Source organism: Perognathus longimembris, chromosome 7, assembly GCF_023159225.1.
Source record: "Perognathus longimembris pacificus isolate PPM17 chromosome 7, ASM2315922v1, whole genome shotgun sequence".
NCBI classification, from domain to species: Eukaryota; Metazoa; Chordata; class Mammalia; order Rodentia; family Heteromyidae; genus Perognathus; species Perognathus longimembris.
In genome coordinates this window covers 18937420-19222610 of record NC_063167.1, presented here as the reverse complement: position 1 = coordinate 19222610, position 285191 = coordinate 18937420, and the positions used below count along the sequence as shown (strand labels likewise).

General features: G+C 47.1%; 3 protein-coding genes and 3 non-coding genes across 30 annotated transcripts; all 6 read left to right on the top strand.

The window, feature by feature from the left end:
- The first annotated feature begins 15543 nt into the window (after window positions 1-15543).
- Nkain1 (sodium/potassium transporting ATPase interacting 1) lies at window positions 15544-20840 on the top strand. Its single transcript, XM_048349860.1, has 6 exons — window positions 15544-15675; window positions 16838-16918; window positions 18185-18382; window positions 20034-20094; window positions 20492-20573; window positions 20672-20840. The coding sequence occupies exons 1-6, from the start codon at window positions 15616-15618 to the stop codon at window positions 20679-20681; spliced, it is 492 nt and encodes a 163-aa protein (XP_048205817.1). The 5' UTR covers window positions 15544-15615; the 3' UTR covers window positions 20682-20840.
- Window positions 20841-84613: 63773 nt separating this feature from the next.
- On the top strand, window positions 84614-208818 carry Pum1 (pumilio RNA binding family member 1). 25 transcript variants are annotated; one of them, XM_048350708.1, is made up of 23 exons: window positions 84662-84760; window positions 89241-89284; window positions 90457-90830; window positions 118405-118473; window positions 138748-138853; window positions 139807-139985; window positions 151766-151932; window positions 155045-155315; window positions 163222-163315; window positions 166421-166525; window positions 170958-171109; window positions 176553-176691; window positions 178013-178156; window positions 179303-179599; window positions 180704-180940; window positions 190687-190954; window positions 192752-192881; window positions 194981-195115; window positions 196496-196633; window positions 199734-199859; window positions 200600-200721; window positions 202849-203041; window positions 206966-208818. In XM_048350708.1, the coding sequence occupies exons 3-23, from the start codon at window positions 90468-90470 to the stop codon at window positions 207095-207097; spliced, it is 3567 nt and encodes a 1188-aa protein (XP_048206665.1). In that variant the 5' UTR covers window positions 84662-84760; window positions 89241-89284; window positions 90457-90467; the 3' UTR covers window positions 207098-208818. The 25 variants fall into 25 exon arrangements, with proteins under 25 accessions (XP_048206686.1, XP_048206683.1, XP_048206662.1 ...); XM_048350710.1 differs by having other exon boundaries at window positions 138745-138853; window positions 166424-166525; window positions 194981-195109; XM_048350706.1 differs by having other exon boundaries at window positions 138745-138853; window positions 166424-166525.
- On the top strand, window positions 176810-176882 carry LOC125355790. Its single transcript, XR_007211723.1, has one exon. It is a non-coding gene; the product is annotated as a small nucleolar RNA SNORD103/SNORD85 (small nucleolar RNA).
- On the top strand, window positions 195897-195981 carry LOC125355789. Its single transcript, XR_007211722.1, has one exon. It is a non-coding gene; the product is annotated as a small nucleolar RNA SNORD103/SNORD85 (small nucleolar RNA).
- On the top strand, window positions 204725-204809 carry LOC125355788. The gene has a single exon (XR_007211721.1). It is a non-coding gene; the product is annotated as a small nucleolar RNA SNORD103/SNORD85 (small nucleolar RNA).
- Window positions 208819-216411: 7593 nt separating the features above from the next.
- Window positions 216412-249082, top strand: Sdc3 (syndecan 3). Its single transcript, XM_048352100.1, has 5 exons — window positions 216412-216555; window positions 243289-243406; window positions 244744-245354; window positions 246788-247079; window positions 247878-249082. The coding sequence occupies exons 1-5, from the start codon at window positions 216412-216414 to the stop codon at window positions 248042-248044; spliced, it is 1332 nt and encodes a 443-aa protein (XP_048208057.1). The 3' UTR covers window positions 248045-249082.
- Window positions 249083-285191: the final 36109 nt, after the last annotated feature.

The following is a 285191-nucleotide window of genomic DNA, read 5'->3' as shown; positions in this document are numbered from 1 at the left end:
CTAGGGGTTATAGACATGAGCCGCCAGGATCTGGCTCAGATGCTTGGAAGTTTGATAGAGATTGCATTGAATCTGTCGATCAGTTTGAAAATATTGGGGTCATAGCAATATGAATGGATCTGTTTGTGTCACCCATCATGGTGCAGGTGGGTTTTGCTTCCCTCGGTTACTTAAGTCTCAATTTCCCTGCCTATGGAAAGGAAAGGAACAAAACCTGATGTTCTCAGTCTGGTCTTTCCCACCCCACTTTATTCCTTCTCCTGAAATTCTGAACTCAGCTGTAATTAATTCTCTGCCTAAGTGCCTGCTCTGTTCAGGTGCTTTCTGCCACAAGTTCTTTTGGCTTAATTATATACTGGTGCTTCCTATATTTAGTTGGAGAGTCTGATTAATCATCATTTTACGTATCCAAACATTCATTTGTCTGCAGCCGCATCTCCCGGGAGGTCCTTGTTTGTGCTGTTTTCCCTGCCTGGACCATGTTCTCTGGCAGCTATCTTCAGTGCAAAGGGCAGTGGACATCACTCAGAGCACCCTGGGAGAGCAGGACCCAAGCCTGGAGAAGGATTCCGGGGCCTGCCCTCACCTCCGCCTGCCAAGAAAGGCCTCTGTTTCCACACAGCCTCCACCTCCAGCTCAGCCTCCATGCAAGCACTGGCTCTCATGGCTGTCTGCTCTGACCTTCCTTCCTTCTAGGGGCCAACAGATATAGCCCAGGGCCTGAGGTCTAGCTACATTTATCCCGCCTTTCCTCCCTCCCTTCCTCCCTTCCTTGCTTCCTTTTCTCACTACATCCATTCAGGACCATCTCAAATTATCCAGTGAACTATTCCCGACTTGCCCAGAACTTTTGGGGTGTGTCCCTAAAGGTAGTATACCCCAAGAAACCCAGTAGACCCAGGCAGACAGGAACAGCTCATTGATCCCTTTAGCAGCTTTTTTTTTTTTTTAATTTTGCTGTCTTATAAAGTATTGCTCCTTGCTGGAATATGGCTTAGCGTTAGAGGGCTTGCTCAGCATGCATGAAGCCCTGGGTTCAATTCCTCAGCACCACATAAGCAGAAAAAGCCGGAAGTAGTGCTGTGGCTCAAGTGGTAGAGTGCTAGCCTTCAGCAAAAAGAAGCCAGGGACAGTGCTCAGGCTCTGAATCCAAGCCCCAGGACTGGCAAAAAATAAATAAAAAATAAAGTATTTCTCCTTGAGGTAAACACCTGACAGAAAAATAGCTGGTCAAACTTCCAAAGACTTCTAAAATCCTTCTCCCCAGAGTTAATGACTTGATAGGTTTTCTGTTTGTTTGTTTGTGGTCAGCCATGGGGTTTGAACTCAGGGACTGTGTGCTGTCCCTGAGTTCTTTTGCTCAAAGTTAGCACTCTACCACTTAGAGCCATGGTGCCACTTTTGGTTTTCTGGTGGTTAATTGGCAATAAGAGTCTCATGGACTTTCCTGCCCCGGCTGGCTTCAAACTGCAGTCCTCAAATCTAAACCTCCTGAGCTGCTAGAATTACAGGCAGGAGCCACTGGGCCCAGCAACTTGACAGTTTGATGACTCTTTTTCTTCTTCTTTTCTTTCTACCCTCCCTCCCTCACTGTCTTTCTCTTCCTCCTCCTCCTCTTCTTTTTCTTCTTCCTTTCTCTCTCTCTTTCTCTTCCCACCTCTTGCTGTACAAAAATAGTATCGCACTCCTCAATGTGCAGCCTACCTTTTCAGACCTTGTAGCTCTGCCTTCTTTTCACGACTCCCTGGATGTCTGCATGTGTGCCTTCATGTGCACTCACCATAGTTTGCTGTGTCCCCTTCTGAAGGATATCCAGGTCCTTCTAGTTATTATTGTATTCAGTTTAAAGCCAATCTAAAACATCTCTTCCAATCTCAGCCTTCCAGGTGGTTCTAGGGTTTTCCTCATTGACATCATCAATGACAGCAGGCACTTATCCCCTTTAAATCTTGCCACTCCTAGAAGTGGGGCAGGGGACGCAGCCTTATCCCCACCCCCATTTTACAGATAGGAAGACTGGGGGCCTATATGGAAAATGAATCCAAGCTCACACAGCTGGTAAGTGGTAGAGCCCAAACCTCCACCAGAACATTGTAACTCCAGAGCTTCCCCCACCTCCTGGGCCATCCACAGGGGGCGATGCCAGGACCAGAGTCCAGTCACATGTCTGCTTGTCTAGGGACACACCAGCTCAGGGACAAAGCCCATAGGAGGAGCCCAAAAATAGAGAAGGGAGAAAGGCCAGTGCTCTGACTTCAAGGGTCTTCCTAGGCCAGAGAAAGGGGCCTGCTCCTGGGCAGAAAGCAAGAAGCTAAAAAGGTGGGAGAGAGGTAGGAGGGGAGACAGTGGTGAGGCCTGCGCTCAGTAGTCCTGTCCCCATTTCCAGAGGAGGAAGCTGCATCAGTCACTGGCCCCAAGCCCCTTTCCCCCTGCCTCCTGTGGTGACCATTGTGAACTTGGTCCAGATGGCTAATGAGGAAACAGGTCGGGGGTGGGAGGGAGGGGGTAATGAAAGAACTTTTGATTTTTGTTAGACTTCCCCCTGGTTGGCCCCACCCTGGGCTGCTGGGCCCAGGCTTTATGCAAATTAATGTAGATATATGTTAATTGGATCACTCCCAGGCACCCGTGTTCTAATAGAGCTGCCAGCACAGAGGTGTAGTGAGACAGTTCTGCCCTGAAAGGGTCTGTGGAGCCCCCTCCCCCGCTGGGGAAGGGGTGTGGACGGGTCAGTGGTCACTGAGATGAAGGGATGGGGTTGCCATGGAGATGGAGGCCAGGCCCCTGCCTCCTGGCGCTGGCCAGATCAGCCTGCTGAGACACTCTTGTGCCTCCTTGCAGCCCCAAGCTGGTCTCTGAGGGCTAATTATGCGGAAGGTGGTGACCAGCTGCTCCCATGCTCACCAAAGTAGAGGGCTGGGCCACAGCAGGAGGGCGTGAGGACAGACAGATGGTGGTTTGGGGCTTGAGGGCTCAAGGATTTGTTCTGAAGAAGAGGGAGGTTGCTTGGCTGGGGTAGGAGATACCACCCCACACGCCCTGCCTCAGGAGGCCTGCAGAGTGTGAGATCCCCAAACTGAAACCCAGAGAGAGGTAGGGTAGAGAAGTCTGGGGCTTGGCCTGGACAGTGTCATTGGAGTCTTAGCTCTTCTCTGTTCCCTTGCTGCTCTGGGCCTCCATTTCCATACATAGACGTAGAAGTATGATTATGAGATGTGGTGGGAGTGTGGAAATAGATGCCACAGGTTCTCAATAAGGACAGCGTCGTGAGCCTTGGGAGTGTTGGGTTTGTGTCATTTCCCATGGGAAGAATGCCTCTTCCTCCTGCCTGCTGTCTGGGCTGGGACCCACGTTCCAAGGGTGAGCCCAGAAGGGAAAGGGCAGGGCTGGGTCCGTGGTTCTCAAAGGGAGTTCCCCAGACCTAAATCACAAAGGGCTCTTAGAAACATCTGGAGAGTGGACGCGTGACTAGATGCTAAGTGCTTAGCACTGCGTCTGGTTGGGATAGAGGAATAAATGAATGTTAGTCTCGGCATGGCTGTCCTCTGGGAGGCTGGGGCAGTCCAGAGCAGGCTCTGCCCCTGCGCTGTCCCTTCTACTTCCCTCACTCTAGGGGGGACACGCAGTGGGTAAAGAAACCAGGTCCCCCATCCCAGCTCTGCGACCTCCTGACCAAGCCACTTGGGAGACTTGGTGACTGCTGTGGATCAGAGCCACCATGCTGTGGGGAGAGGATGCCCCTGGCCCGCAGCCCCAGAAGGAGGCATGGCTGTGAGGGGCAGATGGAACCTGGGAAACAGACAGGATTAGCTCCCTGGGGAAGCAGGATCATTGAACCCTCAGCAGAGCTCCTAGGGCCCTAAGACTAGCCCCCCCCCCCACTCCCAGCCCCACTCCCACTTAAGAAGGCCTCAGCAACACTGCGCCCTGCAGAGAAGTGAAAGTGGAGCTAAGAGGTCCCCATGGTGCAGACGAAAACCGGTCCAGCCAGGCATCAGTGGCTCACGCCTATAATTTCAGCTATTCAAGAGGCTGAGACCTAAGGACCACAGTTTAAAACCTGCCCAGGCAAGAAAGTCTGTGAGACTCTTGTCTCCAGTTAATCACAGAAAGAGCTGCAAGTGGAGTTGTGGCTTAAGAGGTAGAGTGCTGGGCTGGGGATATAGCCTACTGGCAAGAGTGCTTGCCTCGTATACATGAAGCCCTGGGTTCGATTCCCCAGCACCACATATACAGAAAACGGCCAGAAGTGGAGCTGTGGCTCAAGTGACAGAGTGCTAGCCTTGAGCAAAAAAGGAACTCAGGGACAGCACCGAGGCTCAGAGTTGGAGCTCTAGCAAAAAAGCAAAAAAAGAAAAAAAAAAACAAAAAAAAAGAAAGGAAGGAAGGAAGGAGAGAGACAGATAGACAGACCGACAGGTCCAAAGGAGAGACTTGTCTGGGGTTACTGGAGAGGTTTGCCGAAGCTCTGGTGGGTTTGTTTCTTTGTTGTTTATTTTGTGATTATTGTGGTTTAAACACAGAGCCTCACATTGGCTAACCAGCTCTGTACCACTTGAGCTATGCCTCTAGTCCTTTTTGCTTGATTTTTCATCGAATACTTGTCAGTCAGAGTCTTGAGTTTTGCCTGGGGCTGGCTTTGGGCTGCAGTCCTATTTACCCTCTCCATGTAGCTAGGATGATACTTCTACCCATGTCTCCCTTGCAGCTGGGATTGTGGATATACACTAGCATGCCCAGTTGTTTTGTTGTTTCAAGCAGGGTCTCTGTAGCCCAGTTTGGTTTTAAATTCTTGATCTCCCTGCCCTTACCTCCTGGGATTATAGGTATGTGCCATCAGGCCCAGTTCTAGTGTTCTGTTACATCAACAAAGTAATGAGCCAAATCTGAAAACACTGTTACTTAATTCACTTTTCTTTTTAGGTAGTTCTGGCATATGAACTCAGGGATTCCCACTTGCTAAATGAGCATTCTACCACTACAGCCAGTCTGCCACTCTACTAGTACCTTTTTAGTTTATTTTTGTGCTGGTCCTGGGGCTTGAACTCAGGCCTTAAGCACTGTCCCTGAGATTCTTTGACTCAAGGCTAGCACTCTACCACTTGAGTCATAGTCCACTTCTAGCTTTGCGTGCGTGTGTGTGTGTGTGTGTGTGTGTGTGTGTGTGTGTGTATTTAATTAGAGATAAGTTTCTGGGCTGGCTTTGAACCACAATCCTCAGATCTCAGCCACCTGAGTATCTAGGATTTTGGACATGAGTCACCAATGCCCAGCTTTGTGTTGATTATTTTTTAGCTAGATTGTTTTATGCCTAGATTAGCATGGACGTGAATCCTCCAATTTTTGTTTTCCTTTGTTACTGGTAGCAGCACTCAACCATTGCTTGAGACAAGATTTCACAAACATTTATGACTAGGCTGGTCTTAAGCCATAGTCTCTATCTTTGCCTCCCATCTCCATCTCCCAAGTAGCTAAGATGACAGGGTTGATTCACTGCACCTGGCTTTTCCCCCCTCTTTCTCCTCCTGTTCCTCCTTCTCTTCCTCTTCTTCCTCTTCTCCTTTTTTTGGTGGTATTGAGGTTGGAATTTAGGCACACAGTCTACCTCTGAGCTGTGTCCCCAGTTCAACTTGGTTGTAAAGTTACAGAAAAGAGCTGGGCGCCTGTGGCTCACACCCTAGCTCACTCCTAGCCACTCAGGAGGCTGAGATCTGAGGATCACAATTCAAACCCAGCCCAGACAGAAAAGTCCCGTGAGAGTCTTAACTCCAATAAACTACTCAAAAAGCTGGAAGTGGCTGTAGCTCAATTGGTAGAGCTCTAGTCTTGAACAGAAAGAAGCTCAGGGACAGCGCCCAGGTCCTGAGTTAAAGCCCCAGGACCAGCCTTCCTCCCCCCAAAAATACAGAAATGTGTATATGTAGGAGTATCTACTGGAGAGATAATTTCTCATAACAATGTCTTGTCTTTCCCTGGCTCTTGATTCTGCATTTACTCTCCTACACACTTGGAGTCTTTTTCCCTCCCCCCCTCCCTCCTTTCCTTACTCCCTCCCTCCCTTTCAGCTTTCTTTGCTGAATGGCCCTCTGGCCATTGTCCCCTATCCTGGGACACCTTGGTGGAAGAGAGAGGGCTGCAGGGGGAGAGGCAAGCAGAGAGGGCTGCTTCATCTGCTCTGGGCTTGCACTAAGTCAGGGCCCACACCACACACACCTACTCCTTGCCATACACTTGGTATCTAGCCCAGGGCTTGGCACAGAGGAGGAGCCAAGAAGTCTCTGTTCAATAGATTGAGTCCCTTCCAGCCCATCTTCCACTTCCCCTGCCAAAGACACGTTCCTCCCCACCAACATCTGTGCCTCTTCCTGTAGGGCTCTGCTTCACTGTTTCTTTCAGCTGACACAGACATGGTGCCAACCCCAGGTGGGGTTGGGCTTAGGCCTGAAGGGCCTTTCCCTTAGTAGTGTGGGTTATGGAGGTGCTGTCCCTCCCTGCTGTCACTGTTCCTGTCCCTAATGATGGCTGGGCCAGCAGATCCCCAGGGCTTCTTCACCAGCCTGCTGCCGGCTTCGGCCCACCCCCTCATTTCACGGATGAGGGCCTGAGTTGAGTTTCATTTTTTCAGCTGCCTCAGAAATCTACTAGGAAAGTGGATGGGGGGGAGGAGACTTGAGTTTGGAGGTACAGTGAAGGCTGTGGCCATGTTCTGAGCACCAATCAGGTGCCAGACATGGGCTGATTCAGAGCTAAATGTGGACTGCCTTGCATCTTTAGGATCTTTAGGATCTTAGTGTCTTTAAGCAGTAAGGAAACCAAGACAGAGAGATAGGAACTAAGCTGGGTTGTGTGGGGCCCCAAGTGGGCCTCCATCCCCCAGCCAACCAAAGTCATCAAGACCCAGAACGGGGCTGGACCAAGCCTTCCTCCAGAAACTTCTGGGCAGCTCCCTGTCTTTCCTCCAGATGACTAGACTTCAGTGTCCAAGACCTATGGAGACAGAGCTAGAAAATTGGCCCAGGAAGTAGTTGACTTGCAGAATTGGCTGGCAAGGGCTTGGGTGCAAAAGGCTTCTGATGGGCTCTGTGGCCTTGAGCCCAGCCCCCTTCTTGCCCTCGGCCCTAGCCAGCTTCCTGGGGCTGAGGTGGGTCCCACCTGCATTATTCATCCGCACCCCCCACCTGGGGTTAGGCTCCTGGGGTTGATGTCTAGACAAGCACATCCTACTGAGAACAGAAGCAGCCCTCACTTGGGCTGAAGGTTCCCATGGCAACTACATCCCCTAAGCTGGCAACTACCCGATAAATAAATAATCGGGTGGGGGCTGGGAGCGGAGTGGGGGAGGGCCAGCAGGGGAGTCTGGGGCTCCATGCTGCTGAGGAGGGGGCTGCTAGTCTCTTGAGTAGGCTAGGGGAGGGGAAACATGGGTGGAGAAAAGTGGCCCCATGGGAAATTTGTCCAGAAATTACCGTTACCTGGCCATGGGGAGGTGGGGGATGAGGTTGAGGATCTAACTCCTGAAGCTGTTTACATGAATGGAAGAGCTCAGAATACTGGTAAAAGACCAGGTTTGGGCATGTTAAGTCCACTGTGCATACTGGGTATGGTGGTACATGCCTGTAATCTCAGCACCCAGGAGGCTGAATCAGGAGGATTGCAAGCACTCAGGATGGCTTGCCAAGCTTGGGCTACATAGAGAGTTCTGTGCTGGGGCTTGAACTCAGGGCGTGGGCGCTGTCCTGGAGCTATTTTGCTCAAGGTTAGCACTTTCCCACTGGAACCACAGCTCCACTTCAGGTTTTGTATTTTTATTTTATTTTGCCAGTCCTGGGGCTTGAACTCAAGGCCTGGGCTCTCTCCCTAAGCCTCTCTGTGCTCAAGGCTAGCACTCTACCACTGGAGCCACAGCGCTACTTCTGGCTTTTTCCATGTATGTGGTACTGTGGAATGGAACCCAGGGCTTCATGCATGCTAGGCAAGCACTCTACCACTAAGCCACATTCCCAACCCACTACTTCAGATTTTTGGTTGCTTAATTGAAGATAAGAGTCTCACAGACTCTCCTGTCCCAGTTGACTTCAAACCTCAATCCTCAGATCTCCTGAGCAGCTAGGATTACAAGGTCAGCCACCAGTACCCAACCATAGTGAGTTCTTGTCTCAGCAACAACAAAACGACTGGGTGTGCATAGCTCAGTGCTTGCATACTCAAAAGACATCCCCAGCACTGGGGCAAAGAAATGGAAAAGTCCACACTGAGCCCTTGGTAAATTGTGAATTGTAAAGGGGCTGGAGGCTCTCCTGGGGTGGGCGATCCCTGGCACTTAGTGGGCCTGTGTTTCCTTAAGCAGCCAGAGGGGCGAGTATGGCCTGAGATATTCAGGGCCCTGGCTGTACAGAAGATGAGCTGGCACCAGAGCCAGGGTGCTGGCTGGGGAGAAGGGGTGGGAGAGGATTAGTTTGTAGTACCTGTGCTTCACATGCTGGGAGAAGTGCAGTGGGTGACAAGCAGGAATCCTTGTCCCAAGGGAGCTTTGCCATCCAGGGAGTAGGAAGGAGTAGATGCTACCTTAGCTAAAGATCAGAGTCCTGGAAAGAGTAAAGCTGGGAGCGGAGGGTGGGGGGGGGGTGGAGAAGGTGGCAAATTCTGCTGAGGAATACAATTTTAAACAATTCTGACTTTTCTTATGCCTAACCCTACGGCCAAGTCATGCTCCATTTTTGTTGGCAAAGATCCTGAGGTCTGGGGAAGTTAGTAGCTTGCCCAACTTTGTGGGATGTTCAGTGGCACTGGGGTTCCCATCCAAGCTGTCTGGATGAAAGCCAGAGAAGGGCGCCGCTGGCGGGAGGAGGCATCCGAGGTCAGGAAAGACCAGGATGCTGAGCACCGGATGTGCCTGCTGGATTTGGCAATACCGCGGCCACAGGTTTCCGTGGCAGAATGGAAAGCCACATTGTAGTGGCAGAGGAGCAGCAGGCAGCCGGAGGCCACGTACAATCTAGCTAGGGTAGAGCTACATGAGCAAGGCAGGGCAGGTTTTCAGTGGGAGAGGTGAGCATTCAGGAGTGGAGGGAACAAGAGGAAGAGAGACAGGAGCAAGGATGGAGCCCCCGGAGAAGATGGTGTGGGGGTGGGGTGGGGAGACAGGGTCCATGGTACTGGCCATGGCTGGGAGGGGGGACGGAGCCTCAAGGGCTGATTAGGGCTCTGCAGTACACCCACGGTGTCCTAGAGCAACCCTCTAGCACCTGTGGCTGCCATGCAGCTCTTTTGAGCCCACCTGAACTGGCCAGTGTGGCAAGACCAGAGGAGGAGCCCTGGGCAAGGCTGAGTGCAGGGACTGTGGGATGCTAGCAGCATGAAACTGGACCAGAATCCTGAGGGTGTGAGGAAGTGACTTGAGGGGTGCAGGAGGGCCTAGAGGGAGGCAGGTCTGTGGGTGAGGAGGTCAGGTGGAAAGTCCTGGGAAGGCATTTGACACAGTCATTCAGGTGCCACAGTAGACTGGAAGACCAAGTGCATTTTCAGAGCTGGGGCAACACTGGAGTCCAGTGGCTGACATGGACAGCCATGGAAGGAGCAAGGGGAGCCGCCGGTGCTGAACCTCGGGGCCACAGGGTTATGTGATCTAGAAGCAGCATGGGGAGGGTACCACCCCAAGCTCAGGCCTGAGGAGCATGAGGGAAGGAGAGGGCCAGATTCATGGAGAAGCCATAGGCAGGGCAGGGTGCCTGGACGCCTGCTGGCTTGGAAGATAGGAAAAGAGACAGAGCAGAAGCAGGTCAGAGCCTTGAGGAGGCCAAGGGTGAAGGGGCCAGAATGCACGAATTTCCTGTAGACCTTGGCAGGTGAAGGAAGACAGGGTTTTGAGGTTCCAGTGACGTGACCTCATCTATCCCCCAGAACTGGAGCCAGCAACCTCATCCTCCATGTATTTTTATTTGTTTTTATTTTTTACTTTTTTTTGTCAGTCATGGGGCTTGAACTCTGGTCCCTGAACTCTTCAGCTCAAGGCCAGCTATCACTCTACCACTTGAGCCACAGCACCACTTCCAGTTTTCTGGTGGCTAATTGGAGAAAAGAATCTCACGGTCTTCCCTGCCTGGGCTGGCTTTGAACTGGGATCCTCAGATCTCAGCCTCCTGAGTAGCTAGGACTACAGGCATGAGCCACCAGCACCTGGCTATTTTACTTTTCCCCTCCCCCATCCTCTATGTATTTTAGGGAAAGCTCTGAGCAGGGGTGGTGGCCCACTTTCCCCTCCCCAGAGAGCTACAAGAGGAGGCTACATGAGTCACCCCCAGAAGTCTGTTCTACACAGTTTGCTGACACACAGATAAAAATATCCTCAAAGCTAGTATTGTTGCAGAGGAACTTTTGCCCCAAGCCTCCTGATGCCTGCTTCTGAGCTGGAGCCACCCAGTGGGGAAGGGTCTGGCCTTCTTCCATTACTGCCCACTGACGGCTTGTCACCTGGCACAAGCAGAACTCCAAGCATGTGACCTGGTTTTCCACTGAAACAGTAACTTTAAGGCCTGGGTGTAGCTCAGTGGTGGAACACTTGCCTCACCTGCAAGGAGACCTGGCTTGTTCTCCAACACTGCAAATAATACTCAGTAACTGTACAATTGAGATTATAAAACATTGAATCTGGGCTGGGAATGTGGCTTAGTGGTGGAGAGCTTGCCTAGAATGCATGAAGCTCTGGGTTCAATTCCTCAGAACCACATAAAAGAAAAGACCAGAAGTGGCGCCGTGTCTCAAGTGGTAGAGAGCTAGACTTGAGCAAAAGAAGTTCAGGAATAGAACCCAGGCTCTGAGCTCAAACCCAAAGACTGGCAAAAAAAAGAAAAAAATTTAAAAATTGAATCTTAGTTTTTAAAAAGACGGAGTTCCGTTTTTTGTTGTAGTGTGGTGAGACAGGATCTAGTTGAACTCAAGGCCTCATATTCTCACTTGGCTTTTTCACCCCCAGCTGGCTGTCTACCACTTGAGCCATACCTCTATTTCCAGCTTTTTGCTGGTTCATTGGTGATAAGAGTCTCTCAGGGGGCTGGGAATATGGTCTAGTGGTAAAGCACTCGCCTCGTGTACATGAAGCCCTGGGTTCTATTCCTCAGCATCACATATATAGAAAAAGCCGGAAGTGGCACTGTGGCTCAAGTGGTAGAGTGCTAACTCTGAGCAAAATGAAGCCAGGGACAGTGCTCAGGCCCTGAGTTCAAGCCCCAGGACTGGAAAAAAAGAAAGAAGAGTCTCTCAGATTTGTCTCTTCGGGCTGGATTCCAACTTTGATCTCCAGATTTCAGCCTCTTGAAATGTAGGATCTAACTAGGATTACAGGCGTGAGCCACTAGTGCCTGGACAGCTCAGGCTCTTCATCCTCCTTTTCCACTTCCCAAGGGCTATTCAAGAGACTGAAATCTGACGATCATGGTTTGAAGCCACTGCAGGCAGCAAAGTCCATGAGACTCTTATCTCCAACTAACCACCAGAAAATCCAGAAGTAAAGCTGTGGCTCAAAGTGGTAGAGTCATAAGTGCAAAAGCTCAAGGACAGTGCCCAGGCCCTGAGTTCAAGCCTCATGATCAAAAAAAAAAAAAATTAAAAAGGTATCTTTAAGTCTATATCACCTAGTCCTGGTTTATGGCACTTTCTGCACTGATTTTCACAGATCTCTCATCCACAGCCTCTATTAGAATGGTGACCTCGAAAGACCAGGGACCCCAAATTACTCCCCAGGGCAGCACAGGACCCATCATAGGCATGGTTAGTCTGTGAATTTATGAAGAATGGGACTTGGATGTCGGAGGGTATCACATGTCAGGCGGGTGGGTGAATGGATGTCCAGGAAGGAAAGAAAGGTTGTTGGGTGTGAGGGCAGAAAAGGGTGATGGCTGGGAGGCTCAGGCCCAGCCGGTGGCCACGTTCAGTGACAGAAGGAGATCCTGGTGGCCCAGGGTGGAGGGAAGAGCTGGATAGAACACAAAGCAGAAGGGAAGAGGGGACTTGAGCTGCTGTTTAAGCCTCTTGGAGGCAGGAGCTGATGTAATGACGGATTGAGCTGGATCCTCTCAGGCCTTTGTGCCAAACTAAAAAGCTTAGGCTGAGAAGTTTGCTGTTAATTAGCCACTGTTTACCACGTCTAATTGTTAGTTTGTGATGTTTCCAGGTCTTCACAACACCTTGTCTGGGAAGGTGAACTTGCCCTGAATTATACAACACAGCTAGACTTTGAACCCGAGTCTGTCACTCGGAAGTGGCTGTGGTGTTGTATTATTTGCTAAACTGTCCCCCAATATGGGTGTTCATCGTGAGTTGGCAGGAACAGGATGGGCTTTGATCGTGGGTCAGGTGGGGGTGGGTCACTTGTCTCGGCCATACCGTGAGCATGGGCAGCTCCGCTGCAGTCCACCCTTCTCCATCCTCTGACAAGGAACCTCTTTCTTTAGACTGGGTGACAGTTGAGTTAAGAACACCCCGTGGACCCAAACTACCAAGGCTGGCAGAGTCCTGGTGAAGGGAAGAAAATGGAAGAGCAGGGTGGGAACATGAGAGAGACACTATGGCACTGGGCCCTGGACACACCTGGGGGCAGCAGATTGTCCACAGGATCACAAACCATGGGAAGTCAAGGCACTGGTGGCTTATACCTATAATCCAGCAAGAGTGCAAGGCTCCCGAGTTAAGCCCCAGTACCAGCGCGCTCATGCACACACACACACACACACAAACACACACACACACACACACACACAGAGCTGGCTATGTGGATATCTGGTGCCCTGATTGTTATGCGTGGATCAGGAGCCTGAGACCCCACGATCAAAGCTGCCCAGCAGACAGAGACCAATGCTCCACCCAACCTGTGTCTCCAGAGACATTGGGGCATTGATGACACAGGTGGCAGAGAAAGACCTATTCTGCCACCACCCTGCTGGGCGACCTTGGGCAAGTCACTTCTAGTCTCTTGAGTCTCAAGATGAGATAAAATCCCAGTCCTGGCTTGTGCCAAGGAACAGCCCATGAGAGACAAACTCGGAAGGAGCCCTGCCAGGAGAGCACCCAGCCAGAGGCAAGCCAGATGGGAAGGGGCCAGGGTTGGACCTGGCACTACCGGGCTCTACTCACTCCCTTGCCCAAGCCCGCAGCTTCCTTGGTCTCTGCCCAAGCTTCACCATCTGCGTGGTGGCATCAGATCCTCCTCCTCCGGCCTCCTTGCCAGGAAAAGGCTTCTGAGCGCTCATCACTTGACCAGACTCCTCCCTTTCTCTCCCCCGCCAGCACGTCTTTCCCTTTGCAAGGCACAGATTTCAGAAGTACAAGGAAGGGGCTCTGTGTGGGTAGCTTATAACTGTAATCCCAGCTACTCAGAAAGCTGAGATCTGAATGCCAGCCTGGACAGGAAAGTCTGTGAGACTCATCTCCAATTAGCCACCAAAAAGCTGGAAGTGGAGCTGTGGCAATAACCTTGAGCAAAGTAGAGAGAGTTCAAGAATGTAAGTTCAAGCCTCAGTATCAGTACAAAAAAAAAAAAAGAGTAGAGGGAGGGTGAATGTTTTAGAAAAGCTAGATCCTAGACCTCCAGCCATGTTTCCTCCTCCCAGGGGGCAAACAAAGGCAACCACAACAGATCCATTAGGTGTCCTCTACCTCATTTAGGAATCCTGGCAGAGAGAGAGAGCAGCTGTGCCCCAATTGTCCCCACAGATACCCAGTGGTGCTCAGAAGCAGGTACAGGTGTGTGTGCCCATACCTGAACCCATCTCTGTGTCTCTGCTCCCGCCCCCCACCTCCACCATTACTAGGGTTTGAACTCAATCCTTGTGCTTGCTCATCTTGATTGCTTGGCTGACCCTCTACCACTTGAGCTGTACCTCCAGCCCAGCTTTTTGCTGCTTGTTTTCCAGTTGGAGTCTGATGGAGTTTTCTACTCGGCCTAGTTTTTTTTTTTACATTCTTCATTTATTTAATTTTCAACACTTAAAGAGCATCTGTGTGAACATTGTTAGGCTTGGAAAGTCAGGCCTATCTTTCCCAACTCGGGCTAGATTTGAATTAGGGTCCTCCAAATTTCAGCTTCCCCAGGACCTAGGATTATGGACACAAGACACTGGCACCTGGCACCAACCATCTCTTTGTCTTAGATTGTTTGTGCTGGTACTGGGGCTTGAACTCAGGGGCAGGGCACACTCCTTTTGTTTTTTTGCTACCACTTGAGCCACACTTCCACTTCTGGCTAACTGGAGATAATTGGAGATAAGAGTCTCCCAGACATTTCTGCCTGAGCTGATTTTTGGAACTGCAGTTCTCAGATCTTATTCTACTGAGTAGCTAGGATTACAGGTGTGAGCACCTGATTCCATCTCTCTTGTTACTGATTATTTGGCTATGCCTAGGTTTAGCTGCTCTCTCCTGACACTAGAAATAAAATGAGCCTTCTCCCCAAGCTCCATGCACATTTGGTGGAAGGTGGCTCTCCAAAACAGGCAGATTCACCCAAGGAAGAGATGGCAGACAGTTAAACACAATAGTTGTCTTTGGCACCTTTATTCTTAAGCTTATCAGCTATGAGATTCAACCTGGGACCTGCTGGGAAGGGAGTGCTGATTGAGTCCTGCATGTATCTGTTAGCTTTTGGTGTGTAACAAACCACTCCCAAATTGTGACTTAAAATAGCTCAGGATTTTATGGATCAATGGGATGGCTCTGATCTGGGCCTTATCATCTGTGGTCAGCTGGTGGGTTGGCAAGCCCAAGAATGACCTAGAATGGCCTCAAGTCACATGTGTGATGACTGACTGGGTCAATCATTGGTTCTCTGCTATGTGTGTCTGACCTGCTGGAGAGCAGGTCTGCTCCGGCCTCTTCACGCGGTAGTCTCTGTTACGATGACAGCAGTGGGCAAACTGCAGTGCAGCAGCACCTTTGAACTGGTCTTCCAAAGTCCCATTTGAGCAAAGCAGGTGATAGGACCCTGCACAACATTAGTGTGTGCTGTGCTGCCTGTGGGCCCAGAAGCCGGATGTAGAAGAGCATGAGACTAATTTTACACTCTACAAGATCCAGGGAAGGGGAATGAAAACTGCCCTTTCTCTGTGGCCCAGGGACTCCATGGGTCAGGACAGCCTCCTGCCAGGGATACTTGGAACAGTGACTGGGTGGGAGGGAGTCGGGGGGACTTTCCTGTGCCTCCCCCCCGCTCTGGTTCACTGCTGGTGGACTCCATCTGTACCCTTCTGCCAGCGTCTGGACAAGGGGAAGGGACAGGTGCTCCAGAGGTGAGTGGGAAGGGCCTGCTGAGCAAGAGGGAAGACATGCTGAATCTTGGCTCCTGCCTTTCATCAAAGTAATGACCAGTCAAACTTGGGGACCCTCCTCCAACCCATACCCATAGACTTGCTCTATGTCCCGGCATCTCTTTGGTACTGAGGGGCTAGATGGCTTTGAGTCTTGGGTCTCATCACCATAGAAACTGGGTCACCTGCTCCCCAAGGTCAGGAAGGATTGGGGCAGCGGACTCATCCTATCTCTCCACAGGTAGCCGCGCTGCAGAGGCAGATCTTTGACTTCCTGGGCTACCAGTGGGCCCCCATCCTGGCTAACTTCCTGCACATCATGGCGGTCATCCTGGGGATCTTCGGCACCGTGCAGTACCGCTCCCGGTACCTCATCCTGGTATGGCTTGCCTATCCACTTTCCAAGCCTGCTCTCTCCTCCCTCCTCCCAGCCCCCACCCTTCCAGACAGAATTGCTCTCCCCTCCCCTGGCCCAACTGGGAGGACGGCGGGTGCCCCAATCTCAGAGAACAGGCTGGTGCTTTTCATAAAGAATTTTCCTAGGGGAAAAAGAAAACAAACTCAAAAAGGAATTTTTAAAAATATTTTTATTGTTATTATAAAGGTGATGTACAGAGGGGTTTCCATGATGGAAGTCAGGTAAAGGGTACATTTCAAAAAAAAAAAAAAGAAGAAGAAGAATTACTTATGGAAATAATACAAACGTAAACCAGATTTGTTTAGTGGCACATCCTCAGACTTTCATGGGTTCTTGTCTCATCTTGCGATAGCTCGGGGAGGGACAGGTCTGGGATGAGACAGATCCTGCCATCTGCCTTTTCCAGCTGAAAAGCTGAGGCTCTGAAAGGCTACAGCCCTCCTGAGGTCACACAGCTAGGAAAAGCAGAGCCAGCCTGGGCATGGCTATAATCCCAGCACTCAGGAGGCTGACACAGGATTGAGTTTGAGGCTGGCCTGGGCCATAGTGAGATGCTGTCTTAAAAAAAAATGAATCAAAAAAAAAAAAATGAATCCACAGGTTTGGAGGTAGCATTCAAGAATCTTGTCTTTGCTTCTTCCAAATAAGACATGGTCTCACTGTACTGCCCCAGCTGGCCACGGACTCTGAGACTCAAGTGATGCTCCTGCCTCAGCCTCTGGAGTTGCTGGGACTACAGGTGCCACCACTATTCCCAGATGGAGTCTGCATTCTCAGCAGACTCCCGGAGTAATTCCAATATGTTCTAGAGATTGCCAGTGAGCACTGTTCTCAGCAGAGTGAATAATACATGGATGTGAGGGCCAGTCTTCCTTCTCCCTAGCTGAATGATCTCCTGACATGTCAATTTCCTCTCAGCCTTAAATAAGTGATGTCTAGACATCAGTGCCTGCCCTATAGGATGTGGCTAGCATTTGTGCACCTGAACGTGCCCTCTGAGCGAAGCGTCATCATTCTTTTCCCTGCTGAGACCCACTGCCCTTGAGCTCTGTCTCCATTGACTCGTCCCCTCCCCGCTCCCTTCCCCCAGCCCCCACCCTGAACTCCCCTCTGCTCTCCCCAGTACGCAGCCTGGCTGGTGCTCTGGGTTGGCTGGAACGCGTTCATCATCTGCTTCTACCTGGAGGTTGGACAGCTCTCGCAGGTAAGCCTCAGGCCTGGCTGTCCCCAGGCACACCCCACCATTTCCCATGCTGACCGAAGGGCCTTGTGTTGGAAGAGCATCTCTTCTAAGAGATTCCCCCTCCCTCTCCACACTCCAATAATCTGCGGCCTCCACTTCTGTTTCTGACCCCTACCCTTCTCATAAACAATGACAGAACAGATGAGGAGGGGTCAGGGTGAAGAGGAGCTGGGGAGCCATCACAAGCTCAATTTAAAAAGCAGCACATGTGCTGCCCAGGAAACCTGCTCTTGGGCCTCATCCGTGAATAGCAGTCGGGTGTCGAGAGCAAGGTGGTGAAAATGCTCCATTGGGTCCAGCACTGCTCAGAGACTAGTGTGAGTTCCGGGGGGAACTGAGCGACCCTGGTCCCATGGAGGGCTGTTGAAAGGGAAATTGTCTGGCTCGAAGAAGAGCTAGCCCAGAGATAGGACTTCTATTTTTAGAAATAAAGGAGGCCAAATATGTGAACAGGAGCCTCAGCTTTGTGATTTGACCCTGCTCAGTTCCAACCCTGGCTCTAATGTTTCCCAGCAATGTCAACCTGGGCAAAACAGACCAAAAAACAAATGAACAACAACAACAAAATCATGTCTTCTGAGCTTCAGAGTTTCCTCCTGTAGAAAGTGGAGGCAATGGCATTCCTGCTCGCCTTTATGCGGTCACCATGGAGATGAAACTATCACACATTGAAGTGCTTGGCACCTGGTCAGCTTGCCTCCTGCTTGCTAAGCAAGCACTCTACCACATGAACCACACCCCCAGTCCATGTAGTAAATCTCCATTTGTCTGAGGAGAGACCAGACGTTGAGTCCTGGGCTGCGGACTCCTGGTGAGAGGCTGAGGATCTAGGGTATCCGCTTCTCCATAGAATAAACCTGAGGCCACAGACCATAGGAGGGAGGGGGTACCCAGGAGCGTGCAGAGAGAGAATAGTGGAGGGACCAAGTTGGCTGGGAAGGGGTCTCTATGGAATATCACCAAAGACTGGAGAATTGAGACCTCTCACATTATCCTCTCTGAAATTCGAAAGCCTCCGTCAGTTCCAACACCTTTCATCTCAGTGCTAGAAACACGGTCACCCAGTGCCACCTGCTGGCCAAGTGTGAACATGCAGGTTTGGTCTTTCTCTGTTCCCTTCACAAAGCCAGAGGGAAGGTAGCGCCTCCAGGTGTGAAGCACAGGTCTGGGAAGCAATCTCCCTGTCCCTCCCCGCCTGGCTTAGTATCCCAGGCCCTCTGCTCCCAGGACAGGGACTTCATCATGACCTTCAATACATCCCTGCACCGCTCCTGGTGGATGGAGAATGGGCCGGGCTGTCTGGTGACTCCTGTTCTGAACTCCCGCCTTGCCCTGGAGGACCACCATGTCATCTCCGTCTCTGGCTGCCTGCTTGACTATCCCTACATCGAAGCCCTTAGCAGTGCCCTGCAGATCTTCCTGGCGGTAAGATCTGCTCCCCCACTCCGCCTCCAGAAATGGAGGTTTCCACCCCAACCCCTTTCTTGATCCTTCCTTAAGAGGGTCAGAGCTGAGTGCCTGTGGCTCATATCTGTAATCCTAGCTACCTAGGAGGCTGAGAGCAGAGGATCTAAGTTTGAAACCAGCCTAGGCAGGAAAGTCCATGACACTCTTAGCTCTAATTAACCACCAAATAATGGAAGGGGAGTTGTGACTGAAGCAGTAGAGCCTTGAGTGAAAGAAAAGCTGAGAGATAGTGCCCAGGTCCTGAGTTTAAACCCCAGTATTGATGTTTAAAAAAACAAACAAACGGGGCTGGGAATATGGCCTAGTGGTAAAGTGCTAGCCTCGTATACATGAAGCCCTGGGTTCGATTCCTCAGCACCACATATAGAAAAAAAACCGGAAGTGGCGCTGTGGCTCATGTGGCAGAGTGCTAGCCTTGAACAAAAAGAAGTCAGGGACAGTGCTCAGGCCCTGAGTTCAAGCCCCAGGACTGGCAAAAAAACAAAACAGAGAAAAAAAAACACATAAAAAGGGATCTGACCCTAAGTATTCCGGCTGTCTGTAAGCCTCTGCCTGGATCTATTTCCTTATCTCATGTCGCCTCCCTTCACCTAGTTCTGGCTGTGTAGAGAAGGGACAGTTCATGAAGAGGCTCATGAGTCTATACTGTCTAAATACCTAGTACACCCCTGTGGCCTTGGATAAGTCACTTGCTCCCTTTCTATGCTCTTTTCTGTTCTGTTCTTTTCTTTTGTCAGTCCTGGGGCTTGAACTCAGGGCCTGGGCACTGTCCCTGAGCTAGCACCCTGCACTTTGAACCACAGCTCTACTTATGGTTTTTGAGTGTTTAATTGGAAGTAAGAGTCTCATGGGGACTTTTCTGCCAGGTCTGGCTTTGAATCATGATCTTCAAATCTCAGCCTCCTGAGTACCTAAGATTATAGATGTGAATCACCAGCATACTATACTTAACTTTTTTTTTTTTTTTTGCCAGTCCTGGGGCTTGAACTCAGGGCCTGGGCACTGTCCTTGAGCTTCTTTTTGCTCATCAGGGCCTTTGGGCACTGTCCTTGAGCTTCTTTTTGCTCAAGGCTTAGCACTCTACCACTTGAGCCATGGAGCCACTTCTGGCTTTTTCTGTTTATGTGGCACTGAAGAACTGAACCCAGGGCTTCATGCTAGGCAAGCACTCTACACTAAGCCACATTCCCAGCCCTGACCTTCTTCTCCGCCCCCCCCCCCCAAATCCTGGGGTTTCAACTCAGGGCCTGGATGCTGTCCCTGAGCTGTTTTTTGCTCAAGGCTAGCACTCTACCACTTTGACCCACAGCTCCACTTCCCGTTGTTTTTTTTTTTGTGTGTGTGTGTGGTTAATTGTAGATAGGAGTGTCATCAACATCCCTGCCTGGGCTGGCTTTCAACTTCAGTCCTCAGATTTCAGCCTCCTAAGTAGCTAGGATTACAGACATAAACTACCAGCATCCAGCTGTACTTGACTTTTACATGTAGGCATTTCACTTGAAGTTGTTATGTGTTGAAGGCTGAGCCCCCCTCCCCACGCTAACTGGGTAGATGTTTTGTCGAGGAAGAACTTCCCTCCCAGTCTCTGATGTGTCATCTCCTCATCCAGCTCTTTGGCTTCGTGTTTGCCTGCTACGTGAGCAAGGTCTTCCTGGAGGAGGAGGACAGCTGTGAGTACAGCCTTCTAGGGGAGTGAGGACAACCTGCCCCCCCCTTTTTTTGTGGGCCTTTCAGCACCTTGGACAGGGGCCTAGCCCAAGGCTTGTCTGGAGGGTGGATGGATGGGGGTCACAGAGCCAGCCGTGAGGAACTAAGACACAGACATTCAGGGTCCCCGGGGCAGGTACCAGCATCCCCTTTTCCCAGTCTGGCTCCAGCCCTGCCAGCCCTGTCCTCAGGATGGGATGTGCCCCCCCCCCGCCCCCCGGCAGGCCTTCGGGGCCTGGGAGCCCTGTGCTCAGCCCCACCCCTCCCCACTTCCCTAAGCTGGGCCTCGGGAGGGAGGTAGAGGCCGCGCCCTCCGCCTCTCCCCGAGGGACACAGCCTCTCCTGACTCTCCCTCTGCAGTTGACTTCATCGGTGGCTTTGACTCCTACGGATACCAGGCGCCCCAGAAGACGTCGCATTTACAACTGCAGCCTCTGTACACGTGGGTCCCGGCTGGGTGGGGCTGGAGGGATGGGAACGTGGGGAGGGCAGCCGGACGGCACATATCCGAACCCCCTAACCCGTCTCTGTTTCCTGCAGGTCCGGGTAGCCCCGGCCCCGCACCCAACCTCGGCGCGGGCTCGGCCGCGTTGCGCAGGCGCGCCCCCTGGCGGCGCGCGGACCGACTGCAGCCTGCGCACGCCACCTGGGCCTGCAGCCCCAGGAGTGGACTGGGACTTGGATTGGACTTCCTCTTGGGCCTGGCCAGTGGGACTTCAGGACTTCAGGGGCGGGGCGGGGCAGGGCGGGGAGGGGGATGGCGGGGGTTTGTATTTTTTTTATCGCAATCTTGGCGTGTGCCAGAGCCTTCTTCCCTTCTTCAGCCTCTCCCTTTCACCTAGTATCTTGATCCCTGGTCCAGAGAGAAACAGCAAGACAGACTGACTGAATGACTGACTGACTGACTCACCCCCATCCCACCATTCATTCACCAGCCCCGGACAAAGATACTGTGAACTAGGAGCAGGAGTCCTGGGTTCCTATCACACTTCCATCACAGACACCCTGTGTGACACATGACAAAGCCCCTTGCCCTCTCTGGGCCTCGGTTTCCCCACCTTGGATAATTAAAGTAATCCCTTAGCAGATGGACTCTTCTAGCTTTGTCATTTGAATCTCAGTTCCCTACGTAGGCTGGGATTATAATTCCCGCGCTAAAACCCAGAGATGAGATCACACAGCATGGCTTTGGTGGAGGCAGGCCTGGGGCACCATGTACTCCCCAGTACAGAGGCTACACCCAGTGCTTGCTCTCTGGATTCCATTTCCCATCCCTCTTCCAGTTGGAACACGTCCATGCTCACATACCACCACCACCTGCCACTCAGAGCAATACACTCATTCTTTCCCTTGTTGGGGACCAGATGATCACGCCCCAAAGCCCAGAACTCGTCCGGATCCACAAGGAAGCCTTTCTAGACAGCCTCTGTCAACCCTGGCAAATCTGAGAAGCCCTGCCTCCAGGAAGATAGGGCCAGGACTCACCCACCCCTTCCAGGTCTCTGGGGCCAGGTCTCCTGCTCCCATAATTCCACTATCCTCCCTAGTAACCCCTGATGGCTCCACCCACCTCTCCTACTGTGACCCCAGGGGAGGAGGAAGGTGCTGACTGTCCAGTCCCTGCTGCCTGGATGCTGGTGTGTGTAGACCACCAGTGTTCATGATCCTTCCAGTGTCCACAGCAAGCCCAGGAGTTCTGAGAGGGAATGGTGGGACTGTGACTAGGGCCAGCCTCCCTTCCTCCCTCCACTCTGAAGCCCCTGTGTCTTGCACACTGGCTGGCTATCGCAGCTGATCAGGCCTGTATCCCAGTCTGTGAAAGGGCCTGGGTTAGGAAGGAGGCTTGAGGAATGGGAGGGAAGCCTAGGCAGTGGGCATGGTTTACACACTAGAGGCAGGCTACAGTGACCACGCCTCTTGTAGGAGGCTCCCTTCTCCAGTCTTCCCTGGGCTGGATAGGCAGCTACCCCACTTCTATCACCTGACCTCACTTCCCCAACCCCTCCTCTGGCCTCTTTCTTCTTCATGGGTTTAGCCACTGGTGCTCTGAAGCCTTTTGTCTTTGTAAGCTGGCTTTTGCAAGGGATCCAGGTTTCCTTCGCTGGGACCTTGCAGGCTCCCCCTGTTTCCATGCGGGAGAGCTGATTAAAGATGGTGTTTTCTTCTCTGTCTGCCTGTGCTGCCCTCTGGGTCAGGAAGCCCTCCGAAGAGTCAAGTCCATGCATGAGAATGGGCAGAGCCAGTGTCTAGGAAGCGATGATCAGATCTCCCTGGCCTCTGTGCCTCCACTTAGTTGTGTCACTGTCACAAGTTACTGTCCCTCTCCTCCAGAAAGACCACAGAGGCAGGCGCCACTGGTCCCACGCCAGTAATCCTAGCTACCCAGGAGGTTGAGATCTGAGGATCGAAGCCAGATTGGGCAGGAAAATCCTTCAGACTCTCCAATTAATCACAAAAAAGACATTGAGCTGTTGTTCAAGTGGTAGAGCACTTGCCTTGAGCAACAGAGCTCAGGGACAGTGCTCAGGCCTTGAGTTCAAGCCTCAGTACCCCCCCACACACACACAAAAATGGCAGTGGCCAAGACTCAAATGGTAAAGTGCCAGCCAAGCAAGCAAGCTGAGTGAGTACAAGACCCTGGATTCAAACCCTAGTACTGCCACAAAGAAGGAGGAAAAAAAAAACACCGAAGTCAGACTGAATCAGACTCTGAGGGCAGCTTCCTACTCATAGCCAGCCTTGGTTTTTCTGATTCAGTGCACGTTCTGTCAGTAACCAAGGTCTCCTTTGCTTCTTGGTTATCCCCCTTCATGACAATGGAATTCTTGGCCTAGATAGAGTAGGGAACCAAAGCTTTGCACATGGCTGAATTCCTGTCTCTTACTTGGATCCTTTTCTGGGGGTACGGCCTGGGTGTCAGTACTTGCACTTGTCTAAATCTTAGAAATCGCCCTACTGGGGGCTGTCACCTGCTCTTCCATGGTGACTTTGGATGCTAGACTTTTTTTTTTTTTTTGGCCAGTCCTGGGCCTTGGACTCAGGGCCTGAGCACTGTCCCTGGCTTCTTCCCGCTCAAGGCTAGCACTCTGCCACTTGAGCCACAGCGCCGCTTCTGGCCGTTTTTCTGTATATGTGGTGCTGGGGAATCGAACCTAGGGCCTCGTGTATCCGAGGCAGGCACTCTTGCCACTAGGCTATATCCCCAGCCCTAGACTTCTTACATAAGGATGCCCCAGGTCCCTCATGCCACTCCGGGGACCTTGTCTAGTCTGGGGTCCGGAGGAAAATAACTAAGTCAGATGCTGCCTTCCCGGGGCTCCTGGTCCAGCAGTAGTGTGTTGAGTATGTAGGCAGAGGGTGGCAGGAGGTGGGCACAGTGAGGGCATGGTGGAAACTCAGGCATTCTTACAGCCTAGGTCATTGACTCAAGAGGCCGTGGTCAGGGAAACGGCAGAGGCAAAGGTATGCAGGAAGAACCTGTGGTGTCTGGGGTAAAAATAGAAGACTTGGTTGGAAGAAGTTCCAGTGGGGAATGGATTCATTTCCTGTTGCTGTCATAACAAATTACCACAACCTTAGTGTCATTATTTTTCTCTTTTTTTTCCCCTTGCCTCCCTTCCTTTTCACATGGTGGATTGACTTTAATGTCTCAAACCTGAAACAAAGCATAATTGTTGGAGTTCTGTCCTGCTTATCTCACTGGGCTAAAATTGAGATGCCTGCACAATCTACTTCTTCCAGCTCTCTGACCCATTCTTCCATCACTTTACCAAAATCCTGCTTTCTTTTTTTTAATTGTACCAGTACCAAGGCTTGAGCTCAGGGCCTCATGCCCCCCTTGAGCTTTTTTTTGCTCAAGGCTGGCATTCTTGCCACTTGAGCCACAACTCTGTTTCAAGATTTTTGGTAATTAATTGGAGGTAAGAGCCTCAGAAACCCAGGTGCTAGTGGCTCGCTCACTACTTAGGAAGCTGAGCAGGAAAGTACCTAAGACTCTTTATCTCCAATTAGCCCCTAGAAAACCAGAAGTGGTGCTGTAGCTCAAAGTGGTAGAGCAGTAATCTGAGCAAAAATGCTCAGGGACAGCACCAAGGCCCTGAGTTCAAGCCCCAGAACCAATCAATCAATATCTATCTATCTCAGCCTAGGATTGTGGCTTAGTGGCAGAGTGCTTGCCTAGCATTCATAAAGCCCTGGGTTTGGTTCCTTAGCACCACATAAACAGAAAAGGCCAGAAGTAGTGCTGTGGCTGAAGTGGTAGAGAGCTAGCCTTGAGCAAAAAGAAGCCAGGGATAGTGCTCAGGCCCTGAGTTCAAGCCCCAGGACTGGCAATAAATAAATATCTCACAAACTTTTCTGCCCCAGCTGATCCTCAGATCTCTATCTTCTGAGTCTCTAGGATTACTGGTGTGAGCCATTGGTGCCTGGCTGGTTCTTTGCATTTAAGGCATCATGTCATTAGATCAGACACCTAAACAATGCAGGACAATCTACCCAACTCAAAATCACCACTTGAATCCCATCTACACCATCTCTTACATTTGGTCACTCAGTCACAGGCCGTGGGAGTGGGAATGCAGACATGTACTGTGGGGAGTGCTATCTAGATTATGGAGCCTTGATCTTTGGACCAGGCTACTTGAGCCCAGTAAAGTAGGGGGTGGGGTACGGGGAGCATATGCCTTTTGAAGGATTTTGCACAAAAGCTGCTTGGTTGAAGCTGGCTGCTTGCAGGAAGCCTAGCCTGTGTTGGGTGGGAAGGGTGTGTGATGGCAGGCTCTGGTGTGCACACAAGAGAACCAGCAGGGAGCAACCCGCAGGTCCTGTGGCAATCAGGCAGGCCCACTCCAATTCCAGAGCTCACCACTTTGGAACCGGTGGAGCTGGTTGGCCCAGGAAGTGCACAGCTGGCCACACCCCAGTTCCCGCCATTGGGGGCCATCTCCCAGCAACCTGTGTATGTTGGAATTATCCAGGAAGGGCAAATTGCCTTGTAATCACTGCTCAGTCTTCAAGGTGCCCAAAGTAGTCTTCAAAATAGTAGGATAGAAATCCGCCTAAGGTGTATTTCACACATGTATTTTTTTGTTTATTTGTTCTGTTTTTGTTGCCAGTCCTGGGGCGTGGACTCAGGGCCTGAGCACTATCCCTGGCTTCTTTTTGCTCAAGGCTAGGCACTCTGCCACTTGAGCCACAGTGCCACTTCTGGCTTTTTTCTGTATATGTGGTGCTAAGGAATTGAAACCAGGGCTTCATGTATACGAGGCGAGCACTTTTTAAAACTCATGTAGCTGGGTGCTGGCTCATGCCTGTAATCCTAGCTACTCAGAAGGCTGGGATCTGAGGCTCAGAGTTTGAAGTCAGCTTGTACAGGAAAATTTGTGAGATGCTTATCTCCAATGAACCAGCAAAAAAGCTGATTCCTGTAGGAAGAAGACACACAAGCATATAAGCAAGTAAAATATGATGTGTCCAATAAGCGTCATGTAGCAAATGCGAATGGTGACAATTTCCATTCTAGTATTAGAACTATTGTTGTGACTATGCAGAGCCAGGGACTACCTAGAATCTTGTTCTCTCTTTTTTTTTTTTGCTGGTCCTGGGGCTGGGGGCCTGGGCACTGTCCTTGAGCCTCTCTGTGCTCAAAGCTAGCACTCTATCACTTGAACCACAGCACCACTTCCAACATTTTCTGTGTATATGATGCTGAGGAATCAAACCCAGGCTTTCATGCATGCTAGGTAAGCACTCTACCACTAAGCCACATTCCCAGCCTGAATCTTGTTCATTCTAAACTGTATGCCAAGTCAGTTAGGGAAGGTCTTAACTGAGAAAGATTTTTGATAAAAGTCTTGAAGAAGTTAGGTAGACAGCTTTTTCCTGTTTTTTTTTTTTTTTTCAATTTGGGGTGTGTGTGTGTGTGTGTGTGTGTGTGTGTGTGTGTGTGTTGCTTTCTCTTGTTATTTTTGCTGTTTTGTGGTGCTGGAGATGGAACCTAGGGCCTTGTGCAAGCTAAACAAGGACTTCACCCCTGAACCATACTCCCAGCTCCAAAAAGTGAGGTTGGAGCCAAGCAAAAGAAACAGCAAGTGCCAAGGCTCTGAGGCTGGAGCCTGCCTGAATATGGAAGTGATGCAGGAAGCCTATGATGTTCAAGGTATGGAAGATGAAGGTAGAATAATTCCACAGACAGGATGCTGCCCTTGAATGTCCTGTGTGGAATGAGAAGCTAGAGAAACAGCCTTGGTTCCTGCGTGGAGAAGAGACTGAAGAAATGCCAGGCACCGTTGTCTCACACCTGTAATCCTAGCTACTCGGGAGGCTGAGATCTGAGGATCACAGTGGGAAGCCTGTCGGGGCAAGAAAGCCTATGAGACTCTCATCTCCATTAAACTACTCAGAAAAGGCCAGAAGTGCCCCTGTCGCTCAAAGAGGCTCAGGAAGAGTGCCCAGGCCCTGAGTTCAAGCCCCATTACCAGCAATACATATGTTTTAGGGAGGGACTAACAGGACTTGCTGCTGGATTTGGATCTGGGAGATGACTGAAAGAACAGAGGACCAAAGTTTGGAGCCTGAGCAAGTGGAAGGATGGAGTTGCCATGGAGACTGAGATGTGAGCAACAGGAGTGGGTTTGAGGACTCTGGCGTTTGGGTGTGGATGTGTGAGTTTCGGATGCCTTAGACAGTGAGTGCAGATGGCAAAGCAGCAGTTTGGTTTTAGGAAAGTTCTAGGCTGAAGACAGTCTAATTCTTGGGGTTGACCTTAATCCAGTCTGCAAGGGGTCAGGTATGGACTGAAGCGAGCTAAGACAGAGTCCTAGGGGCTTCCATTTCCAGTTGGACAAGAGAACAGAGAAATCAGCAAAGAACAATGTCCAGGCTGCAGGGCCAAACTAGTAATCTATTCATGCCTCCAGCTAGATTTTTTATTTATTCATTCATTTATTTATTTATTTATTTATTTTTGCCAGTCCTGCGGCTTGAACTCAGGGCCTGGGCTCTGACCCTGAGCGTCTTTTGTTCAAGGCTAGCTCTCTACCACTTGAGCCACAGTGCCACTTCTGGCCTTTTCTATTTAAGCGGGACAGGGGAATTGAACCCAGGGCTTCACGCATGCTAGGCAAGCACTCTACCACTAAGCCACATTTCCAGCCCCAAACTGGACTTTCTATTGTTGTTGGCTGTGGGGCTTGAACTTGGGGTCTGGGCACTGTTTCAAGGATGGATTTTTTTCCCCCCCTTAAAGCTAGCTCTCTACACTTTGAGCCATAGTGTCACTTCCAGTTTTCTGGTGGTTAATTGGAGATAAGAGTCTCGCCAGGGGCTGGGAATATGGCCTAGTGGCAAGAGTGCTTGCCTCGTATACATAAAGCCCTGGGTTCGATTCCCCAGCAGCACATATATACAAAACGGCTAGAAGTGGCACTGTGGCTCAAGTGGCAGAGTGCTAGCCTTGAGCAAAGAGAAGCCAGGGACAGTGCTCAGGCCCTGAGTCCAAGGCCCAGGACTGGCAAAAAAAAAAAAGAGTCTCTGGTTCCTGCCCAGGCTACCTTTGAGCACTGATCCTCAGATCTCAGCCTCCTGAGTAGGCAGGATTATAAGCATGAGCTGCCAGTGCCCAACACCAGCTGGATTTTTTTTTTTTTTTGCTGTTTTTTTATATTTGGGAGGAGGGAGAAGGGAGCTGTAGTCTGTCTAACTTTTCTGCCAGGCTGGCCTCAATACTTCAACCCTCAGCCTCCCGAGTAGCTAGGGTTACAGGCAGGAGCCATTGGCACCCAGTGCCACTAGGATTTGAAAGGCCAAAACTTGGTAGGCACTGGTGGGTGGCTCATGTTTATAATTCTAGCTACTGACAAGGCTGAGATCTAAGGATTGTGGTTCAAAGCCAGCCTGGGTAGGAAAGTTCGTGAGATTCTTATCTCCAATAAACTACTCAGAAAAAGCTGGAAGTGGTGCTGTGGCTCAAGTGGTAGAGTGCTAGCCTTGAGCACAGAGAGGCTCAGGGACAGGGCCCACGCCCTGAGTTCAAGCCTCAGGACAGGCCAAAAAAAAAAAAAAAAAAGTTTAAAGCTAGCCCAGTCAGGAGACTCTATCTCCAGTGAAAAAAGTGAAGGAAGCTGATGCTGGTGGCTCACCCCTGTAATCTTAGCTTCTCAGGAGGCTTCAAAGCCAGCCAGAGCAGGAAATTCTGTGAGACTCTTATCTCCAATTAACCACTCAGAGATACTGGTCATTTATTCATCTCCCTATGGTTTCCAGCAGAGGTTCAACCCCTTTCACTGGAGATGAGTCTTGTGAATTTTCCAGCCCAGGCTGGCTCCAAACTGTGACTCTCAGACCTCAGCCTCTCTGCTTACAGGTGTGAGCCCTTCAAGACTGGAGTGTTACCACTTGAGCCACAGCTCCACTTCCAGCTTTCTGATGGCTAATTGGAGATACGAGTGTCATAGGCTTTCCAGCCCAGACTGGCTTTGAACCTTCATCCTCAGATTTCAGCCTCCTGAGTAGCTCCCCGGGCATTGCCCCCGTGGACCTGCAGGGGCCAGGGCGTTGGAAACCCAGCCCTAGGCCAGGCCATGTGCCCTTGCAGCCTCTCCCCCGCCCCCCTCCTCTCAGATAGAGAACCTGCGGGGTCCGTGATTCCCTACTGGGCCTTTCCCTCTCCTGTTACCCCTCCAAACCCCGGTGTCCCCCAGACAGAGGCACTCCAGGTTCCTCAGCCCCCTGCCCCACCCTCCCGGAGCTCGGGCCCCACTTCCCTAGCCCTAAACCCCTGCTTCAGCCCCCATGAATCCCAGAGGCCACAGAGGGTCTACCACAAAGCTGGGGTCGCCACCCACCCCCACCTCCCGGGTAGGGTTGGGGTCTCTCCTGCTCCCCCGACCCTGTCCCTTCAGCTCCCTTCCCCAGCCCCCGCCCCCACCGTCTCCCCAGGTGGGCCCCACCCACCTGGTCCGTCTTCCCCCCCCCCGACCTCCCACCCCGCCCCGCTCAGGCTCCGCCCCTTATCCGGTAGTGCTGGATTCGCGCCCCTGATTGGTGGATCGGCCCCGTGTCCTAGCCCCCACAGGGTGGAGCCCCGCCCCTCTACTCAGGGATTCGGGCTTCGCCGACCCTCTTTGTTCCGGGGGCCTTGGGGCTCCGGCGTGGGGAACCCGGAGTCAGCCACGCGCAGCCCAGCTGGGCGCCCCACTGCGCCCGCAGACCTGGGGTCACCACCCCCCCACCCCCCCGAGATGGGCTCGCAGGCGCTGAGTGAGCCCTTCCTTTGTTCCGCAGAACCTTGCCCTGCTCCAGCCCTCCCAACGCAGGGAAGGGCCCCGGTAAATTGGATAAGGAAGGCAGGCGACATCCTAAGACTTGGCCTCTGCCTCTGCCTGGTTCCCAGAAAAATGCCAGCCAAATGCTGCTGTTGAAGGGTCGCCGGGAATCACTGTGGACCCCAAATGTGAAAGCTGCTGGCAGAGATCGCTCCACACCTAGGACTTGCCTGGTCTCCCTGGCCAAAGCCAGCATGATGGCCTTGAGGTTGGGCTCCCTGGTCCCTTGCCTGGAGCCATTCTGTCTTTGCAGCCATCTTGGAAGTCTGGAGGTACTGGACCACCCGCCAGGCCCCAAAGATTTGTTTGATCCTGGCCAGGCTGTTCCGAATCATTCCCAGTACAAGGTCTGAGAGACTGACCACGGGCACTCGCCTGTGACAGGGACTGCCCATGTGTACACCTCACCCACGTCCCCAGGTCTCTTCCCCTTTGGGGAAGAAGGCTGAAGATGTATTGCAGTCTGTCCTCCCACAGTCGACATGTAATAAACCTTTCTGTGCCCTTCACCATGGCTCTTGATTTGGCTATAGGGGAGAGCAGGAGGACCTGAGAGGTCTTGTCTCAAATGGCTCCTTAGTAGGGGCCTTCCCTGGACTCTGCCACATCCTCACACCTTGTGGCACATTTCTGTAGAAGTGCTCTTTCTCACTTTCAATTTTTAATTTTAACTTCTTTAATTTGTTTTGACAGTCGTGGGGCTTGAACAATGGGCCTGGATGCTGTCCCTGAGCTCTTCAAGTCAAGGTTAGCTTTCTACCACTTGAGCCACAGGGCCATTTCCAGTTTTCTGATGGTTTATTAGAGATAAGAGTCTCACAGAGTTTCCTTCCCTGGGCTGGCTTTGAACCATGATCCTCACATCTTCAGCTACCTGAGTAGCTAGGATTACAGGTGTGAGACACCTGCTCCTAGCTTATTTTAGATTCTTAACTAAGGCATGGTGTGTGTGTGTGTGTGTGTGTGTGTGTGTGTGTGTGTGTGTGTGTGTGTGTGATGTTGAACTCAGGGCCTAATGCTCTTGCTAGTCTTTCTTTTCTTTTCTTTTTTTTTTTTTTTGCCAGTCCTGGGCCTTGGACTCAGGGCCTGAGCACTGTCCCTGGCTTCTTTTTGCTCAAGGCTAGTACTCTGCCACTTGAGCCACAGCGCCACTTCTGGCCGTTTTCTATATATGTGGTGCCAGGGAATCGAACCCTGGGCTTCACGTATGAGAGGCAAGCACTCTTGCCACTAGGCCATATTCCCAGCCCCTCTTGCTAGTCTTTCTTACTCATGGCTGGAGCTCTACCACCTGAGGGGCACTTCTAGTCCATTATTTTGTTGGCTAATTGGAGGCTTTTCTGCCCAGGATGGTTTCAAGTTGTGGTCCTCCCAGCCTCCTGAGTAACTAGAATTACAGGTTTGAAGCACAGGTGACCAGCCCATTGTGGTATTACTTTTATAACTGATTAACGCAAAATTTCAAAGGTACAAGAAGCTATTCAGTAAAGTGGAGTCCCAGGGAGGTGTGTCTTAGGAGGTGGTTGTGTCTGTTTAAGTTGAACTTTGTTTTTTGTTGGTCATGAAGTTTGAACTCAGGGCCTGGGTGTTGTCCCTGAGCTCTTTTGCTCAAGGCTACCTCTCTAGCATTTTGAACCACAGTGTTACTTCTGTTTTTTGAGGGGTTATTTGGAGATAAAGTCTCACAGGGACTTTTCTGCCCTGGCTGGCTTCAAACTGAGATCCTCAGATTTCTGCCTCCTGAGTAGCTAGGATTACAGGCAGGAGCCATCAGTGCCCTGGTTTTTATTACCTCTCTTTGCCCTCTCCCCCTACAGTATAAGCCTCAGGAGGAGAGAGACTGCTGTGGCTTTCGCAGCTGTCATCTGCCACAGCAACTCTCTCTGATGCTAATAAAAGCCTAATAAATATTGTTGAGTGAATGCTAGGCACAGCTCAAGACAAGGCTCATCATTTAGTATATTATCACATTCTGATTCAAGAGAGTAGCAGATTCCCTTTGGATAAAGCCTGGAAATGAGTGATAGCAATAGAAAGTTGTTAAATGAATGAACCGTTGATGAAGGAAATCCTTCTAGGGGCTCCCACAGGCAGTTCAATCTGTTTGGCTTCTGGTGCGGTTTCCCCCCCCCCCCCCCCCCCCGCCTTCTTTTTTCTTTTTAAAACTTCCTATCTGTCAGCTGGTGCGCAAACACTGCAATCGCACATTTGTTATTCTCACTGCCAGCATGACTTCGCCCTTTCTAGTAACAAGAGAACCCCCAGCCTTTCTAGATTTGTCTCCCCCCCCTCCTCCCCTACCCCGCCCCTCCCCCACCCCGCCCCCCGTAGCTCGCACTTCCAGCAGCTCTGGAGCACGTGACTCTCGAGCTCAACCAATCAGAACGAAGCAGCCCTTAGCAACAGTGTGATTGACGGCGGGGGTTGTCCCGCCAATCTGGACCGGAGAGAGTCAGCCTTGGATTTGTGGCGGAACTATTGGGTAAGAGGGCTGTTCTTCCTGCTAGACTCAGACTTGTGAGAGTGTGGCTGCTTACAGGGATGAGGTTAAGGCTAACTTGCAGGAGGGACGTTTACCACCCGCCCCCCCGCTTCCCACGTGTGGAAAATCAGGAAGAAAACCGAGGCAGAGTGGAGGAGAAAGTGGAAGATGAGGACAGGAGCCCGGAATCCGTTCTGAGGCACATCTTAGGGCCTGCTAGGCCTTGGATCTTGCAGTGAGACGCCAGTCAAAAGTTTTCTGCAGATGGGGATATGGCCTAGTGGCAAGAGTGCTTGCCTCCTATACATGAAGCCCTGGGTTCAATTCTCCGGCACCACATATACAGAAAACGGCCAGAAGTGGTGCTGTGGCTCAAGAGGTAAAGTGCTAGCCTTGAGCAAAAAGAAGCCAGGGACAGTGCTCAGGCCCTGAGTCCAAGGCTCAGGATTGGAAAAAAAAAAAGTTTTCAGCAGAGGAATCCTCTAAGATTCCTCCAAGAGGCATTTAAGAACAACCATTGTGTGAGACTAGGAGTGAGGGAAAGCGGCAGAGGGAAAAAAAGGAAAGATGCTTTGGAGCCTATAACCCTAGCTACTCCGTGGGCTGAGATTTGAGGATCACTGTTTGAAGCCAGCTGGGGCAGGAAACCCTGGGACTCTCCAAAAGTGGAGCTGAGCTCAAGTAGTAGAGCACTAGCCTTGAGCACAAAAACTCAGGGACAGTGCCCAGGACCTGAGTTCAAGTCCCAGGACACCCCCCCACACACACACATACACAGAGTTTTGTTGTAGGTAGGGCATTAGCTGTGGTGAAAATATTTTGCACGGCTTGTTTGAAAATGGAGACAGAGCAAAAGAAAGCAGAGTCTCAAAATTTGCTTCCAAGGACACCATTAAAGCTCCTAGATCCAGGGGCTGGGGATATAGCCTAGTGGCAAGAGTGCCTGCCTCGGATACACGAGGCCCTAGGTTCGATTCCCCAGCACCACATATACAGAAAACGGCCAGAAGCGGCGCTGTGGCTCAAGTGGCAGAGTGCTAGCCTTGAGCAAAAAGAAGCCAGGGACAGTGCTCAGGCCCTGAGTCCAAGCCCCAGGACTGGCCAAAAAAAAAAAAATAAAAAAAAAAATAAAAAAAAAAAGCTCCTAGATCCAGCTGTGCCTGAAGCTAATTTCTCCTGGCCATAATAATTATATGAGCATATATACATGCATATATGCATATATATGTAGTTTGATTTGGGAATATATGTCTTGGGAATGAAATAACTCTTGGCAGATGTGCTCAGGAGATGTGTTCATCTCCTGAATCCTGTGAGGTTGCTACTAATACTAACTCAATTTTGCAGTGTAGAAAACAGGCCTAGAAAAGAAAGCAATTTATTTTGGGATATACAGAAAGTTATGGTGTTTCCACCATAGGTGTCTGACCAAGTCATCAACCCCTAAATCCCAAACCCTGCCTGCCTAACGTCACTTCTTTGGAAGCACTTGGTTCTTGTGGGCTCTGCCCTTGTCCTGAGAGGAACCCTCGGAGGGCTAGAATCCCAGTCCTATCTTCTTTTTGTATTCTGTCCTGTGGAGAGTCTCATGGACTGCCCAGGCTGGCTTTGAGCCATGATCCTCAGATCTCAGCCTTCTGAGTAGCTAGGATCACAGGCGTGAGCTACCAGTTCCCAGCCACTTGCAGCTTCTTGTGGTTCAGTGGAGATAAGAGTCTCTTAGATTTGGGCTGGGATATGGCCTAGTGGCAAGAGTGCTTACCTCATACACGTGAAGCCCTGGGTTCGATTCCTCAGCATCACATATATAGCAAAGGCCAGAAGTGGCACTGTGGCTCAAGAGGTAGAGTGCTAGTCTTGAGCAAAAAGAAGCCAAGGACAGTGCTCAGGCCCTGAGTTCAAGGCCCAAGACTGGCAAAAAAAAAAAAAAAAGTCTCTTAGATTTGTCTGCTCTTCCTGGGTTAGCTTAGAACTGAGATTCTCACATCACAGCCCCCAGAGTAGCTACGATTACAAGTGTGTGAACCTTTGGTGCCTGCCAGAGTGGTTCTTTTTAAAATGGTTTTAATTAGTCAGGTGCTAGTGTTTAAAGCCCTAAGTTTGAGCCCAGAACTGGCGGCACCAAAGAGAGAGAGAAAAAAAAAGAGAAGGAGGGAGGGAGACTTGAGAGACAGAGAGAGAGGGAGAAGAGAGAGAGAGGGAGAGAGATCACCTTGCAGGAATTAGAAGCAATTCAATACAACAATGACCACAGAACTTTGGCATTACCTGCCTTCTACAAAGATACACAGGGATCCTGCTGGGCCAGGTGCCTTTAGTACCATTTCACTGTTGATAAGAACATTATCCTCCCTTTACAATGTTTACTCTCTCGCTCATAAAGCCAAGCTTATTACAATCAAGATCCCCTCTCCCCTGGGCCTCCCAGGAGTTCCTCTCCTCTCAGCCACCTGTGCTCACACATAACTGCAACAGTGTGACCTAGCAAATGCATTTTACCTGTGGATCCAGATCCAGGAACCCATCTGTGAAGTTTGCAGGCCTCATTACCATGCGCAGAACAAAAAGCCCACTCTACACATTCATACCATGAGGCTGCTTATTGCTTCATGTCTAAGATGGTCCCAGGCTGCAGCTTCTGGCTGGGCTGGGGTGTGACTGCCTCTGTCTGCTCCATCAGTCTTGGTGGTGGCTTTGTCCATAGGCCAGTTGAAAGGTCAGGCTTTATAAGAAAGAAATCATGTTTGCAGAGAATTGGGTAGAAGTGGAACCCATCTTGTGAAGTGAAATAGGCCAGACTGAGAAAGACAAATGTTACATGTTCTCTCTCATCTAGACCTAGAGTTATATGGGAACTGAGATAGAAAAGGATTTGTTGGGGGGCTGGGAATGTGGCTTAGTGGTAGAGTGCTTGCCTAGCATGCATGAGGCCCTGGGTTTGATTTCTTAGTACCACATAAACAAAAAAGAAAGAAAAGGAGAAAAAAAGGAAAGAAAAGCCAGTGTTTGTAGTGGATGAAAGAAAGGTCTTCCAAAATAGGTTTGCAGCAATTCTCTGCATTCCAGCTCTCTCCCCCGCCCTCCCAAGCCATGGACATCTCATTCACTATCTCCTGACTTCTGGAGGGAACTCAGTAAAATTAGGTGATTGTTTTTTCTTGGCTGTTCCCTGGCTGGTTTAAGTTTCAACTAGGATTATATTTGTGAGCTACCAGTGCCTTGCAAATTATGTTATTTTTTTCAGACAAGGTCATACTGCTTAGCCCGGGTTGACCTTGAACTTGTGATGATTCACTTGTTTCAGCCTTCTGATTGCACATTTACCATTTTTGTTGTGGGCATTTAATGAGAAATTCTTTGTTGTTGTTGTTTTGTGCCAGTACTGGGGCTTGAATCCAGGGCCTAAGTATTCTCTCTGAGTTTCTTTTGGCTCAAGGATGGCCCTTTGCCATTTGAGCCACACCCCATTTCTGGCTTTTTGGTGATTTATTGGAGATCAGAGTCTCATGGACTTTCCTGCCCAGGTTGGCTTCAAACCATGATCCTCAGATCTCAGCCTCCCTAGCACCAAGATTACAGGCATGAGCTACTGGCACCCAGCTTGGAAAGTTTTTCTTCTTTTTTTTTTTTTTTTGCCAGTCCTGGGCCTTGGACTCAGGGCCTGAGCACTGTCCCTGGCTTCTTTTTGCTCAAGGCTAGCACTCTGCCACTTGAGCCGCAGCGCCACTTCTGGCCATTTTCTGTATATGTGGTGCTGGGGAATCGAACCGAGGGCTTCACATATACGAGGCAAGCGCTCTTGCCACTAGGCCACATCCCCAGCCCCAGAAAGTTTTTCTTAAATAAAACAATGTACTATCTGATGAGTTGTCCAAAAGTAATTTTTTTTAACTGCTGATTTATTTATTTCCTCACAAACTAGGGCTCAACCTTCACCAATGAGCCACCCTTACAGCCCAGGTTGGAATTCTTTTCTTTCTTTCTTTCTTTCTTTTTTTTTTTTTTTTTTTTGGTTGGTCATGGAGCTTGAAACACGGATCCTGGGCACTGTCCCTGAGCTCTTCTGTTTATGGCTAGTGCTCTACTACTTTGAGCCACAAGCTACTTCCCATTTTCTGGCTGTTAATTAGAAATAAATGTCTTACAGACTTTCCTGCCTGGGCTGGCTTTGAACCTTGATCCTCAGATCTTAGCACATGGCTATGGAAGGAATTTTTTTTTCTTTTGTCAGTCATGGGGCTTGAACTCAGGGTCTGGGTTTTGTCTCTGAGCTCTTTTGCTCAAGGCTAGCACTCTATCACTTTGAGCCACAGCTCCACTTTTGGTTTTCTGGTGGCTAATTGGAGAAAAGAATCTCACAGATTTTCCTGCCCAGGGTAGCTTTGCACACCTCAGCCTTCTTCTGATTAACTAGGATTACAGGTGTGAGCCACAGGCACCCAGATGGAAGGAATTTTTGTTGTTGTTGTTCAGTCCTGGGGTTTGACCTTGGCGTGGGTGCTGTCCCTGAGTTCTTCAGCTCAAGGCTAGCACTCTACCACTTGAGCCACAGCACCACTAATGGTTTTCTGGTGGTTAAATGCAGATGAGAGTCTCAGACTTTCCTGCCTGGACTGGTTTTGAATCGTGATCGCCAGATCTCAGCCTCCTGAGTAACTAGGATACAGGCATGAGCCATCGGTGCCTGGCTGGAAGGAATTCTTGATGTATAACTGCACACTTTCCTGTCAGAGCCATAAATTTTGAGAGTTATGCAGTGTTTCCAAAATATTTCCTGTATTCAAAGAATGTATTACCACTTTGAGCATTTCATCCCCAGGAGATGATTTTGGAATCTCGGAGGCTCGTCTCGACATTTCCCTCTTGGAGGACTCTATGTGGTATCCTATCAGTGCATAGCAGTAAGGACTGTGGAAGCATTCCTTATCTAATGCTTTTCTGGATTCACGCTGGGTCACCTGACCTGTTGTCAGTGTGCCTCCCACAGGTGCAGTGCTGGGCCCTTCCACTCCCCTGGCATCCACGTGTGGTTACTGTTGCTTTCACATGCCGTGCTGACTTAGACCCATGCAAACTGGCCTGTGCTAGTCCACGTGAGCAACTTGGTTTTCATTGCTGAGAGCACCAAATAGAAACTATCTAGAACCTGACCTATTGTGACACCTAGTGATATAGAAGGAACTTTGTTTTTCATTTTGCCCGTGGATTATTATTAATTTTTTGTCAGTCCTGAAACTTGAACTCAGAGCCTAGGCACTGTCCCTGAGCTCTTTTGCTTAAGGCTAGCATTCTATCACTTTGAACCACAGCTCCATTTTCGGTTTCTGGTGGTTAATTGGAGATAAGAGTCTCGGGGCTGGGGATATGGCCTAGTGGCAAGAGTGCTTGCCTCGTATACATGAGGCCCTGGGTTCAATTCCCCAGCACCACATATACAGAAAGCGGCCAGAAGTGGCGCTGTGGCTCAAGTGGCAGTGTGCTAGCCTTGAGCAAAAAGAAGTCAGGGACAGTGCTCAGGCCCTTAGTCCAAGCCCCAGGACTGGCCAAAAAAAAAAAAAAAGAGTCTCGGGTATTTTCCTGACTTGGCTGGCTTTGAACCACAACCCCAGTCTTCTGAGGAGCTAGGATTATAGGTATGAGCCACTGGTGCCCAGCTTGGATTTTTTTTTTCAAGCTTAAACCTGTACCAATCCTGGCACTGATAACTTATGCCTTTAATCTATAATCTTAGCAACTCGGGAGGCCAAGGATTGAAGTTTGAAGCCAGCCTGGACAGGAAAGTCTGTAAGACTCTTATTTCCAAATAACCATCAAAAAGCAGGAAGTAGAAATGTGGCTCATGAACTTTGAGCCAAAAAGCTAAGGGACAATGCCCAGGCCTTGAGTTTAAGCCTCTCAGTACCAGCAAAACACACAGAGAAAGAGAGTGGTCTTCTTTATATAGTTACTACTAATTACTACTAACACTTGAGAATTAAGTATCAGACATAGTATAAGTGCTTTTGCTGTATTATCTCATTTAATCCTCAGGGTAGGTCCTATTACATCTTTATTGAACAGGTGCAGAAGTGGAGACAGGCAGGCAGGTTACTTGTCTGGGATTAAAACTAAACGCTGAGTTCTGGTGGTTCACACCTGTAATTCTCGGAAAACTCGGGAAACTAAGATCTGGAGACTGAAGTTCAAAGCTAGACTGAGCAAGAAATTCGGTGAGACTCTTACCTCCTTGAGCACAAGAGCCAGGAGAGCACCCAGTTCTGAGTTTAAAGCTCCAGGACTGCCAGGAAAAATAAAGCCCAAAAGAGGCCAGCTACCCATCCTCTCTCCATGGGACTCTTTCCTCAAGGGCATACTCCTTTCCTGCTCCTTTCTGCTTTTCCTATTCCCCTAGGCCACCTTCTATCCTGCCTTCTTGTCCTGTGTGATCTTTCCTTTTCTTCCTTCCTTCTTTTTTTTTGTGGTACGGGAGTTTGAACTTAGCGCCTTAACATTTGCTCAGCTGACAAGCTACCCCTTGAGCCACACCTCCAGTCTTGCTTTTGCTGGTTATTTTGGAGATGATGTCCAGCAAACTCTTCTGACCAGGCTGGTTTCAAACCTCAATCCTTCAGGTCCCCACTTCTAAGTATCTAGGAATACAGGCTTTTCTTTTTTTCTTTTTTGGTATGGGAGCTTAACTCAGAGCATAGTACTTGCTTGATTTTCTTGCTCATGGCTGGCATTCTACCACTTGAGCCACGCCTCCAGGCTAGCTATTTCTCAGTTGTTTTGGAGATGGAGTCATGCAAACTCTTCTTCCTGAACTGTCTTCAAGGTTCTCAGATTACTGAGTTATTAGGAGTATAGGCATGAACCACCAGTGCCCAGCTCAGACTTCAATTCTTTGTGAAATAGGAATAATGTCAACCTAGCCTTCCAGAATTGCTGTGAGGTTTCATCAGCTACTGCTTATTACACACGAGGCCTGCCACGAGTGCCTGGTAGCCAGGAGCTGATCTCTGCATTTATTCCCATCCTATGTGGTAACTCAAATAACTACTCAACCAAGCCTTATCTCCTGACATCCAAGCTACTGGGCTTTTCAGAAACTCAACATTTAAGTTTGCTTAGATTCATTTAAAGACAGTTCTAACTGCAGATGACATACACAGATTTCATTTCCTAGTAGAGATGGGTGCTGTAGCTGTTGGGGGAAGTAGATTAGGTCAACCTGACCCCAAAATTCTGCTTCTGTAAGTGGCTTGCTTAACTTGTTTGTTGCTTGCTCTACCCCCTGCGTCAACCTCCTACATCTGTGCCATGCTTGCTTATTTGTTGCTTGCTCTACCCCCTGCATCAAGCCCCTACATCTGTGCTATGCTTTTACCTTTATAAACCCCAGTTTGAGGACTTCTCGGGGTCACAGTGTCAGCTCCCTAGTCTGCACTGCGTCCCTGGCCTGTCATCCTGCTTTTCACTGTCACTCCCATGTCTGTGCTGTGTCCCTGGCCCTGGTCACTTTTTGCAAAGCAAGCACTCTTGCCACTAGGCTATATTCCCAGCCCTTGCATGACCACAGTTCCTGCTTGTCTTTGTTTTGTTTTTTGCCAGTCCTGGGCCTTCGACTCAGGGCCTGAGCACTGTCCCTGGCTTCTTTTTGCTCAAGGCTAGCACTATGTCACTTGAGCCACAGCGCCACTTCTGGCCGTTTTCTATACATGTGGTGCTGGGGAATCGAACCCACAGGGCTTCATGTATATGAGGCAAGCACTCTTGCCACTAGGCCATATTCCCAGCCCCTCAGTTTGCTTTTTGCTTCCCCAATAAATCCATCTTTTTGCTTGAGACTGTCTCTGAGTGGTGGACTCCCTCGAATCCCATAGCACAGCTAAGGCTGGCACCTCTTCTCAGGATCCTGTTGTTGTAGAGGTCACCGCCCATGGTAGTTTGCTGTGTTTGATGACTTACAGTTATTGTTGGGTGCTTTTAGTCTCAAGGTTGCTGTTTTCTATTCTGGAAAAATTGTCAGCCCTTAATCCCTGAAATTCTATCTTCTTGCTATTTGCCATTTATTTTGTTGCATTTTACTTATCTTTGAGATAGGATCTTGCTATGTAGCTCAGGCTAACCTCAAACTCGTTTACACTCCTGCGTTGGCCTCTGGATGCTGGCTGGAATTACAGCCTTGCATCACTATGCCTGGTCATGTACCCCATTCTTAATTCCTGGGACATCTGGTACTTAATTCCTGAATGTTCGCACTCTGGCCTCCATATCTTAGTTATCTTTCTTTTTCTTTTTTTCTCTCTTTTCCCTCAGAGTCAGTTCTTAGTATTATCTAAGAGATACTTGGGGTTTTTTTTGGTTTTGTTTTGTTTTTGTCGGTTGTGGGGCTTAAACTCAGGGCTTAGGCTGTGTCCCTGAGCCTCTCTGGTGCTCACTTTACTGAGCCACAGCACCACTGCTGGCTTTTTCTGAGTAGTTTATTGGAGATAAGAGTCTCACAGACTATCCTGCCTGAGCTGGCTTTGAACTATGATCCCCACTGCTGTTTTAGGGTTTGTTATTTTTTTGAGACTCTTATCTCCATTTAACCACCAGAAAACCAGAAGTAGAGCTGTGGCTCAAGCAGTTAAGTGCTAGCCTTGAGCAAAAAGAAGCCAGGGACACTGCTCAGACCCTGAGTTCAAGCCCCAGGACTGGAAAAAAAAAAAAGAGGAATAGATGATGAGGCTGGTGCAGATAGCTCATGCCTGTAATCCTAAGCTCTAAGGAAGCCATCTTAGGCAAGAAAATCCACTCTTACCTCTAATTATCACCAAAAAGCCAAAAGGAGAACTGAGGCTCAAATGCTAGTGCCCAGCCTTAAGCAAAAAAGCCAAGGGAGAGTGTGAGGCCCTGAATTCAAGCTCCTGTACTGGCACACAAAAGAATAGAGGTAGAGCAAGTTCTAAGTCTTTCACAACACTCAGCTGTGAGCATTGGTTTGATGTAGTATGATGTAGGGCAGAAGTGAAAAGGGTCATTGTACATAGGGCCACATGACCCCGCTCTGGTGTGCCGCTCCCTTCCCTGTCCAGCCCATCCCAAGCTACAGGATAAGCACCTTTGCCTCACTCGGGACTCTGAGTACAATAAAGATTACAAAATGGCTGTTCAAATTACACTTAACAACCAGAGGTTCCAGAGGCTGAAAGTTAGCAGGAACAACTGTTAGTCCCCTAAACCAAAAACTTCACTATCGATCTGTGGAAAGTGAATTGACTTGCCAGGATTTTCTTAATCTAGGGAGTGGGGTTTTGTTGCTCTTCTTGTTTACTAATGATGACTACAAGAGGTTTTTAATTTTTTTTTCATTTTGTATTGTTTGAAGATATATTCAACGCAGTTCCCTTCACTAATGAGGAAGAATGCTCGCCATACACAGCCACACACATTCATTTCATTGTACTTTGGTCTGTAATCCATCAAGATATTTGGGTAAACCAGACAGGGGTGGCTCATGCCTGAAATCCTAGCTGTTTGGGAGGCTGAGATCTGAGGATTGTGGTTCAAAGCCAGCCTGGATAGGAAAGTCCATTGAGACTCTTTAATTAACTAGCAAAAAAAAGCCAAAAGTGGAGCTGTGCTCAAGTGACTAAGCACTAGCCTTGAGCACAAAAGCTCAGGGACAGTGCCCAGACTCTTAAGTTCTAGCCCCAGAATAATGCACATATACATGCGTGCATTCACATGCGCACGCTCACGCACACATGCACACACACAAATGAAAGAATAATATTTGAATAGGAGGAAACAGTAAGCAATAGATTGCAACATACACACATTCCTTAAACTGAGTAATCTTTGAAAACACAAGATCTGATTCTGATTTTCTCTGGAGATAATTCAAGCAACTCTGGTTCTTATTCAAGCACTCCAATTCTGTCCTAAATTAGAACCCTCAGTACACATATCTACTCCAAAGAAGGTGGTCACAGTCATTTAGAACTCATATTTTCCTAAATGTCACTTGATGGGTTTATTTGTGCGTTTGTACCACTCTTGGGGCTTGAACTCAGGGTCTAGGCACTGTTTCTAAGCTTTTTCTGCTCAAGGCCAGCAATCTACCACTTGAGCCTCAGCTCCACTTTGGACATTTTGGTGGCTAGCTAAGTAAAGAATCTCATGGACTTTCCTACTAAGGCTGGTTTTGAACCACAATCCTCAGATCTCAGCCTCCTAAGTAACTAGGTTTACAGGTGTGAACCAGTAGCTCACACTAATAATACAAAGGAGTTTCATTGTGATAGTTCCATAAGGCAACTATTTTTTTTTTTGCCACTCCTGGAGCTTAAACTCGGGGCCTGAGCACTGTCCCTGGCTTCTTTTTTCTCAAAGCTAGCACTTTACCACTTGAGCCACAGCACTACTTGTGGCTTTTTCTATGTATGTGGTGCTAAGGAACCAAACCCAGGGCTTCATGTATATGAGGCAAGCACTCTACCACTAGGCCATATTCCCAGCCCCAGGGCAACTAATTTTTAAAAATTGAAAATATTGGGGCTGGGAATGTGGCTTAGTGGTAGAGTGATTGCCTAGCATGTGTGAAGCCCTGGGTTCGATTCCACTTACACAGAAAAAGCTGGAAGTGGCATTGTTGCTCAAACAGTAGGGTGCTAGCCTTGAGCAAAAGAGGCCCAGGGACAGTGCCTGAACCCCAGGACTAGCAAGAAGAAAAAGAAGAAGGAGGAGAAGGAGGAAGAGGAGGAGGAGGAGGAGGAGGAGGAGAAGACGAAGATGAAGACGAAGATGAAGAAGAAGAAGAAGAAGAAATTCTACTGGATATAGAATATGTTCTCAGATTATATTTGTTACTTCTGATTTATTCCCTTCAGTTTCTACTCACATCTGACTTATTCCTGTCCCCTCCTCCTGGTGACAGTTTCACCATGTGCTTACTAGTGGGCACTGCTGTAAGTGATGCACGGTCATTTTCCCCATTGCCATGGCAACACAGGAAGTAGACACTCCATTTCCACACAGTCCAGTGTGTGTGTAACCTAAGGCAGACTTCTGAAACACTCCTGGGTGAGGGTTTAGCACAGGCTTAGTATGTACAAGGCCCTGGGATCTCATCTCCAGCACCAAAAGAAGAAGAAGAAGAGGAAGAAGAAGAAGAAGAAGAAGAAGAAGAAGAAGAAGAAGAAGAAGAAGAAGAAGAAGAAGAAGAAGAAGAAGAAGCCAAATAAGACAGTAATTAATGGGCTGTTCAAAGAATACCAGCAAGCTGAAACACTGCTTGACTGAGGAGGGTAGGGGCTAGAAGAAGGGCATGGATGTATGAAAAGAGGAATATAGCCATAACACTCAGTGCACATATATGAATAGAGCGAGGAATAGAGCTATATTCCTAGCTATAGAGCTAGGAATTTGAGAACATGAATGAGGATGGGAGAGATTGGGCTGAAAGAGTAATTAATGGAAGAGGTGACTTTAGTCAAGATGCAATGTACACATGAATCAACAAGTTAAAACCCCTTTTGAGCTGGGCAATGGTGGCTCATGCCTGTAATCCTAGCTACTCAGAGGCTGAGATCTGAGGATCATGGTTTGGAGCCAGCCCAGGCAGGAAAGTCCCTGAGACTCTTACCTCCAATTAACCACCAGAAAACTGGAAGTGGAGCTGTGGCTCAAAGTGGTAGAGCACTAGCCTTAAGTGAAGCACCCAGGCCCTGAGTTCAAATCCCACAACTGACTAAAAAAAAAACCACCAAACACCTTTTGTACAATTATTTGAGTGAGAAATAAAACCCATTAGCCGGGCCTAGTGGCTCATGCCTGTAATCCTAGCTACTCAGGAAGCTGAGATCTGAGGATTGCAGTTCAAAGCCAGCCTGGGCAGGAAAGTCTGTGAGACTCTTATTTCCAATAAACTACTCAGACAAAGCCAAAAGTGATGCTGTGGCTCAAGTGGTAGAGTGGTAGCCTTGAGCACAAAGACAGTGCTCAGACCCTGAATCCAAGCCCTGGGACAAAAAAGGAAAGGAAAAAAGGAAAGAAAGGAGAGACTGAAAGAGAAGAAGGGAGGGAGGGAGGGAGAGAGAGGAGAGAGAGGAAAATGCATTTTGGGTTTGAAACTATTTTCAACATTGATTTCCTAATCTCCATCCTGAGCATGGACATTCCATTGAGGAATACAAGAAAAGTTCTGGAGCTGGAGGGTAGTGAGGGCTGCACATGTGTGAAAAAGCACTTCATACACAGAACTATGCACCAAATGGTTATCTTTAGGTCATGTGTACTTTAATATAGTAAAATTAAATGTAAGCCAGGTACTGATAGCTTATGCCTATAATCATAGCTATCTAGGAGGCTGAAATCTGAGGATCTGGCTCAAAGTCAGAAAGTGTAGAAAAAGGGCTGGGAATATGGCCTAGTGGTAGAGTGCTTGCCTTGTATACATGAAGCCCTGGATTCGATTCCTCAGCACCGCATATACAGAAAAGGCCAGGAGTGGTGCTGTGGCTCAAGTGGCAGAGTGCTAGCCTTGAGGAAAAAGAAGCCAGAGACAGTGCTCAGGCCCTGAGTTTAAGCCCCAGAACTGGCAAAAAAAAAAAAAAAAAAAAGGAGGAAAGAAAGGGTAGAAAAGTCTGTATGATTTTTATCTCCAATTAACAAAATGTTGGGAGTAGAGCTGTGGCTTAAGTGGTAGAGTGCTAGCCTTGAGTGTAAAATCTAAAAGAACAGGTCCTGAGTTCAAGCCCCAGTAGAGAAAGGAAGAAAGAAAGAATAGAAATAATTTTTGCCTTCTTGCTTGATTGTTCCAATGCATGCCGTTGAGTAGCCTCTCTGCTCCTGAGGGGTTGCCTTGTGAGGAGGTTCAACAATTATGGAAAAGCAGGCTGGAAGTATGGCCTAGTGGCAAGAGTGCTTGCCTCCTACACATGAAGCTCTCAGTTCCATTCCCCAGCACCACATATATGGAAAACGGCCAGAGGGGGCGCTGTGGTTCAAGTGGCAGAGTGCTAGCCTTGAGCAAGAAGAGGCCAGGGACAGTGCTCAGGCCCTGAGTCCAAGGCCCAGTACTGGCCAAAAAAACCAAAACAAAACAATTATGGAAAAGGAGTCCTGGTAGGGGAGGCCCCCTCCTACCTCTGAACATGAGGGCAGCTGTCTTTTAGCCACAGGAGGGAGTCTGTGGCCCAAGGAAGGCCCAAGAGAACTAGAGAAAGAACATGGTGTACTTTGCTTTTGTGGTGTGGGGATTGAACCCAGAGCTTTGCTCATCCTCAGAATGACTGTTTCATGGAGCTACATTCCCAGCCTGGAGCATGGTTTCTGCATGATTCCAGTGAGCTGTTGAACTAACCAAGCCTCTGTTATAAGATGAGAAAACAGAGAAATCACATTTTGAAGTATCACATCCTGGAGTTTTATATTAAAAGGCCAGCAACTGCATGGTGGATTTCTGTCTCAAAGACCAGCAGCGAGCAAATACACTTAACACTGTTAAGAAATTGAGCCACTGGGGCTAGGAATATGGCCTAGTGGTAGAGTACTTGCCTTGCATACATGAAGCCCTGGGTTCAATTCCTTAGCACCACATATATAGAAAAAGCTGGAAGTGGTGCTGTGGCTCAAGTGGTAGAGTGCTAGCTTTGAGCAAAAAGAATCCAGGGACAGTGCTCAGCCTGACTCCAAGCCCCAGGACTGGCAAACAACAAGAACAAACCAATTCAGCTCCAATAGAGAGCTGAAGTGGAACACCATAGTGACTGGAGGAGAGCCAGGAGACTGGACATTAACACAGAGATATGTGGTATAGTGTCATAGCACCTGTGCTGGTACAGGCCTAGATAGGGTCAGGTCTGGGGGCTGGGTCACAGGCAACTGGAGTCCTGGGCACTGGACTGACAGGTTTAGTAACCTATCATCCAAGTCTCCGCCCCTGCCTCCAAGGATTCAGGCACGCCCATCAACTGGGAGATGAGGACTTCACTGTCCCCCACCATGAAGACAAGATACCAGACCCTACCATCCACCACCTGGCCAAGATGGTTCTGGCTAGACCCAATCTCCCCAAGAATCAGAGCATTCTCCTTGCAAAGCTTTCCTCAGGCTATGACATCTGCATTTCTCTGAAGTAGAGTCCACCTAGCTCACCTTGAGCTAGACATCAGCATTCAATAAATGGTCTCTCTCACCTCTAGGCTTTTCAGCACTGGATGTAGAACTCCATCCACCTAGCAAGAGGCACCAGGATGGCTATAAGAAGTTACTTAGACTCAACCTCCTTACTTCACCACTAGCTATAGTTTTCTCCCTCCCTCCCTCCCTCTCTCCCTCCCTCCCTCCCAGAATTCTTCCTGTTAGGTCCACTGGTGAGAAATGGCCTCTTTCCTTGGTACTCTCCCTGTGCACCCTAGAAGTCCCCACCTAACACCTTCAACCCAGGCAACTGGCATGTGGGAGGTCCCCCAAGCTCTGAGATCATTTCCTCAGCCTCTGAGGTCACCTCCACATCCACTGTGTCCACACCCTTTCCTGACCCTCCCCTATATAATCTCTCTCCTACTGCCATGTTCCACATGCTTCCATCTTAAGCTGGCTGGCAGTTTGGTCTCTCTCTCAACAAATGCTCAATGTTAGGTCTTCCCAGGGCTGGGAATATAGCCTAGTGGCAAGAGTGCTTGCCTCCTATACATGAAGCCCTGGGTTCGATTCCTCAGTACCACATATATAGAAAACGACCAGAAGTGGCGCTGTGGCTCAAGTGGCAGAGTGCTAGCCTTGAGCAAAAAGTAGCCAGGGACAGTGCTCAGGCCCTGAGTTCAAGGCCCAGGACTGGCCAAAAAAAAAAAAAAAGAAGAAAGAAAAAAAATGTTAGGTCTTCCCAGGAGAGCAGCCCCTCCCCACTTCCTCTTGAGAAAGACAGCTGGTAGCCTTACCAGAAATCACCTGCCTGAAACCAGTAATCACTTGTCAATCACCTGACTGTGAGTCAGTAAAGGACCCCAGACTCTGAGGTCATATCTTCATCTGCTGAGGTCACTTCCTGAACCACCCCATCATGCCTCCTTAGGACAGTGAGAGGTTCCCCAGACTCTCAGATCACTTCCACATCCACATGGTTACACCTTCTCCCTGCCTTTCCCTATATAATCCTACTCAACCATAAGTCCCATCCTCTCCTCTTTTTCTTCTGTTCTTTTTCTCCATGCCTCCATCTCATGTGGACTGGCAGTTTGCTCTACCTGCAATAAACTGTTTTCTACCTGAACTATGTGGTGGTCTCTTTTCAGTGAATCTTCCTTCTTTCTTTTCTTTTCTCTTCTCCATACCAGGGGTTGAACTGAGGGCTTTGTGCTCTCATTTGGTTTGCACAAGGCTGGAGCTCTACCACTTTCTTGAGCCATGCCTCCACTTTTTAGATGTTTTCAATGTGTGATGATATACTTCTTACAAGTTTTCCTTCCCTCCCTCCATCCTCTAAGCACAAACTTTCTTATCCTAATGGATTTCCCTTAGGGACACAGTTCAGATAATCTGAAGAATGTCAAGACTGCTACTACAGAGCATTAAACCAGCCATGTGGCCTTCCCGGAGATGGGGCCCCAGGGTGATCATGGTCCCAAGACTGGAGATTGGCCTTCCTTGGGGCCTGCTCCATCCTTGTGGTACTCTTGACAATTGAACATTTGTTCTTCTTTATCTCACTTTGAGGCCAAATCCCAAATTCTGGTACAATTTTTCCCCCCATTCACTCACCTGTTATGCTGGCTTGAAGGAGCCTGTGGATGGTCTCCTATTACCCATTCCCCTCTCTTCTTCACTGAGAATGAAGTCCCCAGTAGACAGCTGAGCACGTGGCTCATTTCCCAGACTTCCTTGCATTTAGTATGGTCATGTGATGATGCTCTGGCCAATGAATACAGGTGGATGCATGCTCTTTGAAAGAAGGTCTTGGGGCTGGGAATATGGCCTAGTGGCAAGAGTGCTAGCACCACATATACAGAAAATGGCCAGAAGTGGCACTGTGGCTCAAGTGGCAGAGTGCTAGCCTTGAGCAAAAAAAAAAAAAAGAAGCCAGGGACAGTGCTCAGGCCCTTAGTCCAATACCCAGGACTTGCCAAAAAATAAATAAAAGAAAAGGAAAGAAAAGAAGGTCTTCTGGGCTAGGTGAGGTTCAGCAGTATAACACCTTCTTAAGTGTGAGGACACACACACACACACACACACAAATATCCAAACACACACCGGAGGGGCAGCAGTAGCACTGTCATCTTTGAATCTTAGAACCTATTGCTTTTATAGTTATCAATCTGAGCAAACTTTTTTGGAGAAGAGGAGAATGTCACAGTGTATAACAAAGGTTCAGAATTCTTGGCCTTGGGAATCCAAATAAGACTTTTTGTGTGTATGTGCCAGTCCTGAGCTCCAGAACCCACAAACACATGGACACACACACACACACACACACTCACACACACACACTCACACACAGGCACGCAGGGCCTGGATCCTGTCCCCTAGCTTTTTTTTGCTCAAGGCTAGTGCTTTACCATTTGAGCCACAGCTCCACTTGTGGCTTTTTCAGTAGTTTATTGGAGATAGAAGTCTCACAGCTTGCTTGAGCTGGCTTTGAACTGTGATCCTCAGATCTCAGCCTCCTGAGTAGCCAGGATTACAGGTGCGAGCCCCTGGTTCCCAGATCAAATAAGACTTTTTCAAAATTATAGCAAAGATAGTATCTAGAAAACCATAGCTTTGGATTGCAAGTGTTAAGTACTAGAGTGAGGATATATTTAGGATTTATATAAGGTAAAAATCCAGAGTGCATTCCATAAACCCAGGCAGGGAAAAAGGAGATAAAGTAAGAAAGATTTTCTGACTTGATCCAATTTTAGACAGAGACAAGAGGACAGATGGGCCATGACTAGGGCTTCTGTGCTGATCGTCAAGATCACAGGCCCTGCGGAGCTTTGTGGTCAGTTTCATGAGTCCAGAGATTTAAGTCAAGTTCACTACTGAGTTCTCAGTGTTTAGAACAACACCCAAGACAAAATACAGTGTGTTCATATGTTTTATGTGACTATAATGAAATACCTAAGGGTAGATGATTCATTCATTTTTATTTTTTATTTTTTTATTGTTTATTTATTTATTTATTATTTTTTTTTGGTACCAGTCCTGGGCCTTGGACTCCGGGCCTGAGCACTGTCCCTGGCTTCTTTTTGCTCAAGGCTAGCACTCTGCCACTTGAGCCACAGCGCCACTTCTGGCCATTTTCTTTATATGTGGTGCTGGGGAATCGAACCCAGAGCTTCATGTATAGGAGGCAAGCACTCTTGTCACTAGGCCATATTCCCAGCCCCTTTATTTTTTATTTTTGTTTTTGTCTGCCATGGGGCTTAAACTCGGCTTGGGTCCCTGAGCTCTTCAGTTCAACGCTAGCACTCTACCACTTGAGCCACAGTACCACTTCCAGTTTTCTGGTGGTTAATTGGAGAAGAATCTCATGGCCTTTTCTGCCTGAGCTGGTTTTGAACCATGATCCTCAGATCTCAGCCACCTGAGTAGCTAGGATTACAGGCCTGAGCCCTGGCACCTGGCAAGGGTAGATGTTGGGGTCTCTAGCCTCCCCGCCCCCCCATGCTCCCCTGACCCACGGGAGAGACAGGGAAGGCACACCCTGACCGGAAGAGCCAAGAGAGGAGAAGGGTCAGCAGACCACCCACACCCAGCCCTCCCTCACTGGAGGACAATCAGACAGCCTAGGAGTCAAGTCAGCGGAAGATCTCATTTATTGGAGAAGTATGTGCCACTAATATAAGGCACAGGAGCCAATCAGGTCTAAGATTGGCAGGAAGGGGAGGGATGAGCTGGGGCGTCAAAGCCCACAGAATCACCAAAGACATTTGTAGCAGCTGCACGTTGTTGTTAGGCGCCGCCATCTTAGCTACATGTGGCCCCAAGACTGAGAAACAGGCGGGGCTAGCTAGTTGACTTCCAGGTGTGCCCCACAGGTAGATAATTTATAAAGAATAGAAGTTTGCTTGGCTTGCAGTTCTGGAGTCTGTAATAGAGTGTAATGTGGCCATCTACTCAACATTGATCAAGGCCTGCTGGCTTCATCCTGGGTACCATGTGATGGAGCAGCATACCAGAGGGCTAATTGTTTTCTTTTTCTTTTTTTTTTTTGCCAGTCCTGGGGCTTGGACTCGGGGCCTAAGCACTGTCCCTGGCTTCTTTTTGCTCAAGGCTAGCACTCTACCTCTTGAGCCACAGCGCCACTTCTGGCCATTTTCTGTATATGTGGTGCTGGGGAATTGAACCCAGGGCCTCATGTATAGGAGGCAAGCACTCTTGCCACTAGGCCATATCCCCAGCCCCCAGAGGGCTACTTGTATAACAGCCATTCCTGCAAAGACCCAATAAATCTTTTACCCATGGGTGGTAAATGCATTCATGAAGGCAGGAGCCCAAGTTCTCACTTTTTTTTTCTGGTTTTGTTTGTTTTTACTAGTGCCAGGGTTGGAACTCAGGGCCTTAGGCTTGATCAGCTTACTTGTTTGACTTTGCTATACCTCCAACAATGCTTTTTACTAGGTGTTTTAGAGATGGAATCTTGAGGACATTTGTTTTTTGGATGCCTGTTTGGGGACTTGAAATCAAGGCCTGGGAGCTGTCCCTGAGCTTTCTCCCCCCACCCCTGCTCCCTAAGGCTAGCACTCTACTACTTGAGCCAGAGCTCTACTTCTGGCTTTTTTTGATGCTTAATTGGAGGTAAGAATCTCATGGACTTTCTTTCCTTCCTGGGTTGGCTTGGAACTGCAATCCTCAGATCTCAGCTCCTGAATAGCTAGGATTCTAGGTGTGAGCCACCGGTGCCCAGATCTTGAGGACCACTTTTCTGCTTGAGCTACCTTTACACTGCAATCCTACAGATCTCAGCCTCCTAAGTAGCTAGGCTTATAGTTATAAGCCTTTTCTTTTTCTAGCTTGAGGCCTAGTTTGGCCACAAACTAGCAATCCTGCTTCCTCAGTCTCCCAAGTGCTAGGAGACTTGCCTGGCTTGCCTGGTTCTACCTCTTAACACAGCGGAAATTGGGTACCAAGTTCCCAACACATGAATTTCAGGAGATGAGCCAGAATCACAGCATAATTGTTTAATGAGTGTATGATGGATGGATGGTGCTGAGTTGCTAGAGTCTCTAAATTGATTGAGGAAATCCACAGGTAAATGAATTTGTGAGATGGGCACTGGTGGCTCACACTTGTAATTCTTGCTTCTCAGGAGGCTGAGATCTGAGGATCACCATTTGAAGCTGGGAAAGTCCGTGAAACTCTTATCTCCAATTAACCAACATAACGCCTAAAGTGTGGGGCTGGGAATGTGGCCTAGTGGTAAAGTGCCTGCCTCATGTACATGAAGCCCTGGGTTTGATTCCTCAGCATCACATATATAGAAAAAAAAAACAGAGTGGCGCTGTGGCTCAAGAGGTAGAGTGCTAGCCTTGAGCAAAAAAAAGCCAGGGACAGTGCTCAGGCCCTGAATTCAAGCCCCAGGACTGGCATGTGCATATGCATGCATGCACATGTGAACGTGCACACACACATACACACAAAGAGTTTGTGCCTCCCCCTCCACTACTGAGGCCTGGGGTCCTTTAAGTCTCTTCTAATACAGTGTTCACGGAGTCCACTTGCAACACATAGCTAAGGAGGCCTCAGAGTCCCAGACATCCCAGAAAGAGCCTGCAGGAATAAGGAGTGGCCTCCTCATTTCCTGTCTCTAAAGTTCAGTTTCCCCATCTCTACCACAGAGATAAAAATACTTATCTCTTGTTATTATAATAAATAGTTAGCATTCATAGAGTTCTTCCCAAGGTTGAGAAATCATACTAAAGTGGGGGTCGACAACTTTTTTCTATAAAGCGTTAGTATTTTTTTTTTAAATGAGACAAAATCTTGGAAAGGGGATGAGGAAGAATGATAAGGGGAGTGACTCTGATCAGCATCCATTACGTACATAAATGGACATGTTAAATGATTAAAAACCTTCTTTTTTTTTTTTTTTTGCCAGTTCTGGGCCTTGGACTCAGGGCCTGAGCACTGTCCCTGGCTTCCTTTTGCTCAAGGCTAGCACTCTGCCACTTGAGCCACAGCGCCACTTCTGGGGCTTCATGTATACGAGGCAAGCTCTTTTGCCACTAGGTCATATTCCCAGCCCTTCAAAACCTTCTTGTACAACTAGTTGTTGCCAAGTGGAGGGGAGCAGGCAGACTTGCTCTATTACCCACATTGGCCTTAGACTCCCATACTCAAGTGAGATACCTGCCTCTCAACCTCCCAGGTAGCTGGGACTATCAGTGAGCACCACCACTTTTTCTGTTCTAGGTGATAAATATCTTAAGAGTTGCACACAAGCCAGTTGCTGGTGACTCACACCTATAATCCTAGCTACTCAGGAGGCTGAGATCTGAGGGTTGTGGTTCAAAGCCATCCCAGGCAAGAAAGTCCATGAGACCCTTATCTCCAATAAACTACTCAGAAAAGTTTGGAAGTGGTGCTGTGGCTCAAGTGGTAGAGTGCTAGCCTTGAGTACAGAGAGGCTCAGGGACAGAGCCCAGGCCCACAGGTCAAACCCCAGGAATGGCTGAGCAAGAGAGGGGGCAGGGAGGGAGGAAAGAGAGAGAGAGATTAGCAGACAAAGGGAAAGCAGTTGATATGATATATGTATGTAAATAATGAAAGAGAAAACAAGTTTCTAGTGAAATTTAAAATATAGTTGGGGGGCTGGGGATATGGCCTGGTGGCAAGAGTGCTTGCCTCGTATACATGAGGCCCTGGGTTCAATTCCCCAGCACCACATATACAGAAAATGGCCAGAAGTAGTGCTGTGGCTCAAGTGGCAGAGTGCTAGCCTTGAGCAAAGAGAAGCCAGGGACAGTGCTCAGGCCCCGAGTCCAAGCCCCAGGACTGGCAAAATAAATAAATAAATAAATAAAATATAGTTGGGTACTAGTAGCTCAGGCCTGTAATCACAAGCCTGTGCAGGAAATTCTATGAGACTATTATCTCCAATTAACCAGCCAAAAGCACCAGAAGTGGAGCTATGACTCAAGTGGTAGAGGGCCAGCCTTGAGCAGAAGAAACTAAATGACAGTGCTCAGGCCCCGAGTTCACACCCCAATACACACACACACACACACACACTCACTCACACATGCACATGCATACATACATATGGATAAAACCACTCAATCACTAGTTTGTGTCTGTTTATTCAATAAACACGTATGGAGAACCTTCTGTGTGGCAGGTCTACTATGTGGGACCCCTGTTCCCAGGATGATTCACTGGGCATTGAGACGGGGGGGCGGGGGGGGGAGGTGGGAGGGGGATGACCACATCCACTGTGGTGGGAATGAAGTGCAGGTGACCAGGCGACTGAGCCTCGTGGGCCTTTCCGTCCTCTAATTACCAGGTGAGGGTGATGGATACAGAAAGAAGCAGACATTCAGAACAAAGGGTGGATTTTAATGGATTAGTAGAGACTTGCTGGAGGGCAGACAGGCAGGTACTTTCCCACAGCTAGCAGAGATTTTTTTTTTTGCAGGATTATAAGGAAAAGAATTGTTTTTGTGGGAATGGCTCAGTGTGTGTTGACTTCTGAAGCTAGGAAGTCAGAGCTATAAGACAAGGACCTCTCAGAGATGGGCTGGAGGAGGAGACAGGTGGGGACCGTGTCCCAAAGGAGTCCAGCTGATGCAAATGTACAACCATCAATATTCTGCAAAGAATTATAGGCATAAACTTATAGTGGGGGAGGAAAATGTTGAAGCAGGTTTCTTAAATGACTGCAACACCAGCCACAATGTAAAAATGCAATAAATTTGGAAAAGAGGAAGGAACAAATAAACCTCATGTGATATGAGTCTAAGTCTAAATTAAAAGAAAAATGACAGAGGGGCATTGGTGGCTCTTGCTTATAATTAGCCTGTTGGGATCCTGAGATCTGAGGACCAAAGTTTAAAACCAGTCCAGAGCCTGGCACTGGTGGCTCACGCCTGTAATTAGCTACTAGGGAGGCTGAGATCTGAGGATGAAGGTTCAAAGCCAGCCCAGGCAGGAAAGTCTGTAAGACTCTTATCTCCAATTAACCTCCAGAACACCAGAAGTGGCACTGTGGCTCAAACTGGTAGAGCACTAGCCTTGAATTGTTGTGCCAAGTCGCAAGACCACCCCCAAGAAGACCACCGAGATTCAGACACTCCGAAATGCAAAAGCAAGGCAAGGTTTTATTTAACGAGCTGCCAACTCGGGCCTCGTCCTACCCACCGACACAGCGGAGGTTGGGAGGAAGCCCCCAGCTGTGATTACACAGGGCTTATAAAGGCAAAGAACAAGGTTACAACAATCAGCTGTGCAAGCAAGATTAGAACACAGGTACAAATCTGATTGGCTCAGGGTTCGATTCTAAAATGGGGTTCACGTGGTGGGGCCTGACTTCAAAGTCTGGCACCTCATTTCCTCCTTTTTCTTTTTGGTACCTTGGGAGCCAATCATGGCTCCATTCTGTCCATTTCAATGGCTTGCATGTCTAGGGGATGATATAGAGGTAAGGCATGGGCCAGTAGGGCCCAATGTAGCAACCAAAGGGCCTGTCACCATTTCTTACAAGAATAGTCTCTGTACCTCTGTTTTGCATGCCTCTAGTTTATCCTGCCTCATCTTCCCAAAAACAACTCTGGTCCCTTGATTTTAAAGGGGGGCTGATGGGTGAAGATAATCCATCTTCTGTAACTTCTTCAGGCTGACTCAGGGGTGTAGACCTTACCTAGCCAGGAACCTATAACCTTAGTCTCAGTCTAACTTTCTTTCCAATGAGCTAAAGTCAAGTCCAGCGGAGTGGAAGGAACGTTCCCCATCATCCGTTTGTCAGTCAGGCACAGTGCAAGAAAGAAACACACAAAAATAATCACAGGCACAAAGACCAGACAACACTTACAGACAGACTTAGGGAGCCGCGGCTTACAGGTTTGACTGTGTCTCTCCTGCCCCTGTGAGGAGGCAGACCACACAATCTCACTGTGCCTCTCCTGCCCCTGTGAGGAGGCAGACCACATAGTCTTGAGGCTCTCTCTCTCCCGTTCCTGTGTAGGATCGGACCAGACAACCTCAAATATAGAGTGGACTAGACGGACACCCATTAGAAGGGCCTCTCGGTCCAGTCCTTCAGGTTCAGGGTGGTAGTGGGAAGCCTGAGCCCCCTGTGGAGGGCTTGAGGTGTCCCCCAAATCCCCCAGAACTGCCCATACGAGCATGTCCACTCCGGCTCATCCTTCACTACCTACAGGTTCAGATTCAAGCGGCTGGCCTAAACAGAAAACAAAACTACAAATCACACAGACACAGACTCACAGAATGAATGGCCCTATTTTCTTACCTTCGGAGTCCGGGGTCTCGGGGTCTCTGGGGCTATCCCGGACGAAACCCCAAATGTCTGCTTAAGAAGGCTGGGTGGGGGTCCCCCTAGAGTTCTTTTTCCAGTGAGCTAAAGTCAAGTCCAGGGGAGTGGAAGGAACGTTCTCCATCATCTGTTTGTCAGTCAGGCACAGTGCAAGAAAGAAACACACAAAAATGAGCTATCTCCTTAACCTCCCTCCAGTGAGCTAGGATCAAGTCTAGGGGGCTAGATGGAGGTCCTCAAGATAGAACGTTATCCATAGCTCTGATCAGATGTTCAGTCCAAAAGGCTACAGAAAACAAACAATTAATACAAAAGGAGGAAAACACACAGGCCTAAGAAAAGCTACGAGTTGGAGATCTCCCAAGCTGGCCCACAACCTCCTACAAGGGTGCAGAAGGAATGGACCCGAGTTGGCCCACAACCTCCTGCAAGAATGAGTGGACCCGAGTTGGCCCACAACCTCCTGCAAGGGTGCAGAAGGAGTGGACCCGAGTTGGCCCACAACCTCCTGCCAGATAAGCAGAAGGAGCAGACCCAAGTACAAGGTGGGCGGGTTGAGTCTCGTTTAGGAGGCCCTCCTGGTCAGTTCCGGCCAAAAACCAAACTGACTCGCGCCCTACAAGTACAAGCAAAAGCAAAACAGACAAACAGACAAATTACAGGACAAGACAAATGAACAGCACTGTTTTCTTACCTTCGGAGTCTGGGATCTCGGGGTCTCTGGGGCTATCCCGGACGAGCCCCCAAATGTTGTGCCAAGTCACAAGACCACCCCCAAGAAGACCACCGAGATTCAGACACTCCGAAATGCAAAAGCAAGGCAAGGTTTTATTTAATGAGCTGCCAACTCGGGCCTCGTCCTACCCACCGACACAGCAGAGGTTAGGAGGAAGCGCCGAGCTGTGATTACACAGGGCTTATAAAGGCAAAGAACAAGGTTACAACAATCAGCTGTGCAAGCAAGATTAGAACACAGGTACAAATCTGATTGGCTCAGGGTTCGATTCTAAAATGGGGTTCACGTGGTGGGGCCTGACTTCAAAGTCTGGCACCTCAGAATAAAAAAGCTAAGGGACAACACCTGGGCCCTGAGTTCAGGCTTTAGTGTGTGTGTGCACACGTGCACACGTGTACACACACACACACAGAAAGAGCGATAGAGAGGAATAGAGAGAGAGAGAAATAAAGAGAGATAGAGAGAAAGAGATATGTTTTGGAGTGATCTTGGGGCAGAAGTAAGGTTCAATGGTAGACTTTGTGCTTAGCACACAATATGCCCTTGGATTGACCTTCACACCCTAAAACACAAAACAGCTGGGCATGGTGGTATAATCCCAGGTTCTTGGGAAGCTGAGACAGGTTCATCAGAGAGTGTGGGACCAGCCTGGACATTACAAGCCTTCATCTTTAAGTAACTAAATAGATAGGTAAATAAGTAAATAAATGAACTCCAACTTTCAAAAGATAAAAAATAATTAAAACAATAGAATAAAGAAAAAACTTAAAGAAAAATAGAAAAATATTTCCATAGGAAGGCAGAGGTAGTTCTACAAAAATTTATTTATTGAAGCATTATCTGAAACAGTAAAAAGAAAATTATAAACAAAATAAATATTTTCCATAAAAGGGATGAGTGGAAGCCAGGGGTAATGGCACATATCTGTAATCCAGGATTTAGGAGGTAGAGGTTGATGAAGCATGAGTTCAAATCCAGCCTGTGCTACCTAGGAAACTCTGTCTTAAGTCTCATCTTCCAAAGAGGATGCAAGAGGAAAAAATTAGATTTTGAGGGCTAGGGTCAATAATTCCATTGTAGAGTACTATGCAGCATTTAAAGGAAATACAGTAGAGCTAGATATACATTCCATAATATTTTATGAAGTAAAAATAATTCAGAGTTGTGTAACAACAGATGAGGAACAAGAAGAAACTTCTATGTGTGCCGTTGTATTTTTGTCTGAAGTATTTATATTGAACATAATTAATTTTAACATCATGAGTAACCCCTCCCCTTATAATTATTGCTAGCCAACAACACTTATCAAAAGAACTCTTACTATGAGAGAGAAAAAAAACCTTGTATCTCTTTACTTATTATGTTATAGACACTTAACATTTTCTTCAACAGAATTAATTATGTTTTATATCCTCTTAGAAGAATAAAGAATAAAACCTCAGGGAAGAAAACACAGATTGCCTAAATTACCAATGTCTGGTTTCTTTCTTTCTTTTTTTTGCCAGTCCTGGGGCTTGAACTCAGGGCCTGAGCACTGTCCCTGGCTTCTTTTTTGCTCAAGGGTAGCACTCTGTCACTTGAGCCACAGTGCCACTTCTGGCCATTATCTATGTGGTGCTGAGGAATTGAACCCAGGGCTTCATGTATAGGAGGCAAGGACTCTTGCCACTAGGCCATATCCCCAGCCTGTCTGGTTTCTTTTCCTTCCTTCCTTCCTTCCTTCCTTCCTTCCTTCCTTCCTTCCTTCCTTTCCTTTCCTTTCCTTTCTCCCTCTCCCTTTCCTTCTCCCTCTCCCTCTCTCTCTTTTTTCCTTCTTTTTTGGTGTTGGGAATGGAATTAAGGGCTTTGTGCATGCTAAACAAGTAAGTATTCTACTATCCAGCTACAGACTTCTAGTCTATTTTTTGTTGTTGTTGGTGGTGGTCATGGGGCTTGAACTCAGGGCGTGGGCACTGTCCCTGAACTTCTTTGCTCCAAGCTAATGTTCTACCATTTTGAGCCACCGAGCTACTTCTTGTTTTCTGGTGGTGAATTGGGGATAAGACTCATGGATTTTCCTGCCCCGGCTGGCTTTGAGCTGTGATCCTCAGCTCTCAGCCTCCTGAGTAGATAGAATTACAGGCCTGAGCCCCTGGCGCTGGACTTTGCACTGGAATTCTTAATGAAACTGAATACAGCCTTTGGAGACCTGGGAGCAAGGCCTTTCAATGCATTTTAAACTCCAAAGAATTTTTATGCTGGTGATAAAACAAATGTGTGCAACTCCCCAGGTAGGCCTCAGAATCAGGCTGTTGTGGGTGCAGCATCACTTTCTTCTGGGCTATTTCTGAAACTGCAGACCAGAGTGCTATGGGGCCCTGAACCACAGTGCCACAATGGCCCATTACTGCCTACCCTAGGGCCCCTCAGTGATAGGTGACCAACGAGCAAGAACTCATGCCAAATGATACTTTGGAAATCATTTATTTGGCCAGAAGCTGGTGGCTCACACCTGTAATCTTAGCTACTCAGAAGGCTGAGATCTGATAATCATAGTTTTTTGTTTGTTTGTTTGTTTTTGGCCAGTCCTGGGGCTTGGACTCAGGGCCTGAGCACTGTCCTTGGCTTCATGTATACGAGGCAAGCTCTCTTGCCACTAGGCCATATTCCCAGCCCTGATGATCATAGTTTGAAGCCAACCCATGCATAAAAATCTGTGAGACTCTTCTCCGATTAACCACCAAGAATCCAGAAGTGGAGCTGTGACTCTAGTGGTAGAATGCTAGTCATTTTTTTTTTTTTTTTTTTTTGCCAGTCCTGGTGTTGTGCCAAGTTGCAAGACCACCCCCAAGAAGACCACCGAGATTCAGACACTCCGAAATGCAAAAGCAAGGCAAGGCTTTATTTAACGAGCTGCCAACTCGGGCCTCGTCCTACCCACCGACACAGCGGAGGTTAGGAGGAAGCCCCGAGCTGTGATTACACAGGGCTTATAAAGGCAAAGAACAAGGTTACAACAATCAGCTGTGCAAGCAAGATTAGAACACAGGTACAAATCTGATTGGCTCAGGGTTCGATTCTAAAATGGGGTTCACGTGGTGGGGCCTGACTTCAAAGTCTGGCACCTCATTTCCCCCTTTTTCTTTTTGGTACCTTGGGAGCCAATCATGGCTCCATTCTGTCCATTTCAATGGCTTGCGTGTCTAGGGGATGATATAGAGGTAAGGCATGGGCCAGTACAAGAATAGTCTCTGTACCTCTGTTTTGCATACCTCTAGTTTATCCTGCCTCATCTTCCCAAAAACAACTCTGGTCCCTTGATTTTAAAGGGGGGCTGATGGGTGAAGATCATCCATCTTCTGTAACTTCTTCAGGCTGACTCAGGGGCGTAGACCTTACCTAGCCAGGAACCTATAACCTTAGTCTCAGTCTAACTTTCTTTTCTTGAGGCAAAGGCGAAGCGGCCCAGCTGGGTGCTTGGAGACCTCCCATGTTCCACCACGGTAGTTGTCATCCAGGGCAAAGGGGTCAGCTGGCCTGGCGTAGAAGCAATGAACCCAAGTGGCGATGCCGTCTAGGGTTCCTTCCACCGTGGTTCTTAGGATTTCAGTCCCCTGGTCTGAATAAATGGGGGGTAGGGACAGAAGCAGAATCATATCTTTTAGAGTCCAATTCATTTTCTCTACCTGTCCTGCACTCTGGGGTCTATAAGCACAATGCAATTTCCAATCCGTCCCCAGTGCTGCAGCTATTCCCTGACTTACTTTTGAGACGAAAGCCTGTCCGTTGTCTGACCCAATGGTGGATGGGAAGCCATACCTGGGTAGGATTTCTTCCAGATCTTCTTAGCCACTACATTCGCAGTCTCATGCTTTGTTGGATAGGCTTCAACCCATCCTGAAAATGTGTCTACAAAAACTAGCAAATATTTGTAATTTCTGTGAAATCTACTTCCCAATACACACCTGGCCTATTCCCACAGAGGCGAGCTCCTTTAGTAATCTGTTGATTGGGGGCATTGGCAAGCTGACAGGCCTTTAACAGATCTCAATAAGGACACAATCTCAGGTCTACAAGCTTTCTTTACTAAACAGATGTATGAGCTTAAAATTCTCACTGCCAGTCAGGGCTTTGAGTAAATGCGGGGGGTGAGATTTTAATCTATCCTCTCATTTGACAAACTTACCCTTACTAACCACTATCACAGATGACTGGCAAATTCCTGCCCAGTAGACAGACATGGGCATTGGAAAGGCATGCTTATGAACTATTCTTCTAGGACTTCCCGGCTTTAACTTTTGAAAGGCCAACAGTAAGGGGCCACTTTACTCCAATTATAAGCAACAAGGTGGTCCACACAGAAGTAGTTTTTAAGCATGCTCTCTTACCTGGAACTTATTAAGGGTCAGTATTAGATCTTGACAAACTTGTAGGAATCACCTGTGCTTCTCTGTGGGCCTGCTGGAAACTGTTACAAAAAAACCTACAAAGAAGCTGGAATGGCAATTAAACATTTTGGTAGCCATAATTCTCCTTTTCTCACTTTGCAATAATTATTTAGGACAATTTTACTTCCAAATTTCTTCCAAAAGGCTACAAAAACAAAACAATTAATACAAAAGGAGGAAAACACACAGGCCTAAGAAAAGTTACGAGTTGGAGATCTCCCAAGCTGGCCCACAACCTCCTACAAGGGTGCAGAAGGAATGGACCCGAGTTGGCCCACAACCTCCTGTAAGAAGGAGTGGACCCGAGTTGGCCCACAACCTCCTGCAAGGGTGCAGAAGGAGTGGACCCGAGTTACGAGTTGGAGATCTCCCAAGTTGGCCCACAACCTCCTGCCAGGGTACGGGAGGAGTGGACCCAAGTTGGCCCACAACCTCCTGCCAGATAAGCAGAAGGAGCAGACCCAAGTACAAGGTGGGCGGGTTGAGTCTCGTTTAGGAGGTCCTCCTGGTCAGTTCCGGCCAAAAACCAAACTGACTCGCGCCCTACAAGCATAAGCAAAAGCAAAACAGACAAATTACAGGACAAAACAAATGAACAGTGCTGTTTTCTTACCTTCGGAGTCTGGGATCTCGGGGTCTCTGTGGCTATCCCGGACGAGCCCCCAAATGTTGTGCCAAGTTGCAAGACCACCCCCAAGAAGACCACCGAGATTCAGACACTCCGAAATGCAAAAGCAAGGCAAGGCTTTATTTAACGAGCTGCCAACTCGGGCCTCGTCCTACCCACCGACACAGCGGAGGTTAGGAGGAAGCCCCGAGCTGTGATTACACAGGGCTTATAAAGGCAAAGAACAAGGTTACAACAATCAGCTGTGCAAGCAAGATTAGAACACAGGTACAAATCTGATTGGCTCAGGGTTCGATTCTAAAATGGGGTTCACGTGGTGGGGCCTGACTTCAAAGTCTGGCACCTCACTGGACCTTGGACTCAGGGCCTGAGCACTGTCTTGTCTTGTTTTTGCTCAAGGCTAGCACTCTGCCACTTGAGCCACAGCACCACTTCTGGCCATTTTCTGTATATGTGGTGCTGGGGAATTGAACCCAGGGCTTCATGTATGTGAGGTAAGCACTCTTGCCACTAGGCCATATTCCCAACCCAGAATGCCAGTCTTTTGTGAAAAAGGTCAGGCAGGAACAGCGCCCAGGCTCTGAGTTCAAGCCCCAGTACAGGCACATACACACACACACACACACACACACACACACACACACACACACATACACACACACACACAGAGAGAGAGAAAGCACACATAACAATCTTTTTGGGAATACTGAGAGGATGTAGCTCAGTAATATAATGCTTGCTAACATGTGTGAGGTCCTGGGTTCCATCCACAGTTCAGATAGATAGATAGGTAGAGGGGCTGGGGAAGCCCTGGGTTCGATTTCCCAGCACCACATATACAGAAAATGGCCAGAAGTGGTGCTGTGACTCAAGTGGCAGAGTGCTAGCCTTGAGCAAAAAGAAGCCAGGGACAGTGCTCAGGCCCTGAGTCCAAGGCCCAGGACTGGCAAAAAAAAAAAAAAAAAAAAAAAGATAGATAGGTAGGCAGGTAGGTAGGTAGGTAGATAGGTAGACAGACAGACAGACATATGTCAATGAATGAATTATGAATGTAAAATAACAACTGAGTCAAAGAAACAAAGAGACAACTCTACTAGTTGAGATGAAGCTAGGTCAGGGTTAGCCATGCGTAGGGCCCTGGGCCCAGGACTGCCTCCCATTTTCCTGGGTGGCTAGGATTACAGACTTGAGCCTCTGGTGCCAGGCTGGCTCTCATTCTTACCTTGGAGCTTTTGCTTCCCTGCAGACCTGGCTCCTTCTCCAGGGTGGGGTAGAGGCCTTATCCTCTCCTTCCCTCTCCTTCCAGCCTCTCCCTTTCTTCCCACTAATCCATTCAGGTAATGATTTAGTACCTCAGAGATGTGTGTGCATATGTGTGCACTGGGGGAAAGGTTTCAACCTGGAAGAAAAGACTAAGAAACCATAAAACCAAAATGGATACCCCAAAGATAACCTGGAAAGCAATACATACATATTCTGGCTTTTGCCTCCTGTGTTAGAGCTCTTGCCCAGCAAGCATGAGGCTTGAGTTCAAATCCCAATACTACCAAAGGTGCTGACTAGCACATATATTCTGACCTTTCTTTCCATAGTATGGAATTTGAACTCAGGACCTTGTTCTTGCTGGGCAGGTCCTCTTACCACTTGATCCACACCCTCAGCCCCAGTCAGCACCTTTGAAATGACAAATGAAAAGTTACTTCCCACCCTTTTGCCAATAGGTGTGTGTGTGTGTGTGTGTGTGTGTGTGTGTGTGTGTGTGCCAGTACTGTGACTTGAACTCAGAGCTTGGGTGCTGTCCCTTTGCTTTTTCACTCAAGGTTGGCATTCTACCACTTGAACCACAGCTCCACTTCTAGCTTTTTTCATGGTTAATTGGAGATAAGACTCACATGTTTGGGGCTGGGAATGTGGCCTAGTGGTAGAGGGCTTGCCTAGCATGTATGAGACCCTGGGTTTGATTCGTCAGCACCACATCTATAGAAAAAGCAAGAAGAAGCCCTGTGGCTCAAATGGTAGAGTGCTGGCCTTGAGCAAAATGAAGCCAGGAACAGTTCAGGCTCTGGGTTCAAGCCCCAGGACTGGCAATGAAAAAAAAAAGAGTCCCATGTTTGTCTCTTCCTGCACAGACTGGCTTCAAATCTCAATTTTCAGATCTCAGCCTCCCAGGTAGACAGGATTACAGGTGTGAGCTACTGGTACATGGTTTACAAATAGTTCTTGTTTGCTCTCGAGATCTTGAACACCAGTGATATTTGTGGGAAAGACTCATGTCTCACTGTGGACCCTTTTTGACTCCCTCATTTTCTTCATCTTGTAGCGTGGAGAGGGTAGAGTCAGGAATAGTGCTCAGGGACAGACTGATTCCTAGGGGCGGCTGGAGCGGAGGACAGGGCTGGCCCCTTCAAGTTGTCCTGCTGCTCTGGGAAGGCCTTCATGAATATTGCATTAACCAGAGATTCCACCTGGGCCTGGAGCAGTCTCCTTGACTCAGAGAAAAGACACAGGCACAGAGGCTTGCCCATTCTTTCTGGCCTTTTAAAGTAAATCCATTTCAGGGACAATGAATTGGCTTAGCACACTTGTGCCATGGAGGCTCTGGTCCCCGTCTCCCCCTCCCCACTGCTCCCCCACTGCTTCCCAGGAGGAAAGGGAGAGCCAATGAACGGGAAGAATGTAGAAAGAAAGGGGTAGAAAAGAGGGGAGATAGAAGGAAATGTAGCAGAACAGCATTTTTATTTGAAAGATGAAAAACAAAACTCAGGGGCTGGGAATATGGCCCAGTGGCAAGGGTGCTTGCCTCGCATACATGAAAATGTGGGTTCGATTTCTCAGCACCACATATCTAGAAAAGGCCAGAAGTGGTGCTGTGGCTCAAGTGGCAGAGTGCTAGCCTTGAGCACAAAGAAGCCAGGGACAGTGCTCAGGCCCTGAGTCCAAGTCCCAGGACTGGGAAAAAGAAAAGAAAAGAAAAGAAAAACAAAACTCAGTTTTCTTTTTTTCCCCTTTCAGCACTAGGATTTGAACTCAAGACCTTGAGCTTTCTTCACTGGCATTCTGCCACTTGAGCTGTACCTCCAGCTAATTTTTCTTTGCAGTACTTATATATGCTAAACATCTGCTCTGCCACTGAACTACTCTAGCTGTATAATTTTTTCCTTTTTTCTTTTTCCTTCCCTCCCTCCCTCCCTCCCTTCTTTCCTTCTTTCTTTTTGTAGTAGGGCTTGAACTCAGGGCCTGTCCTGTCCCTGGGCTTTTTCTCTACTGTAAGGTCCTCTCCCCAGGGTTCCATGCAGATGCCCCCCACCTGGTTAAGTCTCCACCCAGTTACCTGGGTAACCCATATACCCAGAGGCAGTTACCTCCCCCTTCCCTGAGCTCACATCCTAATCCACCTGGCCACACCTTCCCATCCCTGACCTAGCAGGTCAGCAGAATTAACTTTCTCTCCTGCCTGAATACTGCGTGGCATTCTCCTTCACTGACTTTACAAAACCTAACATCTACCACTTGGAGTTACAGTGCCACTTCCAGTTTTCTGGTAATTAATTGGAAATAAGAGTGTCGGGCTAGCTTTGAACCTCGGTCCTCAGATCTCAGCCTCCTGAGAAGCTAGGATTAAAGAGTGAGCCATTGATGTCCAGTTTGAGGAAATTTTATTTGTTTTGTTTTTGTTGCCAGTCCTGGGGCATAGACTCAGGGCCTGAGCACTATCTCTGGCTTCTTTTTGCTCAAGGCTAGCATTCTACCACTTGAGCCACAGCACCACTTCTGGCTTTTATCTGTATATGTGGTGCTGAGGAATCGAACCCAGAGCTTCATGTATACGAGGCAAGCACTCTACCACTAGGCCATATTCCCAGCCCCAGTTTGAGGAAATTTTGACCCTTGGAGGGTATCTAAGTATCTCCTAAACTTGGTGTGGGGGGGCTTGTGGGGCAAAGCCAGTAAGGAGGACAGAGGCCTAGCAGGACTAGTGCATGGGATGTGTTACAAAGGTTTGTGAATGAGGAAGGGTATATCCTGTGGGAGGAAAGATGACTGTGCAGATTAGGAAACAGGATCTGGACCTTGGTGACCTTGGGAGAGCTCAATAGAATCTGAGACCCTGGAGGAGCTAGGGATAGGGGAGAAGGGAGGCAGGGATTGAGGCTAGGGTACAAAGGAAAGTTAAGCCCTAGCTGAGATTTCTTACCCCTGGGAAGCCACTCAGGGAGTGTTGGCAGAGCTTCTCTGCTTTTGTCAAATGGTAAAATTATTACAGATTTTTGTTATTGTCTGGGTTGGCTTTTATTTAGCCACGTAGGAAGATGGAACCAGAACAACAGAAGAAAAGAGCTAGTGAGTTAATATATAGATGACCATTTTTGGTAAGGGTTATAGCCCTAGGGACTTCCTTATTACCCTGACTCAGGAGGACTGGAATCTCCTGTTTTCTGGAACAACTGCTTCATTTTGGGATCTGTCTGCTTCCTTAAAATTTCAGTTTGAGTTTGTGTTTTTTCATATGAGTAACTCCATTTTGCTTTGGTCTGGTCTGCTGAGGCCTAGCACAGGAGGTCAGTCCCAAATAATGGCTCCCTGTCCTTTTTGCTTAACAAATGAAAAGCAATTATGGAGAACTGGACACAGAGCTCAGTTTGGTAGACCATTTATTTATTTATTTATGTATGTATGTATGTATGTATGTATGTATGTATGTATGTATGTATGTATTTATTTATTTATTTATTTGCCAGTCCTGGGGCTTGAACTCAGAGCCTGACCACTGTCCCTGGCTTCTTTTTACTCAAGGCTAGCACTCTGCCACTTGAGCCACAGCACTACTCCTGGCCTTTTCTATATATGTGGTGCTGGAGAATCGAAACCAGGACTTCATGTATATGAGGCAAGCACTCTTGCCACTAGGCCATATTCCCAGTCCCTGGTAGAACTTTTATAAAGTATATTCATGGTCCTGGTACCCAATGAGGCTAATCACCCCCTCCTCTACACACACACACACATACACACACACACACGCACACACACACAATTACACTGAGATTTCCTTTCTTCTGAGATAAGATTTCAATAGATAGCCCTGTAATGGGGTCCGATGGGGGGTGGGGGGGAAAATCCCCCATCCCTCCAAGAGTCCACCACTCAGAAACAGTCTCAAGTAAAAAGATGGATTTATTGGCGAAGTAAAAAGTATACTGACTGGCCAGGGTCACGGCCCAGACTCGGGAGCTGGAACCGTGACTGGAAAAGCAGGCCGGCCAGCGGCAGCCCAGACTGGGGAGCTGGAACTGCACACCCCGGGCCACGCTTGGGGTCAGGTTATAAAGGCAAATACCAGGGGCTGGGGATATGGCCTAGTGGCAACAGTGCTTGCCTCGTATACATGAGGCCCTGGGTTAGATTCCCCAGCACCACATATACAGAAAACGACCAGGAGTGGTGCTGTGGCTCAAGTGACAGAGTGCTAGCCTTGAGCAAGAAGAAGCCAGGGACAGTGCTCAGGCCCTGAGTCCAAGCCCCAGGACTGGCCAAAAAACCAAAAAATAAATAAAGGCAAATACCACATAGTCAAACGTGCCACAGGCAGGTGGCCAATGAGGCTACAACACAGAGCATGCCAGGTCACATGCAGGTGGCCAATGATGGAGTTAGTCTGCCTCATAGTAACTGGGTTTGGTTTTTTTTCCATATATTTTATTTATTTATTTATTTATTTTGGCCAGTCCAGGGGCTTGAACTCAGGGCCTGGGCACTGTTCCTGGCTTCCTTTTGCTCAAGGCAAGCATTCTACCACTTGAGCCACAGTGCCACTTCTGGCTTTTTCTATATATGTGATGCTGAGGAATCGAACTTGGGGCTTCATGTATACGGGGCAAGCACTCTTGCCACTAGGCCATATTCCCAGCCCTCATAGCAACTGTTTGAACCAACCTATCATTTTAGTTAGACTTGGAACACGAATTTGGTGGGGCTCACATGATGCAGGCAGCTACACCTACTCATGAGAGGGCACAGGTTTAATCTTGAATGTTCCACTACTCTGGTGGTCAAGCAGTTTATACAATCTTTTCGCAGTGAAGGAGAACTTCCCTGGGTAGGGTGGGGGAGATCTTAGCGAAGATGGAGTCAGCTTCTGCTCTCTTTAAGCTGAGATGGAGTCAATCTGACACCCCTCAACAGCCAATGATAGCGCTGGCCAGATCTGACCTCCATATTACAGCCCACTGCTCTTGGACTCCAGTTTCTCCTCCCTCAGTTTTCTAAGTATAGGGATTAGAGGCATGCATCACTATGCTTGCTCCTGTATTATAAATATTTATTTTATTTGTTTATATTTTATATTGGTCCTGGGGTTTGAACTCAGGGACTAGGCATTGTCTCTGAGCTTTCTCGCTCAAGGCTAGTACTTTCCACTGTGCCACAACTACACCTTCAGATTTTTGGTGCTTAAAGGTAAGACTCAAGGACTTTCCTGCCTCAGCTGGCTTTGAATCACACCCCTCAGATCTCAGTCTCTTGAGTAGCTAGAATTACACTACTGGCACCCAGTTATAAACCTTTAAAAAAAATATATGTCTAGGGCTGGGAATATGGCCTAGTGGTAGAGTGCTTGCCTCATATACACAATTCCCAAGCACCACATATATAGAAAATGGCCAGAAGTGGCACTGTGGCTCAAGTGGCAGAGTGCTAGCCTTGAGCAAAAAAGAAGCCAGGGACAGTGCTCAGGCCCTGAGTCCAATGCCCAGGACTGGCCAATAAATAAATAAATAAATAAAAAAAATATATATATTGAATTATATACATAATAAAGTGTGTGTGTGTGTGTGTATTGTACTTGGGCTCTGAACTTAGGATGTGGGTGCTATTTCTTAGTTTTAACTCAAAGCTGGCACTATACAACTTGAGTGACAGCTCCCCTTCTGGCTTTTGGTGGTTAATCAGAGATAAAAATGTTCTGAGCTTTCCTGGCCCAGCTGACTTTGAACACTGATCCTCAGGTCTCAGCCTCCTGAGAAGCTAGGATTACAGGTGAGAGCCTGTTTGTTTGTGTCAGTACCAGATTCTGAATTTAGGTCCTCCAGCTCTAGCTCAGCCTTCTTGCTCATGGCTGGTACTCTACCTACCACTTGAGTCAAGTCTCCAGTCCAGCATTTTGCTGTTTCATTTGACATGGAGTCTCTCAGACTTTTTTCCCTCGGCTGCTTTGAAATCTCAATCCTCCAGATCTCATTCTCCTGAGTAGCTAGGTTACAGATGTGACCACAGGCTCCTGGCTTTAAATTAGTTTTGTCTTTCATTCCTTAAACAATCTGTGATTGCATTGTGTGTCAATATTTACATTTTGTATGAATGTTCTGCCATAATTGTATCAAAATTTGTTCTAGTTTTTACCAAATATGGAGAGTCTCCTAGTATCACATTCAGCAGCTTGTTCAGATGAGCTATAGATTCCCTGACCAAAATCTGAATCATAAATATCATGTTTCAATAACAGCTCCCACTTTCTCTCCTTTCCACATGGATATGGAGATACATATTAAGGAATCAGATTTCAGCTGGGTTTGGGTGGTGTGCATTTCACGTTCTTCACATTAATTAGGAACATGCCACTATGTCCTTCAAATTAATTAGGAACATGCCCACAGACCTTACCAATTCTTACACTCATGTCATCCTAGCATTGATTGAACCTTTTACCAACCCTAAACTTTGCAATGCAGATGAAATATAGGAAGAATCTTTTGTGATACGATGAAGTAATCAAGATATGGTGATTTTCCCCCTAAAAGACCTAGATTAAAAAAAAAAAAGAAGGGGCTGGGGATATGGCCTAGTGGCAAGGGTGTTTGCCTCGTATACATGAAGCCCTGGGTTCGATTCCCCAGCACCACATATACAGAAAATGGCCAGAAGTGGCACTGTGGCTCAAGTGGCAGAGCGCTAGCCTTGAGCAAAAAAGAAGTCAGGGACAGTGCTCAGGCCCTGAGTCCAAGCCCCAGGACTGCCAAAAAAAAAAAAAAAAAAAAAAGACTTGGATTAAGTTCCCCCAAACTTATTCTTAAATTCTAAATATTCTGTGTGTGTGTGTGTGTGTGTGTGTGTGTGTGCACATGCACACATGTGACTCTCGACTTGAATTCAGGGACTGGACACTGTCCTTGGGCTTTTTTTTTTTTTTTGCCAATCCTGGGCCTTAGACTCAGGGCCTGAGCACTGTCCCTGGCTTCTCTTTGCTCAAGGCTAGCACTCTGCCACTTGAGCTACAGCGCCCCCTCTGGCCGTTTTCTGTATATGTGGTGCTGGGGAATCGAACCCAGGGCTTCATGTATACGAGGCAAGCGCTTTTGCCACTAGGCTATATCCTCAGCCCTGTCCTTGAGCTTTTTTTGCTCAAGATTAGTGCTCTAGCATTTGTGTCACAGCTCCATTTCCATAGCTACTTGGAGATAAACTGGCTTTGAACCACAATCCTCAGATCTCAGCCTCCTGAGTAGCTAACACTGGGGCTTGAACTCAAGGCCCAGAATATAACCCTTAGCTTTTTAATGCAAGAACATGTTCTTTGACTTGAGCCACAGCTCCACTTCCAGCTGTTAGCTGGCTAATTGGAGATAAAAGACTCACAGTTTATTTTTCCCAGGCTGGCTTTGAACTATGATCTCCAGATCTCAGCCTCCTGAGTAGCTAGGATTACAAGCATCAGCCATCAGTGTCCAGTGAAATGCCACCTTCTTTTCTGTATCTTTTCTTTCAAAGCTCTTCTCATTGGCTCTTTTTCCTATGTTCATCAACACTAATACAATCCATCCTTATATCACCCATTCATTTCATCAGGCATACGAGGGCCCACATGACTCTCTGGAGATGTTGACATGGACCAGAACCTTCTAAATAGTTTGAATGTGTTCTCTCATTTCATTCTTATTGCACACCCAAAGGTGAATTGAAGGAAGGAAGTACGTAAAAGAAATACAATGGCCTGAGATTTTTGGGTGATTGGTTGCATTGACACCTGGGTGGAGTGTGGTGCCATTCATAGACCTGAAGATAAACTAGGTTTGGAGGAGAAAGAAGATGATCTGTGAAGGCTGAGACAATATCTAGAATTATCAATATCTAGAATACCTATGGAAAAGAGTCAAATAAGCAGTTGGTAGCTGGGTAGGCTGGAGGTGGTCTGAGCCATCTGCACTAGAGGCTTAGACTGGCGCATAATTAATATGCAAGTTTAATTGACACAAAATAGACTGCATATTTTTTTTGCTTTTTTTTTTTGTCAGTCCTGGGGCTTGAACTCAGGGCCTGAGCATTGTCCCTGGCTTCTTTTTGCTCAAGGCTAGCACTCTACCACTTGAGCCACAGCACCACTTCCGGCTTTTTCTATATATGTGGTGCTGAGGAATCGAACCCAGGGCTTCATGCATATGAGGCGAGCACTCTACCACTAGGCCATATTCCCAGCCCTAGACTGCATATGTTAAGTAGGAAAAACAAATACATAAATAACTGTACTTACATTAATAGAATCATCCAATGTGATATTGATTTTTTTTTTTAATTCAAGGGTCTGGGAATGTGGCTTAGCAGTAGAATGATTGCCTAGCATGCATGAAGCCCTGGGTTCCATTCCTCAGCACCACATAAACAGAAAAGGCCGGAAGTGGTGCTGTGGCTAGAGTGGTAGAGTGCTCGCCTTGGGCAAAAGAAGCCAGGGACAGTGCTCAGCTCTGAGTTTAAGACCCAGGACTGGGAAAAAAGAAAGAGAAGTGAATTGAGGGGCAAAAAGATAGTCCCAACACAAGAATGTTAATTGTTGGAAACAGAGAAGAGCAAACAGCCAGGAGGGCAAGTCCTCAGGGCCAGGGGAGAGATTTCAGAAAATGGGGACAGGGTTGTCACATGATCTTGCATTGAGAGATTTTATTAGGAGTGGTGAGAGTGAACTGGAATATCAGTGTTTCCACAGTGAGCAAGCACAGAGCAGAAACAGGAGGAGTAGACAGCCAACTCAAGGACTTTGGTTATGAAGGGACAGATAGAGATGGGAATGAGCTAGTGGAGAGAGGCTTGGGCTCATTGCAAATAAAGCATAAATAATAAAAACTATCATCTCTATCCTTTATTGAGCATGATGACATGATCAATGTTTTGCTATGTTCTAACCTAATAAAAAATTAGTCCATTTGTTTTGATTACAAGATGGAGATTTGGTTAAAGAAATGGTAAAGTAGCTGGGTGTTAGGGGATCATGCTTATAATCCCTGTTATTCAGGAGACTAAAAGGATCAAAACATGCCATGCAGAAAAATCTATGAGACTCCATCTTCAATTAACTCCAAGAAGTTGAGTTGGAGATATGGCTCAAGCAGCAGAGCTCTAGATATGAGCAAGGAAGTGGTACAAGGTCCTGAGTTCAAGATCTGGTACTGGCAAGAGAAAAAAAAAAAGAAATGGTCAAGTAAACAGTGGGAAAGTCAGATTCTGTACATAGCCTTTACTAGCAATCATAGATTCTCTGTTTCTGTTTCTGTTTATTTTTATTTTTTGGCCAGTCCTGGGCCTTGGACTCAGGGCCTGAGCACCATCCCTGGCTTCTTCCCGCTCAAGGCTAGCACTCTGCCACCTGAGCCACAGCGCCCCTTCTGGCCGTTTTCCGTATATGTGGTGCTGGGGAATCGAACCAAGAGCTTCATGTGTAGGAGGCAAGCACTCTTGCCACTAGGCCATATTCCCAGCCCTCTTTCTCTGTTTCTATCTAAAGTAAATCTCTCCTCTAAGCCAGTAGACTTAAGAACATGGCTTCATCAGTCCTATATCACCAACTGTAGCTCTCTGCTGGGTCATTTAATCTGTTTACATTCACTTTCTACTATTTTAAAAGAAACTTCTCTTTACACTATCAGTGCACCACTTATAGCTCCTTTGAAGCCAATCTCTGCCAAAGAGCCGAGTCTTTGCACTCTAATTACTTCTCTCATTCTCTTTTAAGCCTGCTCTGCTTAAAATGGAAAGCCAGCATTCCACTTAGCTGGCTCTGGGCAAGGTCACCAGTTAGCTCTGCTTTGTTAAATTTAGTGGCTAATTTGATCTCTGTGTTATTTGATACATCTTCTCACTCTTCCTTCTTTATTTTTTGTGTGGCTGGTCCTGAGGTTTGAACTCAGGGCCTGCACCCTGTCCCTGTCCTCTTCAGCTCAAGGCTAGTGCTCTACCACTTGAGGCACAACATCACTTCCAGATTTTTCTGAGTAATTTATTGGAGATAAGAGTCTCATGGACCTTCCTACCTGGGCTGAAACACGATCCTCAGATGTCAGCCTCCTGAGTAGCTAGGATTACAAGTATGAGCCACCAGCACCTGGGTGGCACACTTTTCCCTCTTGATAGACTTGGGGGGAGGCAGTCTTAAGAAGTTTTTTGGGGGAGGGGGGGATACTGGAGTTTGTCAGGACCTTTCCCTTTTGGGCAGGTGCTCCAACTCTTGAGCCATGCCTCCAACTTGTGTGTGTGTGTGTGTGTGTGTGTGTGTGTGTGTGTGTGCCAGTAGATAAAAGTCTCTTGGATTTGTCTGCCTGTGCTGGCTTTAAACTGCCATCCTCATATCTCAGTCTTCTGTTTTGTTTGTTTTTGCCAGTCTGGGGCTTGAACTCAGGGCTTCTTTTTGCTCAAGGCTAGCACTCTACCACTTGAGCTACAGCACCACTTCTGGTGTTTTCTGTTGGTGTGGTACTAAAGGATCGAACCCAGGACTTCATGCATGCTAGGCAAGCACTCTACCACTAAGCCACATTTCCAGCCCTAGCTCAGTCTCCTGAGTAGAGAGGGTGACAGATGTGAGCCACCAGTACCTACTTTCCCAGTTCTTAATACACTTTCTTCTAGTTTTCAGGATCTCACATCATTTTTCCTTCTCACCTCTTCTTGGTGTGTTTGTAGGTCACTGCCCCTGCCTTAGACTTCAGTGTGAACACTGCCAGGCTCAATGTTTGTACCATCTTCTCTATTTGCTTTTGCTCCCAAATCTTGCCCAGTTTCATCATTTAAATGTCACTTGTATATAATCAACTTCAAATTTTACATTTTCATCTCTGACATTTTTCAACAGTACTGCTTGAATCTATTTTAATATCAAGTAGATATCTCAAATTTAAAATAGTTGGGAGTGTAACTCAGTGGTAGACTGCTTACCTAACATGTACAAGGCCCTGGTTTGATCCTTAATACTGCAAAACAGATAAGTTAGCTAGCTAGCTAATATAATTAATTCCAGGTGTATGAATTGTCAGTCATTACCTAATGAATACTTGCATTTACATATATTGAGGATTGAACCCAGGTCCTCAGGAATGCTAATTGAGCACTAAACTAGTAAGCCACACCCCCAGCTTATATGTAATTTAGAAAGGAATTTACTTTTATCTAGCTTGGAATCAAGATTAACAACATTGCTCCACTTCCTACTTAAGGATGCTACCTGGTGTCACTTCCTGAAAATTCTGGAAACACACCCAGAAGATAAGGAACCTAGAGAAAGTAAACCCTCTGGTAGGACTGCCCACGTGCGAGCTTCTTTGCGCATGCGTGCACAGGAGCACATGCTGTCTGAGTCTGGGTGGCCTGCAGGACTAGGAAAGGAGAAATGAGCATGAGGCCATTCAAGCTCCCAAAGTCTTTTCCCTTCACTGTCTTGGTTCAGTCTGTAGAAATCTGGGAGTTGTGGCCCAGTCTTGTGGGAGCAGGGTCCTCAGCGGTCACGGTAGGGTGGTAGGAGGCTGATGGTGACTGACTGGCATTGGATGGTAACTCTCCCATCCCCCTGCATCCTAACTGTCATCTGCAGTTACAGTGTGCTTCTCAAGGTTCAGAGGTAAGACCAAAAAAGCCATCTGAGGCTGGGGGTGGGGGGAAAATCCCTTTATCCCTCCCCCAACCTTCCCTACTCATCATTTCCAGGCAGAGGAGTCAACAACCCCAGGAAAATAGGAGCTGCTATAATTAAGGACTCATCAGATGACTAACTATTCAAAAGAAAAACAACACACGTGGGGCTTACAAACAGTGGACTGGAGATGTAGCTCAGTGGTATAGGTTCCACCCCCAGCAAGGCAGGGAAGAAGAATTTTTAAAAGCCTCTAAATTTAAAATAGTGATGAAAAATATACTATACAGGAGAAAAGTACGAGCACTATGAAAGACAAACAAGAATCAAGTAGAAATGTAATGGCTGAGCTAAAAGACACCATCAATGGGATAAATGGTGGAATATTCATATAGGTGAAAAACAGTCCTAAGATTGTGTGTGTGTGTGTGTGTGTGTGTGTGTGTGTGTGTGTGTGTGTGTGTGCCAGTACTGGGGCTTGAACTCCAAGCCTAGGTGCTGTCCCTTGGGATTTTTCTCAATTGAGCCAAAGCTCTACTTCTGGCTCTTTGGTGAATAATTGGGGATACCAGTCTCCTGTCTGAGCTGACTTTGAAACATGATTCTCAGATGGTAGCTAGGATTAAATGTGTGAGCCACTGGTGCCTGGACAATTCTAAGATTTAAGATCACACTGAGATTCTAAATGTCTTGTATTCTGGAAAAATCCAGCTCCAGGACCATTCTGGAGCTTGAACTCTACACTCAATACTCTACCACTGGGCTGGGAATGTGGTTTAGTGGTAGAGTGCTTGCCTCTAACATACATGAAGCCTTGGATTCAATTCCTCAGTACCACATCCACAGAAAAAGCCAGAAGTGGAGGTATGGCTCAAGTGGTAGAGCCCTATCCTTGAGCAAAGGAAGCTCAGGGACAGTGCCCAGGCCCTGAGTTCAAAGCCCAGGAGTGGCAAAACAAAACAAAACAAAAAATCCTCTACCACTGAATGAAACCTCTAGTCTTTTATTAGTTTGAGATAAAGTCTCACAGTGTGTCAATGTGTACTAGGCTAGCTGTGAACTCTTGATCTTCCTGCCTTGGCCTCCTGAGAGTTCCTGTAATACCAGGGTTGCCTTGGCATTTTCCACCGATTCCAGGGGTTCTTGGCCATTGCTTGAGAGACAGATAGGATTGGTGAGGAAAGCTGAGTCAGAGCAGTGGTATGGAATGAGAGCCTCTGGCACCTCATTGGTCCTAAGGCTGTTTGGCCAGTCACAAGCACATGTTTCTCTTGACTCTTGTGTCTGCCTTGGTGCAAATTCAAGTGCTTTAGTGGTATTGGATCTTTAAAAAGCTTGGGACATGCTGGTGGCTCAAATTTTTAATCCTGGATATTCAGGAGGTTTCAGATCTGAGGATTGAGGTTTAAAGCTACCACCCGGGCAGGAAAAGCCCCAAGATTTAAAAAATCTCCAATTAACCAGCAAAAGCTGGAAATAGAGATGTGGCCCAAGTAGTAGAGTGCCAGGCTTGAGGGAAAAAGACAAGCAAGTGTTCAGGACCCTGAATTCAAGCCCCCATCTCAGATTTGGTAAAAAACCAACCAACCAACCAAACAAACAAAAAAAACCCCAAGCTTAGAACAGGTACCTTTCATTTAATTGGCAAGTGCCTATCATGTGGAAGTGCTTCAGAAGGGCTTGGTGAGAGAACATTAAGCAATCAGTATTTTCTTTTTTTGGCCAGTCCTGGGCCTTGGACTCAGGGCCTGAACACTGTCCCTGGCTTCCTTTTGCTCAAGGCTAGCACTCTGCCACCTGAGCCACAGCGCCACTTCTGGCCGTTTTCTGTATATGTGGTGCTGGGGAATCGAACCCAGGGCCTCATGTATACGAGGCAAGCTCTCTTGCCACTAGGCCATATCCCCAGCCCAGCAATCAGTATTTTCTTCCCTGGTAGACTTTTACTTGAGATTCTAGCCAGGAGGGGCTGGGAATATGGCCTAGTGGTAAAGTGCTTGCCTCATATACATGAAGCCCTGGGTTCGATTCCTCAGCACCACATAAACAGAAAAAGCCAGAAGTGGTGCTGTGGCTCAAGGGGCAGAGTGCTAGCCTTGAGCAAAAAGAAGCCAGGGACAGTGCTCAGGCCCTGAGTTCAAGCCCCAGGACTCGCAAAAAGAAATAAAAAAGAGATTCTAGCCAGGCTAGAATCATTCTTTACAGATAAAACCAGCAGTGGGAAGCAATGGAGGCAGGGGCTCAGGCTTGTCTGGGATAAATACAAAGAGATCTCTCCTTAAAGCTATGTACTGAGTTCGGTAACAAAGTTTATCTTGAACATTCACCAACACTGTGGTGATTGAAAGGAGATGCTGTAGACAGGACATAGGCTCAGCCCCAGCACCTCCACCAAGAAGCTGCCACCAAATCTTGTCTCAGGTATCCAGGATCAATGGGCTTTGTAGTTTAGTGGCTTCCTTTCATGTCTCTCTTCTTAACTGAAAACTTCTACCCTATTCAAGAGGGTGGAAGAAGGGCACCAGCTCTAAAAACACTTTAAAAGTACAAAACCTTCTAAGCAGAGAAGCTGATGGCTCATGCCTGTAATCCTAGCTACTCAGGAGGCTGACATCTGAGGAAGCAGGACTCAAAACCAGCAGTCAGAGCAGGAAAGTCCTTGAGATTCTTATTTCCAGTTAACTAGCAAAAAGCTGAGAGTGAGCCAGGGGCTGGTGGCTCACACCCATAATCCTAGCTACTCAGGAGGCTGAGATCCAAGGATTGCAGTTCAAAGCCAGCCCAGGGAAGGGAAGTCTGTAAAACTCTCAGTGCCAATAAAGCAACAGAAAACTGGAAGTAGAGCTGTGGCTCAAAGTGGTAGAGTGCTAGCCTTGCACAGAAAAGCTCAGGTACAGTACCAGGTTCTGAGTTCAAGCCTCACAAGCTGAGAATGTAGCTGTGATTCAAGTGGTAGAATACCAGCTTTGAGCGAAAAAGCAAAGGCACATTGCCCAAGCCCTGAGTTCAAGCCCATGTACCACGAAAAGAGGTTCAATTTACTAAGAAGATTGTACATATTCTTTTGTTGTTGTTGTTGGTTGTAGGGCTTGAACCCAGGGCCTGGGTGCTGTCCCTGAGCTTTTTCACTCAAGGTTAGCAGGTTTTTCTACTTTTTCCCAGAATTGGCCTTGGACCATAAACCTCCCTTTCCCTAAAGCTGGGATTACAGGTAAGCCACCATACCTTGCTTGTTAGTGGAGATGACAGTTTTGCCTGACTTGACCACAGATTGCAATCTCCCTGGTCTCTGCCTCGTGAGTAGCTAGAATTACAGCATGAGACACTGTGCTCCAGTCTGGGAATTGCAATATTTTGTTATTTCCATAACAAAATAAAATGAAAAACTGAACCAAAACACAAAACAAAAACATAGCAAAGTTTAAAAAAAATTGATTAACCAAGTCTCCCTAATGGACTTAGGTAGAACAAAACATTCAATGGATAGAGAACAGATATTCTTCTCAAGTTTATAGAACGCTTACTAAAAATGAAGCCACCAGAAATGCTGTGTGTGGAGAAATCTGAGCCTGGATCTATTGCAGGTAGAGCGCAAAATGGTTCAGTCACTTTGGAAAGCAGTCTTGCTGTTCCTCAAATGATTAAATACAGTGTTACTATTTAACCAAGCCTAGGAACTCTGCTCCTAGGTGTAGGCCCAGGAGAAATGAAAACACACCTGATGCAAACTGGTCTGTGAATGCTTATGACAATATTATTCATAACACCCCAAAGGAAGAAACAATCTAAATATTCACCCCTGTACAAAGGGATAAACAAATTGAGGTAACCTACATAATGGCATATTGCTTGGTGATTAAAGGGAATAAAGTACAGTTAGAACTGAAAAATATTATGTGAGATGAGCGCCAGTGGCTCATGCCTGTAATCCTAGCTACTCAGGGAGATGAAATCTGTGGATCAAGGTTCAAAGCCAGCCAAGGCAGGAAAAGTCTACTGAGACTCTTGTGTACAATTAGCCATCAAAAAAGCCAGACGTGGTGCTGGGGATATGGCCTAGTGGCAAGAGTGCTTGCCTCGTGTACATGAGGCCCTGGGTTCAATTCCCCAGCACCACATATACAGAAAATGGCCAGAAGTGGCGCTGTGGCTCAAGTGGCAGAGTGCTAGCCTTGAGCAAAAAGAAGCCAGGGACAGTGCTCAGGCCCTGAGTCCAAGGCCCAGGACTGGCAAAAAAAAAAAAAAAAAAAAAAGCCAGACGTGGAACTGTGGCTCAAGTGGTAGAGTGCTAGCTTTGAAAATTCAGGGAGAGCACCCAGGCCCTGAGTTCAGGCTCTAAAGACTGGCACACACAAACAAAATCATGTGAAGCAGAACAAACTAGATGCAAAAGACCAACCACTACATGATTCTAGCCACATCAAAGTCCAAGAGGAAAATCTATGCTGAAAGAAAAAAAGATGAGCAATTGCTTTGGGTAGTGGATGGGGAAAATGGAGGGGCTGGAGGGATAGCTAAAGGGTCCAAAGCTTCTTTTAGGGGTGATAAAAATGCTCTACAAACAACTGTAGTAGCAGATGCTGACATCTGTGAATACACTGAGCATTGATTTGTACACTTTACTTTTTTAAATTTCCTGGTCCTGAGGCTTGAAATCAGGACCTGGACACTGTCCCCAAGCCCCTTTGTGGCTCAAGGCTAGTATTCTACCACTTGAACCACAGCACCACTTCCAGCTTTTGAGGGACTTTTCTGCCTGGGCTGGCTTTGAACAGTGATCCTCAGATCTAAGCCTTCTGAGTAGCTAGGATTACAGGTATGAGCCACTGACTCCCAGCTGATTTGTACACTTTAAATGAAAGAAGTAAAGGGATATGTCATTATTCATCATATTTATTTTCTGGTTCTGGGTCTTCATGGATTTTTCTGCCTGGTCCATCTTTGAACTGTGATGCTCAGCCTCCTCCTCCTCCTCCTCCTCCTCCTCCTCCTCCTCCTCCTCCTCCTCCTCCTCCTCCTCCTCTTCCTCCTCTTCCTCCTCCTCCTCCCCCCCTCCTCCTCAGGCTTGAACTTAGGACCTGAGCACTGTCCCTGGCTTCTTTTTGCTCAAGGCAAGTACTCTACCACTTGGGCCACAGCACCACTTCTGCCTTTCTGCCTTTTTATGTTTATGTGGTGCTGAGGAATTGAACCCAGTGCTTCACCACTTGGCCATATTCCCAGTCCCAGATCTCAGCCTTCTGAACATCTAGGATTACAGGTGTGAGCCACTGGTGCTTGGCTGAACTCAGGTTTTCTTGATTGCTAGGCAGTCACTCCATGACTTGATTCACACCTCCATCCTACATAATATTCTTGTATCTTGAGTGTGGTGGTGGTTTCAGGTGTTCACACCTGTGATTAAACTGCATAAGTGTATTCACACCTATAGCCATATGTGGGTGAGTCTATTGTATGGATTGTACCAAGGCCAATTTATTCTCATTTTGAAATTGTACTATAGTTATGTAACATGTTGCCATTGGGGAAATTGGGTCAAAGGTTACTTCATGGTATTTTGATCCATTTTGTAAGTCTGTAATTATTTCCTAGTAAAAAAAGAAAATGTATTTAAAAAATTGAGGCAACTCAGGTTCCAGTGACTCATGCCTATAATCCCAGTTACTCAGGAGGCTGAAATCTGAGGGTCAAGGTTAGAAGCCAACCTGGGCAAGAAAGTCCATGACACTCTTATCTCCAATTAACCACCCAAACCTGGAAGTGGAATGGTGATTTAAGTGGCAGAGTGCTAACCCTGAGCATGAAAGCTCATTGGCATTTCCCAGGATCAGTTCAAGCCCTGGGACTGGCACACACACGTGTGCACTTGCACACCTACACACACACACACAGATCCTAGCTACTCAGGAGAATGAGATCTGATGTCACAGTTCGAAGCCAGTCTGAGCAGCAAAGTCCCGTGTGACTCTTTCCAATAAACTATTTAAAAAAGCTGGTAGTGGCCTGTGGCTCAAGTGGTAGAGCCTGGAGCACAAAGAGGCTCAGGGACAGTGCCCAAGTCCTGAGTTCAAGCTCCAGGACCAGCAAAAAAAAAAAAAAAAAAAAAAAAAAAAAAAAGGAAAAGAAAAAAGAATCTCATAGACTTTCCTTCATGGGATGGCTTTGAACCATGATTCTCAGATTTCAGCCTCCTGAGTAGCTAGGATTACAAGCATGAACTACCAGCACCCAGTCTTTAATAATTAAAAACAATTAGATTGTATACCTTAAATATTTAAAAATCCTATGTTTATTTCTCTTCCTCCGCCTCCTCCTCCTCCTCCTCCTCCTCCTCCTCCTCCTCCTCCTCCTCCTCCTCTTCCTCCTCCTTCTCCTTCCTCTTCTTCTTCTTCTTCTTCTTCTTTTTTTTTTTTTGAGGCTAGGGATCTAACCATCTAGCACCTTACAAATGTTAGTCAATGCTGTACCACTGAAGCACATCCTCAGACACAAGTTGCCTTGTCTCCCCTTCCATCCTCTCTCTCCTCTTTCCTGTCCTTTCATTCTTTCTCTTCCCCTTTGCTTCCCTTCTCTCCTCTTCCATTTCTTCCCCCCTTCCCTCCTTTCCCTCTTTTTCCCTTCTCTCCCTTCTTCCTCCCCAGTCCCCTTTCTGCTGGGGATTAATCCCAGGGCTTTGGGCATGCTCAACAAATGCTCTACCACTGAGCTAACCACTGGCCTCTCCTTTCCTTGGTTACTAACTTTTCTTCTCTTGCTAACAATATACTTTGTTTCCTCATCACTTGCATCTATAGGGTTTGCTTTCACTCTACTCACCAGGGCATTCTTCATTTGGTTTCAGGATGTTCCCTGGTGGGTTGAAAAGACAACAAGCATCTCTTCAGCCATCTCTGCCCATCCTAGCCTTTCCACTGGACACCCCCTTCCACCTCCTTCTTTCCTCCACTCTGGTGCATCTCTGTGTTGTGACTCATTTTCTCCTCTCAGACTCATCTTCCTTTTGACTATCTTTCTTTCTGGATATTTTCTCTGATCAACCTCTAAACTTACAAATTCTTTCCTCATCAGTGTTGAATCTGCAATCAAACCCAAGCCATTGGGTGATTGTATGGTATCTGGTCATCTCACAACATATCTTCCTTTTTTTTTGGCCAAAGATTGCAATCTTTTGGTTATGTTCTTGAAATAATAAACATTTCAGTCACTGTAAGATGTGCAGTTCTGGGCTGGGAATATGGCCTAGTGGCAAGAGTGCTTGCCTCCTACACATGAAGCTCTCGGTTCGATTCCCCAGCACCACATATATGGAAAACGGCCAGAAGGGGCGCTGTGGCTCAGGTGGCAGAGAGCTAGCCTTGAGCAGGAAGAAGCCAGGGATGGTGCTCAGGCCCTGAGTCCAAAGCCCACGACTGCCCCCCCCCCAAAAAAAAAAAAAAAAAGATGTGCAGTTCTGTGACTCTTTTTTATTTATCCTCTGTTTTTGCTGACTTTTTTTTTTTCATTTAGTTGGTCTTTTCTGTGTAGTATTTTTTTTGGGGGGTGGCATGAACTTGAGAGCTGCAGCTCTTCTTTAGCTTTTTTTTTTTTAAACTCAAGGCTGGTGCTCTGCCACTTGAACCATAGCTCTGTCTCTCTCTCTCTCTCTCTCTCTCTCTCTCTCTCTCTCTCTCTCTCTCTTTCTTTTGTTAATTGCAGAGAAGAGTCTCATCCTGCCCAGGCTGGCTTCAAGCTGTGATCCTCAGATCTCAGCCTCCTGACTAGCTAGGAATACAGGCCTGAGCCATCAGCACCCTGCCATAGTTCTTCACGAAAAGAATTAGAAGTCTAGGATCCAGTGAGAATTGTTTTGTATTGGCTATCTGGAAGCCTTGGTACCCTGGGATTACATTAATACAGTTTCAGAGTTCAAGCTGGGTTAAAGTCAGGTTGCTTGTCAACTCTGTCACGTTTACCTTTGTTATGAATGCTTTATTAGGGGGCCTCCACTTTAGCAGGTTCCAAACAGCAGTGGTTGTGTTAACTCCTTGCATTCTCTTGGCCAGTCTCCTAGGAAATGCCTGGGCTGGAAAAGTAGTGCTAAATATGCTTACATCCCTGTTACTCTCCTTTCCCAGACCCAGGTTCATTTATTCGTCACTAAATTATTAGTAATCCAGCAATGCCAAGCAGGTATGTGTGTGAATGTGTGTGTGTGTGTATGTGTGTTTTGCCCAGTTTTACTAGTTTTCTCTCGGTGGGAAGGTTGCTCAGAATTATCTACTCATCAATACCAGAAGGCAAAACCCTCCGTCATTTCCACTTTCCTACATGAAAAGCACTCTAATAATGCTAGACTTCAAAGAAATAAAACCACAGTGGAAATGCTAAGAAGATAACAATTAATTGACCGAAGACCAAAATAATTAAGGAAATTGTCATCTCTGAGAGCTCCCAGAAATATAACTAGAACATAAGTGTAATATAGTTGAATACTAGTAATAAGAAAATATCCTTCCAGGAATTTAGAGGATCCAAATGTTACTTATAGTAATTGGTACTAGCTAGTCATTGTTCCAGGAGAGAATGGAAGTCTCTGGAGTTGTAGGGTATTTGTTCTCAGTTTTCAGCATGGCCAGGCTGCTGACTGACCAATTAATATCAGACTACAGGTAGAGAAGCACTAACATATGAAGGGAAAGATACTATTTGAAATTCTTCTGTCAGAGCTTTCTTTAGAATGATGGCCAACTTTGTTGCATTTTTAAAAATTATTATTATTTTACTGGTGCTGGAGAACTGAACCCATGGTCTAAGGCATGCTAACTAAAGTGCTCTACTTGAATGTCTTCTCTAAAAGTTTCTGGAGATTTCTGTAGGTTTTTGTTTGGTTAGATTACAACAGTATGGATTAGGTTCCTGTTGATTAGATTTAAAATATACCTGGCTTGGTTTTCTTCTTTCCTTTCCTTTCCTTTTCTTCCTTCCCTCCTTCCTTCTTTTCTCCTCTTCTTTCCTCCTCCTCCTTCTCCTCTTCCTTTTCCTTCTCCTCCTGCTGCTAGTCCTGGGACTTGAACTCAGGGTCTGAACACTGTCCCTGGCTTCCTTTTTGCTCAAGGCTAGCACTCTACCACTTGAGTCACAGTGCCACTTCTGCCTTTTTCTGTTTATGTGGTGCTGAGGAATCAAACCCAGGGCTTCATGCATGCTAGGCAAGCACTCTACCACTAAGCCACATTCCCAGGCACTCCTCCCTCCCCCCGTTTCTTTCTTTTTCTTTTCTCTCTTTCTTTCTTCCTTTCTTGTTCTCTCCCCCCTCCCTTTCTTTTCTCCCCTCCTTCCTTCTTTCTTTTCTTTTCTTTCCTGCTTCCTTGCTTCCTTGCTCTCTTGCTTGTCAATCATGGAGCTTGAATTCAGGCACAGCGCCACTTCTGGTTTTCTAGTGGTTAACTGGAGACCAAAGGCTCATGGGTACTTTCCTGCCCAGGCTGGCTTTGAACTGCAATCCTCAGATCTCAGTCTCCTGTGTAGCTAGCTAGGATCACAGGCATGAGCCACCAGCACCTAGCCTTGTATTATCTTAAAATCTGTATTCCCTTTTCTTTCTCTTCTTTTCCTTCCTTCCTTCCTTCCTTCCTTCCTTCCTTCCTTCCTTCCTTCCTTCCTTCCTTCCCTTCCTTCCTCTCTCTCTCTCTCTTCTTTTTTCCTTCTTTCTGTCTCCTTTTTCTTTTTCTTTCCTTCTTTCTTTTGTATAAATACTGGGGCTGGAACTCAGGGCCTTTCCCCTTGGGCTTATTTTTCACTCAAGATTTTAGCTACACTTCCACTTTCTTTCTTTCTTTTTCTTTAGTGGTACAAGGTTTGAACTTGGTTACTTGTTAGGCAGGTGATTTACCTCTGAGCCACACCTCCGGCCCACAGAATGTAACATTTACTGAGTGAAAGGAACCTAGTACTCGTTACTGTAGCTGTGTAAAAGTAACCCAGTAACTTGCACAATGTAACAGTAAAGAACAAGGGGCGTCGCTGTGTTACTTTGTTGCAGATCTGACAACTCCTGCTGTGGTCTTGTTCACAAGTCCCGGGCAGGGTACAAAACAAGTATCACAAGTATTACTCCGTACAGTTGATTCCCTTCATCCTCAGGGAAATTCTATCATTCCTTTTTTTTTTTTCTTCTCTTTTTTTGCAAATGGGGAAATGGAGGCAGGATCATTAAATTGGAATCAGTGAGGCTGTTGTAACCTGGGGGTGTGGTGGGGGAACGCTGGCCAGGGTGCAGAAGCCCGGGCTCCCCCCTGCCCCCCAACTTCCCAGCCCGCGGACCCTGAGCACCCGGCGCGCGCGCACAGGTGCACGACCCCCCCCCCCCCCCCCCCGCCTGTCCGTCCGCGGCGGCGCGCGCTCTTGCCCAGCAGGCGGGCACGCTGGCGCGCGCGGCGCTAGTGTTTGCCTGCGGGTTCCCCAAGTTCACGCAGGCCCTCGGTTGGCATGGCAACCAGGCAACCTGTTCCAAAGCTGCCTGCCTTCGTACATGCCGCCGCCGCCGCCGCTGCCGCCGCCGCCGCCGCTGCCACCGCCGGAGCCGGGGCCAGAGCCTATCCCATGATGCACCGCGCCAGCCCTGTCCCCAGTGGGCCGCCATGTTGTCGGAGTGAAAGGTAAGGGGGAGCGAGAGCGCTGGAGAGAGAAGATCGGGGGGCTGAAATCCATCTTCATCCTACCGCTCCGCCCGTGAGTATCCGCACCCCACTGGCCCCAAACGATGCTCTGGACCCCCAGCGAGCAGATTCTCCCTTCGTATTGGCGTTTGGGAGCGGCTGGGGGGGCGAGAAGGGTTTTGGAAAAGCCGCCGGGGCCCTGGCTGGGGCTCCTCACTCGCTGCTCCTCGTACATGTTTGGGAGTCAGCGGCAAGGCCCCTATTGTTATAGAGGAGGGAGGGGGTGGGGAGCGGGGCCGAAGCCAGGCTAGCGCCGGGGCTCTAGGCCCGGCTCCAGGGCCTAGGGGTGGCTCTGTGTTTGTGCTCGGCCCTGTCGGGAGTCCCCGGAGGTGTGGGGTTGCCATTTGGGTTGCTTTTTATTTTCAAATTAAGAAAGAAAAAAAAAAATCCTGACGGGTTCGCGAAGCCCCGAGTCGTCTCCTGTGTGGTCACGAAGTGTGATTCTGTACCACCCCGGATTTCTTCGACTTCTCGAGCTTTTGTGGCAGCCGCCTGATGGAGGAGGAACAATACATGGGTGTAGAAGCAAGCCGTGGCCCCCCGGTCCACGGGGCGAGATCCACCGTGGGGGGAACTTTGCAAGCCTTAAATGTGTAGAAGTGGCCATCAGGGAAGTTTCAGGTCGCTTTTTAGGCTCCTGGGTGCTTTGTGGCCTTTTGTTTGCGGGAGAGCTTGTGTTTCTTTTCATTTCTTTTTCTTTTTGGTAGCTTCTTCCTATTTGAGCCTCCCTGGTGTTGCTGTGACTCTTCAGTCAGTGGGAAAAACATCTTAGGTGCACAATGCTAGATAGTTTTCGTCTTCCCAAACGTGCTTGGTAAACACACAGGTCATTTGTTTAACTTGTCAGTACCACTCCCACGGGCCGCGAGGAATACTCGCCTGTAACTTTTCTCCACTGTAGTTCACCCCCCTTTCCCCTTACTCCTTTCTCACTCCCCTCCACCCCACCCCACAACGAAAACCCTCCCTCCAAACCAAGCCAGGGAACCCACACTCAGATTACCAGAGAAGGCTTTATCCTCTTCGTAACTTGGAAGGCTTGGCTCCTTCATTGTTCATTAAAATAACACTGTTCTTGCTCACTTGGAATTATTACTGGAGTTACTAAGAATCAGACTTCATGAGGCCCTAGTTTTCCTTTGAAGGGATTCTGTTTTAGTCAGTTACTTCTGTGACCATAGTTTCTTAGCTTTAACTTTAACTGATTTTTTTAAAAAGAGATACTACAAAAACAAACAAAAACCCCAAACCTTCGAGGCAATCCTCCAAGATAGGTGGCTTTCTATGCTGTTTTGGTAACCAAAATAAACATTTTGGGTCCTTGCTAATTTTAACTTTGTGAAACACTAGGGGCTGTTGATTCTTTTATCTAGATCTTTTGGGAATACTGGGTTCTGAACTTTGAATTAGTATCTTGTCTTTGACATGCTTGAATTCATTTTCTCTCAGGCTGCAACTTTTTGAAGTTGGAATTTGTTTAGTTTGGGTTTAAGATGAACTGTTTTAGGATAGATTTATGACCACCAATTGTTCATGTAGTAAAAGAGAAAAACACCACCTTTTAAGCCACTAAGCATTTTAGTAAAAGGAGATATATTAAATCGTGCTCCTTGTTTGAAGTATTTACCTTCTTATTAGTGATAGTAAAAACAAAGCAAGCCAAACTAAAGTATACCTCGTTGTTAACAGTTTGAAAATTGTGGAAGAGTAGTTAGAATTGGCAGTTAATTTTATACTGTTGCCAGGACCCTGTGGTTCATGCCTGTAATCCTATCTGCTCAAGAGGCTGAGAACTGAGGATTATGGGTTCAAAGCCTGAAGAGGCAGGGAAGTTCTGAGACTCTTACCTTCAAGTAACTACCCAAAAGTGAAAACTGGAGCTGTGGCTTCTTAAGTGGTAGAACACCAGCCAGGAGCAGAAAAGCTCAGGGACAGTGTGCAGGCCCTGAGTTCAAGCCCCAGAACCAACACACATACACACAAAATTGTAAACAGTTGAAGATATTTTTATAAGATGTCATTTGTGAAAAAAGTTACATTTCAAATACCACATCTCACTTTGGGAACTTTTAGAATTCTTTAAAGGGCTTTCGCAATTTAAATGTTTTCTGATGTTTCTAGTTGATGCTGTTGTTGCCAAAGTATTCAAAATTACCCAAAATACATGTTAATTGCTTAGGTACTTGGTCACTTTTAAATTGTCCCTTTTGCTAGGCTTACTTTAGTTTGAGAAACTGTCTTGCCTCCTTAGGTAAAGCAGGAAGTCTCAGGGCCTTACAGATACCTTCACAAAAGCCAATTGTTTTGCTTGAACTTTTTTTTTTTTAAATAGGAATCTCCACTCCCTAGTCTGTTTTTAGAGTGTTGATTGTGTTTATAGTGTTCTTCAGTGATAATTTTTTTTTCATATGGAAATTCTTTTTCCATAACTATTTTGACAGATCTTTTATGTCAGAAAATATTTCATTTACTATTTTGGGAATTCTCTTAGGAGATTGGTGCTCCTTTGCCTTAACTGGTGATAAGTAAATTTGTGAATCTTTGGCATTAGTGAATTTAAGTTGATCAAAACCGTGTGTGTGTGTGTGTGTGTGTGTGTGTGTGTAGGTCAAGTTATTTTGATTTACAAAAAAACCCGAGGCAAGGAGGATTTCTTTAATTTTCTAGATGCTGAATCAGGCTTGAAGATTGTTTAGCTTAGTGGTGAAACTTGGGTTTTGGGACTTGACTGAAGTTGTTAGCAATTGTATTTCTTTGTAGAAGGAAGTAGGATAGTGTAATAACAGGGTAATGAGTCCTTTTGAAAATCAAGTAGGAAGGGATTAATCTGGTTTGTACATTGCATAGGTGGATGGTGAAGTAGTTGTGATTTTTCTGGTTGGTGTTGGTTGAGCATCAACGAGATTTTATTTATGAAAACCAACTGAGGTGTAGAAGGCTACTCTGGTGTCGTGGAATTGTTAACTTAGACCAGGCTTTTCCAAAGTAGGTTTTGAACATATTGCAAATTACATCTTGTTTGCTTACTTTTAACTTCAGAACATGAATTAGTTGTGAGAAGTAGATGCTACTGTATAAAAGAAGATTATGAATTTTTCATGTCTTTTTGAAATGGGAATGATAAGGCACACATAGTAACTTTTGGGATGATAGCTTTTGGCTGTAGTGGTTGCAGACATGTGTCCTAACTGGTAACTGTACTTACTTTGTATATACAGATATCATTAAGAAAGGTACGTGGTATGCTTCTTAGTAACATTTGATTCTTTGTTGCTCCTTCAGAGAAATAGAAGACAGTAAATAGTGAGAGACACTATTGTGAAAGTAACTAGGCTTGGGTGTAGACCACATTCAAGGAGGCCCTTCTTGGCTTCTTACTAGCTGAATGGGCACATCATAAAAGTAGAGAGAGAGAGAGAGAGAGAGAGTGAGAGAGAGAGAGTGTGTGTGTGTGTGTGTGTGTGTGTGTGTGTGTGTTGTGCTGGTCCCCAGGGTTGAACTTTGTGTGGGCATGGTCCTTGAACTTTTTCACTCAAGCTAGTGATCTGGCTGGCACGCTCACCCACCTTCCTTCCCTTCCTCCCTCCCTCCCTCCCTTCTTTCCTTCCTGGGCTTTCCTTCCCAGGGCTTGAACTCAGGTCATGGGCACAGACCCTGAGCTCCTTTTGCTCAAGGCTAGCACTCTACCACTTGAGCCCATAGAGCCACTTCCTGCTGTTTCTGTTTATGTGATACTGAGGAATTGAACCCAGGGCTTCATGCATACTAGGCAAGCACTCTACCACTAAGCCACATTTCCAGCCCCACTTCTGGCTTTTTGATGGTTAACTAAGATAAATAATTTCAATAATTTCATTTTTCTGGCCTGGCTGGCTTTGAACCATGATCCTTATATCTCAGCCTCCTGATTATCTAGGATTACAGGCGTGAGCCACTAGCACCTGGCACACATAACTTTAAAAAATTTTTAGGCTGGGAATGTCAATCACTGTCACCCCTTCTATAATTTTTTCCATCTCCTTCATTTCCCCCCATCCCTACTCTCAAATTATGTAGTTCAATTTTTACATAATGTACATCGACTATAATGACTGCATTTGCTCATTCTTCCTTCCTCCATTCATGTACCCTCCTCACGCCCCTCCAACATGTTTCTACTTCCTGGTATTCATTTTGTCAAACAGTTCATTAATTGTTCAGAAGCGTTAAACCTTTGGACTTTTCCCCTAAGTATGCCATCCTTTAGTCAGCTTGTGTCTGTAAGCATAAAACCCTCTATATGTCATCACATCATATAACTTTTATATCTTAATGTATTCTCTGTAAAATGGGGATCATCTTTCAGTGTCTTTTTGTGATAAGACAATGTCTATGCTATATTTGCTACACTTACTGTGGTGAGGTTTTTATAGTGAGGGTTTTTATAGTGAGGGTTTTTATAGTTTTTATACTAGTAAAGTGAATGAATTTGGCTTGTCTTATCCCATTTCTAGGAGTTGAAGCACTAATGGAATAATCATGTGATTACACTATAATTGTAAGTTATGGATAAATGTCTTGAATTTCATTTTGTCCCTCAATAGCAACTGAGGAGAGGGTTTAAACTAAGAATATTCTGTTGTTCTTAGCCAGAATGTCTAATTGTCTTTCCAAAGAGTATCCTATGAATATCTTGTGAATATCTTGGATATTTTAAAGGATACTTTCAGGTTAGACAATCTGAGCCATAAGAGAGAGAAAGAGAGAGAGAGAGAATGAATGAATGAATGTGTGTGTGTATACATATATATATATATATATATATAATGCAATATTATTTGGTGCCAGTCTTAGGGCCTGACTTCTGGGCCTAGGCATTATCCCTGAGTTTTTTTTTGCTCAAGGCTAGTGCTCTACCACTTAAGCTGCAGCTTCAAGTGAGCCACCACTGCCCAGCTTGGTAATTATAGTTGAGGGGTAGGTTTTTAAAAAAAATTTTTATTGGCATATGTCTGTTCTAGCTATAAAGTTGTGATTTTTTAAATTATTTTTGTATATGGTGTTGGGAATGAGACTGTGGCCCTCATACTAATCAGACATCTACCTCATTGAGCTATACTTTTAGCCTGTGAAGTTATAAGTTAAATAAAGTTCTTTTTCCATTTAAAAACTATCAGACACAATTGGCTTAAAGAGAAAGTAAGTTTATAAGTAAAAAGCCATTGGTTGAAATTTATTTATTTTCTTATTTATTTGTTGGTTATGGGCTTGAAATCAGGGTCTGAGCGCTGTCCCTGACATGTTTTTGCTCAAGGCTAGCACTCTACTACTTGAACCAGAAGCTCTACTTCTGGCTTTTTGGTGGCTACTTGGAGATAAAGAGTTTCACAGACTTTTCCTGCCATGGCTGGCTTTGAACTGCTGTCATCTCAGTCTCCTGAGTAGTTATAGGATTACAGGTGTGAGTCACTGGTGTCTGAGCTCAGATTTCAATGTCTTGCCAGAGTACCTGTTGCTAATAACTTTAATTTCCATACATTGATTTAGTAGCATAATAGTGGAGTTTTCAGTTTAGGAAATTATGCATATATTATGGTACACTGAGCTGCTCAGTAGAAGCTGTTACTGTATAACTGTGTTATAGAAGAAATGAAATTCCTAGTTGTATTGGTATATATCAAGTTATTTAAAAATGTGAATATTAAACATTTGTAACCTGTTTGTCCCCAGGTGTTGGTGGAATGAGCGTTGCATGTGTCTTGAAGAGAAAAGCAGTGCTTTGGCAGGACTCTTTCAGCCCCCACCTGAAACATCACCCTCAAGAAACAGCTAATCCCAACATGCCTGTTGTTTTGACATCTGGAACAGGGTCGCAAGCGCAGCCACAGCCAGCTGCAAATCAGGCTCTTGCAGCTGGGACACACTCCAGCCCTGTCCCAGGATCCATAGGAGTTGCAGGCCGTTCCCAGGACGACGCTATGGTGGACTACTTCTTTCAGAGGCAGCATGGTGAGCAGCTTGGGGGAGGAGGAAGTGGTGGAGGCGGCTATAATAATAGCAAACATCGATGGCCTACTGGGGATAACATTCATGCAGAACATCAGGTAAAAAAAGTTCACTATTTCAGCTTTGAAACTCTTATAATCACTGTTCACTTCCAGTGAATGTCTTTAAAATTTAAACTGTTAATTTAGTTTGGTCTAAATAAATGAGTCACTTGTTTTAAAAAATGATGATTGTAATATTGTCATTGGGTCTTTACCATTTTGGTGCTACATTGTAAATAGCCAATTTGTTAAATGTGCACAGTATATTCCAGAAATACTTTTTTTTAACAAAGAATATCTCCTCCCTGCATTGGTATGCTTGTAAAGAATTGCTTGGGCTCCTTATAGGATACATATATTAAAGTCTCTCATGTTGGCTTTTGGTGATTTTATTTATTTTTGTGCTGGTTGCTGGGTTAGAACTCAGGGCTTTGAGCTCTCATTTGGCTTTCTTGCTCAAAGCTCATGTTTTACCATTTAAACCATGCCTCCAGCCCAACATTTTACTGGGTAATTGGAGATGGAGTCTTGCAGACTTTTCTGCTTATACTGGTTTTAAATCACGATCCTTTATAAGTTTTAGACTCCTTTTTAGCTAAGATTAAGGGCATTAGCCATTGGTCCCTTGGTGGGTAACTTATTTTGTTTTTTGCCAATCCTGGGGCTTGAAGTCAGGGCCTAGGCACTGTCCCTGAGCTGCTTTTGCTTAAGGCTAGCGCTCTACTACTTGAGCCACAGTGCCACTTCTGGCTTTTTCTGTTAATGTGGTACTGAGGAATTGAACCCAGAGCTTCATGCATGCTAGGGCAAGCACTCTACCACTAAGCCACATTCCCAGCCCCAACTTCTTATTTTTTTTAAACACTCAGAGTTGAAAGTAGAGCTGGGAGCTAGTGGCTCATTCCTGAAATCCTGGCTACTCAGGAGGCTGAGATTTGAGGATCTTAGTTTGAAGCCAGCTGTGGTAGGAAAGGCCATGAGACTCTTATAGAGCCCTAGCCAAAAAAGCTCAGAGTTCAAGTTCCAGGACAGGCCAAAAAAAAAAAAAAAAAAAAAAGCTGAACGTAATGAAAAGTAGATAAGAGGCCATCTGCTCAAGTGAGAATTAAATCAACAGAAAGGACTGGTTGTCTTCCAGCTTCTTTTGTTATTTTTTTGCACTAGTCCTGGAGCTTGAACTCTGTGCCTGGGCACTGCCCTGTGCTTTTTTTTTTTCCTTTTTTTGCTTGAAGCTAGTGCTTTACCATGTGAGCCACATTCTAGCTTTTGGTGGTTAATTGGAGGTAAGAGTCTTTCATGGTCTTTCCTGCCCAGATTGGCTTCAAACCATGATCCTCAGATCTCAGCCTCCTGAGTAGCTAGGATTACAGGCGTGAGCCACTGGTATCCGGCTTGGATATATTTCTTTGAGATACAGGGCCTGAACTGTTGGAGCCACTCATTTAGCCCTTTTCTGTGCTGGCTATTTAATTAATTAATTTTTTTGGTCGTGGGGCTTGAACTCAGGGCCTGGGCTTTGTCCTTGGGCTGCTCTTTTGCTCAAGGCTGTCGCTTGCTCTCCAACTTTGAGCTACAGCTCTGTTTTTCTGATAGTTAATTGGAGATGAGAAACTCATGTAGTTTCCTGTTTGGGCTGGCCTTGAATGTTGATCCTCAGATCTCAGCCTCCCAAGTAGCTAGGATTACAGATATGAACCACCAGTGCCCAGCCAACTTTGGTGCTGGCTATTTTAAGATAGAGTCTTGCTTCCTGTTAGTGATGACAAGTCACCTTATCTTCTTTCTGAGGCAGTCTTTTCATGCTAGGACAGTCTTCAAATTGAAGTCTTGCCCATCTCAGCCTTACAGGTATCTGTAATTACTGGCATGAACTGTTTGTGCCTGACTTGTTTTTGAGATTGGGTCTCAAAGAGACTATAAGATCATCTGTAGATTTTTTTTTTTTTTTTTGGCCAGTCCTGGGGCTTGGACTCAGGGACTGAGCATTGTCCCTGGCTTCTTTTTGCTCAAGGCTAGCACTCTGCCACTGAGCCACAGCGCCACCTCTGGCCATTTTCTATATATGTGGTGCTGGTGAATTGAACCCAGGGCCTCATGTATACGAGGCAAGCACTCTTGCCACTAGGCCATATCCGCAGCCCTATAAGATCATCTGTCTCCATCTCTTCAAAAGCTAGGATTATAGGAGTGTACCACCATGCCCAATCTTTTTTTTTTTTTTTTTTTGCCAGTCCTGGGGCTTGGGACTCAGGGCCTGAGCACTGTCCCTGGCTTCTTTTTGCTCAAGGTTAGCACTCTTATCACTTGAGCCACAGCACCATTTCTGGCTTTTTCTATATATGTGGTGCTGAGGAATCAAACCCAGGGCTTCAAGTATACGAGGCAAGCACTTTACCACTAGGCCATATTCCCAGCCCCATGCCCAATCTTATTTAAAACCAAAGTTGGAATCTGTATTTTACAGGTGTTTGGCTTGACCAGTGTTTCCTGGTGAAAGGGTGAGACTTACTTAGACTATTCTTAGGAATTGGGTGTAGGTTAAATTTGCAAAGGTTTATTTGATGCGTCTGAGTGCTGATTAGTAAAAAGAACGAACATGTTTTACTGAACCTCTGTTTTCCTTTATGCTTCAAAAACAGCCAGTTACTTAAGCACACCTGTGAATCTGAGTTTTCAGTTGTGCTTTCCAAAATGTGTAATGACTGTAATTTTTTTTTTTTACCATAATAGAAACAAAGCAAGTTTATTTTCTTGGCTCTGTTTTACTAGTTTCCTTTTTCTTTTTCAGCTCTCCAGCCCCCACTTCTATCCCCTTCCTACCCACATTTCTTTATTCCCTTTAGCTGGGCCCCAAACAGGGCCTTACTCTTGCTCTTCAGCCACACTACTGTTGAGCGGACTCTCCAACCAAGTTCTAGTGTCTTCACTGGCACAACTCTCAGGATCAGTTCAGGTTCACAAACATGTATAGGTCAGGGATGCTCAGAAGCTCAAGTTTCTGGAAGCTTCTTCCTAGCACCTGGACATTTTTTATGTTTATTATGTACTTAGGGCATTGCATTCATTTCTTGTTTAAAGTCTTTTCTCTCTTTTTGGTCAGTCATGGGGCTGAACTTAGGGCCTAGGTGCTATTTCTCAGCTCTTTTGCTCAAGGTTAGTGCTCTACCATCTTGAGCCACAGCACCATTTCTGTTGTTTTGGTGGTTAATTTTTTTTTTTTTTTTTGGCCAGTCCTGGGCCTTGGACTCAGGGCCTGAGCACTGTCCCTGGCTTCTTTTTGCTCAAAGCTAGCACTCTGCCACTTGAGTCACAGCGCCACTTCTGGCCATTTTCTGTATATGTGGTGCTGGGGAATCGAACCCAGGGCCTCATGTATACGAGTCAAGCTCTCTTGCCACTAGGCCATATCCCCAGCCCTGGTGGTTAATTCTTGATAGCAAGTCTCAAAACTTTCCTGTCTTTGCTGCTTTGAATTGTGATCTTTAGATTTGAGCCCCCTTAGTAGCTAGAATTACAGGCGTGAGCCACCAGTGTCCTGCTTTTATTTTCTTTTGGTGCTTCTGGGAATTGACCATTGATAGCTAAGAGTTCTACCATGGAGCTGAACCTCCACTCTCCATTATCTTTTAAAAAAAATTTTTTTTTTTTTTTACACCAGTCATGTCAGATCTGTTAGAAAGCAGAAAGAAAGGGAAAGAATAGAATGGAACTGAGATGTGAAGAGTTGTTGATTTAGAAAGTTTGGGTCTGGCTTAAAGTGAAGTAATGGAATACAGAAGGTTTTCCTAAGGCATAAGTGATTAAAGTTGGTAGTATATGTGTTGGATATGAGGTGAAAAAGAATATCTTATGAGCGATACTGTAGGCAATTGCTATAGAGAAATGAAGGTAGGAAGGTATCGGGCAAAGTAGAACGCCTGTTATCTCTGTCTTATTTGTATTATCTATAAAATCTTAGCTTTCCTAATGATAGACTGCTGGGTGAAAAGCAAGAGTTGAATCAAGGTGCTTAGTCTGTCTTTTGTTAAGTGAGAGTGTTAAGCTCTAAATCAGTCCTTGTTGACTTGTGCTAGTAGAGAACAGTTTTGGGTTACTCACTGATATCTTCTGCAGTCATTATAGTATATCCTAATTTACTGGACCGAGCAGTTCTAGGACAGGTGCTGCTGGATCCTTATGCCCCTTTCCCAGGAGGTGTTCTGAAATTTTATGTTCACTGAATTAGAGAAAACCAGTTCTTTAGTTTTGCCCTTAGGTAAAGGAGTGAATTTTATAGCTTAGCTGCTCTGGAAAAAACACAAGGCAATTGGTAGAAACTACTTATGCCAGAAAAAGAAAAGTGGTGAGTGTGTAGGGCCTTTAAAGAACAAAGGGTGCTGGGTGTGGTGATATGCCAGACTGGGCTATGTAGTGAGAAAAACAAAACAGTACCTCTCACTCAACCGGAAAAGAACAAAGGGGGCATATCTTTAGGTGGAGAATTTCTGCCCTTACCTATCTTCCCTAAGAGACTGATCTGATCTGATCTGAGTGGAGAAGAACCATTGATGCTGGCAACATTTCCTGAACCCTTGGGTTCTTGGCACTGAATATGTGGGTCCTGCATATAGTCCTTATAACAGTCCTATGAGGGAAGTAGAGACAAGTACAGAAGCTAGTTATGAGGTAGAACCTAGGTTTTTTTTTTTGCCAGTCCTGGGGCTTGGACTCGGCCTGAGCACTGTCCCTGTTTTCTTTTTGCTCAAGGCTAGCACTCTACCATGGGAGCGACAGGGCCACTTCTGTCCCTTTCTGTTTATGTGGTGCAGAGGAATAGAACCCAGGGTTTCATGTATGCTAGGCAAGCACTCTACCACTAAGCCATGTTCCCAGCCCTAGAACCTGTTTTGAATTAAGTCTTTTTAGTTTCAGTGCACATGTTCTAGTTACTGTTTTGCTTTCCAAGGAAAGACAAAATAGACAGAAGATAGCTATTACCACAATGTGAAACATTCTAAGGTAAAGGTTTTTTTTCAAATTCTTTTGCTGTAATTTTGCTGGAAAGGTAAAAGACAATAAATTTGAGAATATAAATATAAATGTAGCTGACTTTTCTTATATAATTACAGGACTCTTTTTCCTTTAATGCTAAAGTATTATTTTCCCCCCTGGTTCTTTTTTGGGTGCTGCTACTGGGGTTTGAACTCAGGGCCTAGGCACCATTTTTTAGTTTTGTCACTAAAGGCTGGCACTCTGCCACTTGAGGAACAGCTCTATTTTTGGTTTTTTTCTCATTAATTGAAGAGTCTAATGGACTTTCTTACCCAGGCTGGCTTCGAACCATGATCTTCAGATCTCAACTTCTTGAGAAGTTAGGATTATGAGGTCACTGGTGCTAGGGAATGGTAATGTAGAGAATTTACCTCTGTAGAGACAGTGATTCAACATAAAGTGATGAACTTTTTTTTGGTGCATGTGTCAGTCCTGGGGCTTGAATTCAGGGTGTGGGTGAGCATGCTAGGCAAGTACTCTACTGCCAAGCCACATTTCCAGTTCCTTCCTCCCCCCCTTTTTGTTTTTGGTGCTGGTACTGGTGATCTTACCACTTCTGGAGTGGTGCAGATCTGTCTGCCTGGGCTGGCAGTCCTCAGATCTCAGCCTCTTGAAGAGCTAGGATCACAAGCAGGAGCTACCATTTTGGGGCCCAGGGCCTCACTGTTGATAAGCAGGCACTCACTCTACCACTTGAGCTGTGCTCCTTCCTAACACCCCCCCTTTTTTTTTTTGCTTTAGTTATTTTTCAGGTAGGATCTGGTATTTTTTCCCAGGGCCAGCCTTAAACCTCTATAATCTATCTATGGTCTCCTGCATAGCTTGAATCACATGCCCAGTGTATTGCTTGAGATGGAAGTTACTAACTTTAGGCCTAGGCTGGCTCCCAGCCATGATTATCACATTTTGCTGGCTCTTTTTTTAAATTAAATTTTATTTTTTTTGCCAGTCCTGGGCTTTTTTGCCAGACTCAGGGCCTGAGCACTGTCCCTGGCTTCTTTTTGCTCAAGGCTAGCACTCTGCCACTTGAGCCACAGCACCACTTCTGGCCGTTTTCTATATATGTCATGCTGGGGAATCAAACCCAGGGCTTCATATATATGAGGCAAGCACTTTACCACTGGGCTATATTCCCAGGCTTGCTGACTCTTCAGTAGTTGAGACTGCAGGTCTTGGCCATCGTGTGTGTGTGTGTGTGTGTGTGTGTGTGTGTGTGTGTGTGTGTGTGTGTGTTTTGATTCTAGGTGGTGTACCTGACTTTTTTTTTTTTTTTTTTTTTTGCCAGTCCTGGGGCTTGGACTCAGGGCCTGAGCACTGTCCCTGGCTTCTTTTTGCTCAAGGCTAGCACTCTGCCACTTGAGTCACAGCGCCACCTCTGGCCATTTTCTGTATATGTGGTGCTGGGGAATCGAACCCAGGGCTTCAAGTATATGAGGCAAGCACTCTTGCCACTAGGCCATATCCCCAGCCCCGTGTACCTGACATTTTGTGCTCAAGGCTACCAGTCTACCATTTGAGCCACAGCTCTACTTTCAGCTTTTTTGTTTTGTTTTGTTTTTGTTGCCAGTCGGCATGGACTCAGGGCCTGAACTCTGACCCTGGCTTCTTTTTGCTCAAGGCTAGCACTCTACCTCTTGAGCCACAGTGCCACTTCTGGCTTTTTTCTATATATGTGGTGCTGAGGAATCAAACCCAGGGCTTCATGTATACAAGGCAAGCACTTTAACACTAGGCTATATTCCCAGCCCCCTACTTCCAGCTTTTTTTTGGTGATTAATTGGAGATAAGTGTCCCTGAACTTTCCTGCCCAGGCTACCTTTGAACCACAAACCTCAGATCTAAAGCCTCCTGAGTAGCTAGGCTTACAGGTTTGAGCCATTGGTGTCTGGCTCTCAGCTACACTTTCATTAAAACATTTTTTTTCTTTTTTCTACTTTAAAATATAACAAGCCAATTTGGATTGTGTGTACTATAATCCTAGCTCAGGCCAGAAGAAGGGTTGTGAATCTCACACCTGCTTGGACTGTATAATGAGACTTCTCTCCAGATAGAATACAGTATACTTTGTTATAGTTTAAAATTTGAAAGTCCCTACTTTTGGGGAAGTTGAGGGGAGTGAGGGAAAAGAATTAATTTTGGGAGTGGGAACTCTAAACTTTTCTCCATAGTAGTCAATTAAGACAATAGATGTAAATCAGAATACTAGAAAATGCATTTCCTTTTAAATGAGTTGTATCTGAAAATTTGTTTGCTTTAATAGTGATTTTTACCATTTAAGAAAATTTCTTTGACTAGCAATGGAAGTTTCATCCTGTTAAACAGAAGGTCACATCTGTCTTGTGATTGTTTTATTCTTTCATTGTGAAATCTGTTTTCTGTGGAAACTGCAGTGAGATAAAGTGGGTGATGAAATAGGGAAGCAATTTTAAGGTCCATTGCTTGAACTCTGGCCTCTGTTGGGTTATAAAGGGCAGAGATAGGTAGAAGCTATGCTGGGGGAGTATGGTGTGGGAACACCATGAAGGGGACAAAACAGTTCACAGAGCTTATTCATGATTGCGTAAAGTCTTTGGCACTGGGATCTATCATATGCAATATTGGCTCACAAACTAGGAAATAATTGTAGATAGCTAGGCACAGTTCACTGGTTAGAATGTTCTTTTTGACTGTATTGTACTGCTTTTTCTTGTACATGGTGCTGTCATCTTTGGTATGCTGATCCCCCACTGTGACATGGGACCTTTCTTACTCTCCAATGCTGTGAATTACTCCTTATATCTTAGTTATCTCAGCATATGGGTTAATAGCATTTAGTTAACGTGCATTAAAGCAAAGTAATCCACTTAACACCAGTGGCTCACACTTAAAATTCTAGTTATTTTGGTGCCTGAGATCTGAAAATGGAGCCTGAGGATCGAAACCAGTCCTCTGAATGGGCAGACAAATTTCTAGACACTCTTAACCTCCAGTTAACCAGCAAAAAGGCAGAAGTAGAGGTGTGGCTCAAGTGGTAGAGCACTAATTGGGATCAGGAAGCCTTGAGTTTAAGCCTCAATACCAGTGTGCATGCATGCACACACATACAGCAAACATAGCTAAATAATCCATGTTTAATTTTTGTTCGGTTTTCACTTACACCTGCTGCACTTTTCAATATATTCTGAGTTTACTGGCTCAGCATTATATACTTGGTCAAAGGAATCACTAACAACCTTATTTAGCTCTAGCTTTAAGAATGATCGCTTTTCATTCTAGCTGGAGTTATAGCTCAGTGGTACAGGTGTTAGCACCAAGAGAAAAAAGCCAAATGAAACAAAAAATTTCTTGTGAGTAAAGATGCCCTTTTCCAATGTTGTATGGCACTTGGGTGTAGGCTTCCTAGATGGCAACTTGTTTAGTTTCAAAAGGTTTTTAGTGTGTAATTTGGAAACAAAGTTAGGATAGATGGTAGTGAGATGCCACCATGGGACAATAAAACTACGTTAGGAAAATGGTAAATAGGAATTCAGAAATACAGGTCAGAAAAGTGGGCCATAGAATTTGCTCTGAGCATCATTTTGGCTTAAAAAAAAACTGAGATGGGTCGGCCTTAGCGCCATCTTCCTGGAAACCACTGCGCTATGTGAGCCAAGTGGAGGAAGAAGCAAATGCGCAGGCTGAAGCGCAAAAGAAGAAAGATGAGGCAGAGGTCCAAGTAAGCAAGTTTGTGCACACGTTGAGGCCTGAGGGACAGATACAAGGAATGCCATAGGCCCGGATGCTGATACGAGTTGGACTGCAAGCCGCTGTCTGCGATTTCCCTGTGGATCTAGAACTTCCATCGCCAAGACGATCTCCGAAAGATACCCATGTTGCTCATAATGGAGCACCCCCTGATGGTCCTGTGCCCTGGACCTGTGACATTCTGGACTAGTTCTCTTCATAGTTGTAGCTGAATGTGACGCATGTACAATAAACCATCTCTTTTGCTGTTGCAGCTGAAAAAAACAAAAACTGAGATGGGGGAGGTGGGATGAGTCATGAAAATTTTTTGTGCTGGTGTCAGGGCTTGAATTCAGGGCCTCACACTCTGACTCACAGTGGTTTCTTTCAGTTCTGGGGCTTGAACTCAGGGCCTGAGCACTGTCCCTGGCTTCTTTTTGCTCAAGGCAAGCATTCTACCACTTGAGTCAGTGCCACTTCCAGCTTTTTCTGTGTATGTGGTGCTGAAGAATCGAATCCAGGGCTTCATGCATGCTAGGCAAGCACTCACTGCTAAGTCACATTTCCAGCCCTTGATTGTTTGTTTTTCAGAGGTCAGATTTGGGAGTCTTTATTTATTAAAAGGCTGGTGACTGCAGATGGACTCTTGTCTCAAAGATCTGCAGCCCAGCAAATACACTTAACACTGTTAGGAAACTGAGCCTCAAGGGCCCGAGAGGAAAGTAAGAACAAAAACAATACCAGCAGACCAATTCAGCTCCAATGGAGAGCTGAAGTGGGACACCATAGTGACAGAGAAGGGCCAGATGGGAGACTGGACACATACATGGAGACATATGACATGGTATCTCATACTTTCTTTTGTAGGGCTTTCTTGCTTACAGCTATGGAGATGGAATCTCAAAGACCCTTAGGTTTGGGCTGGCTTTTTTGGGGGAGGGAGGCAGTCCTGGGTCTTTAATTCAGGGCTTGGGCACTATCCCCCAGCCTCTTGTTACTCATTTCTACCACTTGAGCCACAGTGTCACTCCCACCTTTTTCTGAGTAGTTCATTGGAGACAAGAGTTTCCATGGACTTTCCTGCATGGGCTGGATCCTCAAATCTCAGCCTCCTTTGTAGCTAGGATTACTGGTGTGAGCTACTGGCACCTGGCTCTTGAGTTTGCTTTGAACTACAATCTTCCAAGTGTCAGTCTCCTCAGTAACTAAGATTATAATTGTGAACTACCTATGCCCAGTGAATCATGAGGTTCTTAGTAAAAGAAAGACATAGGAAGAACCATGGTTTAAATTTCAGGGATGGATATGGTTAAAGTGCCATGTGGATGCTGTTACTTCTTTTTTTTAATCATGTCTTTCTGTAGTTGTAAAGAGACACATCATTTATGCATTGTGTACATTTCTTCCCAGGCAGCAGTATTTACTGGATACTTTGTACAGACTAAACCTGAGTACAGAATTATGCTTCTGGGCATTGCGGAAAGCACCATCTGGATAGTCACTCTTGTGAAATGACTTACAGAGAAACATAGGGCTGACCAAGAGAATAGTGAGTGCCAAGAGTAGCCTAGGTAATACTTTTTTGTTTGTAGTGGGGCTTTAACTCAGGCCCTGGGCCCTTTCCCTGAGCTTTTTTTGCTTTTGAATTCAGGGTCTTGTACTCTTCCTCTCCTTTCTTGCTCACAGCTGCCCTCTTACCGTTTGAGCCATACCTCCATACCTTCAGTTTGGCAGCTTACTGGTTGGAGTCTCAGACTCTTCTGCCCAGGCTGGCTTTGAACCATGATCCTCAGATCTCAGATATCAGCTTCCTGAGTAGTCATGATTGCTGGCATGAGCCATCCTAGCTCAGTGTTTTAAAGGTTCATCCAAGGGCTGGGAATATGGCCTAGTGGCAAGAGTGCTTGCCTCCTATACATGAAGCCCTGGGTTCGATTCCCCAGCACCACATATATAGAAAATGGCCAGAAGTGGCGCTGTGGCTCAAGTGGCAGAGTACTAGCCTTGAGCAAAAAGCCAGGGACAGTGCTCAGGCCTTGAGTCCAAGCCCAGGCCTGGCCAGGAAAAATAAAAAAATAAAGGTTCATCCAAGGTTTGGGGATATAGCTCAGTGGTAGAATGTTTGTCTAGTACACTTGAGGATCTGGATTGGATCCCTAGCACTGGGGAAAATTAGGATTTCACTTATTACTGTATGTCAGTATTTCTTTTTATTTCTGAGTACAACTTGCTTACATATAACTCATATTTTATGTTTATAAACCTGTAAGTTGTTTTCCACTTTTGCTATAATGAATAGTGCTGCTGTGGACATTTATAACAATATTTGGTCATATGTTTGCTTTTAATTCTCTTGGCTACTTAATATTTCATTCATTCATTTCTGTAGTGTTAGGAATTGAATCCAGAGCCCTGATGATGCTAAAAAAAACAAACCCCAGAAACCAACCCAAACCCAAACAAAACAAAACAGAAAAAAAAATACCACTTTAATCATTGAGTTATAACTGCAGACTTAAGAGTTTAGATTACAATAATTTCTAATGAACAGGGGCACAATGACAAAAATTTTACTGATAATGAAAGTACTGCTAATGCTTTTTAGAAATAGTTTAGATTAGTTTAGCTGTAACATTATACTAAGGCTTTGGGGACTTTTTCCAAGTGAGCAACAGTTTTATTTTCCTGTAAAGTATTTGCAAACTGCCAATACAAATAAAATTCTATACAACTTTGGGAAGAGGAATGCTCAAACTAGGGAACAGGTGTGCTTGGGGACTTGTAAACTCTTCAGATGCCATAGATATACACAGTCAATCTACTAATATCAATTAATTCTGTCCTCCCTTTCTCCGTTTCTATCTCTGTCTGTCTCTGTCTTTTGATGCTGGTCCTGGGGCTTGAACTCAGGACCTAGGCACTGTCTGTAAGCTTTGCTCAGAGGCTAGTGCTCAAAGCTAGTGCTCTACCACTTGAACCACAGCTCTCCACTTCCAGGTTTTTTTTTTTTTTGTGGTTAATTGGAGATAAGACAGACTTCCTGCCAAGGCTGTCTTTGAAACTGATCCTCAGATCTCAGCCTCCCGAGTAGCTAGAATTCCTGGCATGAGCCATCACTGCCCTGCTCATTTGGCTATTTTTGAGGTTCTCAATATGTATGTAGCACAAGTTGGTCTTGAACTCTCCTGACTTAGCTTGCCCTGGGTACTTTGCAAAACACACACACACACACGCACATGCACACACATGCACATGCACTTGCACACACATGCACTTTAAAAAAAAATTTTTTTTTTTGCTAGTCCTGGGGACTGAACTCAGGGCCTGAGCACTGAGTTTTGCTCAAGGCTAAGCATTCTACCACTTGAGCACCAGCACCACTTCTGGCCTTTTCTGTTTATGTGGTGCTGAGGAATCAAACCCAGGGCTTCATGCATGCAAGGCAAGCACTCTACTGCTAAGCCACATTCCCAGCCTTTTTATCTCATTCTTGTGGGAGGTGTAGGTTGGAGGACTGAGGTCAAAGTCTGAGGCCAACTTTTTGCAAAACAAAATACAAACAACACAGAAGGGGACCCCATCTGGAAACTAACAGAAGCAAAACAGAGCTCAATGTTCTGGTATCCAGGCTCACACTAATCTAGCTACTTGGGAAGCTGAGATTTGTAGGATTGTGGTTTGATGCCAGCATAGGTAAAAGAACTTTTTGAAACCACATCTTAATGAATGAAAAGCTGCATGGAGCAATCTGTGCTTGTTGTCCCAGCTACATTAGGTGCATAAATGGTCCAGCTGGGGAAAAAGTGAGATGTTATTAGAAAACAGTGAAAGCAAAAGGGCTGGTGGCATGGCTTAAATTGTAGACTGCTTGCCTAGAAACTACAAATCTCTGAGTTCAGCCTCCAGTGCTGCTGAAAAAACAAGACAGTGAAATTAATACATTTTTCTTTTTTTTCTTTTTTTTCTGAAGAAAGTTTCATAAAGGGAGAAGGCAATTGCAAGGAAAGTTGTTCCAAATGAGGATTTTAGTGAGCTTTTATTTTGTGGTGGGGGCTGGGGGGCACAGGGATATAGTTATTTAGGTGATCACAGAAGGGAGTATAGGGGTAGACACTGTTTTTTCATTTGTTAATTTATAGGAAATGTTCTTTCTCCTCTCTGTAGTCCCTTTAATACATATATTAAAGAATAGAATACCACAAAATATTGTATTTACAGGTAACTTTTTGTGTGTGTATATGTGTGCCTGTTCTGGGGCTTGAACTCGAGGACTGGGTGCTGACTGAGTTTTTTTGCTGAAGGCTTGCATTCTGCCACTTGAGCAATAGCTCTACTTCAGACTTTTTGGCAGTCACTTGAAGATGAGTCTCACAGACTTTCCTGCCCAGGCTGGGCTTTGAACTGTGATCGTCAGATCTCAGCCTCCAGAGTAGCTAGGATCCTGTCTGTAATCCTAGCTAATTTGTTTTTCCTGGTTCATTTGTGTTGTCCACGTTTTCAGTGGCTAAAAATAGAAAAAAAGACCAACTTTATACTAGCTTATTATTAAGAGCTTGATCTGCCATGTTGACTGAAGGTATAGTTTTGATATTAGAAAAGACCTTGCAAATGATTTAACTTTCCCCCCATATGCAGTAATCTTTGTTTTAATTTAAAAGTTTTACTTGTGGGCTGGGAATGTGGCTTAGAGGTAGAGTGCTTGCCTATCATGCAAGAAATCCTGGGTTTGATTCCTCAGTACCATATAAACAAAAAGCTGGAAGTGGCGCCATGGCTCAAGTGCTAGCCTTGAGCAAAAGAAGCTCAGGCACAGTACCCAGGCCCTATGTTCAAGCCTCAGGACTGGCCAGAAAAAAAGTGTTACTTGTTGAGCGTAGATGCTGGAACAGAATGAGTGCATCCAATAGGATCCATAGAGAGATCTCTTGTATTGTGTGCCGCTTGTCTCTATGGAGAAATAATCATATACATTCCATACACCAAAAATTTCATGTCCTTTTTTTTTTCTTCTGCATGCTATGAAGGGACTGTACTACTGAATTTCACTCGCAACCCTCCATGTAGGTTTTTATCATTCCTGTATTCTGGATGAGGAAATAATAGTGTGGAAAATGAAGATATCATGTTGTAAGATTGCACAGATAGTACGTGTTGAATATGACTGGCTTGTATTCTTTCTACCAGAAATAACCATTCTGCATTTCCATTGTTTTTATATTTGTTATGCTGGTACCAAAATTGTTTTATGAACTGGGTGGTGGTGGCTAGTGTACACCTGTATCTTACTTAGCTACTCAGGAGGCTGACATCTGAGGACCACTGTTGGGTGCCAGCTTGGGCAAGAAAACCAGTAAAATCCCAAAGGCCAGAGGTGGAGCTGGGGTTCCAGTGGTAGAGAACTAGCCTTGAGAAAACAAACAAACAAACAACTAAGGTACAAGCACTGAGTTTAAACCACAGAACTGGCATAAAAAAACAAGTATTGAGCTGGGAATATGGCCTAGTGGTAGAGTGCTTGCTTCATATACATGAAGCCCTGGGTTCGATTCTTTAGCACCACGTATATAGAAAAAAGCCAGAAGTGGCACTGTGGCTCAAGTGGTACAGCGCTAACCGTGAGGAAAAAGAAGCCAGGGACAGTGCTCAGGCCCTGAGTTCAAGGTCCAGGACTGGCAAAAACAAACAAAGTTTTATATATATATATATTTTTTGGCCAGGCCTGAACATTGCCCCTGAGCTCCTTTTGTTCAAGGCTAGTGCTCTACCACTTGAGCCACAGCATCACTTCTGACTCTTTCTGTGATTAATTGGAGATAAGTGTCTCTCAGACTTTTCCTGCTGGGGCGGGCCTCAAGCCGTAATCCTCAGATCTTAGTCTTCTGAGTAGCTAGGATTACATGTGTAAGCCACATGGAGCACAGTGGGTTTTTTGTTTTGATTCACTTACAGTTTTTTGTATTTTTTGGACAACATTGTTCAAGAGCATTTTCATTGTGGCATTTCCACATATGTACAATATCACCATCAAACTCATCCCCTCTATCACTATCCTTTATCCTCCTCCTCCTCCTCACTTCTTTTTTTTTTGGGTGGCCAGTCCTGGGGCTTGGACTTAGGGCCTGAGCACTGTCCCTGGCTTCTTTTTGCTCAAGGCTAGCACTCTGCCACTTGAGCCACAGCACCACTTCTGTCCGTTTTCTGTATATGTGGTGCTGGGGAATTGAACCCAGGGCCTCATGTATACGAGGCAAGCACTCTTGCCACTAGGCCATATCCCCAGCCCCTCCTCCTCACTTCTGAAAACACTTTCAACAGAGTTTTTTGTTTTCTTTTCTATTTTTTTTTTTTTTTGCCAGTCCTGGGGCTTGAACTCAGGGCCTGGGCATGATCCCTGAGCTTCTTTTTTTTTTTTTTTTTTTTTTTTTTTAAATTTATTGTCAAAGTGATGTCCAGAGAAATTACAGTTTCATACGTTAGGCCTTGGGTACATTTCCTGTACTGTTCGTTACCTCTTCCCTCATTCCCCCCTCCCCCCATATCCCTAAGCTTCTTTTGCTCAAGACTAGCACTCTACCATTTGAGCTGTAGCGCCACTTCTGGCCTTTTCTGTTTATTGAGCTTCATGCTTATTACGCAAGCACCCTACCACTAAGCCACATTCCCAGCCCCCTATTGTTTTCTTTTCTTTTTTTTTTTTTTGGCCAGTCCTGGGCTTGAACTCAGGGCCTGAGCACTGTCCCTGGCTTCTTTTTGCTCAAGGCTAGCACTCTGCCACTTGAGCCACAGCGCCACTTCTGGCCATTTTCTGTATATGTGGTGCTGGGGAATTGAACCCAGGGCTTCATGTATATGAGGCAAGCACTCATGCCACTAGACCATATCCCCAGCCCTCCCCCTATTGTTTTCATATATGAAAATAAAGTACCTTGACCATCTTCATCCTCTTTGTTGGCCCTCCCCCATCCTGTGGGTACTTTGTCTTTCATAGAGCCATAGAGCTTTGCTTTCCTGTCGTTTTTTTTTTTTCTTTTTAAAGTGCATATTAATTGTACTAGAGGATTTTTGTCTTGGTATTTCACATGTACATATATTATGTTTTGATCAGAAAGAGTGTATTGGCTTTTCTTTGCCTGCTTTCTAACCTCCTGTTGAGTAACAGCTTTCATGGAGATTTCTTATGCCATCCTCATAGTGCATTTTGAAATTATTCACCCTTCGTTTCTTCTTCCCAGAAGCTACCTAAAACACTTGAAACTTTATTAAGAATTACAGCTAAGTCATCTTTCACAACAGTTTATTTATTTTTGCTTGTCCTGGAGCTTGAACCTCAGGGTCTGGGCACGGTCCCTTAGCCTCTTGGTGCTCAAGACAGCACTCTATCACTGGAGCCACAGTACCACTTCCAACTTTTTCTGAGTAGTTTATTGGAGGTAAGAGTCTATAAGACTTTCCTGCCTGGGCTGGCTTCCAACTGTGATCCTCAGATCTTAGCCTTCTCAGTAGCTAGGATTAGAGGTCAGAGCCACTAGCACCCAGCAACAGTTTACTTTTTTTTGTACTTATTTTTTTCTCCTGGTGCTGAGGATTAAACCCCAGGGGTTCAAGCATGCTATAGGCAAGTACTCTACCACTAAGTTTTATCTGTGGGTTATACCATCTTGTTTCACATGGAAATTGCATTAACTCTATTATGAAGTATCATTTCAAATATCATGATGTAACTTAAATAGGCATCATGTTACTGAAAACTATTTTAAGTTAAGATTTGCAGCATAACAATGCAGAAACAAAGTGCAGGTGGCTATTTAATACATGAAAATGACGAATCGATACTATCTTAGTTAGGTCAGTCTTGGGGCAGTACTTACCATAAGCTGAATGACACCTGTAAACTAGAAAGGATAAAATATTGCAGCTCCAAACCAATGGCTTTATAGTCAGTTTTACAGTAAAACACTTGGGGCCTGGTCTGTAAAGGGTGATCTGCTGTCATTCCTATCCCTGCTGAAATATCCATTTGCAACACCTGTATCTTTCTTTTTTCTTTTTGGCCAGTACTGGGCCTTGGACTCAGGGCCTGAGCACTGTCCCTGGCCTCTTCTTGCTCAAGGCTAGCACTCTGCCACTTGAGCCACAGCGCCCCCTCTGGCCGCTTTCCATATATGTGATGCTGGGGAATCGAACTGAGAGCTTCTTCATGTGTAGGAGGCAAGCACTCTTGCCACTAGGCCATACTCCCAGCCCACCTATATCTTTCTTTATCCTTCTCTTTTCTGCCCATCCCAAAAAGTTTTCTACACAGTCTAATATATCACCCCACTGCCCCTCCCCCCAGCCTCTGTACATTGCATAGGCTGGGGCACTTCTCTCTCTGCTGTTGAGATTACAAGCATAAATTTATGCTCAGGTCTCATTAAAAAAAAAATTGCCAGTCCTGGGGCTTGAACTCAAGGCCTGGACATTGTCTCTTAGCTTCTTTTGCTGAAGGCTAGCACTCTACCACTTGAGTCACAGATCCATTTCTGGCTTTTTTTGTAGTTTAGAGGAGATAAGGGTCTCGTAGTCTTTGCTGACTGGGCTGGCTTTGAACCACGATTCTCAGAAAAATCTCAGTTTCCTGAGTAGCTAAGAGTATAGGCATGAGCCATCAGTGCTTACCTGACCAGTCTTAATTTCTTTTCTTCTGTTTTTCTGTTGCTTTTAACTTTCAAGTTTCTTCTTTTGGTATAGTAGGCCTTATGTTCTCTCACATTCTGGCCCAGCTCTAACCTTTCTAGTTTTCTTCTTTTTCTTTGTTGTTGTTATTATAAAGGTGATATATAGAGAGTTTATTGTTAATGAGTACAGGTAATGAGCACATTTCTTTCTGGAGAATGTCTCTCTCTCCTATTCTCTCCCAGTTTTCCCATCCCCACCCACAGTTTTGTATAGTTCATTTTCAACATAGTGTCCAGTGAGTACCACCGCTGTATTTGTCCACCCTTCTCCGCTCCAATTTTCTTCACTGGCACTCCATTATTTCAGCTCTGCTGAAGTTCTGGTAGCTTTATGAACATACATGTTGGTTTTATAGTTTGTACAGTTTCTTCACGTAGTTGATGCCATCTTTATTTGTTTTTGGTGCAATTTTTAATTGTTTTTCCCCTTGGACTCCTCTTTGCTACCTTTTTTTGGTTGTTCATAGGGTTGAACTCGGGCCTGGGTGCTATCCCTGAGTTCTTGTGCTCAGGGCTAGTGCTCTACCACTTTTTTTTGTTTTTTGTTTTTTGTTTTTGTTTCTTGGCCAGTCCTGGGCCTTGAACTCAGGGCCTGAGCACTGTCCCTGGCTTCCTTTTGCTCAAGGCTAGCACTCTGCCACTTGAGCCACAGCGCCACTTCTGGCCGTTTTCTGTATATGTGGTGCTGGGGAATTGAACCCAGGGCCTCATGTATACGAGGCAAGCTCTCTTGCCACTAGGCCATATCCCCAGCCCAGTGCTCTACCACTTTGAGCCACAGCTCCATGTCTGGTTTTCTGGTGGTTAATTGAGATGAGTCTCATGGACTTTCCTGCTTGCTTGGGCTAGCATCACACTTTGGTCCTCAGATCTCAGCCTTCTGAGTAGGATTACAGGTGTGAGCCAACAGTGCCTGGCCTCTTCACTTCTTACTAACCTGGCTATCTCCTTACCTTTTAAGCTTCAATTAAAGTTGTCCTTTGTTTAAGTAATTACTTAATTTTGTGTGCTGGGGTTGGGGGATGGGCTGTCTTGAATTCATAATCTGTGTGCTCTGGTAAACACTCCCCCTTTTGGCTGTCCTCCTTTGGTGCCACTGTTGTACTTGGTATACATTTTATTGAAGCATGTAGTCATTGTGGTAGGATGGAATATTTACCTTTTACCAGTGGGTTCTAGCAAGCTGTTTCAATAAGCAGATTGTTGGGCTTGAGTCCAAACAGACTAATGGAAATCTCCAGTAATGAATCAGAGTTGGTGTATTGTTTTATGTATCAGTCCCTGATGATTCTCTTGGGCACCTTGGTGAGGGACAAAATCTTGTAGCCTTTTATTTTCAGCACCTGGCAAATAGTATGTAACTTAGAAATGACAAGCGGGTATATTGAAGAGATATATTCAGTGGAGTATATTTATTTTGAAGAATAGCAAGATGTCATTTTGAATTGATAAAGGTATATTGTGTAACAGAATGTAGAAGAACCCTGTGAGGGTTGGGCTTGCAGGAGTTAAGTCTTTCTTTATTGGAGGGCTAGCATAAAGAACCTTTAAGGAGTTTTATCAGCTCTGATTTTGTACTTTTTTTTTTTTACTAGTCCTGGGGCTTGAACTAAGAGATTAGTCTCTCCCTGAGCTCCCCCCCCCCCCCCCCAGGTTATCACTAACACTTGAGCACCACTTTTGGCCTTTTCTACTTATGTGGTACTGAGGAATTCAACCCAGAGCTTCTTGCATGCTAGGCAAGCACTCTACAACTAAGCCTCATTCCCAGCTCATTGTGACATTTTTCCCCCCTGTGGTACTGATAGTTGAACTTAGGGCCCCACACTTGCCGGTCAAGTGCTCTACCACTTTCATATCAGTCATGGGGCTTGAACTCAGGGCCTGGACTCTGTCCCTGAGTGGTTTCACTCAAGGCTAGTGCTTTGCTACTTTAAGCCATGCTCCATTTCACACTTTTCTGGTGGTTAATTGGAGATAAGAATCTCAGGCTGGCTTGGGACTATGATAGATCCTGTATCTCAGCCTTCTGAATAGCTAGGATTACAGGTGTGAGCCACTGGGGACCAGCTAGCCCTGTGTTTCTTAAAACAGTATTACAGATAGATGAAGAGAAAGGACTTTAGAAATAAGGCTTACTTTCCTTAATTTGTCAACTATTTACCCTGTTTCTATTTCCATATATATCACTGGAAGTGTTTATATATTGGGAAACAGTACCATACTGTTTCAGCCTAAAACATTTTCAAGATTAATTTCTATTTTTGGAGCAGGTTTGGGCCTTTAGGGTTTCAGGCTTTTTCCCTCAAGGTTAACATTCTACCCCTTGAGCCACACCTCCACTTCTGGCTTTTTGTTGGTTAATTGGAGATATGCTAGTATATATCTTCGAAATGGACTTTTCTGTCCCAGCTGACTTTGTTCTTTTTTTTTTTTTTGCCAGTCCTGGGGCTTGAACTCAGGGCCTGAGCACTGTCCCTGGCTTCTTTTTGCTCAAGGCTAGCACTGTACCACATGAGCCATAGTGCCATGTCTGGCCTTTTCTATTTATGTGGTGCTGAGGAATTGAACCCAGGGCTTCATGCATGCAAGGAAAGCACTCTACCACTAAGCCATATTCCCAGCCCCCTAGCTGACTTCAAACTACTATCCTCAAATCTTAGCCTCTTGATTACCACTCAGCTGTATGTTTGTACATACAGTCTTGTTGTATATGCTCTGGTATCTGGTAGCATTAATAATTAAAATAACTGAATTGTAGTTTATTACTTGAATCCATTAACCATCTTAGCAGAATGCCATCAAACATCTGCAGCATTAATAGTTTATATTTGTTTAGCTAAAGTGCTCACAATTTTCAGTGATGAGTAATAAAAATGGAAGTTTAACTTAATTCTAGTGTTTGTTAGAACTTCATTTTTTCCTGTGAATCATGGGAGTAAGAAAATAATAATATTGCAAACATTTGTTGGAATAACAGCTTTTTAAGTTCAGATGTGGTGAAGATAGGTGTGTGTATACATACATACACATACATATATACATTTATTTTGGTTGGTTGTGGGGCTTGAACTCAGGGCCTGGGTACAGTCCCTGAGCTCTTTTGCTCAAGGCTAGTGCTCTGCCACTTTGAGTCACAGCACCACTTCCATTTTTATTTTTTGGCCAGTCCTGGGGCTTGGACTCAGGGCCTGAGCACTGTCCCTGGCTTCTTTTTGCTCAAAGCTAGCACTCTGCCACTTAAGCCACAGCGCCACTTCTGGCCGTTTTCTGTATATGTGGTGCTGGAGAATCGAACCCAGGGCCTCACGTATACGAGGCAGGCACTCTTGCCACTAGGCCATATCCCCAGCCCCCACCACTTCCATTTTTTGAGTGGATAATTGGAGATAAGAGTCTCAGGAGGGCCTGGGCTGGCTTCGAACCATGATCCTCAGATCTCAGACTTCTGAGTAGCTAGGATTACAGGTGTGAGCCACTGGCGGGCACCTAGTTTACACTTGCTTTTTTAGTGAGTAGCAAAAGTTAAAAAGAAACTTGTGTGAATTCCACTTTCAATCTTTATTGACTTTGTCTTTGAATAAGTCACTTGTCTGAACCTCAGTTTCCAATCTATGAGATGCAATAATGTGTACCTTTTCAGTCTAGAAACCAAGTTTTGTTTTGTTATTAGTGATCTATTTGTGATTACTACACCTAGTTTTCTTCTTTTTTTGCCAGTCCTGGGCCTTGAACTCAGAGTCTAGGCACTGTCCCTGAGCTTCTTTTGCTCAAGGCTACCACTACCACTGGAGCCACAGCTCCACTTCTGCCTTTTTCTGTTTATGTGGCACTGAGGAATTGGACCCAGGGTTTCGTGCATGCGAGGCAAGCACTCTACCACTAAGCCATATTCCCAGCCCTCCCAGTTTTTTTCTCAGTGTTCTTTCTTCTAGTAGCTAGGAAATAATTTTGTTTATTGCATTACATTTAAGGACTGGAATAATTTCTTGCAAAATGGGGATAATATTACTTTTTTTTGGTGTGATTAGAGAGTTCATAAAGCACCTTTTTTTTTTTTTTTTGAGGGTTCTTGGGGCTTGAACTCAGGGCTTGGGCATTGTCCCTTAGCCTTTGTGTGCTCAAGGTTAGCTCTCTACCACTTGAGCTACAGCACCACTTCAGGCTTTTCTGAGTAGTTTATTAGAGATAAGAATCTCAGACTTTTCTGCCCATGCTGGCTTTGAACTGTGATCCTCAGGTCTCAGTCTCCTGAGTAGCTAGGATTACAGGCATGAGCCACCGGCTCTAGGCTCATAAAGCATTTATAGGACAGGTTCTGGCATAAGAAGTAATATTGTCATTGCTTCTTTTTTTTCTTTTTTTCTTTTTTTCCAGTCCTGGGGCTTGAACTTAGGGGTGTAGGTACTGTCCCTGAGCCTTTTTGTGCTGAAGGCTAGTGCTCTGCCACTTGAGCCACAGTGCCACTTGTGGCCTTTTCTGAGTAGTTTATTTAGAGATAAGTGTCTCATGGATTGTCCTACCTAGTCTGACTTTGAACTGCCATCCTCAGGTCTCAGCCTCCTGAGTAGCTAAGGTTATAGGTGTGAGCCACTGGCTTTTGTCATAGTTAACAGCATTATGGAATAGAATATATTTTAAAGATAATAGATCTTTCACTATAATTAAGTTCAAACTAGGTTCAATATCTTCTCTTTTTCCATGTATGTTTCTTCCCCTACCCCCATAGCTTCATGCACCTTGGTTAAGCCTCTTTGTTATTTCCTCCTCTCATTGCTTATATTTCTCCTGTTTTGCCTGATTCTCCCCCAACTGCTATCTCCTTCCCATAATGGTTCTTTGCACCAATAAGCTCTTTTGCTTATTATTTTGGCTTTGTGTTAGTGAATTGGAAACATCATTATCTAGGCTTGCATACTGGAAAATCCTCCAGGGAAGCAGAAGTAGGTGTGTAAATGAAAAGCCTACCTTTGTGAGGAATAAATATTCTAGTGGAGGCAACTTTAGTCTTAAGGTACAGACATCTATTTTAGTTAGAATTCTATTTTAGTAAAGATTGAGGACATTTAATGAAAATATAGGAACTCACAGGGGCATCATAGAGCATATGCTATTTTCAGGAATAAAATAGAATTTGTGCCCTGGGGCCTGCACTCGGGGCCGGGCACTCTCCCTCATTTCTTTCTCTCTCTCCTCCTTTTGCTTAAGACTAGCATTTTTTACCACTTGAGCCAACAGCTCATTTCTGACTTTTTGGTGGCTAATTGGAGTCTCAAGGACTTTTCCTGCTCAGGCTGGCTGTCATCCTCAGATCTCAGCCTCCTAAGTAGCTGGGATTATAGGAGCATTGCTGCTTGTCAGTTTTTCCTGTTTCTATGTTGACTGCTACTTTCTGCTTTTCTTAGCAGGTTATACTTGACCCATACTGCCATTCTACTCCTTGAGCAAGTACCTCCAGTTCTGGGATATATGTGCCTGGACTGGCCCTGAACTGTGATTCTCCTCTTGCAGCTTTTAGTGGTTAATTGTGGAGATAAGAGTCTCACAGACTTTCCTGCTGCAGCTGTCTTTGAACGAACATCCTCAGATCTCAGACTCCCGAGTATTTAAGATTACACGCCTGAGCCATCAGCACCCAGCTGTTTCTTTTTCTTTGGACTATAGAATAGGCTGGGTAGAAAGGAAGATTTTTAAAAAAATCTAGAGGGAGGGGCTGGGAAGATGGCCTAGTGGTAAAATGTTCGTCTCGTATACATGAAGCCCTGGGTTCGATTCCTCAGCACCACATATATAGATAAAAGCCAGAAGTGGTGCTGTGACTCAAGTGGTAGAGTGCTAGCCTTGAGCAAAAAGCAGCCAGGGACAGTGCTCAGGCCCTGAGTCCATGCCCCAGGACTGGCAACAAAAACAAAACAAATAAACAAAAAATCTAGAGCGGCTGGGAATGTGGCTTAGTGGTAGAGTGCTTGCCTTGCATGCATGAAGCCCTGGATTCCTCCGCACCATATAAACAGATGAAGCCAGAAGTGGTGCTGTGGCTCAAGAGGTAGAGTGCTAGCCTTGGGCAAAAAGAAGCCAGGGACAGTGCTCAGGCCTGGAGTCCAAGCCCCAGGATGGCCAAAAACAAGAAAAAGAAAAGAACCTAGAGAGCTGGGGAAAGAATCAGGAGACCATACTAGAATGTTCAAGGAATGAAGGAATTTTATTTGATTTATTTTTGGTGGTATTGGGGTTTGAACTTAGGGACATCCTGTTTGTTAGTTAGGTGCTCTACCATTTGAACCATATCCATAGCCCAGATTGAAGGAATTTTTAGGAGATCTTCCCAAATGATAACTAAAATGACAAAGGAAATAAAAAAGGTAAGTAAAAGATCATGGGTTTGAGCCAGTGATTATTTTTTGAAAGTTTTTAAACATTTTACAGGGAGGATTTCATTACTAGAAGAGGGTTTCTAAGTAGGAGTTTCACTGAACTGGTGATTTGGCTTAGAATTGAGAAAAAAAAATGGATGTAGGCAAAATGCTCTTTAATTATAATTTTTATTTTGTCCTGGGGCTTGAACTCGGGGCCTGGGGGCTACCCCTGAGCCTCTTTGTGCTGAATTTAGTGCTCTCCCACTTGAGCCACAGCACCACTTACAGACTTTCCTGGGTAGGCTGGCTTTGAACTATGATCCTTAGACTGTAGCCTCCTGAGTAGCTAGGATTTTTTTTTAATTTAAAAAATTGTGTGTGTGTGCACGCGCGCATGCGTGTATGCGTGCATGCACTTTCGTGTGCAAGTAAACTAACAGTAGGGCTTGAACACAGCTTGGTCACTGTCCCTGAGCTTTTTTTCTCAGGGCTAGTGTTGTGCCATTTGAGTGCCACAGCTCCACTTCTGGCTTTTCTGGGGTTAGTTGGAGGAAAGAGTCATGGACCTTTCTGCTTGGGCTGACTTTGAACTATGATCCTCAGATTTCAGCTTCCTTGGTAGCAAGCATTATAGGTGTAGGCCACTGGCATCTGTTGAAATGCTTTGCTTTAGCAACTGGACTTTTTAAAGTAATCTTGATATTCTAAATGTTGTAAATGAAATAGTAAAGCAGATAGTAGAGTATCATCTCTCCCTCTGTAGAAAGGCTGACCAGAAATTGCCCTTTGATGATAAAGAATGATTGACTGGAGATATTTGAATACTTTATAGAGAACAGTGTAGGAGATGGATAATGTTGAATAAGTGCTTAAGTATTAGGCATTTTGTCTCAATCATCAATCATTTGTGAAATGGCTGATAGTTTTTTGATTTTTTTTGGCCAGTCCTGGAGCTTGGACTCAGGGCCTGAGCACTGTCCCTGGCTTCTTTTTGCTCAAGGCTAGCACTCTGCCACTTGAGCCACAGCGCCACTTCTGGCCATTTTGTGTATATGTGGTGCTGGGGAATCGAACCCAGGGCCTCATGTATATGAGGCAGGCACTCTTGCCACTAGGCCATATCCCCAGCCTGGCTGATAGTTTTATAGATGAGAAAACTGTGAAGAATATAGTATTGATAAATAGGGCTTTGTCAAGGTATTCTACCCCTCCCCCTTCATGTATATATACTAGAACTGTATTCACTGTCCTGGAATATGAGTATTGTCCTCCCCCCACCCCCCATTTTGGGGCTTGAACTTGGGCTCTTGTCTCAACATTTCACTATAGTAGGCAGATGGAGAACACAAGAGTGGCTGATGGTGTAGTGAGGCAGAGGGCATCTGGAAGGAAAGGAGAAAGAAGAGGGTGAGGAGACCTAAGAGTGATTTGAGAGCAAATAAGTGGAAGGAGAGAAAGATAGATGATGGGAAGATACCTTGAAAGGAATAGAAAATGCTAGGAGAGGCTGGGGATATGGCCTAGTGGCAAGAGAGCCTGCCTCGTATACATGAGACCCTGGGTTCGATTCCCCAGCACCACATATACAGAAAACGGCCAGAAGTGGCGCTGTGGCTCAAGTGGCAAGAGTGCTAGCCTTGAGCAAAAGGAAGCCAGGGACAGTGCTCAGGCCCTGAGTCCAAGGCCCAGGACTGGCCAAAAAAAAAAAAAAAAAGAAAATGCTAGGAGAGGAGATAATAAGAAATAAATGCAAAAAGCACAGTCATCAAAGCTTACCACTAGAATACTGGGGATGGGAACTTCTTGCAGCGCCATGGAGGCTATTTAGTGATAGAGGAAGGCTCAATGCCTGTAATCCTAGCTACTCAGGAGGCTGAGATCTGAGGAATATGTTTCAAAGCCAGGCCAGGGAAGGAAAGTCTATGAGACTCAGGTCTCCAGTTAGCCGCCAGAAAACCAGAAGGGACGCTGTGGCTTAAAGTGGTGGAGCACCAGCCTTGAGCAGAAAGAGCTCAGGGACAGTGCCTAGGCCTTAAGTTCAAGCCCCAGGACTGACCCCCCCACCCCCCAAAAAATCAGATTAAGATCGTGGCAATGCCATTTAGGTGCTCTGAGTATTGGTTTCCTGTCAGTTGACAGTGATTGAAGAAGGCATTTCTTAAAGGTTCAGTCTGCTAAATGGGAGCAATCATGGTGAGATTACAGTGGCAATTACATAAATATGAATAATGCATGTTTGCTGCCTTTATTTAGTTCTACTTAGTTTCCTTAGGGAAATATAAATAGAATTTGTAATATTCCTGATTGAAACTGAGCTTGTGGAGTTTTGGGTTTTCAAGAAATGTCTAGATTAGAATCAAAGAAGAAAGCAGATACCGATTTTGTAAACGTTCATGCTATCCTGAAGGACAAAAATTGTTTCATATGACATTGCAAACTTTGTACCTAATAGCCTGTTCTTCTCCCCACCCCCACCTCCCTCTTTTTTTCCTGGTCCTGGGGCTTGAATTCAGGGCTTGGTCACTGTCTCTGAGCTTTTTTCCCTAATGCTCTACCATTTGAACTTCACTTTCAGCTTTTTGGTAGTTCACTGGTGATGAATCTTAAGGATTTTTCCTGCCTGGGCTGACTTTGAATTGAGGATCCTCAGATGTTAGCTTCCTGAGTAGCTAGGATTATAGGTGTGAGCCATCAGCTCTGATTATTTATTTTTTATTTTTGTGAACCTATTCCAGTGCATTTACTTCCATAATCATAATTTCTATTTCAAGGCCTTTTGAAATTGTTGTGCCACAATAACTGTTTGTACCCAGATAACTGAATTTTAGCCTAATTTAAGAAAAAATTACTTTCAGACAGTTTTTTTGCTAAATGGCACAGGCTGGTCTAGAATTTGCAGTCCTCCTGCCTTAATCTCCTGCTGGAATTGCAGGGATAAACTACCATGCCTGGCTTGAATTAATTTTCTTGCCTAGTTTTTTTTTTTTTTTTTTTCCCTCACAGGTAATGTTTGACCATTTGAGCCCCATGTCCACTTCTGACTTTTTCCTGTTTAATTAGATTAAGAGTCTTGGATTAGTCTTCCTAGGCTGGCTTCAAACCAGGATTCTCAGATCTCAGCCTCCTGAGATTTTGGTGTGAGCCACCAGTGTTCTGCAAATTATAACTGTTTTGAATAATGTACTTCACATTTTAAAAACCCTTGATGCTATTATGGATCTTTTACTAATGACTTTCGAGCTGAGTAAATGGAAGCTTAATGAAATTCTTATGATGTAGATAGGAATATATCAAGTGATTGGAAAGGTTTGAAAGGTTTCTTGTGACAAGCTCTATTACTTTTTTACTGGCTGGTGGTTTGGGGAGCACCTAGACATTTTCTCCTCTGGAAGAATGCTGGGATGTATGTTATGTAGTGTGTTGGGTCAGAAAAGTTCTTGTTTGTACTTAATCACATTTTGACTATAACAATGTTAAATTTTCACTTATTAGCCGGATGTAGCTTACATAATCATCTCCGAACATCATTGCTCTGCAGCTTATTGATGTTTACTTATTAAAATGCATGAAAAAATGGATAGCATAATTTTCATATGGTTGTTTCTTTTCATTTTTTAAAATAAAAGGAAATGGGAGGGGATAAAGCAGGGATCATTGCTGAACCCTGATGGTTAGAGGTAAGTGAATGTTTAATCTCAGTTACTTGGTTTTTGTTATTGTCTTTGTGGATATTAAGAGTAAATAGAAACTTTTTAGTTGCGTGTAATGTGTATATAATTTGAGATACTGACTTGAAGTTTTTCCTTCCTTTATTCTGAATACTAGGTACGTTCTATGGATGAACTAAATCATGATTTTCAAGCACTTGCTCTGGAGGGAAGAGCTATGGGAGAGGTAAGTGAGCTGATGTGTCAGAAATGTGGGTATGTCTTAAGGGAATGCTGGAGTTGTCTTTCATCAGATGTGTCTGAAATCTAGTCTCCAGAAGTATGTGTTTGCTTTCCTTTGTTGCCATCCTCATGATTCCCATTCAGGAATATTGCTGTAACTGCTATCATTATATGAAGAATACTAACTTCAGCCTAATGGCCTACAAACAAAACAAAGCAACGAAAATTTGAGCACAAATGACTGAATATTATGTGTTAGTAAGTCAGCAGTGATTAAAGTATTAAAATTAAAAAAATTAATTTTGTATGCACCAAATATTCTATTTCAGTGGCTAGGTTCTTTAGTAGTTGGAAAAGGGAGTCTTAGATGAGCTGCTAATTAAATATGTCAGTAACTTATTTTAGAGTAGTTCCTTTATAAAGATTTTTTTTTAAGACCTTTTGTGAAGGGGGAGTGGTGTTAGGTTTCTGATCACATAATTACAGAAGGTCAAGATCTGAACTAGTCATCCTTTATAAGGAATTTGGCTTTGTTTTTTATTGAAACTTGGCAAAAACTAAATTTACTATCATTCCTTATATTGGTAGGTAGACTAACCTTTTTTTTTTGCCAGTCCTGGGGCTTGAACTCAGGGCCTGAGCACTGTCCCTGGCTTCCTTTTGCTCAAGGCTAGCACTCTATCACTTGAGCCACAGCGCCACTTCTGGCCTTTTCTATATGTGGTGCTAAGGAATCGAACCCAGGGCTTCATATATACGAAACTAGCACTATACCACTAGGCTATATTCCCAGCCCGACTAACCATTGTTGAAGGAGTTTACTCTTGTTTAAATTGCAGATGACCTCTGGTGATTCTAGTTGTTGGCAATAGCATGATTGATGACAGACAGAATATACAGTTTGAGTGAATTACTTAAGATGTCACAGATTAACACATGACACATTTACTTGTGTCTCTCATACTAGAGAATAACCTTAGGTTTTCTCTTTCGTTACATTTGTTTTATGTCTAGTATTTAAAAACTCCTATATCTTTTAATGTTCCAGAGAAGGGACACTTACTGTATATTTATCCTTTAGATATGTTTGTTCTACAATTTAGCCAGTATTTGATCCAGATACTATGTGGTAGTAAGTTTTAAGGTTCTTCCAAGTTTATTTGTGGTTAGAGATTAGAGTTAAACTCTTCTGGTGTTTTGATACTAAGATTATTATTTAGTTACAAGATTTTGCCTCCAACTTTTCTGAATGATATTGTCACAGAGTCCAATGTCCTACGTAACATCTGTGTTCTTACCTTTTTTTTTTTTTTTTAAATAAATTTTAACACCAGTCCTGGGTTTTGAACTACCACTTGACCCACAGGGAATATTCATACATTTTAAGAGATGATTGGTAGTGATCCACAGTTGACTGTGCCTGCCTAGTAATAATTGAAGCAGTATGTGTTCCAATAAACTTATGTATGGTTATTGGGTACAAGACTTAATTTCTGGAGCAAAGTTTGAAAAGAAAATAAAGATTTGTTAGCCATTAATTACAGAAGGAGCAACTATATTTACTGTCTCCCATTTCAATGATTGTTTTTTGTTGTTGTGAGGCTTAAACTCAGGGCCTGTGCACTGTCCCTGAGCTATTTTTGTTCAAGCCTTAGTACTCTGCCACTTGAGCCATAGCTCTACTTCCATTTTTTTTTGGTTGTTAATTGAATATAAGAGTCTCATAGACTTTTTTGCCCAGATTGGTTTTGAACCGTGATCCTCAGATCTCAGTCTCTTGGGTAGCTAGGATTACAGGCGGGAGCCACCAGCACTTTGCAACACATAGGGAGATTTTCTTTTTTCTTTTCTTTGGTCAGTCCTGGGCTTGAACTCAGGGCCTGAGCACTGTCCCTGGCTTCTTTTTGCTCAAGGACAGCACTCTACCACTTGAGCCACAGTGCCACTGCCAGCTTTTTCTGTATATGTGGTGCTGAGGAATTGAGCCCTGGGCTTCATGCATGCTAGACAAGCACTCTACCATTAAGCCATATTCCTAGCCCCATAGGGAGATTTTTAAAACACCTATATGTTAACTTCTAATTGAATCATTAATTTTAACTAGTAAGAAATTATCTCTAGGAGGGCTTTGTATATAGAGGAATTGTGTATATTAATATTTAATATAAACACTATCAGTTAAAAAGCAAATTGTATGGGCCTTTATTTTATTTATTTACTTATTTTATTATTATTTTTTTGCCAGTCCTATGCCTTAAACTTAAGGTCTGGGCGCTGTTCCTTAGCTCCTTTGTGCTTGAGGCTAGTGCTCTATGATTGGATCCACAGTGCCACTTCTGGTCTTTTCTGAGTAGTTTATTGGAGCTAAGAATCTCACAGACTTTTCTACTGAGGCTGGCTTCCAACATGATCCTCAGATCTCAGCCTCCTGAGTAGTTAGGATTACAGGTGTGGGCCAGTGGTGCCTGGCTATTTTTATTATGGTTATTTGATGTGTGTGTGCATGTATGTGTGTGTGTATACACACGTATGTGATTCTTCATTAGATAAGCAACATGTACAATAATGAATGAGCATTTAGAATTTAAAGAGAGAATGGTTCCTTTGAGATTAATTGATATCTAGTAAATTTTCTATTTCTTGTATTGGTCTGAGACTGGGACTTGAATTCATTACCTGATACTTTTGCTCACTGGATGTACATACGGGTTACTGTTACATAAGTGAGGTAGAGTACATTTCCTTTTGGACAACATCATCTCTCCCCTCATTTTTCTCCAGATTTTCCCTCTCATCTCTACCACTTCTGGCTTTCTGATGGCTAATTGGGGATAAGAGTCCAGCCCAGGCTGGCTTTGAATTGCCATCCTCAAATCTCCTGAATCATTAGGATTAGTGCCCTACAACATTTCTTAGTAGAAATCTTGCTAAGAACTGGCTACTTAAATTAGCATACTCAAAATCTTGCTGGTGTCTGAAGTATAGTTATTTTTAGCTAAAGGGTTCACAGTACAAGTAATTTTTACGTACCTCCTTCTTTAAAAATTGACATAAAATGTTTTAAATTATTTTGTCCACTTTCCTTGCTGGTTTTCTTTCCTTTAACTTTTTCAAAGGCCTAAATATTTTAAAGTCTTGTGCAGCTTTTATTTTCCATGGAAAGATTAGGCTGTGTATTCTGTCTTTAAGAGTATCTCTGTAGTTCAGCAAAAAGGCTTAGTACAGAGGAAGACCATGGGTTTCTGGACCATGTCTATCTACATTGGTTTGGTGAATGATCTTGCCGGAATTATTTTTTCTAACTGTAAGTGTGTGCCAATAATCGGGCTTGATTTTAGGACCTAGTTGCTGTCCCTTAGCTTTTTTGTTCAAGCCTTGTGCACTACCACTTGAGCCACTGCTCGGCTTTTGGTGTTCTGGTGGTTAATTGGAGATAAGCATTTCCTGGACTATCTTAAACTACATACTTATATCGCAGCCTCTTAATTAGCTAGGATTACAGATAGGCCACTGGTTCCTGGCATTTTTCACTTGTAAAAATTACCTGTAAAGAGCAGTGTTATTGTCCATTTCCTCAAAAACATAAGTTTTTACATGAGGAATTCTAATTGAAAAGTACTTTTGAGAGTTTTTGCAGAAGGGTACCTTATTCTAAAAGTTGATTTTCTGAGTTTTAAAACAATGGGCCTTCCCTCCCCCATGCCTTAATATTTTATGTTTTTAAGGTGAAACATCTCAATTCTGATATAAATGAAATGCATTTAGTTATAATATGATCCTTCACCTTTTAGGAAAAAGCAAACCCTGTTTGTAACTATAGTTAAAGCAAATTTGGATAGTGTTCCATTACATAGAATGGTAACAATGTTGCCTTATTCACTTGAACTAGAATAAGGTGAGATTTATTTAAGTTGTAGCTACAGGTTCTCATTAGATATTGTGTAGGAATTCTACCCTAAGGGTGACACAGTAGAATTGTTGTATAGTAAGGAATTTGATAGTGACTTGGAGAAGCCAGTAACTCTAAGAAAGGTAAAACTTGATGGGATAGAGCCTTAGAAATGGACCAGACAGAGCCTTGAAGTTATTGCTTGTTCATTATTTTTGGTCTTAGCTTCTTTCCATCTGTAAGTCAAAGATAATAAACTTTATAAAGTCTTTAAAATTTATTATTTGGGTCTGAGATTCTTAGAGGCTGCCCTTATTTCTATCCCTTCCTGCCTCCCTCCTTCCCTCCCTCCCTCCCTCCCTCTCTCCTTCTTTCCTTCACCTTGGACTCAGGGCCTGAGCACTGTCCCTGGCTTCATTTTGCTCAAGGTTAACACTCTGCCACTTGAACCACAGTGCCACTTCTGGCCATTTTCTATACATGTGGTACTAGGGAATCGAGCCCAGGGCTTTTCATATATATGAGGCAAGTACTCTTGCCACTAGGCCACATTCCCAGCCCCCTTATTTCCATCTTTAAAGATGGAAAAAAAGGAATAGTTCTGTTTTTTTTTTTTTTTAAAGAGTGTGCCAGAATACATGTAAATAATGCCTTTTGGAAAAATGACTTACCCATGTGTTTTTTGTTTTTTTTTTTTTAAAGAGAGATTCTGAATGGACCTTCACATTGGGTTCTTTTAAATACACTAGCTTGCAGCTGCTAAGATGCTGAAGTATTCCTCAGGGTTCATAGGCTAGTAATTATGGAGTCAGGCCCAAGTGGGAACCCACTTTATAAGCCTTATCTGTTACATTTTCCCCACATCTTTTCATTATGGCAGAATGTCTCAGAATTGGAGGCTTTTGATCAGCTAGAAATACTTAGAAAATCATAGCCCTGAAAGAGTTATCACACTGAAAATTCCCTGTAAGTAGGTTCTCATAAAAGTAGCTCAGTTTACTTCAAAATGGATGAGTGTTAGAAAGGAGATACCTTGTCTGCCAGGCTAATCTTTTTATTTTTCTTGCAGTGAAGAAGAATACTTAATAAAGCCTTGAGATTTATTATTACAACATTTGTGGCTTTTGTGTATAGATAGGAACTTTTTTTTAAGCTCCCTAGTTTTACTAACCACTCTTTGGTTTTGTGACATTTTTGCCACCTTGTTCTTCAGATGAAATGCTTATTTTAGAGAAAACAAAGTAGCCAGTCAGGGTAAGTGGCTGAAAAGGAACAAGATCTTTGTAAATGGTTCTCTAAATAACTATGTGCTGGATGGGAAATGACCTTTCCATAAGTATTGTTTGTGGAAGGTCTTGAGGTCTCAATAGTTTTGAGATTGAGATTGGACCTTTGGAAGGAGAGGATAGGAGGTCTCTTTCCTCTTCCTCCTCCTCCTCCTCCCCCCTCCTCCCCCCTCCTCCCCTCTCCTCCTCCCCCTCCCCCTCCCCCCTCCCCTCCCCCCTCCCCTCCCCTTTCCCCCTCCCCCTTCCCCCTCCTCCCCCCCCTCCTCCTCTTCCCTTTTTTGTTTGTCATGGGGCTTGAGCTCCAGGGCCTGGGTGCTATCCCTGAGCCTCTTGGTACTCAAGGCTAGTAGCATATCACTTGAGTCACAGCACCACATTCTTTTCTTTTATTAAGTTAAATTTTATTGACAAGGTAAATGCACAGGTGGGTACAGTTACATAATAAGGTAAAGAGTACACTTTTTATCATACCCTCCCTCATTTTTCTTTCCCTTCAGTAGTTCAGATAAGCATATATACAATATCCAGTGTACCAAAACCATATACAGTAACCACCTGGGGTTACACCACAGGAAATTCACCTAAAATGTAAAACCTAACAACAACGATCTCTTGGAATTCATTTTGCTTAGCCTCATCTTATATAATCATATGTAAGTAGCTGTTGAACTCTTGTGAACCTCTGATAGTTCTATCCTAGACTTTTTTTATGCTTATTCAGTAATTGTTTGGTTTTAGAGACATAATATAAAGTTGCTGACCAAAACATGTGGAAATACCATTTGAAAAGAAGTTTGTTATTTTACAGACATGATTTCTACTGTTCCCCCACCTCCACCCCCAACAAGTGTATATCAGGGAGACCATGTGCCTTGGTTCTCTGTGCTCTAGGCTTGTCTCGCTCAACTATTTATTCAAGATCTGACCATTTCCCTGTGCATGCCATTATTTTATCATTTTTAATTGCTATGTAGTATTACATTGTGTACATGTACCACATTTTTTGGATCCATCTGTAGTGGGACAGCTGGGTTGTTTCCATATTTTGGCTATTGTGAATTGCACAGCACCACTTTCGGCTTTTTCTGAGTAGTTTATTGATAAGAATCTTAAAGACTTCTCTGCTTCGGCTGGCTTTGAACTGTGATCCTCAGATCTCAGGCTCCTGAGCAGCTAGGATTACATGCCTGGCAGGAGGTCATGCTGAACCTGGAAATGTGGCTATGTTTTAGGATTGGAACCTAGTTTTTAATTCTCTCCTATTGTTTTGTGAATATCTGCCTTCTATCCTGCACTGTGAAGATTAGTCAGACCCACTACTACTGTTCATATAGTCTGCAAGTGTCTGAATATACAGCAGGAAACCACAGTCCCTACTGCTTGTCAGAATGTGGATTGACTTGAAATTCTTTTTAAAAATTTTTTATTTTTTGCTGGTCCTGGAGCTTGAACTTGGGTCTGCACACTGTCCCTAAGCAGCTCTTTGTGTTCAAGGCTAGTGCTCTACCACTTGAGCCACAGCTCTACTTCTGCCTCCCCCCCCCCCCCCCCCCCGCTAGTCCTGGGGTTTGGACTCAGGGCCTGAGCACTGTCCCTGGCTTCTTTTTGCCCAAGGCTAGCACTCTACCTCTTGTGCCACAGCACCACTTCCAGCTTCTTCTATATATGGGGTGCTGAGGAATCGAACCCAGGGCTTTGTGCATGGTAGGTAGGCAAGCACTTTGCCACTAGGCCCCATTCCCAGCCCCTACTTCTGGCCTTTTATGAGTAGTTTATTGGAGATAGGAGTCTAACAGACTTTCCTGCCTGTGCTGGCTTTGAACAGTTCTCAGCCTCTTGAGTAGCTATGATTACAGATGTGGGCCACCAGCGCCCAACTGATTTCGAATTCTTTTAAGCTCTGAAGTAATAGTTGCTGCAGTATATTGAACATATGTAATGTGCTTTTTTTTTTTGGTACTGTGTTAGTTAATTCGCCTTGCAGTTTCCACAGTGGTCTGCAGTGTTGTTATGATCCTCCCCCTCTTTTTGGCAGTACTGGTGTTTGAATTCTGCTTTGAGCTCACTTGGCTAACTTGCTTAGTTGCTTAGGCTATACCTCTATCTCTTCTTTTTGCTAGTTATTTTGGAGATGAAGTTTCCTGGACTTTTCTGCCAGGTGTGACTTTGAGTCACAAAACTCCAGATCTCAGCCTCTTGAGTCAGTTGCATTACAGGCTCCTGTGATTTCCCCATTAGATCTAAGGCTAGTAGAATTAGAGGCTAATGTATTTATGAACGTGCTGCTTGAATCTAGATCTGTCACTTCATATCCTGAGTTTTACTAATATTTGCTCTTTATGTTAAAGAATCAATCCAGTTTTAAGTATCATTTCTATTGTAAGGTGTTCTTGGTTTTACCAGCTAGAAGCCTTGGAGAGAATTGAAGTAGCATGTGACTGGTATTATTTTGTGGCCCTATCCCATTCTCCAAGACACTTGTTTAATTCAGTAAACATTGGTTGTAGTTTCCACTCAGGTGACTTTTGTACCCTCAGGACTGAAAACATGCACATTTTCCAAAATATTCAAATTACTTTTGCAAACAGAGCTATATGATGAGTAGTAAATCAACAACGCTGTCACTCTAAGTTGAATCTGATATGAAGGCATTTGTTAAAAGGGTCTTTTGTTTAATATAGTTGAAATCAGATCAATAGGGCACTTTCTCTGGGCCATCCAAGGTATGGAAACACACATATTTATATACACCTAATTAGACATAATGGTCTTTGGAAAATTGGAATACTTGCATTGCTTGCCCAGACTTATATTAAATTGTGTTGTGTGTAATTCCTACTTGTTTACTCTAATTGTGCTGATAAAGAATCTGAACACCAAAGCCAAAATTCTTTGCATTTTGGTTAATTAATGTATGCTGTGGTTCTCATAGTTTATTTTCTTTGTTGGTACACAGCAGCAGCTTTACCTCCAACCATTCATTCCTGGGATGAAACAAAAAAGCACTCTTCCAACCTCTTGCTGAGATCTTTGCTGGCTGGATTATGAATGGGTTGAGTGTTTGGTTCTGTTTTGAGAATTCCTTCTTCTGTCACTTGGGTTGTTTTCTTGCTGTGATGGAGATTTGAAGGATGTTGATTCCAAAGCAATCTAGTCATTTTCATGGTTCTATTCCTGAACTTTGCAGGTTTCCTAAGTGACTTTGTCTTGGGATGTATTTTTAGCACACAGGGCTCTCAAGTACTATTATGCAGTTATTTAAGTATAGGGTTATTTTAACACATATAGTTTATGCTATAGATCAGTCTATATAGTTTATGCCGCATATACAGATGACCTTATTTACACATGACTTCTGTAACTTAAAGATAATAGATAATGTAGTGCTGTTTTCTTAACGTGTTTGTATCTATATTATGCAGAAAAGTTGCCTTACCTCTTTGATTTCTTTTCTGAGAGTACTTGACTGCTGTCAGTCTTTCAGATCTTATAAAGATAGAAAAGTTCATTTGGTTCTATTCCAATAACTTGAAATGTGTCTCAGGAGGAGATGTGCCATGGAGCAAAGATTAGTGTAGGACTTGTCCCCAGATTAATCCATGACAGAATATGAAGTTTGAGGAGTTTCCAGTGTCTGATTTTCTTTCAAGAGCTTGCTTTATGAAATTACAGTGTATTTGTGCCTTTTTGTTTGCCTTTTTTTCTTTTTTTTCTTTTTGGGATGGTAATGGTTACTCAGGACCTGGCATTTGCTAGGCTAATGTAATTACCACTTGAGCCACTCTGGAAACCTGTTCCTGGCTTTAAGGATGGACTTATTGACAGTGGTTGTGTATAAAGAATATGGAAAACTCCTATGAATTTTGGAGATTAATAGTATGCAGCTGAAGAGCCGACTTTGCAATTCTAATTTGGTTGTCTTAAAAGTTGAATTTCTCTGATTTTCTTTTTCCTTTTGAGTACTAAAGGCACCTTCTTTTCCTCTGGACTTCATACTTTGACTTACTTGGTTCCAGATTTTACTCATAGTTTGTTCTTTCAACTAATGCTACAGTACAGATTATTTTATTTCATTTTTTATTTATTTGTTTTGTTTTTGTTGCCAGTCCTGGGGTGTGGACTCAGGGCCTGGGCACTGTCCCTGGCTTCTTTTTGTTCAAGGCTAGCACTCTACCACTTGAGCCACAGAGATGCTTCTGGCCTTTTCTGTTTATGTGGTGCTGAGGAATCAAACCCAGGGCTTCAGGCATGCTAGGCAAGCATTCTACCGTTAAGCCACTTTCCCAGCCCTTCCCGAGACTCACATCTCTAATTAACTACCACAAAATTAGAAATGACACTGTGGCTCAAAGTATTAGCCTTGAGCACAAAAGCTAAGGGAAAATGCCCAAGCCCTGAGTTAAAGCACCAGGGCTGGCTCAAAGAAACCAAACCAAAACAACTCCAGCTGTTAACAGTGCTTAATCGAATGTATTGGTGGAGGGAATGTACTGGTGGAGGGTTGTATGTGAACATTTAAGAGAACCTTATTTTCAAAATCTACATAATCAGGGAAAACAGTAAACCTTTTTTTTTGAAAGGTGTATTTCACCCAAAAGGTAGATTTCCTTAAGACCATCACTATTGGGATTAGCAACCATTTGCCTCAATACAATACAATTTTTTTTTTTTTTTGGCCAGTCCTGGGCCTTGGACTCAGGGCCTGAGCACTGTCCCTGGCTTCTTCCCGCTCAAGGCTAGCACTCTGCCACTTGAGCCACAGCGCCGCTTCTGGCCGTTTTCTGTATATGTGGTGCTGGGGAATCGAACCTAGGGCCTCGTGTATCCGAGGCAGGCACTCTTGCCACTAGGCTATATCCCCAGCCCAATACAATACAATTTTAAGTAGTAATTATCAGATTCTAAATTTTAATGGAAGACTGATTATATATTTTTTTAATTTGTTTTGCTTTTGTTGCCAGTCCTGGGTCGTGGACTCAGGGCCTGAGCACTGTCCCTGGCTTCTTCTTGCTCAAGGCTAGTACTCTACCTCTTTGAGCCACAGCTCCACTTCTGGCTTTTTTCTCTATATGTGGTTCTGAGGAATCGAACCCAGGGCTTCATGTATATGAGGCAACCACTTTACCACTAGGCCATATTCCCAGCCCCGAAGACTGATTGTAATAGGAGACTAAGGGGAAAAAGAGGGTGAGTAATTTTGAGAAACACTACAACTATAATTAAACAGCACAAAGTTCCTCAGTGAAAGCTGTCAGTCCATGGGGTGATGGGGGAGAGGGATGAAAAAGTCACTGTTGTGGGGTGGGTGCTGGCTAGAGGAGGTTAGGCTAACAAAGGTGAAAGAATGTGAATATGAGCCAGAACCGTGGTTCACATCTATAATCCTAGCTACTTAGGAGGCTGAGATCTGAGGTTTGAGGTACAAAGCCTGCCTGGGCAGGAAAGTCCATGAGACCTTAAGTCTCCAATTAATCACCCAAAATCTGGAAGTGGAAATGTGGCTCAAGTGGTAGAGTGCTAGCCTTGAGCAATAAAGCTCAGGGACAGTGCCCAAGGCCCTGAGTTCAAGCCCCAGGACCAGTGTGCATGCACACACATAGGGAAGAAAAAAATATGAGAGTAGGGATGGGAGGGGGGCAGGTGGATAACAATGGAAGAGGTCACATTGATCAAGGTAACCTGACTTATGGGTTGTAGCCTTTTTGTACTACTACTTAGTAATAAAAAGAAAAAAGTGAATATGGTTGCCATAGTAGACAGTGAAATCTATTGAAATTGTATAAGTGTGTGTGGGGGAAATGGAAGTCACCGAGTAATGGGGAGACTTGTCACAATGTCAGAATGAAATCCCCCTTGTATAGCTGTTTGTGAATAAAAGTTCTACCAGATACTGTTGTTTTTTTTTTTGCCAGTCCTGGGGCTTGGACTCAGGGCCTGAGCACTCTCCCTGGCTTCTTTTTGCTCAAGGCTAGCACTCTACCTCTTGAGCCACAGCGCCACTCTGGCCTTTTCTGTTTATGTGGTACTGAGGGCTTCCTGCTAGGCAAGCACTCTACCACTAAGCCACATTGCAGCCCCTACCAGATATGGATTCTTAATAGTTTCTTTTGTTTATTTGTCTGTGATTTGAATTCAACTAAATGACATAAATAAAACATCTAAAGAGAATCTTTGCCTGGGGAAGGTACCCTGTATGCCTGTGATTTGAGCTCTCAGGAAGGATTGAGAGCGCAAGGCAAGCCTGGGCTATGTAGCAAGATTAAAGAAGTGTGGCTGCAGAGTGGCTTTAGTAGAAGGTTTACCTAGTGTAGATCAAGACCTGAGTTTAATCTGTGTTACTGTAAGGTGCATGAGTGCGTGTGCACGTGCATGCACACACAAATACACAATTACAAAAGTGTGGGTCTTTTTTTTTTTTTTTTTTTTTTGGCCAGTCCTGGGGCTTGGACTCAGGGCCTGAGCACTGTCCCTGGCTTCTTCTTGCTCTGACACTTGAGCCACAGCGCCACTTCTGGCCATTTTCTGTATATGTGGTGCTGGGGAATCGAACCTAGGGCCTCATGTATATGAGGCAAGCCACTAGGCCATATCCCCAGCCCCAAAGTGTGGGTCTTATATGCACTTAAAAAACAAAACTTTGGGCTGGGAATATGTCCTGTGGTAAAGTGCTCGCCTCATATACATGAAGACCTGCGTTCGACTCCTCAGAACCACATATATAGAAAAAGCCGTAAGTGGCAGTGTGGTTCAAGTGGTAGAGTGCTAGCCTTGGGCAAAAAGAAGCCAGGAACAGTTCTCACGCCCTGAGTTCAAGCCCCAGGACTGGCAAAAAACAAAACAAACATACACACAAAAACCAAAAATTTTTCATACTTGCTGAGTAACAGGATAAAGAGAATGTAGTTGGTTTTCTTAGTGGATAGACTCATGAAGTAAAAATTTACTATATCATGTATCTTAACTGAAAGATAAGCTGATGAGTAAAATGTTTTTATATGTTTATTTTTTTAATTTAGAAGGAATTGGAGGCTGGCATAGTAGCTCATCCCTGTAATTTCTCAGAAAATTGAGATGGAAATGAGTTTTTTTTTTTATCTTGCTTCATTTATCTGTCTTTGGGAGGTAAGGGGGGCACAGAAATGGAGGGACAAAGGGTAGACAAATGCAGCAGTGGTACTTGCTAGACACTGTTGAAATGAACTATACAACTTATTGATGGGAATGGGAAGGGAAAAATTGGGCCAGAGTGAGTGAAGGGATGATATTGTCTAGAAAGAGATGTACTCATTTCCTATTAATGTAATTTTTCTGTACATCACCTTCATAGTAACAATTAAAAAAAAAAAAGACTGGAGGTATGGCTGCATGGTAGAGTACCTACCTAACAAGCATGAGGCCTTGGGTTCAAACCACCTGAGAAAGAGGAATAAAAACAACAGCAAAGCATTTAAAACAGTACAATATGAGCTCTCTTAATTTCCAGTAATAACTTTTGTCATTTTGTCATATTGAAATAAAATATGTCTAAGAGAAAATTCCTTATTTATTTACAGTGAATTCCAGGCCATCCAACTTCAATTTTTATTAGAAAGCCAGTTGTAAACCATACAATATTTTTTTTGTTTGTTTTTGCCAGTACTGTGGCTTAACCTCAAAGTCTGTGCTTGCTTATGGCTGGCACCTTATAATTTGAGCTTTGCCTCTATCTAGTTGGGTTTTTGGTAGTTAATTGGAGATAGAATTTCTTGGACTTTTCTACCCAAGCTCCAACATGCCTTTGAATTGAGATCCTCCTGATCTCAGTCTTGAGTAGCTAAGATTACAGATGTGTGCCACTAGCACTGGGCCATAACAACAGTTTTCATAACAAGTACTTCCTAATCCTACCACACCAACACAGCACCTATTTTTCTTTTTCTTTTCCATCTTGATCCAAAAATGGTCCACAAAGAGAAGCAGTCTTTACATGTATAATTTTGTATTTTACCTTTACACTTTAATTTTACTTTACGAAAATTGCATACTGTCATTATGACTAGTTATTGTACCACAGTTAACTGATTATTGAATATTTAATTTGTGTTCAAAGTTTTGAATCTAGTCTTCTATTGAAATTTTTTTTGTTGATCTCTCTCCCCCTTTGTTTCTCCCTCTCCTCAATCTCTGACCTGTTATCTAAGGCCTTATGTTTTATTTTAATAAGATATAACTTTGATAAACTTTAGTGATAACTTAAATCAGTATATGTTACAATATTTATGAAAGTTTTGGGGGGTGAGGGGGACGAGTCATGGGGCTTGAACTCAGAGTCCCTGAGCTCTTTTGCTCAAGGCTAGTGTTCCACTTCCCATTTTCTGGTTAATTGGAGATGAGAGTCTCAGGGTCTTTTGTGCCTAGGCTAGCTTTGAATCTTCATCCTGATATCTCAGTCCTGAGTAGCTAAGGTTACAGATTTGAGCCACCAGTTCCTGGCTTATGTGAAAGTTCTTTGTATACTATGTCACTTGATTTACAACAGTCTGAGGTATGGAAGGACTACATAAGTCCGGAAGGTGTTAAGGTTTTGAGAAGAGACTTCTGGAAGCTCCACTGAAAGCTGGATGCTGGAAGTTATGGGTCAGACCAGATCCTATGATTATTAGTAGTTGTCACTTCAGTCAGTTCTGGAAGATTCTCTGAATCAATGTTAGTACCTGTTAATGTACTGATAGTATGATGAGAATATACAAATAAGTGATTAAAATTTGTTTTTGTTGGCTCTATCATCCCAGCTAACTACTAGTCATTTGATTATTGATTACATTCCAGTGACACTAAACTTGCATTGGGAATTTGAGATGTCAGGTAACATCATCAACCCTGATCAAGCTTGTGGTTGTAGCATCTCTGTGTGTATTGCTACTTAACAAACTAAGTTTCTACCCTTGAGAGTTCTGGTAGCCTATGTTGCATGTGTAAGCAGTTAACTAAAGTCTTAACTTCTTTTGAGTAGAGCAGTTGTTGGAGTGCCCATTAGAAAATGGCATTGATACTTCCCTATGTAGATATTGATATTGGTATGGTCAGGCCTTAATAGTTCCCTACTTTGCAGTTTCTGCAAAGGTTGTGATGTTCTGCTGGTGTTGTTAACTTTATTTATTATTATTTTTATTTGTATTAAAGTGTCCTGGGTCACTCATCAGGCTATGCTCACCCTACCTACTAGCTGAATTACTAATTGCCTAAGTTTTGTTTTTGAGAAGAGTCTCTAATGCTTCCTTTGCCTAGTCTGACCTTAAACCTGTGATCCTTCCTGTTGCCTCTGATTCCTAAGTGGTTGGATTATAAGCGTATGTACTCCTCTTATATAACATTTGACTCTTTGAGTGGCTCTTATGAACTCCTCAGCACTGTTACCTTATCTCATTTAATGTCATGGCAATCCATTTCCGAGGTGAGAAAATAGAGGCAAAGAAGGCTTAAAAATTACACAGCTGTGGTTTAAAATCGTCTTTATGATTCTTATTTATATTCTCATTCATTCATGCATGCATTCATTTGTTGGTTGTGGGGCTTGAACTCCAGGCCTGGGTGCTGTTTCTGAGCTCCTTTGCTTAAGACTAGTGCTCTACCACTTTGAGTTTGAGTCACAGCCCCACTTCTGGTTTCTGAATGGTTAATTGGAGATAAGAGTCTCATGGGGATTTTCCTGCCTGGGCTGGCTTTGAACCACGATCCTCAATATTCCAGCCTTCTGAGTAGCTAGGATTACAGTTATGAGCCACCCAGCACCCAGCATTTATTTATTTTAAATTTATTTATTTGCCCTTTTTTTGGGGGGGGGGGTGTGGTGTGCTGGTCCTGGAGCTTGAACTCAGGGCCTGGGTGCTGTTGTTGAGCTTTTGTGCCCAAGGCTATTGCTGCTCTACCCCTTGAGCCACAACTCTGTTTCTGGCTCTTTGGTGGTTAATTGGAGATAAGTCTCATAGACTTTGCCTGGTCTGTCCTTAAACCTTGATCCTCAGATCCCAGCCTCCTGAGTAGCTAAGATTACAGGTGTGAGCTACTGGTGCCCAGTGGGTCCCTCTTCCACCCCTCCATCACTGTGTTACTTAAAATAACAGAGAAGCCTTAGAGGTTTTCCATGTTCTCAGCTTTTTATTTGTTTATAGACTGTATTAGTGTAGCAGCTTTGGGTAGTGTTTTATTGTTGTTTGATGGAATAAAGGTGTTTCTTCTAGGTAAAATGTAGGGTTGTTTTTTTTTTTTTTTTTTTTTTTTTTTGCCAGTCCTGGGGCTTGGACTCAGGGCCTGAGCACTGTCTTTTGCTCAAGGCTAGTACTCTGCCACTTGAGCCACAGTGCCACTTCTGGCCATTTTCTGCATATGTGGTGCTGGGGAATTGAACCCAGGGCCTCATGTATACGAGACAAGCACTCCTGCCACTAGGCCATATCCCCAGCCCCAAAATGTAGGTTTTTAACAAGTGACTAATTGCATATGAACCAGTACTTGATTCCTTACTTTTTTCTCCAAAAGTTCATGAATAAGTTTACTGATTTAAGTCTTTTATAAAACTTAGGTTGAGGAGATGATGGGATAAATTGTTTTTCTTTCCATGATTTGACAACAGACCTTTTTGGTGGGGCAATTAGGAATCCTATTTAATGGGACACTACAAAGAAAGTTTAAGGTCTATTTTATTGCCAGGGATGGTGGGACTCCCAAGCTCTTTTTCTCAGTTTGTACATCTTAGAACAGACATTTAATACTGCTTCAGAAATGATTGGATTATGAGGCTGAAATAATAACTCAGGTGAGCAGGATCATTGTGTTCAATGGTGTCAGCATGCTTGGTACCAGAGGAAGTCATTTCTCCTAAGAAGTTGGTTAGTGTTAGAGCTAGAGAAGTAACTTGAATGTTTTTAGTGTCAATTGTGATAAGGCTAACTTAGTCTTTGCTTGATTTTATAGGGTTGGACTTGTTTGCGGACCAATATGCCCTCTCCTTTATGTACTAACTGAATAACTACCCACAATCTGGTTCCATCCTTCCCCTTTGGACTAGTCCCCAATTGTTAACTTCCTTAACAATGGTAAAATCTTTTAATCCTCTTATTGCTTAAACTTTCCTTAAAGTATCTTGTCAACCTTTCCTGTGATCGGTTGCTTTTTTCTCTTATAAAAGCAGTGTTGAGCTGGGGCTGTTGCTGTTGGTGGTAGAACCAGTAGCATGTTTGAGGCCTTTGATGCGATCCTCAGAACCCTCTGGTGACTCTCCCCCCCTCCAAAAACAAAAACAAGCAAACAAAAAACAAAAACCCCAAACAAAACCCACCAAGCCCAGTCCTTATTCCAGAATTTTTGATGGGTTAAATAAATACAAACCATGTTCTCATACATTAAATTTAAATTTTTGGTGATTGGATTTAGGTGATTGCATAAGGGCAAGTTTGGCTGCTGCTAGTATCCAGGCCAATGGGCTGGCCAGTCTGGATGTTTTCACTTGTGCTATGGATGTTACCTCTAGAGATTTTCTGTTGAATTTGAAATAGGGCTATTGAAGGTTCTTAGACAAATAGGGGAGAACATGAAATTGATACAGGTAATTGCCTTTTTCCTCAATTAGAAAACATTTCACTTTTACTACTTGGTTTTAGATATGAGAACCAGAACACAAAGTAGAACTTAAGCCTGGTTTAAGTGGTAGAGCTCTGGTCTTGAATGAAGAAGTCAAGCAAGAGCATGAGACACTGAGTTCAAGCCCCCTAGTATTCCCGCCCCCCCCCTCCAGCCCTGTGGCTTGAACTCAGGGCCTGAGCACTGTCCCTGGGGGCTGTGGCAGCGGTGGCAGCGGCTGCTGCTTCTTTGTTTTTTTGCTCAAGGCTAGCATTCTACCACTTGAGCCACAGTGCCACTTCCAGCTTTTTCTGTATTTGTAGTGCTGAGGAATCAAACCTACGGCTACATGCATGCTAGGCAAGCACTCTACCACCATGCCACATTCCCAGCCCCCTAGTATTTTTTTTAAATGAAAAAAAGTATTTCCGGGGCTGGGGAGATAGCCTAGTGGCAAGAGTGCCTGCCTCGGATACATGAGGCCCTAGGTTCGATTCCCCAGCACCACATATACAGAAAAACGGCCAGAAGCGGCGCTGTGGCTCAAGTGGCGGAGTGCTAGCCTTGAGCGGGAAGAAGCCAGGGAAAGTGCTCAGGCCCTGAGTCCAAGGGCCAGGACTGGCAAAAAAAAAAAAAAAAAAAAAAAAAAGTATTTCCGAGAACCAAACTAGAGAAGAAGTGCACATAGTGATGATTTTAATAGTTACTTACTGTCTTACTATAGCACATACTCTGTAATAATGAAGAGTGTAGGCAAGGTGTTCCTGGACCTCACAAGCCAAAGTCATTTCTCCTGGGATTATACTTATCTCAAAGTTGGGTGAGGAAGGATCTCCTTCCAAAGTCACATAGCTGATTTCAGGACCCATTTCTTCACAGACTGTTGAGACTGAGGGCCTCCATTCCTAATGAACTGTTGGGTAGAGATCTTTTAGTTCCTTGCCAAATGGGCTACTTCTTGGGATGGCCTAGCATTAACACTGTCTTCAAAGTGAGTAAGTAGGAGGGCAAAAGAAAAACATAAGCAAAACAGATGGCACATACTTCTGTAGCATATTCCTGTAACATCCCATCACATGCTTTATGTTTTTCAGAAGCAAGCCACTGGGTCCTGCTCACAGTCAAAGAAATTAGATTAGATCCTTAGGTGGCATTTCAAATGCTTACCACACTTGAGTGTAGATGGGTGGGTTTTGGAGTAGAGAAAAATGCTTGGTCTTGTGTAAGGCACATAGGTGGTTAAAGGGTCAGCTAAGTTTGCTCCTGTCTCTACTCACGTAACTTGGTTCAGTTTTTTTACTTCACAGTTTGCAGAGCAACTTTGCAACTCATGCTTGTCCCTAATCAGCATGTTTTCACCTTTCTCTTTTACCTCCTTTTTCTTTATCTCTTCTGAACTTGGTTTTTCAATCCTGCTGGCTTCACTGATAATAAATAGTCCATCTTCTTATCACTTCTTTGGCAAAATATGTAGGGTTCTGGCACTTTTGGGCCTGCTAGCATCTGTTTAGGATTTATTGCTAATAGTGGATAAATGATTGATTCTTGGTGAGAGTCTTTTTCATTTGGTGCTGGTCCTGGAGTTTCAACTGAAGGCCTGGGTGCTGTCCTTGAGCTTTTCTGCTCAAGTCTAGGGCTCTACCACAGCTTCATTTGCCACAGCTTTATTTCCAGCCTTTGCTGGTTAATTGGAGATAACAGATTTTTTCCTACCTGGGCTGGTATTGAACTGTGATCCTTAGATCTCAGCTAGGATTATAGGCGTGAGCCACTGACCCCTGGCTGAAAACAAAAATCATTAGTTTTATGTTATATGGGTTACATTTATTTCAGTATTCCTTCTATGATTGAACAACTATTTTGCCACAGTATGATGCTGCTTAATCCATTTATTGGCATCCTTCTTTATGACATACATTTGTAGTAGATACTCATTAACAATGTTTCTAATCATCACCACAACCTGAAAATTATTTCTTCATCAGTAGGAAGAAAATGAGACTGAAGAATGGTTAATAGAATCTCGCAGGGCACAGCAACATGCTCTAGTCCAATGCTTCTTGACTCCACTGCTTACCCCTGATCTGGCTGTCTATTTTATTTGCTTTCCTTCCCTTTCCACAGTTTGCTCAAGTTTGTAAGACACCAGAGTCCCTAATCATGAGCTGACTAATGCTAATCACAGTTCATCTTTGGGAACTTAGGTATCTGTACAGTTAAATGTCAGGGCAGGTATCTTTCTTAGTTAGTGTTATTGTTTGATTCAAAAAATAAGCTAAGGCCTGAAAAGTGTGTATTGAACTGGTTTGGTCCTGGTAGTAATCTGAGGCTGTGAGATAGCTTTCTAGAGCTGTTTCTGTGGGTTCATTAAAATATTCTGAGAAGCCTAGAAATTAGGTTTGGGAAGCCAGGATGCATTTTAGTGGGCAAAGTTTAGTTTTCCTTTCATCATCACTCGGCTACAGGTTCTAAACTGGAAAGTAAACTTTCATTGTCTAGGAGGGGTGCAAATATCTTGTGTTTTCTGGTGTTTTTATTCTGTGGCTCTGAGAAATTCACTTGTGCCTTTTTATGCTCCAAAGCAGTGATTAAATACTGTCTCAAATGTCTTAGTTTGCTGTATGAGTAATAGCTGTTGCAAAGAAAACATAGAGGAAATAAGATGGGACATTTTAGTGACTAAAGCTGGTATCCAGAACCATACATGATGGAGTTCTCATGGAATTTTCCTTTGTAACCACAATCACAGGTACTGTGATCTACTACAAAACTGTATATACAGTGTTTTACTGGAAGACTATCCTTTCTTTGATTGAAGTTAGAGTTCTCATGGATTAGATGCCTGCATTTTAAAAACATGGAATGAGTTTGTGAAGTTACTTGAATGGTACTACCAAGTGTTGTTTTAATAAATGGAGGATTTTTATTTCTTTTCTAGTAATGAATGAATGGTTTTTTTTTTTTTTGTCTTTCTAAAATCTTGGAATAGATAGTGTTGTGGTAGAGAAGTGACTGGTTAATAGGAACTCTTGTGTATAATGGAAGCAGATTTTGCTTCTAGCACTCCACAGTTGGGATTTATAGCTCAGCTCATGTTTCAGTTTGAGTAACTTTGGTAAGGTAGTACATGTATAGGCAGAATGTTTTACTAGTTGTAGGTACTTTGTCAGTAAGAGTCTTTTCAGTGCAAGCAGTTAATTATTATTAGTACCCTTCCCTCCTTAAAAATCTTGGCTTAGGTTAAGTGGATAGTTCTAGACATGTATGGTGAGCCGGGTGAGCCTTTATTGGATAATCTGTGTTTCCCTTTGCCTTAGGCCTTTTTGTGGCTTTTACCAAATAAATAATAGTGCTCTGACTAGATGTGTAGTCAGAACACTTTGATCAAAGACTTTTAGGGACTGTGAGCATCTTCAGTACCCTTGTCTAAAAGAAAGTGTTGACTGCTGTACTTTCATCCTTTATGAATTCTTTAAAAGCATCTATTATTTTTAATTTGCAGCAGCTCTTGCCAGGTAAAAAGTTTTGGGAAACAGATGAATCCAGCAAAGATGGACCAAAAGGAATATTCCTGGGTGATCAATGGCGAGACAGTGCCTGGGGAACATCAGGTAATCTAGATCTAGCATCTGTACTGTGATTTATGCCTGTCTTAGAGCTCCTTTCCTCAGCATTTGGCAAAGCCATGGTTTCCTATCAGTGACATAAGCATGGAAAGCAAGCAAATGCCCTGTCCTATAATATAATTGCCATAAGGAGCTTATATGATGCAGTATATTAAAACTTAATCAATACAAAATCAAATCTTCCGTATTTTCTAAGTGCTAGTCACAGAGAATTAGTCTTGTTTGAAATGACCACAATTTTAGTGTAACTTTTTGTTCTGTACTGCTGTCAGCTTACTTGGAATTAGAAAATCCTTGCCTGCTATTTGAAGCTCATGTTTCCTTTTCTCCCCTTACCTTTGTATGCCTTGTATGGGATAATCTATCTTTAAGTGTGATTGGGACCAAATGAAGTCACTGGACACAGACACTCTTGTGATAGACCTCCTCTGAAGAGGGATGAGGAGAACTTGTAGAGGCAGACACACAAGACAGCAGAAGGGAGCAATAGGTGACAGAGTAAGAAGACAGAAAACCCAAAAGCTAATGTGCGTGCTGTGTTATATAGCAAAGTTTAAGAACGAAACCTTAAGATGACCCTGAGCCATGCTTTTAAAAAGGGCATTAAATTATATTTTGCTTTAGTGATGATTACAAATAAAAATGATTAAAGAAATTCTATTACTTGAAAGGGATAAATGTTAACTTATGCACTTAGCTATAGAAACCAACTATGTAAACTGTTGTATTCCTCTACCTTTGATAAATGAGGGGTATGTTTTGTTTTCTTAGCTTATGTAGAGTATCAGTACTTAGTGAAAGACACAATAGGAAATTTGGGCTCATCTGACCACGGCAGGTTTCCTGATTCCTAGTTACTGGTTTATCCTTGAGACATCACTCATAATTTGTTTGGGCCTCTGGCTGCACTGTATCATGCTTGTGTATCTTTTTTGTAGATCATTCAGTTTCCCAGCCAATCATGGTGCAGAGAAGACCTGGTCAGAGTTTCCATGTGAACAGTGAGGTCAATTCTGTACTGTCCCCACGATCGGAGAGTGGGGGACTAGGCGTTAGCATGGTGGAGTATGTGTTGAGCTCATCCCCGGGCGATTCCTGTCTAAGAAAAGGAGGATTTGTAAGTTGTCTTGAGGAACTTGTTCCTATCTCTCTCTGTTCTTTCCCCCCTAAAGCAATAAATGCCTGTTTAGTTTCCTTAGATACTCACAGCACTCATTACAGGGTGTTTCTGAACACTTTTATTGCAAATGGAGCTCAGCAAATATAGTAGATGTAAACCTAAACTTTAAATGTGGAGAAATAGTGTTTTCTGGGTGACATAGTATTGTGAAGTAAAATTGAAATCTAAATTTCATTGTAGTTCACTGGTTGACTGGAAAATAGCATTCTTAGTTTAAAACAAAGCAAACAAAGCATAGAGTTAAAAGAAAGTTGAAACTGGGTGTCAATAGGCAATTCCAGACCTGAGAGTAGTTATGTGCTAGTACCCAGGGAACCTTAAAATGGATCAGGTATATGGGATCATTCTTGTTTTGTAAGCTAGGCTTTAATTAAAAAAAAAAAAAAAATCACCTTTGGCCCTCCTTGAAAAGCTTTGCTTCCTTCACCTCTCCTGTCAGGTAATTTGAAATTCTATTAATTCTTTACCTACAGATTTTGTTTGTTTTTAATTCATTGTCACTGACAATGTTACTCTATGTTAAATGTTATCCAAAGCAGTGTTTACCTACAGCTGCTTCCTGCTGAATCTTAGCAGCCTTCCTCAAGCATCTTTGATAATCTCTCAAAAGGATTTCTTTGTCATCAACTTTCTAGAGGTAGAAATCTAAAGATCCATTTGAAGCTTCTTAATTTTGTATTCTGTGACTAGTTCCATGTTCTAATTCACAATTAGGAAGGCCACAAGAGACATCCTTAAAATGTCTTTCTTTCTTTAAGCTTACTTGGTGTTCTACTTTTTCCCCTAAATTCATTTGGACTAATCCCACCTGATGGTAAGAAAAAAAAGACATTCATTCCTTCATATCAAATTAATGATTTTTTTGTGTCCATAACCACACACACACACACACACACACACACACACACACACACACACCTGACACACTAGCAAATTTATTACTCAGTATCATTTTCCTATTTTTTGACACCTGTTTCACTAAGTGTCAAAAGTTTTGCTCCTGTTTTTCTACTTTCACTTAAAACTTTTGAAGTATCAAACATACCTTTTGAGTTCTAGCTGTTCTAAAACTTGACCTGATTGCTTCTTGATCTTTTGACCTTGCAAAGACTTAGATCAGGCTTAGTGGCTTGTGGATCAAATAGAAACCTTGTTTTTATGTTTTAACCTTCCCAAAGGGCTTATTGGGGAGAACATGATCTACCTTTTGGATGAGAGGAATGGGCTGAGGGCAGATTTTCATGTGCCTGCTATGTAATGGAAAGAGTGGAGTTACTTTTCTTTTCTTACCCGATCCCCAGCTCATTCTTTCTTCCTCATCATCTCTGTATCAGTTCCTTTGAGGAAATGCTGCCTTCAAAACACTGTCTTTAACTTTTATTTGTTGGAGGAAAAAAATTAGTGTTGTTTATTAGTGAGTTGCTAGTGTATTGGTGAGACCCTCTATGGACTGGCTATGAACTATCTGATATGAGTGTGACCAGTTTCTAGTTTGCTAGGAGACACATTAGCTAGGAGACATGTGCCTGATCACTGTGAAGTTTGTACAGAAGAATCATTGGAATTATGAGAGATAAAATGGTGGAACTGAATTACTGCTATTAGTTAGACATGATTTCTACTGTATTTTTAAACCTGCTTTCCATTCATTCTGTACCCTCTTCCCAGCTTCCCTCAGATGTGCATGTGTATACACCATGTGTGAGATAAAGAATATAGGGTCCTCTAAATAGTATAACACTAAGAGGAGATTCTTTGTTTCCTTATCTTTGGAGTTTTTTTTTTCAGTCTCTATATATTATTTTAGGTATGTGTGTGAAGTAGTGCTTGGGTCTTAGCTTTTGGTGCATTTCTCCCTAAACTGTCCTTTTTTGGTCTTGGGTCCTGTTTGCTTTGTCATGTCTCTTTGCAATTTGATTCTAACACCCACATATCAGGGAGACTAAGACATGCTTTCTAAATGATAAAAACTTTGTGTTTGGACCTGGTATTTATTTTTGTAAAGGAAGGTTTCATATTTAGTTGTCTTGGGAGAATGATCATTTATAGCCCTTTTATAGTATGTGTCCAGAGGAGATTAGGCTTCAGGATTGAACTCTTCCATGTTCCCCTTTCCCTACCACTTCACTCCCCTATGCTCCTCTCAACTACCCTCTGCCCCCCCCCCCCCATCCCCCTGTGGTATTGGGTATCAAACCCAGGGCTTGTATGTGCTAGGCAACTTTTTTTTTTTTTTTTTTAACCACTAAGCTATACCTGTAGTCCAGAATACTGACTTTTTGCTAAGATTCTGAGATCTTCATACAGATAAGTGAAACTTCTTCAAATTGATGTTCTAGTTTCTTCTGGGAAGCTTTGGGGTAGTGAAATACTAGCCTATATTTGATTTTAGTTGTATCTATAGTGATAAAGGAAGTCTGGCTGCTCAGTAATGTCAAGCCACTATGTTGGCCTACACCATCCTCTTGTGGATGAAGACCATTAAACTGCTAGTTGGCTTTGGGGTTGTATTCTGCTGATTTTATACTTAATGCTGCTTTACTCTGCCTGTTGGTTAGGGTGACACCTGGCTAAAGCTATGTTTATGGAAACCTTTATCACTTTCTAGTTGAAAGACGAACCTTTTCTTTCTTTTGAAAACCAATCTAGTCAGTCATTCAGAAAAGTAAGACAATAGAGTGTCTGCTTGTTGTGGATAATTGCTCTAAAGAACACTGCTTGCTAGTTTGTGGGTTAGAACATTCAGGTGTTTAACTTTTTGGGTAACTCTACAACCAAAGTCTCCAGTAAACTATGGAGAACCTTGTGTTAATCTCCTGAACACTGAAACCATCATCTCTGATGACATAGTAATTGTAGACCTCAAAGCAATTTCTAAATGGCCACTTTCAGATATGATAACAAATAGTCTAGATATTAAAATTTTCAGGTAAAGTAGTTTGTAACTAATGTATGCAGAGCTTTTCCATTTTTCATGAGGTTTTCTGGTCATAGGCTGATTGAAAATATTTTAACTCTTTGACTCTCTGAGCCTTCTTGAGTTCATTTGGATTGTGTAACTGGCTTCTGTGTAAGAATACTTTCAGACTGAATCTGGCCACCATGTTTTGGTCTTAGTACTTGTTGCAAATTTTTAGTGTTGTGCATATGAATCCCAATCTCTAGAATAGCAGTTTTTAATAATGACAAAATTAATAATGCCAATTAAATATTTTCCTTTTTTTGGTATTTTTTATTTTATTTATTCTTGGAGTAGCACGGATCTCTACCCCTCTTCCCCAACCTGGTTCAGTGTGGTTACAAATTCAAATGGAATTAACTGAATTGTGGAGGCCCAAGGATGTCCAACTAAGGACCCTTATTCCCTTCAGGAATAGAAGCCTAGCCGGCCAATAAATGTGTGGATTGGAATTTTTTTTTTTTTTTTTTTGGGCCAGTCCTGGGGCTTGGACTAAGGGCCTGGGCACTGTCCCTGGCTTCTCTTTGCTCAAGGCTAGCACTCTGCCACTTGAGCCACAGCGCCACTTCTGGCCGTTTTCTGTATATGTGGTGCTGAGGAATTGAACCCAGGGCTTCATGTAAACGAGTCAAGTACTCTTGCCACTAGGCTATATCCCCAGCCCTTGGATCGGAATTTTACCTTAATTTAGTTCATAGTACCTAAGGAAATGAGACAGCTACCTATTACCTATATTATGGTAAAGACAGTTCTAATGTTGCAGAAGAAGGATATTTAGAAAAATACCTTGAGAGGTCTTTCTGTATTCTGTAGGTAGTATCTGCCTTCTGACCTGATAATTAATTCATTTGGGTCACAAATCTTTTTTTTTTTTTTTTGGCCGGTCCTGGGGCTTGGACTCAGGGCCTGAGCACTGTCCCTGGCTTCTTTTTGCTCAAGGCTAGCACTCTGCCACTTGAGCCACAGTGCCACTTCTGGCCGTTTTCTGTATATGTGGTGCTGGGGAATCGAACCCAGGGCCTCATGTATACGAGGCAAGCTCTCTTGCCACTAGGCCATATCCCCAGCCCCTGGGTCACAAATCTTGATGCTATTCTTTGCTAGACTTGGCTGCATTATTTTAGGTAACCAATGCTATTTATTTTGATTTTTTTTTTGTTGAAAAACTTTGGAAAATGTAATACAGATAGAAATCAGGGGTTTGAATCTCAACTGGACCTTAATTTCCTCATCTGAAAAATGGGGTAAGTAAAATCTTGTTAAGTCTTGCTCCTCAAAGTTAAATCAGTATCATTAGCATCACCTGAAAGTTTTGTTAGAAATTCAGTTTTGTGAGTGTGTGTGTGTGTATGTCTGTGCGTCTGTGCGTGCACGCGCACTGGGGCTTAGCGTTTGTACTCAAGCCTGGCTCTCTACCACTCGAGCCACACCTCCACTTTCAACTTTTTGGTGTTTAACTTTTTGGATATAAGCCTCATGGATTTTTCTACCTGATTGGGCTTTGAACTGCAGTGCTCAGATCTCAGTTTCCTGAGTCGCTAGGATTATAGTTGTGACATACCAGTGCCCTTCTTAAAAGCATATATTCTTTTGGCCCTTTAGAAAACCTGGCCTTTTGTTGGGATGCTGCATTTACTGTTGTTGGGTTGTGTGTTTTTTGTTTTTGTTTTTTTGATTGGCACCAGCACTTGAACTCAGGGCCTCATGCTCACACATGATGCTATTCCCCTTGGACCATACCTCCCCAGTCCAGCATTTGTCAGGCAATTGGACATAGTCTCTTGGACTTCTGCTTATGCTGGCTTTGAACTATGATCCTCAGATCTCAGTCTCCTGTGGAGCTAGGATTATAAGCCTGAGACACCAGTAGAAGCTTTTTTTTTCTTTCCCTTGCTGGGGCTTGAACTCAGGGCCTGAGCACTGTCCCTGGCTTCCTTTTGCTCAAGGCTAGCACTCTGCCACTTGAGCCACAACACCACTTCCAGGTTTTCTGTTTTTGTGGTACTGAGGAATCAACCCAGGGGTTTCATACATACTAGGCAAGCACTCTACCACTAAGCCACATTCCCAGCCCCTGTTGTTTTCAGACAAGTAGTCACTATGTAGTCCAGACTCTGCTTGAGTTCACAAGTTTCAGACTTTTGGAGCTAGCTTTATAGGCATGCATCATTGCACCTGGCCCTTAAAACCTGCATTTTGAAAAGGTATCCCTAGTGATTTATGTTCATATTAAAGTTTGATAAGCACTCCACTAAGATAGAATTTCCTTGGAAGTCTGGGTCATGAGGAAGCTATTAAAATCTTAAACACAAAATTTAGTCTCAGATTTGGGCTTGTCTTAATAATTCTACAGGTTTTACTTTGTGTAATGTACAATTTTCAGATGCTGGTTTAGGTCATTTAAAACAACAGTTAAAAATTTTCTTTATAATAAAAAGAAACAAAAACTTTCTTTCACCTGTAAGATTGTTTCCTTTTCTTCAGGGGAATCACAGCAGATATGCCAACTCTTCCTTTCTGCACACAATACCCATTCTATAATGAGCCCATGTCACACTTGAATTGGCAGTTTTTTTTTTTCATTGTCACATAAATATTGTCTTAGACTGATGAAATTTAGTAGTAGCTTGATTTTGCATATACCAGTTGGATCAAAAGTCTAATGATTAGAGCCTTAAAATTTTCTTCCCTTGGGGTAAACAAAATTAGCAGTTTGGAAGCCTTGGGGAAGTGGAGTGAAAGGGTGGCTTGTGTGTTCTCAAAAAAAGGTGATGGAGAAAAAAATGGGAAGATTAGAAGACATACTTGAAGAATTTTCTATTTTTAAGAATTGTACTTAAAAAAGAATTATACGTTTATTACTTGCTTTAGTCTTTAGAATATTCTTTAAGGTTGATACTGTTGTCTCTACTAATTTACAGGTGAGAAAAATAAGGATTGCAAAGTAGAGGGCTTGAGTTCAAACTTCTAATTCTAGATCTGATCTGTATTTTCTATTTTTGTTTTTGCTGGCTAGTGAATTAGGTTCCTTTTCTTAAAAATAATCACAGTTTAATGTTTAACTTTAAAGTATCTCACGTGACTATCAATTTAAAATTTTCCTACATTTAAAAATATTACGCTAGGCACTGGTGGTTCACACCTGTCGACCTAATTACTTAGGAAGCTGAGATCTGAGGATCAAAGTTTGAAGCCAGCCAGGGTAGGAAGGTTCTCATGTGACTCTTGTCTCCAAGAAACTACTAAAACTACTAAAAAGAACCCAGAAGGAGGTGGCCTTGAGCTCTGAAGAGTTCAGGGATAACACACAGCGACCAGGCCCAGAGTTCAAGCCCCACAACCTGACAAAACACATAACACACATGCATGCACGCACGCACGCCAGAAGTGGAACTGTGGCTCAAGTGGTAGATTACTGGCCTTGAACAAAAAAAGAAGCTTGGGGCAGTGCCCAACCCCTGAGTTCAAGCCCCAGGATTGGCATGTGACACACACACTTATTTCTAGTAATGCTCTAAGCTTCACTTTAAGGAATTTAACATTCAAAAAAAATTTTTTTTGGTATTTTGTCAAAAACATAAGTTCTACACTAGAAAAGCTACTACTTTAGCTAAGGTTGTTAGAGTTGTGACAGGGTTCCCCCCCCACCCAGTGGATTAAGCAGATAACCACAAATACTTTCTTTTAGAAAAAAAGGAAAGAAAAGTCCTAATCTCACAGAAGGACTTCAGCTGTGTGAGCTTTGTTCTAAAATTGCTGTAGTCTGAAAAAAGAATTCAACTTCTGACTTCACTCTGGACTAAGAGACATATAAAATATAGTGTAATGAAGCCCACTGGACACTGTTTGAAAAAGAGAGCGACCCCCCCCCCCCAGAAAAAAAACAACCCACCAAACTAAAATTAAGAGATACACTTGGAAGTGTTCCTCCCTGTGAGTCTTGAGGAAGTGGAGCCAAGAATCTAGCCTTGATCTCAGTGGTGTGTCACTTTCTTCCTGTGTCTCCTCTGATACATAGCAGTGGAACACGCTCTTCCCCCTCTGTGACCATCTGGGATCTCAGCACCTTTTTTGGTCTCACTGTGGAGGTCCTTGCATTTTTAGTACACCACTAATGTTTATATTTGAGCTTTATGATTTGGGATTATTCATCTTAAGGAAGCCTCTACTAAAAAAGATGCTGTTATTTCTCATTTCTTTTTTCATTCATTTACCTGCTATGCCTTTTAATACTGTTGTGTAATAGAAGATTTTACTGACAAAACTAAAACAGAACCTTACTTTAAAAAAATTTGTTACTAAAGGTTACGTACAGAGGGGTTACAGTCACATAAGCTAGGTAATGAGTACATTTCTCATTGGACAATATCTCTGGCACCCCCCCCCCCTTTTTTTTTTTTGCCAGTTCCCGGGCATGGACTCAGGGCCTGAGGGCTTCTTTTTGCTCAAGGGCAGCACTCTACCACTTAAGCCACAGCACCACTTCCGGTCTTTTCTGTTTATGTGATGCTAAGGAATCGAACCCAGGGCTTCATGAATGCAAAGTAAGCACTCTACTGCTAAGCCATATTCCCAGCCCACTTTACCTTTTTTGATGCTCATGTTGGGCTTTAATTATGTTCTCAATTGTGGGTTCTTATAAGGTATATTTGAGGAAAAGCTTTTTATAACAGTTGTGGGAGCCTCTGCAGACCAATTAAACCAGACTCTTAAAGATTGTAATGATCAACTCTAACCATTGAACCACTGCTTTGTGAAAATGACTTCCCTTGAGAAGGCTCTATACTTGTGTTTGATAAACTACTTGATTTTTGAATTTAAGCTTTTTAATCTGGCACCTTACATATTATTACATAAGAAATACCATTCCCATGTGTTTCTGCTTACTCTACTGTTTATGCTACATTTGTTTAAAATGACTTACACTTCACTTTCACACATGCATGTTCCTAATCACTTTTTTTTTGGGGGGGGGGGGGTTGGTCTTGGGGCTTAAACTCAGGGCTTGGGTGCTGTCCCTGAGCTCTTCAGCTCAAGGCTATGGCTCTACCACTTTGGAGCCACAGTGCCACTCCTAATCACTTTTTATTAAACAAAACTATCCTTGTTTTATAGATGAGAAAATTAAGATTCAGAGATTAAATGACCCATCCAAAATCTTGTGACCCATAAGTGTTAGCAGTTGAGATAGAACATAGGTGTGGCGAAGCCTGTTGATACCAGTACTTTCTGAAACACCACCTGGCTATGAGTATTTATTATACATACCATAAAAAATGTAAAAGCCTTAAAATTTATCTGCCCATTTATACCTTTCCTGTATACTGTAGGCTATTTCTATCAACCCAAATCTAGTAGTATCTTTAAATAATATCTTTTGATTACTTTTTCCTGCTTGTATTCTTGGTAACATTCAAAAATTAAGACTTGATTGCCAGTCATTTTTATTGAGAACGGTTTTTAATTTACTTAGCTCTGTGTGTATGCGTGTGTGCATGTGCGCGTATGCGTATGCATATGCATATGTATATGCATGTGTTAGTACCGAGGCTTGAACTCTGAGCCATGTGTTCTTTCTTGGCTCTTTTGCTCAGGTTGGTGCTCTGCCACTTGAACCATAGCTCCACTTCTGGCTTTATGGTGGTTAATTGGAGATAAGAGTCTCATGGACTTTCTTGTCCAGTCTGGCTTCCAATCATAATCCTTAGATCTCAGCTTCCTGAATAGGATTACAGGCATGAGCCACTAGCACTTGGCAAGGTAGCAATATTTCATAGGAGTGTATAATACAGCACTTTCATGGGAATATTTTGAAAATGTAACCCAAGGCTATGTAATTGAGAATGCAATGATTAGCGGCCAACTTTTCATACCATACCAGTCAGCATGTAGATTGTCTGAGCAGGTTTCCAGCAAGGCTTTCCTTATAAAGGGTCACTGAGGAAATCTGATGTAGAACGCTGATTTGACCAGTGGATATGCCCTGCTGCCAAATTCTTGTTTGTGGAATCTTCCAACTGCTTCCTTTGTAGTTTGCCTTAGATCTTTTGAACTGTTTGTCAGATATTGGTGCTGAACTCCTTCTCTTGCACTTGTGATTTCATTTCTAAACTTGTATAAGATTGCTATGTGTGGAAGTGGATTTGTTCTTGTAACCAACAACAACTACTTCTACTTCTTCTTCTTCTTCTTCTTCTTCTTCTTCTTCTTCTTCTTCTTCTTCTTCTTCTTCTTCTTCTTCTTCTTCTTCTTCTTTTTCCTTCTTTCTTCTTCAGTGGATTGGTTCTTGTAATCTTCTTCTTCCCTCTTCCTTCTTTCTTCTTGTCCTGGGCTTTGAATTCAAGGCCTGAGCACTGTCTAGCTTCTTTTTGCTCAAGGCTAGTACTCTGTTACTTGAGCCACAGCACCACTTCTGGCCGTTTTCTATATATGTGGTGCTGAGGAATCGAACCCAGGGCTTCATGTATAGGAGGCAAGCACTCTTGCCACTAGGCCATATTCCCAGCCCCTCTTGTAATATTCTTTTACTATTTACATGAGTGGGTTTTTTCATTGAAGTAGAGGTTTAAAAGTCTAGATCATGTTGCCACTGTCTAGACTCTTGTTTAATGCTAATAAAGACAACAGGAAGATACTTCTTATTTTGGCAGTTACATTTTATAGACTATTTTAGCTCTTTTTGGTTTGTTTGGTTGTATTTATTGAGCTTCCAAGCCAGGCATTATAATTCAGTGCTAGAGAAGTAAAATGAACATACTCTATGATTTAGAAGTTTCTATGAGTTTATCTTTGTACTATGGAGGGAGCTATTGTTTCTGGTTATTATATACATTTTTCATTGTTACTGTAAAGGTGATGTACAGGGGGCGTTTCTGTATATCTTAAAGGTCCTTTTGCCTTTAGAATCCTGTCATACTTCTATTTCTTTTGGAATCTCTGTGTAGTGCTCATTTGGCTTTTATTCAATCCTTTTGAACCACTAACAAATAACCTCATGCTTTAAAGATCTACTCTGAAAGGCACATTTTATTGGATGCCAATGCTGTGGTTAACCATCTTGGTGTTATTTGAAGTTAAGGTGTATATCTTTTTCTAAGTTAGTTCCTTGTTGTGTGTTCCTTTTCCCATATTATCCATGCAAGGTTTCTTTTTCTCTATTGCATTTGAACAGAGAATGACTTTAATAGTAAAATGGGCTCTGATGTAGTTGCTAGAAGGTGTAAGAGTTATTTCTGGACCAGTGATTTCTGAAGAACTAGTCTGAAAGCATCCATTGGTTTTGCCTCCGCAGGTCTGTGCCTGCCTACAGCCAGTCTATTGTAGGAGCGCTCTGTTCACAGCTCTTCTGTGCTCCATTATTGATGTCCCCTACCAAAATTTGGGTTTGGTGACTGGAAATGCTGTGCAGCAGCTCTCATCTTCTGTTGCTTGGTCTTGCCTTTTCCTAGGAGCTTGAATTGAAACCCTGTGTACCTCAGGAATCAGTGATGAGGCACATCAAGATTATCTCCCTGTAGTTTTATTATTATTATTTTTTTTGCCAGTCCTGGGGCTTGGTCTCAGGGCCTGAGCACTGTCCCTGGCTTCTTCTTGCTCAAGGCTAGCACTCTGCCACCTGAGCCACAGCGCCACTTCTGGCCATTTTCTGTATATGTGGTGCTGAGGAATCGAACCCAGGGCCTCATGTATACGAGGCAAGCACTCTTGCCACTAGGCCATATCCCCAGCCCTCCCTGTAGTTTTATAAAAGTTAAGGTTATGTAGGTAAGCACTCTGGCATAAGGTTCTACAAACCTCTATTGTGTCACTGTAGGATTTTTTTTTTTTGATAATTACATTGCATTTGCTTTATGCATCTAGTGCTTACAAATTTGGGTGTCAGTAGAGGAAGACACTTTTTTCCCAAGAAGTCAGAACATAAATATGTCTAGCTCTGGATCACTATTGGTATATCCAATGTTTCAGTCATATAGTTTGAAACATTTCAGAGATAAGTTCTCTGCCTTCACAGGCTTCAGGATACCTCCAGTTATTTCACAAGACTAATTTGCTTTGAAATAGTCAGATAGTGGAGGATGGCAGATAGTTTTCAGAGTCTTTCCTGATAGGATTTCACAGTTAGATTTAATTTGTTTGAAGCATTATAAAGCCATTTAATTGTTAGTGCAGTGTGCTGTAAGATTTATAAGGTAGAACTGTGGGGAGGTGATGGTACAAACTGGCAGGGCTCATTTCCCAAGATCAAATATAATAGAATAATTGAGTTGGAATGATGTTGGACTATTATTTGAAGTAAAAGAGGAGCTTGTGGAGGAAATAGTGGGGAATGAAATTCTTGGTCTTAATGAACACTAACATTTTTCCTCTGTACCATTCGCTCACATACCCGGGACTTATTATGAGAGTTATGCTTTCATATAGACAGATTTGGAGTAGAGATGTTGGGCTAAGCAGTACAAAGTTAGGCAGGGGTTTGGGAGAAAATGGGTATATTTTTGGGGAGAGCACAGGGTGCTAGAGACAGTGGGTGTGATAAGACTGTTCTAAACTCTCTAAATGTATGTCTGTCTCCTCCCCCATTTGGAAAGACTTTCTGTAGTGTTTCTTCCTCTGTGTTGTTTGTTAATTAGATTGTAATGTCTGAAAGGGCATGGACACTGTCCTGTTCGAATTAGCATCTAGTGTAGTCTGGTGTCCACAGTGGTTACCCACTATTAGTTGATGATGATTAGTGAAGCTGAAGCTATTTTTTAAACAGGGCCCAAGGGATGCAGACAGTGATGAAAACGACAAAGGTGAAAAGAAGAACAAGGGTACGTTTGATGGAGATAAGCTAGGAGATTTGAAGGAGGAGGGTGATGTGATGGACAAGACCAATGGTTTACCAGTGCAGAATGGGATTGATGCAGACGTCAAAGATTTTAGGTTTGTATATTTTACACTTCTGGTTTTTGAATGCGGGCTATGGGTTTTGTTCATTTTGATTTTGTTTTTTTTATCCCCACCCCCCAATGTTTCATTTAAGGGAATTATTTCTAGAATAGATTATGACACAAAAATACAAATTGATAAAGGTGAAATTTTTAGAAGAATTACTGTACTTGGTACTTTTCAAAAAATGATTGACTTTATGTTTGTATAGACCTCCAGAGTTTGGAGAATGGTTTGGTAAAGATTATTTCAGGAACTCTTGGGTGTGGAAATCACCTGGTGTAGGTACCTTAGGGCTTTCCCCATGTTGCTTCTACATTGCTGTGTTAGAGCAGCACCATTACTGGTGGTGAGAGGGTCATACCCTCTGGCAAGTTGGGGGGGAAATTGCTGACAACTTGTGCATTATCTCGTGTGAGTTTCCTAAGTTCCTTTCAGGTAGGTTTGTAGGGCATGGGTCATTTCCCTCATTTTGAAGAATTAGAGCTGCAGTTTAAATGACTTCGTTGATTCATTTGTTTTATGTTTTTGAGACAAGGTCTTGCTCTGTAGCTCAGGCTGGCATTGAATTTATCATGTTCTCACCTTAGCTTCCTGAGTACTGGGATTATAGGTGTGTGCCCCCACGCCTACCAAATGACTTGTTCTTAATCTTATCCCTTTCATAGATGGTTTTTATCCTATCTCTGGTCATGATTGATTTGCAGATCTTACCCTATAATTTAACATATATAATATATATTTGTCTCCAACTGCTGGCAACTATTCCTCAGTTGTATAGGTAAACTTTAGATATTACGGCAAACAACTGAAAAAAATATAAAATTTCTTGTTTAGTGATACATATGTAGAAAATTATAATAATTTTAATGTCAGTATAAAGCTTATGGGTATGTATTTTCACTTATACACATATGGCCCTTGTCCTAATATCTACCACAATCAGGCTCTTAAATCAGCATTTGTAGAACAGGTGGTAATTGTTTAATAATCTTAACTTAATTTTTGTATCTTGATCATATGCAGAATTACAGTCTTTCAAAATTGAGGCAAAGGATAATAAACACCTAAGATATTTTGGGTGAGTTCAGGTAGCATCTACTCTGGGTCTCAATCAGCCTATGACAGACAATATTTTCTTGTATTTGGATGGGGCAGATGGTGGTGGTATATAAAGGAACATGAAGGTGTTGAGTGTAGCCACAGGCTATATTCCTGACTGTAATGTTAATTATTATTAGTTTGATTTTTAGATGACATGATGCTTTTACATAGGGTGATGGCATACCCTTATTTTTACCTATGACCTAGACAATTACCAGTAGTGCTCAGTTTTGTTCTTTGGAGTGTCTTAGTTTGGATGATAAGTTTTATATTAATATTTTAATTTTTAGAATTGGTGAGTAAGAGAGTATCCTCAACACTGAATTAATTTTTTTATTATTTTGAAGTGATTTTTGTCTTTTGGTTTCTTAGGGGAGAGTTTTAATGTTGTCAGTAATACATAGAAACTTTATTAGAATCATTTTGAGAATTAAAATTTCCTCTTAGGAATGATCTGTTTTTTTCCTTTCTTCTTTTTTTTTTTTTTCCATTTCTATATTTTTTGGGGGAGGGGGGGAAAGGCAGTTGTGGGGTTTGACACAGGGCCTGGATTCTGTCCCTGAGCTTCTTAGTGCTCAATGCTAGCACTCTAACACTTGAGCCACAGCACCACTTCTGGCCTTTTCTGAGTAGTTTATTCGAGATGAGAACCGCATGGACTTTGCTACCTGGGTTGGCTTTGAACTGCGATCTCTCAGATCTCAGCCTCCTGAATAGTTAGGATTACAAGTGTGAGCCACAGGTGCCTGGCTATTTCTATCTAGTCTTAAAAAACCAACCAAACCAAACTAAACCAGGTATTGCTTATGTACTCTCTTTTTGGGGGGGGTGTGCTTGTCCTGGGGCTTGAGCTCTGGGCCTAGGCACTGTCTCTGAGCTTCTTATTTGCTCAAGGCCATTACTCTACCACTGGAACTACAGTTCAACTTCTGCCCCCCCCCCTTCCCCCCAGTTCATTGGAGATAGAGTCTCATGGACTTGCCTGCGTGGGCTGGCTTTGAAATGTGATCCTCAGATCTCAGCCTCCTAAGTTTTTAGGGTTACAGGTGTGAGCCAGTGGTGCCCTGGTGGTACAATTTTTGAACTTATTATTTGGCCTCATGCCCAGAGGTGTATCACCATGCAAGGCTTGGAAACCAGCTTTTTCTTTTTCTTTTTTTTTGGCCAGTCCTGGGCCTTGGACTCAGGGCCTGAGCACTGTCCCTGGCTTCTTCCCGCTCAAGGCTAGCACTCTGCCACTTGAGCCACAGCGCCGCTTCTGGCCGTTTTCTGTATATGTGGTGCTGGGGAATCGAACCTAGGGCCTCGTGTATCCGAGGCAGGCACTCTTGCCACTAGGCTATATCCCCAGCCCCAGAAACCAGCTTTTTCCACTGGCTTTCCCCCCTGCATGTACTGGGTTTGAAATCCAGTCTTTGTGCTCTTGCTTAGCCTTTTCATTTAAATGTGGCATTCTACTACTTGAGCAACGGCTCCACTTTGGCTTTTTGCTAGTTATTTGGAGATACAAGTCTCATGGAATTTCCTGTCTTAGCTGGTTTCAAACTTTGATCCTCAAATTCACTCTTCTGAATAGGTAGAATTAAAGGCATGAGCCACCAGCACCAGGCTTATTAGCTCTGCATTTAAATAAGCTTCTGGGGAAGGGTATTTCATTGCATGTATTTTAGTAGACAGTTTCTTTTTATGGATACTACAGGTAGCAGGTTTCCCCCCCAGTTTGTCTATTGTTCCTCATCTAGACTCTTTTTGGGAAAGAAGTATGAATTTATAGTGGGTAATGTAAATTTAAGAGGTGGGCATGTTGGAAGGCAAGTAATAGATGACATTGGAGGTTATAAACCTATAAGCAGTATAAAGGATCTTTGGTTATTTTATTGAAGTTGCTTTAAGTACTATTGATAATAAGCTATGTTAAGGACATTGTCCTTAATGTTGGGGTTGCTGTAGTGTCCCTCCCCAATCAAAATATGGTTTAATGCCCTTTACTTTCTCTGTTTAGCCGTACCCCTGGTAATTGCCAGAATTCTGCTAATGAAGTGGATCTTCTGGGTCCAAACCAGAATGGTTCTGAGGGCTTAGCCCAGCTGACCAGCACTAATGGTGCCAAGCCCGTGGAGGATTTCTCCAACATGGAGTCCCAGAGTGTCCCCTTGGACCCCATGGAACATGTGGGCATGGAGCCTCTGCAGTTTGATTATTCAGGCACGCAGGTACCTGTGGACTCAGCAGCCGCAACTGTGGGACTTTTTGACTACAATTCTCAACAACAGGTACTGTGTGTGTCTCTTGTCACCCTTTCTACTTTCCTTTCAGACAACACCTTATTATTCCAGTAACTAAGAATGAGGGGATGGGAGGACTGTCATCAGCCAACTCCTCTTAACCTAGCAGTAAAAGGGGGTTGCAGCGCCTTTTCTTCTCAATGAATTCACGTTGTAGTACTGATGAGAGGGCACCCTGCTTGACATACTTCTAGTGGCTCTTCTCTTACCCCAGCCTGCAGAATTCACAACTTTCAGATGCTCAGCAACTCTGCAGACTTAGGTTATTTTGTGAACTCTCCCTTGCCCCCCAAAGAGCACAGTGTCAGAATCATCCTATTAGTTAAGTCTTAATGTTACATTAATTACAATGGACATAGTCTTGAATGTGGCCAAAGGTCTGGTACTTGATACAAGAGTTAGAATGTGATTAGAGGTTATACAAATGAGGTCTACCATGAAACTACTCAGCTTTTATTCATAACTTTTTCTATGCATGATCCTTCTGTTTAATTTTTTTATTACCTTCTTTAGTTTTGTAGAGAGAAATGTCATTGTTAAATTTCTACCTTTGTTTACGGTATGATCCTTTTTTTAAATTTAAAGTTAAAGAAGTTAGCCATCTAAATTACCACAATCTTGAAACATACTACAGATTTTCTCTGTGGTGGAAGTTTAATGGCCCATACATTTTGTTAATTGTTAGTTTTGTACTAGAACATAAAGACTTAAGGGTTTCAGAGACTGTAATCTCATCCAGAAGCTTAGAAGTTGCACATCTATTGGGTAGTTACCTAGTAGTTTTTTTTTGAGATTATTTATCGATAAATAGGTAATAAAATTATTAAAAATTTTGCCAAAATATATCTAGGTGTCCTCTGGCTCAAGTCTGTAATCCTAGCTACTCAGGAGGCTGACCTCTGAGCACCAGCCTTGAGTGAAAAAGCTAAGGTATACCAGCCAGTTCATTTACCAGAAGAAAGTTGGGTACTGGTGGTTCATGCCTGTAGTCCTAGCTACTCAAGAAGCTGTGATCTGAGGATTGCAGTTCAAAGCCAGCCAGGGCAGGCAAGTCCACCGGAGTCTTATCTTTAATTATCCACCAAAAAGCTGGAAGTGGAGCTGTGGTTCAAGTGGTAGAGCACCACTTCTAAGTAAGAAGGGACAAAAAGGGACAAAAAGAAATCCTTTGAAGAATGATGTGACTATATATCCACTTATCCTATTTTATTGGTGGTGGTGGTGGATTTTGGTTTTGCTGGGGGTTAAACCTAGTGTCTTGTGCGTGCTGGAGAGTGCTCTGCTACTGAGCTGCCCTCTCTAGCCTGTATAGGTGTTTAGTTGTTGTTGTTGTTTTAAATTTCATAAAAGGTCTTGCTGTGTAGTGCAGGCTGGCCTTAACTTCTCATAATTCCCCTTACTGTTATCTTCTGAGTACTGGGATAACAGACCTTTGCCACCAATGCAGTCTATAAGTTTTAATTAAAACCCTTGTTTTCTATAGAAAATAAATGGTGAGAGTACATGTTTTCTATGTAGTTCCAAGTAGTTAGGCTTGTCTTTACAAAAACCTGCTTTCTGTACTTTTTCTATTTCTGACCACTGTTGGTTCAATGTTTGTATTCTCAGTGTAATCCAACTTAACCTTTGTTATTTAAGAAGAGTTTGTCTCTAGTCTTTTATGAACAAAAATCTGACTTTCTTTTCTGTGTAAATGTTCTTTATTTCTTAATCAAGGAGTTGGGATTCTTGATTTATTGATATCTATTTTTTTCTGTGTCATCTAATTATTGTTAAATAGTTGTATAAATGGGTTACAATTCCATAAGTCCAGTTATTAGGACAGTGCTTCTTAGTCAGTGTCACCCCCTGCCTTTGTTTTCCCCCATTTTTCCCTTCCTGCTCCTACCCTCAAGTTACATAGTTCATTTTTTACATAATATACAATTATTTACGCAATTACATTATTACATACATAATATATTTCTGTTAAGTATTCTATATGTATTAAATGTACATGTATTTATTATATATAACATACATTTTTTACATATTATACAGTGACCAATTTGAACTTGATGGGCAGTTGGAAAGGATAAGAGAACAGAGATATGGAGAGAGGAATGATGAAGATGTGGGGTATGGGCTGAATAGTATACAGAAGAGAACAGGAGCCACGTATGAGTCTGACAGTATGAATTTGAGCTGAGAAAGTAGAGCCAGGAGTTGATAGTGGCATGTGTTTTCTCCACATTCTCCTTGGTTTGGGTTCTTTAGATGAACAACAAAGTCATGACCATCTTTATTAGAAGCTACAAAGGGTAGAATGGTTAATTCTGGTTAATTTCTTTTTGTGTTACTTCCCCAGCTGTCCTTATTCCTTTCAATCAGGTCTTGATTTGATGTCATAAGTGGGTTTTATAAAAAATTAATATCAGTTTACAGCAAGATGCAAAGCATGGAATGGCCTGTAAATAATAAGGCAGTTTTAGGTGACTGTAAACTTGGTTCCTTGTGTGCTTTGGGTTTGGATTGTTAACTTACTTACCTAGTCACTTACTTTTCTTTTTGTTGTCATTTGTGGATTCAAACTGTATTTGTGCGTGTGCACGCGTGCGTGCATGTGCACGCATGTGTGCACACATGTGCGTGTGCAGGCCATTCTGAATTCTTCCTGTAGTTTTATGGGCTGCTGCCCAGAAAACTTTTCTTATTTGTTTTTATTGTGCTATAGATTGAATCCAAAGCCTTGTGCTTGCCAGGCAAATGTTCTACTACTCAGCTGTATCACCGGTCCTGAATGTTTGATAATAGCATTGTTTTGCTGGGCATTGGTGTTTCATGCCTGTAATCCTAGCTACTGAGAAGGCTGAGATTGGAGGATCATGGTTCAAAGCCAGCCCAGGCAGAAAAGCCCATAAGACTCTTTCTTACCTCCAATTAACTACTAAAAAGCCAGAAATGGTGCTATGGCTCCAAGTGGCAAAGCATTAGCCTTGAGCAAAAAAGCTCAGGGACAGTGTCCAGGTCCTGTGTTCAGGTCTCAGGACCAGCATCAAAAAACAAACCCTTCCACACATATACAGAGTTTGTGTAAAGTTTAGATACATAGTGCACAGAAAGACTACAAAGAGTTATATAAGAATAGCTGCCAAGATATTTAAAAACAAACAGTGTTACATTTGCTCCTTTATCATATAATGCATGGAATAGAAGTAGGCGTGTTAGTTTTTATAACGAACAAAGAATTTTCAGGTACTTTTGGTAACTACAATGTGACATAGAAAATATATGTATTTGTAACAGAATCATGGGTGAATGATTGATATTACTGCTTTTGCCTATAATCATAATTGAAGAGTATGCTAGCTTTCAGGTATAGATTTTTGTGAAAATAAAAGTAGAATATTGTCTGTATAAGCAAAATTATTGTATGTAAAGAATCTCTGGTGTAGGGTATTTTCTTAGCTTGAAGTGCTCATTGATGTCTTTGGCTTGTTCTCTCTGTTTCCTTTTCCCAGTTGTCTTCTCAGTCCTGGAAAACAGCCAGGCACAGTTTATACATAACATTCCTGGGCTACCTGTGTCTGGGAGCACTTAAACATTAACTAGAAAAAAATACTTTATGTAAAGAGCTATAACTCTTTATATGTGTTAATTTTAGTACCTAGGCAACTTTACGAGCTAAGTATTTTGTTGTTGTCCTTTTAGATAGGGAAAGGGATTGAGGCATAAGAATCATCTTATTTTGAGTAGTACTGGTGTTGGAGCTCTTGGCCTTATAACTTGCTTGACATGAGCTCTGCCACTTACTGCATACTCCAAACCTTTTTGTGTTTGTTACTTTTCAAATAGAATCTCAAATTCATGTGTGCATGCCTGTGCATGCGTGCATACGTGTGTGTTTGTGTACACTAGTACTGGGGTTTGAAGTCAGGGCCTCTAGCCTTTTCTCCCTTGGTTAGCTCTTTCAGCTCAAGGCAGATACTCTCCTACTTAACCCACAGTTCTACTTCCTATTTTTTGGCAGCTGATTAGAGATAAGAATCTTATGTACTTCCCTGTTCTGTCTGGCTTTAAACCACAATCCTCAGATTTCATCTCCCCTGAGTAGCTAGCTAGGATTGCAGTCATGAGCTCCCAGTGCCTGTCTAGCATGTCAAGTTTTTCCTGGGCCAGCCTAGAATGCTTTCCTCTTGTTTAAGCCTCCCACATGGCTTGGAGGATAGGCATATGCCACCATACCCAGCCTTTTATGTTTGAGATGAGGTCTCATGGACTTTTTTTTGTTTTTGTTTTAATTTAAACCATGCTGGCTTCAACTTCAAACTTACCCATCTTTTTAAAGATGCCAGCCATGTAGCAGTATTATTTTCACTCTACCGGGCTGCTATAGGTTATCTTTGTGAAATCATATAGTAAGGGGTAGAGAAGTCAAACCAGCCTGTCAGTTTCCCAAATTGTGCCTTGTGTATAAGGTGTTCTGCTGTGCTTGTAGTAGTGGATATATAGCTCCCTACATTCATGCTCTTGAACAATTTGGGAATTCCATCTGAATGAATGGCAGTCAGCAGTGGCACATTTGTTATTATACCGACCTGATAAGCCCTTCCTTCAAATCTCAGAGTGATTTGCTTCTCAGTTACAGAGAATTGGCTTGTTTTGTTGAAAACCACCACCATGTCCTACCCCGCAGGTAGCATTTGTGTGAATTTTTTCGGTAGTCTTTGGAATCTGCCACTTGCCAATTACCCAATTTTATTTTGAATATTCCATGTTTCCAGTTAATATATAATTTACATAAAGAGAATATGGCAGAACTGTTATAATCTAGCCTTTAATCAAATCTACTGGCTGTGTATACATAACTCGCTTTTGTTAGATGTTATTTGTTGTTGTTTGTGGGGCTTGAACTCTGGGCTGGGCTAGGCACTGTCCCTGGGCTTTTCAGCTCCAGGCTAGTGTTCTACCACTTGAGCCACAGTGCCCTTCCAGTTTTCTAGTGGTTATTTGGAGATCAGAGTCTTACAGGCTTTCTTGCATGGACTGGGCTTTGAACTGTGATCCTCAGATCTCAGCCTCCTGAATAGTTAGGATTATAGGTGGTGTGAGCCACCAGTACCTGGCTGTTAATTGTTTATACTGCAGAATGCTCTAAGAAAAAATTTCTTCCTTTATTTACCATAATGACTAAAATATATATGAATTATCTCTTAAGCACTAGATATGTGGGGTTCTTTTTAAGACTAGCCTGTTAATGAAATGTAGACTCTTCCTATTTTTAAATGGTAAGCTGATGGTGAGAACCAGTCTTCAGCAATAAGGGCTTGCTGTTATGGGTAGTTCTCTATATTTAGAGGTACAGCATACATACATATATGTGCAAGAATTAAAAGCATATGTAGAGAAGACAAGCAGATGGAATGGCATTAGACTATGGTCTTGATTAATAAGTCAGGTTAGAGAGACAGATGGAGTATGTTTTCTCTCATATGTGGAAGCTAGATCTAAAAATACACCAGGACTTGATAAATTATAGAGGACTCTAGGGCATTTACACACAGTGAAACCAAAGGGGAGGACACTCTTTGGGGAGGAGCACAAAAGCACAATGTCTATGTACCTCTGATCATATGAAATAATATTTATAGAAATGAACTCCAGGAAATGGGAAAAAGTAAGTCAGGTTAACATGAGTTAATTCTCAACCATCTTTATTTCCCAAGCTCCCCCCATACTTAGCTGTCATTTTTTTTTTTTTTACTTATAATAACTAAAAATTTCAGTGAAGTGAGTTAGATGTTGCGATTCAGGAAAATAACAAATCCATTGGCAAGACAGTAGATGTGTATTGAAACTAGGAAGTATTTTGACAACTATGGGAATAATTTCAGCAATATCTTTTACTGTTTATTGCCTCTTTCCTGCCCCTCTTGGTTGGACTGCCCACTGTTGCTAAGCTAGCAGAAAGCTAGCTTTGGAAAGCACTTTCCAGAGTGTAGTAACTGATTCAGTTTCTCAAGGCCATACTCCTATGTTTTGTTTTTTTAAATGCTGGTCCTGGGGCTTGAACTTAAGGCCTGGGTGCTGTCCGTGAGCTTTATTGATCAAGGCTAGTGCTCTATCACTTGAGCCACAGTTCTACTTCATGAGTTCTTTTCATAGTTGGGAGAGAAGAATCTCATGGACTTACCTCCCGTGGTTGTCTTCGAACCGAGATCCTCAAATCAGCCTCCTGAGTAGCTAGGATCGTAGGTGTGAGCCACCAGTGCCTGGCGGGCCACACATGTTTTGATGCTTGTCAGTAGATTCAATTCCTCTACTTTAACATTTGATATTTAACAATGCCTGTAATGTAGTAGTCCATCCCTTTCCCCCTTCTCCACCGTCTACCAGTATACTTTAACAATATAAACTAAACTATTTTGCAGTTTGTATACGGTTACTTTTGAAGTAGTACTGTAAAAGCAAAGGCTGATTTTGGTTATTAGAAAGATCAATGTATAGAAAGGGGTAGTGTGAAGTTGATTAGTGTACTCAAGTATCTAACTTTTGTTTCCCTCTTATGTAAAATCAGATTACTTTTTTGCTTGAGGCATAGATTTTGGATTGAATTTCTCTTGCCCAGGATGATAATTCAGCTGAGATGGTAGAATGATCTTATTTCTTACTGTCTGAAATACTTAGATCTCTTAATGAATAGATGCAATTCAAGTTCTGTCATAATAGTTTTCTATCACCCAGTAATGCCAGTTGAAAACTCTTAAGGAAAGAGCAGGTAGATAGAAGGTCCCTTCAGGGCTTCCTATGAAGGCAGTCACATTACCTTTCCTTTTATCAGTACTACTAAGGCTAACATGTACTCTTCAAGGCTATGCTTTGATTTTTAAGAAAATTCACATCCCATTTATTTTTGCAAAAGGATGAAAGTAAAGAAAATAGTAGTTGACAGAATGTGAAATCATTAGTTTGCCTCAGATACACACATCTTAGCCAGGCCCTAAGAACTTGAGAAAGGCCTGGCTTCATACTAAGATCATGGAGCGTTTGCTATGTCCATACCAAGTAAAGCAATATAATTCAATGAGTATTGATGCTGTACTTATGCTAGGAAGCAAAGTAACACCAAGTAGTCATGTGTCCCTTCCCCCAGAGTAGGTATTTTATTCACTAGTGTATCTATAGTTCCTTGGGCAGTACCCTGTAGGAGCTACCTGTTTAATAAATGTTGTGTGAATGAGTTAATGACTATTAAGATAGAATAGTGGCATATTTTTAGTGTTAAGCTCTTTGAACTATTTCTTTTGTGAACTAAGAAGTGTGCTAGATACGAGCTCACAATCCAGATATTGTTAGTAGCTGTACTTCTGTTTTCTTCACTACATGTAATGAAAGGGCATCTTAGGAGCCCTCAGAAGTTGGGCAATTGTCTCATTTGTTTAGTAGAAGTCACTATGTCTGGAAGGTAGTATATAATACTATTTTCCCAGTAAAGGCAGCCCAGTGGATAAAGCAAACCCCTTTTCACATTCTGAAGAATACAAATATGTGAGTTAATTGAAAGTACTGGTTGGATCTTGAAAGGGCAACCTGGCAAGTCCTTTTGCTCAACATTTAAGGGTTCCTTGAACCAGTCAGGGCGAATGCACTGAAGGGTAAGCACTGGAGTTTTTGCATATGCACACATGTATGTATGTGGTTTGGGGAAACATATAAACCTGTGAAGAGGTCAAAACAGATCAAGATAGGGAAAGAAAACAGAAGAACTGTGAGGCATGGGAATGAAGTATGAGAATATCCATTTTTTGTGAAGGTATCTTGCCTCAAAGGAGCTTATTGAAATTTTTAGTTAGATTTTGAAGTGATTTCAGAAGACAATTTCTCTGACCATACCATGTCTTTGTTTTTACTTTAGCTTTTCCAAAGACCCAACGCACTTGCTGTCCAGCAGTTGACAGCTGCTCAGCAGCAGCAGTACGCCCTTGCAGCAGCACATCAACCACACATTGGTGAGTCTTAAGCCCAGTGCCCCATTCCTGCCTTAGAATCCCTGGATGCTGTCACCTCCAGTAGTTCAGACTGAAAGCTGAATCCACACAGGATGGTGGTGTAGATGTGATGCCAGCACTTGGGAGGGAAGCGAAGGCAGGAAGATAGCTAGTTCTAGTCAGCCTGGGCCAGATAATGTATTTTTATCTTCACGGAGTAAGACTCAGTTAAAAAAAAAAAAAATCCACGAATCCCTTATACAAAGTAAACAAGCTTTCCTTTTGTCTAGTCACCTTCTGTATTTTGGCACCAGAATTTGCAAGATATCCTTAGTATCCAGCTTTTTCTTCAACAGACATGTTTCAGTATTTAAAAAGTATTTACTATAGAAATGATTAGTGACTTGTATTGGCTCATTTGGTAACATTTGGATAACATCAGTTATACAAATTGAGGTTGTAGAGACTATTTGCCAAATGCTGTGATTGAGTGGAAAGGAGATTAGCAGTCTTGGATGTGATATGCTGTGAGAAAGAAAACAAAATCTTGTTTGCGCACTGGGTGAATTTAAGGCTAGGCATAAAGCTCTTTGCTTGGTGCTAATACTGCATGCATGTCATGCATTTGGATGGTGATCTTTATTATTGCCCATACATTATCTTTAAGGAATACTCTATGGAAAATTGCCTTGATTGGAAATAGATCCTTCACTCTTTAAGTCTCACTGTATTTTAATAGTAAAATTAGTTTAAGGGCTACCAATATAGCTTATTTATAGATCACCTAGTATTCACAAGTCAAGGCCTTGAGTTCAGTCCCCAGCACTGCAAATAAAACTCAATAATAAAATGAATTATCAATTAAAAAAAAAAACCAACACAACAAAACTATCCTTTTTCTTGGGTGCTGGTACTGGGCCTGGGCACTGTCATTGAGCTTTCTTTCTTTTTTTTTTTTTTGGCCAGTCCTGGGCCTTGGACTCAGGGCCTGAGCACTGTCCCTGGCTTCTTCCCGCTCAAGGCTAGCACTCCGCCACTTGAGCCACAGCTCCGCTTCTGGCCGTTTTTCTGTATATGTGGTGCTGGGGAATCGAACCTAGGGCCTCGTGTATCCGAGGCAGGCACTCTTGCCACTAGGCTATCTCCCCAGCCCTCATTGAGCTTTCTTGCTCAAGGTCCTACCACAGCTTTCTTTTTCTTCTCCCCCCTCTCCCCCCCTTCCCCCCCCCCCCTTTTTTTTTTTTTTTTTGCCAGTCCTGGGGCTCGGGTCTCAGGGCCTGAGCACTGTCCCTGGCTTCCTTTTGCTCAAGGCTAGCACTCTGCCACTTGAGCCACAGCGCCACTTCTGGCCATTTTCTGTATATGTGGTGCTGGGGAATTGAACCCAAGGCTTCATATATATGAGGCAAGCACTCTTGCCACTAGACCATATTCCCAGCCCCTCTTTAAACAACAACAACAACAAAAAAAAACACACAACAAACACCGTTCTGGGGCTTGAACTCTGGGCCTAGGCACACTGTCCCTGAGTTTCTTTGCTTAAAGCTAGCCCTCTACTATTTGAGCCACAGTGCCAATTCTGGCCTTTTCTGTTTGTGTGGCACCGAGGAATCAAACCCAGGGCTTCATGCATGCTAGGCAAGCACTAAGCCACATTCTCAGCCCAGAGACACAGCTTTTTGGTGGTCAATTGAAGATAAAAGTCTTATGGATTTTCCTGCTTGGGCTGGCTTTGAACTGTGATCCTCAGGTCTCAGCCTCCTGAGTATAGCTAGGCTTACAGGTGTGAGCCATCAGGGCCCAGGCCTAATTGTCAAAACTTTTAATGATGAAATTGTACTGAGTTGAAGGTTACATAAATAGGAACTGGAGGTGTAGCTTAGTGGCAGGGTGCTTATCTAGAATTTGTGAGGCCCTGAGTTTGAGCCTAACTATTGAAACAAAAGGAAATAAAATTTAATAAGTCTCCCTGTCCTGGCAACCCTGCCCCAGATTGAGATTGAACTCAGGGCTTTGTATGCTAGGTATAAGTATTTCTTAGCAGTGGTTAAAAAGTTAAACAATAGGGGCTGGTGATATGTGGCAAGAGTACTTGCCTCGTATACATGAGGCCTGGGTTCGATTCCCCAGCACCACATATACAGAAAATGGCCAGAAGTGGCGCTGTGGCTCAAGTGGCAGAGTGCTAGCCTTGAGCAAGAAGAAGCCAGGGACAGTGCTCAGGCCCTGAGTCCAAGCCCCAGGACTGGCCAAAAAAAAAAAAAAAAAAAAAAAAAAAGTTAAACAATAGTCCAGAAATCTGGTCCTGGCATGGAGATCAAGAAGGTTGAGGGCTGGGGATATAGCCTAGTGGCAAGAGTGCCTGCCTCGGATACACGAGGCCCTAGGTTCGATTCCCCAGCACCACATATACAGAAAACTGCCAGAAGCGGCGCTGTGGCTCAAGTGGCAGAGTGCTAGCCTTGAGCGGGAAGAAGCCAGGGACAGTGCTCAGGCCCTGAGTCCAAGGCCCAGGACTGGCAAAAAAGAAAAAAAAAAAAAGAAGGTTGAGGTTTTTCAGCCAGCCAGTGCAAGAAGTTAATGAGAACCATCATCCACTAACATGCTAGGTAGTACATATCTATAATCCTAGCTACATAGGAGGCATAAATACGAAGAGAAGCTGGCTAGTTCAGGGGAGAAGAAAAAGAGTAGAAAAATAACCGAAGCCAAAAGGCTGAATACAAAAAGCCCAACATACTGAGTGCTGCCTAGCAACTATAGTGTCCTCAGTTCAAAACTCAATAATACCACTACCTTGCAAAGAAAAGAAAAAACTGCACAGTGAAGATGAAGACTAACCTGGGCATGGTGGCACATGTTATAAGGCCAGCACTTGAGAAGATGAATGTGGAGAACCACAGAGTTCAAGGCCACCCTTGCCTACATAGCAATATCCTATTTCAAAACAAATAAAACGAACACTAGATGAATGCTACCATGAATTTGTAGTTTGAAGGTTATTTTATCCTTGTAAAGTCCCTATCTTCTCTTCCCCTGATGAACAGCCTAGAATGGTAGTCAAATTATGTAGATATTTGTTAAGGCTGTAGTTTTGGTGTGCCTTACTGACAGGTGTGTTTTCAGCAGGTTTAGCTCCTGCCGCGTTTGTCCCCAATCCATACATCATCAGCGCTGCTCCCCCAGGGACGGACCCCTATACAGCTGGATTGGCTGCAGCAGCTACACTCGGTGAGATATTCTGTGCATGCGGGTTTTCTTGCTGCTAGAAAGTTGACACAGGCGTGCATTCTTCATATTCTTCTAAAATCATGTATCCAATAGAAATGTTTCCTGCTTTTCACTGACAATCACATGCTAGCCAGCTACCTCTACTTAGATGTTATACAGGTGTCTCTGACTCCAGCATGTTGAAAAGGAAAGGGATCACCCCTTCTCAGAGCTCAGGAATCCCACTGGGGTTGGAGTCATGGCTAGAGCAATGGTGTCAGATACAGAGTTGGAGTCCTGGTTTTAGACAAAAATAAATAAATAAATAAAAGGAATCTCAATCAGGTCTACCACTGCTTCTCTGTCATAGTTCAGTCTTTTTATTAGTCTCTTACCCTTAATTTTTTTTTTTTTTGTCTTTTCTTTTTTGGTACTGGGGATCGAACCCAGGATGTTGCACTTGCTAGGCAAGCACTTTGCCACTGAACTACATCCCAGCCCTTCTTACCCTTAATTTATTTGTCTCTTTTCCTGCCTCCACTCTCTTAAATTGACCAGAAATACGGTTTTACACACAAATCTTCCTCATTCTACCCCTGTAGTTGAACTGATTTTTAAATTTCTCTTCTTTCTATCCAGATGTAGTATACATTAATTATTGTCATACATAGTTCCTCCTACTTGGATTGTGATATTTATTGGGTTGGTCCTTTGAATTAGTTTTTCTTGGGAGGAGGGGAGTGGTCAGTTGTGAGGATTAAACTCAGGGCCTAGGTGCTATCCCTGAGCTGTTTTACTCAAGGCTAGTGTTCTACCACTTTCAGCCACAGCTCTATTTGCAGTTTTCTGGTAGTTATTTGGAGATAAGAGTCTCATGGACTTTCCTGCTCTGGCTGGCTTTGAACCGTGAGCCTCAAATCTCAGCCTCCTGAGTAGCTGGATTATAGGTGTGAGCTACCAGCGCCTAGCTTTGAATTAATACTTTTAATTAATGTATGTAATCTGAGGATTAGTTGTTGTTGGGATCTGCTGAGTATTGGGTGCTGTTTGACTTCTACAAGGAGGCCTATACATTCTGCCATTTCCTCTCATGAGTGGCCACCAATGTATTGACACACACACACGCACGCACGCGCGCACACACACACACACACACACACACACACACACACACACACACAGAGTTAGCAATACCCATCTGCTTTCAGCTCTTTCCCCCAAGTTTTTCCTGGAAAGCGCCTTGGCTGATTTTGTTAAATGACATAATCACTATAACTATGAGAACAGTGTAGTATTAATAGCTTTTTTTAGTTTTGCTTTAGGTTTCCCTGGTTGTGAGGGGAACATATTTAATGTTGATCCCAGCTCTACTTTTGGGGAAAATAGTTCTTTCTAGTAGAGTTACCTTTGCTAACTTCTATTAACATCCTCGTAGATAGGACACCATCCCAGCACGAGTGAGGCAAAAAAATCTTCCTTTTCATAAAAGTTTCCTATTGCTGTGCCCCGGAAGATAGTCAATTTAGAGGGGCTTCTGTAGGTGGAAACCCATTGGAACCAATCACCATGTGGCAGAGCGTCCCCCACTGGGCCTTCCTGCAACTCTGCCCTTCCCACCAGCAAATGGTGGTGCCCTTCTATCTGAACAGTTTCTTTAGTTTGTAGACAATTTTTACTTTTAACTTTTCTAGGGGTTAGGTTTAAACTCAGGTCTTGGGCGCTGCTCCTCAGCTTTTTTTCCCCTCAAAGCTAGCACTCTACCACTTGAGCCTCAGCTCCACTTCTGCTTTTTGGTGGGGTGATCCGCCCCCCGCCCCCCCAATCTCAGTCTCCTCTGTAGCGAGGATTATAGGTGTGAGCCTCCAGTGCCCAGCCGATATTACTGTTCTGATGAATCCACTTGCTTATTGTAATGAGATAGGCCATACTGTAACATAGTTTCTAAACAGTACCTTCAGTCTGTATCCAGGTTTTTAATTTCACAATGGGTGCCCTTGCTGGTAAACAGAATTTGTTAGTCTTAGTTAAGCCCACAGGTATAGAAAACACTAAGTTAAAAAAGGTCTAAGCATAGCCAGCTACCAGTGGCTCACACCTATAATTCTAGCTACTTCAGAGGCTAATCTGAGGATCATAATTCAAAGTCAGCTTGGGCAGACGCAAACTCCAGCTAATCACCATAAAAGTCAGAAGTGGAGATGTGGCTCGAAGGTGTAGAAAAAAATGAGTGGAAATGCTAAGCAAGAGGATGAGGCCTTGAGTCCAAGCCACAGTAACTGTACACACAAAGTCATAGCTTATTGAGTTGCAGTACAATATGATTTGTTTGTGTTTTAGAAGCTTAAAATATGGTCAGAGAATGAGATGAGCCAGTTTATTTGACTTAATGTGGTAGTGGTTTGACGAGGATTAGCTGCTATGTCAAAATAGCTATGTTTTTAGCAACTTTGTGGAATGCTAGTGTAAACTTTGGTTATTAATGAGCAAATTACAGATATGTAACTTAAGATTTAAATTGGAGCTGTATCTCAGCAGATTTGAGAGACAGACTGTCTCTGTGTGTTTTTCTATAACATTTTCTAATTTAAAATATACATAGAAAAATCACTACTTTATTTCGCTATTTTTGATTTGCAAATGTGCATTCTCTGTCGTCGTCATCATCATCATCATCATCATCATCATCATCATCATCATCATCATCATCATCATCATCATTTTTGCCAGTCCTGGGGATTGAACTCAGGGCCTAAGCACTGTCCCTGGCTTCTTTTTGCTCAAGGCTAGTACTCTACCACTTGAGCCACAGCGCCACTTCTGGCCATTTTCTATATATCTGGTGCTGAGGAATGGAACCCTAGGCTTTCTGTATAGGAGGCAAGCACTCTTGCCACTAGGCCATATCCCCAGCCCTGTCTTCTGGGGGAGGGGGAGGGGAGCTGGTTCTGGGGTTTGAACTCTGGGACTGGGCTGCTCTTTTGCTCAAGGCTAGCACTCTGTACCACATGAGCCATAACACTATTTCCACTCTGTCTTCTTTATCACCAACTTCATCAGAGAATTATATGAGTTAGACTGCTTCTACACCTAAGTTGCTATCTATGTAAATGTTCTATGTTTGCTTCTTACTGTATGTAGCTTGTTGCCAAAAAAGGTGAATGGATTATATTTAGATTCAAACCATGTGCTTAGTTTATTTAGGATATTCTGCTTATCTGTAGCAAGTAAAGGTACTGGTGTTTTGTTTTGTTTTTGTATTTGTGTTTTGTAATTACTGAAATTGATTGTCAGTTGTGGGGCTTGAACTTGGCCTGGGGGCTGTCCCTGAGCTTCTTTGTATTCAAGGTGGGCACTCTACCACTTAAGCCACAGACAGCTCTACTTCTGGCTTTTGGATGATGAATTGGAGATAAGTGTCATGGATTTTACTCCCAGGGCTGGCTTTAAACTGTGATTCTCAGATCTCAGCCTCTTGAGTAGCTAGCTAGGATTACTGGTGTGGGCCACTGGTGCCCAACTTTTTTTGTTGTTGGTTTTTTATTTTTAATTTATTGTGCTTATGTGGTACTAAGGAATTGAACCCACGGCCTGATGCATGCTAGGCAAGCACTCTACCACTAAGCCACATTTCTTGACCTGGCTTTTTACTGAAATTTAAATTAAAAAAATTTAAACTTCATACAGTAGTCGGGTACTGGTGGCTCACGCTTGTAAGCCTAGCTATTTAAGAGGTTGAGATCTGAGGATCATGGTTTGAAGCCAGCCCGGGCAGAGAAGTCTATGGGACTCTTTAGTTAAATACTAGAAAGCCAGAAGTGGACCTGTGGCTTAAGTGGTAGTTAGTCTTGAGGGGAGGTGAAAACCTTACATTAATGTCTTGTATGTACTTGTGGTGAATAACTCTTATGACTTTAAACAAGAGCAAGGCCAAACATTTCAAATTAAACAGTGGAGGTTCAGTTGAGTGTTTGGGTTTTGTGATAAGATGACTGGTAGATTTTCACGCTTCTGGAGTTAGTGGTACACCATCATGTTGGTATCTTTCCCATCCCTTCAGGTGCCATGCTTACCATTGAAATGGTATGACTGAATTTTGTTCTTTCCCATCACGTAGGTCCACAAGCCCTCCATTTATTTTCTCTAACAACCACACTTGTATCTCTGCTCTATCTTAAGTCCAACTTCCAGTTTTTTGCTGCACTTATTATCCTTTCATTTTGTCCTTTTGTCTTTCTCTAGTCCTACAGTCCATCACTGACTTCAAAAGACCTTGTTGTCATGGTTTTGTACAGTATTTTCTGGTTTTACAAAGGCAGTTAATGACTAGATAGCACAAATCAATGCATTCATTAATTCTTTAGGATCTTGGGTCAGAGTAGAACCTGTTGGGGCAGATTTAGTCTTTGGACACACTACAAGTTTATAAACTTTACCTTTTGTTTGCTGTTTTTAGGCCCAGCTGTGGTCCCTCACCAGTATTATGGAGTCACCCCCTGGGGAGTCTACCCTGCCAGTCTTTTCCAGCAACAAGCTGCTGCTGCTGCTGCTGCAACCAATTCTGCTAACCAGCAGACCACCCCACAGGCTCAGCAAGGAGGGCAGCAGGTAAATGGGAACGTATGGCTTTTACTGTTGTCTGTAACTAATAGGTGATATTGTGCCTTTTAGAGAACTTCGGGATACATGAGTTTCCTTATGTGTGTACCTGTGTTCATGACCCAGGGTGAAATGTTTGTGCTGAACGCCTTTAAGTATCAGCCTCTTCTTGGTCAGTGAAACTTGACGAGGTGATATTACTTCAATTTGATATGAGAAAGTTGTTTAAAGGGTTGTTCAGATAAGGTTACATGGGTAGCAATAATATTAACTTCAGAATAATAGGGGTGTTTTCCTGCTACCATTTTCTAGTACTCGCTTGAGAATTTGCAGATCTCATTGAAGTTTGCTTGATGGCTTGTCAATCATGTACACTGTTTATTTACCATTACTGCTGAATTAGAAATCTTAAACGTATTATACCTGTGTTAACTTATAGGAGCTTTTGTTCTTTTTTTTTTGCCAGTCCTGGGCCTTGAACTCAGGGCCTGAGCACTGTCCCTGGCTTCCTTTTGCTCAAGGCTAGCACTCTGCCACTTGAGCCACAGTGCCACTTCTGGCTGTTTTCTATATATGTGGTGCTGGGGAATTGAACTGAGGGCTTTATGTATGGGAGGCAAGCTCTCTTGCCACTAGGCCATATCCCCTGCCCACTTATAGGAGCTTTTGAATTGAATTGGGGAAAACTGCTAAGTAAAGTACTTGGTCTGTTCTCATTTAGACCATTCCCCACTCTGCATTAGAAAGTAGAAAGCTTAAAATTAAACAACAACAACAACAACAACAACAAAAAAGGAAGAAACAAAGAAATCCCACCCTAAATTCTTATGTAAAAAAACCTAAGGTTAGGCTTGGTGGGGTGGCACATGCCTGTAATCCTAGCTATTCAGGAGGCCCGCCTGGGTGGGCAGAAAAATTCTGCAATATTCCCTCTTTTTTTTTTTTTTTGTTAAATTTTTATTGTCAAACTGAGGTACAGAGAGGTTACACTTTCATAAGTTAGGCATTGGAACCTCCTCCCTCAGTCTCCTCTCCCCCCCCCCCATGAGTTGTTCAGTTCATTTATACCAAACAGTTTTGCAAGTATTGCTTTTGTAGTCATTTGTCTTTTTTTACCCTGTGTCTCTCGATTTTGGTATTCCCTTTCTATTTCCTAGTTCTAATACACGGTTTGCAATATTCCCTCTTACAGATATAGTTGGGCATGATGGGGTATGCTTTTCTATTTAGCTTCTGCAGAAAGTATTAATAGGAGGAGCATGCTCCATGTTGGGCCAAGTAAAAATACTGAGAACAGGCTGAGAAGGTGGGTCAGTGGTAGAGTGCTAGCCTAGCATGCACGAAGCCCTGGCTTTGATTCCTCAGTACTACATACATAGAAAGAGCTGGAAGTGGAGCTGTGTTTCAGGGGCAGTGCCCAGGCCCTTAGCTCAAGCTCCAGGAACATGTTCCCCTCCAAAAAAACCCCCCACAGAAACAAAAAACAACATCGAGACCAAAAAAATGGTCAGAAGTATGGTTCAAGCAGTAGTGTATTGCCTGCCTTGGAAGTGCAAAAGCCCCAAGTTCAAACCTGTACTGTACACCATCCAAAGATCTATAAAACTAATTCATATATTTGGTACCTGTTATTATAGTTTCAAGAATTTTTAAAATATAATTTTGTTATTATTAAGGTGTTTTACAGAGGGGTTCTATTTAATTTCATTTAATTGCTTATAAAATTGGAATTATTCTGTCTACATGGTTTTGCTTCTTGTTTCCATTACTGTCTGGTGTAGTTTAGTGTTTTGTTGTTTTTGTTTGTGTCTGTAACTCTTGAATTCTCAATTGGCATCTTTGCTTCTGACTGATGCTCTACCACTTGAACCATACCTCCCACCCAGCTTTTTACTATACTATTTAGTTAGAAACAAGCGTCTCAAGGACTTTTCTGCAGGCTGGCTTTGAACTGAAATTCTCCTAGCCTTTTGAGTAGCTAGGTTTACAGGCATGAGCTACAAGCAGCTGGTTTATTTAGTGGTCTTTTTAATACCTTTCATTTAAATCCATCGAAGATTATACCAAAATTTATTTTCTCTTTATAAAAAAAAGTTTGTGTTAACTAAGGATTGAACCCAAGGACTCATACTTGCTAGACAAGTGCTCTACCCCTTAAATAACACCGTTGTCTTGACTAGTATTTGATATTTAACTTAGCTATATTTTGGTATTATAAATAGTACTGGGCCTTTTCACATGTCAGTGATTCTTTTCTTGGGATAAACTCATACTAATGACATTTTTTGTGCAGTCTTGTTGTCTCTTCTGTACATCTGCTTTGAAACACTCATAAAGTTGACTACAGTCACAACAAAAATAAATTGAATAATATTTTGGTAATAGTTATTACCTACTGGTCATTCATTACCTACTGCCATCATCTATGAGGCGTTGTGTCTCTTGGACATGTCTAATATTTCCAGGAAATCTGCAATATCAGTGGTTAGCCTTTTTCAGCTTATAGATTGAAGAGACTTGGGGTCCACACATCTCTTCTTGCCAGAATACACAGTTTTTAGCTCCTTAGTACTCATTTGATAAGTAATTCACTGATTATTGGTGCTGTTTTTTTCTCTTTTGTGTTTTCCTTCCAAATGGTATTAAACACAATCTGTATCCAAGTTTTTTTTTTTTGGCCAGTCTTAGGCTGTGAACTCAGGGCCTGAGTACTGTCCCTGGCTTCTTTTTTGCTCAAGGCTAGCACTCTGCCACTTGAGCCACAGCGCCCCTTCTGGCCATTTTCTGTATATGTGGTGCTGAGGAATTCAACCCAGGGCCTCATGTATACGAGGCAAGCACTCTTGCCACTAGGCCATATTCCCAGCCCTCAAGTTGTTGACATCACATCTAATAATTTCAAGGTGGAATTGAAATCCTTTTGTACAACTACTTGTTAATAGTAATAAAGTGTTGTGCTTGAAGGCCAGTCAGTTAGGATGAATGACTGTTAGGAACTTGAGGTGTGTCAGGTGATGGAGCCCAGGCCATGCAGAAGAATGATTGTTATCATCTTAATACCTGTGCTTGTTTTATTTTTTGTGGTCCTAGGGAATTGTAGTCAGTGCTCTGTTTGCTAGGCAGTTGCTCTACCACTTTTGCCACTCCCCATCCTTTTTTGCTTTAGTGTTTTTATTGTTTTTCTTCATTTTGTGTACAGACTTGCTTTTTGTGCCATCCTTGGACTATAATTTTCCTACGTATTTCTCCTGCGTAACTGGGATTAAATGACCATGCCTGCTGTATTTGCTAACTCATTGCCCAATCTAAACTTGAATCCTATGTTTCTCATTTTTTGTTGTTTGTTTTTTGTGTGCTGGGGATCAGATCCAGGAGCTTGGTCTTGCAAAGCAAGCACGCTGCCACTACACTACATCCCCAGCCATAACCACCCATGTCTCATTAATAAAGTACAAACTAGACCTGGTGTTCATACCTGCAGTCCTAGCAACTGAGAGTCTAAGGCAGGGGTGTCGTAAATTTCAGGCTGGTCTGAGCGACATAACAAGTTCCAGACCAGCCTGAGTTTAATGAAAAACAAAAAGTAATGTGTCAAGAATGACATTGTACATGGAACTTATTTAATGTTTGACTCTATTTAAGTGAGTGTATTTATGGCATTTTTGAAAGAAACAAGCATCAAATCTGGTGTACACATTTTTAATTTATCTTCGTGCTGGCCCTCAGGTTGAACTCAGAGCCCGGGCACACTGTTTTGTTACTGACTTTCTGTGCTTGAAGCTAGTGCTTTGTCAGTTGAGTCACAGCTCAACTTCCAGGGTTGACTTTTTTTTTTGTAGTTAATTGCAGATAAAAATCTGACAGTGCTGGGCGGTGGTGGCTCATACTCAGGAGGCTGACATCTGAGGATCGTGGTTCAAAGCAAGCCTGGGCAGGGAAGTCTATGAGACTCTTATCTCCAATTAACCACCAGAAAACCAGAAGTGGTACTGTGGCTCAAAGTGGTAGAGCACTAGCCTTGAGCTGAAGAGCTCAGGGACAGTGCCCAGGCCCAGAGTTCAAGTCCCACAACCGACCAAAACAAAAACTCAAACTGCGCCCCCACGCCCTCCCCCCCTGCCCCCCCCCCCCCCCGCCCAATTGGCTTTAAACCATAATCCTCAGATCATAGCCTCCAAGTAATTAAGATTACAGGCTTGAGCTACCAGTCCTGGCCTCCCCTTTTTAAAAGTTTTAAATACTTTTTTTTGTATGCCACTACTAGGGCTTGCATTCAGGTTCACTTGCTCTCATTTGGCTCCCCCCTCCCCTCCCCCCCCCACCCCGCCCTACCTTGAGCCATACCGCCACTTCTGGATTTTGCTAGTGAATTGGAGATAAGAGTCATAGGCTTTTCTGCCTGGGCTGGCATGAGCCACTGGTGTCTGGCAAAGCGTGTGTGTATGTATTGTGCACTTAATGTACTAGTGCTAGGCTTTGAATTTAGGGCCTTGTGCTCTTGCTTAGCTCTTTCGCTCACAGCTGCCAGTCTACTACCAGTGCCTTCCTTTTTTTTTTTTTTTTTTTTAAATGTTTGGGTCTTACTATGAAGCCCAGGCTTGCCTCAAACTATTGATTTTCCTGCTTTAGCCTCCTGGGGTTATAGACATACACCACTGCACCTGTTCACTAATGGAATTTGATCAAAGGGTCACAGTGTTGAAGGACAGAGAAATGTTCTCATATTTCTCATAAAAATATAGCTTCATACATGTTTCTTTAGACACAAATATTCAAAAAGTTAATTGTCTTATGGAATTGCTCCCTCCTATTCTGTCCACTCTTTGTTCTTTCCTGACATCTTGTCAGAACACTGGTATGTAATTCCTGAGTGTCATCTGTCCTATTGCCTGGAGCAAATGTGCCACCAAATCAGGGGCTTTGCCTGCCTTATCCACAGCCCTGTCTCTAGTGTCTGCCACATGGTCGGAATCAAGTAGCCCTTGTTATATGCTTTTCGCCGTGCCCAAAGGTGATGACTAAAAATGGTAGAATCCAATTTCACCATGGTAGTAGTTAGATTTTTATCCTTATAACTATGCCATATAAAATCATTATAAGGAAACTTAGAACTGGAAGTTTGAATGTCAGTGGCTCATGCTTATAATCCTAGCTACAGGAGGCTGAGATCTGAGGATCTTGGTTCAAAGCTAGCCTGGGAAGCAAAGTACGTAAGACTTACACCTTTTTATACTTTTTTGCTTGTTAATTGGAGATAAGCCATTGGCTGTGGCTGAAATGGTAGAATGCTGTTATTAAGCAAGAAAAGCTGAGGGACAGTGTCCAGGCCCTGAGTTCAAGCCCCAGGACTGATTTTACCTACCTCCTCCAAAGGGAACTGGTATATACGATCGATTTTAAGTACTTAGCCTGAGAAGAAAGTCATTGACTTATTTCTGTCTCCTATTCCTAGGTTCTCCGTGGCGGAGCGAGTCAGCGTCCTTTGACCCCAAATCAGAATCAGCAGGGACAGCAAACAGATCCACTAGTGGCAGCTGCAGCTGTAAACTCTGCCCTTGCTTTTGGACAGGGTCTGGCTGCAGGCATGCCAGGTAAAGCTGCACTGTAGTTTCTAATTCTGGGAGGGGCAAGAGAGGATGCCTACTGTGGGATGAGGGCAAGGAGAGTGGGTACTACTTTCAGTTTGCCCAGGCTTGTTGTGGTTTGGAGACTGGCAAGGATGATAAACACTTGCCCTCACTTAGACAATAGTTCATTGATGAGAGCATTGCTCTGAGCCAGTCAACAGTCTTACTTGCTGGAGATAAGATGAACATCCACTCAGTTTGTTGGTCATCTTTTGCCCTCAGGATTAAGAATAGGTGACATCATTGTTAGCCTAGCTTAGCATTACTCCAAGGCTTTAGTCTTTATGTTTATATATTTGAAGAGTATAATTAGGAGAAAATTACTTGTGTTCCTTGTAAAGATTATCCTCTACATTTGTAGGATTTATCCCAAAGAAATGGTAGAGGTGTGTGTGTGTATGTTTTTTTTTTTCTTTTTCTTTTCTGTTACCTCTGTATATACATTATGAGCATGTATTCTTGGCTCACTGTCCTGTGCTTTGTATGAGGCTGGACATTGCAACAAGTTCTTGTTAGACCTCAGCTTAATTTTGTCAGTTTTACTGACCCAAACGCAGCCACCTACCTGATTCAGTTATGAATAACCCTACTGAGCCTCATTTGTTTTGTTAAATTTGTTTGTGCTGAGATTGTGACTATTTGCAACACTCCAGGAAGCATTTTTTGTTTTGCTAAGTACATAAGTGCTTCCTTATTCCTGTAACATCTAAGCCTGTAGTGATACCTGATAGTAATTCCTCTTGACCTATTATATACACGACTTTTCCCCTATACATACACATACAAAATGTTAGTAATCATAGTTATTATAGAGTTTTGCAATCTGAGCATGCAATATTCTTTTATTTTTAAGTCAAGGGTTTTCACCTTTTGAGGTGACTTCTGGCATTTTTGAATTGCCAGATGGCTATTATTGCCATTTGCTTTGGAACCATCATTCAAGAAAGTAAGGGTTCCTTGAACACAAGCACTGCAGTAGTCAAATTGATGTGGTAACCCATGTGCTTATTGAGAACGCTCCTAAGGACCAGGGGGGGTGGGGGGGGTGGGGTGGAGGAGGAGTATTCACAGCTCTGAAGTACTGGAGAGAGGAAATACTTACATCCCTGGCAAATGGAACAGTGTTGTGAGATTTCACCACAGTTCCCAGAAGAGCATGCAATTGAAAACTTAGAAATGACTTGTGTAATACTTTTGTGTGGTGGCCTATGTGGGTAAATAAAATGGCAGATGAAGTGGATACTGTAGATCATATCTTTGTGTGTTGTTGCCTTGTTATTCCTAGGTTACCCAGTCTTGGCTCCTGCTGCTTACTATGACCAAACTGGTGCTCTGGTAGTGAATGCAGGAGCAAGAAATGGCCTCGGAGCTCCTGTTCGGCTTGTGGCTCCTGCCCCAGTCATCATTAGTTCCTCGGCGGCACAAGCAGGTGAGCTTCCTTTGGCGGTACCTGTGATGGGTCTAAAAGGTAGGGGGAGATGGTGAAGGTATTCTTAAAATAGGGTGAACTGTACTTTATTTAATAATTCTTGGCATTATCTAATCCTGTAATATCCCAAAGAAAGAATCAGAAGCAGCAAGTGACCTTGGTGGATTCTGATTCTGCTGATTGGCATGTACCACCTGTTAGAAGCAAGGAGCGGCTCCACTGACATCGTAGGAAGTTGGATTACTCACGTAAAATGGCGCTCTTGGCAGAATTTCAAGACTATCTCACAGAAACCCATTTGATTGTTTTTCAGATAAAAAAAAAAGTGCGTGCGTGCGTGTGTGTGTGTGTGTGTGTGTGTGTGTGTGTGTGTGTGTTGTATTTGATTTAGTGGTAGAGGAAATAATTTTCTTTCTTAGGGGTAGAGGAAGTGAGAAACTATTATAAGAACTAGCAGGATATTACATTTTGCCTTAAGTTGTTCTCCAACCCCATTCATACTAGTATTTGCACTTGAGGCCTCATGTATGCTAGGCAAGCACTCAGAATACTTGGGCCACATCTCGAGGCTTTTTGTTTGTGTTTGAATTTTGAGGTAGGGTCTCCCTAACTTTACCTGCGTTGGCCTCAACTCACCATCCTCCTGCCTCCTGAATACTGGGATTACAGGTATGCACCACCATGCCTGGCTAATGTAATGTATATTAAGCTTCATATACACTCTTAAAAAATTAGCAACACTAGAGGAAATATCTGGAAAAAAGCAATGTGCTAAAATAAGAATTTGACGGACATAGTTTTTGGAGAAAAATAGCACCATGGGTGTGTGTAGAATTTGAGATTTAGGAAGCATCTGTATCTAATAGGTACGTTTGATGTTTGAGTCCTCTTTAAAGTACAGACACTTTCAATAAGCTGCCAACACAGTGAACTTGCACCCATGGAATTTTGACTTCAAATCAGAAGTAGAAATAAAAAGTAGAACCTTTGGGTGAAGGCTCAAAGACAGATTCAGTTCTTTTACAGGTTTGTGTCTGCATTGAAAAGATAGACAGCATTAAAAGGTTTCAAAGAAATGGGTAAAATGTGGTGTGGAAATGTGGCCGGTCGCTTTTATAGCCAAATGGTTTGCTTTCTTCCTCATAGCTGTTGCAGCGGCCGCAGCTTCAGCAAATGGAGCCGCTGGTGGTCTTGCTGGAACAACAAATGGACCATTTCGTCCTTTAGGAACCCAGCAGCCTCAGCCCCAGCCCCAGCAGCAGCCTGGTAACAACTTGGCATCCAGCTCTTTCTATGGCAACAACTCCCTGAGCAGCAACTCCCAGAGCAGCTCCCTCTTCTCCCAGGGCTCTGCCCAGCCTGCCAACACGTCCTTGGGATTTGGAAGCAGCAGCTCGCTTGGCGCGACCCTGGGATCAGCCCTTGGAGGGTTTGGAACCGCAGGTAGAAATTAGTCCGATGACACTATTGTGAAAACTGAATTTTCATGAGTTTTTACAATCTTTCTGGAACCCTGACAATGTATGAACCACAGGCAGATCTGGACTGAGGCCCTGGGAATCCAGCCAGCAGCCCACATCATCTTTGAGAGATGATGCACTTTGGAAATCAAGTCATGCAGTTGGGTCCTATTTCAGGCCCACACTCATGTTGCTACTTATTTATACTCACATAACCAGTTTGTTTCAGGGACTTGAGAACCAGACATGTTTTTGCAGGCATTGGGGAAGCATGTGGAGGGAACTGTAGAAATGTGGATGTTAAACTGAGGGAGGAGGCCTTTAGCACAGCTTCCAGGACTACGGTACTCCACATTTGAGATTGTGCCCAGTGCTTGGTTTGCAGACCTTAAAGAGTGAGGTGTCTTCTCCAGTCTTTCAAATAACATTAAGGTAGACATTGTGGAACACTGGGAGGAAGGGTGTTAGACCAAGATACTGTCAATGTTTTGATGGGATAAAAAAGCAAGAATGTAGTCAGTGAACAGTTTGATAATTGCAGTGATTATAAAACAACGTGTTCTCTAAACAGAAGAGCAATAGCCTAATTGGAATTGGAGGCAAGTAGATATTTTTGATTGAGCCCACTGAGACAACTGGCTTTCATATGCAAGTCTTACATAGTGGGGCAGTACCCCATTTATGGATCTTTTTCTGTATTCCATTTTTCTGTTAGAACCTTTTGGCTGATGAAAGGCATTCTTTCTAGTCCATTTCCTTTCACCTTTTCCCATAGCTTATGTGGCCGTCAGAGCTTTAAAAACCTACCCTCCCACCCCCATCCCCTGGCCCAGAATATATGACACTAAAAGGAAGGTAAATTTGGCATATACATGTGATGGTTTGAGCATAAGTTTCATGTTAACCTGAGCCATGTCCTCTTTAATATTTTATCGGCCCCTAGAACTGTTACATTAACAGTAGGCTGTCTCTGCTGACAAATCTGCAGTGGTAAGGAGTCTGGATCAGAGTGTTAGGGGCAGGTCACTGGGCTTGTTCTTCAAAGAACAGGCCTTTTCTTATCTGCATTGTTTTAATTCCATTTTAGTTGCAAACTCCAACACTGGCAGTGGCTCCCGCCGTGACTCCCTGACTGGCAGCAGTGACCTTTATAAGAGGACATCGAGCAGCTTGACCCCCATTGGACACAGTTTTTATAACGGCCTTAGCTTTTCCTCCTCTCCTGGACCCGTGGGCATGCCTCTCCCTAGTCAGGGACCAGGACATTCACAGACACCACCTCCTTCCCTCTCTTCACATGGATCCTCTTCAAGCTTAAACCTGGGTAAGAACCATTACTCTAACACCACCTTGCAAGTACTTTGCATAAGCAAAGGACAACAATCCCTTTATCTATCTTAGAGGTGTCCAGGGTGTTCTGTGCCTTCTGTCAATACCTCATGTTTTTCAGGCTGTACCTGTAGCTAGTGTAGTAGTTTGGGACTGCTTAGCACTTGGGTACACTTCCCATATGTTCACTTCCGCTTTTGTATGAGCATTCTGTGCTTGACTACTTGTGGGAGTCTTTCACTATAACGTAGTGCAGGTTCCTTGCAGTGAGGCTGGAGGGCCCAGAGACAGAACAAAATTGTCCACCCTCTATCATCCCTGTAATACCACCCCAGTTAGTTTTGCTTTATTTCTTTTTTTTTCTCCCTCACATATGCTGTTAATAATCTTGCTTTTTTTTTTTACATACAGCATTGTATTAAAATTTTTTCTTGCCGAATGCTTTAAATAAGTATTTGTAAGTACATTCTTAAACTACGCAATATGCTAGTGAGTAGGTGGATTTTTTTCCATCATAAACTTATATTGTTTTATGTATAGGACTTTAAAATTGTTATTGTCTAGGTCCTAGGAAATGAAGGAGTGAAGGGGATTCCAAGCATCAGCCTGCAAGATTGGAGGGAAGTTAGGCTAGCATTTTAGGAAGCAGGTGTGGGCAATGAACAGGGTTCTCACTTCTACGTGTTGATCAGCTTTGGATTCCAGATTTGTTTCCCAGATAGGGAAAGTTGAACCTTAGAAATATAGTGTGTGGGGTTGGAGGTGTGGCTCAGGTGGTAGTGCGCCAGCCAGTGAGCAAAAGTGTCAGATACCAAGTTCAAGTCCTGATCTCAGATTAAAAAAAAAAGAAAATGGAGTGCAGTGGAATATTTGGTGAGCTAGTTGGGGTATTATGACCCATTGTATATAATAGGCCTAAATCAGGACTTGTCCTGGGCAAGTCAGCATAGATGGCTGATTTACTTAGAAGATTTTGTTTGAATTTTTGATTAAAGCAAGTTCAAATGAGCTTTATGAACTCAGAAATGGAATCTAAATAAAAGTGAATAGGATGTTTTCATTTAGAAAGATAGACTGCAAATATTTTATAAAAAATCAAGTAAAATCTAGAGTGTATAATAGAGTGCTTTTGGGAACTTGAGTTTGAAAGAGGTGATTTTGAAAGAGTATGTTTAAATGCACATGCATATATGTTCAAGTGTGTTCTAAGGTATAGGGGCATTCCTCAGTACTCCACAGTGGGCAAGAGGAGGATGGGCACGTTACACTGCAGAGCTTCCTAGCATCTTACTGCTAAATCAGGAGGGTGCAGGTGAAAGTTCTAGGCCGATAGGTGGATAGAAGGGAGGAGCAAACATTCATGGACCTAATCTTAACCTGTTAGTGATAGTTTTATCCTGGTATTGCAGATGGGAAGAGTCTGAGTCTCAGGGCTTAAATATCAGCCCTAGGTCTCATAGTTGAAAGTTTTTACTTCAAAGCCTGAATGTCATTCAGTGTGTTATTCTCATTACACTGTGGCCAGAATCTTTTGAAACAGTGTATTATCACATCCAGAAATACTGCCTTTAATTTTCTTTATTTAAGCATTTGAGCTATGTCATTCAGTAATAAGTACTAATTGAACTGAATCTTTAAAGTTAGTTAGCTGGTATATTTATTTTTCAAGATCCAAATATTTTAGGTTTTGTGGGCCACATGGTTTGTCTAATGGAATTTGAAGTGTAAATGGACTTGTGCATAGCTTCCTCTAATAAAACTTTATTTATAAAAGTAAGCAGCAGACTGGATTTATCCTGTGGGCTATATTTCTTAAGTCTCTTGGCATGTGACAGTGGTGCTAGAAATACTACTTGAGGGGGCTGGGAATATGGCCTAGTGGCAAGAGTGCTTGCCTCGTATATACATGAAGCCCTGGATTTGATTCCCCAGCACCACATATAGAAAATGGCCAGAGTGGCACTGTGGCTCAAGTGGCAGAGTGCTAGCCTGAGCAGAAGGAAGCCAGGGACAGTGCTCAGGCCCGGAGTCCAAGGCCCAGGACTGGCAAAAAAAAAAAAAAAAAAAAAAAAAAAAAAGGAAAAAAGAAATATTACTTGAATGCAATGATACCCTTCCTCTTTCCAGTGTTGAATTAAATATTTGTTTCTACTTCAAGTTTCCCTTGTTAAATAGGGAACAATTAGTGTGTCACTTCTTGTTTTAGTGACTTAATTACCCATGTAGATTTATGGCTAACTTTTCATTTAACAAATGAATCCTATTTTAGCATAATGTGTTTATGTACATTTGGCATTAGGCTTCCACTGCTGCAGGTATATGTAGCATGCGTGCCGCTCCCCAGGAGCTTTGCTTCAGCTCCAGCTGCTTCTTTGAAAAGAGGCTTCTATGATTTAGCTTTTCTCAGAGAAAAGGTTCCAGTCCATACAAAGGTCTAAAGACATTTTGGTATAAAAAATTGAGTGTGCCTGCACCAACTTAAGCTTCTGTTGTTTATGCTACTTTACTGCTGAGAGTTACTGGAATTTGATAACTCTGTGTTCTGTGTGTTGAAGACTCAGAATAACTGCACATGAAACTTAAGCTCAGTTTGGCTTAATGAATGAGCTCTCTACACAGTTCCTAAGAGTTTCACTATACAAACTAGCCTGTCTGCCTGTTGTACTGGGGTGGGTCTTTTTTCCACCATGTTATACTCACATTTCCTACCATGGGCAGACATGTTAAAATACAGTCTTAAGAGTCAGTGAGCTGCTTAGCAAATAAATGTCTGTCCCTTACTGGTCAAGGTCCTATTGTTTACCTGGGTTGCTTATGCCTGTAATCTGAGGATCACAGTTTGAAGCCAACCCCAGGCAGGACAGTCCATAAGACTCTTATCTCTAATTAACCACCAGAAAACCAGGAGTGGCACTGTGGTTCAAAGTGGTAGAACACTAGCCTTGAGCAAAATAAGCCCAGGCCCTGAGTTTAAGCCCTATGGTGCCCCCCCCCCCCAAAAAAAAAAAAATCAAATCCTTTGTGGATCCTGGTGTGTGGCTCAATGGCAGGCCATTTGCCATGTAAACACAAGGCCCTGAGTTCAGTCCTCCTCCAGTGATAAATGAACAAGCCAACTTCAATTCTTTGTTTTGTTTTTACTTGTTTTTAATTTTATTGAAAGTCCAGAAAGGAAAAGGGGAAGGTTACTGAGTTGCATTTCAAATATAAAATTGGCCCATTTTAAATAAACTATTCAATAAGTTTTAGTAACTATAAGTTATAACCGCTGTCATAAAACCTCTATATTAGAATATTTCCAGGAAGTGGAGGTATAACTCATGTGGTAGTGTGCCAACTTTGAGCAAATGCAAGGAAGAGTGCAAGGCCTGAGTTCAAGCCCTGGTGCCAGCACCAAAACAAAACAAAAATATTTTCATCCTTTGAATAAGATCCCTTATGCCCATTTACAGTTAATCCCATCCTCAACCCCAGTCATCCACCATCTACTTATTGTTCCTGAATATGAATTTTCTGGACATTTAGTATAAATGGAATAATATAGTATGTGTTCTCTTATATCTGGCCTTTTGTTCTGTGTATGTTCTGTTTTCTCTTTTTTTCCTCAGGACCTGCTTGCTAGACAGGTCTTCTGCCACTTGAGCCATGCTTGTATCGACTTTTTGCCTTGGTCTTTTTTTTTTTCTCCCCTCCCCTCCCCCCTCCCCTCCTCCTTCTCTCCTCTCCCTCTCCCTCTCTCTCCTCTCCCTCTCCCTCTCCTCCCTGTCCTGGGCCTTGGACTCAGGGCCTGAGCACTATCCTTGGCTTCTTTTTGCTCGAAGTTAATACTACTACTTGAGCCACCATGCCACCCCTGGCCTTTTCTATATATGTGGTACCGAGGAATCAAACCCAGGGCTTCGTGTATATGAGGCAAGCACTCTATCTCGAGGCCATATTCCCAGCTTGCCTTGGTTTTTAAGGTAGGGCTTTGCTTTATGCCTGGCTAGGCTGGACTGCTATCTTCCTACTTGCGCTTCTCCATTTCATTCGCGGATGACAGGAAATTGACTACCTGGGCCTACTCGCTGTGCTTCCTTTGTAGCTGAGATGGCATACTCTCTTAGCTGAGATGGAGTCTCTTAAACTTTTATGCCCAGACTGGCTTCCAGTCATGTTCTTCTGATCTCCGCCTCCCTAGGACCTAGAATAACAGGCTTGATCTTTCATGTCAGAGTCCTTTGCATGTGTTCTTGGAGATTTGGCCATCATGTATCATGTGTCAGTGTATTGTTCCGTTTCTTTAACTGTGTTCCATTTTATAGATGTGAATCATTTGTCTTTCCACTCAACAGCTAATAGACGTTTGTTGCTATTACAAATAATGCTGTTGTGAACATTTGCATGCAAGTTTTTTTGTGTGGATACCTCTCTGTATGTACAGAGTAGAATTGCTCAATTGTATATTTGATTTATGTTACACTTTTTTGTGTTATTCCTGGGGCTTGAACTCAGGGTCTGGGCATTGTCCTTGCACTTTTTTGCTCAAGGCTAGTTGTACTCTACTTCTTGAGCCACAGCTCCAGTTCTAGTTTTTTGGTGGTTAACTGGAGAGTCTCATGGGCCTCCTGAGTAGTTAGGCTTACAGGTGTGAACCCCTGGTGCCTGGCTCACAAGCAGTGTATGAGGATTCAGTTTCTTTACTTTCAACATGGGGTTTTGGTTCCTTCCCTTCTTCCCCCCTCCCCTCTCCCCCTCCCCCTCCATCCCTCTCTCCCTCCCTTTGCCTGTCCTTCCTCACTGTATTTTCTAGTCAGATGCTCTTAGCACTTGGGCCATGCTGTCAGCCATTTCTTCTCTGGTTGTTTAGTTTTGAGATATGATCTCTCTCTTTCTTTTTTGGGGAGGCGGGGTCCCAGCTAATCTGGATGGTGCCCTCCCATGTATGCTTGCCGTAGAGGTTCTGTTCCTGTCATACTTCCCCCTCCCTCTTGCCTTAGATAATGATTGCCCTAATCACTTATCTCCCAAGTGGCCACTGACCTTGAAGATAAGAGACCCATAGACTTCCTGCCTGGACTGGCTTTAAGCTGCAATCAGGATCTCAGCATCTCAGCCTTGGGCTGGGAATGTGGCTTAGTGGTAGCGTGCTTGCCTAGCATGTGTGAAAATCTGGGTCTATTCTTTAGTTCCATATAAACAGAAAAAGATGGAAGTGGTGCTGTGGCTCAAATGGTAGAGTGCTACCCTTGAACAAAAGAAGCTCAGGACGGTGCTAGGCCCCAGGACTGGCAAAAAAAAAAAGGGGGGGGGGGAACCCAACAAAAAACGCAGCTTCCTGAGTAGCTAGGATTAGCCACCAGCTCCTGGTAAAAAGTCTTATTCTTAATGGTCTTGTGTTCTACCTATGCTCAGCTCTCTTTGCCCTATGCCTGTGTCTTCCTTATTTCCTACTTTGCTTCCCTTTGCTTATGATTATCTGCCTAATAACTCAGCTGTGCCATTTAAAACTCTTAAACATCTTGTAGCAGATGGCTAGTGTCTTGGCTGAAGTAGGTAGCAAACATAGTATTTTTACTTAAATTCCAGTGCTGCCCCAAATTTTAAAACAAAAGAAAAGATGTAGCAGTGAGAATTTCTTAAATGCATAGTTGCCAACCCCTGGGCTTTTCACATTCTCTGGCAATGTTGTTCATTCCTGCAGGGGTGACATACAGAAAACATGACCTCAAGAGTTGATAATCCGTGTAAAAGAATGTAACCTTTAGTCTTATTATCACATAGGAATTCCAATGTCTCTAAAAATTATTTTTTCTATCCTTTGTTTTCAAGGTTATATGTGTCTTTAGCTTTTTTTTTTTTTTTTGAAAAGCAAAGTTCAAAACCAAAATGCCTTTCTCTGTCCTTGCCCCAAATGCAGTAACCTACAGGAGTTTTAGGTTTTTAGTGCTATCTGCTTTTGGCTGCTTTCCCATTTTTAAGTTGAGTCTCTGAATATGACTTAGCTTGAAAATCACATGAGAATAAATATTTTGGGGCTACATTATTATCATGCAGTAGAGACAGTTTGCTTCAATTTAGGACTACCTTGATGTGATGTTAATGAATTAAGGAGGGTTTATTTTAAAGACATTTTGATGGATCCTTTTTTCATTTTTCTGGTGCACTCAAGGTTTGAACTCAGGGCCTCATACTTACTTTGCTGGCACTTTATCCCTTGAACCATGCCTCCAGACCTATTGTTTTGATGGAGCCCATGGACTTTGCTGCCTGAGCTGGCCTCTAGTTTGCTTCTACAAATCTCAGCCTCCTTAGTAGCTAGGACTTTAGGCATAGAGCCATTGGTGCCCACCTATGATTTTTTTTTTCTTTAAAAGTGGCAAGTCTTATTAGCCGTCTGTTAGATTTATGAATACCAAAAGCAAATAAAGAAGAACATTGCATAAAGCAAGTATATAGAAGACTATACCCACTAGCAGAAAATTCTTGCTGGTGATACAGCCCATTGGTAGAGTGTTTCCCTAGTGTATACAAGGCCTTGGAAAATAACCTGAGAAAAACCCTTTTTTGAATTGTACAAACTGGAATACCTTAATTTAAATAACCCACTTAAACTCTTAATTTCCTTGAGAAGTTGTTGTAAGACATGGCTTTATGGAGTCTACCACCATGAAAATACTGTAGAAAGTAGAAACAATAAGAGGTGGCTTGGGCTGGGGATATGGCCTAGTGGCAAGAGAGCTTGCCTCGTATACATGAGGCCCTGGGTTCGATTCCCCAGCACCACATATACAGAAAACGGCCAGAAGTGGCGCTGTGGCTCAAGTGGCAGAGTGCTAGCCTTGAGCAAAAGGAAGCCAGGGACAGTGCTCAGGCCCTGAGTCCAAGGCCCAGGACTGGCCAAAAAAAAAAAGAATAAGAGGTGGCTTTTAAGGCCTTATGAAAATGTTCCTTTTAAAATAGGTTATAAATTCAACGTATAAACACCTTTAGAACTATAGTAATTCATATAGCTATACTGACTACAAGAACTAGGAAGCTTTTTTCACATTGCTAATCTAACATTTAGTTTACATGTACTTATTGATAGGTTGCTATTTGCCAGGCATCTTTTCAGAAAACAACTAGAGAGCTTTAATTTTAAGCTGTAATTTAGGCATCAATTTAATGTTTAAAGATGTATTAGTTGGTGGTGTACGCAAAGTATGTCTGAATCAACCAGGTCAATTTAGTACCTTGGAAATTTTCTTTGTTTAGAGATTTGTGTATTTCATTTCTCAGTAATAAAAGCTGTCATAAAAGCAGTAATAAAAGTGTCAGGCCTGTGTATATGGCTTACAACTGTAACAATCCTAGTCCTTGGAAGGCAAAGATCAGGAGGATAAAGTTTGAGACTAACCTGGGCATAAATGTGAGCCCTTCATCTGAATGTAGAAGCATGTTCACTTCTTAAGTGTGATTGATAGTGGCTCAGGCACACACACGAGACCTTCAAGAAATAAAGGCAAAAAAGGCTAGTGGGGTGTGTGTGCAAGTACAAGCCCTTCAACTCAGCTCCCAGTACCACCCAGAATACCCAGAAAGGCAGAATGCTGACTGACATCCATTGAAAACAGAGCGAAAATTCAGAACTCTGGGGCAATTATATAAACTTACATGTATAGATACATTAAAGGTTTTTCTTTCCAGGCTTTTATAATTCAGATTAGTATTGTTTGGCCACAATGACAAAAAAAAAAACCAACAAAAACCAGCTACTGGTAGCTTAAATAGTTTAAGTGTCTGTTCTTTCATATAGCTGGAGGTGCAATTCTGTTGGGAGTTGGTATGTCCCATCAGTCAGCATTGTCAGCCATGATGCGCTGCCTTCCAACATGTTTCCTGCTTTGGTCAGTCATAGTTTTACTTGAAATTGCTTTCAGAACTGCATTTCTGCCATTCCTTCTTGGGCATACCGTATTCTCCTCTCACTCAGCACCTGCTGCCCCTGCCTTACTGTACCTCTTCACGTTTCTCCCACTCAGGACAGTAGAGAGGTTTCTGAATGCAATAATGGACAGACATAGTTGCTGTTTTCTTCAAATAAGTCTTTTTTCCTTAGAAAGTTCTGCTTGAATTAAGAAATATTGTGTAATTTAACTGGGCACTTATGACTCATCCCTATAATTCTAGCTATACAAGAGGTTGATCTGGGGGATGAAGCTCAGAGCCAGCACAGGCGAAAGTCCACTAAATTCCATTTCCAATTAGCCAGCAAAAGTCAGGAATGGTAGAACACAAGTGGTAAGACCACAAGCTGAGCAAGAGCAAGATTCTGAGTTCAAACCCTGCTACCAGCAGAAATAAATAAATAAGTAGGAATTTGACAAGACTAGCAGTGTTCTAGAGAACAAGAAAATTTGATATATTTGTGCCTGAAAATAAGTGTTATGTAACTGTAGGGGCTCTGGCACTAAGGTCAAGGGCCTAATTCTCAAAATTCTGGCCATGAGAATTATGCGCAGATGCTTTGTCTCTGGACTCAACTTCCTATTCCGTAAGTGGGAATTTAAAATTTCTCGTTGAAAGTAACATTCTGAGCCAGGTGCTGGTGGCTCACACCCATAATCCTAGCTGCCCAGGAGGCTGAGATCTGAGGATCATGGTTCAAAGCCATTCTGGGCGAAAGGCTGTGAGACTCTTATCTCCAATTAACCACCAGAAAACCAGAAGTGGAGCTGTGGCTCTAAGTGGTAGAATACTAGCCTTGAGTAAGAGAGCTCAGGGACAGTGCGCCTCGGCCCTGAGTTCAAGCTCCATGACTGACCAAAACAAACAAGAAAACAATAAAAGATTCTGTGCTGGCTGTTTGTGAGATTGGAACCCAGGACCTTAAGCAAGGGAGGGAAATGCTTCACTACTGAGCTTACTCCAGCCTTGCTGGACTTGCTGATAAGTGTTTGGTCATAGCTCTATTCAAAATACCATATCAGTGGTATGAATGGTGTTGTTGCTACTGCAATTAAGAGCTGCCCATTTGTGATGAAGCTCTTAAAAACCAATAATATCAGCGTACCTTCTTTTTTTTCTTAGCTTACCCTTGGCTTGGGTGTCCGTGATATTTATTTGTTTATTCATTTTTGTGTGTACTGGGACTTGAACTCAGAGCCTGCTGCTCTCAGCTTTTTTTCTACTCCAGATTGATGCTCTACCTCTTGAACCACAGCACCACTTCCTGATTTTTGCTGGTTAATTGGAGATAAGAGTCTCACAGACTTTATTGTCCTGGCCAGGTTCAAACCATGATCATCCTTCTGAATAGCCAGGATTGTAGGCATGCACCACCAGTACCTACCTATGTATCTCAGTTCCCTGTATGTAAACAAACACTGGTCTGGATATACTGGTTTTTCTTAACTGGAAATGAAGGTTACTTAAGAATGTTGGATGTCTCCACAAGACTCACAGTTGAAAAGCACTGAAGCCTGTGTGTGTTTTGTGTTTTCTGGGGTCTTCGTGCTCAGGTGCTGGGTTCACATTTTCTTTACTTTATTTGCTAAGAGCTACACTGCTGTTGGCTTATTCTCGCTAGTAGACTACCATCAGTGGTCAAGGCATTCCCCTTCCTAGATGGGTAAGTTGGCCTGTGGAAATCATAGCAGCAACAGAATAAAATCTTAACATGAAATCGCTGGCTTCTGTGGGGGAGGGGATCCCCCGCCCCCCGTTTCTTGAATGATTCCTTAAGAATGGTCTTAAGTTCTCTTGTTCTATAACCAACAGGAGGACTCACAAATGGCAGTGGAAGATACATCTCTGCTGCTCCTGGTGCCGAAGCCAAGTACCGCAGTGCAAGCAGCGCCTCCAGCCTCTTCAGCCCCAGCAGCACCCTTTTCTCTTCCTCTCGTTTGAGATATGGAATGTCTGATGTCATGCCCTCTGGCAGGAGCAGACTATTGGAAGATTTTCGAAATAACCGGTACCCTAATTTGCAACTGCGGGAGATTGCTGGACATATAATGGAATTTTCCCAAGACCAGCATGGGTCGAGGTGAGGGCTTGGCTTTTTCACTACAACTTTTTTTTTTTTTTTTTGCCAGTCCTGGAGCTTGGACTCAGGGCCTGAGCACTGTCCCTGGCTTCTTTTTGCTCAAGGCTAGCACTCTGCCACTTGAGCCACAGCGCCACTTCTGGCCGTTTTCTGTATATGTCGTGCTGGGGAATTGAACCCAGGGCTTCATGTATATGAGGCAAGGACTCTTTGCCACTAGGCCATATCCCAGCCCCTGGCTTTGTCACTTCAGGTCACTGAAATGAGTGCCTTCAGTCCTGTGCCTCAGATAACTATCATACAAAAACCACTCCCCATAATGGGATTCATACCAAGAGTCCCTTTCATATAGCTCTCAGGGTTTTTTGTTTTTGTTTTTAAAGAGGGCTGTGGGTAGGAAGATCCCTAGCTAAACATGTTTGGAAATTCCTTATTGGCCTGGATCACATGTTCAAGCAAACCTTTTACCTTTGTGTAATGGCTTTCTAGTTCACAAGATTTTCTAAGCACTTCAGTTTAAGGAACGGAAACAACATCAGAAAGACAGTAGTAGAGCACAAGCCATGAGTAGAAAAGCTGAGTGAGAGGCATTGAGTTCAAGCCCAGATACTAATTTGTTAAGAACAACCAAACAAAATCTCTTTTTTTTTCCCCCTCAGTGAGACATACATATATAAAATGGGACTAAATGATTAGAAGTGGAACAACTCTGTCTTTGTTCCCATGATGTGGAAATGAGACTAGCGTTTGTGTAGAAGACTTCCCCTTCCTGTTTGGCTGCTCTAGGGACTTAGAAGAAGGTGAACCTAGGCTAGTGACAAAGCCCAATTGGGACCTTATCCATCCTTTCCCATATGCTTTTGTTTCTTTCTCTTGGGCTTCAGTGAAGTCACTTCTATCTAATAACTTCTCCCTTTTGAGTCCTGCCAGCTTGCTGCTGCACTTGGATTCTGCAGTCCAGATTCAGAAACTCAAGGTTTTGTCCATATAGTCACCTTCACCTAAACAAGGCAGTTCTAGTTACTATATCCAAAGATAATGAGTACTGCTTCTTAGGGATAGGAGTTAAAGAATACAGTAAGGACCATAGAGGCACGTGCCCTGTAATGAAATCTATTGAAATGGAAATGTATTTTTTAAAGTTCCACTGTATTAGAGGATAAGTATGTACATGTGAGTGCGTATTTCATGGGAAAGGGAGAATACTGGAGTTTAAACTCAGCCTGGGACCTATAGCTTGCTAGGCTGGTGTTACACCACTTGAGCCATGCTTCTAGCACAGCTTTTCAACTGGCTATTTTTTAATCTTTTTTTTTTTTTTTTTTGTGGCCAGTCCTGGGGCGTGGACTCAGGGCCTGAGCACTGTCCCTGGCTTCTTTTTGCTCAAGGCTAGCACTCTGCCACTTGAGTCACAGCACCACTTCTGGCCGTTTTCTATATATGTAGTGCTGGGGAATCGAACCCAGGGCTTCGTGTATACGAGACAAGCACTCTTGCCACTAGGCCATATTCCCAGCCCTCAATTGGTTATTTTTGAGATCCCATCATAGCTGGGATCACAGACACATGCCCCTACATATGATAAGAAGGGGATCTCATGGATTTTTCTCCCCAGACTAGCCTGGAGCTGCAGTTCTGTCAATCTCAGCCTCCCACATAGTGTGGGATGACAATCATATGTCATCACACCCAGCTAATAGGAATGCATACTACAAAACTAGTGCATAAAGTGACTTACCAGCATTCATTTCCAAGTCTTCCTTAAACTCTGCATTACTCCTTTACTTTGTACTTCAGATTCATTCAGCTGAAACTAGAGCGTGCCACAGCAGCTGAGCGCCAGCTTGTGTTCAACGAAATCCTCCAGGCTGCTTACCAACTTATGGTGGATGTATTTGGAAATTATGTCATCCAGAAGTTCTTTGAAGTAAGGCCTTCTTCTATCCTTTGACTAGAGAATTTCCAGAACATGCATTTACTTTCATAGAATTTTTTAAAAAAAAGATTAGTAATTCCAGTGCAGTCTGAAAAGCCTTTTAGGTTTCCCCTTTTCTGTTTTCTTCTGATGTATTAGCAGTAATCAGTGTATTTGATATGGGGTAAATACTCAAGCAGATATTGCCAGGCTATTCTGGAAATGCAATTTGATAACTATCTTTGTTTAGGACCCAACACTTTGTTTCCAGCTGTCAGAATAACTTCACCAAACATGTTACTTTTGGAGGAAATAATCCTTATGAGGAAAGTAGCAGGATGACAATAAGAAATTATGAACATTAAAAAGAATCTTAACACTCTTTGTAGAAAGTGTAGTTGGTGGCTCTGAATACCAACTTCAGTACTTTTTTTTCTTTTTAAGTGAAAGCTTCAATCCAGACATAAAAGGTCACATTATCTGCCAAGTCCAATACTTTTTATCATAAAAGAAGAATCACAAGGTGGGCTGGGAATGTGGCCAAGTGGTAGAGTGCTTGCCTAGCTAGCATGAAGCCCTGGGTTTGATTCCTCAGTACCACATAAACACTTTGTTAATTTGAATAATATGTATTCTTGCTGTGTTTGGAAAGAATTAATGAAGTTGATGCATTAATGTGTTTCCTATAATAAAGTTTCAAAGAGACAGGGATATTTTGCTTACTATTGTTGTCAGCCCTAAGTTATAAACTCACAATGGCCTAGAATATTGAGATGAAGAATCTGGTATGGAGAGCAGAGAGCAAGGCTGGGACTTAAAAATATTAACTGCTAATGACAAGTCTGAGAACTTTTCACATCATCTTTTGTTTCATTTGTATGAAGATTTAAAATTGGCTAACAGGCTTTATTTCCTCAACATTTTTATGAAAATTAAATTCTTCAGCCATGGACTCAAAATCCAATCTTAAATGTAACTCTTCCCTTTTTGACTTGAGAATATCTCTGTATTGTCATTTTGGCCCAGAAATGAAAACAGCTCCTGTTGGAGCAGCTGGTGGCATAAAGCTGGGGTTTGGAATAAACTAGAGAGCAATCCTCCACTTGAGTGCCTTCCCTTGCTGGAAAAGTTGGGAATGGACAGGCTGATAATTCATAGATTCCTCTTCAATCTCAGGATTACACTGCCCCAATGAAAACAAAAAGGATGGAAAATCATTCTCTATAGCATTTTAATATTCTATATACTTGCTTCTTCATTTTACTAACTTCATCATCCACATCTTGTTGCCTCCTGTAAATAATTCTTGGAGAATATAGAATACTAATTTATAATACAGTGAGCATGTGTGCTTCCCTTGAACTTGGTAACCTTCACCCACACAAAAGAGTTTGCTAAGCTAGGTGCCATTAGCTCACACCTGTAATCCTAGCTACTCAGGATGCTGAGGTCTGAGGATTGCAGTTCGAAGCTATCCCAGGCAGGAAAGTCTGTACGACTTTTATCTCCAGCTAACCACCAAAAAGCTGGAAGCAGAGTTGTGGTGGACCTGGTAGAGCCTTAAGTCTGAAAACAGGGACAGCACCCAGACCCCAAGTTCAAGCTCAGGACCTGAACCAAAGGGAAAAAAAGGAGTTTTTCAATCCATGGGACTCAAGACATCTCAGGGGCTGTGATTTGTTGCAAAACCTGCTTCCTGAATGCAACAGGGTTTCCCTTACATTATGCATTTTAGGATAAGTACATGTACTCTGCCTATGTATGGAGCAGGAATTCATTATAAACTAATGTCAGCTTGGAGTCATGAAACCTTTGTATATGAGGTGAGCACTTCACCACTAGGCCATCTTCCCAGCCTCATGAAACCTTTGTTTAGCACTGTTAGTACTGGCTATCTGGGTGGCTTTCCCCCCCCCCCCCCCCTTTTTTTAAAGGTTGAAAAGGGTTCTTTAGTCAGAGGCTCGAAAATAATAAAGGTTCTTTAGTTAATCATAGGTAACAGAGCTAAAAGAGAGTATGCCAACTGTTGATGCAGAATAATGAATACTTTGCTCTCTCTGGTTTCTTCCCTTCTACCTAAGTAATGGTGTTCACCCACACATTATATCTAGTTTGGCAGCCATGAACAGAAGCTGGCTTTGGCAGAACGGATTCGAGGCCATGTCCTATCACTGGCACTGCAGATGTATGGCTGCCGAGTTATCCAGAAAGCTCTTGAATTTATTCCCTCAGACCAGCAGGTAATTGTAAGTTTCCCCTTTCACTTTTCTCTTGGTGTTCGATGTCTCTCCGTGGTACGTGCAGTGAATCCTGTGGAGCTGTCAGTCTGTAGTGTTTTGTGTGTGCATGGCAAGCATGTTTGCACAATTAATTTTGTACGTTTAGTGGGTTGTGTCTTAGGTTAAAACCAGTGTTTCCCACACTCTTCGCTTTGACCAGAGCTTAGCTTTTGGTAGATGCAATTCTATAAGTGGACTTTTATATTTCCCAATAATCAAAGCAATTAAGATGCTAGCTTGTCTTTTTCTTCAGCCTATATTGAAAATTTCAGCAAATCAATGTTATCTACTCCATCTTTCATTTCCTTTATTTTTACCATTTTGTTCACACAGTCACTGAACACTTAGTCACTGAACAACATCTACTGTACACATGTGTGCTGTTCTTGACTTGGAGGCACAGAAACAACACAGCCCCCAGTCTGGAGAGAAGAGCAGTGGAAAACCTGCTGCACACAGGCCCTGCCCCATGTCTCCAGGGAAGGCTTTGTGACACTCGAGCCTAAGAGGAGAGAGAGGGCAGGCAGAAGTCTGAGTAGTTGGTTAGCAGCTATGAATGGAGAGCTGACAGGAACCACCTAGAGGTTTTGGGGGTAGTGACAGAGCAGGTTCCCCCAGCAGCTCACAGACCCATGGCCCCCTCATGGGCAAGAATGGCACACTGCAGCTTGTCTGCAGCTTGTGACCAGAACCCTCAGCCTTTGGGCCCTTGAGCTCCTAGCCCATCTCGGTGGAGGGGTCACCACTGTCTGGCGATGATGACTCACTTGCCCTCACTGAGAATGAAGTTGGGTGATGAGAATCTGTGTTATGGACTCAAGTTCTGAGCCAGATTAAGACCCTGCCATCTCTGATGCAGCCCCACCCAGCCCACAGCCAGTGGGCCGGTGATGGCAGTTGAAGGCTGGGGGAATCCAGAGCCCTTTGGGTTAGTTTCACAGACAGTGGTAGAGATGCCCTGGAGGCTGGGGCAGAGTTCAGGGTACAGTAGAATAGGCATTTGTTCACTCATTCAAGGGCCAGTGCTAGAGGGGCACCATTGGAAGGAAAGTGCCCTCTGAAGCCAAGACAGGCATATGGTGTGCCTCTGTGGCTGGTTGATGGTTATGTTTTTTAAACCTCTATTAGGTCTTCCCCAAGTTAGACATTTTTTGGGGGGGTACTAGTTACTGGGCAATAAATTACTGTTTTGTTAACACATGGAAGAATTTGAGTTCTTATGTCTTTCCATGTTGTGGTTTTGCCACAGATGTGTTTTGCTTTGATGGTTAGTTTAGGAGTGTGTGGATTGTCCCAGTGTTTGCTGTCTGTGATTATGGTGGCCTTTTCTTTCCTTGTCTCCAATAGAACGAGATGGTTCGGGAACTAGACGGCCATGTCCTCAAGTGTGTGAAAGATCAGAATGGCAACCATGTGGTCCAGAAGTGCATTGAATGTGTGCAGCCCCAGTCTTTGCAGTTTATCATTGATGCATTTAAGGGACAGGTAAGTGACATAGGAACAAAGTAAGGAAAACATTGGTAGGTGACCCAGTTGTGAGTGGTGTTATGTGCCTGGCTCCGGGCCATTTTCCTTCCTCCATTCGTGCATTTGTTTGCTTGTGTGGCAATCAAATTGTTGAGATAAAATCTCATGTTTGAGGAATCATTTTTTCTTGGTTTATTATTAGCCTGATATTTAAAAGGTTTTATTTTTGCTTAAAATTCAAGTCATTTGCACAATTTTGTAGGTCATTTGTGGAGTTGTATTTAAAATCACAAGGTAGTCTTTGTGTAAGATTATTTGGAGAGAATTGATATAAGTTGGTTTGAACTGAAATGAGTACGGAATTGCCATAAATAATTTCTAATTCCTCCTCCTTATTTTTATATTGAAAGTGTGTTTTTAACACTACCTTCTTTGTTATACCTTGTTTCCCTCCTAATACCCTGGAATTGGTCATTGTTAGTTTTGTTTTTGGTGGTGCTAGGAATTTAACTCAGGGTCTCATGCTTGCAAGGCAGGTGCTTTACCACTTGACACCCCCTCTTTGCGTTGGTTACTTTTGAAGTAGGGTTGACCTTTATGCCCATTTCCATACTGGCTGTGATCCTCTTCCTTGTGCTTCCCTATGCCTCTGAGGATGGCAGGCACACACCATCTTGACCAGGCCTTCATTGGGATATGGAGCCTTACAAACTTTTGCCTTAGTTTGCTTCACATCATGATCACCTGATCTCGCAGGCAGCTAAGGTTACAAGCTTGAGGCACTGTGCTCAGCTATAGTTTCTTTTGCTAAAAAAGGAACATACTCATACCTTCCTAAGCTGATGGGACAAGGGAGTAAAAGAGTCCCTATTTGGGCACGAGAAACTGGTCTCTGAGAAAAAAGCAAAACACTAGAAAAACCAAGTGGATATTTTCATGTGTAGTGAAAATTTGCTATAGGTTATCAGGTGTGTATAGCCTAGATTGAAACAGAGTTCTTTAGGCTTGGGGGGGGGGGGGGTTGTTCATTTACTACAGTGGTTAACTAGTCTAAGGACAAAAGCCAGGGCTTGGTGGTAAGTGGAAACAAGCACATGTTTGTTTACATCAGAGCTATGGATTGAATTTAAGGTCTTGTGCCTCTACTGTTGGAGCCATGCCCCCAACCTAAGATTAGGGTCTTCAAAGTACATACTAAAAAATGAAAAAACTATACCAGGAAATGGAGGATGGATGGAGATATATGTGTGTGTATACATACATACATACATACATACATACATACATACATACATACATACATACATACATACAATTCTCTACATACCTGCCTTGCCTTTTGCAGTACTGGTGATACAACCCAGGTCTTGGTGTATACTAGGCAAGCTACTCCTGCTAAACCACACCCTTAGGCCAGGCACAGTTTGTATTTTCAAGGCAAAACTGTCAAAGGATTAATAACTAGAATATATAAGGAATTTCTATAGTTCAAGAAGCAATACACTGTGATAAAAAATGGTCTGAAAATAGAAATTAACATTTCACAGAAGAAATGCAAATAGCCAACAGACAGGAAAAAAGAGTATCCCATTTAGTAATAAGGAAAATGCAAATGCATCTCTAGTGATAGCTATGATCCAACCCATCCACTGCCGTCTGTGGGCAGGAATAGGGGGCCTTCAGACTGTTGGCAGGGACATTGCTTGTGCGCGAGCATTTGTGCATGCGTGCGTGCGTGTGTGCGTGCGTGCGTGTGTGTGTGTGTGTGTGTGTGTACACATGTGTACTCCCTAGGCACTTCTGGCCTAGATTTCTAGCTGGTGAACCATCTGTATAAGATGTACCCCAAGATCTATTTGCGGAAAGCAGCATTAGTCCTCTAGTGGGAAGACTTAAGTGGCGGATATCCATGAGCAGAGGATTAGATCTTAAATTGTTTTATTTAGCCAACAGCATTCTGTACTCAGAGTAAATTGCAAAAATACCCAAAGCATTTGACATGGATATTGGAAACATGGTGTTGAGTGAAATAAATCAAGGGCTCCAGTATTGTTGAAGATGTTTTTGTTTGGGGTGGTGTGGGTTTTAGAAAGTATTTTTATTGGGCTGAGAATGTGGCCCAGTGGTAGAGTGCTTGCCTAGCATGCATGAAGCCCTGTGTTTGATTCCTCAGCATCACATATATAGAAAAGGCTGGAAGTGGCACTGTGGCTCAATTGGTAGAGTGCTAGCTTTGAGCAAAAAGAAGCTTAGAAACAGTGTTCAGGCTCTGAGATCAAGCCCCAAGACTGGTCCCCCCAAAAAGCATTTTTATTATTTTTAAGTAATTGGTACAAAGGGCTTAGTGTTCAACATGATCAGTTTGTAAGTATGTACATCTTGATCAGTGTCACACCTTGGTTGTTTTTGTGGGTTTATGTGCCAGTCTTGAACTCAGAGCCTGGGCCCTGTCCCTGAGCTTTTGTGCTCAAGACTAATGCTCTACCACATGAACCACAACTCACAGCCTTTTTGGTGGTTAACCGTAGATAAGAATCTCTTGGGTGTTCATGACTGGGCTAGCTTTGAGCCATAACCCTCAGATCTCAGCCTCTCTGAGTAGTTAGGATTACAGACAGGTGTGAGCCGCTGGCACCTGGCAGTTTGTCTAATATTATTGTAAAGGTGATGTACAGTACGGAGGGTTCATAAAAGTTGGTTTGTTTTTGAAGCAGGGTCTCACTGTATATCCCAAGGTGGTTACAAACTGGCTATCCTCCCACTTGGACTCCAGAGTTGGGGTAAAGAATGTGACACCACACTTGGCATTATTATTCTAGATTACAAATTTGAGATTTCTTGCTATACAGGTAGGCAAAACAAAATAGGTTTGGATATTCTGGAGCTCAGCCTATGTGCAGGCCGTGGATGTAGATTGTTGGCCACGTGAGATGTCTTAGACTTAGAAGTACTGAAGTGGGTTTATTAACACACAGCAGCTACATACCTCTTATTCCAAGAGAACTTAAATGCCACTGAATTCACTTGTGAACATCAATGATTCGTATATGTAAAAGTTATCAAAACATCAAAAGCCACGGGAGTCATTTGGGGTTTTCTTTGTATTTGTCTCCTGCAGGTATTTGCTTTGTCCACACATCCTTATGGCTGCCGCGTGATTCAGAGAATCCTGGAGCACTGCCTCCCTGACCAGACCCTCCCTATCTTAGAGGAACTTCACCAGCACACAGAGCAGCTTGTGCAGGTAGAGGAGCCGCAGCACCAGGGGGCTCTTGTAGGCCCGGCTTGTGTGTTTTGTCAGCATAGGTATCTGCTTTAAAAGATGTTAATGTATCTTAGATGCCCATTGAATCTTTGGGCATGTTTGCAAAGCAGCCTGGACTGTGTGTCTTGAATATTCTTAGTGAATAGGGCCCCAGCCTTGGCGTCAGGAGGCTGGCTTAAGTGCTGCCCACATGAACTCAGTCACTTGATGAACACTACTTAATCCCACAGGTGTCCTCATTGTTGAATGAACCATGTGTATTAGTCCATTTCTTCTTTCTGTGCTTGTGCTACTGATGAAATAACTAGATGTGCCTGTGTTGAACATAAATCCTTGCAGTTTTCCCGAGAGATAGAACAGTACATTACATAGTTGGTACATTTCTGTTTGAGAAAAGTAACTCTCATTCCCAGAGTGCCTCCTCCCCCCTGCTAAAATGATTTTGGTTGTCATTATTTACAAAGAACTCACCTAGAACTTGTGGGCATAAATCCATAGAGAGAACTGTTCTATTATCTAGTAACAATGTATTCCTATTTTATAAAGAGGGAAAACAGTTATTACCTGTTCATTAAAATAATTCGTACATGCTCATTGGTATCAAGTAAGCTGTCATGGTGCCACAAGAAATATTGGTATTAATTAGAAGTAAGGTTGTAGGTAGCATACAGACCTGGTGTTTACATACATTTTCCCCCTGATTTCTGTTCCTCAAACAGGATCAGTATGGAAATTATGTAATCCAACATGTACTGGAGCATGGTCGCCCTGAAGATAAAAGCAAAATTGTAGCAGAGATCCGAGGCAATGTGCTTGTATTGAGTCAGCACAAATTTGCAAGGTATGTGCTTTGAGTTTGGTGGACTGTTTCCAGAAGATAGGATGAAGTACTATTTAGGCTACGGAAAGAAGGAATGGTCATTCTCTTTTCCTAGTTTTTATTATTATTTTCATAGTATGTAGCTTTAAAAACCAAAGTAGTTCTACAAAGTATGAGCCCTAAGAAATCCTTTAGGTAGGCATCTCACTTCCTTAGAGTTGGTCTGTCATGCACATTGGTCCACTGCATGTTGCATTAACTTGACTATGATTTGGAATTATATGATATTCACCACTAACTCTCTAGTAGTTTCCACTTTCTGTAGGCCTAGTGTCCTCCCAGGCTCACCACTAGTGACTCCCAGCTTGTTGCAGGTGTGCAGAGGCTCTTGTGAGGGTGCTAGGGTGTGCTGTTATAAGTCCATTGTTTGTCCTATTGCCACACAGCATAGTACTTTCTGGTTTCAGAATATTTTCTTTCTTGGTCTTATGGATAGATTGCAAGGTAGTAGGATTGTGCATGCATGCATGCATGCGCGCGCGCGCACACACACACACACACACTTGGGAGAGCAGTACTGGAGTTTGAACTCAGGGCCTCTAGCTTGCTAATAAGCAGGTGCTTTACTACTTGAGCCACATCCACTAGCCTCTTCTGCTTTTATTATTTTTCACATAGGGTCCTAATTTTTGCCTGGATCTGGACCATAGTCGTCCTATTTATATGTATGCTCCTTGCATAGCTGGGATGACAGGCAGACAAACACCCAGCTTTTTTATTGGTTGAGATGAGGGTCTTGTAAACTTTTTTGGTAAGCTTTTTTAGCCTGAGCTTGGCCTCAAACTTCAATCCTCCCTATCTCTGCCTGAGTAGCTAGTATTACAGGCATGAGCCACCAGAACCAACTTAATGTTCACTTAAAAAACATTTTTTTTTTTTTTCCAGGCAGCCTGGGGCTTGAATTCAGGGTCTGGGCACTCTCCCTGAGCCTCTCTCTGCTCAAGGCTAGCACTACCACCTGAGTCACAGCACCACTTCTGGCCTTTTCTTTTTATGTGGTACTGAGGAATTGAACCCAGTGCTTCATGCATGCTAGGCACCCTACCACTAAGCCACATTCCTAGCCCTAATGTTCATTTTAATTTGTGAACTCTTATTGGATAGTAGCATGCAAAATAGATAAATAAAAGTGCCTAGATGTAGTGATGTAGTAGATAAGAAGGAATGTGTAACAGAGCCATTCACCAGTATAGTATGTTGCTCTGGAGAGGAGCTATTTCAGAATAATTAGAAATTTTGAATCTTGTTTTAGCTAGGCATTCACTCGGAAGCTCCTCTTCTTTTTTGTTGGTTATGGGGCTTGAACTCTGGGCCTGGGCACTGTCCCTGAACTTTTTTTGCTCAAGGCTAGTGCTCTTTGAGTCACAGCGCCACTTCTGGATTTCTGGTGGTTAATTGGAAATAAGTCTCATAGACTTTTCTGCTAGTGCTGGCTACAAACCTCAATCCTCAGCTCTCAGCCTCCTGAGTAGCTGAGTACAAACATGAGCCACTGGCACCCAGCTTAAAGCTCCTTTTCTACTTGAGGATTTTGTGACCCAGAGTCTCTCCCACCCCATCTTTGCCAGGTGTAGTAGGCTTGGGGCTGATGGTCCATATGCAAAGGCTATGAGATAGTCCTTGACACCACAAAGCCAAGATGCAAACCAAACAACTGTGAGTGATCACCCTCACTCAGTAAACATCTATTATGTGGCTCCTAAGTCCCCCTAAATGAAACCACATTCCCTTTTCCTTCCTAAGATGTTTGTGAAGTGGTTGGCAGTGCCTACAGACCTTACAGCCGTGCGTCCCCTTTCCAGATGCAGTCTGCAGTGGCCTGACAAAAGCACTGTGGGCTTGGCTGGGTTCCCTCCCTCCCTAGGCCTAGAAACTCATACTCCATGCTGGCTCTGGAAGAGAAAGGAATCCATAGGTACTGAAGTCATAAACTAACCCTGTTGGTGTGGTCGGTTACCGTTTTTGATGGGCACTACTGATGGCTCAGATCAGGCAGGGATGAAGGGATCCCTTACCAACACTAGAGCTCTCCTGCTGCTCCTAAGGGCAAGATAGAGGCTAAGAGTTGTCCCCAATCTGTCATTCCAGCAATGTTGTGGAGAAGTGTGTTACACATGCATCACGTACGGAGCGTGCTGTGCTCATCGATGAGGTGTGCACCATGAACGACGGTCCCCACAGTGCCTTATACACCATGATGAAGGACCAGTATGCCAATTACGTGGTCCAGAAGATGATCGACGTGGCAGAGCCAGGCCAGCGGAAGATTGTCATGCATAAGGTAAGTTGGACCAGGCAGAATCTCAGTCAGAGAAGGCCTGCCAGGTCTAGACAGCCTTGCTTTTTGAGAACTTCATCACTGGACGACTTCTCATGCTGGGTCTTTTCTTTTCTTTTTCTTTCTTTCTTTCTTTTTTTTTTTTTTTTTTTTTTGCCAGTCCTGGGCCTTGGACTCAGGGCCTGAGCACTGTCCCTGGCTTCTTTTTGCTCAAGTCTAGCACTCTGCCACTTGAGTCACAGCGCCACTTCTGGCCATTTTCTGTATATGTGGTGCTGGGGAATCGAACCCAGGGCTTCAAGTATACGAGGCAAGTGCTCTTGCCACTAGGCCATATCCCCAGCCCTGGGTGCTTTCTTTTCTTACATAATTTATTCACTTAGGTGTTGCCACCCCTGTTGGCAACTCACAGGTGTCAGTCTTGGTTCTATGTTTGGTTGCTGGTTTTTTTTTTTGGCCAGTCCTGGGGCTTGGACTCAGGGCCTGAGCACTGTCCCTGGCTTCTTTTTGCTCAAGGCTAGCACTCTACACTTGAGCCACAGTGCCACTTCTGGCCATTTTCTGTATATGTGGTGCTGAGGAATCGAACCCAGGGCCTCATGTATACGAGGCAAGCGCTTTACTACTAGGCCACATTCCCAGCCTGTTGGTTGTTGTTTTGAGATAACTATGTAGCCCAAGCTGGCCTCCCAAGTGCTGGATTACAGGTGTATGTCATCGTGTGTGCTATCACAGTTGTCTACATGTGAGTCTTGTGCCCAGAACCTATCCCATCCCCCCCCCCCCCCCCCAGCCGTACTGGGGCTTGAACTCAGGATTTTGCATTTGTTTGTCTTGTTTGTTTGGCTAGCACTCTACCACTTGTACCTCTAGCTGAGATTTTGCTGGTTGTTTTGGAGATGAAATTGCAGACTTCAAACTGCAATATTCCAATTTGCACTCTTAGCTTATAGTTTTTTTTTTAAATGTGTGTGTGTGTACGGGGGCACTGCTGGAGCTTCAACGCAAGGCCATGACCTCTTGCCTAGTATTTTGGCTGAACCCTACTTCCAATTTTGCTGGATAAAGAGTTCAACAGATTTGTCTGCCCAGGCTGGCTTCGAGTCAGCATGCTTAAATCTCAGCCTCCTGAGTGCTACTCAGCTAGATTATAGGGGTTAGCCACTGGTGTTTGGCCAGGTTACGGTTGTCTGAGCTATTTCCCTCATTGGGCTTTAAGAGATAAACTGACTACACCCAGCAAGTCAGCCTGTCCTCCTCACCACCCCTCTGTGAGGTTCAGATTCCTGTGTTGTCACATCTATTGCACACATGTGTGCTGTTCCTGACCTGGAGGCACAGAGACAACACAGCCCCCAGTCTGGAGAGAAGAGCAGTGGAAAACCTGCTGCACACAGGCTCTGCTCCATGTCTCCAGGGAAGGCTTTGTGACACTCGAGCCTAAGAGAAGAGAGAGGGCAGGCAGAAGTCTGAGCAGTTGGTTAGCAGCTATGAATGGAGAGCTGACAGGAACCACCTAGAGGTTTTGGGGGTAGTGACAGAGCAGGTTCCCCCAGCAGCTCACAGACCCATGGCCCCCTCATGGGCAAGAATGGCACACTGCAGCTTGTCTGCAGCTTGTGACCAGAACCCTCAGCCTTTGGTCCCTTGCGCTCCCAGCCCATCTCGGTGGAAGGGTCACCACTGTCTGGCGATGATGACTCACTTGCCCTCACTGAGAATGAAGTTGGGTGATGAGAATCTGTGTTATGGACTCAAGTTCTGAGCCAGATTAAGACCCTGACACCTCTGGTGCAGCCCCACCCAGCCCACAGCCAGTGGGCCGGTGATGGCAGTTGAAGGCTGGGGGGGTACAGAGCCCCTTGGGTTAGTTTTACAGACAGATTCCCTAGAGACTGGGGCAGAATGGGAGTTGAAGACAGGTCTGTCATCGTTCAACAAGTGCGTGTGCTCTGTAGCAAGCCCTTCCTGAACAGGGTTCTGTTGGTTGTCCTGATCAACACTGGGGAACATGGGGTGTGGGAGGGGTGTGCAGGAATGTGAGTAGAGAGCTACTGCGGGGGGGGGGGGGGTCACATGAACCTTTCCTGGGAAGGGAGTGGAGAGCAGATGGCAGTTGACCTTCACTAGGGCAGAACTGTGGCAATGCCACACCCATATCTCAGCTCATCATCCTGAGGCTAGCAGGACTGGTAACTTGGGGGAGGGAAGTGGCTACAGAGAAGAGGCTGTGAAATAGTGTGGTCAGTCCTTGGTAGCCAAGGACTGAAGAATTGGGAGCTCACATCAGGGTGGGTGATTTGTGAATGAAAGGGGACTTTTTCAATATCCTAGTTTTCCCACTTTATTTTATTTTTAATTTTTTTATTGTCAAAGTGAAGTACAGAGGGGTTACAGTTTCATATGTAAGGCAGTGAGTACATTTATTACCCAACTTGTTACCTCCTCCCTCCCCTCTCCCCAAATGATTCCAGACGTTTGCCTATTTGTTTATCTATTTATTGCCAGTCCTGGGGCTTGAACTCAGGACCTGAGCACTGCCCTTGAGCTTCTTTTTGCTCAAGGCTAGCACTCTACCACTTGAGCTGCATCACCAATTCCGGCTTTTTGTGTTTATATGGTACTGAGGAATGGAATCCAGGGCTTCAGGCCACTAAGCCACATTCCCAGCCTGGTTTTCCCACTTGAGAACAGAGAGAGCAGGTTGATGACAGAAGTGCGCACACATGTGTATTATGTGTATGTGGTCAGGAAAACTGTGAAGGTTACCTGATTTCACTCGCCAGCCAGCTGGTCCCAGGATAGAGGTGAGGAGTGGAGTTGTACTTGGTTTCTCGGAGGAGAGCCACCACAAGCAAAGGGATTGCTAGCCTCAAGTCCTCCTGGCTGTGTTTCCCATGCACACAGTCTTCACTCCCCAGCAGGGAAAACAGGTTCATAAGCCGTGGTCCTCTGCGTCTGTGTGGAAAGATGGATTGCTGAGCATGTAAAGTGTTCCCTGAGCCCACAGCAGGGGGCACCTGGCCCTGTCTGACTGCACAGAAATGTGTGTAGGGAATGGGGAAGATGCTGGTATAGGGGAGCCTGGGTCCAAATCCATGGGAACAAAGGAACACATGCCCAAGAAAGCATGTTGGGAATCGATGGTAGGAGAGAAGCCAGACTGTGTTCAGACACCCGTGCCATCCTTCACCAACCAGTTGACCTTGGCTAAGTGACAGAACCACTCTGCAGCTTCATTTTTTTCATCAGTAAAATGAAGCCAGTTGCTGGCTTGTGATTCACACCTACAATCCTAGCTGCCTGAAGAGTTTGAGACCAGCTAGAGATCCTAGTTACCTTTAGAAGGCTGAGATCTGAGGATCACATTCGAAACCACTCTGGACAAGAAAAGTCTGAGAAACTCATCTTCAGTTAATCACCAGAAGTTAGAAATGGAGTTATGGCTCAAGTAGTAGAATGCTAGCCTTGAGCAAAAGAGCTCAGGGACAGTGGCTGAGTTCAAGCCCCAGTACCAGCACACACACACAAAATTGAGACCTGCCAGGTGCCAGTGGCTTACACCTGTAATCCTAGCCACTTAGGAGGTTGAGATCTGAAGATTCAAAGCCTGCTGTGAAACTCTCTTCTCCAATTAACCACCAGAAAACAGGAAGTAACGCTTTTGCTCAAAGTGGTAGAACGCTAGCCTTGAGCAATAAAACCCAGGGACAGGGCCCAGGCCTTGAGTTCAAGCACCCCCCTCCCCCATTCGAGAGAGAAAGAGACACAGACAGAGACAGAAACATACACACCTCTTACCTAAAACATAATGAGCAGGAGCCAGGGATGAAAGTGTGGCTCAAGCAGTAGGGTGTCCGAAGTGGGTGAGAGCTGCCCCTGGCCCCTCTCCCTGGGCCCCAGTGACCGTTTGTCCTTGCCCCACAGATCCGGCCCCACATCGCCACTCTTCGCAAGTACACCTATGGCAAGCACATCCTGGCCAAGCTGGAAAAGTACTACATGAAGAACGGTGTGGACTTGGGGCCCATCTGTGGCCCCCCAAATGGTATTATCTGAGCAGTGCAGCCGATTCCTGAGCCCGCTGACCTCGCTGACCCCCGGCAGATCCAACCAGCAACCGCAAGTGTCCTGAGGCCCGCGTCTTGGTGGCCAGTGGTTGCTGCGGGGCTGTGCCCTCCTCCAGAAACGAGTCAACTCCGCAGGTGGAAAGCCTTTGTAAATTTAATTTTATTACATATAACATGTACTAATTATTTTTTTTAATTGACTAATTGCCCTGCTGTTTTCCTGGTGTATATGATACTTGTACATAGGTAACCGGTGTACATGGGAGGCCACATATTTTGTTCAATGTTGTATCTATATTCCATGTGAAGAAACTTTCAGGGTGGTTGGTTTAACAAAAAAAAAAAAAAGTTTTAAAAAAAGGTTTTTAACTCATTTGCCTCATGGGCAAGTTTTGCAAATAGCTCTTCCCCATCTCCTCATTTTAGTAAAAAACAAAAACAAACAAAAAAATCCTGGGAAGTTTGAATTTTAGTTAAATGGCCATAAAGTGGCATTTAACAATTTAACACTGTTTATAAAAAAATCGATATATATATATACATATACATATGTATATATATATAAATTGAAAACATTTCAGAGTTGCTAAAGCCTCCGTTTATGACATTGTTTATGAAACGTGTGAACAATGGCTCTGCTGGAGAGCGCACTGGGCAGCCAAGCCCCGATCCCGGGAGGAGCCGCCGGGAGTCTGGGAGTGTGCGAGGCCATGGCCCGGTGCATTGTTTACTGCCTACTGGATTTTTTTCTATTAACATGGAAAGGCAAAATCTGATTCTTTTAGCATGAGAAAAAAAATCCAACTCTGCTTTTGGTCTTGCTTCTATAAATACATAGTGTATACTTGGTGTAGACTTTGCATATATACAAATTTGTAGTATTTTCTTGTTTTGATGTCTAATCTGTATCTATAATGTACCCTAGTAGTCGAACATACTTTTGATTGTACAATTGTACATTTGTATACCTGTAATGTAAATGTGGAGAAGTTTGAATCAACATGAACCCGTTTTTTGGTAAGAACAGAGAGTTAGCCAGCCCTGTGCATTCAGTGTATACCCTCACCTTTTATGGTCGTAGAATATAGTGTTGTATATTGTAAATTGTAATTTCAACCAGAAGTAAATTTTTTTCTTTTGAAGGAATAAATGTTCTTTATACAGCCTAGTTAATGTTTAAGAAGATAAAACTAGCTTGGTTTTATTTGTCAGCTAGTGAGGCGGTAGTAAGATCCTTTCTAAATATTATTCAGGATGACTCAGTTCACACTAGTGTTTGTTTTTTTTTTAACCCTACAAAAGTAATGTTTTGCTTACTTTGTGACAGTCAAAAGGACGTGCAAAAGTCGAGCCCTGCCCAGCCTTCCTACAATCAGAGCCCTCCCACCTACCTGTAAAGTGTGAACTGCCCTTTCTTTTTGTACAGAAGATGAACTGTATTTTGCATTTTGTCTACTTGTAAGTGAATGTAACATACTGTCAATTTTCCTTGTTTGAATATAGAATTGTAACACTACACGGTGTACATTTCCAGAGCCTTGTGTATATTTCCAATGAACTTTTTTGCAAGCACACTTGTAACCATATGTGTATAATTAACAAACCTGTGTATGCTTATGCCTGGGCAACTATTTTTTGTAACTCTTGTGTAGATTGTCTCTAAACAATGTGTGATCTTTATTTTGAAAAATACAGAACTTTGGAATCTGACTTTGCACTTTGTTTTCATCTCCCCCACCCCCGTTCCCCTTCCCTGTGCCTCCCTCCGCTTGGTGGGTGAGGAATGGAAAGGTGGGGTATGGAAATAGGGCAGCAGTGGCCAGCCCATGGCTCCTCAGCCTCATGCAACACCAGGTTGGCTTTGGCCTACCAAGCGCTTTCAACATAAAGACTGTCTACACCAAGTCCAGGCTCCACCTTGAGGTGGGGACTCTGGCTATTTGTCTTCTCTAGAAGCCTGCCCCATCCGCTGTGGGATACTCCTTGTGCTGTAGCGTCTGTATTCTGGCATTTATTTGCCTGTTGTCTGGCCAGGGAGCAAGGCTCTCAGAAGCCAGTGTGCCATTTCTCATGTAAGGTGTCTGAGCTTTGGTAACACGGAGTAGTTGTGCTAGCACTAGTGTGCTGTCATCTGCTTACACTTGGGACTTTTCTTCCTCCTTAGTGTCTCATCTTTTGTGTGTTTTCTTGGTAGCCGAGAAGGAAGCTTGCTTGGTTAGAAATGTGAGTGTTGTCGCCCTTCTTAGTCCCAGCGTCAGTCCCTCTGAGGCCTGGTTGGGTTAATGCAGTGCCTCGCCTGGGTGTTCCTGAGACCCAGTTTTCTCTGTAAAAGGGGAGATAGACTAGTTGTGAGATTAAATTCTGTAACTTTGAACAGTACCCAGCACACTGGTAGAAACAAACGATGGCCATATTTTTTTTTTATCCTCTTAAATTGGCTGGGAGAGGCTTTATTTCAACAAGCAGTTTGCAGTCTCAGAAGAAAGCACAAATGCACTCTTCATTTTTTTTTTTTTTCTTTCTCCTCACCCAGTGGCTATGCATAGATCTGGGTGACTAGAACTATAGCCTGGTGGGACATTCTGGTCATCTCAGCACCCTGGGAGCCTTAGATTGGAGGATGACTAGTTTCAGGTCGGTCTGGGCTATAAAACAAGACCTGTCTCCTAAAGCAATACTTTCACAAGTCTCTCCCGTGTCCCCCACCCCCATTATAACTGTCAGGAAGTAGTTTCCATGTGTTCTGGCAATATTTCCCACAGCAGCTTTGCAAAACAGGCAGGCATCCTGTCTGAAATATCGGGAAGCCAAGAATCAGGGCTCCTTAGTTACACCTGCTCCAGCCTGTGGCTTTCAGTGCTTGGGAAAGCCTCAGGAAGCCGGGGCCAGGCAGATGTCTTAGTCTGATGTACGTGGTTTGAAAGCCTTGCATGCTGTAAGCTGGTAGCCAAGTGGTGGTTGTGTCTGAGGACTCCTGACTCCCGGTCCAGTGCTCTGCCCGTGGCATCTTGCTCCTATCACCTTCTATGACACCTCCTAGGGGTTGCTGGAGAAGAGTTTGAAGCAAGAAACCTGTGAGCTCAGAAGGTGGCTTAGTGGTAGTTTGCCTAGCATGCGTGAAACCCTGGGTTCGATTCCTCAGCACTACATACACAGAAAAAGCCGGAAGTGGTGCTGTGGCTCAAGTGGTAGAGTGCTAGACTTGGGTGAAAGGAAGCCAGGGACAGTGCTCAGACCCTGAGTTCAAGCCCCAAGACTGGCCAAAAACGAAACCTGTGACTTTGTGTAGTTACCAACTGCGGCCACCCACAAGTGGCCACATGAGGGCGCTACTGCCTAAAGCCAGCACTTTGGCAAAGCCGAGACACTTGAGGTCCCAGGCTTTCCTCTCACTGGAGACTCCTGACTCATCCAGAGAGTCTGGCTCTGCAAAACAGCTTTGTTCCTTCTGCACTCCTTCAGCTCTCGATTCTCCAGTGTCCAGTGCTGCTGTTGTGGAGTCTTGGCCCACAACAGAGTCTTGTCCAGGAAGGAAGTTTGAGACTGGGTCACTGGATGCACTGTACTAACCTTCATTCAGAGCCACCATCGTGTCCGGGGGACAGTCAGGCTGCCCTGTGGTGGTTTCTGTACCAGAAGACATCTGCAACCCCCTGATGTCAGCGGTCAAGATACCCCACTTCAAGCTGAGCACGAATCAGAATGCTGAGATCTGAGGATGATGGTTCAAGGCCAGCTTGGGTAGAAAAGTCCCTATTAGACTCTTATCATCCAGTGAGCTATTTAAAAAAGCCAGAAGTGGTGCTGTGGCTCAAGTGGTAGAGCGAGGGACAACACCCAGGCCCTGGTTGGCAAAAAGAAAAAAACAAAAACAACCTACCCAGGCCGCTCCCCGCTTCCCTAGGGGACTAAAGCCCCACAAAGCAGAGTATGGTGACTCAGGGACCTGGCTGGCACCTGGTGTCACTGACCACCTTGTCAGGAACATGTTGCCCAAGACCAGGTTGGAGTGGCAGACCCAGAACTTGCCCCCAGGCCTCTCCTCTGACCTGGGGTCACATGCCCAGGGGTGATGGACAGAGTTAGCACCAGGGGCTGCTACAACAGAGCAGTTGGGGTACAGTTCCCTGTTCAGTGTCTACCTGCCTTCCATGTGAACTCCCTCAGTGCAGCGATGGTGAGATCCGAATGCCAGTCTCCCCAATCCTATATACCCCAGTGGCAGCTATGCCCGTGTATGGGACCTGTGTGTGGGCAGTGCGCTGGGCTCCCATTGGCACTCTTACTCCTGTGTATGACTGTGGACCCAGCAGGTGGATGAACTGTGGCCAGCAGGAGGAAAAAACCAAGATCTGAGGATAGAGGTTTAAAGTCAGCCTCTGTCAGCCACACTCAGGGCTGACAAGCTTCTGGTCTCAGCCTTGAGCCACACACTGGACATCAAGGTGAGCTCCTCCACAGCTGGCCCCCCTTCTGTGTGATGCTTCAGAACACCTGCTTCTTCCCAAGGCCTGACCACCACACTCACGTCACCGCCACTGTGAAGCCTTCCCAGATTCCTTCTTCAAGGCAGACCTGTCCCCGCCCGGGGCCTCTGTCGAACATGGCCGGTGTCTGGCTGTGGGGCAGGCGACCATCCTGAGGTGGATGAAGTCAGAGGTGCCGTCGCCTGCGCAGCCCCTGCTGAGGCGTGTTACCAGGTGTGCATTTGTGATCCCCTGGGGGCAGGCACAGCTCAGGTGACACCGAGCCAGGGTAACCCCCCCAGCTGTTTCTCAAGGAAACCCCCCCCACCCCCGCCCTGCTGCGCCCCACTAGCCTGGGCAGAACCTGATCCTGCCCTACTGCGCAGTGCTCAGAAGCTGATTCACCCCTCTGCCTCCGCCACAGGCCCTGAGCGCTGCTGGCTCTTCTGTCTGTCTGTCTGTCTGTCTGTCCCCCAGCTACAGACCCAAAAGATGCCTAGTCCCGGGGCTCACCTCATGCCAATGGCCATGCATCTCAGGGGGGTCCCCAAGGCTTTGCTCAGCTCTGGGATTATGAGACCCTCCCTCCGTGTCAGTTTCCTGGGTGGTCTGTGCCCGCCCCCTCGGGCCCCCCTACCCACCCTGCTGCTCCTCTGCATAAAGATGCACGCTCTATAGGAGCCTGCGGGGTCCAGCTCACCTCTGTACCCCCAAACTGCCCCCGAGGGATCGTGGTGTCTCCGTCTGGAGTATTTTTGCCCGAATCTGTTTTCACTCGTGAGTTTTGGGGCTCACTGTCCCCTCCCCAGGGATGCTGTCACCCGGACTTTCTCAGAAGCAAGTGGAATGGGGGTGGGAGGCGGGGGCAGGCCCTGACCTCCCGCTGGAGGAAAGGCTGGGGTGGGGACAAGGGAGTAGAAATGTGTTTCCCATTTTTACCTTGAGTCTCTTGGGAGCAGTAATTCCCCCTGGGCCTCTGGGGCCCAGCCTGGAGTGGCCACCACGCTGCCGTGTTCAAATGGCGGCCCACTTATTTGCTGGCTCTGTAATGAGGGGCAAGGGGCTCAACTGTGAGTCCCAAATCCCCCCACTGAAGAACAGGGAGGAAGGGCGGAGGTGCAGCTCCCATGAGGCTTGGCCCTTCACCCCCAAGCTGCTGAGGCCTCTGTGCCCCCCTCCACGGCCTTCTTAGATCCAGGGGGCCCCCAGCCAAGGGCAGAGAGGCCTGCCAGGGTGGGGCTGGGGTGGCAAGATGGCCACTGGGCATACTGGTGGGGACTGTGGGTGCCAGGCAGTGTCTGAGATGGTCCTTGGGTTGCTGTGTGTTGGTAAGTCATTCATCAAACACTTCCCAGCACACCTCTAGTCCTGGAGATACAGTGTAATATCAAGAGTCTGCGTCAGAGACTGGCCTGGGTCGCTCTGGCTCTCACTTGCCCGCTCGAAGGAGAGGTCTTGGTTTCTCATCTGGAAAATGGGGAGTAGGCTATGTGAATGTTCTTTATAGACCTGGGCTGGGCACAGGACCAACTTTATTGAATTCTAGCTACTGTTCTCACTGAGAGCAAGGAGTACAGGATGGATGTGATCAGGGTGATCACACCCTTCTCAGAGAAAGATGATTTTGCGGTACAACTGGGAAGTGAGAACTGTGCCAGGAGGAGCGCCAACAGGTACCAGGGGGTGAGAGTTGCCCCCAGGGGAAGAGAGACCCTGGGTGTACTGGCATGTCACCTGGATGTGTAGACAGGCCCAGGGAAGGTGGATGAACTTACAATGTGACCTCCAGGGGAATCCGGAGGGAAGATGGGCTGTCTGAGCTTCTGCACAGTTTGGTAGAAGACCAGCAGGTGGCGCTGCTGGCCCGACCAAAGGTTTCCACAGAGCCTTGCCAGGACTGTGACCCTAGCAGAAGGGCAGTGCTATGCTGAACACACACACACACCCACACCCACACACACACGCGCGCGTGCGCTACATGTGGCTCTAAGCCTTGCTCACCTCCCAAGGCAGGGTGTTCACTACCTCATTGCCATCTATGGCCAACTCCAATTGTTCCAAAACCCTGGGTTCCCCAAGCAGATATGTAGCTCCTGCTTAAACCCCACTGGCCTCTTTGGGGCTCCCCAGAGCCAGTGTATTCCCAGGCCTGCTGAGCCTCTCTAGGAGATGACTTCACACCCATATCTGGGTTCCTTCCTTTATAACTATCTTCCTAACCATGGATGTCAACCCCTCACTCCCAGTACAAAGCACAGAAGTACTCCCAGAGTCTCAGCCTGCCCCCCCCCCCCCCGCCCCGTCCCCGGGGCCTGGCACACAGGAGGCCCTCAACTTACACTTGCACCAGCATTCAGGAAACAGGCCCAGAGAGAAAGTTACACATGCAATGGAACACGGCTCACAACTGGAAGAACTGGGATTTGAACCCTGGTGCTGGCATAACCCAGAGCCAAAGCTCTCCAGCTTCCAGCCATGCTACCTCCACTAAAGCCTGCTCCCCATCTGGGTGGCCCACCAGCCATTTCCCCATCTGTCTCCCTGAGGTATCCAGAGGCCCAATTTTCACATGGTCTCAGAATGGGATTTCCAGAGGCTGCAGCGCAGAATTCCTAGAGTTTTGTCTCCAGGTTCTTCTCTATAGGATGTCAGCCTAACGAGGCAGCAGGGCTGCCCTTCCTACCCTTTAGGGACCCCTTGGCTCCTCTCCTCCCTTCTCCTCCCCTCCCCTTCTCCTCCCCCATCTCCTCTTCCTCCTTTTCCTCTTCTCTCCGTCCCCCCACCCCCCAGCACTGTTAGCTGTAGTAGCTTACCTTGGACTAAAAGTCCTCGGGACTTCTCCCCCCCACCCCCCGCCCCCGCCCCAAGTTCTGCAAGTAAAGCCAGCCATCATCTGATACCCCAAGACCATGTCTGCTCCCCAAATTCAGGTCCTCCTAAGCCTTCCCCTTCCAATCCTTATTTCCTTTGGCGACTGGAGAGGGGGGAGTGGTGTGCTGAGACCCAGGGAGAGAGCACAGGGTGAAGGGCGGGGGGGGGGGGGGGGGGGGGGAGGGGAGTGAGGCATCTGAATCACCGGCATCAGGCAAATCACCTTTCCTCACCCAGCCTCAGTTTCCCCAGCAAAACAGATACTGACAGCACCACCTTCGTGGAGGTCTTGGAGGGTGACTTGAAGGAACACCGGGTTCACAAGGCGGCATGGTCCTCCCCTCCTGATTACCCCTCTGGGTGCGGGGGTGCTCTGGGAGGGGGACACGTTGGTGCTGGCGCCCTCTGTGACTAGGACTGAGCCAGTGTCGGGGACAGCAGGCCCAAGGCTGCCTTCCTGGAGCTGGGCACAGCGCAGCGGGGCCTGTGAGGCCAGGAGGAGACTGGCAGTGACCACAGGGCCAGGGGCCTGGGCGGGTTCTGTGCACATCGTCCCTGCGATGAGTGGTGGTTCCACTCCCGCCTCAGATCCCCGGGCTCAGGAAAAGTATGGGGTTCCCGGGTGCTGCTCCAGACCTGCCCATCGCGGCCACAGGGACACGGCTGGCTCCTCCTTCCCAGGCCCAGAGTGAGCCAGGTTTGGTCTGAAGTCACATGGAAGCGCATGGTTCTGGGGACCTGGTCTTGGAAGGCCTGGGGCCCTAACCACACAGTCTGGCTGGGGTGCGGGGTGGGAACAGGGAGGTGGGGGTGCCGGCAGGTCTGGAAGGGGGTGCTGATGGTGGTACAGGGGCTCCTTCCTCACCGGGACCCCAGGAGCCAGGCGGGGTCCTCCCCGCGGGCTGGGAGGAATGCGCTGCGGGGTGGTCGTCGTTGGGGAGGGGAGTGCTCTCCGCAGGCTGGAGCGGGTCCCCGAGGTCTCGGAGCCCCGGGGAGGGTCTCGGGCCGGAGATTTTAAGGGTCCCCGGCACGGAGGGCAGGGCAGGGCGTGGGGCCGGGAGGAAGTTTGGGGTCCGCGGAACAGGGCGTGGGACCAGATGATCATGGGGTCCCTGGAAGTCTCCCAGGACGTTGGGGTTCCTGGGTTAGGCGCACGGCCTGGGGGCCGTGGGGTTAAGAGTTCTCAGGGTCCTCAGGGCGGGGTCCCTGGGGACTTTCGGGGTTCCCAGGATGGGGGCTTGGGGCCAGGGGGTCGAGAGTCCTCGGGCCAGGGTAGATTCTTGGGGTTCCCAGGGCAGGGTCAGGCGGGGCCTGGGGTTACCGCGTCGAGGTCTCCAAGCGTTCTTAGGGTCTCCGGGGGTTCTCAGGGTCCCTGGGATGGGGCGCTGGGTCAGGGGTGTCTGGGGTCCCCGGGGCGGGGTCTCCAGGGGTTCTCGCGGTCCCCGGGGCGGGACGCTGGGTCAGGGATCCCCGGGACGAGGTCTCTGGGGGGCTCCCGGGGGCCCCCGGGGCGGGGCGCTGGGTCAGGGGTGTGTGGGGTTCCCAGGGCGGGGTCTCTGGTGGCTCTCGGGGGCTCCCTGGGCGGGGTCTCCAGGGGTGTCTGGGGCCCCCGGGGCGGGGCGCTGGGTCAGGGGTGTCTGGGGTCCCCGGGGCGGGGTCTCCGGGGGTTCTCGGGGTCCCCGGGGCGGGTCGCGGGTCGCGGTGGGGGGGTCGTCCCTCCGCCCGCCCCGCCCTCCTCCCCCGCCCGCGCGGGGGGCGGCCCGGCGGCGGCGGCGGCGGCGGCGGCGGCGTCGCACGCTTCCTGCGGGCGCGGCCGCTGTGGGCGCGGAGCCGCGAGCGCGGAGCGAGCGAGGCGGAGCCGGCGGCCGAGCGGACCCCGAGCCACAGCACCGAGCGCCGCCGCCGCCGCCGCCGCGCAGCCCCGCCGCGCCGGAACAAAGGCCCCGCCGCCGCCCGCGCCGCCGCCATGAAGCCGGGGCCGCCGCACCGCGCCGGGGCCGCCCACGGGGCCGCCGCGGGGACCGGGGCCGCCGCCGCCGCCGCCTCCGGGGCCCGCGGGCTGCTCCTGCCGCCGCTGCTGCTGCTGCTGCTCGCGGGGCGCGCCGCGGGGGTGAGTGCCTCCCGGGACCCCGGACCCCACCACCATCCCCCCGCACCTCCGGACCCCGCGCCCCCCGCCGCGGCCGCACCGCGGGCGCCGGCGGCTCCCCAGCGCCGCCCGGGCGGCTGGGGTGGGGGGGTCGGGTCCCCTCCCCGTCCCGAGGCGCCGCAAGGGCCTGGCGGGCGCGGGGGTCGCGTGCGGGCCGGCCTGGGTGTGTCTGGGCCCTCGTGGGTGTGCGCAGACCGCGGGCACTTTTCTTCGGGAGCCGGCTGGTTCCCGCACCGGGTGGGAGGCGCGCGTGGCGTGGGTGTATCATCGGGTCACCTCCCTGCCCCCTCCCGGCGACCGGCGGGGCGGCGAGGGGCTGATCGTGAAGGTGACCCCGCGGGGTGAGCGAGGGTGACCCCGCACGCCCACCTCCGACCCGGGTGCGGGGGACCTGTAGGGCGGGTGCGCGAGGAGGCCGCGGCCCCACCTGGGCGGGCGCCGCCCCGCCCCCACCGGGCATGTGGCCGCCGCCGGGGGGCCCCGGGCTGCGGGTGGGGGACACCTCGGTGGGCGTGTGCTTGAGCCCGTGCCGTGTGCGCGCGTGTGCCTGTGTGCGTGTGCCTGGTTGTGTGCCTGTGCGTGCGTGTGTGTGCGCGTGCCTGGTTGTATGTGCCTGTGTGTGTGTACCTGTGTGCAGAGGCTGGGGTAGGCCCCGGAGGTGTGTGCCGGTAGTGGGGAGCCTGTGTGAGGTGACCCCCGCAGAGCTGTGGAGCTGATCGTAGTCCAGGCCGGCGTGGACCCAGGAGCCACGTTCTCCCTCGCAGGGACCCAGGTCCCAGCGAGTTCTTCCCCGCCGCTGCTCATGTCCAGATTCTGGGCGGGCAGTGGGTTGGAGATTTCTGGGTCACACCCCCTTGGTTAGCTCCAGAAACAATGCTGTCCTCTCTTGCCAGGCTGAAAAAACCCCACCCTTTTGGGGGGGGACCCCTGGTGCTCAGCCTGGCCTGTGCACCCAGTGCCAGCCCAGTGGCCAGTCTGTGGTGGGGACAGGTGTGTGTGTGTGTGTGTAGTGGGGGTCCCTCTGTGGCTTCCGGTACCCCCAGGCTCTTCAGGCTGTGGGAAGTTGGGGGCCGATGAGGGTTAAGGTGCCTGGTGGCCTGTACTTTATCCAGTTTCCCAAGTGGGTCGTTGGGGAGCTGCCCTGGGAGGGTAGAGTCTGCGCTCACTTCCTCAATGGCAGTTTTAGGAGACCATTCTTACCCCCCCCCCCCAAAAAAAAAAGAAAAATCAAAGACCTAGGAATGGCAGTGCCGCTTCTCACCAGCACCAGTCCCCGTGCATGCTGTGGTTTGGAGAGCAAGTCGTTCTGGTTCTCTGAGCCTTGGGGTCCCCTCCGTGAAATGGGGGTGCTGACATCCTCCCCAGAAGAATGGGACAGAAGCACCGAGGAGGTATTTGGGAGAATGGAGTGCAGAGGGTGGGGACAGTGTTTTAGCCCCTGGGGCTCCATTCCATCCAGCACTTGTCTGTGAGCAAGGCCAGTGAGTGAGGCCATCAGGTGGGGCGGGGTGGTTCCCAGGCAGTGGGAGGAGGAAGTGCCTGTCCTCCCAGGGGCCAGGCTGCTGAGGGAGGGCATTGCCCTCCGCCTCACCTGGGAGGCAGATGGTTAAGAGGTGGAGCCTGGTTGCCTGGATGCCACCCAGAGGAGAGGGATTGAAGTGAGACTAGAAGAGCCCTGGCTGGTGGCTCCTGGAGTGGCCTCTGTGTGTGTGGGGGTGGGGGTGGGGGTGGGCTCTGAGGACATCACGGGATGGGCAGTGGCTGGCTGCAGAGGGGAGGGACAAGATGACCCCTGGTCTACCCTTTCAGCCTACAGGGAGTGTGGGATGGTGGGGAGGGGGTCCAGGGAGGAGGCCACGCCCCTCAGGCTGTGGGTGATGAGCACAGGGGTCCCCGGCATCTCTCCTGAGGAATCAGGTGACCAGGGCCACCCAGGGCATCGTCAGAGATGGGGATCCTGGACTTGTTAGCGTCTGAGACATGTTCTCTCTGAAGTCGGGTCTGGAAGGGCTCTTCTGTGCTGCTTCGTGTGACTTCAGTCCTCTCCAGGGCAGGCGTTTTCTAGCTGGTGACTGTGTGGCCCGCAAGGGCCACTTCGCCTCTTGGAGCTTTAGTTGCTTCCTCTGAGATGTGGGGGTGTGAGGATGGAGGGAAAGCTTTGAGCGCTCAGCCAGTGTTGAGTCTCTGGCTGTCATCTTGGAAGGGGAAGGTGGCTGCGGGGGGGGGGGGAAGAGGCTCAGTCAGCACCCCTTCTGTTCCAGCATCCAGCACCCCTCCCTCTCCAGGCTGTTCTGATTGGCTGGGAGTGAGGGGGGGGGGCTGCCTGGGGAGGTTGTCCTCATAGTAAAAATGGAAGGTTGGGGACCTGGGACTATTGCAGGCCAGGTTGTAGATTGAGCAGCATGAACACTAGGGGTTTCTCCCCAGGCTGCAGACACCAACTGTGGGACTGGGGGTCTTCTCGGTGGCATGGGGAGTGTCCTGGGGGAGGCAGCTTCTGCCTTGCCCCTCTGCCCTCTGGGGACCAATTCTTGACAGAAGCCTCAGGGCCCCGCTGGGATTTGAAGCTGGGGCCTCCCGCTCTCTGGGGCGTGGCATGTTTCTCCTTGGTCCCTGTGTTGGGGTTGGTGGCAGGTGAGCTCAGCTGGAGGATAGCAATGTGGCCTTCATGGATTGGGTACCGTGTCCCCAGGGTGGCTCTGGTGAGGCTGCTCTGGGAAGAGCTGGGCCAGTGTGAGCAGGGTTATGCTGCCTCCGGAGGGCTGGGGAGGAGGTTGAGAAGGCTCGCACAAGCAGGGCAGGCCGCAGGTGTCCCTCCACCCTTAAAGCTGTTTGGGGAGAGGGCTGGCCATTTCCTGAGGCTACAGTAGGGTACCTGAAGGCCAGAGCCCCCTGGGCCATCTGGGACAGGAGGCTATGAGTCTCCAGTTTGCCTGGCAGGGCAGGGCAGGGTTTGGAACAGCTCCACGCCTCCAAGGGCTAAAAACTGTGTTGCCAACAGCCCTGCCTACCAAGTGCCTCACCTGCTTTATTGGGTCCTTAGGATACTCGTAACAAGATGGTGTAGGAATGATCAGAACCTCCATTTACAGATGAGGAAACGGGCACAGAGAAGTACTTCAAATGATGTGCTTCAAGTCAGAACTAGAGTAGCTGGTAGGCTAGCAGAACTGGCCACAGCCCTAACTGCTCACCTTCTTGCTGTGTAATCTTAGGCAACATATTTCATTCTCTGGGGCCTCCTTCCTCTGCATATGATCTTCATTTTAGCTACTGTCTATGTGTTGATTTTAATTTTTTCTTCACTACTGAGATTTGAACTCAGGACCTTGTGCTTGCTAGGCACACGCTCAACCATTTGATTCATGCCCCCAGTTCTTTTTTGCTTCGGTCATTTTTCAGATAGGGTCTTGCAGATTTGTTCGGGGGCCATTCTCCTGACTATCCTTTCTGAATAGCTGAGATTACAATTGTGAACCATCCTGCCTGCTTTCTTTTGTTGAGTTGGTGTCTGGATAACTTGTTTGCTCAGACTATCCTCAAATTTGCATTCTCTCAATATCTGTTTCAGAGTAGCTGGGATTACAGATATGAGCCACCAAGCCAGGTTCCATAATGATGATGATTATGATGATGATGATGATACAGAGCTCACTGTGTAGCCTAGTCTGGCCACAAATTCCAAGTCCTCCTGCCCTAGCCTCCTGAGTATTGCAGATAGAGGCATTTGCTATCATACCCAGCTACAAGTTGCTGTTGGATAGTTGTCTTTTTAGCTGGCAGGTGCCATATCTCTTCTCTTTAATTCCCTTATAGTCTTTGTGGCAAGTGGCAAGTTGAAAACAGGGGAAGGAGCTAGCTGGGGCTCTTATTCTACAACTCAGTCTGTGGCATACATAAAAGGGGTGACTCTGAGGACCTTGGGGGACGAGCTAGGAGGAGAGAGCTTTGTGAACTGTGAAGGTGGTGACAGGGTTGTGTGTGAGGGGCTCCTGTCAGGGCCACGTGGTCAGGAAGCGCAGAGAGGAAGCATTTGGAATCTTTGGACAAGAGGATTGCCTCTCCAAGGGCCCTCCCCTTCCCCTGGACATGCGCCTCTGCCCCAGTGTTGGGGGGTCACTCTGCACATGTGCCCAGTGCCCAGGTAGGCCTGCCCTCAGCCCCCTCTGACCCTTAGAAAGCTGAGTGGAACCTGGATCAGGGGTGCTGGCCCTGCAGCCTTTGAGGTTCTTTTTGGCCTGATGGAGTGGAGTGGAGAGAGAGTGGCATGCGGGGTCCCCCAACAGTCCTGAGTGGCATTGCTCACACAATGCACTGGACCCCAGGTTCACTCTACACCTGGGCAGAGAGAAGGTCCAGATGGTGCCTGATGTGCAAGGCAGAAGGAAGCTGGACTCCAGTGGGCCCCCATCTGCCGCGCCATGTAGGTGGGGACCGTGGGGCTGGCAGGGGCCTGCTGGGTCTAAGGCGTGTGCTGTGGGCTGAGCGGCGCCAGGGGCTGCACAGGCCAGGCCTGTGGTCTGAGCACCCGGGCGCTGCCACCATATCTGGCAGGGACCTCGTTGCTGTGGGTCTGGGCTACAGCCCAGCTTTCATGGAGCCCTGTGATTTTGTGTCTGGAGGGGGCAGGGTGGCCAGAGCCTGGGGCTGCCAGGGCCCAGCCCCTTGCTCCTCCAAGCCTCTTAAACTGCACGCCAGCCAGAGCAGAGTCTCGGATGGGCCTGGCCCCTTTGGGACTTCTTTGGGCATAGCATTCCTCCACATCCCGGGAGCATCAGGTCTGTTGACAGACATCTCACTTGTCTTGGCTCTCAGCCTCCCAAGATTCCAGGCCAGGGAGCCTTCACTTCCGGCCCCCACTCTGTCCAGAGCAGGCCTCAGGCGGAGGGGTGGATGTGCCCCTCCCCCAACAACTAGGCCCAGTGTCAGTGCCAAACAGGAAGCTGTGATTATAGGGGAGCCTGAGAGGCCTAGGCTGAGGGCCTGGTGTGGGGCTGGGGAGGGGTGCCCCCTCTCCTACCTGGCTGCTGAGGGCGGAAGGCATGGACTGCCCATGCTGCCCTTGTATACTGGGTAGAAAGGGCTCTAACCCCCGTTATCCCAGGCTTTGCCTTCTACTCCCTATCCCCCTCTCCCACCCTGGGTGCTGATATCTGGGGAGCCTCCGAACTTGAGGGTACAACTTGAAGTACGAGCAGGGAAGACCCTTGAGCCCACTAGTCTAGGGCTGAAATCCTAGTTCTTCCAGTTCCTTGCTGTGTGACCTTGGCAATTTCACTTAACCTATCTGAGCTTCAGTCTCTTCTTTTTTAATGAAAACAAAAAGTTCCAGTCCTGAGGCTTGAACTCAGGGCGCTGCCCCTAAGCTTTTGTGCTCAAGTCTAGCGCTCTCCTATTTGAGCCCCAGCTCCATTTCCAGCTTTATGGTAGCTCGTTGGAGTTAAGAGTCTGTGAGATTTTCCTGCCCAGGCTGGCTTTGAACTGTGATCCTCAAATCTCAGCTTCCTAAGTAGCTAGGATGACAGGTATGAGCCATAGTCTTTTCTTTATAATGTGGTCTCTGGATTGTTGGGGGATGGATACTATGAGATAATAAAGTAAAACTGAAAAAGTAGTAAAGTAAATAATGCGTGTTTCTTCCTCTTACCTAAACTGGCTTTTGATCTTTCCCTGCGCTCTTGTTCTTGCCCAGGAGCCACACTCTCTGGGGACAGGAGCAGGCTTTCCCTCGGGCACCATGTGGGCGTGGTCATGGGTGGCCCTCAGCAGAGCCTTGGCTGAGGCATTGAGCAGGGACTCCCGATTGGCACTGGCAGGATTCAGGCCACATTAGAGGCCTGTGGGGCTCATTGTACAGGCATTGGTTTCTCTTCCGCCCCCCTTTGCCATGGCTGGTCTTGTCAGGACACCCATCAGGGCCTGGGTTTTCTGGGGTGGTGCTGATGAAGCTGCCATCCTTGTGTTGAGATGGGCTGTGGGCTTCCAGGTTGCAAGCCCAAGTGCTGCTTTCTCCCTGGGTTCAAGCTCTGTCCCCACCACCCTCAGTCTCCTAGCTCCCCTGCACCACCAAGTAGACTCCCCCTCCCCGTCCGCTGCTCCCCACCCTGCCTGCCAGCCCAGACTTAATGAGAGTCATTTAGAATCAATTGCCAGCAAGAGCTGGGAAATCTAATTGCAGCAAATGCATTGCCAATTCCACTGCTGGCATGTTAGGCTGTTTGAGGGCCTTGAGAGGCGGGTGGCCCTGCCCAGCCTGCCAGGCTCCTGGGAGCAGAAGGGAGGCCCTCCGCCCACCTGAGGGGTGCCTGTGGAGCCCATGCACCCACCCCTCTCCACACTAGAGGGGTCACTGGGCCTCCTGGGGGATGGACTGCCCCAGGGGTGGGACAGGGTGTCTGTGGCCGAGTCCCCCCTGCTTCCTGCCCTTCCTATGCTCCCCATGCTGGGGACAGTCAGGTACAGATGGCAGTGAGCACAGCAGTGACAGTGGCCAGTACTTGCCCAGGCCCAGTCATGCTCTGTCCCCCCTCACGGCGGTCCAGGGCTGGCGCCCAGGGCCCAGGCTGAGCGCTGGGCGGGACTCTGCATGGCATGGCTCAGGCTGGCCCGCGCCTGTGGTATCAGGGCCCTGTGCTGGGGATGGTGGTGGGTGTGTTCAGCTGTCAGGTGTCCTGCTGCCTGGGAGGTGTGTGTTGTACTGGGCACCGTGGAAAAGGAGGAAGCCCCCCGCCCCCCACAGTCAGGTGCAAACTGCAGCTCTGCCACTGACAGCAGGTGAACGTGGGCAGGTGGCTCTCAGCCCACAGCCCACGCTGCTTTTCTAGCTGAGGCCATGATGGTGGTTCCTGGCTTGTTAGGCTGTGCCCTTCCTTAGTGCTCCTTAACCAGTTGGCAACTAGTTAAAAGCTTAGTTGGTTTTAACGATGAACTTTCTTCATGATTGTCATCTCAGAGGTGACTCCCCCTAGCCCCTTCACACTTGTGACGTGGAGATTGGATGGAGAAGGGCCTGGCCTCTCCTGTCACATTGGGCACCGCCTCTCCCCCCAACATGGAGCATAATCAGTTAGGTCCAGGCCGGGTGAGGGCTGGGCAGGAGTCCAGGACCTGGGTCCCAGTCTCCACCCTGGTGCTGACCTGACATCCCCTCCCCCCATTCACTGTGTGAGCACTGCTGCCCGACCTCAGTTAGGTAAAGCCGCGAATGGGGAAACTGAGGAATTGGCTTTCACTCAGACCCAGGAGGGATCCGTGGAGGCTGTGTCCCCTGCCCCAGCTGTGCAGTGAGGCACTGGGCCCAGAGTAGGCACTCAGAGGTGGAAAGCTCACAGTGTATTGAGGAACTAGAGGGTGTGGGGCGGTGGGGTTCCTGCATGGACAGGGGAGCACTTTGTCTGCAGGGGTGTTGTTTCTGAGGAGTGTGTTGTTTCACTGAGTGACGCCTGGCCTCCTGGGGAGAGCACCCAGGTCCTGAGTTCAAGGGCTAGCACGAAGAAAACCCCTAAACCCCCTCAACGCCCCCCCCCAAAAAGAACCCAACCCCTCAGTTCATCCTTGTTTCCCCCTCAGTTCATCCCATACTAATACCTTGATTTTACCTGAAGTGGAGAAAGAGGCCCAGAGAGGTGACTAACTCATCCAAGCACTCAGAGTAAGTGGCCCTGTGGGGATTAGAGCCTCACGGCCTGCGCAAAAGCAGCCCCTGCTACCTGGAACGTGGGAGCTGTGGAGGCCGTGTGGGCCTGGCTGGGAGCCCAAACTTGGGTGGCTGCTGGGTGTGTGTGTGAGGGGCCCAGGCCAGGGATGGGATGGAGGCCTCCTGGCCTCCACATGGGGCAGCTTTCTGTACATACTGGGCCTCAGCGGAGGCCAGGGAGCCCAGACTGGGGACAGGTGGAGGACTGGAAATGATGGCAGCTCATGGAGCTCTGAAAATCTTCTTGTCTAAGTTGCTCATTGTCCCAAGGGGGAAACTGAGGTCAACGTGTTGGTGTCAAGTCATAGCAATGTGGAATCCTTGTGTTTGGGGAAGCTGAAGGCCAGAGCAGCACAGCGGCTGCCCGAAAGATCAGCAGGTTGGTGGCTGAGCTGGGACTCTGCTCCATAGCTCCTGATCCCTGGCCCGGGGCCCCGTTCACCGTGCTGTTTGGTCTCGTCTGTTTCTGCTTTGCCCAGAATTCAGGCCTAGCTTCGCCTCTTCTTCTAGGAAGCCTTCCCTGACCCGCCGCCTTCCCCAGCTGCCCCCATGCCCAGTCCATTCCCTTCAGTGTGTCCAGTGTAGCTCCCCAACCTCATCTCTTTGCCCAGCAGGACTGTGCCGCTGCCTATCGCCAAGGCCTTGTAGGCACAGGCAGACCATCATCCCTTCTTCATGCCCACTCGGGCAATGGATTTCTCTGTGGACTGTTCTTTCTCCAGAAAACTCTTACCTTTCAAAGCCCAGCCCAGGTGACCCTTCTGAGTTCCCAAGCACCCTGGGCTCCTCTTTCTGTCCTTCCCCCTCCTCTCTCTCCTGGTACTGATTCTTTGCCAGGCCCCATGTCTGTCCCCTCCCCCGCCAGCTCTCCCTGGAATACATTGTCACAGCTGCGAAGCCTTCATTACATCATCTCCCTGTCAGCCCCCACAGGTACTTAGTCTTCTTCCCCCCCATTCTGACATTGCTACATTGTTTCTTTCTGTTGTTCACACATCCTCAGTCTGTTTTATTTCTAGTTCTCCCCACAGTCACACCTTGTCCTTCTCCAGAACCCCTCTCCCTCCCAGGACCCTCCAAATTTGGAGAAGAGGGGTGTGGAATGTAGCTAGGGAGGTGTGGCTGTCCGGCCTCTGTTAACTGAAGAGGGGTGGAGAGGGGAAGGGGCATGGGACCCTTCTGAACTCCATCTTGCCTGTGGATGGATGCTGGGCTTCCTTCCTCTCCTATGCTTCCTCCTGCCCCCCTTCCTCTTCCACCTTTGGTTGCAGTTCTCCCTCCTCCTTCCTTCCCTCCTCTCCCACCACTCCCCCTCCTCCTGCTCTGATTCCCTGAGGTCCTCCCTCCCTCTCTGGTTGGTTGGAGCCCCCCCTCCCCATCTCCATGGCTGTGACTCAGTTGGACAGGGCCTGAGGATTCCCCTGGGGATGATCTGGGGCTGAGCTCCAGGTGCAGGTCCCCAGGTACAGGTGGGGTCCAGAGCCCACTCTGGCCTGTGAGGGACAAGGTCACTGAGCCCAAAGTCAGGGTAACAGTGGGGACTAACAGCCCTCAGGTGACGGTCCCTCCCTGATTGTCCTCTGGAAGCTAAGTCCTGTTCTCAGGAGAGCTGAGGTGCTGGGGCGGGGGCGGTGGGGGGGAGGGCTCTGTGCAGGTCCAGAGGGATGGGGCTTGGGTAGAGGGTGTGGTAGAGCTGGGCCCTTTCCTGCAGGTTACCCTGGGTGTGTTTCTGTCCAGACTTGGGTCTGGGTGAGGGGGGCATGTTTTGCACACACATGTGTGTGAGTGTTGCGAGGTGTCTGTGCAGAGGCATGGGGCTGGGGGCTGTCTTATACCGAGGGGAGTGGGAGTCCCCATTTTTACCCTTCTTCTTTCCCAGATGCAGCTCCTGGGGGATGGGGGATGGTGGGAGAGGCCGGGAGGCATGTGTAGAGATGTGCACACCGAGACACAGAAACAGGGACACCTCTACACACATGCACACCCCTCTCCGTGTGCTCACATGGCCAGGCCTAGCCCTGCATCTAAGCCCACCCTCCCTCAGATATGTGCTCATGGGTGAATGTGGGCTAGCCTGGAGACGCCCCCACATGCTTGAGTGTGCACAGACGCAGGGCCAGGGCTCCGAGCTGCCAGGGCTGTGTCTGCCCCTAATCCCAGGTCTTAATCCCAGGGTCCCAGGAGCCTGGGCTCAGGGCAGCTGGTCATCTGGCCTCCTTGGGTGATTAAGACCAGGATGAAGGGGCGGGGCTCTGCCCCTCCTCCAGCTCCTGTGTGGGGATGGGCTCTGTGTGATGTCCCAAGCCCTAGGGGCAGATGGGAGGAGGAGAGGGAGGGAGAGAGGCCAGGCCAGGCAGCGCCACCCCCTCTTCCCCCCCCCCCCACAGTCCTCACTCACAGTCATCACCAGGAGCCTTCTTTCTAAGCTCTGGGGAACCCACCTTTTCAAAAATGCATCTCTGGGGCTTGAACTCAGGCTCTGGGAGTGGGTACTGTTCCTTCACATAGCTCTACCGCTTGAGCCATGCCTCCACTTTGAGCTTGCTGGTGGATCATTGGAGCTAAGAGTCTCATGGACTTTCCTGCCCAGGCTGGCTTTGAAACCTTGATTCTTAAATCTTCACCTCCCCTAGCATTCTAGGTGTGAGCCACTGGTGCCTGGCTATGGGCACATTTCCGATGAAGTACAAAGATGAGGTTCAACTGAGAGAGGTGGGATTTGAGGCCTGAGCTGGGATGAGGGACAGGGTGAGCACTGGGCTGGGGAGGCCTCTGTGAGGAGGCCCCTGAGTTCCTGGGGCATTTGGAAGTGCAGAGGGACTGTTAGCCGTGCCTGTCATGGAGGTGCCACCATCATTTCCCAGGCAGAGTCAGGCTGGGTGTGGGAAGTGCTCTGCTGAGGAGTACTGCAGGTGAGGCATGGTGGCGGGGCCCTGGGGGAGGGGCGCGGGCCTGGCCCTCTTCCCTCTGTGTTCCAAAGGACACATGCATATGGGGAAAAACCACAGACACGGGTTGTAGGGCTCTGGCCTGTACTGGTCAACTGGTGGCCTTGGGCAGGTGGCTCACGGTGCCATGTGGCTCAGGGACCAGCACACAGCAGGGCTGGGGAGTGATGGGGGTGAATGGGTGGCAAGCATTTTTTTTTGTCTTGGGCTTGGGGAGCAGAAGTCTTAGCCACATCTCTTGCCCTATGATGTCCAGCTCTGTGTCCATCTTTTCCATCCCAGGTCCTCTCCTCGCACACACTGCTTTCTACAGAGAAGTTTCCTTTGGTTCCTGGGTGAGACCTTGGATGTGTTCTGTCTCTCTCTCTCTCTCTCTTTCTCTCTCTGTCTTCCCCCCTTCTCCCTTTCTCTCCCTGTCTCCTCTTCCTCTCTCTTTGTCTCTCATTCCTTAGGGTCTAGGCTGTTCTGTGTGAGGAGAGGACAAAGCTGGTACCCTTGGGGTCAGGTGGCAGAAGCTGGGAGTCCTGACCCTAGCGGGGAGGAGGAGGGTGGGGAGGTGTGGCCTCGGTCCTGGCTGAGTGGGGTGGGCAGGAGACTCAGGGTCCCTCTCAGCTAAGTGGGAGAGCCTGCCTGCGCTGTGGGCTGAGGCAGGGCTGGTAGGACATGGGGGGGTGCACTGGTTCCTTCCTCCCTCACTGGGAACCAGAAGTAGGGTAGGGGATCCTGTGTCATTCTTAGCCTTCCCCTCCTCTAGAGCCCCTGTGCCTCCTGCCCTGTAGCTTGAGCCTCTGTGAGGTCACCTGACATCTTCACAACCATTGGAGGGCTAGAGGCAGAGGACTGGGGGTTGGGACTGGAGGCACACCTGGGGTTCAGCTGTGAGGGTGAAGCTGGGGGCTTCTGAGCACCTGGCTGGAGAGCCTGGCAGCTGGAGCCTGGGCTCAGCCCTTGGGACAGACAGGACCGGCCTTTGTCGAGCAGAGGATGGAAACCTGCCTGGGCTTGGCGGCTACCAGCTGGCCTGGGTGGAGGTGGGCCTCGAACTGGTGCTGGGTGTCTGTCCTCCTGGCTGTCCTGGATAACCACGGCCAGCAGGGTGCAGATGGACTCGTATCTGACCACTGGGGTCTCCATGTGTTTCTGCCCCTTGCTGGGCAGGGATGTGTTCTCAGCCCCCTTTTCTGAGGGTACCACACCGATGCCTCAGGACTCCTGAACCAACAGCTAGGAAACAGGTCTGAGCTGCCTCCCTCCCTCAGGCTGGGCCATCCAGCCACTCGCTGAGGGCTGGGCATAGGAGCTGCCCAAATGGGGGAGAGGGTGGGCAGGAAGGAGACAAGGAACTCCGCTACTCCCGAGGACCTGAATTCAAGTCCAGGCTCTGCGGTGTGGCCCTGAGCACGTGCCCCCTCTCTGAGCCTCAGTTTGACCTTTCTTCTTTCTTTAAGAAGCATCGGGTTTGCTCATCTGAAGTGTGTACAGCACCCCACCCGCCCCCCACGGCTTTTCTTCCCACCATTTCAGTCACCCGCACTCAGCGGCAGCTTGAAAACACGAAAATGGAAAAGTTCACAAATAAACATCTCATCTGTTTAAAATTTTTAAAACTTGTTTTGTCACCCCTTCCCTCGTTCTCTCCCAGTTCTCCCCCCACAAGTTGTGTAGTTCCTCCTCCACATAGTGTCTAGTGAGCCCTGCTGCTGCCTTTGTTCACCCTGTGTCCCTCCATTTCTGTGCCCCCTCATCCTCCCGGAAACAGATAAGACAGAAACAGAAGAAAACAAAAACAGCCACAAAGGAAAAAAAAAAACAACAACAACCCCAAAACCTTTTGTTTCCATTTCCATTTCCTGGAGTTCATTTCCATTATTTTATATGATCGGCAGCATGTCGGGATTGCGCTTTTATGTTCCTGTCCTAAGTGCGTCCTTTGCTCTCACTGTGAGCGAATGCCTGGCAGCACCTCAGGTTTAAGTGGCACCCTCGTGTATGGGGTGGGCACATCGTCCACTCTGTTACCTGCCCACGGTCACTTGCAGTGTCACGGTGCTGATGTCCAGGTGATCCTTTTGTTACCAACCAGTTTCTCCAAAGCACAAGGACAGGAACACACGGTGACACTGGCATAAAGCACAAACGGACGAACTCTGTGGCCATGTGGCCACACGACTGGGGGGCTTGGATTGGGTTCTCTGTGGATAAAGGAGGCAACCATGTCCCCACACCTCCCAGTATGTCTGCAGGGTTATGCTAGTACCCCCCATTTCAGAAAACTTTCATCACTCTGAAGAGAAACCCTAGTGCCTATAATCCTAGCTATTTCTGAGGCAAGCCCCAGTACTGGCACACACACACCCTCCCCAGATCTGTCTGTACACCCTGTTACTCCCTGACCACCCAGTCCTAGCCCCACCCATCTGCTTTCTGTGCTGTGATTTGCCAGTCCCGCACATTTCATTTGAGGAAACCATTCAGTATGTAGTTTATTTTTGTAACTGCTTTTCTCTTTTCTTTTGGCAGAAAGGAGTTTAAACTCAGGGCCGTATTCTTGCTAGGCAGACCCTCTGCCACATGAGCCATACTCTCCCTCCCTTTGTGCTTTAGGTTATTTTCCAAATAGAGTCTTGCTTGCGCTTTTTACCTGGGTCACAGTCAGACCACAGTCTTCCTACCTTTGCCCTTTGACATAGCTGGGATGACAGGTAGCATCGCCACATCTCGCGTGTTCGTTGAAATAGAGTCATTCTAATCTTTTGCCTAGGCTGACTTTGAACTCTGATCTTCCTGATCTTCATTTCCTGTGCAGCTAGGATTATCCTTGTGCACGGCCACACTTGTCTCTGATTTCTTTCCTGCAACATGATGTTTTGAAGGGCATTCATATTGTTGTGTGCATTGCTATCATTTTTTAAAACTGTTTCTGCTAAATAACAGTCCATTGTTTGGAGCTAGGCTCTGGTAACCTACATCTGTCGCCCTAGCTACTCAGGAGGCTGAGATTGGAGGATCGTGAGTTATAGTCAAAGCTATGAGGCTCTTTTATCCAGTTAACCAGTAAAACCCCACACAAGTGGAGGTTCATGTGGTTGAATGCCAGCCTTGAGTGAAAAAGTCAAACAAGAGCGTGAGGCCCTGAGTTCAAGCCCCAGTAGCAACCCTCCCCCCATCCCACTTTGTCCATTGTTCAGATGTACTGCATCGGGCTTCAGTTGATGGACACTTGGCTAGTAGTTTCAACTTCTTGTCTACTGTGGATGGGTACTGTTGACTTTTTTGTTGTTGGTGGTGGTCATGGGGCTTGGACTCAGGGCCTGGACTCTGTCTCTGAGCTCTTTTGCTCAAGGCTAGTGCTCTACCATGTTGAGCCATAGCACCACTTCTGGTTACTGTAGATAAGAGTCTGGTGGACTTTCTTGCCTGGGCTGGCTTTGAACTGTGGTCCTCAGACCTCAGCCTCCTGAGTGGCTAGGATTACAGGCGTGAGCCAGTAGCACCTGGCTCTTTGTTTTTTTTTCCTTTAATGTGGATAGGTGTTTTCATTTTTCTGAGAGATGCACACGTGGTGTCATATGGAAGGTCCGTGTAACATTTGAGGGAGCTGCTGGCTGTTTCTTCTGAAGTGGCTTCACATTCCCCAGGTGGTTCCTGCCAGCCTCCATTCATTTCCCGGGTGTGTGTGGGGTGTGGCCAGGGGGTGAGGCAGGGAGCAGAGATCTCTGGAGGGTGGTTGAGAAGACGCCTCCACAGCATACATGTAAAGGGTGCTGCTGGGCCCTCGCTAGGTGGCCAGGGGCAGGAGGTAAAGAGTTTGTGGGGAGATGCTGGGTGGTGGGACTCACATCCTACTCCACCCCCTGAGGAAGAAAAGAGGACGAAATCTGCCTGCTAGCCACCGGCTGTGTGTGAGAACCACTGCCTGCCTCTGGTCGAGGTTGCTGTCCCATTTTTCAGGAACTGAGTCTCAGGGCACGCAGCTGGCCTTGGGATGCCAAGCTGAGAGGTGTGCAGGCTCTGGACCAAGATCTTCCGACCATCTCATCTTTCAGAAGTGCTGTCATTATGACTCAGAGAGGTAGAGTTCCTTGCCCAGGGCTGCACAGCTATTGAAGGCCAGAGTTGGGATCGGCACCCAGGTCTTCTAGCTTCAGAGGCCCTGCTTACTTTGGTAATTGGCCTGGCTTCCAGGAGATGCAGTGTAAAGGCCAGCTCACTAGTCCTCTCCTCCAAACCCCACCTGGGGCACCCTTAGCTCTCTCTTGGGGGCTGGAGGCACCTACATGGGTGGCCCTAGGCAGAGCTCTTTGTCTCTCCCCTTGTTCTTTCTATCTGGAGTCCTTTGCTGTGTTCCTCAGTGTTCCTTCTGGACCACAGTGAGGGGAATCCTGGAGGCCTTTCTAGCTCAGATCATCTGAGGCTGGCTTGTTCTGTCCCTAGAAGTGGAACAGCTCTGGGCGGGAGGTGGGGGTGGAGGCTTGGAGGTGTGAGTTCACATTGATTATAAATAACCCAACTACAGGAGGGTGAGCAAGCCCAGCCCACTTCGTAGAGGCTATGCACAGTGTGTGGTGTGCGTGTGTGTGTGTGTGTGTGTGTGTGTGTGAGAGAGAGAGAGAGAGATGTGCCTATGTGTGTGTGTGGTATGGTCTCAAGAGGCTGACTGTGTGCCTGGGGAGATCTCAGGTCTGGGGGCCTCCCAGGGCTTCTGGGAAAGCTGGGTCGTCTCCCAGAGGAAGCTGAGGGGCCAGACAGTTGAGTCCTCCAACCTGGTGTCCTCTCTGCCACCACCCCCCTCAGCCTTTGCGGCTGGTCCTAGGCATGCAGTACCCAGTCATGGAACCAGGATCTATCTCCTAGCCCCTCCCTGCCACTGGTTCCCTTCCTCCCTTCCTTGTACCCCTTCTTTTTAACTCCTCCAACCTCCAGCTGACTCACTGCCCTCTGGCAAAGCCCCCCGGCCTCTGGGTCTAGGAGTAAGGAGCCCACTCCTCCCTGTAACAATGTCAGCAGCGGCCCAGGCCCAGGGGTGCTGAGTAAGTGGAAGTGGAGTCTCTACAGACACCTGCCTACTGATCTGCATGTTTTTGCATGTGATTTGCATAGACCAAACCTGCTGGAATTAGTTTGTTACTCCTTCCTCTCCCTCACTTAGTGTGGTCCTCATGGCTGGGTTTTGGAGGGGCCAGAGGAGCGCCCTTGACCAATAATACCTGGTCTTACAATGGGAGACAGAGGGTCAGAGGAGGACAGGGCTGGCCGGGGTCACATAGCAATGGGGCAGGAAGCGGGGGTGTAGGGGTGTGGGGCTCATCTCAACCCCAGTACTTACTGAACAAACACTGGTGGTGTCTGACCTGCTCCAGAAATAGCCTGGTCTTGGGATGCAGGAGTGACCACACAGACCTGGGTACTGGCCCAGGGCCTGGGGCCGACTCAGACCAGACACTGGAGAGATGCGCACATGCGTACTGCAGGCAGTGAGTCCTGAGGATCAGCCTGTGTTTACAGAGCAGGGTGGAGGTCACCTGGCGGGGGGGGAGTGTTCTGGTGACCAGAGGGGTGCCTCGGAGCAAGGGCACTGGTGTGTTCTGGCTCCTGCAACTGCCCCTTATCTGCCAGCTGTATCACATGGCCTCAGAACCATCAGCTTTATTTTATAGGAGGGGAAACTGAGGGCTGGTGAGGGGGAGGGACTCAACCAGGCACCAGTTTGGCCTCTGGAAGCGAGGACAGGACACATGGCTGCACACGGGTTAGTCTGTGTAGTCTAGGGCCTGTGTTTATAGACAAGGACATTTACAGAGACTGGAGGTGCAAACCCAAAGGCACCTGTGGATGGATATTTCGGGGTGGTAGGTGGGGCTGCTCAGCTAATACTGGGCTCAAACCCAGGTCTCTCACAGGTGCCTGACCAACGGTCACTTGCTTCATCTCTCTGAGCCTTGGTTTGCCCCTCTGTAAAGTAGCCGTAATAGTCTCTCACCAGTAGGGGTTTGTGAGGAGAAACAAGGAGTGGGCCCAGGGGCTGACCTAACCCATGAGGGCATCTGTGGACCAGGTGTTAGGAGAGGCACAGAGCAACGGTCCTGTTTGCGACCAGCAGTGCACACGCTTGGTCTCAGAGCCTGCTTTCCAGGGCCAGGGGGACAGGCTGGTGACCCCTCATACGTGACAGCATGGTGTGGGCCAGGGAAGTGGTTAGTGTATGTGTGACCTTGCACCCCACCCCAGCCGCAGAGGTACTGAGAACATGCACCTGTCTGGGAGATTTCTGAGGAGTGCTTGGCACACAATAGGTACTCGGTCCGTGCTGGTGGTGTTGGTGAACTCTTCACCTAGGGGTGGGGGGAGCATGTCCCAAGGTGCGGGGACAGGCTGAGCAGAGCTGTGCTCTGTGGGTCTGGAAATCAGGCCTCCGTGGGTGGTCTGCTCCTTGGCACTGGCACAAGGCCAGCAGCCCAGGAGGAACGTGCAGGAGGGCAGGTGGCCGGGAGGGGTGGAGCATCCCAGCAGATACTGAGGAGGGGCTTGGTGCTCCCAGGCGGGGCTGTGTGCCTACAGGAGCCTGGGTAGGCAGCTGTTGGGTGACTGGTCTGTGCTTTGAGCCAACTAGGCCTGCCCTGTCTGGTGGAGGAGGCGGCGGGGCCGTCTGTGCCATGGGCCAGAGTGTGGTGGCCAGACAGGCAATGCCCGGGGAGGGAGCCAGGCCCCTGGCCGTGCCGCCAGAAGCCCTCCCAGCCCCTGTCCTTCTCTCTGCTGTCAGTTTTTGCTGGAGGGTGGCACGCAGCCCAACCAGTGTCAGGAAGAAGAAGGATGGGGAGTTCTGTTTTTTTTTTAAAGAAAACCAGAATGCACGGAGTCTGGAAGAGGAGTGTGGTGATAAAGGCGCTGGGAGCCTGTGCTGGAAAGTTCAGAAGGTACTGAGAGAAGATGAGACCTGCCCGCGACCTCCCTCCCCAGAGCTCTGGGGCCTTCGGAGGGCTCCAGCTCTGGAGCCCACCTGGGCAGCAGGTGCATTAGCGCAGGACCGACTTCCAGTGTGCCTGCAGCCCACTGTGTAAAGTGACTGAGGGGCCCAGTGGTAATGGCTGGCCCTCGTGGAGCGCTTGCGCTCTGTTGCATGCCCAGCCTCTGCTCCCCAGAGGAGGTTCATTACCTCTGTTTCACCCTGAAGGACAGGCTGGGAGTCAGTGTCCACCCAAGGCCACCCAGGCATGGGGGGACAGAACAATCTAGTGATCTCCTCTGGTGGCCCCGGTGTCCTGTGCCTGCCAGTCAGCACCCACTGTTTCTCCACCTTGAATATTCTTTTAAAAAACGTTGTTTTTTGTGTGTGTGCCAGTCCTGGGACTTGGACACAGGGCCTGGGCACTGTCCCTGGCTTCTTTTGCTTAAGGCTAGTGCTCTTACCACTTGAGCCACAGTGTCACTTCTGGCTTTTTCTGTTTATGTGGTACTGAGGAATCAAACCCAGGCCTTCATGCATGGCAGGCAAGCACTCTACCGCTAAGCCACATTCCCAGCCTTTTTTTTTTTTTAAGGAAACCAAGTTAGGTGCTGGTGGCTCAGGCCTGTAATCCTAGCTACTTAGGAGGCTGAGACCTGAGGATCACAGCTTGAAGTCAGGCTGGGCAGGAAAGACCATATGACTCATGTCTCCAACTAATCACCAGACATCCAGAATTGGAACTGTGGTTCACAGTAGTAGAGCACTAGCCTCGAGCAAAAGCGCTCTGCAACAGTGCACAGTCCCTGAGTTCAAGCCCCACAACAGGAAAAAAAAAAAGAAAAGAAAGAGGGAAAGAAAGAGGCTAAGAAAGAGGCTTTCTGTGCTTACTCAGGTCTTTTAGACATGATTAGGCAGTGTGGACGTGACACCGACAGCTGCATACTGTTCCACGTGATGGTTGCATCTTCCTGTGACCGTCCCCAGGTGTTGGGTATGTAGGTTATTCCTCTTTACCATTTGTTATGAATAGAGTTGCCCTGGATCTCCTGAATCCAAGGACTGAATTGTAGGGTGTCTGACTCAGAAAGGTCCTGACTGTTGCACAGGCTTGATATCTTTTACAAATGGAGCTGAGGAAAAATGAGCTTGAGGAAGTGGGTGTGTGTCTGTTCGGTGGGGGGTGGGGGTGGTCTGGCCTCCTGAGCTGAGCTACTGGCTCATGGGGGTGCATGGTGGGAAGGGGCTGGGGAGGATGGGAGGCAGGGGAGGTGTGGAGGGAGGCCTCTGCTGACAGGACTTGCTTTGCAGAGCCCCTGGCCAGGATGCCAGGGCCCAAAGTATTGTTCTCTGCTCTCTGAGCTGCCTTGGGGTGTGTGTGTGGGGAAGACAAGGCAGGGAGATGGCCTTCCGGTGTGAATACAGGAGTGTGGGGAGTGGAAGGCAGAGGTCTGGCTCTGTTTGGGGAGGGGACTGCCCAAGTCATCAGAGGCCTATGACCACCTCACCCTGCCCCTCCCTGACCTACCGCTCTCGCTGGAGGCCCTGGGACCCTCTCCTCCCAGGCAGGGATGGGGGGAGGGGAAGCGGAAACAGGACTGGTGCCCCGACAGGACAGCTGTGACTGGGAGGGGTGGGGACGGAGGTGTCTCTGTCCCCATCCAGGCCGACCATTGTGCTGCCCCCTTGGCTGCCAGGGCGCCTGGCCCCAGCCCACATTCCTGCCGTGATCCTCTGGGTCTCCAGGGTGGAGCTGTCGAGCGTAAGGGGCACCGAGTTCTCACAGGACGGACGGAGGGCCTTTTGGGGACAGAGTCTATCAGGATCCAGAGAACTCTCCCCGCCCCCCACTGCCGAGCCTGCTTCAGGAGCCAGTGGGCTAGTCAGCAGCACGGTGTGTCTTTACACAAACAGCGTTCCTTCTCAGCGGGCTGCTCCTGGGGCCGATCCCAGCCCATCCGCTCGCCGCTCTTCTCAGGCTCTCTCCACTCTCCACCTCTGTTTCTAAATCGGGAGGAGAAGCAACCAGATTTCTAGGGCTTAGTTTAGCCTAAACTACAGGTCCCCTCTGGATAACACATGCCCTGGAGATAACTAGCCAAAAATGTGCGAGCTGCCACTGTGTGCCCGGCAGCCAGCACGGCTTGGGGTGCGCGGACCCCGTTGCTTGTCACAGTGGTTGTGTGAAGTCAGAGTTCTCGTTGTTTTCACCGAACAAGACAGGCTCTGAGAGGCTGAGCAGGCTGCTCAAACTCGAACCTTAGACTGTCTGAGCCTAAAGCTGGGCTCCCAGTCAATTGCTCACAATTTTTTCCCCCCCATCTCTGGTCACCAGGACATTGGTGCCCAAGTCTGGGTAATTAGGGGAAGGAAGCTCTTGCAAAACTAATTACACTTGATTCTGTTCTAGCTTTGGCCTGACAAGTGTGGCACAGGGCTGCTGGGCACCCGGCCCCCTGCCAGCTGACCTAATTTGTGTGTGTGTGTGTGCACGCGCGTGCGCGCACACGTGCCCTTTCTCTCTCTGCCCTCTCCCTTGCTGTGTGGCCTTGGCAGTGCCCCCTGCCCTCTCTGGGCCATGATGAGTTCAACTATATCCGCTGATTGACACAAAGTCTGCGCACCTGAGGAGCAAGTTGAGATCACGTGACTGTTGAGAACCAGGGCTGCCTTCCTTTCCCCGGCCTGCTTGCTCTCGCTGGGTTCTACCTGTTGCCAGCACAATCCTATGATCCTATTTAATTTGCACAGCAGCTCCTCTGAGCTGCCTCCTCCGACCTCCCCCATTTCGGAGGAGGAAGCAGAGTGCTGAGAGATGGGGCTGCCTTGGCCCCTGTGCTGTGCTATCCCCCTCCCCCCTCCCCCCTCCCCTCCCACCAAGCTGTGGATGTGGAGGGCAGCGGGAGCCCCCCACATTTGGCCAGTGGCTTGAGGAGGGGGCTGAGATGGAGGCCGGTGCCTCCCTGGGAGGGAGCAGAGGTGGGGGACAGTGACATCGATTGGCCCCTTCCCCACCCCAGCCCCAGGACATTGGGCAGCTGCCAGCTGTTCTTATGCAGTGTGCCACTGTGGGGTGTGGCTCAGCCCCCATGGCTAGCAGGAAAGACGGCTTATTGAGAGAATGCTGCTTCTCACCTGACAGTGTGTGTACACACATGCCTGCTGGTGTCGGGGGGAGCGGGGAGAAGGGCTGCATCTGGCAGGTGGGTGCCGAGTCAGAGACATGGAGGGGCAGCAGGTGGAGGCAGGAGGGCGTGCTGCGTACTGGAGTGGGTGTGACTGACTCCATGCTATGCAGGTGTGAGTGGGATTGTGTAAGAATGCTGAGCCTGAGTGAGCAGCGATGCGTGGGCAAGAACATTCGGAAGAGCCCCCCCCCCCCACCCGCCCGCATCTCTGCTAAGCCAGTCTCAGTGTCTGCATCGGTGGGATGGGATCCTAGCCGGCTGGGGGAGGCGCGCTGGAGGAGGTGTGTGGGGCTCCCTGCCTCGGCCTGGTCCTCAGTGGCAGACTGTGGGCAGGGCCCTGGGCGGCTGCGTGGAGGTGCTGCCACTGGGCATCTCCCCTAGAGTGGCAGGGGCAGGTGGCGGCTTCCCAGAGGGCAGCCTGGGCCTGTGTGTGTAGATGTGGGATGTAAGGAGGGAAGGAGGTATTTGTGTTCCAGGTAAAGGCAGCAGCGTGTAGCAGTGATGTGTGGATTAGGAACCAAGCCTGTGCATGGGTGTGGGGAGGTGGGGGGCTATGCTCAGGGATGTGCATATTAGTGTGTGGGAGTGTGCAGGCATGCATGGATCTGTATGTGGGTTTTCATAGAGGTCGTGCATGGAGGTGTACGTAAGTGTGCACAGAGGTGTGCATAGAGGCATGTGCTGGGGCTGTGCATGGAGGCATGCTTGAGTGTGCATGTAGATGTGGATGAGGTGTGCGTGGAGGTGTGAGGACATGCCTGGAGGTGTGTGGGGGTCTGGCATGTAGGTGTGTACGGGGGCTGTGCATGGAGGTGTGTGCATGCATGGAGGTGTGCACAGGGACTGCATAGAGGTGTGCATGTGTGTGTGCATGCATGTGCATGGGGCACATGCATAGAGGCTGTACATGGAGGCCTGTGTGTGCCTGTGTGTGCATGTGTGTGCATGGGGGTGTGCACAGGGGCTGTGCATGGAGGCCTGTGTGTGTATGTGTGTGCATACATGGGGGTGTGCACAGGGGCTGTGCATGGAGGCCTGTGTGTGTATGTGTGTGCATACATGGGGTGTGCACAGGGGCTGTGCATAGAGGTATGCATGTGTGTGCATGCATGTGCATGGGGCATGCACAGGGGCTGTGCATGGAGGCCTGTGCGTGCATGTGTGTGTGTGCATGGGGGTGTGCACAGGGGCTGTGCATGGAGGTGTGAGTGTGTGTGCATGGGGCATGCACAGGGGCTGTGCATAGAGATGTGCATGCATGTGTGTGCATGGGGCGTGCAAAGGGGCTAAGCATCAAAGCATGTGCATTCATGTGTGTGTGCATGGGGGTGTGCACAGGGGCTGTGCATGGAGGCGTGTGCGTGCATGTGTGTGCACGTGGGGCTGTGCACAGGGGCTGCGCATGGAGGCGTGTATGAGGTTGGGTCTAATTTGGCCTTGGGGGAGGTGAGTGAATGAAGCATGTGGCCACAGTCTTTGTGGAGGTTTGTGTGGGGCATCTGTGAGATGTGTGACATGAAGATAGAGTGTGCATCTGTGAACCTCCTAGGGCACACGTGCAGTTGAGGGACTCTAGATTAGACAGGGGCTGTATGTTGGTCTGTATGGTCAAGAAGCTTCAGTGGGTAGGTAGACTGGGCTTAGTAAATAGTGCTCTTAAGTGTAAATGTGTAGTGTATGAATGTGCCACTGGGCTATATTTACCATTGTGTTATGTGTGTGTACACTTGGGAGTGTAGTATGTACATGTGATATCAGTAGCTGATATCACACTGACTCTATCTTTCATCAGTTTCTATGTGTATAAGTGTGCATTGGGTGGATAGAGATAAGTGTATCCGCTGGGGTGTATCTCCTGTATGTACAGGTGATATTGGGCTATGTCCTCTTTCAGCTGCTTTGTGTGGGTACACATGTGTGTGCATGCATGTGAGTGTGTGCACTGGGTGTGTGGGTGTCGGGTACAGGAGGGTGGGGTTTACAGAGGGAGAAGGTGCTGGGCATTTGGATTTAGTTAAGGCAGTGCCATGGTAATGGTGCTCATTATGCATGAAATTATTCAAATACAGGGTCATTGAGGGATCAGAAGCTCTCTGTCACCCCCCTCGGGCACTGTGTGGCTTCTAATGCTCTCAGGCGGTCCTCCCCCCCCCCATCTTCTGGGAGCCACACTTAGCAGTCCTGGGGGGGGGGACTCCACCTCACTGGTCCAGATATCCCACCATCAAGCTTCCCAGCCTTCCAGGGTGAGTCCTCCTCCCCCCCTGCCTCCCCTGGTTATTATTGGGAAAGAAGGTTCTCTTACAGGCAGGTTTGGAAAATCACGGAAGGTAGCCTCTCCCCAGCTTCCACGTCTCCATGGGAGGCTAAATTAAGATGCGAGAGAATTCTCCCCTCTGCCTCCCTCCCTCCTTCCTCTGTCTCACCCCCTCTCAGCCCTGCCTTCCCCTTTCCCCCAAGCCTGTCAGCTCCCACCTCCTCCTGCCCTCTGCTTCTTCATCCCTGCCCTGTGCATGTCCCCCCAATCCTCCATGCCTCCACAATCTCTCCCTCTCTTCACTGGCTTCTCTGTAGGGAGCTGGAGCTCCTGGTCCTTAGCACTGAGGAGATGGTCGTCATGGTAACCGTTGTCATGTCGATGGCTACTGAGCTAGGGATGAATAGTATCTAGGTGAGAGCTACCTGAGTAGAGGCTGATGGGTTCACAGGCGGCTCTGGGCTGTCCGTCAACCTCAGAGCCAGACAGACATGTCCCCTCACACTGCTTCCCTCCCATGCTCCTGCTTCTGGAGCCCCAAAGCCACGTGGCATGCTGTGCTTTCTGGGGCCGCCTTTAGGTGGCTATGTGGCTGTGTGTGTGTTCTCGCTGCATCTCTGAGTGTGGTGTGGTGTCTACCTAGAAGCAGGGTTAGGGACTAACATTAGTACTGGCCACTAGGAAATGGGGGCTCTTGAGGACTTCCTGCTTTGACTTACCATTGTATCAGCTTGGGGGTCCCAGGAACTACAGACTGTTTCTACTCCATCCTCCCGGCTAGTGGGCTGCTAGCCACTTCCTGGCCTGCCTGTAAGGACAGAACGAGTGGTTTCTGCTGTGGCCCAGTCCTGCAGTGTGACTTCAGGCTGCTTTCTATCTTTCTTTTGAGTATTATTTTATTGGCATTATTAAAGTGTTGTACAAAGGGGTTAATTACCATGCCCTAAGTCATGTAATGGGTACATTTCTCTTTTTTTCTCTCTCTTCTTTATTTTTGGTTGTGAGGCTTGAACTCAGGGTCTGGGCACTGTTCCTGAGCTTTTTCCACTCAAAGCTAGTGCTCTACCACTTGGGGCCACAGTGCAACTTCTGGTTTTCTGGTAGTTAATTGGAGATAAGAGTCACATGGGCTTTTCTGCCTGGGCTGGCTTTGAACCATGATGATCAGATCTAAGCCTCCTGAGAAGCTAGGATTACAGGTGTGAGCCACCAGCTCCTGGCTATGGGTACATTTCTTTTTTTGACAATATGACCTCTTCCTTCACTTTTCTCCAGTCAGGCAGCTTTCTGAACAACTGGAGAGGCAGGTATCAAGTCCCAGGGTACTTGTTGGGGGGGGGTGGGGGGGACCTTCGAGTTCCCTGAGCCTGGGTGCTGGGGATTTGTTCTGGGCAGAGGTGGGAGCTGGTGGAAGTTGGACAATGGCTGTTCTGAGCTCTTGGAATGCCTACAAAGAAGGAAGACCCAGCGATTAGTCACGGGAGCAATTACACTAATTGTTCCACTCCATGACTCACTGGCAGAAAGTAAATACTGATTAATTCATTACTTTGAGATGTGTGTGACGTGTGTATGTGCGCATGCGCGGACCATGAGGGGTATCTCCTGGCGTCTAGCCCTGGCTGGGCTGGGTAGGACTTGGGAACAGGTGCTGGGAGCTGGGGACAGGAAGCCAGGATTGAGATTCTTCTCTCTCTGTATTATACAAAGTCCAGGAGGGCCCATCCGCGGCCAGCGTGCGAGAGGCCAGTCCAGCCCTCTCGTGCTCGCTCACCTTCCACGGCCCTCCCTGCCCCTCATGCCTTGCAGGAGCTCTGCACTGAGACCTCCCGGACCTCTGGGTTCAACCAATGTGCAGTCCGGGTTAAAAACGACCTGCTTCCAAGAGAAAGTCACCATCTAGACACAGACAGCTTCCTGTGATGTCCTCCCCCGCCCCCCTCACTGCTTTTCTAACCTCAACTGATGGGTGAGGCTGGAGGGCAAGCAGGCCAGTTGTAAGGGCGCTGGCTGCGTCTCCCCATCTCGGAGCCTGTGCTTCTTCTGTTCCCTGTGTGAGATTGCCTTGCTCTCTCCATTCCATGGATGATGATTCCAACACGACATGCTTCAAATCCTAGCACCAGAAGTTTATTACTCCCCTCCCCCAACATTTCCCTGAAGGCTCTCACTGGTGAGGACTGTGGCAGACTCGGCTGGTGGCAGAGTAGAGCCATGCCCGCCCCTCCCTGGCATCTGTAGCCCTGCCTCTGAAGTCCCTAGTGCTGGCTCCAACTACAGAGTTCCAGGTGTGGGGACAGAGTCAGAGCCAAATCCCCACTTGGGCTTTCTGGGCTCGGGCTCAGGGAGGAGGCAGGGGTCTGGTGAATTAGAGCTTTGGAGAAGAAGCAGGCTGGCCTTGGAAGTAGTCAGTGGGTTCCACACTGAATTTGTTCCTTGGGCTGCAGTGAGGCAGTTGAGGCCAGAGCCTATCTCCTGTCTGGGAAGACACCACAAGCTCTCCTATTCCTTCTTCCACCCCTCAAACTCCTTCCCTCTTGGACCCCACACCTCCCTGTACCCATGGCTGTCTGATAAAGAATTTGGGGTGCCACTTACTACCCCAAGACAAGATTGGATCTCATCACATCCCAGCCCTTTATTGCCTTGGTGGAGCACCTGGCTGCACACTAAGTGTGTTCATCACTTCCCGTGAATCACTGCACTGCCTGTGAATCACTGTGCCATGTGGGAATCACTGCACTGTGTGATGATCATTGCACTGTGTGAATAACTGTACTGCGTGCAGATTTGCCCCCGTGCTGTGTGCAAATCTCTGTACTGCATGAGAATCACTGCACTACCTGTGAATTACTGTACTGCAGTGACTCACTCTACTATATGTGAATCAGTGCACTCTGAATCTGTACTGTGTAAATCAGTGCTCTGCATGTGAATCAGTGCACTGTGTATGAATCAGTACACTGTGTGTAAATAAATCTGCTCTGTGTGAATCAGTGCACTGTGTGTGAATCAGTGCACCATCTGTGAATCAGTGTACTAGATGTGAATCAGCGCACTGTTGTGAATCAGAGTATTCTGTGTGAATCAGTGCACTGTGTGTGAGTCAGTGTGCTCTGTGAATCAGCGAACTATGTGTGAATCAGAGTATTCTGTGTGAATCAGTGCACTGCATGTGAATCAGTATTCTGTGTGAATCAGTGCACTGCGTGAGTCAGTGTGCTCTGTGAATCAGCACACTGCGTGTGTCAGTGCACTGCGTGTGAATCAGTACGCTGCGTGTGAATCAGTGTGCTCTGTGAATCAGTGCACTGCATATGAATCAGTGTACTACATGTGAATCAGTGCACTGCATGTGAATCTTTGTCTTCACAACTCAGCGTGGCAGTGGTCTCCAACCAGTCAATGTTCTTCACATTTAGGAGGCAATGGGTCTCAGCCTCAAACTCATCACTGGTTCTTCTCCGCAGGGGCTCTGGTTCAGGTCGAGGGGCAGCCAGGAGTCCCTAGTGGTGGTCATCAAGCATCTGCTTCCTGGCCCCTGAGTGGGTAGGAAGTGGCCACTAGCCAGCTTCTGGCTCTGTTGCCCACATGGATGTCCCATGGCCTGCCCAGACCGCTGGCCTCTGGTGCTGACCCCGTGTCTGTCTCTACCCCACTAGGCTCAGCGCTGGCGCAGTGAGAACTTCGAGCGGCCCGTGGACCTCGAAGGCTCCGGGGATGATGACTCCTTTCCTGATGATGAACTGGACGGCCTCTATTCAGGGTCAGGCTCGGGCTGTAAGTACCTCCCTGGGGTCTCCCCACCTGTCAGTAATGACCCTTCCGCACCTGGGAGTCTACTTAGTCTCCAGGAGTCTACTTAGGCCCACTGGAGTCATCCCACTGTACGGAGGTCAAACGGCCTCTGGGATTGAGGAGGCAGAGCATGGGGGTGAGGTGGGGGGAGCAGGCCAGGGAGGAATAGAGCCTTGGGCTCCCAGCTCTCCTTGGCCTCTTGTCTCTGAGGCTCTGTTCCCTTTCCCCTGGCACACAGGGACTCCCACCTAAGCCAGTGTCCCTGGCACTGCCCCATCCATGTGGAGGAGCTCAGCTGCCTCTGGCAAATCCTCAGCAGAGACAGTTTGATTGGCTCCTCCGGTGCCCAATCCACTGTGGCCAAGGGCAGGGTTAAGACAGGGATGCAGAGGGGCTGCTGGTGCCTGAGCTCTGGAAGTGGTCGCTGAAGGCGGTGGCTGAGGTGGCCCCATGAGGGGTCCGGAAGTGTCTGATGTGACACATGAGGTCTGTATACTTCAGAAGTGGCTGCCACAGCCCTGGCTTCTAGTGTCCTTTCCAGCTGGCTTCTTTAGACCTGTGCTTCAAAAAATCTTGGTAGAAATCCTTCCTAAAGGGTTACATCTCTGCTCCCAAGCTTGCCCGCCCCACCCCTTCACACTCCTCCCCACCCGGTCCTCACTTAGTCATTTCACCTCCCTCCAAGCTCCTTCAACCATCTGGTGCCAAGTCAGTCAGGTGGCCCAGGTTTGTCCTCACTTGTTTTGTTTTGTTTTGTTTTGTTTTGCCAGTCCTGGGGCTTGAACTCAGGGCCTGAGCACGGTCCCTGACTTCCTTTTGCTTAAGGCTAGCACTCTACTACTTGAGCCACAGCACCACTTCCAGCTTTTTCTATATACGTAGTGCTGAGGAATCGAACCCAGGGCTTCATGTATACGAGGCAAGCACTTTACCACTAGGCCATATTCCCAGCCCGGTTCGTCCTCTCTTGTGGTCTTTCCTGGCCTGGGAAGGGCAAGGGGCATAGTGACCCACTGCCGTGAACTCATGTTGGGTGTGTCCCTTGGTCACTCCTTTAACCCCCACTGAAATCGGTGGCCAGATGGAGCCTCGGTTGCTAGCTCAGGCCTGCTGGGCTAGACTAATCAGGGAAGGCTTCCTGGCAGTGGTGGCCCCTGAAAGATTTTGGGCTAGTGAAGAGACAGTGGCCGGATTTCCTCCATTCCCTCGTGTGTTCCTGGGAACATGGGGCAGGGAGGGATTGGGGTGTCCCATCATGGCCGTACACGGCCCTCACACCCGCCTCGCTCCCCAGTATGCTTCCTCTTCCCACCCCTCAGACTTCGAGCAGGAGTCGGGCCTTGAGACGGCCATGCGGTTTGGCCCTGACGTGGCCCTGGCCACGCCCACCACACCTGCGGTGCTGCCCACAGAGGACGTCCAGCCAGTGGGCTCCCCATTTGAAGAGCTCCCCTCTGAGCAACCCAGTCCAGAGCCAGTCACCAGTCCCCCAGTGGTGACGGAGGCCCCAGAAGAGCCCAGCCAGAGAGCCACCACCATGGCCGCCACGGCCGCTGCCGCCACCACCACCACGGAGGCCCTGACCATGGCCACGGCCCCCACCACAGCAGCCACCACCATCCCCAGCTCCCCCGCAGCCGCCCCGGCTACAGCCACCGCTGCGGTTGTGAGGACCACCAGCACGCGGAGGCTGCTGCCTCTCCCACTGACCACGGCCGCCACAGCCCAGGCCACCACCCCAGCGGTGCCCTCTCCGCCCACCACGGTGGCCGACTTGGACACAGAGGCCCCGACACCCAGGCTGGTCAGCACAGCTACCTCCCGGCCCAGAGCTCTTCCGCGGCCAGCCACCACCCAGGAGCCTGATGTAATCAAGACCATAACCCTGCCCCTGGGGACTACCGTCCCTGGTCCCACGGAGGTGGCTCAGGTGGGTGAGGCCTGGGCGGGAGAGCGGAGGGGGGCAGGGCTAGGCGAGGGTTGGACGGTGCTGGGCTGGACCGGGCAGGGGCAGAGGGGCCAGAGAACCAGGCTGCATGCAGTCCCGGGAGGAGAGAGCTGCGGCTGCCCTTAGGCAGGGTGATCAGGGATGGGGGGTAGGTGTGTGTGTGTGTGTGTGTGTGTGTGTGTGTGTGTGTGTGTGTGTTGTCCTGATATTCTCTGGCTGTAGAACTGGCCGGCCCTTAGCTCCCTGGTGGATTGCGCCTGGCCCTGACTCTCAGAGCTTTCCTTGTGCCCTCCTCATGCCCACCTGTGGGGGGCACTGCCATCAATTCCTTCTACGGAAGAGGCAGCCAAAGCCCAGGGAGTGGAAGACACCTTTTGGAGGCTCCATAGTGTGTGGTGGAGTTGGGTTTGGAACACAAGCCATAGCTCCCATGGTCTGCGGACTCCCGCTAATGTGCTTGTGTTTCAGGGGTCGGGGGTGGGGCTGTTGATAAGATAGAGATGGCCAGGGAGGGAGGGCATCAGGCCTGGCCCTTGTGGGTGGCACACATGGAGGGGATGTGGTGGCCCTGGGCAGGCACTAAAGCCTTCTGCTTTGGAGCTTCCTCTGGGAGTGTCAGTTCCTCAGTCCCCCACCAGACCCCCAAGAGCAGGCCTTTCCCCTGGTGTTTCCATGAGCTGAGGGCCGTGCAGGAAGGGGAAACAATAGCCCAGCTCAGCACTGGGCAGAAGCCAGGACCACCGGGGCTGCAGGTGGAGCCCCCATATACTGCCTGCCTTTGCCTCACCCCGGCCTTCCTCCCATGCCCCCTGCAAAGCAGCTTCCGCCTGCCCTGAGGGCTCCCTCTGCCCTCACTTTGGTCCTGAGGGAGGGGGGAGGGAGAGAGGGAAGGGGCAGGCATTTTGCTCTTGGTGGCCACTGGTTCCCAGCACACTGGCCCCAGGGGCACTTGACTCTACAGGTTATGTTCTGCAGCTGACTCTGGGCTAAGGTCCTCACCTCTGCCCCAGCCGCCGGTGAAGGGGTGGGGTGGAGGACAGGCTCAAGCACACCAGAAGTCCCCAAGGGGACTTCCCAGAGGGGAAGTGCTGGGGACAGGAAGTGGACAGGATGTTAGCCGGACTGAGAATAGAGGCAGCATGGTAGAGTGATTTGAAACACAGACTGTGGGACTGGAGACATTCGGGTTTTAGTTCTGCCGCTATCACTTACTAGCTGTGTGTCCTTAGGAGGCACGCCACTGATCCTCTCTGAGCATAATTTATTATCATCCAGGGTAATGATGATACTTTCACGGGCTCATAATCTAGGGCTGCTGCTCACTAAGTATGGTGGGTGCTTAGCTTAGTGATGGACTGGTGGCGTGGGCTTGTGTGGGGGACCTTGGCGCTTGGCTCACCCTACTCTCTCTGCAGACCCCGACTCCCGAGTCCTTCCTCACCACGGCCCGGGAGGAGCCAGAGGTGCCGGTGAGCGGGGGGCCCAGCGGGGACTTCGAGCTGCCTGAGGAGGAGACCACACAGCCTGACGCAGCCAACGAGGTGGTGGCCGTGGAGGTCCCCGCGGCCAAGCCGTCACCTCCATCTGGGACGCTGCCCAAGGGCGCCCGCCCTGGCCCGGGCCTTCTAGACAATGCCATCGACTCGGGCAGCTCCGCTGCTCAGCTCCCTCAGAAGAGCATTCTGGAGCGGAAGGAGGTCCTCGTAGGTAAGGCCTGGCCTCAGACCCCCCCCCCCCCCCCCGCCGCGTGTCACTGCTAAGGCCTTCATGTTGCTCTTGGAACCCAGAAAGGTGTTCAAGGCATGGGTTTCCTGGGTGCCAAATAGGAGGAAGCCAACTGCACTGCCCTTCCCTTGTCCTCCCCTCCCCCCGAGCTTTGCCCTCCCCAGTCTGACCTTGATCTTATCTCCATCTCTGACACTTCCTGCTCTCTGATCCCAGCTTTCCTGGGGCACTCTGGTTGTCCCAGGAGGCTAATTTCTGGTCCATTCTTTGGCTTGACCTTCACCTGCCCTTGACCACAGCCCTTCGGACCTGTTGGGCTACATTGGCCTGAGTCCCATCCTGGCTCCCCATCTAGGGGCAGCTGCCATCTCTCCAGGGCTCCCCTCTCAGGTGGAGAGTTGGGGAGGCCTATTGTACCGGGTAGATAGATTCTGAGGAGCACATCTGTCCAGAAGCTTCTGCTACAAGGAGGTGTCATCCCTGGGCGGGAGGGGTGTTTTCTTTCCCTGCTATCATGTAACTGCAACGCAGCTTAGGGCGGACGTGGCTCACATTTGAGAGGACCCCCGCGCCCCTCACAGGACTGGCATGAGGAGTTAGTGTGTTAGGTGATGAGCACCGGGGGCTGGCCAGGACCTGGCAATGGGGGACTGAGTCCAGCTTCACGGAAAATTCCAATCCCAGACCCAGGCTCCCCAGCCTGCTCCCCACCCCAGCTCCCACCTCTGGGCCTTCAGCCTCCTCCCTCCAGGGCCTTGACCTCCGTCTCTTCCTCCACAGCTGTGATTGTGGGCGGTGTGGTGGGTGCCCTGTTCGCCGCCTTCTTGGTCACGCTGCTCATCTACCGCATGAAGAAGAAGGATGAGGGCAGCTACACGCTGGAGGAGCCCAAGCAGGCGAGCGTCACGTACCAGAAGCCAGACAAGCAGGAGGAGTTCTATGCCTAGAGGAGCCACAGTGCCTCCTGCAGCCTCAACACCTCCTTCCCCTGCCCAGTCCCCAGCTGGCCCCAGCAGCCCAGGCCTGGGGTTGGGAGCCCAGCCCCAGTTCTTCTCTGCCCTCCCTGTCAAGACCTGCCCGGGCTGCCAGCATCACACAGATCATCCCTGAGCAACGGGGCACTGCCACCTGCCCCAGACTGTGCCCTGACGCGCTCATCTCTTGTTCCCACCACCACCAGCCTGGGGCTTCGGGACCTTATGTCTGATGGACAGGAGGAAGGAAGCTTCTGATTGGCTGGTGGAAGCATGGGAAGGGCTGGGAGCTGGCCCCAGGCCATCTGCTCCCCTGCTCACCCTGCAGGGCTTGGGTAAGCTCTGCTTTCTGGGGTAGAGAGGCAGTCAGGCTGGTCATCAGGACCAATATGTGGCAAACAGCTCTCAAAATCATCCAGACACTGAAGCCTCTTGCTCTTGTCCCAGGGCCTTTTTCTGCCTGGGTGAGAGGGTGTCCTTGATCACCAGCCTGTCCTGGTGGCAGGACCCTTGCCCCTCTCCCTTGCCCAGTGCACATGTACCCAGGCTGCTCCCCTCTCTCCATTGTCCCCTGGGGAGTGGCTTCCCGAGAGCACATGGCGGGGAGAGGCCACGCTGGCATCTCTCCTGTGAGTGGTCTCCATACCATCGCCCACTTTTTACACACATTGCCATGTTCACACCCAAGACAGAAGCACGTGACAGGAAATCATATGTAGCCCTGACTGCCCAGACAACTGAGACCAACAACCCGCACACATCTCCTCCCGACGCATTGCCCCAGTAGCCCTCAAACACGCAATGCAAGCCACGAGTCATCGTCACAAGGGGAGATGACCACACAGGCCTCCTTCTCTGTTCCCTCCCCCCCTTTTACATCGGATGCTACACATGGCGCCTCCAAACTTTCAGTCTCCCGGGGGAGGTGGAATCAATCTGGTGCACTCAGCCCATATTGGGTCACCTGGAGTTGCCCCGTTTCCACTCAATGCCCCACCATGATGCCCACACCAGCCACATTCTTCGCACCCCCTTCTCCCCTCCCCCGGCCTCCTCAGACAATCCCACAGGGATGCACAATCTCACTGCACACAAACCACATTAGTGCTGGAGGAAGGCAGGAGGCACTCACCTTTCCTGGAATGAAGTGTGTGTGTGTTGCGGGGTGGGGGGGGGGGGGATGGTCATTGCCACAGCCTTTCAGGGCTCTTTGTACCTGTGGGCCTGGCCTCATCCCTGGCTGCCTCCTTCCCTCCTGTGGCTTACAGGGGAGGCTCAAGGCCAGTCCCCAACACAGGGCTATGAGGCTCTTCCAAGGCTGAAGGAAGATGGCCCAGGCTGTGGAGGGAGCTTGGCTCTCTCAGGACCAAAGGCCCAGGTGGAGGGGGCAGTTCTGGCTCCATGTCTCCCCACCTCCCCTTCCTGCTGTGAGCCAGGGGCTGACTCTGCCTCCCAGGACACAAGTCTCCAAAGTGCCTGTGAGGGCGGGCCTCTGCCCGGGCCCTCTGCACCCCAGCCTGACCAGGCTGACCTCAGACCCACCCATCCCAGGGCCTCCCTGTGGACACCAGCTGGCCCATCCGACCAAACAACTCCGCAGTTCTGGTTGATGCTGGCTGGACCCCCAGCTGGCGACAGCCCACGCCAGCGCCCCAGTCCCCAAGGGCAGAGCTCAGATGGGCAGGGGCAGGTTGCAGTGGGGGAGGGGTGTCACAGGCCCCAGGCCCACCTCCTTTTCTTTGTTACTCCTGAAAGTGGGGCCACTTTGTAGGTATTTTCAGACATGGGGGTCACCATTCTCCTCCAGGGGAGGGGGTGCCTGGTGGGGGCTCTTGCAGCCGAAGGGATGTGGTGTGAGTTGTGATTGGCTGGCCCCCCCCACCTCTCACTCATAACCCAGATTCACATCACCTCCCCTCCCCCCCAAGTTTAATTTCTGTTACTTGTCAAGATTCCCTGGCAGCAGACTTGGGCAGGCTGGGGGGCCGGGGACCAAGGCTGCAGGGGCAGGGTCCTAGAGCTAGAGCAGTTGTGTTTTCCCAGGGGTCACACTTCCAGGCTGGGCTCCATCTTCCAGACCCCAAGACTGCCTTGCTGGGCCCAGAGCTTTGTAAGGAATCCAGTCAATCCCCAGTCTTTGAAGAAGGGCCGGAGTGGGAGGAATTCTGGACCCAGGAGACCTGGAAGAGGCGGCGTGGCTTCGGCCAGCCCTGTAGTAGAAAGGTCAGATACAGGGAGCAGAAGGAGACCCAAGTCCCAGCCCTCATCCTGCTCTAGGGTGGGCTACTGCTCAGTGCCCAGGGACGGGCATGTGGCATGGGGGCGGCGGGGTGGAGATGAAGACCCAGCATTGGGTCAGAGCCCACTTTTCACATCTTGTGGGCTGGCTCTGGACTTGGGGCTGTGAGCTCAGCCTCCTGGCACAGGCCCCCCTTGTGTCCCAAGCATTTGAGAGATGAGGCTGAGGGCCTGGTCCGTGGAGCCCTGGACACAGGGCCAGTGTCTAGGCTTTGTCCTTGTGAAGCTTCCTGGTCTGAGCCCAGGTCCACTGGGCTCGCCTGATGGAAGCTAGGGCGGTTCAAGAGAGTGCAGCTCAAAGGATGAGCTGGAGCCTTCTGTGGTGCAATGTGGGGTGTAGGGACCCCTTCCCCCCACTCTAGGTACGGTGGTTTGGTACGTGAAGGGCCTGCCCAAACAGGTCCACAGACACCCTAATGCTTCCTAGAGAGGGGTCAGGGCTGGAAATTCCTGGAAGCACAGCGCATTCCAAATGAGAGGGAGCCTGCAAGGCTGGAGCATGGCTCCAGCCGACCTTCGCTTTGGCCTTTGGAGAGTGCGATGCAGGCTGACGACCACAGAGCTGCAGGTGGGGCTCGCACTGTCTTCTCCGGGGCCATACAGGGAACGGCACAGGCCAGGCTGGCCCCCTTGGTCACTGCAGGCCTGTGGCAGGGGTGTAGGGTGCTCAGGCCAGACTCCTGTGGTTGGCACCGCTGCCCATCAAGGCCTCTAAGCCCAACTCACGCACAGGGAGCAGACCTGGCCTTGGCTCCAGGGCAGGGCAGTTTTTTTGGGGGGGTCTTCTTGGGTCTCCCGGCTTGCCTCTGCCAGCTGCACTCCTAGGCTCGCCTCACCAGGCCTCCTGTCTGTAAATAAAGCCCACAAACTATGTACAGATTTAGAGACGTCACCTGGGCCCCCAAAGTCACCATCCGAGGGTTAATGGTGCCAGCATCTCCCAGGTGCTTGCCCTGCGCCTCTGTGCACCCGGCCCCAGTGTGGCGAATGCATGTAAATATTTTTCGTAGGCAGCGTGGCTCCAGGGAGCCCCCTGAAGACAGTGTCCCCCCCTCCCCCCGTGCGTCCTTTCTCCTGTACAGAGACAACTCTCCCCCCCTCCCAACCCGGCCTGCGACAGCTGGGAATCTGCCCTCCCCTCCCCAGGCCTTCCCGCCCCATTCTCTCCCCATAACCTGTTTATTAATCATACCTGTCCTGAGTTTATGGCCAAAACTTCAAACGAGGAGAAGTGGAGGAGAGCGAGTGGACAAAGAGACCGGGCGCCGCCCGTGTGGGTGCTCATCCGTCCCCGCCTTGGGAAGGAGCTGGTTTGGTTTGTTTTTATTTTGTTTTGTTTTTTTTTTAACATATCCCGTGCTGTGCCCATTTATAAGAGGAAATAAAATGAAGCTGAAAGGAAGCACTGTGGTGAGAGTGAGATAAATACAGAGGCTGGAAGTCACCCTCCTTCACCTTTAAAGGAAGTTAAGCCAAGCAGGGGAAACGGACCCACAGCCCCTCATGGGAGCCATTAGGGTAAATGCTGCCGCAGCAGATGCTTGAGAGTTTGGGAAACCCCAGAGCTGAGCAGTGAAGCCGGGGTGGGGGGTGGACTGGGGCAGGGGTGTGGGGTTCCCCTCCGGGGGGAACCTCTGGCTTTAGGCCAGAAAGGAAATCATGGCATCACAGAATATCAGGGCCAGAGCTGCCTGGGCGCATTACTGTGGGGCACAGTACTTTGGGGCTGGCTTTCTGGCTCAGGTATTGACATTTCCTAGCACTTAACTCTGAGCCACTCAACTTCTTGGAGCCTCCGTTTCCTCACCCTTCACGTGGGCTGGAAAGCTCTGAATGAAGCGTGGTGTGGGAGACATAAGGCTAAGCCTGTGCACAGGGTCCCCCACAGCCTGTTGTTTGTGGAGTTGTCAATGATGGAGGCTGAATGGAGCAGAGCCTGGGACAGGCTGGGTGCCCTGGAGCACCTACTGGAGCCAGCCAAGGCCTGGTAGGGTGTGAAACCTAGCCTGTAGATGGACACTTCCTAGCCCCTGCCACACTGGGAACTACAGAGGCCCCCAGCCATCCCAAGGCCCTGCCCCTGCCCTGACTCCCCCTGCTGCCTGCTGCTGTTGTCTATGCTTCTCTGGGGCACTGGGAGCTGTTCTGCCCCTGCCAGTGTGCAGCCCTTAGATGTCAAGGCCACGACCTTCCCTCCTAGGAGGGAAACCTCCATGACCCACAAATAATTCAGGGAGCTTTTTCCTCTTCCAATGTGATACACAGAGCCCTGGTGGTCCTAAGGTGGGGTGCAGCCTAAGGCCCATGGATTTGGCCTTAATCCTGCCCCTTTCTCCTCCTCCCTCCATCTCTCCCCTCCTCCTTCCAGCTCTTGGAAAGAGCTGTCCACTCTACCCAGCCTCTTCTTGGAGCTAGGAGATGAGAGGTGGCCAGAATGGACCCAGCCCAACCCTCCAGGTATAGACTGTCCACGGAGGAGATCGACAACAATGGGTCTTATGACTGAAGACACAGCTGGGGTCTTCTCTCCTCATCTGCCAGACACCTCCAGAATGCCCAGCTATAGCTTGGCAATTCAGAGACACACTGGAGGCCCAGAGCCTTGTGTGGGACCTCAGATAGCTTGCTCCTGGGAGCCTATACCACATGCACATGCATAAAACAGGGCCACACCTGTGACTAAGTCATCTGGCCAATGGCCGGGTCATGATTAAAAGCCTGCTGGGAGCTGAGGAGCTGATTTACCAGGTTCAAAGTCAGGGCTATGTGGCTGTTCATCCTGAAATGCTTCTGGAAGGTAATGCCACTCCCCCCGCCCCCAAAGTTCTCTTAGCTCATTGTCTCCTCCTTGCTCCTTCACTATCACCCCTATCACCTTCTCTGTTGAATTTGACTGGTAAGATTGTCATCTCGGAAGAAATGCTTGGAGCCAGGCAGGCATCCAGCTGAGCTTCAGTGTCAACATGGGCAAATGGGCACAAGGAGGCTGCTATTTGTTGGCTCTTGTGAGCGTCTGTGGGGATAACGTGGGAAGCTGCCAGCAGGAAGCATGGCCTCTACAGCTGTCAGAGGCGGGACTGCAATTGCTTTGCAGTTTCCATCTTTTACCAGGAAAACCTTTACTCAAATCCTAGCTCTGCCAGGGCCTGGCTGTATGACTTTGTCACACGACCTTGGTGAGTTACGGGGACCCCTAGGTCATCTCCCCTGTGCAGTGGGGGCAGCAGCACTTCCCTGCTGGTGCACACGGCACGGAGAACTGTGCCAGGCATGAGAAGGCAGCACCTGCCCTTATCCGCAGGGCCCAGCATGCTGCCTGCCAATTGAATGATGACACTGAGCCTGGGCAGAGATCAAACTATCCATGTCCACTCCGGTGTGGATCATAACTGTGGCTAGGGATTGTCTGTGCCAGTGCTGTTGCCGGGCACCATAGACGGGCTTCACAGATGGCATTGCGGGGAGCTGAGCCTTCCCTTTCTGGGTCCTTTCACCCAAGGGATGAGCAACCAAACTGAGGGGGAAGGCGGAAGAATAGCCCATTGTTTCTGGTAGTCCAAGAGGTCACAGTGGCCGGCCCCAGCTGCCCTGAGAACAGAGCGTGCTCTCCTGGGGGCCACCCACCCTGTCTCTGCCTTGCTGAGGGTTGCCTGGGGGCCGACTGAGTATCTAGGCTCAGAGCTGGGGGCTTGATCCCTATTTGGGGAGGAAGGAAAAAGAAGCTGTCACAGGAGCAGAGCAATGAAATTTAGGGCTAGGGGTTAGCCAACAAAGGGGACTGGATGAGGAACAGTAGTCAGGCACCCAAGTACATCTTACCTTAGCTATGGCCTCCTGATTGGAGGCTGAAAGAACAGAAGCCCGAAGCCCTGAAGCTGTGAGAGGTAATCTGGGGCCTCTGCCTAGACTAGAAGTTCCTTCCCTCTTCTTCCTCTACCAGGAGCCAGCTGTAAACAGGTGACTGAGTGTCTCTGAGCCTGGAAGGGAGTACCAGCATACCAGAAGCAATCCTGGGAGTCAGACTCAAAAATGTGTTAACCCAGGGTGTTTGTGTGGTGCCTTTCAGTTGCCAAATTCGCCCACATTCACATTCTCCTTTAGAGAATTATTACCCCATTTCACAGATGGAAACAACTCTTATCAGACAAATAACTCATTTTCTTCAATAAAGATATTACAAGGAGCCAGGCACTGGAGGCTCATGCCTGTAATCCTATCTACTCAGGAGGCTGAGATCTGAGGATTGCAGTTCAAAGCCAGCCAGAGCAGATAACCACCAGAAAACTGGAAATGGAGCTGTGGCTCAAAGTAGTAGAGCACTAGGCTTGAGTAGAAGAGCTCGGGGACAGCACCCAGGCCCTGAGTTCAAGCCCCATAACTGACAACAACAGCAGAAAAGATATTGCAAGGGATAGTAGAAGAACATATATGGAAGTTTTTCTATGTGTTGCCCACACTGGTCCTGAACTCGTGGGCAAAATCGATCTTCTTGTCTCTGCCTCCTGAGTAGCTAGGACTACTCTGGAGGTGCTTGGAGTACCCATCCAGAGAATTTACAAATAAAAGACTTGCTCACCGATCAATGTGTGAACCCAAAGGGATCCCCACTCAAACACATGTTTATTAAAAATGCCAGTTATATCCAGGTGCCAGTGCCTCACCCCTATAACCCTAGCTACTCAGGAAGCATGCTAGCTAGCCAGTGGGAGTGGATTGTTCACAAGCAGTCGGGCTGTGTGTGTATGTGCATCTGTATGCATGCGTGTGTGCCCGTGTGCACCCCGGTGCTTGCTTTCTAGGAGTGATGTGGTCAGATGGGTGGTTTGTAGAACTGGACACAGCGGTCTATAGGGAGGAACTTGAGTCAGGCTCCAGGTGCTGGGGCATGGTGGTGATCCAGGCCTTTCCTTCCAGTGCCCCCCCACAATACCTGGCGAGTGTCCTCAGTCAGTACCTGTGGTGTGAAGTACAGGCCAGCCCGTGGGGTTTAGTGGGGCTCAGCCCCCACCTCCCACCCCAGCACTGTCTGCTGCCTGAGCACACTGCACAGTTAAACTTCCCAGTGAAAGTCGGGCAGGGGGGAGTGGATGTGGGGGGGGGCACCTTCCCTCTCCCTCTCTCAGGATCAGGGCAGCCCCACAGCTGCTTTAGTGTCCGAATGGCTGGTGCGTGCGTGCGTGCGTGTGTGTGTGTGTGTGTGCTCAGTGACGGCCTGCCTGTGCTTCACCAGGCCAAGACCTAATATAGGAATTTGAGGGAGGCACTGATGCCAGACAAAAGGTTAAGAGTTTTGAGGCTGTTTAATAGTAGATTTTTTTTTAAAGGTGGGAGATTGTGCGACTGTTCTGTGCTTGTTTTGTTTTGAATTATGGAGACAGTCTCCTAAATGGCAGGATTATAGCTGTGTGCCACCACACCCAACCCCTGAGCAGAATGCTACACCGGAGAGTCTAGAGCTACTGAAAGAGTACGTGAGAGTGGAGACAGACAAACAGACAGACAGAGAGAGGTCACATTTCTGTTCCAGAAAGGTTACTCAGGGTTTCTAGGAGGAATAACTGAGTTGGGGTGTGTGTGGCAGAACCACACGTTGGCACCGGATGCCACGTAACAGAACTTTGGAGAAAGAAGAGCTGGGGATGGGCAGAGTAACCAGCAGGCCTTCCTGGAGGAGGTGGGACTGTGCAGGAGGGTGGTGCCAGGGAGGAGGAGGTTGAGAGGAGGGGACGGTCAGTGGCCTAAAGTGGAGAGGCCCTCCTCCCCACTATGGTCTTGGGGTGGGGGTGGGGCTGCTCTGCATTTCTGAGTCTCTGGTTGAGGCCGGGGCAGGAGGGGCGGGCGGGCACAGGCTGGAAAGGCCCTGCATTGTGCCAGAGGCTGGCTGGGCAGCGGGGGCGGCTCCATGGAGCCCTTTGTCTCCCAATCACCCACCAGGCACCCTGGTGGCCCCTGGTCCTTGCTGGCCTTGGACGCAGGGCTGGGTCATGGAGACAGGTTGTCCAGGCTGGGCTGGTCCTGATGTCATAGAGGAGGGAGGGGGCAGGGCAGAGGGACGTTGGCGGCCTTGAGGCTGGCCAGGGGGCTGGGAATTGCACAGTCGTGATGGGACCTCCCAGGACCTGAGCATCCCAGGAAGCGATTCTGTGGGGATCCTCTGAAATAATGGAGTCCTAGGCTGGTTTGCTATCTTCCTTCTAGGCTGTGGACTCCATGGAGAGACAGAACAGTCCCGGGACACTGGCGATTCTGTCAGCTATTGTCTCACAGCCCAGAGAGATAGTGTGACTTTCCCAGGGCCACACAGCTACCCTGTTGGTGCACAGCCAGAGGCTTGGAGGACACAGGGGGGTCAAGTCCTCTGCAGTACCTGGGGAGGGGGGGGAATGGGCTGTGCCGCTGCTTCTGCCGGGTATAAGGCCTCAGAGCCTCCTCTTTGATGGGGGTGGGGGGGAGGGGTTGGGGAGTGGGGGAGAGGAGAGGAAGAGGAGAGGGCTGAGCATTTCTAGCCTTGAAGCTGGCCTTGACTCTTCCTCTCAGTCCCTGGGTAATCTTGGTGAGTTGTTTAATCCCTCAGACCCTAAGTACCTCCATCTTGAAAAGAGAACAGGAAAATTGGCACAGAGCAAAGGAAGGGGTAACATTGTCCACAAAGAAATGTACTCATTACCTGATGTACTTAACAGTAACCCCTCTGTGTGTCACCCTTACAATAACAATAAAAAAGTTAAGAAAATAGAGGCCAGGCATTGATGGCTCATACCTATAATCCTAGCTACTCAGCTAGGATCATGGTTCAAAGCCAACCCCAGCAGTAAAGTCCTTGAGCCTCAAACGATCCGGAGAAGGAGGCTGGAGAAGGACTGAACTGCCGAAGGGCCATGCCTCATCTAGGGCAGGGCGGGGAGGTGCAGCCAAGTGTATTGGGATGTGACCTCAGAGAAGGGGGAGGCGACTGCCTCTAGGTGTGCCAGTTACCTAGGTAATGCAGGTGATGGGCGGAGACTTAAACAGGTGTGTGTGGGGGGCATCTGCATGAACCACCCCCCAGGGTGGACCTTACACAAATAGCTACCAAAAAGCCAGAAGTGGAGCTCTGGCTTGAGTGGTAGAGCACCTCCAACCTTGAGAGAGAAAGCTAAGGGACAGTGCCAGGCCTTGAGTTCAAGCCGGTGGTACTGGAACAAAAAGAAAAAGAGAGTGGGTGGGGAATGAAGGAAGAGAAGAAGAAAGGAAAAAGAAGAAAGGGAGAGGAAAGGAAGAAGGGAGGGAGAGAGGAAGGGAAGAAGGGAGGGAGGGAGGTGGTCCGGGCTGTGCATTTCTGGGCACCGGCCTCCCTTCTCTGATTCCTTTTCCTCAGTGATGCTGTTGAAGCGGCAAGACCTGGCTCTTGGCACTGGGCTTCATGAGGCAATGGTTCTGGCCAAGTTCTGGTTGGTATCCAGGCCCCAGTGGTTAGCTTGGTTGGAGGAGTGGCACGAGGTCTGTGGAGGTGCTTGCCAGGTGTCTGTCCCTGGTGGGTGTTAGAACCAGGGCTCCCTTGCTGGGCACAGTTACCATGGACGGTCTGCACAGGGACTGGGAGAGGCTGCAGCCTTGAGTGTGTAGGGTGCTGGAGCGTGAGAGTCTTGGGCCCAGAACTGAGCTCTGTGTGTGTGTGTGTGTGTGTGTGTGTGTGTGTGTGTGTGTGGTGGGAAGAATAAGCTGCTTCTCACGGCTTGCCTCCCCGGGGATGGGAGTGTAATGAATGTTTCTAGACACCCCCCCCCCCCCCGCCGCCAGGCAGTGCTGGAGTCTGGCAGCGGCTGGGAGCCCAGCCTGATTATATTAACAAGCATCAGGGTGATGATTACCATTAACGAGATTAGTCACCAGTAGGCCACCCCTCTCCCAGGCCTCCAGTGAGAGGCGGCACAGCGAGGATAGCCCGGGCCTTTCTCTGCCTCCCATCCTGTCTTTTTTTTTTTTTTTTTGTCTTTTCTTTTTTAGTACTGGGGATCGAACCCAGGACGTTGCACTTGCTAGGCAAGCGCTTTGCCACTGAGCTACATCCCAGCCCTCCCATCCTGTCTTGATGCCAGGCACCATGCCAAGCCTATTAGATCTTTGTCTAGTACATCTTTCCAAACCCCTGGGCTTCCTATGAGGACATGGAGGTCCAGCAAGGGCCTAGGCACTGCCCCTGAACTTTCTCAGCCGAGGTTGGCGCTCTACCACTTGAGTCGCACCACTTCCTGCTCTTTGCTGGCTAACTGACGACAAGAGTTTCATGTACTTTTCTGCCCAGGCTGACTTCAAACCTTAAGATTTCAGCCTCCTGAGTAGCTAGGATTACAGGCATGAACCGATAGCACCTGGATTGTTATTGCTTCTGAATGTACCGGCACGTATTTGCACTGGACTAGGCTCTTCACTGTGTGGGGATTGGTCACGACCCCACAAGGGAAGTCTGCAGTGGGGGAAACTGAGGCACGGAGGAACTAACTGCTTACCATGTCCCACTGTCTTTGCTGTCCGGGGCTTCTGTCTGCCCTCAGAGCCAGTCATTCAGCTCAGCTGGTGGATGTCTAGAATGTTTTCCTCTACAGCTGGGGCCTCAGGCTCTGAGATCAGAGGTGCGTGGGAAGTTTTCTTCTTGCTCCTCATCCCTTCCTGGGTCCCCTTCTAGATTTAGCTTGCCCTGGCACCCACTGGGTGCCCTTTATACTTAGCAGAGAGAGAAGGGGAGTGGTGGCGGGGGGGGGGGGTGGGTGGCTGACAGATGCTTCCTCTCCCCCCTCCCTAAGCTTGTGGGGTAAGAAAACCCTTGCACTCACTAGGTTTGAGTTTTTTTTTTTTTTGGCCAGTCCTGGGCCTTGGACTCAGGGCCTGAGCACTGTCCCTGGCTTCTTCCTGCTCAAGGCTACCACTCCGCCACTTGAGCCACAGCGCCGCTTCTGGCCGTTTTCTGTATATGTGGTGCTGGGGAATCGAACCTAGGGCCTCGTGTATCCGAGGCAGGCACTCTTGCCACTAGGCTATATCCCCAGCCCACTAGGTTTGAGTTTTAAGTCACTTAACAGTTGTGGGGTTTCCCCCCTAGTCATAGGGATTGAACCCGGGGCCCGGGTGCTGTCCCTGAGCCCTTTTGCTTAAGGCTAGCGCTCCTACCACTTCCAGTTTTGAGCCACAGCTCCACTTCTGGTTTTCTGGTGGTTAATTGGAGATAATAGTCTCAAGGACTTTCTTGCCCAGGCTGGCTTTGAACTGTGATCTTCAGCTCTCAGTCTCCTGAGTAGCTAGGGTTACAGGTGTGAGCTACCAGACTGTATACGGGGTAAAAAAGCAAAGGAGAGAGGGGGAAAGAGAGATGGAGGTTGAATAATCCTGCAACCCGTTGCAACTGTGTATGAAGATGTTTGTATGCACGGAATCTCGATGGGACAGTTGATGAGTAGAGGGCTGAGGCGGAGGAAGCAATATAGAGAGGCTGCTCTGAGCAAGGCAGTATGTGCGCTCTGAAATTGGCACCCCAGTGAAGCCCTTCATGCAATCAATACGCACTAAAAACTTGAACGACAGGAAAGCAAAACAGCATGGATGGGGCAGGGGAGGGACTGCCATCCTGCAGAGGGGAGGAGGGCTAAAGAAGGGGGTGAATGAGGGGAATTTGGCTGATGTTGTTTATGTGCATGTGTTAAAATAGGACAATGCAACCTGCAGAAAGCTTTTTGTGTAATGAAGCTTACTCTTGCACTCAGGGCCTTGTGCTCTTCCTTCACTTTTTTCTTCTTCTCAAGACTACCATTTGCACCACAGCTCCGCTTCCAGTTTTTTGGCTAGTTGATTGGAGATGAGAATCCCACAGACTTTGCTGCCCAGCCTAGCTTCAAACACTGATCCTCAGATCTCAGCCTTCTGAGTGGTTGGGATTACAAGTGTCAGCAATTGATGCCCAGCTTGGAATTGTAAGAAAGGGGAATGCGGAAAGGGAGAGGGATAGATAAGAGGGGGTGGGGTTGATCAGGATCCACGTGTGGAAATGTCACAACGGATCCCCTTGGTACAATTCATGTATGCAAATAAAAATATTACAGTTCTACTGGGATTCGAACTCCGGGCCTCCTGTTAGCTAGGCAGGTGCTCCATCACTGAAGCCAAGCCCTCAGTCGGATACTTCTTTCTTGCTGGTGACCTCAGACAAGTGACTTGACCTCTCTGAACCTCTGTCTCCTCCTTTCTGCATGGACGTTAGGAGCAGTTGCAACCTCAGGACCTGCTGGCACGGAATGGGCGTTTGGTTGATGTCCAGACTGTCCCGGCACCCGGTGAGGGCTCAGTGCCTGCTGCCCTGGTGTCTAGTGCGGGCTGCCGGGAGCCTGAAGGGCAGGAAGGAAAGTTTCGCTGTGAGTTGCAGGTGATGGGCTTGAATGGCAGCTTGCAGGGGCTTGCTGGTTGTCCTCACGGAGGTGGTCATCTTGCAGCCCCTAGAGCCAGTCCGAGGTGTGTATCAAGCTCCCTGGTGGTGACCTTGCTTGGGAACAAGGTCATGTCATGCTGGATCAGAGTGACTGCCATCCCCAGGAAGAGGAAATCCGAATCTAAACACAGAGCAGATGAAGGAGGAGACCGAAGAATGGCGCTGCCCCAGCCAGGGGCATGGAGAGGGGCCGGGTACTGCCCCAGCCTGGGGGGGGTGGGGGGCGTGGATGGGGCTGGCAGCAGGCAGTAGTCTTGGAAGGTCCTGAACCTGGCAAAACCTTGCTTTCAAGCTTTAGGCCCTAGGTCAGTGAAAGAACAAATACCAAGTTGGTGCTCATTTGTGCTGGTTGTTTTCAGCCACCCTAGGAGACAATCGTATGAGAGGAAAACACTTGAAGCTGAGGGAGGTTAAGTCAGCAGTCTGAGGCACACAGCTCCTAGGGCTAAGGTCACATTTGAACCTGGGCTGCCTTGCTCCAAAGCCCCCTACCCCTAGCCAGTGTCCCGTGGGGCTGGACGCCTTGTTTGGTGGCTATTTGTGGGTAGGCTCCACAGCATGGCTCACCTCAGTGAACCCTAGGGACAAGTGACAAGGTACAGGACAGTGTGTGCATGTGAAAGGCAGTCAGAGGGGCTGGGAATGTGGCTTAGTGGTAGAGTGCTTGCCTAGCATGCACAAAGCCTGGGTTCAATTCCTCAGTAACACATACACAGCAAAAGCCAGAAGTGGCGTTGTGGCTCAAGTGGTAGAGTGTTAGCCTTGATCAAAAAGAGACCAGGGACAGTGCTCAGGCCCTGAGTCCAAGTCCCAGGATGGGCAGACAGGCCAGGCCCACAGGAGACCCTAGAAGGTGTCCTCAGACTACAGTAAGCACAAACTCTAGGCCTCTTCCATGTCTTGGGGACCCGGAAGTCCGTCTGTTTGGTGCCTGGGACCTTGGATTGAGGATGGCCTGTGTTTTCAGAAGGGTTAGCCTTGCCGCTCACTGGCCTGGCTACCTGGGGCCAGGGATGTCACCTCCCTGGCCTTAGTTTTCCCATCCAGAAAATGGGAAGATAAGCAGATGGCTGATTCTCAGGGCTGAGTTGGGGAAGCAGGGAAGAGTCTGGGAGCAGCAGAGTGGGAGACAAAGGGCTGTTGTTACCGACACCCACACAGGCCACCATTACAGAAGGGTATGTGGGGAGGGGAGGAGAGGGCAGGCCCCAGCTTCCCTGGGTTCCCTAGGGAAACAGGAAGTGCAGGCGCTTCCTGGCCACAGAAAGCCAGCTGACCACTCCTCCCCTCACTGCCCTGTAAACAGCCAGGCTGTTTACACCGCCCCTTGAGCTCCAAGACAAAAGGGGCTGCTGAGGCCCAGAGCGGGGCAGGCACCTGCTTTGGGCTGCCGCGCACAGCAGGGCAGGCCGGGGCAGAGCTCCAGATGTGTAGACTAGCGTTCTTAGCAGCGGCGGCCACCTCACTGAGGACAGTGGTCTGTGCCTCTGTCACTCTTCTGAGGAGCCACACCCAACAGCAGGCCTCACACCCCAGGGCTCGGCACCTGGATGCCCCTGGGCCTAGGCTGCCCAGCCAGCAGGTGGCTGAGTCAGGATGGACAGCAGATGGTCAGAGCTGGATAAAAAGCCCTGCCTCAGCTGCCCCCACCTCCCATTTTGAAATGAAAACACTGCAGATTGGAAGGGGAAAGAATTCAACCCCTGAGTGGCAGGTTGACCAGTCTTGCTTCTTGCTGACCCGTCTCCTTCACAGCTTTACTCCCAAGATCCAAGCTTGCTTCGTGGTGACAATACAACCAAATGAAAACCCCTAGGCTATCTCTCCATCTTTCTAAACATTGCAGGATGCCACACAACACATTCTAGCTCCCCAAACCTAAGTAGGTTCATAGGCTTCCAGGAGAGTCTTTAAAGAAAGGTCTGCTATGGGTGTGTAAGCTCCTGCCTCATGCTCAGAACACTGACAAAGTGCTGGGGTGACAGCAGCCACTCTGTGATCGGAGGCCTCAACCGTGAGGATGCAGCCACACATGGAGGATGGCCAAGCAGACAGTCGGAAAGGAGCTGGTGACATCTGAGTGTGCCTCTCCTAGTCTGATCTGCCTGAGTTTGGACTTCCTTTGATTGAGAACCCAGCTTTCCTTTTCAGTCATGGTTCTGCTTTATTCACATCTAGACTCTGTGAATCTTAATTTTTGTTTCTGCCATGCATGCGCTGAGATTTGAACCCTTGCTAGGCTGGTGTTCTATTGGACCACCCGCCTCAGCACCTCGGTGCTGCCCCCCGGTGGCTGTTCTGGGGGTGGGGATGCAAAGGCAGAATTGTGCTGCGCACTTGGACACACAGCCTGGGCCCTGCTTACTTATAGAACAGCGGTTTCCCCTCCACTCAACTACCTAAAAAGCCACATTTCATCAACCCATTCCATGTATTTTTATGTATTAATTTTTATGTGTGTGCCAGTAAATAAGCCTCAAGGCTGGCGCTCTACCACTTGAGCCACAGCTCCACTTCTGGCTTTTGGACAATGAATTGGAGATAAGAAATGTCACGGACGTTCTTGCCCGGTGTGGCTTTGGACTGTGATCCTCAGATCTCAGCCTCCTGAGTAGGTAGGATTACAGATGTGAGCCCCCAGTTCTGGGGCACCGAGGGGCAGTGGTTGACTGGAGGTAGAGACAGAGGAGTGGGAAGGAGGCCATGGCCCCTGGGCGAATCTCAGGGAGCCACCAGCTGCATAGGCGCAGAGAGGGCCAGTCCCAGCCGCCCTAGATCCGCATGGCATGAGGGAAGCACCCAGCGCCACGGCCCGGCTGTTCTGTTTCGGAGCCCGACCTCTGTGATGGAGTGTGTCTGTGGGCAGGAGTAAGACCCTGTTTCTCAGAGTGGCCACAGCTCTCAGATCCAGGGTGCTCAGCAGGTGAAAGGCAGCAGCAGCCCATTCCCCAGGGGGCCTGGGCTTCGCTTTGTGGCTCGGGGCCCCGCGTGCTCTCTCTGGGCCTGCGAGGCGGTGCGGGAGGAGGCGCTGCACAGGCGCCACCTCCGCGTTCCACACCGCTGCTTTGGAACTGCCTTTGTAGGCAGAGGCCTGGGGGCTGACAGAAGAGCGGCCCGAGATCAGGACCACAGGAAGGATTGATGTTCAGCTTTGGACAGGACTGAGATCCCGCGGTCTTCCGCCAGACAATGGGCTTGAAAGCCGGGCTTTGTGGAGAGAGGGCTCAGGCTGGGTGGGTCCCCACTGTCCTCTTTGCATATCAAGAGCCGCCGGGATCAGAGGAGGAGTGTGCAGGGATGAAGAGGGAAATTTCCACCAGACAGAAAGAGGAAGCCAAGGCTGCCTCCGAGAGAGGGGGACGCGGGGGTTCTATGGGGAGGGGCAGGGAGGAGGGGGGCAACATTGAGACCACAGACTGCCCTCCCCCACCCTGCCCAACCTCAGCCTGCCATGGTGGTTGGGGGGGGGCTCAGAGGGGGCCTGGACGAGGCAGACCTGCCTCAGTTGGCTTCCCTGGGGTATACTGAGGTTTTTAACCAGGCAGGAGCCAGCGCCGACATGAGCCTCGAGTGGGTATGGTGTGGACTCGGGGTGTGCGTGTGTGTGCTGATACTCAGGCTTGAACTCAGGGCCTAGGTGCTGTCCTTGCTCAAGGCTAGCAGTCCACCACTTGAGCCACTGCTCCATTTCTGGCCTTTGGGTGGTTAATTGGGGATAAGAGTCTCAGAGACTTTCGTGCCTGGGCTGGCTTTGAACTGGGATCCTCAGATCTCAGCCTCCTGAGTAGCGGGGATTACAGGCATGAGCTATAGCAGCCGGCTCATTACATTTGTCTTCGCCTTTTCCTGGACTGAGGTTCTGCTTTGCTGATGATATGCTTCCACGCGAATCTGCCTGGTCCTCGGGAAGTATTATTTCACTCGATAGTATTAAGGATGATTGTTCCTCCTGGGGATCCGTGAGGTTCAGAGAGGGTAAGCAATCATCTCAAGACCACACAGCCGGTTGGTAACAGAGGTAGGATTTGAACTTGGGTGCTGGAGATTCCAAGTCATGGGCTTGTTTGTCACTTGCACACCTGCTCTGGGGAGCACCATGACCCAGTGATTGATGACAGTGGTTAGAGGGCCATGATCTAGTTGGGGACCTTCCCAGCATGCGACAAGAGCCGTCACCATGATTAGTGAGGGCTGGCCTGTGACTTCCCTGTGTGTGGGGCGCCGGTTGTGGAGCGATCACTCTTCCTGCAGTGCGCTGGCAGCCGGGGCGGGGAGCGCCTCCCTTGCCAGTGCCGCTGTGTAGGTGAGAGTGGAAGAGGAGAGAGTGTAATTGTCCTGCCATTGCCTTTATTTATTTTATTTTATTTTTTTGCCAGTCCTGGGCCTTGGACTCAGGGCCTGAGCACTGTCCCTGGCTGCTTTTTGCTCAAGGCTAGCACGCTGCCACTTGAGCCACAGCGCCACTTCTGGCCTTTTCTATATATGTGGTGCTGGGGAATTGAACCCAGGGCTTCATGCATATGAGGCGAGCTCTCTTGCCACTAGGCCATATTCCCAACCCCCTGCCATTGCCTTTATTTATCAAACTCAGAGTGATTATGAAGCGCCTCAGGAGAGTGGCTAGGGGTCCCGATGGCCCAGCCTCCAACTAGCACCTGCCCCACAGACAGGGCAGCCAACCTGTGCATGGGTCCCCAGGGCCCCCCATGGCCTTGGGGGAGCAGGTCCAGGGCCCCTCTGCTCTGTGGATGGCCTGCAGGTTCCCCATCCCCCTCCCCTCCACTGGTGCTGGCATCTTCCTGTGGAAAGATGGTGAGCCACGGGAAGGGCCAGGCAGGGCAGGGGCCTCCAAGTACCTGCCACGCTCTGCACTGGACTGTCCACGCGTGCTGGGGGCCCTGCCCTGCAGAGGTACAAAGGAAGTCCCTTGAAATTCCTCAGACAGGACCTGAGCAGCACCACCTCCCCAGAGAAACTTCGGTGCCCCAGGGTAGGCCGACGCCTCCCAGACCCCAGACCCCACCCTTGTTAGCCTGGCCTTTCTGGGGCTTGGTGGTTGTCCATCTCTCTACTCAACTGTGAGCCTGGTAGAGGCAGAGCCCGCCCTCCCTCCCTCCCTCCCTCCCTCCCTCCCTCCCTCCCTCCCTCCCTCCCTCCCTCCCTCCCTCTCCTTTTCTCTTTCTTTCATTCCAAAGCTTGCTTTCTTTTCTCTTTTCCTCCTCCTCTCCTCTCCTTTCCTCTCCTCTCCTCTCCTCTCCTCTCCTCTCCTCTCCTCTCCTCTCCTCTCCTCTCCTCTCCTCTCCTCTCCTTCCCTCCTCTCTCCTCCCCTCCCCTCTCCTCCCCTCCCCTCTCCTTTCTTCCCACTCTCCTCCCTGCCCTTTATGCCAGTCCTGGGGCTTGAACTCAGGGCCTGGGCTCTGTCCCTGAACATTTTGCTCAAGGCTAGCGCTCTACCACTTGAACTCCAGCTCCCCTTCTGGCTTTTGGGGGGTCTTGCTAACTTTGCCCCCTCCTCCTGCTTCTACCTCCTGAGCGGCTGGGATGACAGGCACGTACTACCACGTGTGCCTCGGTCACAATGACTCCGGTGGGTGTCCCAGCACAGGGGGTAGAAGCCCAGTAGCCTTATAAATGTTTGTGACTCAGTGAACACAAGACATGGAAACTAAAGCTCGTGGAAATGTGAAGAGGCTGAGATGGGGGGGGGGAATAAGTGAACAGGGGAAGCAGCTATGCAAAGGCCCTGGGGTGAGGGAAAGCTTGACTCAGGGAGTGTCATGATATTACTGCAGGCTGGAGCCACAGGTGAGTGTGGGCAGAAGACACGGGTAAGGACAGATCACAAACATCCTTGAGGGTACAGAGCAGAGGTAGCCATGGAGCTCAGGGGCCAGGAGCACCCCAAAGAGAAGGCAGAATTGGACATAGCATGCTGGATCACTTTTCTGGGGAACGCTGGAAGAGACGGGATGTGAGACTGTGACCCCCATCCGGCCCCAACCAACCTGCTCAGCAGCTTCCTGCTCTGGCAGCAGAGCCCTGTCCGTTCCCAAGGCCCTGACACAGCCTGCCAGATCTGGGGCACAGGCAGAGGAAACAAGTGATGGCCGCTTCTCCCGCTCCTTTTGCAATGCACGCATTTTGCACAACAGAGTAGAGGGATGGGTTTGCAGCTATTCTGGCCTAGGGCTCCTTTGCACCCATGGTCCTGCCTGCTCAGGACGCATGCCCAGGATGCTCACCCAGGATACATGCCCAAGATGCATGCCCAGCTGTGGCTAGAGAACTCAAGAGATTGCTGCTGAAGACTTACCAGGGATTCACATGGCACTGAATGTTTCCACACATCACTTTCTCTGTCCTCATGGCAGTCTGTAGGGTGGCACAGAACGGACATCATCCATTCTGCAGGTAGCAAGGCTGCTACTCCATGGGGCTGGGCATCTAGGAGAGACGGATAGCTCAGTGTGGGTCTTCTATGCTGTGCCTCACCTCCGATGCTCTCTGGAAGGCAACGCCCTACCTGAAAGATCGCTGGGGGCAAGCCCTGCCGGCCAGGTGGCAGACGTGAAAAACTGAGTCCTCCTCAGCCAGTGCTGACCCGAGTGCCTTGAGGGAGAGCTCTTCAGAGGGACACAATGCTCTGGACATCCACGTCCATCCATGCATTCTCCCCTAGTCATCTACCTGTGCATCCATGCACCCATGCTTCTTCTACTTCCACTCCCAGGAAAGTCTTCTGTCCACCTACTGATCCATCTGTCCAACCATCCAACATCCCATCCACCCATCCCCTCCATCCCTCCATCTGTCCATCTATCTTTCCACCCAACATCCATCTATATTTCCATCTCTCCTCCACCTAACATCCACCACTGACCAATCCATCCACCCACCCACCCATCTACCCTACCCACCATCCATTCACACATCTGTCCTTCCACACTCACCTACCCACATGGTTTATTCAGTGGGTCACAGAGAAGCTCCCAATACCCAGTTTCTTTCTCTGTCTTTGCTCTGTTGTACTCAGAAGGCCAGGCTTTTTTACTCCTCGCTTTTGATCCCCTGCCTCCTCGTGGTGGGAAGATGGTGGCAGCATTGCTACGCACGTCACCCCCACACATCAGTGTCAAAGGCCAAAGAGAATGTTCCCTGTGTGCAGTCTTTTAATGAGGAAGACCGTGATTTCCCAATAGACTTGCCACGTGTCTCCAGGGTCAGAATGACATCACAGGGCGGCTCCTAAACAATGCTGTGGCAAGGGAAAAGATATCCTCCCGATAGATGGCCCGAAACCAAACAAGATCTGTTGCCTGAGGAGACTGAATAAAATTGGAATCCATTGGGGAAGGGAGAAGGCAGAGGGAAAGGGTGGGGGGAGGCTGTTGAGTAGGCAAATGTGCCAGCCACTCCATCCATCTTTCCATTCTTCCCATGCGTGCAGCCATCCATCCACCCATCCATCCACCCCTCATTTATCCACGTGTCCACTCAGCTCTCAAATGCCTATTGATGCCCATGGAGAGCCAGGCCCTCCGCTCCCCATCTTCTGAGAGCTCAGAAGCAAAAGATCTTGTTAGGGAGAAAGATGGAATTTCCCACAATGCCCTTGCTAACTGCTTTATTTAGTCACAGTGAGAATGATATCTGAGGCCCGTGCTGTGCATAGCAGTTTGCAAAGATTTCCCTGGACCGTTCGTTCCTTCATTCCACACACGTTTATTGAGCATCTGCCACATGCCAGACACAGCCTTTTAGTTTTACAAAGTGCTTTTTCCTGCGTTTGTCAGAAAGCCCTCCAAAGTCAGACAAGCGAATGTTTTCCGGAGGCAAATGCGCCGCCTCCCTTGGGCCTGCCTCAGAGCCGAGCAGGCTCCCTGGGGCCAGGCTTGTCGGCAGGCTCCTCCTGGGGCCAGAGCAAGTGGTTTTCAGAGACAGGGCAAGGGCCTTTCTGGAATGGCTGCACATTTGCAGAGCGTGTGGTGGGATGTCCTTCAGAGTGAGGTTGGGGGGCTCAAATCCTGACATGGCCCGCAGGGCCATCCCAGTTAGTCCCAACGACTCAATCATTCCTCGCCATACTGGGGAGCGTCCCCGGCAAACTACCCGGGAACCAGGAAGCCTTTGCCCTTCACCCATATGACTCCATCTTAGCCAGGCCCCCTGGCAGGGTAATGTTAGTGCAGCACGCGCGGGATCTGTGATCTCACCCTGACGCCATCCTAGCTCCTCCCTCCCACACGCGAGGGCCCGTGAGGGCCTGTGCCTGTTACCCACACTGCCAGGATATTGTCATGACCGTAGCATGTCAGGTTTTCACAGCATTCTTGCCCCTTAGTCTCTTATTTTAATTTTTTGCCAGTCCTGGGGCTTGAACTCAAGGCCTGAGTGCTGTCCCTGAGCCTTTTTTGGTTCAAGGCTGGCATGCTACTGCTCACACCATAGCTCCACTTCTGACTTTTTGCTGATTAGTCAGAGATGACAGTGTCATGGCCTGCCTGGGCTGGCTTCAAACTGTGGCCACTCAGCCTCCTGAGTGGCTAGGATGACAGGCGCGAGCCTCCTGTCTCTGGTGCTCTCCCTTAAGCCTTTGGGTTGATATGGTTTAGAGAGCGAGTCATATGTCAGGTGACAAAGGACTGACCACATATCCGGCTTCGAGTCCTCCACCTGCAGGGCCTGAGAATCTTTCCAACTTTTGGATTGTGCTTTTTCCAACCCAGAGTTTCAGAAGCCCCCGGTGAGAGGTGGGAGCCCTCCGCTCCGAGCTCCAGATCACCTGGGCAGTGGCTTGAGGGGATTATGGGTGTGAGTGACAAGACAACTTGAGAAGAGCCACATGGGGATGTGAACGCCATGGAAACTGGCTGGTGCCACCAGTCAACAGCCACACCTGCCAAGAGCCCGTAGTTCAACATTTGCCAGCACCCCCTGAGTGCCCCAGAGTCAAAGGTTCCGAGCCCACCACGGGCTTTCCAGACTCATGAGAGAAGCTCATCTAGATTTGTTCTAGAGTCCTAGGCAGTCTTTGTCACTGTCAGTGCCGTTGTTCAGAGCTGGAATTGACAGTTTCCTGGATATAAAATCAGGGAGGTTTTTTTTTTTTTTTTTGAGACTGGGGGAGGCTGGCACAGTGGCTTACTTTTGTTATTTTAACTACTTGGGAGGCAGCGATCAGGGGGACTCTGAGTGTGAAGCCAGCCCGGACAGAAAAATCTCATGAGACCCTCTTTCTCAACTAATTGCTTGGACACAGTGGCACATGCTTGTTGTCTCTAGCTCCAACAAGAAGCATAAAATAGCTGGATCGTGGTGCAGACATGCATGCCCATGAAGGAAGCCAGATCCTCTCTTAAAAATAGCCACTGCAGGGGCTAGGAATGTGGCTTAGTGGTAGAGTGCTTGCCTAGCATGCATAAAGCCCTGGGTTCAATTCCTCAGCACCACATAAACAGCAAAAGCCCGAAGTGGTGCAGTGGCTCATGTGGTAGAGTGCTAGCCTTGAGCGAAAAGAAGCCAGAGACAGGGCTCAGGCCCTGAGTTCAAGCCCCAGGAATGGCAAAAAAAAAAAAAAAAGCCACTGCAAAAAGGGGCTTGGGGCATGGCTCAGTGTTGTGGAGAGCTTGCTTCGCATGCCCAAGGCCCTGGGTTTGGACTCTAGCATCACCAAAAGAAAGAAACATCATAAAAAGCGATGGTGCGACGCAGGTACGGCAGCACAGCACGTGCCTGCAACTCCAGCACATGGGAGGTGGAAGCAGGCGGATTTCAAGTTTGAAGCTAGCCTAGGCTATGGAGTAAGACTTTGTCTCAAAAACAGATGATGGAGACAAGATGCTGGTGGCTCACACCTATAATCAATCCCCGCTGCTCAGAAGGCTGAGATGTGAGGCTTGAGACTCAAAGCCAGCCAAGGCAGGGACGTCTGTGAGACTCTTATCTCCAATGACCCACCAAAAAGACTGAAGTGGAGCTGTGGCTCAAGTAGTAGAGCATGAGCCTTGAGCAAAAAAGCTCAGGGATAGCATCCAGGGCCAGAGTTCAAGCCCCAGGACCAACATACACACACACACACACACACACACACACACACACACACGAAAGTGAAGCTGACAGCTCAAGTTCACATGAGCTCCGACGTGTATTAACCTCTGAACTGAACTTTGACTTCAGTGTCTCAAAGCTCTGTTCTTTGAGCATTTCCCAGGGCCAGTAATGATACCAGCCAAACCTTGTTGTTGTGGTCTGGGACTAGGCCCTCTGGTGGCGTGAATGTTGGGGCGTGGCGAGGGCCATGGCCTGGGGACTCCTCCAGATGAATCTATGGCCCTCCCTGGAGATTTCCCAGGCTCCTAAATGTGCAAAGCAAAACACACGTGGAGAAAGCAGAATTTTCTGCACATTTACTGAAAGCATTTACGGCTTAAACTATGATTTTCTTTGTGAAGACTATTATCCAGGATGCCATGATTGTCATTTGAATGACACAGGATCATTTCAAACCCTTTGTTTTATGTTTATTTTTGGTGCCAATCCTGCCGCTTGAACTCAGGGCCTGGGCACTGTCCCTGAGATTCCTTTCCTCAAGGCTAGCACGGCACCACTTGAGCCACAGTGCCACTTCTGGATTTTTCTGAGTAGTTTTGGAGATAAGAGTCTCACAGATTTTCCTACCCAGGTTGGCTTTGAACTACAACCCTCAGATCTCCGCTTCCTGAGTAGGTAGGATTACAGGTGTGAGCTATCAGCACCCAGCCCAATTCTTATTTGTTTACTGTCTTTAGGGCAACATTTGTTTTTCAGGAAGAGATAAGCTGTTCATTCAGCTTTGAGAATTTACCTAGTGAAGGATAAGTACAATTACTTACATTTCAATCAATATTTAATTTCTTAAAGTTATAGATCTTGGACTGAAGCTCTTGCTTCGGCTTTGACTTTCAACTTGTGGATCTTGATATTTTATTTATGAACTTAGTAATTTTTATATAAAAGCAAGATCACGTTACCTTCTTTATTGATTTGTATTCAATTAGCTCATGAATCTGACAGATTAAATTCCCATAAACTTTTAACACCATTCAAACATTTAATTAAATGAATTCCTTTAGATTTTTTAAACCACAATTACAAATTTAATTTATCCAATTCAAACACTTCAAACACCTGACAAGGGAGACTTACAAATATGAGGAACCAATTATTCCTAGGCACTCAAGCAACTTCTGTGGATCTAATCAGACATAAAATTAGTTGCTTAGATTTTTCTTGTTAGTATCATCCAAAGATAGCAGAAAATCATGAAAAAGACAATGGTTAGAAACATTTTACTACAACCATTAACACAACTTGTGCAAAAGTACTGGTGTTGTGGGCTCATTTCTTGTTATTTTAAAGGAAATATGGGTTCTTGGATTTTTCCAAGTTGAGGATGGCAATTTTGGCCTTGCATATGCTAGGCAAGTGCTTTACCATTGAGCTAAACTCCCAGATCTCTGAAACCTCTGCATTTCTAACTGTCCGTTGAGATGAACAATATTCTTATATTTGTTCAGTGCTGGGAATGGAACCCAGGGTCTCAGGCTTGTGAGACAATGCTTTACCTTGAGCCACACCACAGCCCATGTTCTCTTCTTTAGGGCATCTGTAGTGTGGGTAGTGATAACACCTCCTTTCTTTCTTTTTTTTTTTTTTTGCCAGTCCTGGGCCTTGGACTCAGGGCCTGAGCACTGTCCCTGGCTTCTTTTTGCTCAAGGCTAGCATATATATATACACACTAGTATATATATACACACACATATATATGTATATATATATGTATATATATATATATTATATTTATTAAAATATATATATATATATTTGCCAGTCCTGGAGCTTGAATCAGGGCCTGAGCACTGTCCCTGGCTTCTTTTTGCTCAAGGCTAGCACTCTACCACTTGAGTCACAGCGCCACTTCTGGCTTTTTCTATGTATGTGGTGCTGAGGAATCGAACCCAGGGCTTCATGCATGCAAGGCAAGCACTTTACCACTAGACCATATTCCCAGCCCTTCTTTTTGATGTTGTTTGTACCTGTTCTTTATTAATCTTAGAAAGTATCCTCAGTGAAAAAGTGGCTTCCAAAATCTCTTTCCTTCCTAGGTTTGTACACATCACCCAGAATTCCTTACTATCTCATCACTCCTTCATTTTTTTGAGGAAAAATTTATATTATTTTTTTTACCATGCTTGGTTTTGAACTCGTGGCCTTGGACTGGCAAAGCTGGTGGTCTACTGTTGAGCCATACCTCCAGTCCTGTTTTATCTAAGTTTATTTTTGTGATAGTCTCACGAGTATGAGTTGGAGGTGTAATCTGCTTAGTTTTAGGCTTCCCGTGACTGCTGAAATCACAGGGGCTTGGCAGCCAGCTACCTGCCATGGAGAAGGACTCTTTTAGACTCTCCTGCCTGGGCTGACCTACTACCCCTATCCTCCCCATCTCAGCCCTCATGTCACGTGGGATGCCATGTGTGAGCCACTGCTCCTTGCTACGGGTTGAGATGAGGAGCCCTGAGAACTTCTCTGCCTAGGTTAGCCTCCAACCTCACCCCACTGATAGTCACTTCTCAAGTAGCTAGAATGACAGGTGTGAGCCACCGAGGTCCAAGTTTGAAGAAGTTGTAAAATTCTTTATCAATCATCTTTATTTGTCTTCAGTGGCAGGACGAGGTTCTGACCCCAAGCTGTGCTCATGGCTGTGCATGCATGGTCTCCTGGCCCCGAGGCCCACATCCAGGGTGTCTATCCCTAAGCCCTGCGCTCTCCCCCTAAGCTACATGCCAGCCACCCCCACTGCTCTCTCGCTGCCATCAGGGAACACGATATTCAGAGTGTTGCCTTGACCCAGTTTTGGCTAAAAATTCTCAATTCCCTTTGGTGGTACTTTTCCAAGCCTGTACCTCAACTACTTTCCTGATCTTGCTTGAGTTATAAAACACTCATCTCATGGAGTCCCTGCCCCTAGGTTTTCCTTTTTCCTTCCTTCCTTCCTTCCTTCCTTCCTTCCTTCCTTCCTTCCTTCCTTCCTTCCTTCCTTCCTCCTTCCTTCCCTCCCTCCCCTCTCCCTTCCTTTCTCTCTCCTTCCTTCCTTTCTCTCTCTCCCCCCCCTCTCTGACAGTTACATTTGAAATGTAGGTTGGCCTCCAACTCTCAATCCTTGTCTCTCAGCCTCCTAAGTACAGGGGTTACAGGTAGGCACCACTAAGCCCAGCTTCTGAAAAGCTATTAGTCCAGCATGGAAGGATGGCCTCTTTTTCCTTGAGTGTGCAGAGTCCCTCAAAATGGAAGATTTTAAATCTTTTTTTTTTTTTTTGCCAGTCCTGGGCCTAGGACTCAGGGCCTGAGCACTGTCTCTGGCTTCTTTTTGCTCAAGGCTAGCACTCTGCCACTTGAGCCACAGCACCACTTCTGGCCATTATTCTATATACATGGTGCTGGGGAATCGAACCCAGGGCTTCATGTATATGAGGCAAGCACTCTTGCCACTAGGCCATATTCCCAGCCCAATATTTTTAATCTTACAGGAAGACCAGAGACCCAGCTAATGCTAGCCTGCTCTCTATGCCCAAGCTGCCTCCTCTGATCCCGTCTGCCGCTCCTTGGTGCAGCCTCCATATGCCCCTGAACAGCAACGTTCTCCCTTTGGAAGCTGTAACCAAGATCACTGCTTTCAGCCTGACTGAAGGTCATCCTGCTGAGCCCTGCCCCATCAGACCCTGTGATCACCCATGTGCTATGTCCAGCCTATAATCTTCACGTGGCTCCCCGCTCTCTCTCCACTTTGCCTTCCACCCTGTGAGACACAAAGCACATCCCCTCCCTCCTGAGAAGCTCTCATCATCCACACACCCCTCTGGTGGCTTACAAGGCCCTCTAGGGTTTTAGCCCTGCTAATCTCTTGACCCCTATCAACCATCTCACCCTTAGTCTCATATTTGTGATTCTGTTACTTGCTTGCCCTTGGGGGCATAGAGGGAGGGGCTCTGCCAGGGTAGGGATGGAGGTGACTTCATCTCTGGATCTGCCCGGTGATGTATTTTCATGGTGTTTGGTGCTCCTTGATGCCTACAGGGTGGAAGAATGCAGCGGGGCACCTGGGGGTGGGGGGCACTCGGCCCCTATCTGGGACCAGGTTATAGCTCAGGTTTTGACGGGTGCCGTTGGAGAAGCTTTGGGCCTTGGGGGTGCAGGGCCTTGGGCTTTCTCCTTGGGGCTCCAGCTGAATGGGGGGATCCTTGAGACCCACCATAGTTGGAAAGAGGTGGGGGACTCAGCTGTCTCTCCCAGAGCCTTCTCCCTAGCATCCCTGTGCAATGCTGTCTGCGCTGTCATAGCAACAGCGCGGCCGGCGGTAGCCCAGCCAGCCAATGGCAGTCCATTCTGGTGAGGTAATGCCTCAGCCTGGCTGCTCATTGGCTCTCCTTCCACCCAGTTGGGGAGGGGCTGGGCGGTGGGAACCACGCTGGAAGAGGGTGGTGCGCTGGGTGCTGTGGGCCGAGGGCTCTCTGCTCTCTTCCTATTTGCACATGGTCTCCGGCTCCCTCTCGGAACAGCTTCTGGTCTAGCTGTGCCTGGCTTTCTCATCTCTCGGAGTGTCCTTCCCATCCCTGGTCACCGCGGCTCCCCTGTCCTAGTCTGCCTCGAAGTCTCTGTAGTCTCCTACTAATTGCCCCTCTGTCTGTCCCAGCGCTGCACGCTCCCTGTCTCTGTGTGTGTCTCTCTGTCTTCTCCAAACAAGGGTGCAGTGAGAGCCGCTTGACTCGCAGCCAGGGGGTGACTCACCACCTCCAACCGCAGTGCTGGCCTGGCTGGCCTTAGGGCTTCCTCCTCAGGGTGGCAGACAGCTCTGCGCGCAGACGCAGGTCTGGAGTCTTCACTGAGCCCAGAGCTGGGCCTTTCTATGGTCGGACTCAACAAGCGCTTGTTCTTCTTGTTCTGACTTGTCACTCAGTCCAGGGGAAGGCAGGTGGAGCCTGAGCTCTGGGGAGAGGAAGGGCATGGATGAACTTGAGTAATTCCAGTAGGGAAGGTTAGACAACAGGTGGAACTTCCAGAAACGGGCAAGTTCGTAGACATTGGAAAGCGTGAATGGGAAGGCAGCTGGATTTGTGCTTAACCAACCTTTGCCTAGGCTGGCCCATCTCATCAATGCAAAATGCCAACACCTGTCAGGGCCAGGTTTTGTGCTACCCTGAGCCAGGCCACAGCTTGGTCTCTCAAGAAGACAGAGAAATCTCAGGCATGGAAGGGATTCTGGAGCAGGGCCAAAAAAACACCCAACTCACTTTGCTAAGTTTGTGGGGGTACCCAGACAGGGAAACTTGGTGGTGGAGGTGACCTTTGAACTGAAGTGTTTGGGGAAGATGGTCAGTTTTGTATTTGGCTCAGAAGACCAGTGTGGATCGGTGTGCTGGGGACCTGGGAATGTGGAGGCCTGGATGAGGAGTTTGTACTCCTCAAGGGGAGACACAGGTGTCTGAGCAGGGGAAAGATGTGCTCTAGTGTGGGTTTTCTGTCTTATTCAACCCTGTACCCCACCATTGATGGGGGTGCTTAGGCATTTGTTGCAGTTAAGTGCTCTCTAGAGAAGAGAGGGAGTTTGGAAAGGGGAGGGGTGGAGGGGAGCGTTCCGATGGTGGTGGAGGACAGGGAAAGGGGGTGGCTCAGGAGCGGGAGGCCCTGCTGGTGGCCTAACAGATAGGGGTACATGGCAGAGAGGCCCAGGGAAAGCCTGCATTTCTGGATTGAGTGGTTGGAGATGGGGACACAGGTGGTGGCTGGTGTTAAGGGAAGTGTGGTTGGAGCAGAGTCGGGTCTGTGGTGTGTGAGGTGCTCTGGAGGGTTGTCACGGGGAGAAATCTGGGCTGGGGTGACTTGGGGTGGTGGCCAGACCCACGAGCTCACTTAAGGCCTGAAATGTTGAAGGGGTGGTTTGTCAGGCAAAGGTGTCATTTAGGGTCCCAAGGAGACCTGGCTAGGGGTTAGAGGTCTGGGTCTGGCCTGGCCTGACTCTGGCTTGCTGTGCATTCTTAGGTAAGTCCCTGCTTCTTTCTGGATTTTTCCAGGCCAGTTCTGTGTCTGTTTGTTTGTTTGCTCAACACCTCATACATGCCTTGCAAGTGTTATTTCTATTTTTTTAAAAAACGGTTTCTGCATGAGGCAAACAAGCACACACCTCTCAAAGTCTAGACAGGATAAAAGTTGTGGCTATTTACCATGTCCTTATTTACAAATGAACATTAGGAAGAAAGATGCCAAGAGTATCTATGGTGGGGTTAGAGATTACAGTCCAGCTAAGAGTTCATCTTGGAAGCTGGACCCTGGGGGTGGCTTTCTGGTTGTCCGGAAGTGATGTCCCTGGTTCTTGGCAGGTCTCAGCTCTAAGTCTTAAGGCCACCAGATTTTTGGCCTTCAAGCGAGAAGATCACTCGCCACTGCCAACTCTACACTGCACCTTCCTGTCCTCTTATGTCTTCAAAGACAAGAACACTGGAGAAGCCTGCCTGCTCTACATTTACCTTGCTTTTGAGCAAGTCCCTTCCTCTCTGTCTCAGAGTCTCAGCATCTGTGTGTCCTCAGGCTGTAGCTTGGTGCCTGGCACAAAAGTATGCACTTAGTCAATGTCAGCTAATTGAATTGAATTTCAAAGTAGTTGATCTGACTGGAACAGGGGCTGGGGGAAGGGTAGTAGAGGGAGCTCATGTCCCATTTGGGCCATTAAATAAGATCACATGCTTTGGAGTAGGTAAATCAACCTGTATTTACAAGTAAGCATCAGATCCTATCTGGTTCAAAGCTCCTGAAAGTCTTCCAGAAGAGAGTAGATGTAAAATAGGGCCCCTCCTCCTCTCAAGAAAACAGTCTTTGCCAGGTGCTGGTGGCTCACGCTTGTAATCCTAGCTACTGAGGAGGTTGACATATGAGGATCTTGGTTCAAAGCCAGCTAAGACAAGAAGTCTGTGAGAAGGTTACTCCAATTAACCAGGGGAGGAGAGGTATGGCTCAAGTGGTTTAGCGCTAGTCTTGAGGAAAAGAAGTTCAGGAACAGCACCCAGGCCCTGAGTTCAAGCCCCAGGACTGGCACCCAAACCAAATAATGAATAAATAAATAAAGCATCCAGGACAGGAAGGGCCTCGGAATGGTTAGCTTTTGTGGTTGTGAGCCAGGAGGTAACTTTCTCGAGCTCCTCCCCAGGCTGGCTGCTCTGGGTAGGAGGCAGGCAAATACAGGGAAATCATGTTGGTTCTGGTCTCACCTGGGACAGTGGTTGGCGGTTCTGGTTTCACATGCAAATCACCTAGGAAGATTTCAACCCCCTCAGAGCCAGGGCTGGACCCTTGAGCAGCAGCAGGAGAATCTCTGGCGATGGGTCCCGACTGCAAAGCCTCTCCAGGGCAATGCCAAGGCTGAGATGCATGGCTCAAGATGCAGGGCCCACAGCGTCTAGGCCTGTGCCACCAGCATCAGCATCCCCTGGGGACCCAACACAACGTGGATTCTCAGGTCCCTCCCCAGAGCGGTGGCACAATGCGGAACTCTAGGGGTCCTGTAGTTCAGCCCAGCCCCCCCCCCCCAAAGATTGAGAGGCTGCTCAAGTTTCAGAACTGCTGACCTAGAGGCTGAAAGTAGCAGTATGCTTTATTTTTATTTTTTTGCAAGCTACTTCTGTTAACTGACTATACCTAGTTTTGGTCTCTGGCAGCTGTAGGGACCAACTCCTATAGCCAACAGCCACACTTTTGCCTGTGTGCAGTTATATAATGTAAGTTCTAGTGTTTAGGCCCCAGAGTGACCTAATGCCACTATCATTGCCCACCTGCATTTGCTAGTTAAGGAACTGGAGGCCCCAGGAGCTCATGAGATGTCTGAAGAGTCATGGCTATGTTCCATGCACTGGGATCCTGTGGGCTCTGGTTCAGGTTGGAGAGCTGGGTGTTTGTTTCAGGCCCTAAGCCCTGGATCTTATCAGCTGAGGGCTGTAGGTCTTGCCTTTTATAGGGCCCAATTGCTTCTCCTCTTGTTTTTCTTTTGGTTTTTATTTGTGTTTGAATTCAGGGCCTCGAGCTTGCTAGACAGGCACTCTACCACTTGGTTGATGTCTCTAGTCCTTTTTGCTATTATTTTTCCGATAGGATGTTGCTTTTGACCACAGCCAACCTAGACAACAATCCTCCTATTTACTCTTCCCATTGTAGCTGGGACTGCAGTCACATACTACCATGCCCAGATTTTTTTATTGGTTGAGATGGGGGCCCTGTTGAACTTTTTGCCTGAGCTGGATTCAAATTGAGTTTCTCCCTGATTTTTGCTTTCCAAGTAGCTAGGATTTTAGATGTTGACCATCAATCTCATCAGAAGAGAAGTCTTTTGGGGGAGGGGGGGCTATTGCTTCTCAAAATAATCCCAAGAAACGTCTTTGAGCTGTAGATTCAGGGGTTGGGTAAGGAGGGAAACAGTTTTCCAGGTTCTGGTAGGAGACATGCATTGTCTGGCTCGGGTAGCATCTTCTTGGCTTGTTAAAATCACCACCCTGCTACTCCTTTCAGCACATTACATTTCCCCTTCTCTGCTTTGTTTTTCTCTGGGTGGGTGCTTCTCACAAACACATGATCATTTTACTTATTCGTCTATATACTGTGTCTCCCCCACCATTGGATCAACCCCTCCATGTGACCAACGATTTTCATTCCTTACAATATCCCCAGCACAGGGCTTGGCAAATAATAGGTGCTCAGGAAATCGCTGTTACATGGATGAATGGAGCTGGCATGCTGCCTGCTGTCTGTCTGTCACCTCATGTGTCGCATATGACGCAGGAGGGGAATGGGGCCAGCACCATCCTCATTCCAGCCATGCTCAGTCCGAAGTGGCTGACAATGTCACAATCACTTGGAAGAGCTTGGGCTCTAAGCTCCAAATGGCTGCATTTCAGTTCTCTTTACTTTTCGGGGCCTCCATCTCTCCATCTGTAAATTGGGGGTGATCCAATTACCTCTCTGATAGAGTAACCATGAGGGTCCAGGGAAATCATAGGGTCAAGTGCTCTTCTCAGTGGCTGGCATGGAGCGGGTACTCCCTCAATGCCAGCCAAACCCGTGTCACCTTCAAAGCTTGCGGGAAACGAGCACCTGCTTCTCAGGAAGGTCATGGAGAGAGAAAGAGAGAGAGAGAGAGACAGGACAAGTGACCTGCCCTTGGGGACTCTGCCACTCAGGGTGGAAGGGAGGGGCTGCAGTTTGGGGATAGGGAAGGCAGAAGGAGATGGCAGCCTGGGAGTCCCTTGCCTAGCCCACTGAAGCAAATTGAGGGCAGGGTGCTGCCTGTACTGTCCATGTCCAAGGGCTTTTCAGCACAGGTAGACCAGTTGTCTGGCTGGGCATCCTTCAGTTGTAGGCTGAGAAGGCTGGCAAAGGCCACTTCTCCCTCTACCTGCTTTGTGAGCATCACAACGCCTTGGGGATGGGAGAAGTGTGGGATCAATGGTCTTATGGAATGGTCCTGGGACATTGACCATAGTGACCAAAGGAGAGAGGTCCTCATATCTTCCTTTCTCAGGTGTGTGTACACCTGTGTGAGAGGATTTGTGAGAATGTGGTGTGCGTTAGAATGTCACACCATGCACACACACTGCCCACGAGGCTGATCCTGCTGTCAAGAACTTCCTGGGGCATCTATTCTCCCACACAATGCTTGCTGTCCCGTGTCAGGCTGCAAATGTCAGCACTGTGCTGTGTGCCAGCCCCTGCTCTGGGCGGGGGGGAGGGGGGACCTTTGTGCCTCTCAAAGGCCCTGCTCTGAAAGGCATGGACTATGCCAGGGCTGGACTTTTGGCAGAACAGAGGGCTCAGTACAGGGGCAGGAGGCCTGGGTGTGAGCCAGGGGAGAAGCCAGGCCCTGTGGGGCTGGAATCCCCCACCCCAGGGGACAGGAAGATGGCATTCACTGTAAATGAGAGAGATCTGACATTTATTACACAACCTCAGCCACTTCGCCAGCATCACCTTATAGTGAAGAAGAATCCCCAGAGAGGTGCGGAAACATGCAGAAGATCACACAGCTGGGAAGTGATGGATGTGTGTGTGGGAAGCTCAGACAGGACAGGTGGCTTCCTTGTACAGAGGTGGGATTTGAACTCTGATCTCAGAGCTTGCACTCTTTACCACTTGCCCTCCCAAGCTCTGGAGTGATCTAGGTGCACCAGGAATGTATAGGAGAGGGGTAGATTTGGGGTGGCCAGAAAAGGGAAGGGCTGCCTGCCTGTGGAGTCAAGAGGGGAAAAATGAGACAGAGCTGACAGCTGGGAATTCTCCAGGGTCTGACCAGGGCATCCCCGGGAAGAGAAGGAGAAAGGCAGGGGGCGCTCAGTGCAGTACCACATTACGGTGCTTTATGGCTGGCCCACTAAACAGGAAGATGACCTCTACTTTTCCCCGCCCCCCCACCCCAGGCTGGTTCACAAGCTTGATTGTCCCCATGTCCTCCGTGCCCCCCCCCTCCCCTCCCGTAGGCTCCTGGGATATGGACAAGAAAGGAGCTTGTCTTTCCTGGCTCTGCTGGAGTCCTGCTGCTGAGGTTTGGTTGCTATGGTGATGGGCTCCATGGAAACTCCGCAGCCAGCCTTTTCCAGGATGGGCCTGGACCCCGGCCCACCTGCTGATGCTTTGCCTCCCCTGGCCTTGGCATCTTGAGGGAGATGCCTGGGTGCTTATCCTGGGACTTGTCCCCTCACTCCTCCACCCCGGTAGGAGGGGGAAACCAGAATTTTGAGGGACAGCCAGGTGGCCATTCCAGCAGGCAGAGAGGCTCCAGGATTCCACACCAGAACCAGATTATAGTCAGAAAAGCTGGGAGCAAGTTTTTATGTGGCTACACTTGATGTCCTGCCCAATCTCTCCCAATGCCCCGCTCTGCTTATTCCCTAGCCCTGGTGTCTGAGCTCGGCTCGTTATGGCCCACCATCTGCATACCCCAGCCCCGAGGGGTGCCTTGTTTGTGAGAACTGACACGCCAATGGAGCTAGCCTTTTTGTAGACTGAGGAAGAGACAGGCCCTCACTCTGTATCGTTAGCGAGTGTGACTGTGACAGAGACACCCCTCCTTCCTGAGCTTGGGTTCCCACAGCTCCAAAGGCATCCTTTACAGGCTGCTACTTAGCCAAGGAACACGTGCTGGAACAAGCCTGCATTTACCGAGTGCCTTTTATTTATTGGCTTCGAATGCACTGATGGTGCCAAGAGCCGCCCTCATACCTTCTCATTTCTCGTCCCTGCTTGTCACTGAACATACTGAGCTAAAGAAGGAGGTGACCCTCTTTGAGTGTGTCCAAGGTCACACACTCTCCCAGTGTGGTACCTGAGAGCCACTCAGCCACTTCATTCTGTGGCCAGTTAACTTTTATTGAGCACCAGCTAAGCGATGAGCTGGCTTTCCACCCTTTTAGAATATTCACTGGGGTAGATGGGAAAAGAGAGCAAATACAATGATACAAATGGTTAAAGTAGCTTGTTGAGATAGAGGATAATGGGAAAGGGGATCCTTTAAAGTTTTATTATTATTACTTTTGGTGCCAGTACCGAGGCTTGGACTGAGGGCCTGGGCACTGTCCTTTAGCTTGTCTACTCAAGGCCAGCACTCTACCATTTGAGCCACAGCTCCACTTTCAGGTTTCAGTGGTTAATTGGAGATAAGAGTCTCACAGTTTCCTGTCTAGCCTGGCTTTGGACTGCAGTCCTCAAATCTCAGCCTCCTGAGTAGCTAGAATGACAAGCATAAGTCATCAGTGTCTGGCTAGTTTAATTGTATTACTTTTTATGACAGATAAAATGATGTTTTGATCTATGTATGCCTTCCCATATATGGGTAGTGATCAAATAAAGGAACTAGCTTACCTATCACCTCTGATATTTTTTGTTTCTTTGTGGTGAAACATTCAGACCCTTTCTTCTAGCAATTTTCTTTTGTTTTGGTAGCAGTACCAAGACTTGAACTCAGGGCCTGGGCGCTATCCCTGAGCTTTTGCACTCAAGGTTGGGGCTCCACCACTTGAGTCACAGCTCCATTTCCATTTCTGGTGGTTCATTGGAGATAAGAGTACCACAGACTTTCCTGCCCCAGCTGTCTTCAAACCTTGATCTTCAGATCTCAGCCTCCTGAAGTAGCAAGGATGATAGCTGAGAGCCCTCAGCACCAGCTCTTCTGTTCATTTTGAAATGCACTTGTGCATTATTATTGACTATGGAAGGCATTCTTAAAGGGCACGAGTGGCCGGGGATGGGGTCTCTGAGCACGCAACACACGGGAGGGCCAGTGGCTTGCGGGGCAGGACCCAGCAGGGCACAGCCCTTACAAAGGCCTCAAGGTGGGATTGCTTGGTGTTGTCTAGGTTAGGAAGGTCAGAGGAGCTTGGATGGAGTGACTGAAGGACAGACAAGAGCCTGGATTGTGCCTGAGAGGCACAATCATAGGGGGACCCTATGGCGATGGACCCGGGGGTGAGGGGGTTGGACTGTACCTTGGGGGGGTATCTTAAAGAGAGTGGGAAGCACTGGAAGGTGACCTGATTTACACAAGACGCAGCGCCCTCTGGCGGCTGTGTGGGGAATGGCCTGGAGGGGTAGGACCGGAGGAGTGTGTGCGTGTGTGTGTGCACACATGTGTGCGCATGTGCACACTTGCGTGTCACAGTGGCCCAGAGAGAGAGAAGGAAGGGAATGCTGAGCTCAGCGTGGTTTGGATGGAGGACAGTACGGGGTGGATCAAGATGACTCCACCTTTCTGCTGTGGTACCCTTCTACAGGGTAGAAGATGATGAGTGTGTTACTTTCTCATCATCGAGATAATACCTGAAACAATGTGAAAGCAGAAAAGTTAATTTTGGTTGTAACTGAGGTGTACGAGATACAGCTATCAAAGCCATGTCCCTTCAGTGATCTAGTCCTCCAGCTAAGCCCACCTCCTAAAGTTCCAGAACCTTCCCAAACACTGTCAGCAGCTGGAGTCCATGTCTTTACTACATGGGCATATGGGGTGCCTTGGACACATGCATGGAGATACTGAGGCCTGGGGTTCAGGGATGAGTGTCTGGGCAGAGGAGATGAACTGGGAACGGATAGGATAGACCTGTCACATAACAGCCGTGGGCTGAGGAGGAAAGGAGAAGAGAGAAGAAAGGAGAGGGGAAGTGGGAGGAAAACAAAGGTGCTGCTAGAGTATTTGTGTGATGTGTTCACCCACTGCAGTCCAGGTGTATGCGCGTGTCAGACACTGGGGAGCACATCTACAGTGGGTCCCACAATGCACCTGGAGTCCAGGTGGGGAGGGGAATGGCAGCAGGAATTGGGGTCAGGACTCTGGGGGGGGGGTCACAGCAGGATGCCAGGGAGGGCAGGGTGTGGGGAGGGGGCTCTGATGGTGCCTGAGGACAGGGCTGAGGGGGAGCAGGGGAGAGGACAGGGGTGGGATGGGAGGGGAGGGGCTGTGGGTCCCAGGCAGCCGCCTTCCCTGTCTACAGTTTTTATCAGGGGCACCTGACACCCTCGAGGCAGCCTGGGCCTTCGTCAAGCCCTTGATGTGGTTTAGCTGCCTGACCTTGAAGAAAGACAGCACAGAGTGGTGTGTGTGTGTGTATGTGTGTGTGTGTGTGTGTGTGTGTGTGGTGTGTGCACACGCTCCCAGGAAGTGGCCGGGACAACTTGGAGCCTTGGGATTGCTGGACTTGGCCACAGTTATGAGCTGGGGACCTTGGACCTTGAACAAGCCCCTGGATGGAGCCTCAGGATCTCACCTGGAAAAGAGTGATAATAACGTGAAAAAATGCTTCGCCAGCTGTCCAGCTAGCCCAGGTGTGAGGAACTATTCACCGCCCAGGCTGCAAGACCCTGTGTGAAGGCAATTCCAGCTTTCCCTAGAGAGGGACAGACAGAATGACACAGACAAAGAGAACAAATGTGTGTGTGTGTCTGTGTGTGTGTGTGTGTGTGAGAGAGAGAGAGAGGTGGAAGACAGACAAGGAGTCAAAAAGAGAGACAGAAAAAGAAAGAAATAGAAGAGATAGAAACAAGGATATAAAAAGAACACTAGGCATGGATGGATAGATAGAAATGGAAAAGGAGGCAAGAAAGAGGCAAAGCGACAGCCAGACATACAGCAAAGACAGACAGAGACATAAAGAGCCAGAGAGCATGGCAAAGACAGACATCGACAGAGCGACTGGGGAACCGGAAACAGACATTCTACCTTAGCAGCAAGATTCCAAGTGGCTTTGACTTTCCAACTGTTGCTTATATTATTTTATGATTTTTCTTTGTGTACACTTAAATAATAAT

Excerpts from the sequence above, each read along its gene's own strand:
- Nkain1 (XM_048349860.1), top strand. The coding sequence starts at position 15,616 with ATGGCGGTCATCCTGGGGATCTTCGGCACCGTGCAGTACCGCTCCCGG. Across the intron at positions 16,919-18,184 it reads AGGTTGGACAGCTCTCGCAG|GACAGGGACTTCATCATGAC; the intron begins GTAAGCCTCAGG and ends CTCTGCTCCCAG. Across the intron at positions 18,383-20,033 it reads CCCTGCAGATCTTCCTGGCG|CTCTTTGGCTTCGTGTTTGC; the intron begins GTAAGATCTGCT and ends CTCCTCATCCAG.
- Pum1 (XM_048350705.1), top strand. The coding sequence starts at position 90,468 with ATGAGCGTTGCATGTGTCTTGAAGAGAAAAGCAGTGCTTTGGCAGGAC. Across the intron at positions 139,986-151,765 it reads GTCTAAGAAAAGGAGGATTT|GGCCCAAGGGATGCAGACAG; the intron begins GTAAGTTGTCTT and ends TTTTTTAAACAG. Across the intron at positions 171,110-176,552 it reads CTCAGCAAGGAGGGCAGCAG|GTTCTCCGTGGCGGAGCGAG; the intron begins GTAAATGGGAAC and ends TCCTATTCCTAG.
- Sdc3 (XM_048352100.1), top strand. The coding sequence starts at position 216,412 with ATGAAGCCGGGGCCGCCGCACCGCGCCGGGGCCGCCCACGGGGCCGCC. Across the intron at positions 243,407-244,743 it reads TTCAGGGTCAGGCTCGGGCT|ACTTCGAGCAGGAGTCGGGC; the intron begins GTAAGTACCTCC and ends CCCACCCCTCAG. Across the intron at positions 247,080-247,877 it reads GCGGAAGGAGGTCCTCGTAG|CTGTGATTGTGGGCGGTGTG; the intron begins GTAAGGCCTGGC and ends CTTCCTCCACAG.